Source organism: Salvia hispanica, chromosome 1, assembly GCF_029641045.1.
Source record: "Salvia hispanica isolate PSC_SH4W2 chromosome 1, Shi_PSC_v1, whole genome shotgun sequence".
Classification (NCBI taxonomy): Eukaryota; Viridiplantae; Streptophyta; class Magnoliopsida; order Lamiales; family Lamiaceae; genus Salvia; species Salvia hispanica.
In genome coordinates, this window is record NC_142692.1 from 37,635,919 (window position 1) to 37,850,004 (window position 214,086).

Sequence of the window (214,086 nt, forward strand, 5' to 3'; positions counted from 1 at the left end):
TCTTCGGCCACCCAGCGTCGCACCCAGCCCGGAACTTCTCGGAGTCCTTCAGCAACAAGAAGCACTCCCAGAAGGTGAACTCCTTATACTTCCCCTCCAAGGGGAACTGACTCGCGGCTATCCTCCGGGCGTCGTCCTCAGTCTGCCCACTTCTGAGCTGACGGAGGGCGTTGGCGTACAAATTCGCAAAACGGCCCACCGCGGCCTTGGTGCGCTCCCACCCCTTCCGGACCTCCTCGTTGCTGAAGTCCTTCCCGTGCGGGCAGTGGTTCTTATAGGCAGCCCTGATCTTCGCCCACATGTTGACGACCCGCTGGTTGTTCGCAACCAGTGGATCGTCGCACACCTCCAACCACCCCTTGGCCACCGCGGCGTACTCATCCTCCGTCCACTTCCTCCGGCCGGTGGCAGTGGGCTGCGATGACTCGCCGACCGCCTTGCCCTTCCCCTTCCCCCTCGTCTTCTTCCTCGGCGCGGCCGGCGTCGCTCGAACGGGAGTATCATCGTCCCCGAGATCGATCCCCATATCATGCAATGACAGAAGGTCATCGCCAGAGAACTGCGTCTCCACCGGGGTCGACGTGTGAGACGAAGCCGTCAAAAAATCAAGCGAGGGCCGATATACCGCGTCCCCTCCCGGTGACCCCTGCACCCCCCCGGCATCCCGGGATGCATATCGTGCGGCATCCCCCCTGCCACATCATCCCCATCATCTGCTGCAGCATCATCTGCTGCTGCATCTGGGGCATACCCCCCCACCCGGGCGCTGACTGCCCGCCGCTCCCCTGCCCGCCGCCCGGCATCCCCCACGGCATACCCCCCGGCATACCCCCCTGGTTCCCCCCCATCGCACCAGCCATCATCCCCCATCATCTGATTCCAAGGGATGTTAAATCCCGGGCCCATCTGCCCCCATCCAGATCCCACGGGTACTGTGGGAGTCTGAGAGCCGCTCGCCGCCGGACTGGACTCGTTGTTGTGATCCATCACTCGATGATGCTCTTGAACAGAAAGTTAGAGAGAGAGGAAACTCGTTAAAACAAGTGGTGCAAATGAAAATGAACGAAAATCGCGTTTATATATGATTTAAAAAAAAAAAAAAAATCGAAAATCGGCGCTGGCCGATCGCTGGCCGATCGGGCCTCCACAATGGCGGCTAGCCGATCGGCTAGCGTTTCGGCCAGCAACGAGCGATCGGCGAGCCCACGCCGATCCGCTCGCCGATTTTACGCTGGCCGATTGCAATGGTTCGGCTAGCCGATCGGTCAGCGCGACGAATCGGCTAGCCGGTCGCTAGCCGACCATTGCGGATGCTCTAAATTTGGAGTTATAAAGTTATAAAATAAAAGAAGGTTATTGTAAAAAAAACCACTAGGCACAAGGCCCAAAATTGAGGCCCATATTTATCAAACTAAGATTAAGCTATTCTTACCAGACATTTTCTGTTCCAAATTGGGCCCAAGGCCCAGGAAAATCGACCTTGGTGTATCATTAAAATCAGAAAAAAAAAGAAAAGATAATTTTATAGAAAATCAAGCGCGCGGGTCCCACGCAGACGATGCAATCCCCCAATCAATTAGCGTATATTTCCAGCTAAATAATACACGCTTCATATTATATTTTCTCCATTTATATATTTAGAAAATGTTAAAATAGCTCTCACTCTCCTCTCTCTACTCCGAGTCTCAATCCCCTCTGTGTGAGTTGCACGATTTGAGAAATTGACTTGCAGAAAGCAGACTTGAAACCAACAGAGAGGGAAAAGAGGCCAGCGATGGATCCAGATTCTGTGGCCAAGGCATTCGTGGAGCACTACTACTCCACCTTCGATGCGAATCGGGCCGGCCTCGCCAGCCTCTACCAAGACGGCTCCATGCTCACCTTCGAGGGCCAGAAGATCATGGGATCCACCAACATCGTCGCCAAGCTCACCAGTTTGCCGTTCCAGCAGTGTCAGCACCACATCAGCACCGTCGATTGTCAGCCGTCCGGCCCAGCCGGCGGAATGCTTGTCTTCGTCTCTGGAAATCTGCAGCTCGCCGGCGAGCAGCACATGCTCAAGTTCAGTCAGGTAATTTCGTCGAATTTTCTCATCCGTTTTGATCGAGATTTGTTAATCGTGTGATCGCTGGCTGGATTTTGGGGATTGATTAGGTTTTGTGGTTTGATTTTGATTTTTGTGGTGTTCTCCTGTTGTTTCGCGATTGATTTGTGGAATTTGGGGAAGTAGTATAGTTGAAATTGAACGCTGAGTGATTTGATTTTAGTGTGTTTAATTTTGCCGAGTGTGCCTTATCCGATGGAAATTTTGGAGATAGATACCGTAAAATTGATGAATCCGGAAATACTTCATTGAGATTTGGTACTCATTAATAGGAAATAAATTGAATAGGATTCAGAGATTGAACTGCAAGTTTAAAAGGAATTTTTGTGAAGTAGTTAATTGCTGAATGTGCCAAATGCATTTAAGGTTTAAAGCTTGCAATATCATCTGAATTTCTCCATGTATCATTGTGGTATATAACTGAGAGAGAGTTTGTGATCTAGTGATCTACTTATCCTTAGATTGATAGCTGTGGGTATTCTGTTTTCAAGTTTATACCTGTTTGTGTATTCATTATGAAGAAGGTTATTGCAGTTTGAAATTTAGAATGTGATTTGATCCTTTGTTGCATGTTTGTTGGAGCAAAATGTTGATTGCTTTGCTCTTGTAAAGTCCAGTTAAGTGAAATGTTGTTTGATTTAGAACTATAAAGATTTTTAGTTGACCCTCATTGTGGTCACTTTGAGAATATTAATTACTGCAGATGTGATAATCTAACATATAAACATTAGGCGTCGATTGGATTACTCTCTGGAAGATTGGAACTATGTTTTCATGGTTGACTGTGCATGTGGAATGTGTCAACCTTGGTCGTTAATGGTTTGATATTTGAATAGTCATGTGATTTTGTTGATACTTTGAATGCCATATTATAAATGATGAGGTGAAGTTCATGTGAACTCAATTATTTCATCTAGGTGCCAAATGCCCTACTTGATGTCAAGCAGGGACCAGGATTTGGATTTTATCCCAACTGCTCATGTTTTGGCTGATGACTTAACAATAAGAAATGGATCTTCATTATTCTGGTTTAGTGATAAATAAACTGTGATATGGAGAACTTTTTTGGTTTTGCAAGCGTGGTACACGTTTTCTTAATTTAGTATCTTATTTTTTATTGCTTGTTTTCTCCATCCTCTGTGTAAGAAAGATTTAGATTTAGATTTTTTCCCAACTTGGAGTGTTGGATTTTACGTGTAAGAAAGTTTTCTGGTTCCATGATGCATATTTTTCATTGCATGTATTATCGATGTTATTAACATGGATATGCTCAAATGTGGCATTGTATGAAACTAATAAGTTCTGTCAGGCAGGCAAAAGTGTTACCGTCTAGAGACAAGTAGCTTAGCCATCTTTTTTATTCACATGATTGTGAAAGCATTGCATGTAGTAATAAATTTGATATTGGAACTTGAAATGTTCTGCATCATATTACATGTATCTAGATGGATTGTGAGGCTCATTTTCATCGTAATCATCTTGCTCAGTATCATCATACCGCCAACTGATCTTCAAGATTTCCTCATGAAAATACTCGTGTTCGTCTGAAAATTATCACCTCACTCTCGCCCCACGTGTTTTTGATGTGCAGATGTTCCACCTGATGCCAACTCCTCAAGGAAGTTTCTACGTGCTAAATGATATTTTCCGCTTGAATTATGCCTGAGGCCGGCAGTGCAAATCGAACAGAAATAGGGGCTTGACCAAAATTTGTTTGCCTATGCTCTTTTGTGTTTTAAAGTAAAAAACAATGCTGCTATTCCAGAAGTTGGATTTAGCTTCATCTGCTTGGGCGTGTGTGTATTTCTACTAGCTATTCGTAATGATTTCTGTTGAGTTTCATTACCATGACTCTCTCTCTTTACAACTTTATTAGATGAACTTGAATATGTTTGTTGGCATTAAGAATTGAAGATCACAGGCAGTTGGATCACATTGGGACAGCTAAAATTGATGAAATAATCCATTTTCATTTTAGGTAAACTGAGATTTGGGTTTCATTATTTTGAGCATAAATTCTTAGCTTAGAGTCCATTTGTCACGCTATTCTAACTTGAACTATGCAAGAAATGCTTTTCTTATTTGGTTATGCTGTCGCCTATCAGCATGGAATCTTCTTGGTATTAACTATGGACGATTAATTTATTTAATTGGTCTTGCCAAACCAAATATTGAGCCAAACTTACACAATTGAGTTAGACGAATGTGATCGATTTTTATCGAAAAATCAATATTCCGATAAACTGATGGAACAGAATCGAGTTTATTGAATGGTGTCGGTCGATTTTCAATTCTGCAATCATAATTAGTCATTAATCAACATTGAACAAAATTTAGCGGAAAATATGGAAGTTGAGTAGTAATAGTATTAAATTTTGACTCAAATATGATAAATTTGATTTCCCAATTCAGTAAATAATAATACAGTAATACTCCATCCTCTCTTAAATATAATCTAATTTTTCCAACTTGATCCGTCAATTAAACCTAGTCCACTTTTATATTTATAAAAAATTTCACAACACATTAACGCTATACATAATCTTATTTACAATATTTTTAATATTTTCCGAATTTTATTCTCTCGTAAATAAATACGTCTAATGACGTTCAAACATTATTTTAAATATTTTCCCTTTTTCTTCTCTCGTACAATTGGCTATTAAAAGTTAAAACTCGACCATTAACATCCATAAAGATTATTTTTAAGTTAATAACATTTAATTGCTATAATAGATAATACTCCGTAATACACAATAAATAACCATAAAGTGTGATGTGAATCTCAAATAGCTTTCATTTGACAACAATCTCTGATAGCTTCATTTGATAACCAATCTTCAACTTTTCATATTCTCAGCTCTATATATTTCCAGCCGTTTTCCTTATCTCAGACAACTACTATAATTTTTGTTGCATTTCAAGAGAGAAGCCCGAAAATCATTGAAAGATGTCGGATTGGGGCCCGGTATTCGTGGCGGTGGTGCTGTTCGTGCTGCTTTCACCGGGCCTGCTGATTCAGATACCGGGCGGTAACCGTTACGTGGAGTTTGGTAATTTTAAGACAAGTGGAGTTTCGATTCTTGTTCATGCCCTAATTTACTTTGCTCTTATGTGTATTTTCTTGTTAGCTATTGGAATTCATGTGTATATGGGCTGATTCAGATACCAGCTTCTCTTCATATTTCTTGATTATTTTTTTCATGCTTTGTTTTGGATTTGAAGTTGTATTGATTTATAGAAATATTTGTGCATTTTCTTGATTTGTGATTGGAGGATAATTGTATACATATCGAGGTCTGAATTCATATTGTTCCATTGTGGTGATGTTTGTATCAATTTAGTTAATATATCAATCGAAATATAAACACTGTCTTCTCCTTTTTAAATGTAGGATTGCAATAATACCTATTTATTTTTAAATTGTCCACTCTAAAATGAGTTCTTTTTAAGAATTTGTGAAATATTTTGAAAATTTTATAACGAGAATATAAAATAAAAATATCATGCATCATATATCGAAGGTTGTGGCGAGGCCAAGTATTTTACGTTGACAGATTAAGATTATACTTAAAAAAAAAAATCAATTAACAAAATTTAAGCAATCGTAAAAAATACCAATTTTATTATAATAGTTTTTTACTGGAGAAATAATAAAATATAGAAATAATTACCAATATGATTAAAGCTGCTCATGTAACAAATTTCTGGTTATCAAATAATTGTATGTCTACTGTACCATTCTCTCAATCGCGTTACATTTGTGTGGATTGATTATAGATAATTAGATACTAGTAAAAATTAGTATATTGTATGTCATATGAATATTGAAGACATGAATACATGATATGCCATAAATATAATATCATGATATTCAATATACAAAATGTGCAATGTTGATGGGAAAATATGAGAGAGAATATTTAAATGCACTTTTGAATAATCTTTGAAAGGTAGAGTAAAAGTTAACATATAAAGAGGGAAAACAATACTAGTCATACAATAATGTCCAATCATTTCCAAATACAAGAGATTAGCCAAGAAACAAAATCAAAATATTCCAGCAACAATTTCTCATCCTCCCTTCTAATTAAAAAAAGGTGCACCAAAACAAGTTTAAACAAACATAGATAAAAAATCAAAGATTATTCTTATTCTAAGACATCATTAAAACAAGAAACCAGGAATGCTCTAACCAATATTCTTTTCTGCGTCCGCCCTGACGGGAAGAATGTCCCTAGGCGTAGATATGGATGTCGAGCATAACGAGGAACAAAACAAGAAGCAAGCCATAAATCACAGCATGCAAAACAATGGCTAGAACACTTGTTTTCATGTTAAGGAATTCAACTGGCTTGTTCTTACCAGGAAGCTGCAAAACTAGCCCTGGACACAGAAATGCAAATAGTGCAGTGGCTATCATCACTGCTGCAAAATCAATCATTTTTACTATTTTTGAAAAAAAAAAGTTTTTGTGTTTGTGTGTGTTTTTCTTTTTTTTGATAAATTATGTGTTGTTGCAAAGATATAAAGAGCTGCTGCAAGAAGAAGAATATCTAAAAGGGTGTGTGGGATAAATTGGAGAGGTGAGAATCCCATAAAAGAGAAGTGGAATATTTAAAAAACAAATGCTACTTCAACTTTTTATCTTTGAAAGTTTTGTTTATCTACTCTTTCCACATTTTTTTCTTTTAGATATCTTTGGATTATTTTGGATTTTAGGACAATTTAATTTGGATTAGATTTTTTTTCATAAAACTTCTAATTTGCAGAGTGGTTCGGATTAGATAAAAATCTGAATAGAAATTTGAATGCTCATCCCTTGTCCGGTTTTATAGTAGTAGCAAATATTGAGGTCTACAGTGTTGGGACTGCAACATTAGTTTGATATTGTCCGTTTTGGGTCAAGCCCGCACGGATTTTCTTTGGGATTTGTTTTTGGATTGGGATTTGTTTTTGGATCACTCTCAAAAGGTCTCAAACTAATTGAGATTGGACATGAATTATATACACCTTTCAACTTCCCTCACTCATCCGATGTGGGGTGGGTTTATAACCCAACAGTCTACTCCATTTTGTGTGTGGAGATTTTGTGCAGTTATTATGACTATAGCTGGCCAAGGATTTGGGTTTTCGTAAGGTTGAGGTTGAGATAGATAGCTTTGTCGAGATATCTACGATTATGAGATGGTATGATGTCTCTATTGATTATCGATTCATCGTGCAAAAGGTGTGAGACTTGATGAGATTTTAATTTGATTTAGTGGTGATTCATCATGTGTGCAGACTGCAGAGAGTGTAATTTTTTTTGTGGATCTTCTATCGTGTTTTGTTTCGTTTTCATATTTGTTGCACTATGATATGTCAAGTGTTTTTTATATTCGATAATTTGATCTGAAATTGAGTTAGGCTGCTGTTTATTACTACTCAATAAAGGAATTGGGCCGCATTAAATATGTATAGCCCAATAACTCACAATGGCCCATCCCAAGCAAACAAGCCTGCCGGCTCGGCTTGACAAAGATATTATTATTCATTTACTATGATTATAAATATAGGTGACAAATCCAATGTTCACTTAGGCATTGTTTACAAAGTATTCCAAATAATACTGTACACTTGATTCTACAAATAAAGCTTCAAACATAAAACTCTCCAAGTACATCAAAGCAAGGCAAACATAGTACTAAGGGAGAAGAGATAAAATGTCGGCAGATTTGGCACCGATCCTTATACCGGTGATATTGTTCGTGCTACTGTCACCTGGGTTATTGTTCCAACTCCCTGGAGGCAGGAGGGGGATAGAGTTCGTCAACATGCGGACGAGCGGCCTCTCCATCTTAGTGCATACCATCATCTTTACCGCTATACTTTGCATCTTCTTTCTCGCCATTGGAGTGCACATATATGTTGGGTAGATGCTCAATTTATTTGTTTCACTTGCCCTACCTACATTACTTATTTATACTTTCTCTTTTTTGCTATTTGGTTGGTTTTGGATTTTTACCTTTTCATGTATCCACAAGGGCATGAATTGGAGTTTTATCTTATAATTTTAGTATTTTTTTTAATCAATTTTGCAATGAATGATTTCATTTCATTTTACCTTGGGAGTTGGGTCAATATATTTGTGACATAACGCGTATGTACTAAGGGGTGCCAAAATGGATACCCAGGTGGGAAAGCCGACAGGTATCAAGTACTACGTACCCGATACAGCGATACCAATTTTACGGGATCGAGTACAGAGTCAAGTTATAGAATTTAGGATACGTGAATTACAGATATACTCCCTCCGTCCCACAAGAATATGCACTCTTTCATTTTTAGTCCGTCTCACAAAAATATGCATTTTCTAATTTTGGGGACGGAGGGAGTAGTTCTCAATTAATACACAATTTACATTTTAGGGTGTTTCAAAATTTGATTTAGGGCTCAGTTTTATTATGTGACATATGACGTGAAATATTTGAAAACGAGAGTCAATAATGCAAATTTGTTTTATTTTGTTTACAATGGAAGTTGGTGACAAAATAAATCGTCTCCAAATATGGAGGATTTAGATATAGACAAACATACAAAGATATCCTTAATGTTCCAACACATGGTGCTCTCGAATCTTCTCCAACCCTTACATAGGCCGGCCGCACCATATCTTATCTTGAATAATTCCACACTGCAATATAACACAATAATAGTTTAATATTTATTTTTTTATAATAACCGTTTAAATCGAAAAACTTGATGAAATTATGACAAATCCTATGAATTTTTAAAATAAAAAATACTATTAAATGTGAAATTTAAATTTTTCTCAGTTGTGACTTCCGTAATAAAATACTAACAATCTATTTTCATTAATAATTCAAATGCCCCTAACCCTTAGGCACGAGTTGGTATCACGATTTTCCCTTCTAGCTCATGGAGATAAATTTGTGATAATTTGAAGGAAAGTCATTGAATGATCAACAATAAAAAGGAACACAAACATTTGGAGTTAAAGTTGATGGCTTGGATTTCTGTAGGTAATTGTGTCCTTGTTTGAAAACCTGGGTTCATAAAAATAAAAATAGAAGAAAAAAAGTGATACTGTAAATGGACAAAATAAGATGAAAGTTTGTGTTATTACTAACCTGAGACAAAATTATAGGAATGAGGTGCAGGCCAGAAGATGGCGCGGCTGATTCTGGACAAATTGGAGAGAATTTCGACAAAATAAAAGAAAAACATGAGCGTTATGACGAGCGGCATGAGCGTGATGCCGACCACGAAAGCCACGAAGCTGAAGAGCATCAGAGCGACGGAGATCCCGATGAAGAGCAGCCCGAAAGCAGCCGGGGAGATCTTCGGCTGAGAGAGGCGAGGGATCAACGAGAGGCGAAGCGGCGGCGGTGATCGGAGGATGTCGGTCAACATCGAGCACAGCTCCTGTAGAGCTCTTGTTTGCTCATCGGTTTCACTCATTTCTCTTTTGCTTCTGCTTCTGCTTCTGCTTTCCCTCTCTCTTCAATTGAAGAAGGAAGAGGGGAAACTGGGAAAGGATAAGATGATGCATGGGAGTCCATGCCGCTTTATCATTTTTTTATTAATATGTTTTAATTTATAAAATACTAGTAATAAATATTGTTGTATAATTGATTCATTCTACATCAAAATTTGATCATTTTTTTTCCGATATTTATTAAATACTCACACTAAACATAAAATTAGTCCCAAGAGAAAATGTGATCGGAAAAACAAGACATACTAAACACTTTTCGAGCACAAAGAATGTATTGTATTATCTTGGTTAGATTTTTTTTTCTTAGTTCTTCTCAAGTGCAACATCTAAAACTTCGAAAAAAGGAAGAAACAAGACCGGTGATATAATTCCAAGAATCATGTCATCGGAAATTCAAATTAAAAACTTCATGATCTTTTATTTTAATTTTGAAAAGGACGTACACGCTTTTCAAAAATTCAGAATTTGGTAAAACTTTGTCATTTTATTCTTTCGTTAGTTGATTTTATATATTTATGTGTTTGTTGACTTGTTCCATGATTTTATTATTTTATATGCTCGGTCGTTTTTTAATATTGGCAAACAAAATTTAAAGAAAAAGGAAATGGCGATCAAAGAAGGGATAAATAAAAGGCTGAATTAGCCCAATAGCCCGTTAGGATAGCGGGCCAGGCCCGAAATGATTCCAGTATTGAATTCCGCTTCTCCCCCAATTTTCTTTTCTTCCAAGAATTCTTCATTTGTTCAAAACCCTAGAAATCTAATTAATTGATTTGTGATATCACGAAACGATCAGTCTTGATCTCTATTCAGTGGAATTAATCGTATTGGAAAGAAAAATGGCGCTGACTAATTTCATACTTACTGTGGCCGGAGTGAGCGCCGTCGTGCTGCTGCTGCGGAGCGATGTGAAGCAGTCCGCCACCATCTTCCGCCGAAACGTCCGCCAAATCCGCAGCTGGCTCGAGGAGGAATCCGCCTCCGCCGCTAAGTATGCACCGATAATTGCTTTATTCTCTACGAATTTTATTCATGCCGTTTTTGTTAGAATTCGTTTGCTACTGTGATCTCTTTACTGCGTAATCTGGGGAGTGTGACTGAAAATTTCCTGTCTTTTTTTTAATCGGCTACTAAATTGAATGAAGGGAAATAAATTTGAATATATCTGAATTCTGATCATTCTAAATGTTTTGTTTTTGGTATTGATTCAATGTGATGCTGATTGAATTTTCTGACCAATTTTTTGGGAATCCGATGCTGACTTCATTGATTATCACAAATTTGCATACTTTATTGTTCATATTAAGCAGCTATGATGAACTGCTGCATGATATTCTGGAATAGAAGGTGTTAGAATTGGATGAGGGATATAAAATTCCAATTTTGGATAGATCTTTCGATCAATTCAGTAGCGGTTAATAACATGGATCTGAGTGTGAGCTGTTTTTTTTCTTTTTCTTGTAAGCCTAAACAGAAGCAAAATTTTGTTTTGATGTTATTGCAGGGAAATAGAGAAGAAGGCAAAACCCAAGGAAATTTCAGAGAAAGATATCCCCAAGAAAGACTAAGCGTTAGGTTCAATTTACGTCTAGCACAGGTGATTCTTTTAAATGTTTCTATGGAGTTTCATGTGAAATCTAAATAAATCCTTATTGCACGTCTCTGAAATGAATATGTGCTCTTTAAGAAATCTTTAATGTGGTTCTTGCATCCTGTTGCTAAACTATTTGTAGCTCCCGTCTTTGTCATGATCGTTAGCATCACAACCAACTAAGCTTTAATGTGTAGATTGTAGAATCTACAGCAGAGGAAGTGGATCTGGTGATTAGTGCCTCTTTTTTCCAAGCTGGTTGAGTTTTGGTGTTTTACTGCGACTTTGAACTGAGTTGATCAATATGAGTGATTTTACCTTGGCCTCGTACCTATCTATGTTCTCATGTTTCAGGATTTCCTCAGCTCTTTATGCTCGTCACTTGCTCTTAGTTGTTGATCCCATAGTTGGATTTTCTTGTTACATAAACGTCATGTTCAAAATCATGTTTTTAATTAGTAAGAGTGGCATGTTCAAAATGAGTCGAGTAGATATGAGCTTCGTCACTGGTCTTGTTGTGTCGGACGATAGAGGTTCAGTTTTTTGTAATGTAATACTACTACTCCATATTAGATCTGGTGGTGACAGTTAACAGCTGGTGATAAGCTAATATATGAAACTATGATTACAAGATTTTACTTTTAGTTACACATATTGTTGCAGTTAATATATTGTTACAGGTTTAATATACTTGAGACATTTCTTTTGACCCAACTGTGTTGAAAGCACTCTGCATATGTAACATGGAATACTTTAAATGTGTTTACAAATTCATTGCATTATCTAGAAAAGTACTACAAAACATGACTATTTCAGTCATATCAAACATGACTATTTCCCCCTCAAAAAAAATCATGTTCGAATAAATTAATGAATCAAGAGATTATTATTTCTGGTTGAAATTTATATTTGACACACTACACATAAATAATCTACGTACAATCTTCGACATGATATATATGTTGCTATCATGCTATGTGTACCTGAAATTGGATACTATAATTTGAGTTACGCAACATTATTTTCAAACACTAGGGTAAATCTGCATCTGACTGAGAATTTGTTCGAAATTGTCGCTTGGTTTTTCCACCGGATGTGTGTGCTTCCCTTCATATGTTGTGACGACGATGCTCTCGTCTCTCGATAGCCTTTGGACTTGCTTCTTCACGTTGCACCCCTCACGAGTGCACCGGTAGTAACTTCTGCCATCAATAACAAATTCGTCACTTCAATAATGCCTCACTTCATCGGAAGGAGAAGAATTCAGTATGAATAATAAATATCGGTGTAAATGAGAATTATTTCTAGTATTTTTATACTCTCACATTTCTTTTTGGAATAATGAAGCATTTGGGTTCGATCTCAATAGGAACACTCATCCACAAAAATGAAATTAAATGAACCATCTCTAGAACTCCATAAAAAATAAATTCAATGAATTTTTTTGTCGGATTCGAACCCTAGTGTTGCACTTATCCAGTAAGAATATGCATCGACATACTGCAATTCTTCGTGATTGAAACTAGAAATGTTTCTTTTCAAAATAAACATGATTTTATATGAATATCCTCATAGAGAACACTACATTGAGCTTATATAGTTATTGCATTCGTCAATGATTTCACTGCACTAAAAGAATATGAAATTTATTGCCTCTAGATATAGTTATTGCATTTCGATTGCCTCTAGCTTATACAGTTATTGCATTTCGATCGCAAAGAACAACAATGAACAACATCGCATGGGATCGAACTTCCTATTAAGTTATACCCATTTGTTCATTGCAATTAATTTGACGACAAATGCAGTGACTTTCCACATCAACGTAGTGTTCTCACATAATTCTTAAATAAACATAATCTTCACGATAACCAAACTTATATATTATATAATACTCCATCCCCGCAAAAAATAGTCTTATTTTGCCATTTTGGTTGTCCACAAAAAATAGTCTCATTTTTAAAAATAGAAAATTTATCTCTCGTATTTTACCCATTTTTTCTCCTTCTTTCTTATCAATTTCTTATTAAAACTAGTACCATCCACAAATAAAACTATTTTTTTTGGACTGAGAGAGTATAATATATACTACTAGGAGTATTTGTTACCATCTCTACCCTATATATTACAATTGGGACCATTTCATGTACTAGTATATAAAACTAATGAATACCGCCGCGCCGCCGCAGACAGCGGGTGGCGGCGGGGGTTGGTAGACAATGGAATGTTTCCACTAGTTTCCCTAATTAAGGAAATCTTTCGTGGTAAGAATAAGACCAGTCAAAACTATTCCCTCCTAATTAGCAACATGCAAATACAATTCAAATCCTCCAATCAAGCAGCATCTACACTTCTCGAATCACTCATTTTCTTTTAGAAACTTTTTTCTATGACAAATTAAACTAAGAGGGTGTTTGACTAATCTCAGTTTTAGATTATGTCTAGCTCTAGCATCTTATAACATATTTCTAGAACTTGTAACATTTCAAAATCAAACGTATAAATTATCTAAATCACTTCATATTGCGGTCACAAATAATGTTACATAAATCTTTTTAAGGAAATGACGATCACGCTTTTAATATGAAACTCATAATTGCCGGAAAAAATATGAACTTTGGTCAAATTCTAATATGTCCCGCAACTTTAATATTCAGTCGGAAAAACCATGAAGTTTGGATTTATTCTAAACAATCCCACCACATAAAAATTTGGTCGTCTAATAGTTGATGTTTTTCAACTGAAAGAACTGTTTTGTTTATGAATAGACGACATCATTTAATTCAGCGGTGATGAATAAACAACACCGTTTAACTCACCGATGATGACGTCTACACATGATTTCTCAACTTCCATATCGCACACAATTTTACCAAAATTTTCGCTTTGGGGATAATCAAGAATAAATTTAAACTTCATGATTTTTCTACCTGGTTTTTAAAGTTGCAAGACACCACCGGAAGTTGAGCAAACTTCATGATTTTTCCAACAATTTGCCCATATATATATATATATCATATATGTGTGTGTGTTTTTATATATACCTAGGAACTTTGTGTAAGGCAAGGCATGCAATATAACATTTCTCTTATACCAATATATATATATATATATATATATATATGTGTGTGTGTGTGTGTGTGTGTGTGTGTGTGTATACCTAGGAAATTTATTGTTCTTGACTGCTTTCTGGCCATATTTCCGCCATCGATAACCATCATCAAGAATATCAACCGAGCTTCTCGTCTGAAACGAAAATCTAGGCATTTTCACTTTCTTCTCACTCTTCTTCTTCTTCTTCTTCTTCTTCTTCATCATCATCATCATCCTATCACAGTTTTCCTCAGACAAGAATGCCCTAGGTTTTTCAGCCACGTGGAATCTCTCTCTCTTGATTCCCATATCAAAACCCTCCAAGAGAGAGGAAGAAGAAGAAGTGGGAAAGTGATTAGAAGAGTGATCCTCCATTTTGCAGAGATTAATTAGAGAAGTGATGTGTGTTTGTTTTGGAGAAAAATGAGAGATAAATATGGAAGAAAGTGTGGTCCAAATATGGAAAAATAGGGCGGCTTGAAAGCCGACAAATAATTATGTTAGTATTGGAATATTTTCGTTGTGTATGAAGGAAGGGCTGACGTCAGCTGGTGTATATGGTCCAAGGCCTATTATTCTTTGTTGAGTTCTTTATTTTGTTTGGAATTTGACCATTTGTTACTTATACGAAACATTTTGTAGTAATATTAAATGGTGATTAGCTAGGTCTGCATGGGCGGGTCGATTGATTCCATCGTTGGTTCGTGAGTTATCTTTGGGAAATTTCATAAATTGGCCTCCGCTTCCTTGCAAGGTTTGTCTCTGGCCCAAGTCTTCTCTTATTATTGTGCGATTTCCACAACCCAAATTAACTACGACAAACGCCTATTCCAACGAAGCAATGACAACTGACGACCTTCTTTGGTCAACTAGTTTTGACCCTTGAATTTTGTTTTCTGGATCTGATACTAGAGAATGAGTGTGATCTACAAAGTTAATAATACTAGCAACATTTATTTGAATTTCTACAAATACAATTTTGGTAGATTACATGGTTTACCATGACACTTTAATAGTACTTCATATGCTTGTGACATAATGTCTCGATTTGATTACAATATAGTTATCCTGACACTTTAATACTTTATATGTTTGTGACATAATGTCTCGATTTGGCTTAGTGTGAGTTTTAAAAGATGTGACGAAAAGTGTGCAGAAAATATTAGTAAAAAGTTAGTACTGGAGTATTAGTTTTTAATGAGCAGTGATCAAGGTCTAACTAATTTTAAGTGTATAAATTGAGAATAAATCTCAGCCACATGTTATCTTAATCCAATGACTAAAATAAGTAAATAACATTAGTTAATCAAAATTGCATAGGGGTATTTTAGGAAATCAACTTTGTTCTCATATTTTCACATACACACACCATTCACGCTTACACACACTCTCTCCTTCGCTCACGACGGAGGTGGCGGAGCACACTTGCACCTCCTCTCCGGCGACACCCTCCTCCGGCCTGCCTGCCTCTCACGGCTGCCTCCCTATCTGTGGCCCCCTCCTCCGGTCTGCCTCTCGGGGAGTACGGCTCACCTCCTCTCGCGGGCACCGACAATATATCTACACCTGTGCCGTCGTCGCCTCCTGCTCCCCGACTAATTTGTTGTAATCTCCATTGCACATCAATCTCCATCGCCAATTGAAGAATCTTCATCGCAAGAACTGATTTACTCCATCGTCAATTATCGATTTCAGAATCTGCAAATTCGCTATACTCACGCAGATTCTATAGATTTTTATCGCTAATGCTGATATTTTCCCTATCTCCATCACTCACGTTGATTTGTTGTGATCTCCTAGCCAATTATACAATCTACATAGCTTCGCTCACGTTCAACAATCTCCATCATCAATTGCAGATTCTTCATCGCAAGAACTGATTTCTCTATCGTCAACTGTCAATTCACGATCTGCAAATTTGCTATTTCACACAGGCCACATGTTTTCAATTGATCAAATGGACTCGGTATCAATTCTATAAGAAGCCTAATTCGAATCTGATTCATCTTCGTATGAAGTGAATATTTCTTATAATGAAGTAAATCTGACTTACAGTGAAGTATAATGGTTCCTAGGTGTATGGTATATATCAGTAACTAGACATTATGAAGTGAAGTATAACAATTAGCTTGTACACTGAGACATTATGAAGTAAATATTTCTTATAGTGAAGTACAATGGTGCATAAGTATATGGCTTAAACTGAGACCATTTGAAGTGAATATTTGTTATAGTGAAATAAACATTTCTTATGGTGAAGTGAATATTTCTTATAGTGAAGTGAATATTGTGATGTATATTATGCATATAGTGAACTAGTATATGCTCACAGTGAAGTATATTGTGCATATAGTGAACTAGTATATGCTTACAGTGAAGTAATTAAGCATATAGTGAACTAGTATATGCATACAGTGGAGTAAATTGTGCCTATAGTGAACTAGTATATGCTTTCAGTGATGTATATTGAGCATATAGTGATGTATATTGTGAATATAATGAGTTCCATTTGTTGAGGTCCTTGGATATCTGAGGTGAGTTCCACGTTAGGTTTGTCCACCTTCTCTTTGCTATGATGGTGCAGCTCTGGCTTGTCGTCTTCATCATCATCGATAGTTATGATTAATTTTGGTGTCAAGGTGAAAGAGTGGCCTGGAGTCTTCATTGTACGGCTTCCAAAAGATTTGTTGGGGTAATGAGGCGAAGTGAGGACTGCTCATGTTGAAGAAAATGCAGGAGAAAATGGATAGTCCTAAGTGGTGGTTTTAGTTCACTTCTTACATGTATTTAGTTCACTTTCCAATGGTTTTAGTTCACTGTTAATGAGTTTTGTTTCGTTGAATTTTTTTTTTTTTTTTTTCGTTCAGCATACTTATTTTGGGTACAATATAGGTGCGAATTATTTAACTGCTTTATTCAAATGAACTACATATTTTATGTGATGAGGTAATGCAACTAATTTGTTTTCCTATTAACTATAATCTAGTTGTTGTGAAGCATGAATTCATATAATGAAGTAATAAGTTATGATAATGAAGTAATATAAATGATCTGTTTATACAGTAGGTTTTATTATTAAAAATGAAGTAATAAAACATTATAATGAAGTAAATGACTCTAACAATGAAGTAATAATATATTATAATGAAGTAACATCTTTAACTGGTGTGTTGTTTGCACATTAAAATGAACTACATATTATTTTTAATGAAGCAGTAAATTGATAAGATGAAGTAATAAATTATGATAATGCAGTAATATAAATGATCTGTTTATACAGTAAGGTTTATTGCCAAAATGAAGTAATAAAAATGATAATGAAGTAATAGTCTATAAATATGAACTATATGTTTACTGTTTTGTATGTGTTTAGGATTTTAGAATTAAAATTAACTGCTGCATTATTTGCATATTCAAATGAACAACATATTTTATGTAATGAGGTAATGCAACTGATATGTTTTCCTATTAACTATAATCTAGTTGTTGTGAAGTATTGAATTCGTATGATGAAGTAATAAGTTATGATAATGAAGTAATATAAACGATTTGTTTATACAATATGTTTTATTACTAAAATGAAGTAATAAAACATTATAATGAAGTAAATGACTCTAAAAATGAAGTAATAACACATTATAATGAAGTAACATCTTTAATTGATGTGTTGTTTGCACATTAAAATAAACTACATATTCTTTTTGATGAAGTAGTAAATTGATATAATGAAGTTAGTTATGTCTTTAATGAAGCAATAACGGCAAGGTGCATTTGTCCAAGGTGGTGACTCGGCAGCAGAAACAAACACGGTGAGCAGAGGCAGCGCGAAGGAGATGAAGATGATGTAGCTTTGAACGGACATAGGCAGCGGTGGAGTTAGAAAACTCCGAGCGCCAACTGACGGTGGCCGCGGCGGCAAATCTGCAACAATGGCACACCGACAGCGGCTCTGGTGAGGTGACGATGCTGAAGGGGTGCGATAGCCGTGAGAGCCTGGCGGTCGTGAGGCGGTGAAGTTAAACGTATATAAACAACTAAGAAACACGATTGAGAAAAATAGCTAGAAAAACGTATATAATATTCACTTCAGCGTTTGGAGATGGAAGAAACGATAGCTGGAGGCGGAGGAAACGACGAATGGAGGTTAAGGAAATGACGTTTGGTTAAATTCTAGAGAGTAAAGAAGAATAGAAGAAGAAGCTCAGACGAATTTTGAAAATGAATATAATAGGGTAAGTGATTTTAACCTTAACTCATTTGTTGAACGTCTATTATACCCCTACATTGTTGCAGTGAACTAATTCTCTCTTGTAGTGAAGTAAAATTTGGATTAATTTTGAAATCCTATGCTGAATCTTAGCCCTTGATTTTTTAATTTTGTGGTTGAGATTTGTTCTCTAGTTATACATTTAAGGGATAGTTGCCCTATATCACTACTCTATATATATATATAGAGAGAGAGAGAGAGAGTTGTGATCAATGTCGAACCCTTCTTAAAGGCCGAACTATAGACCAAATTTGGGCCACTCATTTTTCTTTATCTTATGATTATGATTAATTTAGAATTAATTTAATATTTTATTAAATAAAAATGCTTTTATATTTTTTTTAATTTTTTTTTTTAGAATTTTTTATTTTATTTTATTCGACAAAAACTTGCTGGAGTAAATAATGAACTATATTCACTACATAATGAACTAAATGAATATATGTTATGAAGTAATTTTTCGCATTCATTATATACTGAATTTACTTCAACTGAAAGATAATTATGTCATAACACATTATGAAGTAATAAAATAATAAAATAAAGTAATAAACTAATGAAATGAAGTAGTAAACTAATGAAATGAAGTAATAACATAACTGAATGAAGTAATAAACTAACGAAATAAAGTAATAACATGACTGAATGAAGTAATAAACTAACGGAATGAAGTACTAAACTAGTAGAATGAAGTAATAACATGATTGAATGAAGTGATAAACTAACGGAATGAAGTAATAACCTTAAACCCAACTGAAAGATAATTATGTCATAACACATTATGAAGTAATAAACTAATGGAATGAAGTAATAACATAACTGAATGAAGTAATAAACTAACGGAATGAAGTAATAAACTAACAGAATGAAGTAATAGCATGAATAAATGAAGTAATAAACTAACGGAATGAAGTAATAGCACGACTGAATGAAGTAATAAGCTCATAACAATAACATAACTGAATGAAGTAATAAACTAACAGAATGAAGTAATAACCCTAAACTCAACTGAAAGATAATTATGTCATAACACATTATGAAGTAATAAACTAATGGAATGAAGTAATAACATGAATAAATGAAGTAATAAACTAACGGAATGAAGTAATAGCACGACTGAATGAAGTAATAAGTTCATAACATACATTCATTTAGTTCATTATTTACTCCAACAAATTTTTATCGAATAAAAAAAATTAAAAAAAAATTAAAAAAAGTAAAAAAAAAAATTTAAAAATTAAAAAAATTATAAAAAATAAAAAAAATCTAAAAAAAAACGTTTTTATTTAATAAAATATTAAATTAATTGTAAATTAATCATAACCATAAGATTAAGAAAAATGAGTGGTCCTAATTTGGTTTCTAGTTCGGTCTTTAAGGATGGATTTGTGGTTAATAGGACTCTCTCTCTCTCTCTCTATATATATATATATATAAGAGTATATATATGTATATAGAGTTATGATCAATGTCGAACCATTCTTAAAGACCGAACTAGAGACCAAATCTCATCCATCCATTAATCACATCTAATGGTTATTAATAATTACACATTAGCTGATTTTTTTATTTTGTTAAATTGACACAAGGGTAGTTTTGGAAGAACCAAAATGATGCAGCTACGTGTATACACCTCTTCCCTTCCGAAATCCAATCCACTTCTCTCTCTATGTTTCTCTCTCACCTATCCCCGGCGCAACTACCTCCATGGCCTCCCCCGCCCCACCGCATCCGAGTTGAGGAAGAAACACCACTCTGCGGAGTGGATCTTCGATCTGGTGGAGATGGAAAAGCTCACCGACTACACATGGAACGAGGCATATAGCGTTGTGGAACAAGCTAATGGCGGAGCAGAACCGATTCATGGAACAGATTCGCGCCAGTTTCTCGCTGCATCGCACATCTATGGGGCGTGAACACGGATGTGGTGCAAGCAGCGTACGATCTGAATATGATGATGTCAGCGTAATGGGTGGTGGTGATGGAGAGGATGGTAGATAACATGGTGTTGCACTTGCTGTTCAGCATAGTGTAGGTGGTGCATAAGAAGATAATTGATGAGGTTAGGAGAATGGGCAGGAGGGGATGCTGGACGAGTTGCCGTTAGTGGTTGAGAAGAGGAAGAAGCTGCAGAGCAGCGTCACCTACTTCAGTTGTTGCGATTGATTGGATGCATTTATGAGTGGAGAAGAAAGTCTGGAAATTGTTATTATTTAGATTTATATATTACTTCAAACACCTAGACTATAACTTCTTTCAGTTAGATTATTACTTCATTCACCTAGGTTATTACTTCATTTGACTAGGTTATTACTTCATTTTCTGTTCTATTACTTAATTCAAATAGCGCTAAGGATTGAAGTAGTCAGAAAGTTTCACGACTTGAGAAAGAAATAAAGAATATGTCCAAGCCTGGCTGTGAATGTGTCAAATGTGGCGAGGTTGGTCGGCTTGATTCAAGGAATTGCGACAAGATAGTGAGGAGGAGGAGGAGGAGGAAGAAGAAGAAGAAGAAGAAGAAGAAGAAGAAGAAGAAGAAGAAGAAGAACTGATGAGTTTATTTCCTTATAGTAAATTATTCATTCCAGTAGGTTTCGTACTTCATTCATTCATGTAGTTATTTACTTCATTCCAGTTGTTTATTACTTCATTCCAATTGTTTATTACTTCACTATACTTTGAATTTGCATTTATTTAAATTTTGGCACACATTAAATCAAATAGACTATATGAAGTGTTTTATTAATGAAGTATTTATTCTTTATAATGATGTATTCGTATGCTAAGACTGCACCTGCCTATTAATCATGCTTGTATGTTCAATACTTCATTGTCGTAGTTTATTACTTCATTCCAGTAATTTAATAGTGTGCGTGAACTAAAATTATTTGAATTTTCTCCAAAATAACCAACTATTTCCACAGTAGGAGAAAGTTGGTAAACCACGCCATGCTCACTATATAAATCCCATAACCAAATACAAAATCTCAATTACAAAAAAGAAAAACACAAACTTTTCCAATACAATAAATCATCCAAAAATGAAACATCAACGCATCTCAATAGGATGAGCCATGATTTTGGCCATCGCCCCTTTGTTAGGCTTGGGGATAGCCCATTCAGCGACTGCACAAATGTCCTCATCAATAATGCCTCAACTACATCTCCAGAAACTCTTCATCCCGTCCCCCGATTTGATTTCTCATTCAGCTGTGAGCTAGAGGATTTTTCCCCAACATTTTGTTCACCTATATACAAGAAACACATAACAACAATTCAGCATTTGAAACATAGTTTATATTACCTCAGTAAAATAGTTTGTAACTTCATCATTTAGGTTCTTTAGTTCATTACAAACATACTTTACCTCAAAATATGCATACAAAACAGGTCAATTTATATTACTTCATTCCATGAGGTTATTACTTCACTAATTAAGTTATTTAGTTCATTCAATGTAATTTCTTAGCAAAATATGCATACAAAACAGTGAATTTATATTACCTCATTTCATGAGATTGTTACTTCATCAAGTAGGTTAGTTTGTTCATTCAATGTAATTTCTAGCAAAATATGCGTACAAAGCAGTGAATTTATATTACTTCATTTCATGAGATTGTTACTTCATCAAGTAGGTTAGTTTGTTCATTCAATGTAATTTCTAGCAAAATATGCATACAAAGCAGGTCAGTTTATATTCTTCATTTCATGAGGTTATTACTTCATCACGTAGGTTATTTAGTTCATTCAATTGTTATTTCTTCACCAAAATACATACAACACGGTTAACTTCATCGTATGAATTTACAATTTCATTATGACTAGGTCATAACTTCATTTTTAAGAAATGAAGAAAGTCATAAACTCGTACATATATACCAACAATAGTGGGTCTATGATAATAAATAAACTTCACAAAAAGAAATGCATATATTGCTTGATTCGGGCTAGAGAAGCTTCGAGAATAATTTGTAGTCATCAAGTTTGATTTTGAAGGATTTCTGGAGAAATCGTCGTGGTAGTTGAAGGAATTTTTCAGAGTGGAAAAGAACAGATAGAGACTGTGTTATATGTATAGTTTGCGAAGAATTAATTTTGTAATGAACTAAATAACACACATGACGAAGTTATAACCTCAAAGAATGAACTAATATAAACTGAACTGTATCGTATGCATAGACTACGAAGAATTATAATTGTAATGAACTAAATAACGCACTTGATGAAGTTATAACCTTAAGTAATGAAATAATATGAACTGAATTGTGTTGTATGCATAGTTTGCGAAGAATTATAATTGTAATAAACTAAATAACATACTCGATAAAGTTATAACCACATGTAATAAAGTAATATGGACTTAATTGTATTTAATAAGGTAGTGAACTGAAGTAATAACTCACTTGAAGTTTGATGAAGTAAAAAGCTATTGTGATGAAGTGATATACTTGTTGAATGAAGTAAATGCGCGTACGAATGAAGTAGTGATCACTCTTCCGTAAACTTCATCACGTAAATGATTTACTAGTTCATTTCGTTCGTTCATTACTTTGAATCAACATAAAATAAGACAATAACTATTGATAAGTGATTGTCCAACATAACATTTATCACGATAATCTTAATCATATGTTATATATTTTGTTTGGTAAGAGATTGAAAGGTTAATAAATAATAAAACGAAACGCAAAAAAAAGTATTTCATTAGTAGAATTATGTGCTTTTGAAATGAGATTTTATTTTACCTCCAAAAATTTAAACGACAACAAACTAAATGAATATATCATAATAAATAACGAGGATGTGGAAATACCTTAATAATGCATGCACATATAGTTATCTTTAAATGAATAGGTTCAGCATTCACATATGAATACATCATAATAAAGATAAAGTACTTCATTGTTAAAACAATTCATACAGTCTATTCACTTTAAAGTTTGCAAAAAGTTTAAACAGGTTCAAATTCAAAGTGGAATGAAGTAATAAAGTACCGAAATGAAGTAGTTAACTACTGGAATGAAGTATCAAACCTATTGGAATGAATAAATACAATCAAATAAATGTATCACAACATTTTCAGAAATCAAAATGCTAACAAAAGAATATCACTAAAACAACTCTTCACTTATATTTGCTTCTTCTCATATGTTTTGTCGCAATTCCTTGAATCATGCCAACCAACTTGTGGCATTTGGCACATCTACGACCAAGCTTGGACAAATTCTTTATTTCTTCATATGGCATATCTACGACCAGGCTTGGACATATACTCTATTTAGAAAATAAAACAAGACACTGGTATAAAACATAAAAACTAAATATTGTTAGTCAAAAATCATAATAAACACAAATATGTAATATTGAGAATGAATAGATATTTACTTCATTCCAGTAGGATTTTACTTCATTCAAAACCATTATTACTTCATTGGACTACGGGTTTACTTCATTCCAGCATTTGATCAAACAAATGCTATATACATTCGAAAAGCAAAGTTTCCGTACGTTTTCACTATCTATGAATTAATTAATAATGATCAGTTTAAAATTAGACCATCTATAGTTTTGGTTGAGCAAGCATATTCAAATCCCCTAGTCGAGTCGACATTATCATCAAGCATAATATATTCATCTTTACAAGTGCAAGCTTTCCAAAACAGTAGTCAAGTCAGAAACAAAAGCTAAGCTCACAAAGTGATGAAGCAAGAAACATGATTGATAGGCTATATCATCTTCTTCACTCTCTGTGTCCACTTTATCTTCACCAAAAACATAAACCTTAGGCTTAATATTCAGCTATTTTTTCATTATATTGGAGAGTCAGAACGACCGACATAAATAACCAAAAAAACACACAACTTAATCAACAAACCTCTACATTCTTTGAAACATTTCTACAAACACATCAAAGGCACAACTCCAAGCAACCATCTCTTACCTCAAACTGTTTTCCTCCTCTACTATGTCTCTTCATGCTCGAATCACAATTGAAACCCCACAGATACTGCAACGAATTTAATCACTTATTTATACATACATACGCCCACATTTGTTAGAGCAAATTGAAGGAAGATTCGCACTTTGTGGTTGGTACCAAACAAGTAATGACGGATGAGAATGGAAAAACAATAAAAGTAAAAACAATAAAGCAATAGGTGTCGTTCACCTTCGGTGGACTATTTGTGAGTGTCAACCATTACGAATTAACGTCCGATTTCGGGTTAGGCTGAAGAGTTGTCGAACTAGGCAGATGGAGATGCCGAATCGGCTGATGGAGATTCTGAACCGGGAATGGTTGTCATCAATTTCAATTGAATCGGCTGGAGATGATCGATGGAGATGCTGAGCGACCGATGGTGATGCTGAATTGACCAATGGAGATGCTGAATGATGGATGACTGTCGTCGATTTCAGTTGAATTAGCTAGAGATGATCGATGAAGATGAAGATTCCTTGATTTTTCAGCTAGGTTTTCAGAGAGGTTTTGAGAGAAGTTTTGAGAGAAGAAAAGACAGAGAGACGAGAATGTGAATTAGTGAATTTTTTGAGATATTGAATTCTAATTTTTTACCCTAATTATAAAATGACGTAAATACCCCTATGTTGAAGTAATTTGTCTACCTAATGAAGGAGCGAAATTAATAAAGCATTGTCTAATCTCATCCATTAAAAACTAGATCTAAGGGCCCAAATTTGATCTCTAGTTCGGTCATTAAGACTGGATTTGTGAATAATGGGACTCTATGTATATATATATATATATATAGGGGTGCGATTATATCATAACTCATATTTATGTGATAACCTAATAACCGTATCATTTTATGGATCAAAAGTATCATTTTTACTAAAAATGATATTTATACACGACAAAATGATATTTTTTCAGCATGCATAAAATTATACTTTTATTTCATAAAATGATATTCTGTTCCATAAAATGATATTTTTCGTCCATAAAATGAGGGTTATTAGGTTATCACCATAAACACCGGACACACGTTGAAGGAGGGGAGGGCTTAAGCCCCTACCCAAAAAATTTTTTTGGGAGTTTTATATTGCTAAATTTTTTTAAAATTCTTAACTTATGGGTTAAGCCCTCATCAAACTATTGTTGTTTAAGACTAAATCATTATATGTTGTATGGTAAAAGGGGCCGAAAAATCAAGAAATAAAAAAGTGCAGAAGGATGAAATGTAACAATGGCTAACGAGATGGACGGAGGAAGAAGATGACTAATAAAAAAGTTAATACAAAAACAATTAATATTATTATGATTTAAATTTCCTTGTAAAATGTGTCCAAATGACGTGCTTCTTGAAAAAATGTCAGTTAATTTATTGGCTACCACACGATTGTTTGAACTTTGAAGTATTGGATTTCTATAGAATAATGTGTTGTGGCCAAACTTTTAGTTATTTTTAGTTTTATTAAAGCTTTTATTAACAAAACTTTAATCTAATAACTTAGTTTCCCATTAATGAATTCAAAAAATTCTTAAATTACTTCTCCACACTAACTTTTTCGTTTTCCTTTGCCAATATTCTAAGCAAAACTCAAAATTCATTTTTATAGTGACTTTAAACAATAAATTAATTTCTTTTCTTTTTTTCAATTTATTTATGGAAAAACATATTTTTTCTGTATCTTTATTAGTATATATTTTTGTCACAAAAAATCTATGTCTGTTTACAAAAATTTGTCGAATTTTTACCGATATGCATTTATACTTGACCAGTCCACAAATAAGACTACTTTTTGTTGATAGTGCTATATACTCTCTCAGTCCCATAAGAATATGTAGGCCTGCTTAACCGGTTCTCCGGTTCTCGGGTACCCGGAACCGGAACCGAAACCGACCGGGTAATTGAGGAACCGGGAACCGGAGAACCGGTTCCGGTTCTAGTATTTTTCAAACTTTTCGGTTCCGGTTCTACCCGGAACCAACCGGTTCTTACCCGGAACCGGATAATATATTAATTTCAGATTTTTAATTTTAGTTTTAATAAAATTTAATATTTTTACTTAAATAAAATTAATCCTATTCCTAACTTCCTAGCCAGCAACTATGGAGTACATATTTTTCATTTGATATCTCCTCATTTTTTGCATTCAACTGAGTTAGAAAATATATCAAAAGAATGTGCTTCAAATATAAATTTGTTTGATATGCTTTCAATTACTAACATATTGTATAGTTTATCTAATTTTTTTCGATTAACCTATATAGTGTATATTTTGATACACATCTGTATCGTTAAGAAATATATGACAAAATCAAATACTACTACTTTAAAATTATATTAATTTATAAGCCTTATATACACATAGACTATATATATATATAGGGGCATGTTAGGGTGCCACCACCCCTTACAATAACACCATACCACCATTTCTAGCCAATCATTTGAACACGTGGACGAATAATAAGCTGCCACGTGGCAAAAAAAACCCAAAAAAGACGGGCAGCAATTTAAACAGCAATTTTTCTTGAACAGCAATATCCAACACGTTAGACAGCAATCTATAAATTGCTGTCTAACGTGTTGGATATTGCTGTGTAGCGTTTATAATATTGTTGTATAAGCGTTGTCACGTTGTCATTTTAAGAGGGGTTGTCATTTTAACACAAACCTATATATATATATATATATATATATATATATATATATATATATATATATACTGGGTGAAAATAGGCTAGCATATAGAAAATTAAAAATAACAAAACTACTAGTTTTGCGAATATATCAATCATTGAAGTAATCAATTTCAGGACTCATTTTTCCTTCTTAATCTTTTATTTGTTGGAAGGTATTCTGCTGAGTGAATACAAATAATAATGTAATAAAGATATTAAAGAATTGAAATTTCATAATCTGTGGACTAGGTTTATTTTGTATACCACTTTTGAGACGTAGTTGGGCATAAATCATATGATTAGTGGTCAAGAACTATATTTTTACTCCATTTTAAAAGTTACTACTATATTATTTTAGATTTTCAATATTTTAATTTGTATTTTTGTGTGTATATTTAAATTTTTTGGCATTAATTGTTATATTTCTAAATATTGAATTATTTAAATAAATCAAAATTAAAACTATAAATCGGTTCCGGTTCGATCGGTTCTTATCCGACCGGTTCCAAACCGGATCCGGCCGGGTCCGGTTCCGGATCCGGTTCCAAGATTCATGAAAATTTGTAAACGGGTACCCGGTCAATCGGACCGGGTAGAACCGGAACCGGCCGAATAAGCAGGCCTAAGAATATGCACTTTTAGTTGGACACAAATTTTAATGCACAATTAGTAAAATAAGAGAGAACTAGAATGAAAAAATAATTAAAGTATTGATAGTGAAAAATAGGTCCCACCCGATTAGGGAGAAAAAAGTTTCCAAAATTAGAAAGTGCATATTCTCGTGGGACGGACTAAAAAGGAAAGAATGCATATTTTTGTAGGACGGAGGGAGTATGTAGTAAAGCCCCTACAAAATAAAAATCCTGCGTCCGCCCATGACAATAAATATGAGTCTTGTTAGGTTGAGATTATTTAGCTAAATTGAGAAATGAGATGCAATATGGGCCACTAATCCACAAGATTAACAAAATGTCAACAAATACCACATTATGTCAACAAGGGGGTATAATTGTCTTTTCATTAAATTGTGTTTGAAATCATTTTCTAAAATCCTCTCTAAAACTCTAGCTTCAACATTCAAATCTTCAAATCTTCAACATTCAAATCTTCAAATCTTCAACATTCATATCTTCAAATCTTTATCTTCAAATCTTCAACAATCATATCTTCAAATCTTCAAATCTTCAACATTCAAATGTTCAAATCTTCGAATCTTCAACATTCAAATGTTCAAATCTTCGAATCTTCAAATCTCTTCAACATTCAAATCTTCAAATCTTCAAATCTTGAACATTCAAATTTTCAAATCTTCAACATTCAAATCTTCAACATTCATATCTTCAAATCTTCAAATCTTCAAATCTTCAACATTCATATCTTCAAATCTTCAAATCTTCAACATTCAAATCTTCGGATCTTCAAATCTCTTCAACATTCAAATCTTCAAATCTTCAAATCTTGAACATTCAAATCTTCAAATCTTCAACATTCAAATCTTCAAATCCTCAAATCTTCAACATTCAAATCTTCAAATCTTCAACATTCAAATCTTCAAATCTTCGAATCTTCAACAATCAACATTCAATAAAATAACACTTATAATTCACATATCAATACTGAGAATATCGAATGTCAACAACTCGTATTAAAATGTCAACAACTAAAAAATAACACTTACAATTGACATATCAATACCGAGAATATCCAATGTCAACAACACGTTTTAAAATGTCAACAACTAAAAAATAACACTTACAATTGACATATCAATACCGAGAATATAGAATGTCAACAACTCGTATTAAAATGTCAACAACTAAAAAATAACACTTACAATTGACATATCAATACCGAGAATATCCAATGTCAACAACACGTATTAAAATGTCAACAACTAAAAAATAACACTTACAATTGACATATCAATACCGAGAATATCAAATGTCAACAACTCGTACTAAAATGTCAACAACTAACAATAACACTTACTATTCACATGTCAATATCGAGAATATCGAATGTCAACAACTCGTATTAAAATGTCAACAACTAACAAATAACACTTATAATTCACATTCAATACCGAGAATATAGAATGTCAACAACTCGTATTAAAATGTCAACAACTAAAAAATAACACTTACAATTGACATATCACTACCAAGAATATCAAATGTCAACAACTCGTACTAAAATGTCAACAACTAACAATAACACTTACTATTCACATGTCAATATCGAGAATATCGAATGTCAACAACTCGTGTTAAAATGTCAACAACTAACAAATAACACTTATAATTCACATAACAATAGCGAGAATATCGAATGTCAACAACTCGTATCAAAATGTCAACAACTAACAAATAACACTTATAATTCACATATCAATAGCGAGAAAATCGAATGTCAACAACAAATATTATTTATGTCAACAACAAACTTTATTTATGTCAACTACGATGTCAACAACAACTTTATTTATGTCAACTATTATGTCAACAACAAATATTTTCATGTCAACGACGTATATTATTTATGTCAACAACAATGTTTTACTTATAATTCATGTCAACAACAATGTTTTACATATAATTTATATCAACAACATTTTTCATAAAATACAACCTAAACTCAACCCTTCTCAATCTAAACTCGTATTAAAATGTCAACAACTAAAATAAGACTTATAATTCACATATCAATATTCTACATATCAAATGTCAACAACTTGTATATTAAATGTCAACAGTAGCTAGAAGAACAACGTCAGCGCCGCCGATGTGGTGTCTCTTCCGGCGAGGATGAGGTTCGAATTCACAAACCTCATCGATTCCCCCCCCCCCCAGCTTCTTCTCCTTCCCCAAACCTAGGGCGCCATTGATCTTCTAGAGAAAAGGAATGTTCGAATTGAACCTCTCGCTGATCAAATTGAGAGCGGAATCGAACACCTCTGCGAATTCAACCTCCGGCAACGAATTTGCTGATGCTGACAATGCAGATTCCGACGAGATCGCAGATCTCCATCAAAAGATCAGCAAACTCGAGGAGGAGAATCACAATATCATTCAGGAAAACATGGATTACCTGCAGCAAACAAACGATCTCACACATTCGTCGACGAATTGAGCTCTGGACTTGCCGATTTGAGGAATCAAACTGATCTCGAAGGCGAGATTTCAAGGCTGCATCGCGATCTGGAGGAATCGAGGGCGGAATTTTCCGGATTGAAGAGCAAATTGGATGGTAGAGATGATGAATTCGAGATCTGGAATCAGATAAATGACTGCAGATCCACTTTCTCTCTCCTCCTATTTTGAATCCGCTAATACTATACGTTGTGAAACAGAGTCACCGCCGTTATCCGATTGAAGAGCTAATATCAACGTCTGCGTTTGAATTTGGAATGCCGAAACGAAATTGATTGATTACTATCAATATGCAGAGAGAGAGGTAGACGAAGATGGAGGACCGATTAGCGGTAGTGATTTGGGAAAATGGAAATTTTGAGAAGAAGAGAGATGGCTGGTGCGGAAAACAAAAGGGAGAGATGACTGGTGCGGAGAATGAACGGCTGGGGTCGAGCCTCTGGAGGGATTTGGCGGCGGCGATTGGTGGCGGGAGAATGAACTGGAGAGGTTTTGGAGATTGGGGAGGGAAGACGATGGAAGGTAGGTGAGATTGGCAAATTATTATGAAATTACTATTCTACCCTTTCATAATAAATTAATTTTAAAATATATTTTGTGTGGCAAAATCTGGAGCACTCATTTAATAAAAATGAATGGCTGATTTGCATCTCATTTCTCAATTACCTTAAAAAATCTCAATTGATCATGAACCTATATATATATATATATAGGTTTGTGTTAAAATGACAACCCCTCTTAAAATGACACCGTGACACCGCTTATACAACAATATTATAAACGCTACACAGCAATATTACAAACACTACACAGCAATCTATAGATTGCTGTATAGTTTGTCGGATATTGCTGTTCAAGAAAAATTGTTGTATAAAGACCAGCACATTGCTGCCCGTCTTTTTCCAGATTTATTTTTTGCCACGTGGCAGCTTATTATTCATCCACGTGTACAAATGATTGGCTAGAAATGATGGTATAGTGTTATTTTAAGGGATTGTGGCATCTTAACATGCCCCTATATATATATTTATGTTTGCGCCTCAATTACACGAAAAGCTAGCAACTAATCCTAATATATTTATGTTTGCGCCTCAATTACACGAAAAGCTAGCAACTAATCCTAATATATAGTACTATATATTAAATGCCACTGTCACATTTGATATTGTCTACCTACATGTGTTTAATTATATTTATTTCAACCATATTTATTTTGTAACGACTATTCGATGAGATGAAAATTAAGATCGGACCTTCAATAGTAGTACCACAGCAGTGTTGGGTAGTTGACTGGTAGATTTAGCACTGCTACTACTTGCAAAATGTTCAAACCCCAATCTCAAGGGCCCCCACATCTCGGCTTGACAGTATTATAAGGGTGCTCAATCAAAGTATGCAGTGACTTGCTAATGGAAAGAGTTGTAACCCACTGTCTTGCCAGAAGCCTACCTCTCAAGATCTCAAACTTGTGTCTGAGACGTATTGCAACTATACAACAATAGTGGTCTGTCCCTCCAGATTTAGTACTACTATTTAATTGACATGTTGGTTTGTTAAAAACATTGTTGTCCAACATAATTTCTACTTAAATACTCCACAAAGAAAATTTTGTGATTAGTCATCCAACATAATTTCTACTTATACAAAGAAAGTTAATGATTTGTTAAAAATGAGTAAGGTGTGCACATAATAAGCCAATTCAAGAGCATAAACAATCGACCAGCCCAAAGCAATTAAAAAACAACGATAACAAAGCATCTCCAATAACAATTGGATCAAGTAGCATCCAACAAATTGACATGCTCATTATTTTGGGAAAAACAAATAATCAGAGGGATAAAAGCAAACCAATAACAAAATCAAGAGTAGAAACAATCAAATTAACCAAAAAAATCATTAACAATTCGCTCAAGAAACATCCAACAATAGATAACCTCATCTACCCTAATCTAAAGTGAAAGTTTGGTAAAAAGACAATTTTATCCTTTTTGGAGGGAAAATGTAAAACTATTTTGTTTACTCTTTTTTGGTCATTTCTTAAAATGACCACCATTAAATAGAAAAGAGGCAGATATTATTGGACAAAAAATCTATACAATCAAGAAGGACAGACGAGAGAGAAAGGTGAGAAGAAAAAAAATGAAGAGGAAGGAGAACGAGAGAAATGCCGGTGGCGCCGGTTAGGTGGTTGTGCAGAACCACCAAAATACTCCGGGGCACACTACAGCGAGGGCGGCGAAGCGGGGCAGATGAATTGGCGAGGCTGTGCAGAAGAAGTGTCTGCGATTCAGAATGGAGGTCGGCGGGACAGTGGCGGCAAGGCGACGACTGGCTACGAGAAACAATGAGAGAGAAGGGAGAGAATAAGAAAAAAGAAGACGAAGGAGAAAGAGGCGCCAGCGCCGGCTAGGGGGGTGTCAAGTCCCTCTTCTTCCTCTCCGTCTCCCTATCAATGCAGCGGCAACAAGGTGGGGCGTGAAACCGAGAGAGATGTGACACAATGGCGAGAAGAAGGAAAGGAGAGAGACGAAGGAAAAAAAGAAAATAGGTGAAGCAAGCAGGCGTGAGGTAGGGCGGAAGACGCTGAGATGCAGGGCGGTGAAGCGGTGGTAATAGCAGCTCCGATTGGGAAGAGATAGAGAGAGGGAAATGCCGTATGTTTGAGAAGTAGGTTTGATCAATTATTAATTTATGGAGATATAATGTCTGGGCTTTGTTTTGGGATGTTTAATGTATAGTGATATTATAATTTTACATTTGTCGATATTAAATTTATTAGCTATCGATTTGTAATTATAGGAGGAGTTGAATATTCATGACATAAGATTTGTCGATATTAAATTTATTAGCTATCGATTTGTAATTATAGGAGGAGTTGAATATTCATTACATAAGATTGTAATTGATTCCCAATTAATTTTAGAAATTTATTATAGCAACGTCTATATCCCCTATTATATTTAATTACATAAGTTATACTATCACTAATTGTATAAAAATAATTTATATATATTTTAAAATAAAAATATTTTGAAATATTAAATTCTTAATATACACTAACCATTTAAATTATGCTTCCTTCGTGAGAAGATAGTTGAATTGTATTCCTTTGTAATGAAAAATTAATTTGTTAAAAAATTATTATAATAAATACTTATATGTGATTATGCTTTTATCAATCTTTTTGATATATTCATATAATTTATTATTTCACAAATGTTGTTGTGGTTACTTTAATATTTTAATTACAATAAAATTTAAAATAGATTCATGTAAACAAACCAAATTAATCAACAATTTTTATTCCTTTAGAATTGTGCCAAAGCAGTTGAGTACTACTATAATTTCAACCTTAAAGGTGTATTTTTATTTTATTGATTTGTAAATCAATTTGTGATATAATTAAATTGTTGTAATGGATATTTGTAGATATAATTATTTGTACGATAAAATTATTAATCGTATTTGTAGTACATTTCTTTTTTTATGAAGTGCATATATAATGATAATTACAAGGTTAGGTAATCATATTTTGGAGGATCAAATATTGGGTGACCATAAAATTGGCCATAAAGTGTTGATTCCTCGAATGTCTTTAATACCATCTGATTCAAAGTTGCTAACTTGCTATTTAGATTCCAACGACGACAATTTCCTTTAGCTATGTCGTATGCAATGACCATTAACAAAAATTAAGGTCAGTTTCTCTCTCATGTTGGACTCATTTTCCACTAAAACATTTTTCTTTCTATCTCTCTTCTTTACCAAATTTGCATTAAAGTTTATGTCATTTCAAAAAAAATTATTTTTAGGGGACGGAGGGAGTATATGATAAATGTATGTGACATATAAATGTTATGACAATATAAGTTTAATACTATTAATTTATATTTTTAAAAATAAATATATTGAGATGAACGGATGATAATTTGGTGTCATGTAGGATAATAATAATAAAAAAAAAATTAAAAATTAAATAATAATAATAATAATAATAATAATAATAATAATAATAATAATAATAATAATAAATACTCTCTCCGTCATTGAATAGAAGTTTCATTTCTTTCAGGAAACGAATTTTTATTTAATATTACTACACTCATGTTAGATTTTATTAAAATTGTATAAAATCATATGCTGAATATGAAAGGGTTCATTTACAGTATCTTGAGAGAAATACAAATTTCTTTTTGTTGTTTTTTATAATGTTATGTATATTCTTTATAATTACTTTATATTCTTATTTGTAAATATGTTTTTATATTATTTATTCTATATTCTTTATTTTAATATATTTAGCTGTTATTATATCTTCATTACTTGAAAATCTTTTGTCTCGTGCATAGCACGAGTGTTAATTGTATAAAATTGTTTATTGAATTTGAAATATTTGATTTAGGAACAAGTAAATTATTGATTTAGAGTGGGACAAGATAAGCATATACTCCCTCCGTCCACAAACGATAGATCTATTGTTGTTCGGCACGAGTTTTAATGTAGAATTAGTAAAGTAAGGGAGAGGGGGACAAAAAGTAGGTAAAGTAAGAGAGAGGGGAAGAAAAAGTGAGTAAAGTATGAGAGGGGGAAGAAAAAGTAGGAAAAGTATGAGAGATAAACTTTCCATTTTTAGAAAGTGATCTATTTTTTGTGGACATCCCAAAATGGCAAAAGTGATACTCCCACCGTCTCACATTTATAGTCACATTTAGTTAGGGCACGAGTTTTAAGGAATTGGTGGAGTATGTAATTAATGAAGTGAGATGATGGAGTGTGTAATAAATGAAGTGATATGGAAGAGTGAGATGGTGGAGTGTGGAATAAATTAAGTGAGTTAGTTGAAGGTGGGTCCCTTGTTGACTTTTTGGTTTTTTATTTTTGTTTTGGTTTATTTTAATGTTGATAATGACATTTGGGTGTAATTTCAGTGAATAATGGGGTAAAATTTTATGTCCAAATATGGAAAATTCTAAATGTGACTATAAATGTGGGACGGACTTTTATGGCAAAATGTGACTATAAAACTGGGACGGAGGGAGTATATTTTTGTGGATGGAGGGAGTATTTGATTTTGTAAATCTTTCTATTGCTGTGAATTCTTATTTCCTATAGTTTCATTGGTATTAGTATTCATTATATGAAAAATCTTATGTCTCGTGCATAACACGGGGGTTAATACTAGTCGTTCTAAAAATAAAGAACAATCAAATGGACAAAAGGCCATCTAAGACAGCGGTCAAACCAAATATCTTCTACGAAACATGTATAGTCAAATTAAATAAAATCAATTCGATCCAACTAAAAATTTAAGGAATTATGTATATAGAATTTATATATATTTATCTTCTCTTTGTGTAGTACTATTTGGTAACTTTATTTATTTTTTCTTTAGTTCTTGATAAAATGGACTCCCAATGTGGATTTAGTTGATAATAGTGTAGCCCAATAAAGGCCGGCCCGTTTGAGCCCAATTAAGGCAGAAAAAAAGAGGTTGACATTTAAAATTTTTAATCCATATAAGAGCATCCTCAATGCATGCGGATGCCACGTAACCTTCCCGACGGACTTCCCAAAATCACCTTCTGCCACGTCATCAAGGACATCCCATAGCCTTCCCAGCACTGCCACGTCCCTAAACCCTTCGCGACGGACGTCGCGCCAACGCCGCGAAACTTCCGTGTCCACACGGGACGTCCATCCGCCTCGCTTCCTCCCCCAATGGCGGACGTCCGCCACGGACGTCGGGCACGCAGGTGCGACGCCCGGCGGACGTCCTCCGTTGATGATGCTCTAAAAGAGAGTAATCATCAACAGTTTTCCCACCAATTTTTTTTTTCTCATTTTACATTATATACGAAAAATAACTTTGAATAGGAGTATAGTAAAACACATATTTAAACGTTTATATTTTAAACAAATTTTTATTTACTTTTTTCTAATAAATTTGTTCTATTTATTTTGATTTGGCAATTAGTTTGATTATATATCATAAGTTCATAACAAATGCAGATGCGAAATAGTATATTCTTATGGATCGAAAAAATCATAAGAAAATAATTAATGATAAAAATTTAATAAAAGAATTAAATAGAGATAGAATTAGTAAATGAATTGAAAATACTATATCATTCGGCTGAAATTCAGTTGTCATTTCATCGCAGCTCTGTAATGGAGAGCTTACGAATTTCCTCGTCGTATCTGCTTGCTTCGAAATCGCTGATTAACAGTTCTTCAACTGCGTTCTCCCCTCGACATTGCTACAGGTTTATATTCATTTTTGGTTGAATTTATGGAGGATTAAACCGATGGCATAAAATTAGCATTTCAATTCTTCGAATTATCACCTGCTTCTAAATTGATTTTATTCGCGCGTGCTCGTTTGGCTTAATTGCAGCTTAAATTCGAAAAGAATTGGTGCGCGCAGAATTGCATGTGATTATTCCTGCTTCGAAGTGAGTATGGAATTTCCTTGTAGTTTTATTTCATATTTCCCCTTATTTTTTTTGGATGAAATGCATTGGCATTTTCCTTCTATAAATTGTTGCAATTAGATGCATATCATGCATTTGTGTTTTACTGTGTCCGTACTTTGTTTGATGCTATTGGTGCTGGTGAAAGTGTGTCTGGATTTTGTTGCGACTTCTACTGATATTTGATTGATTTAGACCATCTCCAATGGTACACTAAAACCTAAAATGGGATAGGTATTTAGCTCCAATAGTACTCAAAAACCAATCCTATTTTTGGTTTTTGAGAAAAAAATACCTATCTTTAGGTTTACACTAAACCAAAACCTAAAAAATTCTCAAATTTTGTGAGTAAAAAAAGCATAATATAGAGAATATTCTTTTAAGTTTGAGTTTAGTGTAAATGGTTGGAGTAAAATCAATATTTAGTGTGAGATTTACACTAAAATGGGTTTGAGTTTAGTGGAATGGTTGGAGATGCTCGGTGATAGTTTTGAGATTTCATGATGTTAGTCCGTTTTCATGAGAAAATTAGGGGTTTACTATGTTTTTTCTCCTTTTTTGGTTCACTAAATTCTAATGTCGAAAATATTTGCATACCATTTTGTTTAAACTGATTGGATTCCTGATTTAATTTCTTTTCTATAGCACGCATATATTTACCAGATCAAAACGAAAATGCATTGGTTTATGCTTGTGTATACGAGCGAGCAGGAAAGATTTATTCAATACCATTCAGTTGCATTCCATTAATTTTCACTTAGTAACTTGATGGAGATCTTGAACTGTTCTGGATTTGTTATTATTGATTTCTCGTGTCTTGTGTTGCATGTAATGTGACCTTTTCCCTGTTGGCGTATCCATTTTTCTGCTGCTTAATTTTACCATTTCTTGTGTAGCATATTGGTAAAGTGCGATCCACTTTCTGTTCATCAATGCGGGCTTAAATTCTGTTTTGTTTGATCGGGAGCTTTAGAAAGTCATTTGTTGATTCCTCTGTCATTAATTGCAAAGTACAGCCATTAATGAAAGATTCCGATTCCCCTGTCCCCTATCAGATAAAGAGCGTCACTTATCGACCTCCGGGAACTGAGGTTGATCTTTTGAACGGAGTCAGCTTCTCCTTACCTGAGAAAAGGTGCCTTTTCCATTAATAAATGACTGAGAGCACATGGTTGTGGAGCCTATTATCTATTTGTCCTTTTATCTTCTTGCTCAGTTTAACAGTCATTTAAGTTGCTATTTTGGACTCAAGCCCCAAGAGTTAGGAGAACCAACATAAATTTTGTGAAAACCTCATTGCTTCAGTTTCGAGTAATGTTTTGTCAGCTGTAGATGCATGTAAAAATGTAGCTATATAATTTTTGGGTACACCACCAAAGGAAAGCTTATTCCAGGTTTGTGTAGGAACTATGAGACTATGCTTAATGTTATCTCTATAGGTTGGCTTTGTGGTAAATTTAAGGTTTATTACTCTTGAATAATTGTTGTTTTCTAGTACTTTTTAGTTATTTCTTTATAGGTTTGTACCTAGAAGTTGACGAAACACTCTAAACAGATTGTTTTTTTTCGTGTTATACTTGTAGTTTTGGTCTGATCTTTGGACGAAGTGGAAGTGGGAAAACAACACTTTTGCAGGTTTATTTCTTAATTGATGACTTTCTCTTTTTCAAGCTAAAATTATGCATTTCATTATTCATCTACTGTTGTTTTGTATTTTTCCCATGTGGTTGCCATCCCAAGCAGCTGATTGCAGGACTAAGTAAACCAACATCAGGCTCAATCTATGTTCAAAGATATGGTGAAGATGGTAATCCAAATCAATGTCCCAAACTGTTGCAACCCAGAAGAGTTGGTATAGTTTTCCAGTTTCCGGAAAGGTATATATTACCCTTTCAGCCTTTCGTAAAGTTGTCTATCTACACTTGATAGAGTTTTTTTTTGGATATATATATTGCTTTTGGAAAGGATTCTAGATTTTGAGTTTATATGTAATGCCAACTCATCTGTAACGAGAGAGGGGGTCAGTTTTACCACAATATTATTCTGCTGCCATTCTTTCTTCCTAGTTGAGTGTAATAATAGATTGTGTTTGGTCCATTGATGTTTGCTTCGTTTACTTTATGCTATGTGCCAGCTATTAAGTATTATTCAGTTGTTTGATTTTATTTATTTATTTATTATTTACTAGACATTTTCTATTCTAATATATGTTAATTGTTTCTGTTCTAAAACTATTGGTTATATTTGTAGGCATTTTTTAGACAGTTTCATGGTGACATTTCTTTTTTACTTGTATGCCTTTGAATCTCAGAATATCTAAGGTAAGACATTGGTGTAGGTTTTTCATTGCAGACAATATTCTTGATGAAATTATATTTGGGTGGCCAAGACAAAGAGCTGGCCTGCAATTGAGAGAGATTCTTGCTTCAAGGCTCCAAAAAGCTATGACCTCGGTATCAATTTTAGGAACAGCAATTAACATATGCACTACATCAGTATTAGTATTTTTTTCCCAGCTAGATGGAGATGTTTATACATAATCCTGACCAACCTCTTCATGCATGGAATCTATCAGGTTGGGCTAACTGGAATCCCTTTGGACAAAGATCCCCAATCACTGAGTGGTGGATACAAACGTCGGCTTGCTCTAGCAATTCAGTTGGTAAGATTTTTCTTCTGCACTAATGGCATGCCTCTGTGCCATCAGAAAATAATGATTGCATGTCATTGATACGTTCATGATCAATGATCTAAGAATAGAGGCATTAAACTAGCTCTATTTCTTCTGAAAATGGTTTCTGCATACAAATAATCTAAGTCACCCCACATAGGAAAAGCCTGATATGCTCTACCTTGCCCCTACTAGCAGCAGGGATTGCTAGCCAGTTCTAGCTCTGGTACCAAGTATCTAGGCCACAATGGATCAAGCATATTATCGGCTCAAGGCTTGTCGAATTTTTTGGTTTACTAGTAAGTAGAAATGTAATGGTTTGCCTTAATTTTTCAATTGTGTTTCTCAGGTTCAAACCCCAGACCTATTAGTACTGGACGAGCCTCTTGCTGGTCTAGGTATGAATTCACAGTCTTATTTGTTATGTTCTTAATTTTTTCCTGAATACTTGGTTTTCTTTACCATGCAATAAAATGTTAATTTGTGATATCAATTTTAACCCTTCAGCATATTTTTCTATATGAGGTGCATTGATCATTGAAGCATATCAACCTTTTATGTCCTTGGTCAATATTATCTTTCTTATTTCTGCATTTTATATAGTTGCTTCTCCTGTTGTCTTTCCATTCTAAGAAATTCAAGCACTTCTATAAAATTTAAACTTTATCTTCTAATCTTTGTATCATTTCCTCATGTCCCACCGGTCAATTTTCAATTGGAACTCTTTCTTTCATTGACTTTTCCATTTCTGTTATGTTCAAAATTCATCTACCTAGATTGGAAGGCCCGTGCAGATGTGGTTAAATTGTTGAGAGACCTGAAGAAGGAGCTGGCGTTGCTTGTTGTCAGCCATGACCTTAAGTAAGATTATAGCTACATTTCAACTGCTCATTGCACTTATCTTCTCTCTTTAAGAAAGCTATCTGTTTTTCCAAACACATTGAGTAACATGCGAAGCTGTATCCTTTTAAAAAAGTCCTGAACATCTGCTGTTTCCCCATGTGAATCCTCCTTATGTCTCATACTTGCCATTCACCTGTAAATGATGATAACAATTGGACACCTTTTATTCTAAAAAAGTGACTCTGGTTACTATCCACAGCAGTATCACAAATCCTTCATTTTAGATATTTGCATCCTTAAGCTAGCTGGTTGCTATCGATTTTGTAGGTGAACAGAGAGTCAGATCATTATGCATTGAAGTAAATGAATGCTTTACTCTGTTAATGCATATTATGTTAGATCCAACTTTTGATTCTTGTTATGCATCTCCAGAGAGTTGGCACCTCTAGTAGATCAGTCATGGAGGATGGAAATGGGTGGGATACTGAGGAGAGAATGCCTGCCTATTTAATTATGTGCCTTCACTTTCTAATCAACTAATGTTGCTGTAATTAAGGTACGACAATGGAGGTTCTAATTCTGTGCATAGTCTCATTTCAAGCATATTCAAATTAACTGGAAAATATAGATGTGCAATGTAAGTGGTCTTCATAGTAGTTCCCCTGATGATCACCTCGTACCAAACCAGAATCTTTTGAAACCTTTGACATGCAAACGAGAATGGTAATGGAGATCTCAAATATGATACTATCATTCTACGCTTTCTAGACAATGTAATAATCACACAAGCACTCAATGCATTGAACATAATAGCTTTTAGTACAAACATTTATTGTTTTCGAGAACTGAATTTTACTTGTAAAGTAGAACAGGATACAAATAGCGTTACCATCTGCTACCATAGCACTTCACTGTAGATCAAACTGGCTAGGAGAAACATACATAACCGAGCAAACTCCACACATGACAGTCGCTATTGGATAAAGTCGCAAACATACATACCCGAGCAAGCTCCACGCATGATAGTCGAATAAACGAGGATGCCCACCTTGATTTTAGTGTTTCGCCCCCTACAGCTCCAGGACCACGTCTTGTAATTTAGATGCCCAAGACAGGAAAAGAAAAGAGTCAGGTAACTGTATGAGATCAAGTACAGAGATTCCATAACTGAAGCTAATACTAATGCATGTTATTTCATATTTTAACTTACAATCAGAATCTGTCTTAATCCAGTGCCCTCCATTAGTTGTTGAAGAACCGTTGCAGATATCATCTGAACATAGTTTCTTAGTGCTTTCCCTCTTTTTTCTGGCTGCTGGACCAACCATCTTATTTCCATAATCTTTATAGGGTATGTGTTTATCAGCCATCTGTTCAGGGTGAACCTTCCGCTGCAGCATTTTAAGAACCTGCATCCAAATCCATTAGTGGCAACTTAATCTACTGTATAAAGTTTCAAAACGTATGCTCTGAAATTTCATTTCATTCTCAAATGAGCCCTCAGCCTGAGCAAGTAAAATGTGTTAAACATGTTCAAATTATGGTTGTAAAAGTTACTCAAATTGACTGTTGGTTTTTGCTGTTGCTGCAAGTGATGATTACCTGAAATCCATAGGAGCCAAATTTTACGTAGGATGTTTAGTCAACCTGTCGCAAGTGTTTTTAGAATGCAGAATATCTTCTGCTATGTATTCTTTATGCATTAGCTATTTAGCTAACATAAATATGTTGCAAGTTACATGGTTCCAGTTTGTTGATGCCTATAAATTTCTCAGATGTACTCATGCACAACAACAGTCACACAGCATGGAAATTATTATCTTGCATTTATATATCCCCTATCATGCAGTGATTGTGCTATGAAATACTAGTACTGCCTCTTCTAATTACTACAATTTGTGCAAGAGTTTTTATTGCCCTAACAGAAACTTCATGCATCAGAATATAAAATATTTGAATTAGAATGCCATAATGAGTTATTGTTTCATTTTCATTCTTTCATAGAAAATTATCTGCTTAATTCAAACAAAAGTAAAATAATTTAACAGGAAAGGTAACTAAGAATATCAAATCATGTCATAATATTTTGGAAATACTAAGATGTTGTGGAACTTTGAAATGATTCTAGTAATTTTGAAACTAGAAAAAAAGAAAGATAAAATACTAAATATACTATGCAACAAACTGCAGTTCTAATAAATTAGCAATTTAGCATGTTTTCTTGTGTTGACTTTGTAATGGAGTAATAGTTTATTGTATTTGCTATTGAAGTGGTGAACACCAGAGCAGAAAATAAGTGGTATATATCTTTAGGCTGATGTAGTAGGGGTAAGCTGACCTTAGAGAGTTTTTTCTTCATTGAGATAGGCTCGGTAGCTTCATCCTTAGAAATGGCTGTTGAGCAAGAATGGAACTTCTTTACCACTTTCTTTATGAAACAAGTGACATTTCTTTTCCTCAGGTGTTGTTTTCCTCCTTTGAATTCCCTTGCTTGATCATCGTGGGCTATCATATTCCTCTTAAAGAGATCTTCAAGGGATGTCTTTTCTTTTCTTGCCTCATTATTTGTCTCTGCAGCTTCAGTTGAATTGGCTAAAAGATAATTTTGGAGAGGAAAATCTATGAAGTAGGTCTGACAATCAGAATCTTCTCCCTCTATCGGCTTATTGCTGAGGGTTATAATGCTAGCGTAGCTACTCCGTCCAGATGTCTCATTGGCTAACTCTTTATCCTCAGCTTCAAGAAACTTCTCAAGCTCAAAGTTTATTAGCTGAATATCATTTTCTGTTATCTCTGTCTGATGATCAGTCAAATCTTCGGAAGGCATTGGCAGGGTTGGGGTTGGGGGATCTGTACCGTGTAGTTCCGTGCCGAAGGTGCCAATTGCAAGAAACTCGAAAGGCTCGAGCAATTCCTCTTGGGAGATCCGTTCAACACTATCATATCCAAACCAGTTTGAAGATTTGTGAAAGTTTGTTTTCAAGTGAGACAAATTTTTGGTCGGTTCTTCATAATAGTTTTGCTCGTCAAACAATGTCTGCACTGAAAAACAAGCACAAGGGTTTCCTGAAATCATAACAAAAATGACAGTCTGTTAGCAAAACCTACCTTGTACTTTTGTATTCTTTAGCATGGATGTCACTTGTGTTAAAGGGAACCGAGCTACTAGATAAATTCTCTAACTAGGGTATTCAAGGGTAGGAGTTTCCTTAATTACACAACATATATTTGCAAATTATGCTCAGCTCATCGTGTTTGCAGGTTTAGGCAAATTGAGTCTGTCTCAATTCTCAAATAAGGCAGAATTGTATGCATTTAAACTCTCATTGTTATATGCTTGAACCCTTGTTAAACTCAAATAGCACGAGTGAGAAGATTTAGTGTCCTAATCTATTTTGTGCTTCATTAAACAAGGAGATCTGATGCCGCTTAAGTTACCTATTATGGAATTCTTCATTGGCTCCATGCTGTTGTGCGTTAACTTACGATGCATCCAACCTAGGAACTGTAACAAAAGACAGAAGTTAAAATTATTTCATCCCGGGGGTTCTTGTCATTCCATCAAGACCTAGGAGCTCAGGACATACCGTCATATTGAGCTTTCCTGTGAAAGCAGGATCAGAGATCGTTATCTCAGAAAACTAACTCAGGACTGAAAAGGCTGTGGATATTAAATAGATGAATCTTTTATTAGAGGAGGATACCTAGAAGTCGTTATATAGAGGGACATATTGAGTTCCTTTTCGTCATCTTGTTTTAAATGGGAAGATTAGAGTTCCTAGAAGGGTCTAAGTTGGATTTGGCAGAGAAGAAACATTTGAAAAATTCCAAGACTATGGTTGGATATACTTTGTCAACATTGTATCAGTTGATAGATGGACCTCAAGACCCACATGTAGATGCTATATTTTCCATGAGCATTATATGATTTTTCAGAGTTGGTGACTATAATGTAATTTAAATAGTAATTTTGTACGTGACTACGTTTTGTTATCATGATGATTTGACATATGTTGTGCACGTAAATGAAAATCTATGGTCTGCTAGCCACGTGGATAATAGGATTGGCCATGGGGAATTGCTTGCTGCATACTCTTTTCCAATTAGTTTATTCTGGAGTTGTATTGTACCACAGTAGTTGGTAGGGCTACACAGAATGATTAGATACCCATACCAAAAGTAGTTGATTTGTGGTCAATATTTCTACACTAGGGCCATGTAAAGGCCTCGTGTTTACTGAGAATTTGGCATTGCCATATATTTTTATTGAACTTTATAGAGGGCTCATGCTCACTTTTCTGTCTAAATTGAGCTATTTCCTCACCTTTGGCTGAGGTGTTGAGATTGTATGTTATAAGATAGTTCCAGTATGACCAATTTGGATTTCTGGATTGCACACAAACTTGTGTGAGAATGTCTCATGGGTTAAGGCAAATAAGATGGTATCATTACCTGGATAAAAACTCATATTACGTGATATATCTGTAAATTTGATGGTGTTTTGGTGTGTTTGGATCTGGTTGGTTCATACTTCACACAAGACTTGCCCTTCTGACTGTGTGTTTTTGGAAACCCAAATTCATGTAATATTACATAAGATGATAGATCGTAAATGTGTGTGAAATCTCAATAGTCGTCCTTGTATTCACGCTTCGCTTATAAATGAATAACACTAGTTTACGCAGGGACAAGAACAGAAACATCCAGTAGAAATTCTTGGCCACATGAATATTTTTAAGAAGTCCATTTGGCAATTACATGCTGAAGAGAGTGTGTAACGCTAGACAGCTGTGTGATTGTAAACTACTGTTCTGTTCCATCAAAAAAATATTTTTCAGCTGTTAACCACAACCATGCACTGCCCATACTCAATGTATAAAGGTACATATCCTTTATTTGTTGTTATTGCCTTGTCTTTGATTCCTTGCATGAAATTTAATCTGATTTCCTTATACTATTAAACTACTACTTGAGAATTATTATCTGTAGAGTTCATTGTATAGAAGTTTTCCTAAGCTGATGGCCGTCTATGTGGATTGATTGGTACTAGTGTTTATCGAGGTTCTCAAACTAAATGCCCTAGTCTGTCATTAGGATATGATATTAAACCACTCTATATTCTTTTTTACTTTCCATAATTAATCTCGTATATCATATCAATACCATTAGAGCCGTATGATTTCAAACTAGATTGTCATAATAATGTGCTTTACCCTGTTTTAAATGGCAATCTGTGATGGATACGACAACTTGATTTTCATCCCATCAATTAGTGCTGATGCTTTTGGACTTTTATGTTTGACCATACTTTGGCACCTTATTATGAAATGCTATCTTACAAATATTAATCGTTATCAGGAAGTTGGGTAGTCATTTCTTGTATTATCGTTGTGAAATATTTGGCTCAATGCTCTCCCTCTCTCTCTCTCTCTCTCACACACACACACACACGAACCTCGTGCTTGTATGAACTACATATCATGACAGGTTTGCTATACCTCGTCCATTCAAGTGTCAACACTTGAAATATTTGGCTAAATGCTCACTTCTGTTATCCTAGTTTCGCTCAGATAATCCTAGTTACCGAGCTAGGTGCATGACAGGTAGAGTAATCGAGAAAAATACCACCATGCAAGTTCAATATAATATTGTCAGCCGCAACAGCAACTTGCTATAGGCGGATAGTGACTCCACAGGTTGTTAGAAAAAAAGTCGATTCATGCGTTGCCCAACGTGTTTCTGTCTGGTATACGTGTTATAGGTCCATTATTGTAGTTATGGAACTGGTGAGACAAATATTAGTTGAATTAATTAGGCATGGAAGATCCTCGTTTACAGCTACACTACAAAAGGGTAACAAACATAAAATGTTGCCTTTTTTGGTTGGACAGGAATGAGTAGGAGTAGAGGGCTATGGGGTGAAATGATGAACAAATCCATACAAACACTAGCCTCCACCTTTGCTGAAATTCTGAACTCACTTGAACTTAGCGATAGTAAGAGAGTGGTGGCTGTGGCTCCCACATTGTGTTGCTAGTATTGATTTTCTATTAGATTATGATGCACTTATCGCTTTCAAGTCTGATAATTTTGTGGTTAACCACTAATTTCGCCTAATTTTCTTGTGTCAAGTGATTGTCTTCTTGTGTCTAGCTTTATATTTGCTGATTAGATTGGTTTAGCCGTGCTACACCTAGAAATTATATTGGTCCCGCTACTAGACTTGTCAAGTGGGCCAGTCTTGAGACATGGGTTTGGACTGGGCTCATTAGTCATGTTGGGTTTTATGGGGTCTTCTTGTAAACACAGGATCAGCATCAACCTGTGCCCAAGGCCATTAGAAGCCTGGCCAGCGCCAGCCCATGATCAGCCCAACTAAGAACTCCCTATGTCTGCGATTAGGAGTATTAGTTTTTGGAAAATGTGAATAGAAAAAATTAGTGGAACGTGGGTCGCATTTTAATATTTACTCCTTCCGTCCCATAATAGATAGCATACTTGGAGAATGACACGAGATTTTAGGAAATTATTTTGTGTTAGGTGGAGAGAGAAAATAGTGCTCACTCCGTCTCATAATAGATGTCACACTTTCCTTTTTAGTTTGTCCCACAAAAGATGTTATATTTCATTTTTTTGGAAAAAGTTTCATTTCACATTGATATAGATATAGTACTATTTTCTTTCTCCATCTAACACACAAAACAATATCTCATAAAATCTCATGTCATTCTCCAATTATGCCTATTATGGGACCGAAGGAGTAGTATATTTATATTAGTGTAAGAGATAGCTTTTTCCAAAAAATGAAATATGACATCTTTTGTGTGACAAACTAAAAAGAAAAGTGTGAGATCTATTATGAGACAGAGAGGTACTTAGTTTTGTAGTTTTAGTGTCTATTTACCATTTATAGTAAATATAAAATAAAATTTTATTAGTGGATGGAATAAAATGAGACTCATGTTATGTTGGACAAGGCAGTAATTAGCTCCATTAATCTCTTTTGAGTTGATTTCGGTTTTATAAAGTTATATGGAAACAATTTAAAATCAAACTCAACCCAATTAGGCTTATTTTTGGTTGGATTGGGCCTAAATATATACTCCATTTATCTATCATAAATATAAACTTTCGAAATGGATATGGATTTTAATACATAATTGGGGAAGTAAAAGAGGGACCCAGATCCTCTACTGGTATGACCACATCACAGCCTGCTATGTAAATAAACGGTGCCGTTTTGTGTGATGTCCATTTCGTTCAATTTTTAATTCATTTATTTCCTTGAACTATTACTAGAGCAAACCCAACTTATTTCTGTCCATTCTATTTTAATTAAATCCTTTCTTACAAATATTTTGGTACTCCATATGTTAGTGTAAATAATACTCCCTCCGTCCCACTTTAGTAGTCCCATTGATTTTTCTGTCATCTTTTTATAAAAATGATAAAAAAAATAGTTAAAGATGAGAAATGATAAATTAAAAGAGAGAATAATATTGAGAAGAGTCTTATCTACATTATTGTCTCTCTTACTTTATCATTTCTCCACTTTAACTATTTTTTATCATTTTTACAAAAAGAGGGCAGAAAAGTCAATGGGACTGCTAAAGCGAGACGGAGGGAGTAATTAATTCAAACTCTGAGGAAACAGTATGCCATTTCTTTTTTAATTTTGCAAATTTTCTTTTATTTTAATTCTAAAATAGGCATAAAATTAATTAAAAGTTTAGATTAAAAAACTTCTACTCCATCTGTTCTATAATAGTAGAAGCGTTTATGGTGCCGTTTTATGTGATATTCTTCTGCTTTTTCTTAAAATTCTTTTCTTTATTTGAACTGCTGGAGCAAATTCAATTCTGTAAAATAGGTTTCTTAAAAAACTCTCATTTTACAAATCTTTTGGTATATGTTAATGAAAATATAATATAATTGATTTAAACTTCGAAATTAACTATTACTACTAGATAATACTATTACTCATAAAAAAGAAAAGTATGAAACAAGTAGATAAAAAAAAAAGCTAAGAACACTACACACGCGTTTTATTTTTCATTCACTCTTACCATTTAGTATTTTTTATTTTGCAAATTTTCTTATTTAAATACTAAAATAAAACTAAAATTAATTTAATTTAAAATTTTCAAGCAGGAATTTACTCTATCATGATTAAAATAGTACTCCATCTATTCCATAGTAATAGAGTCATTTTGTCATTTTGGTACGTTCCATACAAGTGGAATCATTTCTTCTTTTAGTAAAAGTCAATACATTTCTTCTCATTTACTTCACTTTACTCTTTCTTACTTTATTATCTCTTCATCTCTCTATCTTTTACCTAACCTACTTAACACAATTTTTCCTAAATCCCGTGCTGAAAAGAAACGTCTCGACTACTATGGAACAAATGGAGTATAAGTATTTTAAGCTAAAATTTAATTAATTTTATGCCTATTTTAGAATTTAAAGAAAAGAAAATTTTCAAAATTGAAAAAAGAAATGTCATACTGTTTCCTCAAAGTTTGAATTAATTATCATTTACACTAACATATGGAGTACCAAAATATTTGTAAGAAAGGGTTTTCTAAAAATAGAAATGGACAGAAATAAGTTGGGTTTTGCTCTAGTAATAGTTCAAGGAAAGAAATGAATTAAAGATTGAACAAAATGGACATTAAACAAAACGGCACCGTTTATTTACACAGCAAGTTGTGCTGTGGTTATACCACAACAGAGGATCCGGGGCCGTAAAAGAGATATAGAAAGAAAATATGATTGAAATATTGTTATTTAGAAAATGGGTCCCACATCATTATTTCCTAAGGTGATGTTCGGTTGGTTGTACAAAATTATACCAAGATATAGTATGGGATAAAGTAATGACTAAATCATGGAGATTCAAGAGAATGGATCCCCTAATATGACAAATAGCATAGCAGGGACTGTCGTGTTTAAAACGCAAGATTTAAGCAAATAGCAGAGAGCAGGGACTGCAGTGTTTTAAAAGCAAGATTAAAAGCATGAAACGCAGCTATTTAATTTGATATGAATATTATATTCTTTGTCTTCCCTCTATGTTATTGTTAACATTCATTTTTGTCATCTTTAATTTTGGTTTCACGATTAATTATTTTTATAAGTTATTTTTCGGTAATCATTTAGTAATCATAATTCATACGTGGGCCATTTTCGTTATTTCATTAAATCCAATAAAAAAAACAAACTCTCTTTCTATGAATTAAAACTGAACTTATAAATTCTGATTACAATCACTACTAAAATAAATAATTACCGAAATTATATTAAAGGAAAGATACTAATACTAATTAAAATAACTTTAAAAAGTAATTTATGGTGAGTGCATAATTGAAGAAAATGAATGTCTTGCTTTTAATAACAGTAACATAAAGGGAAGACACAGAATATAATATTCATATCAAATTAAATAGCTGCGTTTCATGCTTTTAAATCTTGCGTTTTATACACTGCAGCTCCTGCTGTGCTATTTGCCACAGCAGGGGATCCATTCCCAGAGATTCAATTACTAAAATACCCTTATTACCTCATTGATATTGCATCATCTATCCCAATTTATCGAGAAGTGATGCTGATCAATTTAATGACAGCAAGACACTTTCACTTTCCACGTGTTATTTCTCTCTAATTTGAATACAATTTGCTTTATCTTTCTATTATCATGCTTATTTTCTTCTCTGTTGGGACTTGTGAACATAGAAATTCACAAAAATCATGAACTCTAACTCTTAAAGATGGTAATCGAGAGAGATATAGAAAGATTGGATAGACATATTGAAGTAGAAGGTAAAGAAATTGTATTTCTTGTTGTGTATGTTTCTTGTTTTTTGATATGCTACCCTAGTATTTATAGGGAAATTGGAATCTTGTAAATTACATAAAGTATTGGAAACATACTACACTAGGAACTCTACAATTATTCAATGTTCTAGGAACTCTCCTATAATCAATGTGGGTGACCATCTTCCTTTTTCCAACACTCCCCATCAAGTTGAGCAACGGTATCGCCGATACTCAACTTGCCTAGTAATTCTTTGAAGACTTTCGGACACAACGCCTTGGTCAATATGTCTGTGAGTTGTTCCTCAGATCGAACGAACGGAAATTCGATGATGCCGCTTTCGAGTTTTTCTTTGATGAAGTGACGATCAACTTCGACATGTTTCGTTCTGTCATGTTGTACGGGATTTTCTGAAATGCAGATTGCCACTTTGTTGTCACAAAAAAGTTGGCTTTTCCGCCTAGGTGGAAAGCCAATTTCTGTTAACAATCTTCTAAGCTAAAGTATCTCCATAAGGCCACTCCTAATCCCTCGAAATTCGGTTTCCGCACTTGATAGCGCCGCGACTTTCTGCTTCTTGCTCCTCCAAGTGACTAAGTTACCCCCAACAAAGGTAAAATACCCTCCAGTGGATTTTCTCAACTGGATTGCTTGCCCAATCAGCATCAGTGTATCCATCAATCTCAAAGTCTTCCTTTTTTTCTAAGAAAACTCCAAAGCCTATTGTCCCCTTTAAGTATCTTACAATCCTCATGGCCGCGTCCATATGATCTTCTTGCGGTTGATGCATGAATTGACTGATGACTCCAACTGCATATGTGATGTCCAGCCTAGTGTGAGAAAGATAGATGAGTTTTCCCACCAACCGTTGGTATCTCTCACGATCTGTAGGTTTAGCTCCATCGACAATCTTCAACCCATGATTTGGTACCATTGGAGTTTCAGCAGGTTTGCAGTACTTCTTCCGCCTTAGAAATATTCCATGCTTGGATCTCAACACTTCAATTCCTAAGAAGTACTTCAAAGCTCCCAAGTTCTTCATCTTAAAAAGATTTTCCTTTAGATTTTGGATCTTTTCTGCATCGTCTCCAGTTATGATCATGTCGTCAACATAGATAATCAAACATGTCATTTTGCCATCCCTCTCCTTTAGAAATGGCGTGTGATCTGAATGGCTCTGTTTGAAGCCATGTTTGAACATTGCCTGGCAAAATCTTCCAAACCAAACTCTGGGGGATTGCTTTAATCCATAAAGGGTCTTCTTCAGTTTGCAGACTTTCCCTTTCCCAAACTCTTCATAAAACCCTGGTGGTACCTCCATGTAGACTTCCTTATTCTTCTTCAGTTCACCGTGAAGAAAGACATTTGTAACATCGAACTGGTATAATGGCCATTCTTTACATGCAGCTACTGAAAGCAGAGCTCTCACTGTATTCAGTTTTGCTCCAGGTGAAAAAGTTTCTTCATAGTCTACTCCATATACCTGAGTGTATCCCTCAGCAACCAATCTTGCCTTGTATCTCTCGATTGAACCATCTGCACATCTTTTTATGGTGAAGATCCAACGACATCCTACTGGTTTCTTTCCTAGGGGTAGAGTACATTTCTCCCATGTTTCATTTTTTATCAATGCATCAATCTCTTTCTTCATGGCCCCCCTCCAATGCTTGTATTTCATTGCCATCTCGAAGGATTGTGGAATCTCTTCTTCCTCATAAAGTGAAGCTTCGAATGCCCTCGCCATTTCAGTGAGGTGCCCTTGACTGAGATTTGCGACGAAGTATCTAGATTTCCGCCATTTCCAGTTTGGTGAATATCTTCGAGGAGGGATGCCCCTTGTACTTCTGTAGGACAATCTATCTTGCCCAGTTTCTTGTTCCGTCGGTGGCTCTTCTGTAACAATTTGGTTTTCCCTGTCATTGTTAGTGGTTTCAGGTAGGGTACCAATATTGGGATCAGAAGTGTTTACCTCAGGATTTAAAGACGGGTCGGATAGCTTAGCAGTGTCCTGAAGTGGCATGTTTTTTTCTTGGAGATTTGACTGCCCGGTGGTATTGCTAACTTCCTCTGTTGGACCGACTTTTGTGACATGATTTTGGTCTATCTGTTGTGTTTGGTTGTTCTCTTCCTCCCCCTGAATGGTTGTTGGGTCGACATTTGTGACAGGAATTTGGTCGGGCTGTTGGGTTTGGTTGTTCTCTTCCTCCCCCTGAATGGTTTCTCCCAAAGAGGTAGCCAATTTAGTGTGTCACTACTTGAGTTCACCAACTCACTACTCTCCCTCTGACCGCTAGATTGGCTATAGAAGTATTCGCTTTCAACAAAGTCGTAGTTCATAGTTGTGTACATACGATCTGTTGAAGGGTCATAACACCGATAACCTTTCTGGTTTTTCCATAACCCAAGAAGACACATTTAACTGCACAAGGTGAGAATTTATTACGGTTATGTTTGGGAATGTGGACAAACACGGTACAGCCCAAAATTTTGGGGTCGAGATGAAGGGATGATGGCACCGAGTTATGGGAAGAGAAGATGTCAAGAGAGGTTTTGAAGTTAAGGGTCCCTGTGGGTAGACGGTTTAGGAGATAGACAGCAGTGGCGATGGCTTCCGGCCAAAAAGATTTCGGGATGTTTGACTCAATGAGGAGGGCACGGATAATTTCTAGGATATATCGATTTTTTCGCTCAGCTACCCCATTTTGCTCCGGTGTATATGCACACGAAGTTTGGTGAACAAGGCCTTTTTCAATGAAGAAAGATGTCATCTTAGAATTCACGTATTCCCTCCCATTATCAGATCTAAGAACTTGAATTTTGGAGTTATACTGGGTTTGAACAAGATGATAGAACTCGGTGAATTTCTTAAAAATTTATGATTTTGTTTTCAAAAAATAAATCCAAGTCATACGAGAAAAATCATCAATATTTAACAAAAAAATATCGAAACCCTTGTCCTCCAGCAACCGGAGCAAGACCCCATGAAGGAACTGGCAGCGGAAGCGCTCACATAAATCAATTACATAATAATTATGATCTATTTAGCAGATTATTCAGACAAATTCTATTCGCGTAATTATCACATGTATCATGCTCATAACTCAAATAAAACATGTTTTATATTAATTGAAACCTAAAACATGTTTTTCTACGGTTTAGCCATTATACCTTGATGATTCTCCAAAGAATCGAAGATAGCTAGCGCCTTCTCCACGTGAAGATCTTTAGTACAAAACCACGGATCTTCTGTCTGGTTCCCGGACTGTACACTGATATCAGGGTGGGCTGATCTCACCAGTATACTAGGACTTAAATAAAGAAGACGGAAAACCAATCCCTCGAAGAAGAGAAAAAATCATCCTCTTACTAGAAAGAGAGAGGGACGAAAATTTCTAGTAAAAACAAGTGTATTTTCTGTCTCCTTTATTCTCCTATTTATAATAAGTCACATATTGGGCCCAGACAGGGATCTATGAAAGGCTTTGGATATGAGCTCCTCCAATTAGCTTTTTACTAATTAAATTAAACCCAATTTAATATAAGCTTATAATTGGAATATAACGAGCAGCCACTACAGAAGTAATATTGCACTCCCCATCCAAATCCGAAATTATAAGTACTTCGGGTTTCCATTACTTGATATTTATTTCCCGCGCTTAAGATAGAAACATCCATTAATTAATTATTGTCTGCTATGAACTCAATTAATTAATATCTTATTTATTCCAAGAGAGGACTCAGCAAGAAAATCTCATTTATTATTCATAGAGTAATTAAACTCCAACTACCTAGGTTCCGAATAATAAAACCTTATTTCAAGCTTCTCTTGAGGATGTTATCAAACGAGACTCACCTCGCGCACGATTCAACATAATAGCAATCCTAGCACCGCTAGATATTAATCACCACTACCCAATATATCAGGCTTATTGGGTTGCGAAAAACCCGCACCATTTGGTAAGTCAAAGTAGTGCATAATCAATACCGTATGCTCAATGCTAACGTACATTGATTAAGAAATAACAATTTGCAAGACCTCGTCTTTCAGTAGATAGCATAAAGACTGTCTCGCTGTTAGATCCATTCAGTGCTATACCACACCAACATCATCTTATTTCAGTAAGGCTTAGAAATAATCGGATTGACATTGCAACCTTTCACGATAGGTAGTCTAAGCCTATCTAGGTTGTGAAATTCTTCTTTTTCTTTGTTTAGAACTGACCATGTTACCTTAAAGTGAACGACGCCCACAACCGATCTACTAAAACAAAGACTTAGACTTTGTTAAGTTACTTGTACATTTAAACATGTAATAAACATTCATTAAATGTAAAACATAACAACATTATGACAAAAATAATCTGTTTATTCCTTTGGAAAATAAAATAAGAGTTTTAACAGTATTCAATCACTCGAAAGGTGATTTCTAGTATACAAACTCTAACACCCCACACATCAGAGTGAACCAAAGCAAAATGAGATTTTTCTCAAGTGTAGTTTAATTTGAAAAAATGTTTATGGCTCTTTGTCAAAACACAGGTTTCACAATTCAAAACATGCTTAGAAGAAACTAACTCAGGAAAGAGAAGACGAAGATATCCTATAGATGGGTGTCCTAACCGGCGATGAAAGAGCCAAATCTGTCTGTCAGTCAGTCCGTGAGTTAGCATTGCAGTACTCTGTTGGGCTATCTCATCCACGTAGTACAAGCCATGCCGTTCAGTGCCACGCTCAACTATCGGCCCCGTCTTGATATCCTGTAACATGCAAAAACGAGGTTGCATTAGCAATTTGCAGTTGAGATCCTTGTGACATGACTAACAGACAAAAGTTTGTGGGACAATGACGGAACATAAAGACAGTTGGAGAGTTGAAGGGTTGGTGAGATAGTGATAGTGCCCGCCCCTTGTACTTGTGCTAAATCCCCACTGGCGGTTTGGACGAATTGTTTTGTGGAACGGGAAATATATAGAAAGTCCGATGCATCAAATGACATGGTATCGGTTGCCCCACAATCAAAAATCCAGTGGTGGTCTTTAGGTCCTATGGCTAAGGAAGATGAGTATGCGAGGGCTTGGAAAGTGTTTGCACAAGCAATAGAGGGCTGGAATTCAAAATTTTGGGGTTTATTTTCAGAATTTTTGAAACTTGGGGGTGTTATTTCGGTATTTTGGACAGTTGGGGTTTTTTTGTATAATTTTTCGGTCAATTGGGGTGGACATGGAAGTTTTCGAATTTGGTGGGGTGGCTTTGGCAGTTTCGAAATCTGTTGTGGGTGATTTTGTGAGAAATGTTTGAGGTGGGGTCGAATATGGGTGTGGGTATAAGTTAGGGGGGTTTTCTGCAAAGTGGTGGGGTTTTTTTTGTTGGGTATCAGCGGTACTCCAGGATCGACACACAAACGGAATTTTATTAAACCCGACAACGGTGTACGAAACACCGATACACAACACGATGGTGTACACAACACCAACACAACACTGTTGGAACCGGCAGCGGAAGCGGGCGCATAAATTAATCACATAATAATCAGATCTATTTAGCAGATTATTTAGACAAAAGCTATTCGCGTAATTATCACATGTATCATGCTCATAACTTGAATCAATCATGCTTTAAGAATATTGAAACCTAAAACATGCTTTTCTACGGAGCAGAAAAATACCTAATTAATTCTCCAAAGAATTGAAGATGGCTAGCTTCTTCTCCACGTGATGCTTTGAGTACTAAACCACAAATTTTCTCTCTGGTTCCCGAACTGTATCCCAATATCAGTGTGGGCTGATCTTACTAGAATACTAGGACTTAAATAAAGAAGACAGAAGAAATCCTTTTTGGAATAGGAGAGGAATTCGAAAATTCCTACAGCTTGTGACAGCTGAAATTTTCGAAAATTTTAGTAAATAAAATTGTGTTTTTATTGTCTCCTTTATTCTCCTATTTATATTAAGTTCCTTTTGGGCCCAGACAGGGATCTATGGAAGGTTTTGGATATGGGCTCATCCAATTTACTTTTTACTAATTAAATTGAACCCACAATTTAATATAAGTTATAATTGGAATATTACGAGCAGCCACTACAGAAGTAATATTGAACTCTCCCCATCCAAATCCGAAATTACAAGTAATCCGGGTTTCCGTTTAACTTTCATTTCCCGTGCTTAAGATTAAAATGTCCATTAATTAATTAATGTCTGCTATTGACTTAATTAATTAACTTCTTATTAATTCCAAGAGTGGACTTAGCATGAAACGCTTATTTATTATTCATAGAGTAATCACACTCCAACTAGCTAGGTTCCGAATAATAAAACCTTGTTTCGCGCTCCTCTTGAGGACATTATCAAGCGAGACTCAGCTCGCGCACGATTCAATATAATAGCAATCCTAGCACCGCTAGATATCGATCACCACTACCCAATATATCAGGATCATTGGGTTACGAAAAACCCGCACCATTTGATAAGTCAAAGTAGTGCATAATCAATACCGTATGCTCAATGCTAACCTACATTGATTAAGAAACAAATATTTATCAAGACCTCGCCTTTCAGTAGATAGCCTAAGGCAAGTCTCGCTGTTAGATCCGTTCAGTGCTATACCACACCAATGTCATCTTATTTCAGTAAGGCTTAGAAATATGCGGACTGACATTGCAACCTTTCTCGATGGGTAGTCAAATTCCATCTAGGTTGTGAAATTCATCTTTTTCTTTGTTTTAGAACTGACCGTATTACCTTAAAGTGGACGACGCCCACAACCGGTCTATTAAAACAAAGACATAGACTTTGTTAAGTTAACTTATACACTTAAACATACATTCACATCCATTAAATGTAAAACATAACAACATTATGACAAAAATAATCTGTTTTATTTATTGGAAAATAAAATAAGAGTTTTACAGTATTCAATCACTCGAAACGTGATTTCTAGTATACAAACTCTAACAAACACTACAACACTTTTGAGGACACATCCCAAAATACACTCTTGGAGGACACACCTCACAAGACACCCGAGGACACACCTCTAGCTCTACGAGAACACACCTCGCACTCACACACGCACACGTACACTCTTACTACTCCACTCTTGGTGTACTTACTCACACACACATAGCTACAAGACTAATGCCTATTTATAGGCATGCTAAGTCGGTTATAAACCGACATTATCAATCTAGAGAATTCTTAGCTATCTAATATAATAATACATAACACTAATTGATCTCATGTCCATCGAACTCTCTAGAGTAGGCTAGCTATTGATTTTATTTATTTAATCTCTCTAGGCTCTTCTTGAAAGTCGGTGGAGCCTCTCTCAATATTTTTTTGGAAAACCCCACAAATGTTCCCCCAAATATTATTTCCGCCGTCTCTCCCATTTCTTTGAATTTGTGACCGCCAGAAGAAGGCGGTGGATCACCGCTGTCCGTCACCGCGCTGAAACTGGTTCCGGTGGTGGTTGTTTGGTCCTCCCCGCATGCCCGAATCTCGTGTCTCATCTGCTTCTTAATTCTTTCCCGCTGCACAGCCTCCGCCACCGACGCAGCTGCAGCCGTTGCTGCCGACGCTGCTTCCCCGCTGCTGCGTCTGCCGCCGCCGCCGCTGACGTTGTTGTCTGTGACCGGTGGCGCTGCAGACCGGTTGCCAATTACAGCAGCCATCCATTCCTCTTTGTTCTCTCCGGCTTCGGTGACTGGTGCTGCTACCACTAGCGGTGCTAAATCACCGCATATCCTTTCTCCGCCATCAATGAGGGCACTAGCGTACGTCTTCTTCTGAGTGTAGGTTGGATTTATGTTTGAGGCAGTACTCCTTTGGCTGTTCGCCTGTGTTGTTGCTGCAAGCGTGTAGAAATTTTGGCTTTGGTTTGTGTTGGTTATGTACAAATCAATTAGATTTGAGATTGTCTCGATCAATAACTCGAGAGTGCGTATGTGGCTGACCTCCATTGGAGGTTTTTTGTTAGTTTCCTGCTCTGATACCATCTTAAAGATGGTAATCGAGAGAGATATAGGAAGATTGGATAGACATATTGAAGTAGAAGGTAAAGAAATTGTATTCTTTGTTGTGTATGTTTCTTGTTTTTTGATATGCTAATTTCCCTAGTATTTATAGGGAAATTAGAATCTTGTAAATTACATCAAGTATTGGAAATATACTACACTAAGAACTCTACAATTATTCAATGTTCTAAGAACTCTACAGTTATTCAATGTTCTACGAACTCTCCTATAATCAATGTGGGCGGCCATCTTCCTTTTTTCAACACTAACATCATCTCCCAATTTTTCTTTTCTCTGTTTAGTCGCTATTTGTGATTTTCTCTACTTTTATTTGGCAATTCCACAAGCAGTGCCATCTTCATTCATGAGATAAATGCAAGTAGTTGTGTTGATTTGGAGAGAGAGAGGTGGAAGCAAATGCAAAGAAAAATGGAGGAGAAATTTATCTTCTGCCAAGACAATTTTTTGTTGCAAGAGGGAGGTCTGATCTAGAGTCATGCATTTAGTATCGGGCCTCGAAAATAAGGAACTCAGTTGCGGGCCGAAACAAGAACGAGTCTTGCAAACCGAGCGCCATATTACATGGTTTATCGGGCGATGTCGTGGTGAATAACGGCAACCGAACATGACCTATAAGGGATGAAGGGAGTATAAAAGCTCAGATTGGCCCAATCATTCAGACATGAGCCTTAACGGACCTGAGTTGGGCTGGGACTGGCTCACTTGCCCAATTGCCCGTCCCTAAACAACTATTGTATATTGGAATATTATTGGAAAAAATGATGTCAAACGTTTCATTTTATCATTGATCCAAATCCCCTAGTTATTCTGTATGAACAGTTTCTGATATTAGACCCAACTATTGTGATATACAAGACCAGTTGTGACTGAAATATTTATGAAAATTTGACGTAACATAATACTCCCTTTGTCCTTCAAATATTGTCCCACTTTGATCCGGCATGGATTTTAAAAAATGTAATGAAAAGTGAATTAAAAAAAATAGTGGAATGTGAATCATACTTTTATATATTAGTTTTATAATAAAATGTGTGTAAAAATGTGTTAGTGGAATATGAGATCCACTACTAAAAATGATAAAAAGTGAAATGAGATAAATTTTGTGGGACAAACAAAAATAGAAAAATGGGACAAAATTTCACGGACGGAGGGAGAGTATATGATATTGATAATTGGTTAGGTTATAGTAGCAAAAATCATGTCATGGGTTGGAAATATGAACACAATCGAACCACTATTTAATGTTAACATGTTGTTTGGATAACTTGACTATTGCTTTGTTGCATTCTCCTGTCAACCGGATTCCCTTGTTGTCTAGGAGAAACCAAATAACGGAGGTTTCATATAATTACATTAAGAGCATCTCCAATGCTAAATAGGTCAGCAATAGGCCAACCATTTTCTTTCCCTGCCATGTCAGCAACACTAAAAATCCACCTGCCACATCAGATTTAGGCCAGCCATAGGCCAGCCGCAATAAAAATAATTCAAAATATACTACATTTAAGGAATTAAAATTACGATTAAATTACGGAATTAAATTTACGACACATATACGGGAAAACTAATCCATTCCATTCAAAAAAAGTACAAAGATTTTTAAAAAAAGTACATGGTTTTTTTTTAAAAAAAAGGGCTTCCACACACGAGCCCCGCCACTCTCTACTCCTCATCGCCGCCGCTGCCGCCACCCGTGGTATCTGAGCCCACGTCGGAACCCCCTAGTCATGCCCTCGCGACATCCAAATCAACCCGCATGCTCTCGAGCATCGAGTGAAGAAACATCTTCTTCGTGGGGTCAGTGGCGGTCCTCCAATCTTGGAAGACCTTGTACATCTGAGCCCACGTTTGGTTACGCGAATGGAGAGTGTACTCGAGTGGGGCGGGTGGGAGGGCGGAGGACTGGACCTCGCGGGGCGATAGGGGGGATCCGCCCCTCGCAGCCCGTTGCGCCCGCTTCTGTCCAACCGGGCGAGGGCGACCAACAAATGAAGGAGGGGATGGAAACTCCTCAGCATCCGGGGGGAGATCGTGGGATCCGCCGCTGCTGCCGCTGTAGTCGCCGGTATAGTTCAGCCTCTACTTCTTCGGCCACCCAGCGTCGCACCCCGCACGGAACTTCTCGGAGTCCTTCAACAACTCATAGCACTCCCAGAAGTGGAACTCCTTGTACTTCCCCGCCAAGGGGAACTGACTCTCGGCTATCCTCCGGGCGTCCTCCTCATTCTGCCCACTAGTGAGCTGACGGAGGGCGTTGGCGTACAACGCCGAAAAACGGCCGACCGCGGCCCTGATGCGCTCCCACCCCTTCCGGACCTCCTCCTCGCTGAAGTCCTTCCCGTGCGGGCAATGCCTCCTGTAGGCAGCTCTAATCTTCGCCCACATGTTGACGACCCGCTGGTTGTTCGCAACCAGCGGATCGTCGCACACCTCCAACCACCCCCTGGACACCCCAGCGTACTCATCCTCCGTCCACTTCCTCCGGCCGGGGGTGTCGTCAACAACGGGCTGCGACGACTCGCCGACCGCCTTGGCCTTCCCCCTCGTCTTCTTCTTCTTCTTCTTCTTCTTCTTCGCCGCGGCCCGCCCCGCTGGAACGGGAGTGTCTGGATCGCCGAGATCGATCCCCATGTCATGCAATGACAAAAGGTCATCGCCAGTGAACTGCGTCTCCACTGGGGTCGACGTGTGAGACGAAGCCGTCAAAAAATCCAGAGAGGGACGATAGACCGTGCCCCCCCCCCCCCCGGTGACCCCTGCATCCCGGGATGCATACCGTGCTGCATCCCCCCATGCATCCATTCCCGCCACATCATCCCCATCATCTGCTGCAGCATCTGCTACTGCATCTGGGGCATACCTCCCCACCCCGGCGCTAACTGCCCGCCGCTTCCCTGGCTCCCCTGCCCCCCGCCCGGCATCCCCCACGGCATACCCCACGGCATACCTCCCTGGTTCCCCGCCTGCATCCCCCTCGGCGCACCGGCCATCATCCCCATCAACTGCCCCCAAGGGACGTTAAACCCTGGGTCCATCTGCCCGCCCATCTGGCCCCATCCAGATCCCACAGGTACCGTGGGAGTCTGAGATCCACTCGTCGCTGGACTGGACTCGTTGTTGTGATCCATCGCTCGATGATGCTCTTGTACAGAAAGTTAGAGAGAGAGAAAACTCGTTAAAACAAGTGGTGCAAATGAAAATGAAACTAAAATCGCGTTTATATAGGTTTTAAAAAAAACAAAACAAAACAAAATTCGGCGCTGGCCGATCGGGCCGCCACAACGGCGGCCAGCGCATCGGCCAGCCCACGCCGACCCGCTCGCCGATTTCCCGCTGCCCGCCTCCAATGGTTCGGCTAGCCGATCGGCCAGCGCCGCGAATCGGCTAGCCGATCGCTAGCCGACCATTGGAGATGCTCTAAAGCTAAAATAGATTAAGTTAAAATAGATCAAATTTCACCTAATATAGAAAGCTAAGTAGCCAACAGTTTTAAGCTTATATTCAATACAAATATACAATTATCAAGAATTAAGGGGGTGTTCGGTTAACAAGATTAAATCTCGTGATTAAATATGTATCATGTTTGGTTCATAAGATTAACCCCCTCAACTTAATCCTAGATGGATAGTCTCATGATTATTAGTCATGATAACCGAACGCCACCTAAGTAAATATGTTCAATACTAATGGCAAGAGTATTTAAGTTTTAAATCCAAATGAAAAGAAGGGTAGGTAGGGGGGGCTTTTTTTGTTTTTGTAAGACGCACCGTAGAAAACCGCAGCGTGGGAAACAGGAGAGAGGCCTCCCGCATCCTGAGGAAACGTGAATATAGAAGTAAGCAACGAGAAACCAAACTGCACTTCACTCCATTTATTTCTCAACTACCAAAAAATACCAAACCCCAAATCTTCACATCCGATTCCGGAAATCCGGGTCAATGGGAACAGCTGTGGCGGCGGCCGAGATATCGGAGTCTCTGCTACAGCAGGATGAGCTCGATTTGGACGAGCCGATTCCCGACTGGAAGGACCAGATTACGATCAGAGGGCTGGTAGTGAGCGCCGTCTTGGGCGCTCTCTTCTGCATAATCACGCACAAGCTCAATCTGACGGTCGGGATCATCCCCTCGCTCAACGTCGCCGCCGGTTTGCTCGGCTTCTTCTCCGTCAAATCGTGGACCAGCTTTTTGACCAGATTGGGGTTCTCGTCCAAGCCATTTACCCGCCAAGAGAATACCGTTATTCAAACTTGCGTCGTCGCTTGCTATGGACTCGCCTTCAGTGGTAATTTTTTTTTTATTTACTTCTTAAAAATTCAGCTGTAATTGATATAGCTGCGAGTGTTGAATAATGCGGATTACGGAATAATTATGTGATTGTTTGGGAGGCGGAATTGTTGATGAATCGATGTTAATCATGAGGGGATTTTGGTTTTGTGTTGCTGTGTTATCCGGGTTTGATGATTTATTGTTATTGTTGTTGGCAGGGGGATTTGGATCTTACTTGCTGTCTATGGATGAGAAAACGTATAAATTGATTGGCGAAGATTATCCGGGGAATCGTGCAGAGGATGTGAAGAACCCTGGATTGTTGTGGATGATGGGCTTCATATTTGTTGTTAGTTTTCTGGGGCTCTTTAGTCTCGTTCCGCTTCGAAAGGTAACTTTCGACACAATGTGACTGATTTAAAGATGAGTTGATATGGGAGGTAGTCACATCATGGCTACTCCAGTGATATCGAGTTACCGTGTTGTTATGTAACTTGATATTTTTCTAAAGTCTTGAAATCTAACCGTGCTTACAACTTTTATTCGCATGAATGTAGGTTATGGTATTGGATTATAAGCTCACATATCCCAGTGGAACTGCCACGGCTATGTTGATCAATAGCTTCCACACACAAACCGGAGCTGAACTTGCCAAGTATGTATTTACCCTGTTTTCATAGGCTCTTTGGACTTTGATAACTATCCACGGGGTACTTCAATCTGACCAATTATTTCATTATTCTTCCCCAGGAAGCAGGTGAATAGTCTTGGGAAATATTTAAGCATAAGTTTCTTTTGGAGCTTCTTCAAATGGTTCTTTAGTGGCGTAGGGGATTCATGTGGATTTGATAATTTCCCCACTTTTGGGTTGGCACTGTTCAACAATACGTAGGTTCCTTTTCATTTGCAACATCTTATAGAAAGTTTTCTGTTGCGTCTAACACATGCTTTCAGTGACATACTTTTATTTGATAGTTTATTCTAGATTATTGATGTTGCTTAATTTCATATATTTGAATATTGAGATTTCCTGCAGGTTTTATTTTGACTTCAGCCCTACTTATGTTGGATGTGGACTAATTTGTCCTCACTTAGTCAATTGTTCGGTTCTTCTTGGTGCCATCATATCTTGGGGTTTTCTTTGGCCATTTGTTTCTTCCAAAGCAGGTGATTGGTATCCAGCTGGTCTTGGGAGCAATGATTTTAAAGGTCTCTATGGATACAAGGTACTAAGCTGTGTTTTTCATTTATTACGCATATCTTAACCCTTAGTAATTATTCTATTCCAATTCTTGGTGGCATTCTTCTATCCAACCTTACAATTTGGAGAGAGATAGAGAGTATGTGCATAAAAACTAGAGGTGAAGTGTCCTTTCTGCCCAGCTCCCTCTAGGGATTTGCTCTGACAAATGCATCTAAGATCCTCAGTTTTGGAAACTAACAATTCTACGAGTGATGTGTGGTGGAGTGGGACAGGACAGAAGAAGTCAATTCATACCTTCTGCATTTAGTTCTGGGGTGTACGATCTGCTCTATTCATTTGCAATCTTCATTTCTTGTTATTCATACATCAAGTGCATGTTCTGGCAATGATGTATTGTTTCTATCCGGTTTAGTAATTTTGTTTTTGTTTAACTTTTTGGTTGCTGATGAAACTTCTATTAGCTCTTTTGACTTAAATCTTAACCATGGAGTATATTCTCCTCATTAATTTTGACTGATTCCTATTCCTATATAACCCTATTTTCTGCACAGGTCTTTGTAGCCATTTCCCTTATTCTTGGAGATGGGATCTACAATTTGATCAAGATTATATATGTAACTATAAAGGAGATGAGCACCAAACGCCAAAGTCTTCCTACCGTTACTGAAGTTATAGGTAGACTTATTTATCCAAATTTGATCTTACTACTTGTTTATGTTGTTTATTGATGGATCTGCATGTGTTGTGCACAAATTCTTTTGCTTCCCTCCCTCTGAAATACCAAATCCCTCAAGGTGCGGCAATCGTGATTCATACTGATACACAAAGTCATTCAAGCTCACTAGATAAATCTTCTCATTAACCCGTAGTTTTCCCTTAACTCTGAATCTTGTTAGGACAAGAAACAAGTGAAAATGGAGGAAAGGAAAACAACATTCTCTTAAGGATGTTTATACTATTATTATTTCATAGGTCTTTTATGCTGCATATGTGCATACTTAGATCAATGAGAGTTTCATGGTAATGGTTACATGACTCACATCTAACTGCAAAGAGAAATGTTGATGTTCCATTCCCTCCTCTTATGCTGTTTCTGTTACTTTGAAATTGACAGATAGCAACACTTCCAAGCTGCTATTGGAAGAAAAGAAACGTGATGAAATTTTCCTTAGAGACAAAATACCACTTTGGGTTGCTGCTGCTGGATATGTTTGTTTGGTGGCAGTATCTATGTCTACAATGCCACTGATCTTTCCACCTCTGAAGTGGTATTTAGTCCTTTGTTCATACATAATTGCCCCAGCCCTTGCCTTCTGCAACTCATATGGTACCGGACTAACAGACTGGAGCCTGGCTTCCACATACGGAAAAATTGGTCTTTTCATTATTGCCTCAATAGTGGGGAGCAATGGTGGGGTTTTGGCTGGTTTGGCAGCTTGTGGGGTTATGATGTCTATTGTCTCCACAGCTGCTGATTTAATGCAAGATTTTAAAACTGGTTATCTTACGAAGTCGTCAGCTAAGTCTATGTTTGTGAGCCAAATAGTAGGAACAGCTATGGGCTGTGTGATTGCTCCTCTCACATTTTGGATGTATTGGACTGCCTTCGACATTGGATCGCCTGATAGTACGTACAAAGCACCATATGCTGTTATTTACAGGGAAATGGCCATTTTGGGGGTTGAGGGCTTCTCTGAACTTCCTCAGCATTGTCTAGCCATGTGTACTGGCTTCTTTGTGGCTGCCCTGGCTATAAACCTTTTGAGAGATCTAACCCCGAAAAACATTTCCCAGTACATTCCCATCCCGATGGCAATGGCAGTGCCATTTTACATAGGAGCTTACTTTGCAATCGACATGTTTATTGGTACTGTTATATTATTCATATGGGAGCGCATAAATAGAAAGGATGCTGAGGATTATGCAGGCGCCGTTGCCTCTGGCTTAATCTGTGGTGACGGGATATGGACAATCCCTTCTGCTATTCTCTCAATCTTCAAGGTTGATCCACCCATCTGCATGTACTTCAAGCCTTCTGGAAGTAGCTGAACAAGTAAGCTGTGTTTGTTTCAAATCCTTAATTTCATTAACAGAAAAATCTTGGCCTGTACATACTTAATATGTTCATGTTCATGTACTGTCTCGATCCTTTACCTGCAAATTTTAGCTATTTCCCTTGCAACATTTGTTTCTGCAATTTAATTTCCATGATATTAAGGAATTAATAATGAATGATCTTATCGCATTTGTCTGCATTTTAATTAATATATGCAGTTACTGTAAGTCCACATGCAGAACAGAAGTTAGACAATTACTTGAGATATTTGAATAGTAAAGAATGAATTATTGAAGCTAGGGGTGAAAGGGACATAAATGATAAATGTAGCTAAAGAAATTGAGTCAAAATCTTTGGAATTTTCTATCTCATTGATCCGTGAACCCCCTCTTCCCACCTTTAGTTGCATCCATCACAAATCTTGAGAACTCTGCTGTTTTTGTATTTATTGCTATTTTATTTCTGGGTAAAAATGTGAATAAAGCTAGTGGAATATGTTGTACCACTATTATCCTGTTTTTTATTGAAAGAAAGATATGTTCTTTCCCCCCAGCAATAGTTTTATACAAATATAAAACATCTACGTATATATTTTGTTAGGGATGTGATGTTACTTGTCAAAATTATTAATAATTTGTAAAAGGGAATCTCTGGTGTGCGTTTACTGATGCTACAGGTGATGAAAATTGAAATACAGAGTGTAGTGTTCATTGCTCGTACACATATTTTGTGTGATGATTCGGACATATTGTCACATGGTGTGGGTAGCCCAATTACATTTGTTGAAAACTCTCACTTTCTTCAATCATAATTGGCTAAACACACTACATCACAATATATGCAAACCATCAAATTTTTACTCATTTCTTAGATGTGAAAAATGTAAATGAAGATGTAAATGTTGAATTTTGTTTGGTTCTTTTCCCTGATCCATAGGAGAACTGTCCCCCATTTTCCTTTATTCTTGCCTTTTATATCTTGTATGCATAATGTTTTTTCTGTCACCCGTTCTTTGAAATGTGCATATATACATTTGATAAAATATATTTTTTGAATACATAAATCATGGATAAAAGGCACTGAAATCAGTCACATGCCTATAATTTTTTACTCTCCTATGGAATCTTTAGACATCCATTATCTTTCTATACGTTATTAAATAATCAAGCGTGGCAAAAAGAAAAAAACATGTAATTTCTTTATCTGATGTCTTGCCTAGTCATTAATGTGAATAAAATAATGTGACAAATGCAAGATTTTAATTGCATCTGGATGAATAGTTGCATTCAAATTCACGGCTTACCAGTTACCATTATGGAGATCACAAATTTGGAAAAACAAACTTTTTTCAATGTTTGGCTGGATCCAAATTGATTTTATTTTGTTTTTACAAGATAACTTTAGTAGATCTAATCTAACATTGATTAGTTCATTAAGTAGATCTTATTGTTGTATATTTTGATTTGTATGCTATCAATAAATTAGATGCACCAAAAAAAATACTAATTCAAAGTTGTAAAAAATGGCAAAACGTTTGATTTTTGAATTGATACTAGAACTTCCAGTATTTGTACTGAAATCGAAACCCCTTGTACCCTTCACGGTCCGATTACGATCCACCTTCCGTCGGACTTGAGCCGACGGTTTAGAACCAAAAACATTTTTCTAAATCGATTGCATCACTAACATAGCACCCCCTATTTATTTATTACAAGAATTTAAGAATATAGCTTCTCTACACCACAAGAATAAATATCTAAAATCCGATTAGTGATTTTTTTTTCGTTCAAATAAAAGAAAGGAAAAAAAAATGCACCATCAAATGAACTATGCATATTTTAATTTTTGTAGGAAATTAAAAGTAAACTTATTACTACCTCACAACCAATATCATTAGATTATATAGTTCCAAACATTTTCTTTCTCGATCTTTACTTTATAGCCATGATTGTTGGCGTGGATTAATGTGAAGTGATTTGTGTAGCTCTTTTTCTTTAAAAATTGAAATTGACATCTCCACTCTATGAAATTAATTAACTCGAGAGTTAGTGGTGGGGTTGTTCAATCATTTGAACTAGCTAAATTCTTTTTAATTGAGTGTAAATGATATAAAATAAATAAATGATTACATTTGTTTGCATGATCATTTCTTTTCCATCTTTTTTAACAATAAAATATTCAAATATCGGCACCTAGGTCATTTTTAATTATGCATCACTCTCCACTATGCACATATGTGGTGTTGACTTCATCACTTAATATTGTAGTAATTAATAAATAAACATTTGAGGTTATAACTGCAAGGAATTACTGTGGTTCATTTCGTAACCTATTTTCTATTTCTGTGTAGCCAGTGTATATATAGGTGACGTTAAATAGGAAGATATATTATGAGATAAATTAGAATATGGTTTGTCTAAAATTAAATTAATTATATGGGTAGAAATAAAATGGATAATCGTGACATACAAATTAATCTTAGCATTTGAAATGAGCTAAAATATATTATTACGAGCCAAACTTTTGAGGGAGAAAAAAATTAACTCAAAGTTAAGAATACATAATATTAATAGCCGAACAACCCTTATAAACACAAGCTATACTCGGATGACTTATAAACCATCTTACAAATTTTAACAAGATTTTTGTGAGTTCTACCATTTTAACTATTAAAATTGAGTAAAAGGAATATACACATGTATTCCTATATTATGACGCAACTTTCAAGTTCCAACATATGTGGAAGATGAACCATACAGTACTAGGTTGGGAAGCACTAAAGCAGAGACCCACCCAATTTTCTTTACTTGAGATGCCATAATTTTTTGGTTTCAAACTGTCTAAATTATTAGAATGATGGATAGTGTGAGTCTTAAGGAACCCCACAATCCCAATCATTTCTTACCAGGTGTTCTTATACAATCTCTCCATAAAAAAATCTTTCAAACTTCATGTAAATGTATACTGATTTTCTGAGTTCATCATCTGTTTATATGAAGCTAAAATATACTACTCCATGAATATTGTTCTCATTCCAAACAACAAGTCAATTGTCAAAACAGTGCTAAAGTAAATAAATTGAGAGTGCATAAAGTGGTTCCAATCCCATTCACACACACTCTCTAAATAACCAAGATCCAATTTTTCAGACAAAGATGCCATTTTGTTCCTAGGGATTTCAGGATTTAACCTTTTGTCCTTCACATTCCTAGGCCCTTTTGCAAAAAGCAAAAATACCAAAAAAATTCTACTACTAATAATCATAATATAGTAGTAATAAATAAACCTTGAAAAAATCAAACCAATCCAAAAAATACACACATCCCCTGTTTTTTCCTCTTCTCCCCTTTTTCTCCTTCAAATCTTCCCACCTTCTTCAATCAATCAACTCTTCACTCACACAGTGAACAAAAAGGTCATCGAAATTTCCAAAGAAGACGATGCTCCAACCTTGAAAATTCTACAACAAAGAAGATAGGAATCGTTTGTGGATGGATCCGAAGAGCTCAGAGCAGCCGCAAAGCAGCGCCGGCGGCGAAGCGAAAGCGGCGGCGGAGATGAAGGATTTCCAGATTGTGGCGGCGGCCGAGAGAGACGACTCGAAGAAGCTCGCCCTCGCCCCAAAGCGGAGCTCGAACAAGGACCGCCACACCAAAGTCGAGGGCCGCGGCCGCCGGATTCGGATGCCGGCTCTCTGCGCCGCCAGAATTTTCCAATTGACGAGGGAATTAGGGCACAAATCGGACGGCGAGACCATCCAGTGGCTGCTGCAGCAGGCCGAGCCGTCGATCATCGCCGCCACGGGGAGCGGCACCATCCCCGCCTCCGCCCTGGCCGCCGCGGGCGGCGCGATCTCGCAGCAGGCCAGCTCGATTTCGTCGGGCCTCGATGAATTAGGGGCTAATCGGAGCTCGTGGCCTATGATTGGGGGAAATTTGGGGAGGACTCACGTGAGCACGGCGGCGGGGCTGTGGCCTCCCGCGGGATTCGGATTTCAAACGTCGTCGTCTTCGTCTGGTCCGTCAATGGCGGCGGCGGAGAATTCTAGTTATCTTCAGAAAATGGGGTTCCCTGGATTTGAGCTGCCTGGAGGGAATTTGGGGGCAATGAGTTTCACCTCAATTTTGAGCGGCGGAGGCGGTCAGCAGCTGCCCGGATTGGAGCTTGGATTGTCACAAGATGGAAACATAGGAGTGATGAATCCTCAGGCATTCAGCCAGTTTTATCAGCAGATGGCGGCGCCGGCGGCGCGTGTCGCCCACCACCATCAAAATCATCAGCAACACCACCACCAGCAGAATTTGTCGCCTAAGGATGATGATTCTCAAGAATCAGGACAGTAGATTTGTCTGAAAAAGTTAACAATATTAATACTAAAAATGGTTGCTTTGGTTTTTGGGGGATGGATTGTGTGGTGATTGGTTTTCTTCTCTTTTTTTAAAATTTTATTTGTATTCTTTTTCTTTTTTTTGTTGCATTAGTGTATAAATCTCAAGAATGATAGATATGTTCATCCCACTCTTCAGATAGATAGATTGCAATACAGCCTATTTATTCTTCTTTGATCATATTTTGTGTAAATTAGATGTTGTTTTTGTTATAGAATGTGAAGGCATCAAGTAGTTTGGGTTTTTGAGCTTATTTTGTTGCTTTTAGTACAACAGGGCTTATTCTGCATATCTGTTCTTGCTTTTAGTACAACAGGGCTTATTCCGAGGCAGTGTCTCGTCTCCCCCTCGATGAGTATTTCCATCTCGCCACTTCAGGTGCGATTTCCTCGATCTTATGTGGCTATCTTTGTGAGGATGGTGTTATTTGGATTAGGCTGCATTTAGGTGTTTGCTGATTCATTACATTGGTGTATGATTAGAAGTTTGTGGCTATTAATTATGTCTAAATTGGTGCAAAAGAGTGACCAATGCCTAATTGTACACAAAATGTTTATACATTTCTTGAATATTAGTAGTGAGTCTTGAGCTAATTGTAAGACATTTTGATATGTCAGCATGTTCTTGGAAGATGATGGAGTGTAGGATTATACGTCAAATGAAGTTAATGATTCGATTCACGACCTTCAAATTATTGCGTTTTTGGGCCTCAGTAGTAGACCCCTTTTGGAAGTATTAGTCGTTGCGTTCAAGTAGGCTCGGTTGATCAACGCATGCTACATGACCGTTCAGTCGAGCCCTTGTCGATTCTAAAAATTAGGAAAGCTTGATTTTTTGTTGAGATTTTTCTCTCAACGGCACCATATGATGAAAAAAGAAAATCCCCCTTTTCCCCTACTAGTAGATTTAGAGTGATGCTTGGATTCATTGCTCCATTAGTCTTGATACTTACATTCTCTCTTTCTCTCTCTCTCTCTCTACGTATGTATATATATAATCTATGTTGTATTGTTCAGTTGTTTTACATATATAGGAGAAAGGATGATGACCAAAATCCAACTTGGTCTTCAACTATGGTGGTACAGCTCTAAAACCATGTAAATATGTGGTTTTTATGGTGAAATTCATCATTCTTGAATTACTAGTATATCTTTGCATGACCAATTTATCAACTTTCTGCATATGTAAAATCCAAACCTCCCAAAAGCAGAAATAGAAAGAAGAACTAAAATGGTGAAAATTGCTGTGTTTGAAACAGAAACTACAACTGCAAAAACAAGGTGATGAAAGAGGAAAGAATTTGAGTAACAGAAATATGGGCACAGACACACACACACACACACACATCTCTCAGTTGCCTATATTTTAATTTGAATGCAACAGATTTGCATTGAAAGAGAGATGTGACAAGATGGTGCATTTACTATATATGAATAGTCGTCTTCATTTCATCGATAAATGCCAAGGCATTATCTTTACAATGTGTGGTGCTGATATGCTTCTTATTACATTTTATTTTAAGTTTTAACTAATTATCGATGAAATTTTAATTATACATAAAATGATCAAAACAGAGGGAACATCTTTGAGATGAATCAATGTATCCATTTTTTAAATGATTATAATTATAAAATCACTGGTATGCAAACCAAAAAGGAAATTGGATCCAGGACGAACACAATACAAAATTATCTTGTTCTTTACGTGTTTGATACTACAATCTTCGAAATTGACGTAGTTTTTGTGTGTATTTGTGTCGTGTTTATGTTATAAATTACCTGCCTTTCTTCCCTTACTCACACTTGTTAGTTGTTACTCAGATTCTAAGCTTATTATTGGGCCTGTTGTTGGGCCAAATGTTAGTTGTACTGATTTTTTTACATTTGGGCCCAATTGTTATCATTAGTTGTTAGGCCCAAAAGAATTGATTTTAGTGAAGGAATCCGTAGCTTAAGATTACAAAAAAAGTTTTAATTCATAATGTTTCTCAAATTACTTTTAAGAGCAAACAACTACTTATGAAAAGAAACACAAATTAAATATTTTACTTATTATTAGCTCATCGTGGTTGGTGTCTAAACTTTTCCTTCATGCCAAGACAAGACTCACATGGGATGGTGATTATGATTGTTTTATTATGTCTTCGTCTCATGTGCAGCTGATATGGGGTGTTCTAGATTTAAATTCGATAAGTGTAGGTTGTGTTGAATGGTTCACTCATCACCTATTTTCGATGACTTAGAGAGGGCTGCATGCTACTTAACTTCATTTAAATTAATTACAATGATGAAGAAAAAATAATGGATGACGTCATAATGAATATTTCTATCTATACAAGTAAGAGCATCCCCATCCGTGCTCTTAGCTAAGAGCACGAAAGTGGGCCCGGACCCACTTTTACTGCTTGTCCTTAGCTAAGAGCACAACACCCACATCCGTGCTCTTAGCTAAGGACAAGCTCAAGGGTCCCACCATTCTATTATTCAATTTAAATAAAAACATTTCCACAATATTAAAATGCATTAAAATATCCGAAATACTATTACAAATTATAAAATAATTAAAAATTACATAATTAAAATCCTAAAAATTAAAAATTACACAAATAAAATCCTAAAATTAAAAATTACACAAATAAAATCCTAAAAATTAAAAATTACACTACTCGTTGCCGAATTTCGCCCAAATGTGATTGATTAGATCTTTTTGTAGCTCAGTGTGGGCTCTTGTATCGCGCATTGTGTGTCTTCTTTCCATCCTCTCGTTCACCGTCGTATGCACACCTCGGCGTGGGGGAGACCTCGCGGTTGAGCTTCCGGCTTCATCCTCGTCGTAAAAGTTACCCGCCATCAGTCCTTCGTCAGCTATAATCATGTTGTGCAAGATAATGCACGTGTACATGATGTCGGCGATATTCTTAACGTACCAAAGCCGAGAAGGGGACTTCACAATGTTGAATTGGCCTTGAAGGACACCAAAAGCTCTTTCGACGTCTTTCCGAGCAGACTCTTGACGCTGCGCAAAAAGAATCCGTCTCGGCTCTTGTGGATTGCTGAACGACTTCACGAAAGTCGACCACCTTGGGTAGATACCATCGGCGAGATAGTAACCCATGTGGTATGCATTTCCGTTGACGGTGAAGTCGATCGCCGGTGCTACACCATTCAAAACATCATCGAAGAGTGGTGAAGAATATAGCACGTTCAAGTCGTTGTTGGATCCGGCAACACCGAAATATGCATGCCAAATCCATAGGCGGTAGTCGGCGACCGCTTCAAGGATAAGCGTTGGGCCGCCACCTTTGTGGCCGCTTAAGTGTTGCCCCCTCCAAGCAGTCGGGCAATTCTTCCACTTCCAATGCATGCAGTCAATGCTGCCTAGCATACCGGGAAAACCGTGGACTGTTTCGTGAAGACGAAGCAACCGTTGACAATCATCGGCGGTGGGTGCCCGAAGGAATTCCTCGCCGAAAGCAGAACGAACGCCGTCGCAAAAATACTTGAGGCATAGGATTCCAGTTGACTCACCGACATGCAAATACTCGTCGAAGAGGTCAGCCGTTTGCCCAGTAGCAAGTTGTCGGATGGCACAAGTACACTTTTGCAACGCCGTGAGACTTTGCCGACCGGTTGCGTCTGCACCTTCTTGAAAATATTCAACGCGGGTGGACAATGTGTTGACAATACGCATAAACAACCGTTTTGACATGCGAAAACGACGCCGAAAGTAATCTTGTGGATACCGCGGCTGGTCGGAAAAACAGTCGGCAAAGAGCCTTTCATGGGCTCCCTCTCGATCACGAGGGATGTAGCGACGTTTTGCTCTAGTTGGTTGAGGAGGAGGGGCGTTGGCGGCGACATAGGCTTCATAGGCGGCACAATATTGTTCATAATATTCTTGTTCTTCGCGCTCCGCTTCCGCAATGAGATTGGTGAAATCCATTTTTGAATTTTTTAGAGAGAGTTTGGGTGAGAGAGGAAGATGTAGATGATTAGTATGAAAAAGTATGAATGAGAGATAATTTGATGTGAAAAGTGGATGATGAATGTGTGTATTTATAGATGATTTTGGGATTAAAAAAAAAAAAAATTCACAAAAATCCAAAAAAAACGTCTATAAACGGCTCTATTTTTTTGGGAATCCAAAAATATATATTTTTTTATATTTTGGTATTATTTTGAATTATTTATGAATTTTTTAAAAAAAATTAAAATTCGAATTTGCCAACGGCTATGCCGTTGGCCAATAAAAACACGCCACGTATGGTTGCTCAGCGGCACGGACGTGCTCTTAGCTAAGAACAGCGCCGTGCCGCTGGCACGGACGGACAGCTCTCATCGGCGGACGGACGAGCTCGTGCTCAGCGGCACGGACGGACGGGCGAGATTTTCAAACCGCTGCGGATGCTCTAATATACCCTCAACTAGGCAATTGTGCTACTAAAAGGCCAAAAACATGATAAAACATAAATATCTTTACAAAGCGCATATCTCTGCAGATCGCATTCAAGCGAATCATACTATCTTATAGATTACGGAGATTTACATCCCTTCAAATATAAATAAATTTGGGCCGATTGCATTTATGCCCAATTATAAATCCCACTAAATTTAGCCAATGGTTATCCATTGTTATTTCTAATTCTTTTTTCTTATTTATAACAATATCTATATGCTTATCTACACTACTTTGAAATTTCATCCAAGAAAAATAGTTTTAGTAGACAATACGGATATTAATGCAAAATAGATAAATTTGAAAAATTCAAGGAGTGAAAAAAACAGTTGGATATTATTAGTAAAAAAAAATTAGAGTATTATAGAAACTTATCATAAATAAATAGAAGATTGCTATTTTTCATAAATTGATATATTACTATCTTTAATTGTTTTGGATGCATTAGAAACACGCCGAACTGACATGAATATCAAGAGGTGTGTATTTAATCAAATTCAAACAAAGCAATGAAAAGGAGTTATTCAGCATTACATGAAATATTATGTGTTGTTGAAGTTCTCCACGTTAATCACCTATGTATCAAACACTACCTATGAAAATGGATAATGCGTGTTAATATATATACACACATATATAATACAAACATGGATCGAGAAATGAATAAGACATTCACATATTAAAACAAAAAAGGCCTTTGCCAAAGTTAATAAAAGTCACGATGTCTTCCAAATAAATAATGACGCTTCTTATAATTAGTCAATGTTACAAAAATTATTGTTGTACGTGTTGATAAAAGTTAATGTCTTAATGCATAAAATTATTGTATTTTTTTTGGTGTTCAAGGCATAAGAAAAACCAGTCGGATTTAGTGGTGTCATTCCGGAAATCGGAATCGCCAGTTCCGGTTTTATAGGAAGAGGAACTGCCCAATATGCCCTCCTCCGAATTTAGATTACTACAATAGCCTATTAATTAATCACAATAATATTTTTTACTACTTATTTTTAAGTAATAAATTAAATCTCTACTCTTTAATCTAGTACACATGAAAAGACAATTATCCTTAAAGCTAGTACTATTATAAATATTTCAGAAAAGAGTTTTAGAGACTATTCAATATTCACATTTGACTGTATAACAAAAACACAAAATACTTGCATAATTCAGTGGCTAGGCGTCGAATATATTCTTTATAAAGTTTGATTTTATGCTAAATTCCCGATACATAATTAATAATTCCACTTATATGTATAGCATAACAATCGTTCACGTTGCCAAAATAAATTCCTTAATTATGATATTTTACTTATACGTCATTTTATGCTGTAACATATAAACATACACATGACCAATACTTTTATAACATAGTATTTTTTATATTTCTTGAAATTCAATTGGAAAGAACATGACCAATACTATTATAATTTTTTTTCATTTCTTGAAATGAGTTTAGGGTGTTGTTTGTGATTTAAATAATTACTCATTAATTGAGTAATTATGAATATCCATTCGCAGACTACTATAAATAGGATGTTGTTGAAGCCACGTCGCAGTTAGTTACTACTCCTTGAATCGAGTGAAGAGACGCATACATTTCTACACAGCTAATTCTCACTCCTCTCTCTTCATTTTCATTTTCTCTGCAAATATTATTTGGAGAAGACTCTCTGTTTACACTCCCATTTTTTCCATTCCTACTTTTATCCACACCGATCATTTCACGGATAATTTCCTCAAATGCTCCACAGATTTCAATAAATGGATGACGAGTTTGCCAAGCTTCTCCGCAGGATCAATCCGCCCAGGTTTGCTGTATATCCTTGCTTTAATGATTTCTTCGTTTGATTTTTATCGATTTCCACGTTTTATACTGCGTATGAATATTTCTAGGGCTTTTTTATAGCTTGATTGCACTCGTATCTGATTGGCGCCATCATGAATTTTTATTTTCCGTGAATCAATTATGTCTGCAACTGCTGTGTTTCGATTTTTGATCTTCGTAGATTTAGGTGATTTTCAATTGCTTGATAAAAAAGTAGAGGCATCGTGCTCCTTTGGTGGTTAGGTTATCACTGAGGAATTTAGGGCGGTTATTATGTTAGTAGTGTTCAGATTTCCATGTCACACACGCACATGAATTTGATTAGTGTTCTTTCTCCAAACAATGTGTTCATCTGTTATGAAATTTGTTGTAGGGATTCCATTTTGTATTGATTTTCGTTGTCAAAATATGGATGCTGTTATTTTAGCATTTTTTAGTGAAATACTTATGTGCTTGTATGAGGACTTAGTTCTTGGTTTTTTGTTGCAGGGTTGTGATTGATAATGATACTTGTGAGGATGCCACTATAATACAGGCATGCTCCATCCCCTTGTCCCATAGAGTTTGAGTTTTATTTCAATTTTTGAGTTTTGATTTTCATACCGGGATAATGTTCGTTCTTTCATTATAGTTATGCAATTTCTCTAAATATTCTTATTGGTAGATGGTTTTATTTTATCTAGGTTGATAGTGTCAATAAGCATGGAATCCTCCTTCAGGTGGTCCAAATTTTGACAGATTTGGATCTTGTGATTAAGAAAGCGTACATATCATCTGATGGTGGATGGTTTATGGATGGTAAGCTTTGTTTGTGACAGTTATTACTTTTTGCACTACTAAGATTTCTGGAAGTTGGTAACATGGGTGCTGTGGTATTCTGGACTCTATATAAGCTTCTAGCATTTCTTCATTTCAAGTTTTCAACAGTATATCTAACACAATTTTGTACAGTATTCAATGTGATTGATCAAAATGGAAACAAAATTAGAGATCAAGAGACCATCAGCTACATCCAAGAGGTATATATCTGTCCTTTTCGTTTTAAAGATTAAAACCTGAGCCACTTTGTGGTGTGTCATTTCTCTAAAAGTGCTTGAACTTTTTATTTTGTCCTATGTATAAAAAACAAAGAAACTCATCATGCATTGGTTGTGATTAGATCTTTTAAGTGTTGAAGCAGTTTAACATAATTTCTGCATCCACTTGTGGTGGCGAGCTAAGCCTAAGCATACGAAATATATTTGGAGCATGCGTTGGTCTAATTGGATTAAGACTAAGAAGAACTTTGCTGGAGGTTCTGTTTTTTGTCATTATTCTGTGGAACCATGATAAAGTATGTATGTTCATGCCAAATACTGTAGGGAAGACTGCATATTATATTTTGCTCATTGGGCTTTCTGTCATCATTTATACTCTATTCTCATTTCCACTCAACCATCTGCAGAGACTTGAAAGCAGTGATGATTTGGTTGAACCTTCTTTGAAAGGACTGGTTGGATTGGTCCCTTCTGAAGAGCATACGTGCATTGAGCTAACAGGAAGAGACAGGCCCGGTTTATTATCTGAAGTCTGTGCTGTCCTGACAGATCTCGAGTGCAATGTGGTGAATGCCGAGATATGGACGCACAATGAGAGAGCTGCAGCTGTGGTTCTTGTCACTGACCATGCCATGGGTTGTGCAATTGAAGATCCAAAGCGCCTAGCAGCGATAAAGGAGCTCTTGTGCAATGTTCTCAGGGGACACAGTGATCTGAATTCTGCAAAAATGACACTTCCACCACCTGGCGTCACCCACAGGCAAAGAAGGTTACACCAGATCATGTTTGCTGATCGAGACTACGAAAAAGCTGACCACTTGATTGGTGGCAATGTTCATGCCAAGACCTCCAGACCTCATGTAATTGTAACAGATTGTGCTGAAAAAGATTATACGGTCATCACCATGAGATCAAAAGATCGACCCAAGCTATTGTTTGACATTATCTGCACTCTGACAGACATGCAGTATGTAGTCTTTCACGGGGTAGTCCACACAGGAAGAACGGAGGCATATCAGGTACAATTTCTTGTAAATGTGATTTTTGTGTTCATAAATGAACTGAGTAGTGGTTGCTCTGAGCAACATCTACTGACACTACTAAAGTCATTTATCGGTCAATATAGGAATACTATATTCGGCACATGGATGGGGTCCCTATTAGTTCAGAAGCTGAACGAGACCGTGTGATGCAATGTTTGGAAGCAGCCATTGAAAGACGAGGCACTGAGGTAGTGATATTGTGTGCATTTCATCGAGTGGAATGTGTCAAATGAGTAAACAGATTCTGATATTGTCTGCATTTTATCAGGGTCTAGAGTTGGAACTGTGTGCTGAAGACAGAGTAGGACTTCTCTCCGACATCACCAGGATATTTAGGGAAAATGGTCTGTGCATCAAAAGAGCAGAGATCTCAACAAGGGGAGGAAAAGCTAGGGATACATTCTATGTCACGGATGTGACTGGCAGCCCCGTTGATCATAAGACTGTCGACTCCATCTGTGAACAGATTGGTGGTGGTGTTTTGCACGTCAAATGGGACATTAACTCTTCAACAAAACCACAGCAGGAGAGCACAATTAGCTTCCTTTTAGGAAGCTTCTTCAGATCTCGAACCTTTTCCTCGTTTACGTGATTATAGATCCTCCTCTACTACCTTGAATTGAAATTCTTACTTTGCTGGGTTTAATGTTAGGGTCGCTGGCGGAACATGGAAACATAAGAATAGTGTACATAGATGTTTTATGGCAATGGCCATGTTCCTCGGTAGATGAAATCACGCATACTGTCGATAGTTTAGGTAGAAGGTTGTGTAGCCTTGTACATGTATACATTAACTCTCTTCTGTTGAAGCTAAGGCTCTTGTAAGTATATAGATGCAAAATATGTACATATCAAAGAATGAAGAAGCCTTAAATGTTAATGAAAATGCTTCTTGTGTCATATGGTATTTTTTATGTCAGCAAAACAAAGATGGATTTAACTTTCTTCAAGATTTCGCTCATCACATTCACTTGGTAAATACTACCAACAATTAAAGAGTAGCAGTAGACATAAGAGTGGGAGATGAATAATCTCATGCAACATTATAAACTTAGCTAAGGAGTGTGATGGTAGTAGAAGGGTTTAGGGTTATAGAAAAGTTTTTGAAAGAAAAAGCAACAAAACAAGAGATAAGATTAAACATATGCAAGATTTTGAGAGAGCAACAAAAATGGAAAATACAACAAATTTATCAAGAAATAGAGAGGGGGAGTATAAAACTAAACAAGCGGTAAAATAAAAATAATTAAACAACTAATAAAATAAAAATAATTAAACAACTAATCAAACGCTTGAGAAACGTAGATTTATCCATGTAGATAGTCTGAAGGATAGGTGCTCCAAACAGAAGAAAAAAAGTTGCATTTGAAGAACAAAATTCATGTCTGGTGTTGGAAAAACAATAGCAGAATAAGAGATCTCTCATTGACACTATAACTAAGACAAGCAAAGATACAGGAACTACTCAAGTCATCCTCTGCGCAGCCTCCTTGGCAAGTACCCTTTCCTTCGCCTTGGTCTTGGCCTGTGACTTAGATCCCATGACACCACCTCCCCACTTCTTCCTTGTCTCATCGTACTTATCATTAAAGTTGGCCTGTAGGCACAGCAGATGGAAAGGATTATGCCTCAACTTAAATAACCAAACTAAAAGGACATATCTATGATACAGTTGGACAAAGCCAAAATACCTTGATGGCCTCGAGGATTTTGCTGAAATCCATCTTGTCCTCGTTCTTTACTGAGGTCAAGCAGAGAACAGAGGCAGTTTTCTTGTGTACGATCTGCACAGGACAAAACATACTCAAATTAGACAAAAAATGAACAAAAACAAAATGCAAACTGAGAAGGTGGGTTGCAACTTACACTTCCCAAACGAGCCTTGCCCTTGACAATGCAGTATGGGATCTCCATCTTTCTGCACAAGGCAGGGAGCCACACAACAAGCTCAATAGGATCAACATCATGGGCAATCACAACCAACTGGGCCTTGTTCTGTAAAGAAAGAACACATAAAATCAACGATAAAACACAACAGCAGAAGTCAGTTGAACACAGCAAATGGGATGAGGGTGGAATTAAAACCTGCTCAATTAGGTAAGTCACATGGTTCAAACCATATTTCACCACAATTGGCTTCTTAGTCTCGGGGGTTTTGCCCTCAGCTTCAGCCTGAGCTCTCTTCAAAAGCCTATCCTTCTTCTGAGCTCTATCCTCAGGTCTGTATTTGAGTATCATCTTGAACAGGCTAGTTGCTAATTCAAGCATAAAATCAATATACACTGTCAGTCTAATACAGTAAAGCACACGATAAACTAATTTTAGACTAGATATGCAGAATCAAACTAAATACTCATAAATCAGGGTTGCGCTTGCATTCATTAGGTAACTAAACCTAACCTAAAATTCTAAAAACAAGAATAAGTATAATTTCACATCAGAAAATCCATTCTATAGTCATACATTCATAAAAATCATGACTGCATTGATGACCCATTAGATATTTAAACCTAATCCAGAATAGTCTTCAAACCAAATTACAGTTTTATATAGGAAAATAACCAATTACTCTCAAACAATATAATATATAATAATTTCTAAACATAACATACTATATAAACATTGCAAAACAGAGATGTAGCAGAAAACTGAAAGGCATTCACTATAACAAACAAAAACTACCCACAGCTAAAGAGCTAAAACGTATAAAATCAGTATAAAAAGATGTACCCAAATTCTTATCCAATGTTTTGGAGAATTGGTGAATTGGCGGCGGCACCTTCAAGCGCTGCTTGAGGATCATCTTCTTGCGTTGAATGCGCACGACTTGGGGCCATCTGACGAATCTGTGAAGGTCCTTCTTCGGCGGGAGGGCGCCGCCGATCCCGAACTGCTTCGGCCTCTTTTCGAAGAGTGGGTTGACCACTTTCTCAACCTTCTTCTTGGCGGCGACCGGAAGCTTAGCGCCCTTCTTTGGAGCCTGAAAATCAAGATAGTTAGATTAACGGAGATGGATGTGATGATAAATGGCGAGCGAGAATCGAATTTCGTTTACCATTTCTCTGCTGCTGCTGCGTCTTCTTCTTCGACGAAATGAGAAGGGGTTTGCAATGGGTTTGGAAACCCTAAATTTTATACTTGCAATCGAATGTGGATCTAGGGTTTATGCCAATGTTGGGCCGAATTTGCAAATAATATTGGGCTTATTAATGTGTCCAAGCCCAACTACATTATGAAAAATACTCCATCATTTATAATTTAGGTCTTACTAGTTTTTATTTAATTATTATTATAACAGTTAGTTAATCTTGATTAGTTTTTAGTTTTTTAATACTCCTACTAGTATAAACATAACTTGTGTATGCATATTATTTTTATACATTATAATTTATGATAATGATTAATCAAAAAACTTATATTTTGTGACTGTCGCATCATTTTTAATTTTACCAACTATTTTTCTATGTTTGAACAATATGATTTCAAGGGAAATGTTAAATAGCGCACTATAACTAATATTGAACCATGATCTAAAAATTTGGTTGATTTGCTAACTAATAATCGGTTGATTTCGGTTCAATGACTCGTTCCCTTCTCTTAATTGACACAAAAGTTCACTCCTCTAACAACAATTTATCCTATTACTAAAATCCTATTATACTTAATTCATATGTAGTTTGATATAGAAGAAAAACTTAGATTTGAAGAGTGGTAAGAGTTTTGGAGTTCATAATTTATGTATACACAAAGTTGGCCTGAAAAATCAAACATTTATTTTATGGATTGCCAAAGGTTGTAGTTTTGGAGTTCATATTAAAAAAACTAGCACTACAAGTAGTTAATAGTACGAGTAGTAATTAAAATATATTGACTAATTATTTGAAACAACAGAAAATGTTACTCCCTTTATATGTTTTGGAGTTCATATTTATACAATTGACTTTTAATTGAAACAAACTTATAATTAACTTATTATGTTTTTAGTTTAAAGAATCATCATTGTTGTTTGCTGAGTTTGAAAGCAAGAGAGTAGTAGGTTAAATCAGCTGAAAGTTTTGATTTTGCTGGTGTTTTTGAGTGATATCAATGGATAGCCGGAACGTCGTCGTTTGCGACAACGGCACCGGTGTAATTGCCTTCATCTTCAACCTCCGTTTATCGATCGATTATCCGTTTGAATTTATTTTTGTATCGCTTTTCGTTTCCGATCGATGCTGCATGTTTAGCCAAATCTGCAACACATGTTTTTATCGAGTGCTGAAATTTTTGTATTTTGCCTGTTGATCTCGCCTGTTAGTTAATTATAGAATTTTATTAGGTTTTCGAGGGCAATTTGAGGTCAATTAGCGATGCTCATAGGTTTTGTATGAATTGACTGCAGTATGTGAAATGTGGATTCGCGGGGGAGAATTTCCCAACATCTGTGTTCCCTTGTGTTGTTGGAAGGCCAATGCTTCGCTATGAAGAGTCTTTAATGGAACAAGAGATCACGGTCAGCTTGTTGCCCTTTTGTTTCATCTGCTTTTGGTATTTGTTATTTACAGTTTAAATTGGGCGCATGAATGCGTGTGTAAGTAACAGTTCAACATAATTTAGATAAGGAAACGCTGTAGTTTGATCCATTTAGGATCACGAAGTAAATGTTGGATAGGTTTTCTTCCAATTTATTAACTGTGGGATTTGGGAGTCACGTTCAATGTGTAGAAAGATTGATCAATGTCTGTGTGTTAACCTTTAATTCAAATAAGCTATCGAAGTTCGAGTAGGAGCTGAAGGAAAGGTTGGCCATTCCCATTTTAGATTTTGATGGGTACCACAAGGTTCTACGCAGCTGTTATTTGCTGGAAATATAGTCATGTAATGCTATATAGGAATTGTAGCATTGGGGTTTGGAAGCGGAATAAGTGGATTATTTATCATTTCCTACTCCCACAATCTCAATTCTATGGTTCAGAAGCCAGCTTTTTTTTTATTTCATATCGTGATTCAGATGCCAACTCTTGTCAAGCTGCACCAACTTATCTGTGACTATTGGCTTTTCGTATCTTTTCCAACAGGATACTCTTGTGGGTGATGCTTGTTTAAAGTGGCGGCATCAATTGGACATATCTTATCCTGTCAACAATGGAATCGTTCAAAATTGGGATGATATGGGACATGTGTGGGATCATGTATTTTCTAGCGAACTAAAGGTCTTTTTTCCTCTATACCTCATTTAGATAACTGTCTTTGATTAGAAGCGGGCAGTATCATTTTAAATGGAACTGAGTCTCACCTGCTCTTATCTGTCTGAAGGTAGATCCTACGGAATGTAAAATCTTGCTTACTGATCCGCCTTTGAATCCGTCTAAAAATCGTGAAAAGATGGTGAGCTGAAATCTTAGAATGGTGTGCTTATATTTGCTTCTTAATGTTCAATATTGACTAATCTATTTCCATATTGTCTTTGTTTCAGGTTGAGGTTATGTTTGAGAAATACAAATTTCAAGGTGTTTTCATCCAAATCCAGGCTGTTTTAACCTTATATGCTCAAGGTGCTTGCAGGAATAAATGGTTTTTAGATGTTTGTAGCGGAAGTTTCTAGTTTTAACTACTGAATCCAAGATATTGTAAATGGTCTGGAAGTGATTAACTGATGGAATCCCTTTATAAAATGATCATCTAATGATTTTGATGTCAAAATAATCGTCTCAAATTTATAATAATTCCTTTTGGATATAAAAGTAATGTGCTTTTAATGTTTCTTGACCCATACTCAGGTTTGCTTACGGGACTTGTTATTGACTCTGGGGACGGAGTCACTCATGTGGTAATATGTTGTCCCTGTTCGGTACTTGTGATGTGAGTTGGAGGTGATAAAAGACACTTAATGAGTCCTACGTTTTAAAAGAAATTGCAGTGAGAATTATAGCATTGAAGAGTTGGTTCCAGTTTGATAGCGCTCGATCGAGCCAGAACTAGTTTAATCGTGTGATGATCTAGAATCATGTGTATTTATTTGGTCATGCTATACTCTTGAAAGTGATCTGTGAAACTTGTATCCCAGGTTCCAGTTGTTGATGGATACTCATTTCCCCATCTAACAAAACGAATGAATGTAGCTGGGCGCCACATAACATCATATCTTCTTGATTTGCTCATGAGGAGGGGGTATGTGTTCTTGAAATTTCACTACTCAGTTGTTGCATTATGTTGGGGATACTGGGAAATATAGCATTTTTCTCATTTTTCGTTTTATCTCTGTGAAGGTATGCCATGAACAGAAATGCTGACTTTGAGACAGTGAGAAATATCAAAGAGAAGCTTTGTTATATAAGGTGAACTTGCCTTCACTTCTTTCAATGGCGACATACAGGTTTTAAAAATTTGCCTAGTTTCCTGCAGTTATGATTACAAAAGGGAGTATCAGTTGGGACTTGATACCACCATCCTCGTAAAAAATTATACTGTAAGTTGTTTTTGCAAATTCTTGTCATTTACCAAACTTATAGGATAACATGTATCATTGATGTTGATATACCTCTAATAATTAGCTCCCAGATGGAAGGGTCATTAAAGTTGGGAATGAGCGATTTCAAGCACCTGAGGCTCTATTCTCTCCCGTAAGTATGTTTCTGCCATTCCAAAGCATTATGAGTACTTTCTGATCCATGCTTTATGACTTATATGCAAATAATCTATTTGTTGTAATTCATACAGGAGCTAATAGATGTCGAAGGAGATGGAATGGCTGACATGGTTTTTCGTTGCATCCAGGAAATGGATATCGACAATAGGATGATGGTACTCATATATCTTTTAACTGCAAGGTCTCCATGTGATGCATTTTGCAGTTGTTAGTGCAATTAGAATCCTTTTCTTTTTTGCAGCTCTACCAGCACATTGTCCTAAGCGGTGGAAGCACAATGTATCCTGGATTACCTAGTCGGTATATATCATATCCCTCTCCACTTTCAGCGACAAACTTGATCGTTTCATAAGTATATTTTATCGGGAAAGTCCATCAACTTAATGTTGGTGAGGACAACTTTTTGTGTGGGTTTATTGGTATAGATCATTGGACTGAGATGCGAAGAGATTATCATGCTTTCTTATCTATACTAAAATGACAACTAGGCCCTTTGCTTGTTAGATTCGTTGGACGTATTATGCTCATTATAAATAGCTTAAGTTAGTGCAGAATCTTGCTGGTTCTGGTGGATTTGATATATATTAAGGGCTGTGTTTTGTTTTTAATTCTCTTGAAACTCTTTTTACCTTGCTTAATTATGTCATATTATTACCAGCTTGGAGAAGGAATTATCGGAGCGTTATCTTGATTCTGTCTTGAAGGGAAATAAGGACGGATTGAAGGTAAGTTGATACTAATTCTGCTTCTAAATTGATATCATTTTCAATGAAATATGGCAAATTTCATCTCTTCCTCACTTCCCAACTCTCTCTCTGTCTCTCAACTTGACCTATTTGCAACCTTCGTATCGTTGATAAATTTATTAGAACAACTTAAGCACATCAGATTCTAATGTGCAGAATAATTAACGAGGTTGTTATTTGCAAATAAGACGACCCTGAGTCGATCTCTTGAGAATTCCAAGCCTCAAACGCAATCCACTCCACATTGTTAAGATGTTGACGTTTAGATTAGTAAGATCTAGATTGTTTGTACTGCGCTAATTTCCAAGACCTGTGGTAATCACTCAATGCTTCTCGTTACCCTAAAATATAATAAGCGATAGTTTGTCGTCTTGTAGTATGGGCCACAAGGCTTTCACCATAACCAGTCGAGTCAACTATCTTATTTGAGTTACTTTTGCTTCTTTTTGTCTTGAACACGAGTCAGGTGATATTCTCTTCATTGTTTGGCAGAAACTAAGACTGCGTATAGAGGATCCACCACGAAGAAAGCATATGGTGTATCTTGGGGGCGCAGTTCTTGCCGGAATCATGAAGGTTCGCATTATTTATCCTCTTCCACCAACACACACACACACTTTCATTTGTCTTTTCCAATTTTATGAATACATAGTAAAAACTTGACAACATGCAACACATTGCAGGATGCTCCAGAGTTCTGGATTAGCAGGCAAGACTATTTGGAAGAGGGAGTTGCTTGTCTGAGCAAACTAGGCCAGGCATGAGATTCACGCCATCAGTTTCCCGATTCGCTGTTTCGAATTTTCTAATGGAAGCCATAGATAGCCAAGAATCCATATATTCAGCTAGAAGTTGAGGTATTTTCATGTATGTATCCTTCACTGTGTTTTGGCTTCAACCAAATACTAGTACTATTAAAAATGAAAGATGTGCTTATTTTGGATGTCCATTTTACAACATTAATATTACTCTCTTCATCCCAAAAAATTGTCTAGTAATGTTTTGTTCCGCCTACCAAAATTAATCAATTTAAATTTTCTCACCACGCATCACAGTACTAATGATATAGGTCCCACTATAATATTCAACTATTTTTCTCTCCTAGCCAATTTTGCATTAAAATTCAGGTCGTCCTCAAAATCTCTATTTTTAGGGAAACAGAGTTTGTATCAAACTCTATCTTGTGTATTGGTGAACAAATTTGCGATGTACATTAGTTTAGTGCAAAATTGGACATCAAGAGAAACCCTTAAACAGATGTACATTTTACTGGATATCTAAACAAACCAAACACTACATATAAAGATTGCACCAAACAGGAAATTCTAAAAATCATCCCTTTATCACATTATAATGTTCAAGTAGAGATATAAATGATAACCAAATTATTGATTCATTTCCCACACAGAGCAGTGTCTCTCTTGGATGGCCTATAACTCAATGCATTGAGGCTGTAAATGCACATATTGGCTCGTTTCGATTTGATCGAGATCTGGTCGGAAGTCGACTGAAACCCTGGGATGGCGCAGGCCTTAGACGACGTGGAGAGCAGAGTTGCTCGGCAAGTGCTTTTCACAGCTTTATCTCTAGCGCATTGAACTCCATCAACAGAAGGCACCTCAAGCCTATAAATACCATATTTATTTGTTGTTCTGTTCACTGAAAATGATATTTGCTCAGCAGTTCTTGGAGCAATTGCATTGAACATGCAATCTATTCTAACCTCAACTCCTGTCACATAACAAAATCAAATGTGAGTTGATTTATCACAAATCTCGCAAGTTCTAACCTAAATAATTCACATTAAAACTAAATACAAAACCAAATGAATCCTAGATTCAAGAAAGGTAAGAAAATATTATACCTATAACTCAAAAGAAACAAGAAATTCAAAAGTTGAGGTTGCAAGAACTTGCAGTTCCTACTTCTTTTTACTTTCCAAACAAACCTAACTCATTCACATCAAAACTAAGGCAAAACCAAACACACCTAAAACTCAAAGAAGGTAGGCATATTATACAGGTCAAGAAAAACAAGTAAGAGTGTTCAAAGTCTCTCTCATCTATCAGAAAACTTGCTAAATCCAGCTTAACATCATAACTAGTACAAAACCAAATGTAAGCATATTATATAACTACACAAGAATAAAACACTTTCTTTCTCATCACCCAAAAATCGTTTTTCCTTTCCAGAAAACAGAACCTAACTCATTCACATCAAAACCAAACACCTATTCAATTGGAAAAAAGGGGGAAAATAAAGATGAAACCTGGTAAGAAGTAGCTATGTCTGGAGAAGGAGTTGTTGGAGCAGATGTCACAATAAACAATGCCCATCACAGTGATTTGGGGATTATTAATAGTATTTGAGTGAGATTTTGCAGCTTCGAGTTGCAGGAGGAATGAGAAGAAACAAAATGCAAAGACTAATGTTGAGGCCATTGCAGCAGTGTTAAGTGATGATTTGGTTTGAGGTTTTATTAGGAGCCTATGGCTACATTGTTATGAATTTCTCATGTTTGTGTGTGTAGATAATGAATGACAGATGTGTTGGAGTAGTAAGGTTGAGGAGTTGCAGCACCTTTTTTTTCTTTCCTCTATGCATATAAAACAAGTGCATGTGAACTTCCTTTGGCTTCTTATGGAGCAGTTGTGTAGGAGAGAGAGACAAGTGTGTGTTTTATTGCAAAATCATGATTCTTTTTTTATCAATAATTGTAATTACAATGCTTCTTCTTTCTTTTGTTTTATAAATTAAGAGCTCCAATCGATAAAAAATTGCTAAATCTGACTATTCTTTAGGGTAGAGAGGAGGGGGCAATTTATTTGGAACTAGACATTTGATGGATCTATTACTATTACATTCAAAGGTGATCATGATTGCGGCAAATTATCAAATTATAGTACTACTACATTACATGTATAGTATTTGTCTTATTTAGCTATACGCGGATATAAAAGTCGCCCCTATTATTATTTGATAATATTACACAAAATGTTACTATTATCTACAATAAAAATACTTTAACTGTGTAAAATCTATATTACACTATCACATTATAATTACTCCATAATCAAACAATTTTTTAAAACTAGAGGTTCCAAAAAGTAAGACGTGTAATTACGGGAAGGATATTATCATTCTATCTACCAAATAATGTGTGTGTATATGTATATGTATATGTATATGTATATGGCGTATATGCTTGGGTGTATCCGTGTATATCTATAGGTTGGTGCACACTGCAAATACTTATCTCAAAATTCAATGCTTCTTCTCAGAAAATTTATTACACTGAAATTAAGGAGCTTCATTCAGCATCACCTGTCCCTATTTATGTCTCCCACTCTCACCCACATACTACTGTTGTAAAACAGAGAGATTCATATTTTTCCATTACAGAGAGATTCATATTTTTCCATTACAGAGAGATTCATATTTTTCCATTACAACTATTCATTATGATCCTACAAATTAGTTCCCCTTTAATATTATCATACAAATTTAGAAAAATGCATTTAATATTATGGAGTATTTAACAATCATAATTGAAATTTAAATGTTATATTTTGTCATTTATTTAGAAACCATAATCATATGTAATTTTATTTTAGTAAAAAATATTGCTATGCAATTTTGATTATGAAACTAAGCTAAGTTATGGGACATCTCAAATAAATAAAGAATTAATTTCACATAAGTGGGGGATTATGATTGTAAATTGTTATACTTATATTTTAGAATGTGACAAAAATGGGAGCCCAACAGTTTCAATAAATAATGAATATCATCGAATATCATAAATAAAATGGATTATTGGTTGCATTGCGAATATCCATCGCAAAAGTCTTTTTCGAAATTATGAATATCTATACAAATGGACATTCAATGCAGTCCACCCAATAATTCCACTATCCAATTTACAAAAAAGTCATGAAACAGATAGTTGCTAGTAGTATAATTCTTTAGGTATTCAGATCAAACCAAATGTACAAAACAAAACAAATAGTGGTAACAATCAAATGTATAGTAACAACAAAAGAAATATTGAACCAAGTGGAGAAATTTCACTCTGATCAAGAACTTCAAGATCAAAATAAGTATTGGAGGGAAGAGCCCAAGGATGTTGTATTCTCATAGTATGTAAAAGTTCTGCACCTACACATGTACAAGCAGCAAATTTTTTATAGAAACAAGCATACATGACAAACAACTCTTACACATAAATGCTCTCAAACACACACACACTCAGTTATGGCATTGTACTGTTTACAAATTATTGTGTGGCTGAATCAAACTTCCACTCTCACAAGATGGAACACGAACATACATTCTTCTTTGAGGTCTCGTCGACCTTCTTCTCTGTTAACACAATGGGAACTTTCAGCAATTATTTTGGGGAAAGAGGATATTGAGGATTAAATGATAGTATCACTGAGAAATGAGATTAATTTGAAGCACAATCCAGAATTTTCACAGGAAAATAGTATAGGAAATCCAGACAATTCAGGAAATGATGATTTATAAAGAAACGCAGGTGGAAAATAGATGAATAAAAGGAGAAAATTCCCCGGCTTAATAGCATATTTTATGCACAAATATGCATAGAAGGGATATAAATGTTATATCATAAAAATGTACTCACTACTGTAATAGATTGGAATGGGTTGAGCACTGCAATTTGTGTAGCAACTAGCAATGATAATCACCATATGTGGCCGAATGAGGGTATGAGTTCGAGTTGGTTGGTCTTTTAAAATAGGAATAGTGTATTTTCATTGTAAGGATCCTTCAAATCCACCAGTTTCGCAAGATAAAAAATTTTGCTAAAATCTTTTCAGGTGATAAAAATAATTCAGGCTTTGAGGCATCCTTAGTTTTTATCCAACAAAGTAAACACTGGATCAGACTGGATTTTTTGTTCATTTTTTTTATCCAGGTTAATCACGCAAAGTAAACACAGGGCCTAATTGGCTAAATTCTTCTATACTAGTACACGGCATTATCTTTAATGACTTAACTTACACAATATTATCTATAACTATCATTATCCTACACCAAGACCAGGATATATTCATATTATTGAACCTTCAAACATGCCAAAAATTTCAAAATCCACATTGACCGTATGCTTCTTTTCTCAGGTGTCCAAGTATTCCCTAGATCCAACCATCCCCTGTCCTCAACTTCCATTTTTAGGAGTTTTAGTCAATGTCATAGCTATATTTGTAATGTGATCATCATAACATCATTCCAACTTGTGTGATAAGCAAAGTACTGAACGCATACAAATTTATGCTGAAACCATAGATTTACTTTCGAGCATAGTATCTTATTCAAGAAACCTATGTGCAAAAGTTAACAGCTCCACATGACTAAAAGCTCCAAATCTACAAGTTAAAACATTGTAGGCAAAATTAAGTATGCAGGAAATATGAAAACACAATTACAGCATCTGAACTTATGAATTATGACTAACAATCAGATTTGCATCATTACAAATAAGTAAAAAAGTTACCTGTCTTAGCTTTTGCTACCGATGGCTGTACAACAGCGTGCATGGTGATAACTCCATTAGGCAGCTCTCCGAATGGCGTCTTGCACTGTGCAACGGTCTTGTTATTCTCCAAAATTTTCCCGGCACTTATTAATTTCACATCATTTGCTGCTTTTGGGGTAACTTTCTTATCTGATAATAAGCAAAACTGCTCCAATTACATTACATTTATGGTTAACGTATGCATTAAACTAATACAAGTCTATGAAACCATGCGCTCGAAAACCACAACTTCATTCATTCACACAAATTCTGGAGCTACTAATACATTCTTACGATCACGTGAATCCTGGAGCTACTCCCTAATAACATTTCAAATATTTTTACCACATTTTAGCATAAAAATCAAAGGGCATTTACAATACTTAATCAAATGGCATAAACTTATACAAGTCTTTGAAAGTTGAAACTCAATTCCTCATGTGCTCGAAAACCACAACTTCATTTAAAATTTCCCTGCTTTAGATTCTTTATAATCACACGAATTCTTAACATTTCAATAATTTTTACCATTTACGCATAAAAATCACAGAGCGTTTAACCATAAGTTATTTAATCAATGGGCATAAACTCAAACATATTTTTTATAACTACTAAAATGATTAGAGATAAACTTTCTTAAACGTTTACTATGTTCCCTCAAAAAAACGCACAAAAGGAAAATTGAACATAGAAGACAACAAAATCAAATGAAAGAGGCTCATGTTCTAGCTCCAAAATCCAAAAAGAGCATAAAAATTGAAGATTTAAGCTAACCTTTAGGCCACTCTGCGACAACTCTTTCCTTCAGCATAGCAACAGTCGACGCCGGCGAATATCGGAACGGACCGATGTCTGATCCATCGTACAATCTGAATTTCAGCTCTACCAGATCCTCCTCCGGCATTTGCTTTCTCCAATATCCTCACAATTCTCGAAAACCAAACCCAATTCTTTCCCAAGCAAATCAAAACCCTCAAATTCCAAATCCTTCCCCCTCCAACCGCAAAAAAGGGGGAAAAAGAAAGCCTGTTCAAATTGGAGGTGGCAACCGAAAATGATCGAATTTTTCAAAGTTAATGCGTCAATTACACTTCGAAATTGAGGAACCCTAGAACAGATCTTGAGGAATTATGCAGTGGATTCTCCACTTCCTTTTTTTCGGTTTTTTAGTTCTATCCTGTAGGGCTTTATCAGTTTTCATTTCCTTTTTTCTTTTTAAGTTTTATTTTATTATATTATAATTTCCTTTTCCAATAATTAGATCATCGGCAACGTGCTCAAAACATGCATGTCGTCGTGTGCTTAGCTACAAAGCACGGTGCTACACTGAGCAAAATATGTGTCGCATCTGCAAAGATGCGTATGAAAAGATATGTTAATCATAACTTATCTCAAACTATCATAAAGATCTACCTACGATTTATAGTTTTTATATTTTTATTCCTTTTCTCCTATAAAGATACCATTCTACACACATTCATCCACACTTCTTTCATCATTTATCCGTACATTTTCTCCTTCAAATAGGAGTATACTTTGAATGAATTGATTTGTCTTCGGAGTCTTGAAAATATACAAAAGCTACGCTCATTCGATTTATTTTATTTTATTTTAATTTAATATTATGTGAGTGTATATAATAGTCCGCATAATGAATTGATGAAATCATACTCGGCCAAGATATATATGGATGGATACATGACGATTAATTCAAATACTAACGCAGACTCTAAATAGAAGCTTCCCTAACTCCTAAAAGTCCAAAAAAATTATAGTGGAAATTAAGTTACAAACAACCTAAATTACAATTTGCAAATCACTATACACCCAATCCAAATCTCTCCACATTGCTACTGTATAATAGAAACGAGGCTTAACTAGTTTATCTTAAACTCCATGGTCATATTCAGACACAAGCCACGGTCGGGGCCGTCGTTCTACTGCCGGCTCATCGGGGCCATCGGTAGAGACGACGGCTGGCCATAGAAACCCCCTTCCGGTGGAAAATTTTGATAGCCATTCGACGGAGGAGTAAATGGAGAAACTCCAGTTGCCGGAGGGGCGGCTGGGGTGTAACCAGGTGGAGGTAGCGGCGGCTGCAGGCTCGGGCTGTAGGTGTATTGGCAACTGAGCATTGGCATCGCGGTTTGCATGTATTGGGGCACCGGAAAAGACTGCATAGGTGGTGGTGGCAAAGGCGGCATGGGAGGCGGAGACGATGGCGGTGGTGGGGGCTCGTTGGAGTTCATCTCCTGGGAAGTGACCGGCAGATTTTGCTCAAAGGCTGGAGCAGGGGAGTTCTGAGGAACGTATGAAGGGTGTTCGTTCTCGAGCTTAGCCTTCTTCTCGGGGGGCTCGTTGATGGAGCTTCTGATCACTCCTTCTGACGCAAGAGACGAGAGCATAAAGGTCAGCATCTGGGCAGAAGACGACGATGCTGCGAGCTTTGCTGCCATTGCAGCTGCTGCGGATTTCGGTTCTTCTTTGATGTGGCTTGAATTTCCAGGAGCGGGCGCCTGCAGGGTGTAGGTCACTGAGGCTGTCTGCTCCCCGGCTGCAGGTATCAATTTCTGCGGCATCTGTGACACTGGCACTGCGTTTCTACTCTGCTCGACAATAATCTGTCCATTACCATTGCCGCCAAGAAGTTGCTTGCAGATGTTACCGGCCTGCTCTGAACGAGTCTGAGCTGCCTGAGAATGCAAGGGCTGTATGGTCAGAATCAGCTATCTATAATCGTGTGTACACGTAGATAACGAAATCAGTAATGATAACAGTCCGGAAGTTTCTTAATCACTCCAAAAAGTGGAATCATTGAGTAAAACGAGATTCAATTCAATAGTGATGATCCAGTTCTAAGCATCCTTAATAAGTACTCCATTAACTATGCAAAGTTCAGCAACAATAAATGAGCATCGTATACCTGAAGTTGATCTCGGACTTGATCCAGCTTATAGACCTATTAACAATATGAGCACAGTTCAAAGTTATGTAAGAAAAAATTAAAACAAGACAACCAATTCTTATTCCAAGAAATATACCTGTTCCTGCAGAGCCTCCCGTAAGAGAGATACGAGGTTTCCTCTAGCAGATTCAACAACAGCAAGTTGCGTGATGCAGTCCCTGAGAACGGCATGCTGCTCCTTGAGCTCATCACCTATACCACCCTTGACATGCCCTGCTCAATATTTGCCATAGATACAGGCTCAGTTGTCAACACCATTGCAAGATGATGATGATGATGATGATGATGGTTAATATTATTATTTTTATTATTATTATTTCAAACTCTAAAGTTGAGGCATAATCTTCCCCTTAAAAGGTGATTCCACTATATTTCTGGCTGGGGACAGCTCTGAAAAGACACAAGTTCCATATCTTTTCTTTCATCAATGGGAAGAAGCTAATTCAAACAAGATGGACAAAGTACATGCAAGGCAAGAAAAAGAAGATGATAAACTATATATATTAACGGTATCGTGTATATTATAACTGAAAGATGTTCGGGGTTTTGTCAGATATGATAAACAATGGCGCATGAGAATGAAAATATACGTACCTAATTGAGAATCACCCTCAACATCTTTCTCCACTTTTTCAACAAAGGTGATGGCATTTCTACATTTGGTAAAAATGGCATCCTCATCCACCCGACTGCTAGAGACAGCTTCAAAACCAGAAACTAGTTTTTCCAATGAATTACCACCAACCGGCTGCTGTATATAAAGGAAAGAACAAGCAATTATTGGAAACTAAAGTCGTGAAAGCATTTGCCATTTTAAGACGTACCAGTTTAGGTCCGGTAAGCTTCCGAGTTTTATTGCCATTGTCCAATTCCTTTTTTACAAACTCTTCCTTAAGAATTTGGCCTCTCGAGCCAAATACTTTTCTCTCGTCCCATATACTAATCTGCAGATGATAAGTAAATAGAGTTGGACTTTTCAAGTAAATTGTTGTAAATAATTCTGAGAAATGAATACCACCAAGAAAAAAAATTAAACCCATTTCTCCCTCTGTTTGCAACACGACGAACAGACATGCATAAAGATTTATAAACACTGGGCTTAAATTTATTTTCATAAAATTGAAATTGCATTTGAGTTATTGTAGGTAAGAGAATCATACATGAAATGAGTTCTAGAAGATAACAAGAGTAGAGAGTTCCAAAACGTTTGATAAAGATAAACTACTAAACTATCTCTTTTTTAGGTGATAACTAAAATTTTAAGTGAATAAACCTATGAAGCATAATAACTTCGAATTAAATATGAGATTATTCCAAAAATTATATGGAAGTAAATACTCCATTAAAGAGGAAGAATTTGGAAAGTGCCTTCAAATCATTTTTCGTTCATGCAATCAATGTACATCGCATGCATGATAACACCAACAAACAAGAATAGACACACCGAATAAGGAGATGCAAGAATACCCATGCAATTTTCTATAGGCCTTCCTGAACTTTTACTTGTACTGTTTGTTAGCAGAAATTATGCATTTAGTTTTACAATTTCTTTCTCTCAAAGATTCAATATATTGTGGTTAAACCTTCATAACTCACAATCATTTCATTTCTTGACACCCATAAATAGAAAACGGCATCCACAAAACAAGATATCTTCTCCCCTGATCCATATATGCGCGTATAAAATGGACAAAGATACACATACCAGGCGCAAAGCAGATCTCTTTGCGAATTCATCTCCATGTTCAATTACATCGCGAAGAGAATCTGGTAAAACCTTCCAAAACTCTGCAACAAACTCTGCACCCTTTCGTCTACTGTTCTGGAGAATGTCATTCGCAAGATATAGAAAAGCCAGGCGCTGCTCACGAGGAGCACTATGGAACTGTCTATCCCATGTTTCTACGACTTGTTTTGCTTTGTTCATGTGAAAAATGCACCAGTGTGACAGAGCTCGACAATGTCAAGGAAAAAGTTAGCAATCATTCACAACTTTACCATACATAACAAGACAGCACCAATGGGTATTTTTTGGAGGAGACGGAAACCATCATAGATAATAAGACATCAAAGCTACTAAAATGCCAATTAAAATCTATCAAAAGATCTCGAATAAGTAGTAATTAATAGCATTGCAGGATACTCTCAATACTTTGCTGTGAGCTGTTAAGCTTTGATAGCTTGTCAACCAGTATCTGAGGATTAAAAGTGCTTCCCATGGTGTCGTGCTCAAAGTTTGCCCGGCCAGTGAGTATCTAGCCGACCACTACACAAAGCAAATTGGGTACTGCAATTTTGAAAGGAATAAGAAACACATAAGCTACATAAGACAACTCACACACGCGCAAACATGGTGAGAAATTGAGAGAGAGGTGGTAACAAGTCAGCACCTTGGCGACAACCCCGCACAAAAACATGGAAAGATAGAGGTAGTAGGTGAAATAGTAACTACGCATTGATAGTTACAAGACCCACTTAAGTAAGGAAAATAGTTGGACGTTAATGCATGACGTAAGGAACATAATCCCACCTGAACTAAAAGTAAAATTTATAAAAATCAAGAACTCCTAAAGTTTTAAACGGAAAAATAATAGTACTGAGTTCTGCAGACATCGGTCATTCCACTATGCCAAGGTTTACAACGATACTAGTGAATCTTCGAAGATATTATCAGTATTGCATGCATTCGCACAAACACGTACATAGAAAAGCTTAGTCAGATATTCTGGATACAGAAACTTGTTCTTGAGTTATATCAAAGGCGAGCCTGCCTCATCTTAACCACCGCACGGTGTAAGGAGACATCCGACCCCAATTTGTATCGTACAAGACTGAATTTTTTTCATCGCGACTACATTGTCCATACTAGGATAACTTGACAAAATTGGAACACCCATCTAAACCCGCATATAGTAAATTCTAGCTGAAGAGTAAGGAGTGGTGTGAACAGCTATTTATACCAAAAAATTGTTCAATTCACCCCTCGAATTAACGGCCATGATTCTAAGGCGTAGCCACATAAGCAAAATGAGCTCAAATAATTACCAAAAACAGAGAATTCGGACATTAAAATCTCGCACATATTCTCCATTGATCAAATATGGATATAAAAACACGTGAAACGGCATGAATTTTGCCAAATAAAACCGAATAAGCAAGGTGCGAGCAGAAAATGGAAACATGAGCTTTAAAATACAAACCTTTAGAAGAAACACGAGCCTCTGATGGTAAAAGACTAATTTTCTTCAAACTTCATTCTCAATTTTCATGTTCAATGGAGGACTCGTCAAACTTTTGGGTTATCAGGCGGAATTTAGTACGCAGAAGCGATGATTTCGTAGTTAAGTGCGAATTGCAGGAATTTGAAGATGGAGAATTGAAATTAGGGTTCGCAATTACAAATTGGATTTGAGGATTGATATCATGCGGCAGTGGGAAAGAAGGAGACTTGACTTCATCTCTCCACCGTGTGATGATTTTATAATTTATAGATATGTGTTTTTTATTTAATTTTTGAGTGAATTTAATAGGATATCTATTCATTCTCTGTTTCACTTTCTTTTTTTGAGTGGTCTAAAAAAATATATTCAAATTTAGAGCATCCATCCTAATCCTATAGTTAATTTACTAGCTTATTTTGTCCAATACAATGCAAAAACTTGTAAGCATTAAAAAAAACTAATAAGAACACTATAGATCGTTACCCCTTAAAAAAGGGAATTTAATATCAATATCTTGTGCCCATCAAAGGGAATTTAGAGTATTTTTCAGTGTTCCATTTATTAAAATACTCCAATAAGTACGGTCCATTGCATATTTATTTTGTTTTTTTAATTGAAATATATATATAAACTTGTTCTTGATTTAAATGATCACGCACGTAAAAATCGAAATTCCCTTGCATGATTCAAGTCAATAAACGAATACAATAACACGTGTACAATAATTTTATATTAAAATACATTTAATATTAACGAAATGGTGTTGAAGCCATTTAAATTACTAGTAAATACTTGGAAAAGGCCAATTAATGTTATAAAATGAAAATTAATAACACAACATGTGTGATTTTTTATCCATCGTCGAGAGAGGCGAAGTAGGCGGAAAATTACATCAAGCATTAGTCTAATGATGTTAAAATCATTTAAACAATAAAGATTAAAAAGTCCATTTAATGCAACAAAATGGAAGCATATATCACAACGTGTGTGAGTTAGCGAGACAATCAGAAAAGTACCTCAAACATAAAGATAAAACATTTAAAATGGAATCAAATAATAAAGATAAAAGGAAAATTGGTCCCTAATATCATGAACTTTGTCCAGATTTTGATTTTTCCCATAAACTTTTAAATTAATACCATAAATCATGAACTTTCATATTAGTTTGGTGATTTCCACGGCAGATCAAGAGTAAAATCTGGCTAGCTTATATGACATTTTGAATCCTATTTAGCAGAATTCTTATAAGTGACATGTCATGTTGGTATATTTATTTGGAATATTAAGCACAATACTACTTTTATTTAACAAAATAAACCTCTAAAAATAAAGAAAACAAAATAAATTTAATAAAAACATAAAGAATTCAATTAGAAACACACACTTGTGAACTTGTGATGCTACGCTACAAAAATTAAAACATAAAACCTTGTTTCTCTCTTTCACAAACGCTAGGAAGACATTTTAGAGAATTTCTTAAATAAAATTTAAATTATTGAGAAAATATCAAACTAATCTAAAAGTTCATAATTTGTGGTACTAATTTAAAAGTTCACGGGAAAAACCAAAATCTTTGCAAAGTTCACGATATTGTGACCAATTTCCCAAGATAAAACATATTAAATGGAATCAAATAATATTATACATGTGATTTTCTATTTATAAGGACTTAAAAAACAAGTAAAATGAGAAGGTCCTACCGGGAGTCGAACCCAGGTCGCTGGATTCAAAGTCCAGAGTGCTAACCACTACACCATAGAACCGCTTTTGAAATTATTATTCACATGTATTTAGTATTATTAGGTGTACAAAATATAGACATGTCAAAAGTTTATTGGGCTTACGTCTTGGACTTTGAAATAGGAGTACACCTAATCATGACCATCTCCTTCTCTTCAAATCCACATCAACCATAAGGTCCAAAATCAATTTGAATATGTAAAATCTACCTAACATTTCTCATAAAAGAAATTGTCTATTTTGTTTAATCATGTAGGAGTATAATAAAGGAGAGACAGATGCAAAGAAAACTTGAGCTAAATAAGACGATTACATTACATACGTGATAAACCCACAAAGTGCGATCACCGAAAAGCTATGCAATGGTTTATGGAAAATGTTCCATCTAACTAGAAGGATCACAAGCACAAACACAAATGAAAATATACATTGATATGAAAATAGACGTTGAGATGTGAATTGTGATGCTCTTTAATTACGAGAGCTAACTTGTTACTACATGGGAGTAGTACGTATGATGTATTTATAGTTTGATAAAGATGTTTTTTTATATATGAAATCAATTTGTTCAGGTAACTTAGCTTTATAGCAGTATATATTACTACTATTATTTTTTAATGAGATTTTTTTAGTTGACGGTCTCCCTCACATTAACATTCTATCACAAGTTACACAAATCAAACTAAATTTCAACATGGAAAATAGTAACAACAAACTTCCAATAACTAATTAGCATAACACCAATTATTTTGGATAAATTACCAGAAAGCTACAAAATTTGGTCAATTCATATTCATTCGGTCATTCTTGCAACTTTTAAATATAATCAATGAGTATATTTGATATTTTTTCTGAATTTTCCCATCGATTTAGATTTGAAGAAAATTGTGTATGATTTGAATTTTGAAGTCAAAATACATTAGCCTATTTATTAGTCTTGATCATTTGCCCAATTATTTTTATTACTGAGGAACCTAAATTCAAAAGGTAGTGAAATTGGAGTTGAATTTCTAGCAATGAAGCACGCTGTATTTCAAGTGGGCATTTTAAATGCCCCCTCATAAAATCTGTCATTATAAGAATGCAGTATGGTAGATGAATACATTTACATGTCTTATCAAATTAATTTACAGAAAAAACATGTTCTTTATGGTCAACGATATACAACAGAATTCAAAATCGTTATAAATGTCTTAATTTAATACGGAGTAAGTACTTTTGAAATACTACTACATAAAATCAATCCGCCAAACCAAGGCAAAAAGGTGTAACAAACACCTCTTCGTTTACTAATAAGCCAAAAATGATTATAACGAGGGATAATTGGTCTAATAAATTAAAATTTTTGAGTGTGATTTTTAATTCTTCACAAATTATTTTATAAAAATTCAAAATATTTTCGATAAATGAGTATCATTTTAATCACCATTCATAATAAATGACGCTATTATTTATTACAAAAAAAATGTCGTTTTGTTACACCATTTTAACTTTTCGATTTTGACCATTATAGCACAACTGTGAAACATAAAAAATTACTAGTAGTAGTATTTTAGTTTCAGTTTAAAAAATTATTGAACCGATTAAAAGTGAATAAAAAATTACTACTCGTAACAGCAAACTGCTTTATAATAATTTTTTAGTAGTGTTATTTCATCATTTGATTAATCCATTTATATTTTAAAAATGATTTACACAAATAATAATGTGAGTATATGATATAGTAGTATTAACGCAATGAAGTTTTGTGAAACCGAAGATTTCCACATCAACAAACATTCACCTCCTCGTCTCAGTATGTATAGATAAAAGCCCCCTCAAATCGGTACTCCTAAAACTCAAAGAGAGAGAAATGAAGTGAAGTAGGTGAGATTAAATCTTGATTCCATCCAAATTCCACCACTATGCAATTGTTGTCTTAAAAAAACCAAAAAAAAAAATGTTCAAAAACCAACTTCAAGAACTAGCTCAAAGAAGCTGCTTCAACCTGCCGTCATACGCGTGCGTGAGAGAAGGACCCGATCACGCCCCCAGATTCAAAGCCTCCGTCAACTTTAACGGCGAGCTCTTCGAGGGCGCCACCTACTCCTCCACCCTCCGCCACGCTGAGCACGCCGCCGCCGAGGCCGCCCTCAACTCCCTCTCCGCCCGCGGCCCCTCCAAATCCCTCACGGCCCGCGTTCTCGTAAGTTATGTTTCGCCAATGTCTCAAATTAGTAGTACGACTACTAAAAAAGTTTTATTAATATTTTATGTTAACATAATCTTTCTCAATTTCTACTAGTAACTTCAAATATTGATCAACTTTTTTTACCAATTCAAAATGTTGTCGTTATTTTGTATTTGAATGTGTGTAGGATGAGACCGGAGTTTACAAGAATCTGCTTCAAGAAACGGCGCACAGAGCCGGTTTGAAGCTGCCGGTTTACACGACGGTCCGGTCGGGCCCCGGGCATGTGCCGGTCTTCACCAGCACGGTGGAGATCGCCGGAATGAGCTTCTCCGGCGACGCTGCCAAGAGCAAGAAGCAAGCGGAGAAGAATGCTGCGATTGCTGCTTGGTCCCAATTGAAACAAAGTATGCTTTTTTTGTTTTTACTATTCCATTGCTGTGTAAATTGAGAATGAACTTGAATTTGTTTTTTCTAGTGCCTTTGTCGGAACAAGAAAATGTGTCAAATTCCGGCAGAGTGATGAGACGAAGAGATAATCATCATCAACAGCAGCAAAGTAGAGCGAGAATGCAGAGGCCTAGTATTATCCAAAGAGACAACAACGACCTTAATAAACGGCTGTGGAAGTTTCCGGAAGCTTCGGCTCAGAAACAAAGCAGCTTTCTCTCTCTTCTCCCTCCGCCGCCGCCGCGGACGGCTTCCAAAATCCTGCCGCCGCCGTTCTTGGAGGAGGATCACGAATGGATTAACAAGATTTGCGCCGCCATCAAAAAAGAGCCCGGCAGCCCGAGTTCGATCGGAGGAATCTACAGTCAATTTGGGGCAGAAATTGAGAGAAGAACAAACTTGTCGATTCCATCAACATGCCATGATCTGGAAATTGGATCGATCCCCAAATTCTCCGGAGCTCACAGATTCGCGCCTGCGGTTCAAATTAGGTCTATGATTCCGGTGTGTGCGGCTCCACCGGTCAGCCTGCTGCCACTGAAACAAGCAGTTCCAGCTCCGCCGCCGCCATCAGTATTAGCTTCATCTTTGAGTAAGCTAGAGTTATGAAAAAAAAAAAAATACTCCATGATGAATTTTCAAATCAAGTCTTGTAAGTTGAAGTGATTAAGACTTTAATCCCTCCTCTTTTTCGTGTTAATCAAGTAGATCGATCCAGTGGTTGCAAAATACATACTCATAACAATGTGGCATCCGATTGGAAATGCTATGGCCATGTTAGAAATGTTAAAAGCTTATAAACCTAATTGCCTAGCTATCGATTACTCCTATATTTCAAAGAAGAGTTTGCGGATTTACTAGTATACGATTAAGGATGGACTAGTGATTAGTGATTAGGGAGAGGGAAAAGATGGAAACAATAAATGAGGGCAATAAATGGGGCAGATGAGAAATTGAAGGGGGGCTGGGACTGAGGCTCAGACAAATGCAGCGATAAACGCAACCCCATTAAATATTGCACGTCACCGCAATTAATATCAAAGCAGCCAGCATTTCAGTTAGCTCTCTCCTCTTTAAATGCTGCTGCAATATAGTTCTTGTCTCCTTTTTTTTACCTCACTTGTTTTTCTACAGAGTATGTTTTCATCTGATTTTTTTAGTGTTGACCTTTTTCTATACTTTAGTTGGTGGACCAACGGTTTACTCTAATTTCATTAAGTGATAGAGTCGATAAGGTAAAAGATCTTGAGTTTGAATCTATCTGAGTACTATGATTTTTATATTTTTATTTATTTGTCAATTGAAAAAAGGAGCCTCCCTCGTCCATGTCTCCTCCATCACCACCGTTGTCGCACTGCCCTCTCCACCATTGTTGCGGACGCCTCCTCACCCACACCCAAATGCTTTCCATGCAAGGGTGCCCAAAAGACTTGTTCACCAACAATTAAATATTTCCTCCGTTCACCGTTACTTGACACAAGTTGATTCAATGCGAGTTTTAATAAATATACTCCCTTCCCTTCTTCCCAATCAAGTTTGGTAAAAACTTTGGAACACGAAAATTAAGAAATACTGGAGTACTACTTACTAATGTTGAATGGATTAAATTCAAATAAAGTAAAATAAGAGAGATGAAAAAAGTAGGAGAGATAAAGTGAAAGTAAACTAGATGATTAAATAAAATAATAATGATTATATGTTTTAAATTATTGTTTATCAAAAAATTAGATGATTCAATTTTATTTGGACATTCCAAAAAGGAATATGACTCTACGTAATTGGAACGGATGAATAACATGAAGCGAGTTCAAAAAGTTAAAATGTTATTAGAACAGATGAACGAGTATTTTTTTCCCACTTATTGTACTAATTTTATATTCCCATTTATTTGTATTTGGAGTTTTAGTTACTAGCTATTTATGGAGGGAACTGCCATTATAAATAGACAGAGTACCTCAACTTTGAATGTCTCTCACTTTTATGATTAGTGTGCAGATTTTGTTTGCTGTGGATGCACACAGGCTATTACAATTTTTTATTTAGTACTAGGAGTATTAATTTTTGGAGATAAAAATTGTAAACTTTGAGATGGGTGCACGAGATAATGAATTGTTGGTAAAATAATATCTAAACACGTTCCATTTATAATACTGTATTTAATCTAATGTATTTAGTTTGTGAGATTGAATCTTATGACTCAATCCAAGATTGATAATTTTATGATAATTAATCATGGTCAATCTCTGATTAAAATAATCTACAATTTAATCTTAAATTATATCTTAATATTATTTTATCAGAAAAACGAACACCGTCTAAAGATATTAGTGATACGAATTTTTTCTTAGACATAGAATCCACAAATTCTTGACAAAAATTTTACATGAGATATTTCCGTGTGTTTATAAAACTTGCTAATATCTCAAAGTTGAACTTTGTATCAAAGTACTGGTTGCAAAGTTGTATTAAAAAAAGGCATGAAGGGGCCTTCAACATATTAAGGTCAAAATTCTTATTTTCAGGAAAAAAATTATCTTATCTGAATTTATCCATTAATTTTAACATGCATTTGATGATTGTTTAGAGCATTCATAATGGAGGGCCGATGGGAGGGCCTTCTCCATCAGCCTCTATAGCCTCACCATTGCGGCGGAAGGGCCTTCCGGCGGCCTCCCCCCCCCCCCCCCCCCCCTCTCTCCAAATGGGCCGATGTATCGGCCTTGGCCGTTGATAAGGGCTCGTCGATCAGCCATCCATTGTGGAGCAAGGACCTATCGACGGCCCTTCCATTTTTTTTTTGTTTTTTTTAATATTTTTTTATTTCATTTTTTCTGCTATAAATACCATATCCCATTATTTATATTTTCCACACCAACATCTTATCTTCTCTCATTTTATCTCAATACACTTTCTCTCTCTAGTACATTATTAAATGTCTTCCGGTAGCGATTCCGACGACGAAGTCATAAACCGAGTGGTGCAGCGCGTGCTTGCCGGGGCGGCACGATGTAGTGAAGAAGCGAACCAATGAAGATTTGCGTATTAATATTTTTGGTTCTAATAAAAAATTAAAATAAAATAGTGATGATGTGGAAATGAAATGGAATGGGAGGGCCCTATGGGAGGGTTCTTCCATTGCAGGGAAATAAGCCCTTTGGCCAAATGCTGATGTGGAATGGTAGAGCCCTATGGGAAGGCATTCTATTTCCATCGTGAATGCTCTTAGTTACTATAAAAATTTCCCAAACACCATTGCCAAATTCTGTCACATCAAGATTAAACATAGCCTGAATGGAAAAGTCCAGCAAATAAATTCTCAATAAATAGGATTTAATAGCCCATCATCGGCCTAACTAGCGGAGTAATTGTAATATTTCAATTTCCTTTTACTCTTCCATTTATATATATCGTTAGCAAAGTAATCTTACTGTGTTTTTTACGAAGAAAACTTTGTCGGTTCTATTTATTGTTGTATTCAATTTTTTTTTAAAAAAAATACCATTTTGTGCAATAATATGCAAATTATGGACAAAAACCAAGCACTTTAATTTATTGAAATTAATACTACCTTGTTTATCATAAAATGACTTGTTTCACCAACTAAGATACTTTATCTAATCAAGCAAATCTCATTTTTATTGAATGAGATTATTCGAGAATCAAAAACTTGTGTTATTGCTTCAAGATGTTACTACTATTTGTAGAGATGTGTGAGAAATGAGATTTTGGTTTGGGCCTTTTTGGGCTGGGCCAACTCTTTAAACCTAATGGTTTTAAAGCATGGGATGTGCTTATAGGGTCAATTTTATTTCATTTGCTTTTGAATTCACGTGCAGTGTAAAACTACATAGTTTAAAGCTTGAAAATAAATTTATCTAATAAAATGACTTAACGTAACTACGCCCGTTGAAAATGAAACCTTTGGTGGTAGTCTCCTCAGTGATTTAAAGAATTATTTTGACTCCATGCAACATGTTTTAAGAAATTATTTGATATTATAAAAATATAATGAAAAGATAATAAAGTGTAAATTTTATTTTTATATATTAATATGAGTGTAATAATTTAATATAATGATAAAAACAAACAAATAGATTTTAAATTTTAGATACTTAACATAGCAAAATAAATCATTATTTTGTGGATGAATATTTCTTTACTCCGCAAAATAAAATACTAGTACTATCTTCGTCTTATAATAAAATTTCACTTTTTTTCATTTTAGTTCGTCCTATAACAAGAGTCCACATTAGCTTTTTTTCACATCCCACTACCTATTTTATTTATTATTTTATTATAAAATTAATATATAAAAATAAAACTAATAAGACTATACTAATTTTGCCTACCTATATATATATATTTTTTAAATGCATGGTAAGTCAAATATAGACTTGTATCATTTTTTCTGTTTTTAGTTACTAGAGATTCCGAATTCCAGTTGTGCCTATTCCACCCAAAATTTAAGGGTTGTGATTTACCTAACCAAACCTTCATTTTCTTTGGATATAATCTTTTCCAACTTTTTTTATTTTTTAAAATGCATGGTGAGTCAAATATAGACTTCTATTATAAGGAGGTAGCATCATTTTTTCTGTTTTTTATTACTAGAGATTCCGTATTCCAATTGTGCCTATTCCACCCAAAATTTAAAGGTGGTGATTTACTTAACCAAACCTTCATTTTCTTTGGATATAATCCTTTCAATTTTAAGAATAAACTTTACTTCACCTTTATCCAATAACCGCCAAAAAAAAAAAAACGTCATGATGCAATGTGGCTCGAGAAGATTGAACTTATTGATGACTCATTTATTTTCAACTCATAATTTTGCCAAACATACACTCCCTTCTCCCTCCGTTCAATAAATATAAAATATAGTATTTAATTTCTGGTATAAAATTTTTATATAGTATTATTTTAAAGTTAATAAAAACAGTAAAAATAAATAAAAAATAAAATTAAGTAGTGTTCGATTTCATACATAAATAGTACCAAGATATATCTAAGATTGAATTGCAAGATTAATTTAGTTGGAGAGGATTAGTTTTGACTAACTATCCCATAATTATTAATATGAGGTGTTCGGTTAGCAGATTGTATCCTTGGTATAAAAATGTTACAATTAGACCGAGGAAGTATTATATACAAATGCTTGTATTTTATGTATCTACTTGTCGCATGATATACTTGAAATTTCAGCATGATACTTAGAGAAAAATAAATGGAGTATATAATAAGTTGGAGAACAATTTAAAATAAATATAAACCTTTAATTAAGCAATGCGATTTCAAAGGAGCAGAGAGTTTTCTATAACTGGAAATTTGGTTTTAACAACGAGGGATGCCGGATGAGTATTAAAAAAGAATATCCAAATGCATAAAGCGGATTTTTAGGAATGAGAAATGGAATATTCGTGGAAGCCGACTCCCGCCTTAAATAGCCCTCGTTCAACCGCTTCCCCAACACAACAAATTCGACAATACCGATTGTGTCCTCTCCTCCTCTCTCGCTCTCCCTTTCTCTCTCTACATCCACAATGGCCCTCAAAGCCGTTCACGTCTCCGACGTTCCCAACCTCGATTGTGTCCACGACAATGCATCTCTCTCTCTCTGCACTTCGCGGTTCTCGAAAGGTATCGCCTCCAATTTCAATTTTGTTTTTCGTTTCACCTGGATTTTGATCGATGCGCTGTGTTTGGAATTGCAGGTGTGGACATTGAGAGGGCTAAGGTGCCGAAATTCCTCGTCATCGGGCACAGGGGGAACGGGATGAACATGTTGCAATCATCGGATTTGAGGATGAAGGCAGTGAAAGAGAATACGATCCTTTCCTTCAATACTGCCGGAAAACACGCCATTGATTTCATCGAGTTTGATGTTCAGGTACACATTCATCTCTCCGTTTTTTTTTTTTTTTTTTTTTCTGAATGAAGCTTGCGTTTGTGATTTTTTTTTCTTGTTTCCACCGCCGTCGCCGTTTAACGCGGTTATTTTAACACGTTTATTTGTTTATCTCCAAGCTGAATTCGTCGATTTGCGGTGTTGTTTACGTAATTTTCGCCATTTTCGTGAAAATTTGTCTTTCCCCCCCTTTTTCTATCCCTACTGTTCAAAGCGGTGGTGCGTTGTCGCCGCATAGGGACGACGTCGTTTTGCCTTCCATTTTTTTTTCTTGTTCAGCTCAATTTTATTTTCGGAAAACAAACAATATCACATTTGATCAATCTCATATTTAATCTCGAAAAGAGGCTTTAACCGTCAGCTCAATTTTTCGCCTATTAATTTGGTCAATTTGAGGTGCTAGATTTGATCAATTTGAAATTAACAATTTCGCCTATTAATTTGGTCAAGATACTGATTGGTTTGTTTTTGTGGTTTTTCCTTGATTTTCTTCGTTATGCGTGGATGGAATTCTATGTTTATGGTCTTTGCTCTTGAATAGAAAAAGTACTCGATTCTAGTACTTTTGAAGCAAGAGTGTTGGACAGGGGAGTAAAGAATACGACTCTGGTTTTTGTAGGTGACAAAGGATGGCTGCCCCATCGTTTTTCATGACAACTTCATCTACTCTGAGGAAAATGTAAGACCTTCTTCCCCCTTTTCTTGTTTCAGCCTAATTTTGGGTCATTTTAGATGTTATTCATAGCCTTGAATCATATCAGAAGTTGGTAATTGTTGTCAGTCTTTTCATAGCCTTGATTATATATGGTGAATCGTTTCAATGTAAGACCTTCGCCTTTTTCTTGTTTTCAACCTAATTTTGGGTCATTTTAGATGTTATGATTACATATTGTGAATCTTTTCCACCTAATATTGGTAATATTAGATGCTAGTAGCCCTGAATCATATAAGAAGTTGATAACTGTTCCCAATCTTTTGATAGCCATGATTGTAGTATATTGTGAATCTTGTCAATGTAAAAATGATTTGAAGAGACATTAATGTATGTTTCAGGGATCAATTTTTGAGAAGAGAGTCACAGAATTGTCACTCTCTGAGTTCCTTACCTACGGTCCTCAGAGGGAGCTTGGTTTGGATGGGAAAACATTGTTGAGGAAAACAAAAGAAGGAAATTTTATAAATTGGGCCGTTGAATCCGATGAACACGCATGCACTCTGCAGGAGGCATTCGAGAAAGTTAACCCTTCTTTGGGGTTCAACATTGAGTTAAAATTCGATGACTACATTGTATATCAGCAGCAGCAGATAACCGATGTGTTGCAAGCTATATTGCAAGTGGTTTTCAATCATGCAAACGAACGGCCAATTATATTTTCCACCTTCCAGCCAGATGCTGCTCTTGTTGTCAGGCAACTCCAGAACACCTACCCTGTAAGCTAGCTGAATGAACTCGATTCTTGAAAATTGTTGCAAGAATTGAACTCTGATTTGTAATGGTTGTCAATGTTTGTTGTGTGCAGGTGTTTTTCCTCACTAATGGAGGAAACGAGATCTATGGTGATGTAAGGAGAAATTCCTTGGAGGAAGCCCTCAAACTATGTTTGGAGGGTGACTTGCAAGGAATTGTTTCCGAGGTGAGGGGCGTCTTTAGACAACCGGGAGCAGTTAAGAAAATCAAAGATCTTCAACTCTCTTTGCTCACATACGGCAAACTGAAGTGAGTATATCGATTAATAGATGCATACATGCTGCATTCTGATTTACACCTCTGTAGTTTAACAACACGAATATATAGGGTCAGGATCGTATGAACTTAAACTCTCTTTGCTCACATACGGAAATATGAAGTGGATGCATACCCGCTACATTATGATTGACACTGTAGTTTAACAACACGAACGTATTGAGTCATAATCATGATTGTTTGGTGCTGTTGATTTCAGTAATATGACTGAGGCCGTGTATATGCAACATTTGATGGGGGTGGACGGGGTGATCGTGGATCTGGTGAGGGAGATATCGGAAGCCGTGTCAAAGATGGCGAGGCTGAGGGGCGACGTCGAGGAGAAGATTGTAATGGAGGGAGAGGAGCAAGTTATAGTAGAAGGGAGCAGGCCCCAGTTCTCACAAATGGAGCTGGAATTCTTGTTGAAGCTCATTCCTGAGTTAATACAGCAATAATGATGATACAATACACACCACAACTATTGTATAATTAGTTGAATTTGAGGGATTAATCTTGTGTGTGTGTGTGTGTGTGTGTTTAGGGGGTCTGTAGTTTCTTACACTGCACATATTTCTTTTTTCTTTCACTCCTTTTTCAAAACTTAGGATGATTAGCAATTGGAAATAGGTTAATGTCTAGTCATTTTCCAATTAGATGTCCTAAGTCTTACTCTCTTTATCGGAGGATTGTATGTCAAAGCACCTTTGTACTGTAATGTATGTAGGGGTGGTTAATTTTAATGACATTTTCACTCTAATTTGTCAATCCTGTATTTTTTAATAATTTTTTTGTTCCCATTACCCATAATAAACACATGCAAAACCAAATCTGTTAAAGAAAGTTCAAATTTTTATTAAATAGTAGTAGTAATGAACAATACTAATATACCATTTACAACACACTCATTTCTAGTAGAATTCATGGAAATACTACTAATGTACAAAGAAACGTCGTTATTGCCTTTAAACACATTTGTTTGAAGTCAAGAGATTGAAACCAAATTGAGGGTCGAGTCCGAGGAGGAATAGGATTTCCACGTGGACAATTAAAACTTTACTAATAAAAGTCAATATTTACAACTTTTACCTTTTTAATATTGGTTTACCAATTAAATAGTCAATGGAAACGTCGAATTCGAGAAGGATTAGGGTTGATTAGGATTAGTAGGAAATTAGGGTTTCTCAAATTAAATTCATAAAAACAGGACAAAAAGGCAACCCAAACCTCAATTTGGGTTGAAAACTTTCCATTTTTCTTTTCTAAAATATTAAAAAATTCTCTGAATTCTTCTTATATAAAGATGAACTCCCTTGTCTCAAGATATCCCACAAGAAAAATTCCCTCTCTCTCTCAAACCAACCTTCAAAATCTTCCCCTCTTTCTAGGCTGAAAATGGAGATTGCGAACCTTCCAATTGGCTTCAGATTCAACCCCACCGATGCAGAGCTTCTGTATTACTTAAAGAAAAAGGTTTTGTCTTTGCCATTGCCAGCAAATGTCATTCCTGAATTGGAAGCTTTCCAATTCAATCCATGGGATTTGCCTGGTTAGTTCTTGTTTTCTCTTTGCTGATTTCAAGAATATCTAAGATTGAACTGAAATGAAAAATGATAGAGCAGATTGTTTGTTGGGCTTGTTCAAAATTGCATCTTTTTTATTCCCTTTTTCTGAGTTTGGAAGAAATTTCATAATTAAGGTCTGATTTTTGGTGAAGGTGGGCTGAATGAGAATAGGTTTTTCTTCTGCAAAAGGAAGAAGAATTTGATGAGCAAATGCAGCAGTTTCAGCACTGATTGTGGGTACTGGAAATCAAGTGGCAAGGAAAAGCAGATTGTGGCTGGAGAGAGCAATCATGTGATTGGAATGATGAAAACATTTGTTTTTTATCAGGGTAGGAACATGAAGACTCAATGGATTATGCAAGAATTCACTATTGTTGGCCATCTCAAGACACCATTCTTGGATCAGGTAATTCACACTTTGTACTAACATTTGATTTGATTTTTTTTGAAAATGTTGTTGTCTGAATTGGACTAAGATTTTATGGTATTTATGTTTTGCAGAGGCTGATGATGAAAGTGGGGAATTGGGTTGTTTGCCGTTTGTACCAAAGGAGGATGAGAGCAAGAAATCATGGGGCAGCAGAGTTAGGACATTCCATTGCTCAAACGACGCCGTTTCTGCCTTCGTCTTCGTCATCATCTTCAAGTGACATCTCTTCTAGTGATTTAGATGAGTAGTAGTAGTAGTAGTAGAGGGCCTAATGACATGTAGTCTCATTTTGTAATGCAATTTCAATTTGGCAAATGGCAATTTCTTGTTTATTTCTTTCACAAATAAATCTAATTTTAATTCTTTAATTCGGTGCTTAATGTTGACTTAGTAATGAATGGAAAAAGAAGTACTATCATAAATAAGCAAAGGCATCATGATGTTGAAGCCAAAAGGTGTTGATTGACTTAGTAATGCATGGACAGAGAAGTACCACACCAAACGACGTAACTTGATAATACTAAACTCGAATTATAGTACGAATTGTTGGAATAATAGTTGAGAATGTTTTGGAAGATGTTGTTTTTTTCCTAGGGTGAAATTATGGCTTGTTAAGGTGATTGTCTTGCAATAAAAGGGATTGCTTACTTAGGCTGCAACCCACAATAAAACATTCGATTTTTTTGCAATTAATGATGGTTTAGTGGGCATGTGACCGAACATGTTGTGGGGACGCCTACGACCTCGTTTCTGCCACTATCTCGGGCTTTTGCACATCGATTTCATATAACGCCAGATCTATGGGGCAAGAGGGGTGGTTGACCCCCTAGACTTGAACAAGAGCCTATTTTTGCCATGATCTTTTTTTGAGCGGCAGAGATAACAAGATATAGAGAGTCATGCAAGAGAAATCGTGGTCTAGGAACCAATAAAGACCTAAGTGAATAGTATTGGGCTGTGATTAGTTAAATTGAGACCATAATTTATTTAAATTAAAATGGGCTTTAATTTCGAATCATTAGTTGGACCTATGTTAATGGTTTTAGTCTTTTTTTTCTGAAGTAGGCTTTGTATAGAGTTTGATTATTCAAATGTTGAAATTCAATTAGCACAAGGAGTTTAGGTACGCAAAGTAAGTACTATATTCTGACACTAATCAGTTTATAAATTTGTAGAGTTTTTTTTTGTTGATAAAAGAAGGATGATTTATACGGAGTATTAATTATTTAAAAAATTATTAATCACCCAACTTGTCAATGAGAAAACACTAAAGCGTCTAGATTTATTTCAAATTAAATTTAAACTTAGTGTCACAAGTCATTTGAATTTTTTTTCAATTCAAGTGTATCAATTGATCTAATATATATGTGATCTAATATAGTGTTGATATGGTGTAGTAGTCTTCCTCATTTTCAATTTGAATTTGAATAGTGGGCTCAAAGTAAACGCATTAATACGACATTGTATGAATTAATTTAATGACCTTAATTTCCCCTAATTGCCAGTCTTTCATCTCAGCTGCTTTTGTAGAATTCTTTACCTCATTTAATAATTAATATGTGCACTATACTTGTCTCCACATTGCTAAATCAAGGCGAAAATGCTTACAAATTGCGTTTCAAACTTATTAAGTCTAACCTTTTATATTTAGTGATTACTTAAATATAAGATGCATCATTAAACACTAATTTATTAATAATCACCATTGATTTTGAACGTTTGAATAGTATAGTTGGTCTTGATTATGTATCTTAAAATACTCTCTAAAACCTTGATACTCTAGAAAAGTAAAAAAAAAAGGTCTTGATTTATGAGTTTATCCAAATGTTTGATACTCCATATTAGAAAAACCAATAAATCTCTTCTTTAACTCCATTTGATTTTTCATCATTTTTTATTTAAGTATCAAACAGACCTAAAGATATTGATAAAATTCAAACTCAAATATCCAGTTATAGTTTTGATAATCACCACTGATTAAACCATATTGGTCGGATATGACAAATTTAAAATTCAATTACAAAAATGTTCTCTCTAAGTATGAGAGTGTAAATAAAAAAGACAGTCAATAAAATAGTACACATCTTTGACATTTGACTATTGAATCTAGACATCTAATTTTATTGCCCACTTCATTTTATGATCTTAGCTCATAATGTAATGACAAATGTATACAGTATACCTATGTATATTTTTTAATATTCTTATAACTTTTATGCTGGATATCTCATGATTTCCCTTTTTTTACACAAAAACACATTTTTTTCTATTTCATTATAATACGGTTTAAAAATATTTATTATGAATTTTAAAATTAAAAGAATATAAAATCATTGAATGATCTTTGATTATACATATAGTATTCAAAATATATACTCCATTTGTAGATAATTTAAAGATTGGTCGTATCGATTAAATTTGTGGAGTATATGTTAGTAGTTTTTTTCATTTCGTTCTTTTATTTTTCCCACATTTTACACAAAATATATACATCTATTAATTTTCATGTATTTGATATAAACAAGTTATGTTAATTTACAGTAAATGATTTAATTAATTATAATTTGTTTAGTGCCTAATTAACCACCACTAAATTGATAAGGAGTATTTTTTTTGATAACATGTAATTAAAATAACTTTTATTGTAAAATTTTCACAACGAACAAATTGTTATATTTTAAATTAAATGTAATGTGTCATATTCAAATTCAATGCTATTTAATTGACCATTAATAACATTTTACTCTAAAATTGTCTTTGAAATTAAAACTCCATCTTCAATAATGCTATAGATAAAATAGAGTAGTATCGAATTTCAAAGTCTCTCTCATACGTAAGATATAATCTAACGTTTGTGACAGGGGATGGTAAAATAAATATAGTCACTAGTCAGATTATGTTAATCACGTCATTATCATTTTAACTAAGCAACGACAGCGAATATTTGACTGAGAATGCACCATTTGATTCTAATAATTTTATCCTTATTTGTTTTCCCAAAACTATTATTATTATTATTGGAATGTGATAAAATGAAAACTCTAAATATTGTACAAACTCAATACTATAATCTGGACCATTGAAAAATGTCAAGAGATCACTAAAAAGCATCAATAGGAAAATGTCAACAGAATTTCAACGGTAGTCAATGATTGATGTTGTGTTGATATTATGTTGATACTATGTTGACATTAAAATCTTGAAATTTTACACTGTGTTGATATTGTATTGAAACAGTGTTGAAGCTGTGTTGAGGAGTTTTGAGTTTGTACCATATATAAGTTTGCATTTTATCACTACTCTATTATTATTATTTATCATCTTGATAATTATTATTATTTGGTAATTACCAAGAGTATATCCATCGGCACTGTAACTATTTCTCGCGCTGATTCATATGTATCTAAATGAGTGAGACAGCTGACCAAAGAGAGGAATCGATCCCTGATCATTTCATACGTATAAAGCTGCTCCATATCTAAAGGCAGGAATGGATCCCTGATCGTTTTATAATTATTAATTCAGCTTATTCAAATCAATTTGAGAAAGTTACAAAAAAACTAAGCACGTGTATTCACACGAATACTTTTTGAAATTTTATAAATACCACATTAATTTACATAACAAATACTCCATCACAGTCCTATGTTTTTTTTTGTTTTTTTAAAATCTTTATCCAATAATAATTGTAGTTATTGCACAGAAATAAATACATGTCCCGATTTTAATTACGTGTCGTTTTAGATTATCATTTTTCTGACTTGTAATATCATCTATATTGATAAACTCAATAAAGAAACAAATAGATTGTACATAAAAATAGGAGGAATTATGAAGTGAGAAATGAGGCCATATACCATGAGAGTTGGACGACGACTTAAAAGTCTAAATAATAAATTAAGATCATACAATACCCGCAAATCTTGATTAAATGTTAACTGAAATTTATAAAATTTTTTTATTAAGGTTCAACATTTTTTAAGTAGATTTATTAATAAGTAGTACTACATAAATCACAACCAACGTTAAACATAATAGTGTAAATTGACAAAAAAATCACCAAAATTCAATCAGTTCGTAGCTACTTAGGGCATCCACGATGGGACACCCTACGCGACGCCCTAAGCCCCGTCTTATGCACCGCCACATTAGCATTTTATCCTCCGCCCCTTCCACCTGCAGTGGGGCGGACTATACCCCGCCCTAAGCATTTTACTTCTATTTTGTATTTATATTTTTATGTTTGCAAATGTAAATAAAAATAAACAAATAAAAACAACACAATTAAAGGGAAATTCTAAATTTACTTAATTAAAAAAAAATTACAAAATTAGAAATAAAAAAAAAGCACTAAATACAATAAAAGGAGGCTAGTCTAGAGTAGTCCCAACTTGCGGCTGAGTCCATCGATCATCCGCTGGATGCCTTCGATTTGAGCCGGGTTGGTCGCCTGCATGAGGGCGGTGTGCGCGTCCAACAACGTCCTGTAGTCGGAGGAGGCCGCCAAATCCGCGTAGGCATGGGCCGCAGTCGAAGTCGCGGGCGGCGTCGAACTCGGGGTCGGCGACGGGGCCTGGTCAGGCGGCGCGGCGGATGTGGCCTTGCCCTTGCCCTTGGCAGCCTTGACGCCAGGGGGACGCTGGGATGACATCGGTGTGCCGGAACTCTCATCCTCGAACACCGGACTGTTGAGGTCCATTGGAGACGCGCTGCTATCGCTACTTGTATAATCAGCGAAGGTGCGCTTCGACGCCCTCCTCCTCGCCGCCGTCGATTGGGGAATCACACCACCAACGAACTTCTGCTTGTCCCTCAAGAGCACCCAGGACTGGTAGTGCTTGAAATCGCCGTACAATGAAATGTACGACTGCATCGCTTTGTGCCGCACATCCGCGAGACTCTCGCCACTGCCCTGCTCCCTCTCGCACTTCTCGTAATCCCCCGCGAAAAAATTTACCTGCTTCTTTATTTGATCTCAGTGCTTGCGGAGCTGCTCCCTGTGGCGCTTGTATGCGTACGCCGGCTTGGTCGCGTTGTATTTCTCGGCGGTGCGCTCCCAATACGCAGTCACCTTCTGGTTGTTGGCGTACACCGGATCCTCCGAAACATCAATCCAACATCTCGTCAAGACGATGGATTCGGGGTCGGAGTAGTTCGTCCTTCCCGGGACGAACTCTTCACACACCTCCGTTGTAGGTAACTTCTGGGCTCGTGCCTTGGTCCGCTTCTTCTTGGTGCCGGGCCCAGACGCGGCGGCTGCGGAGGGAGCGGCGGCGGCGGAGGGGCGGTGGGGAGAAGACACCATGTCAGACAGCCCGTACGAGTCGGTGCTGAAGTCGGGATCGTACCCGGCGTTGGTGTCGAATGGCCGGTATTCGTCGGGTTTTGTACCCGACCATCGTGCACCACCGAACATCGGACTATTCGGATAATCTCCGGAATCCATTTTGCTTGAAATGTAGAAAATGTAGTGTGAAGTGTAAATTTGAGAGTGAAGTGAGTGAACAATGAAGTGAAAAGGAATATATTGGTTTTGAAAATTTAATAAAATTAAGAAAAAATGGAAACACGTCGCATCGTCCGTTACCCATCGTCCGCGTCGTCCACAGTGGCGGACGATGCGACGGACGATGTATCGGGCGCGGAGGATGCATCGTACAGACGATGGGTAATCCATCGTCCGCGATGCTGTAGTGGCGGACGATGCATCGTCCGTCGCATCGTCTGCTCCATTGCGGATGCCCTTATAAAATGACTAATTATATACGCCATATAATTATAAGAATTTCTCAATTGTCCTATTGTGAAAATTCTAGCATGCTACATGTCTGAATTTATTGACGTGACGTGTACATGGGTGAAAATAAAAAACGTGATTGACTAAGGAATAAACAACAATAATCGAACATTTTTCGCATGCCACATCATACATAATTTCATCCAAATATCAAATTATGCGACAATTAAGAATATAATCGGTCATTTTTTAAAACGGTAGAATTGACTTAAAAAAAAGGATCAAACTTTATGATTTTTGGGCAATTTACCTTTCATTACTTTATAAGCGCGCTTTGTTGTTGAAATGCACGAAACCGGAGGAAACAGAATAAGCAGAGGAAATTTGACGAAATTACCTGGCAGTAAGAATTGATGGCCACAACAGTAGAGTTGCTTTCCAATTTCGGCTCACAACGTTAGAATTTTCTGTTCTACTGTTTCTTTCTCTCTCAATTCTTCTTCTTTCCCACACTTTTTTCCAACTGCTTTCTCATCTTTGCTTCAATTCTCAGAATAAATAGACTTGTGCGTGTTGATTTTCCGAGTCAATTGTATTTCCCCAATTTCTGGGAGGGCAGAGCTAATTTTGAGATGAAATCGTCGTTGCTAAGGATGCGGATTATCGGCCAGAAGAAGACCGACCCCAACGGAAAATGGGATCACAATTTTTCGCTGCCTATCAATGGATTAACGCAAGCAGCAGAGGTGGATCTTTTTTTTAGTTTTTTAATTTAATCTATTGTTGTGGTTTCTCGTTTTCATCGCAATTGAATATGCCAATGCTGAAAGCTCAGCAGTTTTGTGTGACTTGTTAGAGGTGAATTCTGACTTCTATTTGTGTTCCACAGTTCTAATTTTGGCACACAGTTTAGATATATATTTGTGGAGATCTTTAGGCCTAGTTTATGTCTGGTTGGATTACGGATTGTCAACAACAATTGATTTCTTGTTGATTTTTTTTGCCTTTTTATATTGTTATTGCTATAGTTATCTCTGCTTCTAATTTTGGTTGTTTTTGTATAATTTTCAGTAACTTGTTTGTATATTCCCTGATTTCATTAGTTACTTGGTTTTTGACACGTGTCATCGGATGCATTTGTTTGCAGGATATGAAAGACATGAGATCATGCTACGATAGTCTACTTTTGGCCGCTGCAGCTACATCAAATAGTGCTTATGGTACTCGTTGAGTTTGTTAAAACGGTTGATGTTACATTTCTAGAAGTGACATGGTTACAGAGGATAAGATTTGATTCTGTTTTGCCAAGCTAATACCAGTCTTCTTTGCTAGAAAGTGTTCTCTTTATCGATTTGATTTTGGTGGAAACATACCATGTTGCTTTGATCTATGGGTTTCTAAATTCTAATGCTAGCAATATCAGTTTAGAGAAGCAGTTTGAGATAACTCTCAATGATTTTAACTTGATTGGTCTGATTGCTATACATACAATTTAATATTTACAACTTCTTGTTATTCTTTCAGAGTTTTCAGAGTCGTTGCTGGAGATGGCAAATTCTCTACTAGAAAAAACTACCATGCATGATGGTGGAGAAAGTAGTAAGTCAGTCAGCTCTCTTGCTATATGTACTTGTTGGTTAGTGGCAGCATTGTTGCAGTACTTCTTCTTCTTATTATTTTTTTACTTTCATTTTTTAAGATCATTTTTGCCAAATTTAACATGTATCTCCTGTTGGTCTGCTTGTAATTGGAATGGTTTGTTTTTAATGCTAAATATTTTTATATGGCTGTTTAGGAGGAGCATTATCTATGCTTGGAAAAGTACAGCTTGAACTTCAGAAACTGGTTGATAGCTACGTGAGTAATTATAATCGGGCTAATATTAGTTTTAACATATACTCTATTACAAAATTTATACTAACTTCCTTTTACTTTCCAGCGGTCCCAAATTATCATGACAATTACAAACCCATCGGAGTGTCTCCTTAGCGAGCTACGGAAAGTGGAGGTTCGACTACTAAGTAATTGCCTATTGGTTATTTTGAGTGAAATCTGTATCTCAACCTCAAATTGTATAGTCTATTTTAATGAATTGCTGGGGTGGATTACTTTGTGAATTATATAAGGTGCACTGTTATGATACTATTTTTTTCACTGGTGCAGGAGATGAAGTTGCAATGTGATGAGAAAAGGTGTGCCTTTTTTTCTTTTTTTTGAACTGGAGTATTCTTTTATTGTTGTTACCCTTTTTATTGATTGAATAATTTGCATTCTAATTTTTAGGGAGATCTTTGAATACATGGTAGAACAAATTAAGGAAAAGGGTAAGTCAAGACATGGAAAAGGGGAGACATTTAGCTTGCAACAATTGAAAGTTGTTCGTGACGAATATGATGATGCTGCAAAGCTCTGCGCTTTCCGTGTGGAATCATTGAAGCAAGGGCAGAGCAGGAGCTTGTTTACCCAAGCAGCTCGTCACCATGCTGCACAGGTTTCTTTTCGACTCTATTATTCAAATTAATAAATTATACTACTATATATCATTCAAGTTTTCATGATTTTGCACTTATTTTCTCGAAGCAGTTGAACTTTTTTCGGAAAGGACTTCAGTCTCTCGAAGCGGTTGAACCATATATTAAAAATGTTGCAGAAAAGCAACATATTGACTATGAGCTATCTGAATTAAATGATGGGGAAAAAGACGATGGAGACAACGGTTCTGAGAGTAATGACTATGGAGAGTTAAGTTTTGACTACAGACCAAATGAACAGGAACTAGGTAGTGCCTACACATTGAGGAACTCAATGGAGGTGAGTTCTGTTTTGCTTGTTTTTTCTACTCAAACTACGAATTTTATATTGTATCTTCACAGCACGTCTGTAGTTGAAATAGGGATTTTAAAGATCATAGCTTTATCTTCGTCTAGTATCTTACTTTCTCCACACTTGCATCTGAGACCTCCCATTCAGATTCTGCTTGAAGTGTCCGTTTTTTTTTCTTCTTCTTTTCTCTGCAGTTGGACCATCATCTAGACAAATGTTTCAGCCTTACATGTCCTATAACTATGAACTTGCGCGCACAATTTTCCACATTATACTATCGTTTATTCGATTAGGCAATGCATCAGGCTCTTTCTCAGTTCCACAGAAGTTAACTTGTTCTATCTCATGGACTATGCAGTTAAATAAGTTGGATGCTCCGAGTGCACAAACATCTCAGGTAAAAGATGTTGAGTTGCAGAGAGGCAGCAGTAGAAACCAATGGGATCAATTACCAAGCCTAAGCCAACGGCCTCGAGCAGGCAGCCATTCTGCTCCACTCTATCCAGAGAAGTTTGATGCTGCTGAGAGACTTAGAGAGATCAGGCATACTCTCCCAGAGCTTACTACTACTACTACTACTACTACCTATGCGCTGCCCACTCCAGCTGATGCAAAAGTTCCAACGACAAGTACTTCCATACCGCTATCTAGCCCCAAACTACCTGCTGGGAGTTCCAAAAACTTGTGGCACTCATCGCCATTGGATATGGGGAGGCCAAAAAAAATCACCGATGACCAGTTTTCTGCACGCAAGCCTCAAACAGTTGGTGAAGAAAGCAGCATCTATAAGCACTCTCTTCCGCTGCCGCCTCTGGCTGAGGGATCTGCTATCCCACAGGTTGATTCACAGACAGGATTAGATGCTAAAAAACATACAAGACAAGCTTTCTCTGGTCCAATCACAAGCAAACCTTCTTTCAACATGCCCATTAGCTCCAATGACATGCCTCAATCATTTTCTGGATTGCTGTCCCGTCCATCTGGTTCTCAATCTCCCTTACTCGTAAATGTGACTCACAATGCCTCACCCGCCCTAGAAACTTCACCTAAAATTACTGAGCTACACGAACTCCCTAGGCCTCCTGATACGTTCGGTTCCAAACCAATTCAATCAATAGGGGCTCTTGGACACTCCGCTCCCCTAGTCAATAGAAAACAAGAAGTATCCCCAACGAATAGGAATCCCTTTAGACGACCGAGGGAAGGATCTCCACTTCCTCTCCCACAGTTGACAGTGTCTCGAAGTTTCTCCATACCTTCTAGTGGTCAGAGAGTTGCTTCTCCTCCGCTCACACCGATCTCCCTATTACATTTGAAGTCACCAAACTCTGGACAGATAAGAGGTAAGTCAAAACTATTGGCAGCTATTTTCCATTTACAAGTAAAATTTGATGAGATAATGATGGTATCAAACAATGAACTCACTTTCTTGTAAAGATACACAAGTTCTGATTATATATATCACATCTTCAGTGAATGCAGGTGGAAACTGACTGCTTTCGCCTTGATGTAAAGTCTGCATTCTTCAGCTGTGGAAACCTGCATCTAATATCATTCTGCCAGTGTCTTGCTGGGTAAATCTTTGTAAATATGTCTGTTTATTTGCATTTATTTGTATTTACTTAGTTAAGCTCAGTCAATTCTTCTTACTATATTTTGGGAGATGCATCACAATTTTGCCCTTCTGTTTGAGTTTGGTTAGTATACTTCTTTACAATGATTTTTTGTATGGTGGATTGTATCATTTGTATAGGAGTATGTATTATTTAGGGTTCAATAATACATAGTACTTTGTTATATTTCTCTTTATCGAGTTACGTGTTGCTCTCTCCGTTCCAACAAAGATTACCCGTTTTTTGGACGACATGAAACTTTATTTTTTGAATAAATAGAGGAATCCAATATAAAAGTATCAACAGCCATGAACTAGATTCATTGGAACAAAGATAATTCAAGAAAATAATATACTCCCCTCGGTAGAAATTTTGGTGTGACATATAAGCACATTTATTTGTCATCGTGTGGTTTTATCATAAAATTTCCTTGTTTGTGCCTAAATAATTGGAGCTTCATTCATTGACACCTCAGTTGGAACATATATCATTTTAAGTAAGTCTGGCTTATGCTTGCAGAGCTGCAGCTTCCTCACTCTGCTATAGACTGTAGTGCTGTGTGAGAGAGAGAGAGAGAGATGGGTCTGGCGTAGTAGTCTGACATAACAACCACTGCGGCAAAAGAGGAGCCGACATGGCAACATTACCATTTGCTGTCACAGACATATACACACACACACACACACACACACCTCTTCACAATTTTGACCATTTTGCCCCTCGTAGAAATACTTTTTTCAACAAAAAGAAAGAGGTATTGGCTTTCAAAAATTCCTAAAACTTTTTTTTTAATTTTGGTTTTGCATTGTCAATTCTGATTTTGCATGTAAGTTTCATAAATAAATTATTAAATCATTGATTTGTTCTTATATTGCAACCAATCTGGTTTCCACCGTAACATGGTTTGGTGATTTATTTATGCGGTACGATCAGACGTCACATTATAGGCAACGAAATGACTTCTTTTTATACCAAAAAAGTAAGTAACTAATTTCATTTGTTGTATTATCTTCCATCTCGTTTCTCATTTCTGTGTCTCGTTTTCTTTCCTCCATTTCGTTCTCTCTTTTTTGTAATCTTTAGTTCAACAAATTATATTATCTGATTTAATGTTATACAATGCCATTTTACTGATGTTTGAAAGTGTCAAGTAAATAAGTCAGCAATCTATGTATGTTGGTGTTGAAATTTTGGTTGAATTTAATTATAAAATCAGAATAAATGAATAGTTCAATAATCCGTTCAAGAATTTACAACGACCAAAATGATATTCCAAACACAAATCACTTTGCCTAGATCATTTTTGAGCCACCCTTCATGGTTGGTCAATAATACTTCTCCCAAAAGTATAAGTGCTCTATTTATTAAATTACCATATTGGGTCTGTGAATTGTTAGCACACTAGGTGACCTTACCTCGGCTATAAAGGCTGAGTCATTTATAGGGTTAGTTTTGGTTGAAATGCAAAAAAATGATGACAAATTTAATTTCCATCGGATTGGACAATCACCTCTTTCCTTTGTGTATCAAAATTCTCATCGTACACGTCTCCTCACATCACAAACAATATATATTCATTCATATTTTTGTACAAATGTATACTTTGGATGTGAAGCCCATACTGACAATGTCTTGTCAATTTCAGTATGCTTGTGTTTGTATATAGGCCCCTTTTATTTTCATGAAAGCTTTGCTATATTGTACCACCCATGCACCTATGATTCAAATTGAGATATTATTTTTGTTACCTGTCAAAAAAAATAGTCTTGATAATACTTGTCATGAGATTTAATGTAGATAGAGATGGAAAAAAAATTAAAATATTATCATTGAACAATCTCGCGGCATTAGAGAGAAAAATTTGTTATAGATAATTAGATACTTAGCCACTAATTTTAGACAACCAAAAAAAAAAAAAAGAAATATAGTAGTATAACTTTTTTTTCGTGGAGAGACAGTATTAGGGCATCCGCATCGCTGCGCAATGTTGTCTCGGTCTCGTCTCGACGAGACGAGACAGCGTTGCGATGCTCGTCTCGTCGCGCGACGCGTGCCGGCGAGGCTGGCCTCGAGATGGCTAGACGCGCGCGCGGGCCACGTGGTGCGCGCTGGCGGATGGCGTGACACCCACTCGCCGGCCCGCGAGTGGGCGTCGGAATTATGACGTAATAATTTTTTTTTAAATTCGAAAAAAATAAAAATAAAAATAAAAATAAAAATAAAAATTCAAACGGTCAAATGACCGTTGCCAAACGGTCGATTTTTCAAATTTTTTTCTTATTTTATTATTCTATAAATACTCTATTCCTCTTCCATTCTCTTCCTCTTCCATTCTCCATTTCACACACACACACTACATTCATCTATTATTTTCTCTCCAATTGTTGAAAAAATGTCCGTCGATGGAAACTCCAGCGGCGGCTCCGGCAGGCGGCGCTCCGACGGGCTCGACTTGAACTCGTTCGATGATTGGGCGAGCATGTACAACTTTTTGGGTACTCCCGGTTGGTCACCGGACACCCAAGCCTCGACGACTCCGCCGGCGTACCAAACACCACATTTTGATGTGGATGCATACTATCGTCCTCCCCCCCAGAGGTACGGGCAATCGCCGGGATTATCCCAAATTCCGGAGAATTTTTTGCCGCCTGAACGCACTTTGCCCGACTGGCCAATAGCAATAGGTGGAGGCTCCGGCAGGATCGGTGTCAATGCCGAGGAGGAAGAGGAGGAAGAGGGCGACCACGGGGTTGTGGGGGACGGCAGCCGTCATCCATACAGCCAAAAGGAGACGTTGGCTCTGTACGACGCTTGGATCAGCGTCTTGTACGATTCTGTCGTTGGGAATCAACAAACCCACAAGTGTTTTTGGAAAAAAGTCACCGAAGTTTACAACGCACGAAGGCCGAAGAACACCTTTGCCCGCAACGTGAAGATGCTCCGCAGTCATTGGGACCGATGCGACAAAGATGTCAAAATTTTTTGCGCGATATACAGGGTAGAAGAGGCGAATTATCAAAGCGGAGCCAGTGGAGCCGACATTCTGAGAGCGGCGTTGCGGGTCTTCAAAGACGACGTCGGTAAAGATTTCAAGCATGTCGATGTTTGGTCGCAAGTCCACCACCTTGAAAGGTGAGCTGGCGGTGTCGAGTTGGGCTCAAAACGCACGAAGCACACGGCGCGTGGCCACTACTCGTCTAGTGATGGCGGTGAAGACAACACCTCACGAGAGGGCACACCAACAGATGATGCAGGGAGGTCTTCCGGTTCACGACGTCGGCCCCAAGGGACCAAGGCGGCGAAGGCGGCTAGAGCGAGGGGGAAAGGGAAGGGGAGGGGCCGTGGCGAATCAAGCCAGGCGGGCTTGGGCTCGGGCTCCGGCACGGGTTCGAACACTCTAATGTCCATGTACCTGGTCGCCACAATGGCTGACACTTCAAAAATGAATCCTCGCTAATTTGAAGCCCATATGGACGGAATTGAGCATCTGAAAGCTCAACTTGGTATTCAGGATCGATCTAACTTGGGTGCACCGCCGACTTCGGGGGATGATTCGCCGGCGGAGTAGTTTTTATAGTTTAATTTAGAGTATTTTAATTATGTATTTTTTTTATTTTTTAGGATTTTAAATTATGTATTTTTTTTATTTTTTAGGCTTTTAAATTGTAATTTGTATTTTATTTAATGAAGTTTGTTTTTATTAATTGAATTTGTTGGAATTAAAAATAAAAAATGAAATTGAATGAATAGTTAAGGGATGAGATGGTTAAGAGATAGTTAAGAGATGGAGGGATGCGGATGCTGTCTCTTAGTTAAGAGATGAGCTGAAAAGTACAATGGGGTCCATGAATAATGAAGAGATAAGATGGTTAAGAGACGGATAAGAGACATGGATGTGGATGGCCTTAATTTGCAAGAAAATGAAAGGATGATTCTCATTGACAATCGAAAAAATATGACAAAATCAATCATGATTGGACAACAAAATAATGTTATTTTAGAAAATATGATGTCATTTTGTTTTGAAGATAACATCAATTTATAGGACGATTGTGAAATATTGAAAAGTTATGGAATTGATAAAAATTTCAATTAAAAGTTGTGTTTTAAACGATAATTTTATCAACTAAAAATAACCAAGTCCCAACATATGGCTGAAATAAAGATTGAATATTATTCAAAATTGGAGGATTCCATTAGCTAGGCCATTCTAAAATCAATTATCAATCTTGATGCAATATTTGTGTAAATTCATGTTGAAGTGTTAATATGTGACAAGTGAGTTCAAAGTGAAGCAATCACATAAAGTACAAGGTCTCATTTCTATGTTTGGAGAAACAAAAATATGCAATGGGGATAGTGGAATTATTCTTATTAAAAGTAAGACAATTCTTATGCTACTTGTTGTATAGAGACTTACTCATTTCGAGATGGATAAAAGAATTGGTTGTCAGTTGAGGATAATGAGAGATTTTGGGTACAATTCTTGTTTTTATGTCTCCTTTTTCTAATGCAAGCAAAAACTTACTCACCTGATTCTTTTCTAATTGCACCCTACAATGGAAAATATTTTATTGATTCACATATTTTTACTCTTAAATACTCCCTCAGTCTATCATTAGAAATTTCATTAATTGTAAAAAATGAAACTAGATTCTTATTGATGGCAAAATCAAAATGGAAAAATAAGATTATGTTATGACTTGATCAATTTCAAAAATATATACATCAATGCATGGACTGGGCTGTGAGGAAATGATAACAAAAGCTTGTCATAATTTAAAAGAAAAATACAAGAATTATTTATCTTGTTCGATAAGATGTATATTTATGCCTAAACAACATCAAACCAAAGATTTCACTGTATAATTGTTGAATATAATTACAGTAAGAGGACATATATACGTAGGCAAAAGCAGTAAATCGTAGACTAATTTACTATATACGAAGTCCATGCTCCTAGGCTTCATACTCCAACACAATCGAATGAGATATCATGATCGTGAACTAATTTACTTTCTTTGAAACTCCATACTCTGACATGTCCAAACCAAAGATTTCACTGTATAATTTTTGAATATAATTACAGTAAGAGGACATATATACGTAGGCAAAAGCAGTAAATCGTAGACTAATTTACTATATACGAAGTCCATGCTCCTAGGCTTCATACTCCAACACAATCGAATGAGATATCATGATCGTGAACTAATTTACTTTCTTTGAAACTCCATACTCTGACATGTCCAACTCGTGGCATCTTGCCAAAAATTTTTTACCTTCTTCGCCTAAAATAATTACCTCAATACTCCCTCCGTCCCATAAAAGTTGAGTCGTATTCCTTTTTAGTCCGTCCCAACAAAGTTGAGTCATTTCCTTTTTTAACTAAAGACAAAACATCTAATCACTCTTATTTTATTCCATCATTTACTTTACTCTCTCTTATCTTTCCTACTTTTTTTCATCTCTCCTATTTATTTAATATAAATTCTTAATCTCCATGCCCAAAAGTTTTGTCTCAACTTTTATGGGACGGAGGGAGTACAATTTTAGGTTATTAAATACTCCCTCCGTCCCGCTTTAGCAGTCCCATTGGTTTTTTTGCCTTTTTTTTTGTATAAATGATAAAAAATAGTTAAAGAGGAGAAATGTTAAATTAAGAGAGAATATAATATAGAGAATAGTCTTATCTACATTATTGTCTCTTTTACTTTACTATTTCTCCACTTTAACTATTTTTTATTATTTTTATAAAAAGATGGCACAAAAGTCAATGGGACTGCTAAAGCGGGATGGAGGCATGCTTACTGTATTTATCAAATGAATAGAATAAGTAATTTGAGAAACGAAGGTAAAAACAATATGATGGGGAGAAAGAGACAAAAACAAGGAGTAACAAACTTTAACTCAATCGCATATATAAAAAGCCTACAGCAGCTTTAGGTTCATTCCCACTACTTCTGCTTCTGCACTCTCTTCTTCGCAGAAACGCTCAAAATAACTAACTCTCTCTCTCTCTCAACAATGGCGGATCCTAGTACCTACGATTTCTTCAAGCTCAGCGCTCATTCCTCAAACAAGCTTAATTCTCCGTCAAATTCGTGCTCCAGTTCGCGATTGTTCTCCTGCCTCTACTGCAACCGCAAATTCTGCACTTCTCAGGCCCTAGGCGGCCATCAGAATGCGCACAAGCGCGAGAGAGCCGCCACTAGGCGAAATCTCGCCACCGGAGATGCGATCTCCCGCCTCCACAGCCATCAGCCCGGCGGCGTCGAGCTCAGCTCGCCTCCGGCCGCGGCGTTGTACAGTCACTGGTTGCAGCACGACGGATCGAGCACCGTCGCGCCTCTGGAGATGTTCGGCGGCGGTAGATCGGTTTCCGATCGGCTCTCGGTAGGTGATTCCGGCGAAAACGTAAACCTCGATCTCACGCTTCGCTTGTGATGATGATTCTGTTGTTGTTCAATTTTTTTTAAGTGGATCGGTTAATTAGGGTTTGAGCAAAAGGTTATGTGAGGGAGAAACTGGAGATGAACTGATTTTTAGGGGTGATTAATGGAAATATTAATGAGATTTATGTGCATGGTGTTAAAATATTTGATTTCACATTATATTTGAATCGTTGATCTGAGATAAGGAGGGCGTGGTGGTAGGGGTGGAGCCGCCGTTTAGATGGCGGCAGCCGGCGGTTTTAACAGAATCGTGACGTACGGTGATGAGCTCATCGCATTTGCATGCACACTTTTACTGTTAGCTTTCGTTTACAAATTTTAGACGTTTAATGTCCATTCATTATAGTATATTAAAATTACTACTCATAAGTCATAACACGCTTTTTAGTTGGATACATTTGTGTTTAAACTAACAGTAGTACTAAATGAAATTTGAGGTAGGAGTATAGTTTATAAGTGGAGACAAAGTGTAGAGGCGAGTCACTTGTTACAGTCAAATCTGCTCCTTTTCTTATGTTGATTTACATACATACTACTACATTCTATCTCATACAATACTATTCAATCTACTATTAGTATTTTATTGTTGGACAAATAGTGAAGTAAACAGTGTAATGTAATCAAATTTTCGTCTTTTCTCCACATTTTAAAAATAGAATTATATATTACTACCACAAATTTTGCAATTTTCGTAATTACCATATCTGTATCATTTCCGTCAAAATACACGATAATATGGCAGCCGATTTTAAATATATCATCCACCACATAAACATGTACTCCTATCTCTAAGAAAGAAAGTTAAGATTTCTAACATTGTCATAGCATTTTCACATACTTAAAAAATCAGTTGCTATCACATAAATGAGATAATTGTAAAATTGCAAATTTTGTTATTCGAAATCCAGTTTTAAGAAAGTGTAGAACGGCCGTGTTCAAAATTTTGTAGGAAGATGATATGTAAGAATCATTATTTTAGTTTTTATTAATTAACTTTTGCCACACTAAAATTAATTGGACCAGATCCTATGTTCATAGTAGTAGTAAGTGGAGTATTATTTAATTTATTTTTGTTCATATTGAGACTGCCACCAGCCTACTAATAAAGTCATAGTTTTATGATTTAAACTGTCACACTAATAATGTCTTTTGTGGTAAAATGAAAGGTAAAATCATCAATTATGGATTGATGAAATAGTTGTACTATTTATTTTGGTATGGTAAATTAGATCACTCAAGATACATTTATATAATACTTTGGCTTTTATAGTTTTGAAAAGGCAAAACAACATGCTATGATTGGAAAGCTGCGCACTAGTGTTAACTTATAGGTCCACGGAACAGTCTCCTTTCTAGAAAAAAAGAGAGCGAGCAAATTATAATGTACTCCTTCAAAGTAAGAGAATAAGAAATGTGATACTATGCAGATTAAATATTACTACTACTTATCATGTAGTAGTACAATATAATGTAGTAGGAGTATTTCTTTCTTAAGATAGCACAAATGGCAAAAGCCACTAAATAACTAAAACCATGGTATTATTTTGGTATACAGATACATCCAATAGCCTAAAAAAAGTATGTTAATGCCACTAGAAATGAATCAAATGATGTCATCTATATATAAAAAAAATGTAATGTTTGATTGAAATTCGTGGCTGATTATGATGAATTGTGTATAAAAAGTCATATTTATTAATCTTATAATGAATTGGGTATAAAATATTGTTTTTGTTATTCTCTTAAAAATGATTTTTCTCCAATATAGATCTAATTATTTTAATCTCTCGAATATTTGTATCAAGCGTTAAAGTCTAAAAAGTTTATTGAAAACAAAGTGTCACGCACCATATAGTAATAATTAGGAGTCAATATTGGTAAAATCGAATGTGGGTACCTCGGAATAAAATCCATGGATTGCTTGGTAAGATAGACGAGCAACAATGTGCCTATAAGGATCACTCTCTCTCTTCTTCTTCAAATAAGCAAGACATTCCTCCACTTCTCTCTTCACTTCCAAATACAATTCTTGAGCTTTTTCTCTGCCTTTCACTTCCTGCTTCCTTCCTACACAAACACACTCACACACACGACCATTCAACGATCATATCGAAACACGTTTTATCGCGCAGGAAACAGACCTTCGGTTTCTATAGGCTTCCCCAACAAGAAGTAGAAGCGGCCTGGGATTTTGGGTGCAATGACTGGAAGGTGAACATCTTCGTTCGAGACCTCTCCTGCAGCGTCCCTCCTGTGATCAGACACGTCCATGTGCATAAATAAGTGTTTCGTTTAAGGTAAGTAGTGACTAGTGCATGATGTAGAGATACAATGATACATACCTCAACTTCACCACCTCCTGTGTTAGCCCTTCTATAGCATTTTTTATGTATGGGATGTGCGTCAGATCGTTGTAATCCAAGAGTAACTGATAGAAAGATTCACAGAAAGTTAAAGAGTGTTCGTGTTTTCGGGTTGAAGAATGAGAAATCAGTGAAACAGGCTTACATGGCCTATATCATCTTCTCCGACAACACCAAATGGCACGATTTTGGCCCCAAACTTAGCTGCCACCCTAAAACTCAGGTTGTTCTGGCCAGAATAGTTTGAATTCCTCACCCTGACATTGAATGATAGCTGAGACAGATTTCATAATAAAATAGTACTGGTATGCATCGTAGGATATGTCAGGCCACTTAATATCACCTTGCGATGAAGGGACTCGCGCATTCCTCCAGGATAGAGTAGAACATGAGAATTTGAAGAGAGGAGCCTGTAGAAATTAGTTGCTGAGACCGGAACTGCTCCCATGATCCTCATATTATCGAAGGCCGAAAAAGGTGGTGGTATTCTTCCTTCTCTTAACTTGGTGAACACAGTCGGATGTGTCATTCCTCGTAAGGCAACGTCTCTTTCAATCCAAAAATGGGCCAAAAGTGGCACGACTTCAAGGCCAAACATCATATGATTACCGACATAAAGTACTGGTCCTTCAGAAGGAATTCCATCCAGACTTCTAACGATGTCTCCATTTTCCATTGTCGACAAGACCACAGGATTGAGGGCAGTTTCAGTCCATCTGATTGAAAAATAGATACAGTCAGTGATGACGCAAATACAATTATGTGCTGGAGATAGATAAGAGAGCTGAGATGGTGCATATTGTGAATGCAATTTCACCTATGTAAATCGTAGATTCTTTGAAATTCAGAACGGGTTGGTGGCAAGTAATCTGAGACATAATTGTGGTGTTCTCCACGTCTGTAGAAACTGGCACCAGTTAAAATCGAGACCAAACTGAAGCCATGCTCCTGCATCTCCTGAGATCAGCATGTGCAAAATGTACCATGAAGTGAGAGCATAATGTAATAGATCTATGTTCAAATAACCACTAAATAGTCTAATGATTCACAGGTAACAGAACTGTCTCATACAATAAAGCGGGGCATTTATGTACCAAGAAGAGGGTGTGGCCACTGCCTGCGAATACACGAACTTGACACTTTTGCAACACCTGACGAAGTCTATCAGCCTCTTCTCTACTTGGAAACAACTTATCTAGTCCGCTGCGTGATGAACAGTGAACCTCTGAATATAACATGGGTTTCCTTGATGAGGAAGAATAAAAACAAGAAACTGAATACTGACGACAAGATGAACTAATGAGTGGGAAGTAGAATATATCAATATAATGGATCTGTATTAAAATTAATATTCTAGAATTCTCTATAACTCTATTGATAGTTGATACTATCAAATCCAGAGAGATGGGAATAGGTTGACAAACCTTGCAAGTATCAACGTTTTAGCTTTCACTGCATGAAGTCGTGAATTGGAAAATGCAGCAGCTGATTTGAGCAAATTAAGCTTCCAGCGAAGTATTTCCACAGTGAATAGCTATGAAATAATAGTACATGAGAAAATACACAGCTTAGTCGGTGAGAACTAAGTTGACCAGATATAATTCTACAGAAACTTTCTCCAAATCGCCAGTTGTTTCAGAAAGGAAAATGACAAATTTGAAAAAGCAAAGTAATAGTTATATCAGCAAAACACTATTCTGTATGAGTGAACAACTACTCTAGGCAAATGACCCACCCGGCTACAGATAACACTGAATTTGTAGAATAAAACCGAGGCATGTTCATCACTGCTTTTATATGTTTATGCTACAAATAGGGATCTTACAGAAAGATATGAGGAGATTGCTATACTTTCCTGAGATAACACCTCAATCATTTGATCCAAGGGAAGACATTTACTCACTGCTGTTGTCACCATCTTTAAAGGGCTTCCTAATCAAGAAAAAACTCATGTGAATACAAATACTTATAGCTCACAAAACATAGTCATTTTCTTTACTTCAAAGTTCTTATCATCTAAAAGAATGTCGACCTAACAGTAAAGCTACGAAATAAGGCATGCTGAAACCGAGCTGCTCGGGCATCATCGTGGACAATGGCAACAGACTTAGTGGTTCCAACAGAGATTTTCCAAAAGAAGTGGCTGCACATAACAGATTGAGCAGACAAAAGATCCAGTTGCTTGGTTCTCCTCTCACAATGATCTGTACCAGTATCAGTACTACCTGGATTAGCCAAGATCAAGGCAAGATCAATCTCAGGATTACAAGCAGCAACAGCAAGCGCGATACATGCCCCCAAAGATTCTCCAACAAGATATATAGGTCTATTTGGAGCACGCAAATGCTCCGTCTTAACAGTACTTGCAACAAACCTCACCAGGTCTGAAAGATATACACCGTCTTTTAGTTACCATAAGGGGGCATTTCATTTTGTACATTGCTAATTATTTATAATGAATTTCATAGCCCTAAAAAGTAAATTAAATATGTAATCAGAAGTTTGTTGTCATCAGTCATGAGAAAACAAACAACCTGTCAATGGTGTTCTGTCTGCGAGGGGGATGTGCATACACCATATATCAAAAATCCTTTAGTGACACAAAAACAATCAAATTACATATATGGAATTCATTTATGATACTAGTACTCCATATAATGTAGAAGAGAACTCACTTTCCAAGCCTTTCATGCTCCATCATAAGCCCTAATCCCACTCCATCTACTCCTGCAAACTGGAACAAATTTAATCACAACTAATTCGATTTTTCAGTAATTTCCTTAACTGAAAATTCCAACCTCAGATAAAAAGCAGTCACAATTCGCAATAAAATAAGCTAACCAGGTAAATAGAGCAAATGAGGAGAATCCTTCAGCCTCGATCGGCACTCTAGAGGTGAAAACCACCTTGGAGGACCGTCGTCCGATCTACTAATCAACTCTCGACACTGATCAAAATAATTTCTCAAACTAGACGATCCTTCTTCCGTGTCCGTATCCGTCGCCGGATTCCTCCCCACAGCGTTGTTAACGGCTAGCTCTCGCGGCTGTTTCTCCTTCCGAACCGCTGAAGCATAAAGCGAGAGCTCAGACTTTGAAATTAGCCTAATATTTGCGGTGGCGGTGGATTCGTATCTTTGGCGGAGGATCGACGGCCATTTACCGGCGGCGATTGCTGCGGTTACGGCCATGAAGTATTTCAAAGTGGTGCGAAATTTTTCCGCATTGTGAAAGCGCGGGTGCGACTGTTTGAATATGATTTGATTATTTTGATAGAAAATGAAAATCATTTAACGAGTTAAATGAAATTCAAATTAAGAGCCTCCATCTTATAAGAATATGCACTTTTTTTTTTTAGTCTAAAATTTATTGATTGACATCATACGCAAGGTAACCTACGCCTTGCCACTCTTTTCTTTTTAGTCGTCCCACAAGGATATGCACTTTCCAATTTTGTAAACTTTTTTCTCTCTAAGAGCATCTCCAATGGGACGGATGTCCCGCCGCCCTTCCCGACGGACATCCCAAAAACACCTCCTGCCACGTCATAAGGACCTCCCACAACACTGCCACGTCATAAGGACATCCATTTGCACAGTGGCAGACATCCCCAAGGACATCCCGACGGATTTCCACAATAATAAAAATTCACAAATTTATCAAATTAAACAATTTATGGAATTAAACAATTTACACAATTAAAATTTCGACACAAATACGGGAAAAATGCAACGATTTTATTTAAAAAAAACATACATATGCGTTGAATCTATATAGTTTGCCGCTAGCCGAACGAAGGTCTCGCTGCCGGGGGTCCGGGGGCGCGGAGTGCCCCAGGCCCGACGGTATGATATGTTTTTTGTTTTAGTCCTTCATTTTCAATGATAATACACGCGTTAGAGTTTTTACAAAAATCATATATATAGAGTTTGCAACGAGCCGTATATATAGGGTTTGCAATGAGCCGTATATATAGAGTTTGAAAAAAAAAAAAAAACAATGAAAAATCGCATCGGGCGTCCCCCGCGGACGTCCGTCAGTATGTCACAATGGCGGACGTCCCGCGAACGCCGCGGATATCCCTTGTCCGCATCAGACATTCGTGTCCGTCTCCCTCACCCGTAATGGCGGACGTTGCCGACAGACGTCCGACACGCTGGTCCGACGCCCGCCGGGACGTCCGCCATTGACGATGCTCTAATATGGTAGAACTCATTTCCCACTAACAATACTTTAATCACTTGTTCTCTCCTACTTTAACGATTTTGATTAAAATTTGTGTCGAATCCAAAGTGCATATTCTTTGAGGACGGAAGGAGTATTTCTTAATTTTTCTTTGGTATTTTTACTTTTTTATTAGAATGCTTATCTACTTGGAGTTGCATGAGTAATTATCTGTTTACTTTATTAGTCATTGTGTTTGGGACTTATTCTACTTATATTAGTGGATTGTGGGGTCTACTTCATAAAATAAAAAGTTTAGAATGTTCATATTCAAGGGATGGACTAAAATGAAAAGAGTTTATAATTTTAAGGAATGAAGGTAGTTGTGTTTTAAGTTGGGATGTTCAGTGCCGCGACGATGGAAATCAAGTTTAGGAGCGGTTCGGTTAGACTCAAACGGGATGGGTGATATTTGTGATCGGGTTTAGAGATTTTGTGACAAGATTATGACTTCCATCCATGCATATCATTAGGAGTGAACAAAATATCCCAAAACCAAACATATACTCCACTCGTCTCTACATTATTTTCTCTCCTACTTTATCATTTTCTCACTTTAACTATTTATTACTACTATCGTTTTTACAAAACGAGTGTTCAAAAGTAACTGAGACTGCTAAAGTGGGACGGAGGGAGTATTATACTCCAACAGCGACGAAGCCACACTGCGGCCTGGGGGGCCACTGGGCCCCCCAGCCATCGTTCCTATTATTATATATATATGCTTTATTACAACACAAAATCAGTGCTAACGCAGTTGGTCATTGGGGACTTCTTTCATCTGTGTGGCGTGGTGTTCGAACTCCATGAACCACAATTGCTTTTTTTATTTGTGCAGAGCACTGATATACTTTCTTCACTTGTTATTTATACACACCACTTAAGTTAATTTCTATTCATGTTTTCAATTTATATATTCTTTTTTTTCTATTTATATATTCTATTCATTTTATAAATTTCCATGGTGATTGGTGGTCCCTTTGCAAAACCTTTTTACTTACAATTTTATCATCGTACAATTCTTACTTTCACACATCCACATCCTCTGATTAATTTTAATTTTAATTTTAATGCTTATTATTTGTGTCAGTTAACTTTGCAACATTTGATTATTTTAAACAGTAAATATTTGCATAGTTGATAAAATAAATAGTTTTAGACTTCAATAATACTCATTAAGTATGTAAATATTTTATAGTACTAATAAATTTTAAGTTTTAAAATCTACTGGTTAGTCTAAAAAAATACTATAATCTTTATTCATTTATTTATAATCATCATTGAATTTCATCTTAAAGAGTTCTTATTAAAGATTCATTGAAAACTAATCAAACTTCTCTTATTAAAGATTCATAGATAATTAACCAGTAAATATATATTGTAAAATATCATCATTAAATAAATGAAATAAATAATTTATTCTTGTGATATTTAGTCGCCGATAAAAAGTATTTGGACCCCCCAACAAAAGTTTTCTGGCTTCGTCACTGTACTCCAATGTATGATCCGAACCAAATCCAAATTAAAATTTGGTTCGGTTTTTTCAGATTCAGCTAATGTATTAAGATTGATATTTGGTGAGCCGTTGCAATATCTCAAAAAATGTCAGGATGAATACTGGGAAATTTGGAGAAAATGTGGCCATTTTTCCTACATAAGTTGATCATTATATTCATATGTTGCAGAATCAAGAATTACAGTTACATAAAGATTAAAGCAAGAAAAGAAGACATAATTTCCAGCATAGCTAGAAAACAGAAACCTTACTTACAAGCTGCATTGTTTTAAAATCAGTTTCCCTCCAACAGTGTTGAAGATTTCGTTTCTTTGTGGTCGTGGTTGAGGTGTTTCTTTAGCGTTTGTTGGGGAAACTCAAACTTTCCACAGCCCCAAACCGGATCAGCCTCTGGCAATTCATATTCATCAGGCTTCAGTGACAGCTGAAACTCTGGAAGCTCTGGCAAACTCTTGAGGCCTCTGCGTGTAAGATAACGAATATACATTAGTAACGTTTATTTGCCACATGAATATGAAGACGGAGAGGGTTAAAGTCGAGTACTTCTCTTGGTCTAGAAGGTAGGTGTACATCTGAGTCTTCTTGGCCGCGGTTTCTGGTATTTTCTTCTGCAAGTGCTTCATCGCGCCCCAAGGCGGAGGGCACCTAAACGAACACGAAAAATTTAATGTTTTTAGTTTTTATATTGTTGAGAGTGAAGGAAGAGTTTGTTATTGAATTGATGAATCAATCAAATCACCTTGTGATTGGTTCTGCAAGGCAGAAGGTCAAGCAGGCCTTCTTGCTCTCGACTAGCAGTTCCTCTGCGGCTAGAATGCAGCAGACAGCGCTGAGGTGGCAGGACGGCTCCGTGCCCTTGTCTAGGATCAGGCTGTGATAGTAGTAAGCTGCAGCCTGTGTGAGCATCAGAATGTGTTAGCCTCAAAAGGAAGGATGTGATTGGTTCAAGAAAAGGGACGGGGATTCGAGCACCTTAGCTTCTAGATGCTTCCACTTGAGGAAGAACAGTTGCTTCTTCAACACTGCGTTGCTCTCGTTCTTTTCGGATATGCAGCAGTGGGCCTAGCAAATTGCACGAACACACGCTTAGTCGTGCATTGCAAGAGTCTAACATCATTAATCAAATTTTGTCTCTTGGAATATAGCTAAAACTGATTCTAACATGTTTCAAACTGAGACGCGCCTTTACCTGAGCGTAGAAACTCAGCTGTTCGCAGGCTAGTCTCCGCTTCACAGACAAAGTTGCATTTTTGCTGTGGACAGCAAGTCCAAGCTGAAGCTCAGTTCCCTAACACAATAAAATGTGAGTTCAACTTCATCAAGATTATGATCATGTTTCAAGTTGTGATGAAACTAAATCCACCTGCGCCAAAGCTTGATGTGAAATCGCCTCTAGCACGTTGTCCTGCATATCCGAAGGCAGCTTGCTTCTACACATACAAGGATATCAAGAATCTGAGCAACACAGCAATCATACTATACAGCAACGATGATTTGTAGGATAAACGAACTCACTTTAAGTCATGTGGCAGCCGCGGGAGAACATCAAGAACACAGAAGTTCAAATATCCGGCTGCCTTGAGCAGCAAATCAACAGCATCTCTCATACAATCTAACACACAAATCACATTCATATAATCATCATTCATTACACAACACTCTGAAAAATTCTAAACATTCATAGATATAAACCTGCAGACACAAGCCTCTCAGACAGACTACTTTCTTTAGGAATCAGCTTCTCATTTGCCTCCATCAATGTCAGCATTGCCATCATGTGCACAACACACAGCAATTCGAACCACGAATTCGTCCCACAAATCTCCTGCTCACCATCATTATCATCAAAACAATTCAAGAATTTGACTAAATAAAATGCTTATCAATTTTTTACATTCTTGAAATCCTCACCTCTCTCTCCTCTCCCAATTCTCTCCATCTGAACTCCACCAGCTCTTGAAGCCCACATTCTATTCAAACACATCAAATCATCACACTTCCACAAAACCATGATTCAAACAGAAAACACAAAAATAAAGTAAAAAACCTTTCTTTGTAAGACCAAGAAGGAGAGGCAAGTATTCCTCCAATGCCCTTATTAGTTCACTGACAGCAGACCCTCCTGCACAAATCACTCAAATATTAGTATTTCACAAAATTACTAGTACTAAAAAAAGATTGGATCAAGAACAAGACCAGTATCCTCCCCAACTAAAGCAATCTGATTTCTGATAGCTGCAATTCTATCAGCAAGATCGTTGGGGACGAATCCTCGGAGAACTCTCTGCAAATCAGAGTGAACTGGGATTCGTAAAATCGGGGCAAAAATGGAGATTTCTGGGACGATCTTCTTCTTCTTCTTTTTGTAAACAGAATTGGTGCACCCCATTGCTATTTTCTTGATTCTTGCTCAAAATGTAGCTTCCTACACATTAATAGTAGCAAAAGTTGATAATGCGAAAGTCAAATGTTATAACATTGTATGTATACATGTGCAGACTATAATGTGCAAAAAAGACAACTAGTTTCTTACGAAGGGAAGATGGAAGGAGAGAAGGCAGAAGTTTCCTTGATGATTGTATAATTGTGCATGACTACTTTTATAGCATGAAAATTGGAAGTATGCATATTTAATAGTAATACTACTAAGCCAAGATAGAATCTTGAGATAGTTGCAAATAATATACTATGACGCAGAGGATCAGAGGAGTGAGAAAGCTCAGAGATCGAAAAATATGTCACATGGCGAGGGCGGAGGAGGAGAAATTAGTCAATACATTCAAAAACTAGAAAGAAGAGATGATGGTTGAGTTAGTTAAACTCAATAGTTCAAGACTCTTTTTTTGTGATACTATGCATGCACACAAAATCACACACATTTTTAATCTCAAACTTAAAATGTGTATTTATTTCATTTTCCTATGAAATTGTGAGTGTGTATATGATAAGAAATTATTAAACAATTAAGTGGGATTTTGCTAGTAGTCAGTCCTGACCTAGTGTCATGTTTTGGTCTAGTTCTTTTTTTGTTTTAAAGAACAATTTTGCCCATATGGAAATGTAGATAAGATATGTATATAAGTAGATTATGTTTTACTCGAAATGATATTTTTTTAACAAAACAAATAAGATAAAAATTGGTATGAAATTTGACTTTTGTAAAGGGAGAAAGAAGTGATGATTGAGTTCGTTACACTCAAAATGTCAAAATCCTTTTTTTGTGTGATATGCATGCACAAAAATCACACACGCAATTTCATCTGAAAATTGATGATCTAGATCTGATACCACTGGTGGGGATTTTGCTACTCATGTCAGTCATGTCCCAGTGTCATGTTTGTTGGTCTAATTCTTTTTTTTGTAAGAACAAATTTATCTACATGAAATTGTATGTGCACAAGACATATCGAAATAATGATTCACTATTAGTATTGGTAATTAATATACAAATGATAAAACAAGATATTTTCTGTAACTCAGAAAAAGTGATGAAGGTAATAAGAGTTTCGTGAGAAATACAAATAAAATAGTAGTACTCTCTACCGTCATTTAGGAGTCTAATTTCTTGACGCCACAAGTTTTAAGAAATATTAAGAAAAATTGGTGGAAAAAATTACTTGAATATGAGTCTCACTTATATATATCAGTTTTAAATAAAATATGAGTGGAGTGTGAGACTTCTATTCACGGACGAACTAAAATAGAAAAATGGAACTTTTATTCGCAGAAGGAGGAAGTACTAAAATTTTAATGCTTAATGACGCCGGTTCTGCTACACCCATGCCCATTGCTCCACCCGCCATAATGAGACAAAAAGACAAAATAAGAAATTTTACAAGTTATGGGACTATTTATGGGCCCATGCTTGACACATGGCATTATACTAATTTAGTTATAATATTTCACTAATTATCTGATAGAAAACAAACTTTTTAAATGCCGGTAATTTTGTTATTAAGTAATATGAATATACTCAATTAATCAATTAATGCCGTGTGTGATTACTGCTTAGTAAGTAATACTATACGAGTAGTAAGTTGGTGGACTATTCATATTTCATACTAACAATTAATGACCGCAAAACCCCAAAATTCATGGATTATTTTGTAATTCCTCTTTTTAAAGAGTCGTTTCCACAAGAAATCGCCATGTAATCATCTTTGTTACTTAGAAGGAAATCAACGCAACCTCAATCCTAAATCACACTAACTTTTTAAGCTGCACTCCACACATTATTATCAACTCCCTCGTTTCTCACATTATTATATGTCTATTTGTCAACACTTAAACATTTTACGAGGTCCAAAATTTGCTTGATTTTAAGTGTTAATCAAAGACTTTGAGCGTAAGATGGCACAGAGTCACATACTAATTGGATTTTGATATTATAAACACGGCACTGTTTATATTTTCCATATTACTACTCAAATTGCACTTACCAATTGGATTTCAATAAACACGGCACTATTTAAATTACACGATTAACTATGAAATATGCTCTTTTGTATTATTAGAGAAAAAGGGCAGGAGGGATTATCATTATATATTAATTTATTCATCGAAAATGGTAAACCAAGAAAGAAAACATGGTCTGAAATAGCGAATCTAATGAGATGAGATTTGAGCTACCAACATGCAATCTGGAGTGTAATAAATATTCACAGAAATCATCCAAATGTAGTATTATTTGATATGGATGTATTAACTAATGTTTATGTGTGCAGGTTTATTTCCAGAATTAGTATTAAATTATAATTTACCAGATGATGTAAGAAGGATAATGATCATTAATAGATATCATCGTCACCACTGAGATTATTTCTCAAAAATTTACCATTTTCTAGCTGGGATCTGAATCTTTGTTTGGAATCGTAAATTTTTGCCATAAAATACTCTAAAGTGGTAGCTGGAATATAATTTTGGTTGATATCTAAGAGCATTCTTAACCCCGTCCCGGATTTGGGCCACAAGTTCCCTCCACGTCATCATTCCCTCAAATTAGGGGTTCCAGGCCACAACTCCATTAACCCCGCGGGCCACAACTCGTGCCACAACTCAGGCCACAACTATTCATTTGCACTATTCACAACATATTTTAATCGTAAAATAGAATACGTTGAACAATTAAAACCGGAAAAATTCATTGTTCAGTCAGAAAATAGGAAAAGAAAATTACAAATCCTAGAAAAAGAAAATTACAAATCCTAGAAAAAAGAACTACTTTTTCTTCATTTGTGCGCGAAGGTATTCGATCATCTCACGGTGCAATTCGAGCTCGTACTCCGACATTCTCGAGGTATCCCTCGATGTCAACTCCATCAGTTGGCCCATCCGCAACATAATACTCATATCCGACATAGAGTCTGATATCTTGTCCAAGGAAGGATTGGGTGGCGGCGGCGGCATAGCGGAGTAGCTCGCAGTTGCCTTCCCCTTTGCTTTCCTCTTTGCCGCCTTTGTGCCCATCGGACGGCTTTCAGTACCAGGAGATGAGAGGAAGAAGTCCTCGTCTGTCACGTTGAGGTCGATTGGCGGACCTCCTTCGCTCGAAGTGTAGTGTCCGGCGGCGACTTTGGTTCTCTTCGCCGCCGCTTCAGCCCCACCGGTGTACTTCGGGCTCTTCTCGACAAGCTTCCAAACGTCGAAATACTTGAAGTGCTTCTTCCCGTCAGCGAAGTAATCTGCCTTGGCCTTGTCCACAAGGTCCATCTCGTTGTGCCCGCTCGGCCACATCCGGACTACGTTAGTCCACTTGCTATTCCACTTGTTAATCTCCTTCTGCACCCGACCCCAATGCTTGCGTAGCTTCACATAGGTACACTCGAACGAGCCTTCGGGTTGACCAGCGTTGTACTTGTCTGCAATCCGCTGCCATAACACTTTGCCGCTTTGCTGGTTGCCGACCATAGCGTCCTCGGAGACGTCGACATAGTTCTTGGCCGGCCACATTGTCTCCTGCGGACTATACTTCTTCGGCCCATCCTCATCGGCAACCTTGCCCTTGCCCTTGCCCCTCCGTTGAGCGGGCTCCATATCGCTGATATCGTACTCATCAGTGCTAACTGGCGATTCCATGTCCATATTGGTAGGCAGCCCGGGACTAGGCGTTGCATCTGGATCGGGTGTCGGCGGCACTTGCCAGTTTTGGGAGTTCACGAAATCGTCCATCTGGCGTTGGTCGCTGTTAAACCAATCCATAGAACTCAAAAAGTGTTGAAATGCTAGAGGATTGAGAGTGAGAATTTGTGTGTAAGAGTATTAACAATGGAGCAAATATAGTGTATAAATAGAAAAATAAAAAAAAACAAAAAAAAAATGAAAATTCGTGGGGACTTGCGGCCCGATCCGAACGCAATTAACGCCGTGATGGGCCGCATGGGCTGCGGCACGGGCACGCATAACGCCGACCGGGACCGGACTCGGGAGCGGCCCCGGGCCGGGGCACAAGTGGCTCGAACGTTGATTTCGGGCCAGGACTCGCGAGTTGCGGCCCGGCCCCGTCGCGTTAAGGATGGCCTAACACAGTTCACAATAAAAGATTCCGAACTTTCTAGATGTGAATTAATTATGGGCTTTTGGGTCCATTTATACGGCAGTTCTTGAACTTCAGATTCTGGGCCTTGGCCCATAGAAAAACAAGGATGAGAATTTCTCTTTTTCTATAATTTCTTCCTTTTTATAACATTTTATTTTATACCATTAGGATAAATTACATAAAAAACTAATCTATTAAGAGAGAGAACTCATTTGGTCTGTAAATACCCATATAATTGATGTGGAGCATGTATCGTACGACAATGATAATTGTTCGTTACATGCAGTTATGACCGATAATTCAATCTAAAATCCATGAGGTAGGCTGAGTAAACCGGAAAATAGAGTTAGGATATTATTTTGTAACCCGAATCATATTCCGACAATTTGGGTCAGTAATGAAGAAAGATTAGGGCTGTTTAAAATTTATTTATATAAATTACTTGTTTTTTTAATTGTTAATGTTTAAATTAATTAATATGGAGTATATGTTTATCTATTTATTTATTTCAGTTTTCTATTTGGAGATCGTTTGAGTGCCCTAAGTTTCAATACCAATACTATAATTAATTTAACATCTTCATCCACGTATAAATATATTACTCTTTAATTATATTAACAATTATAGTGTAAGGATATAAATACATCCCTATATATATAATACGAAAAATTATTGTGGATAAACTAAAATTTCATAAGTGGAAAGAGCCATTGGTTGAAAAAATTAAGTGGGGATCAGAGAATTAATTCCAATACATTAGAATGAGACACGAGTTGCGACTTTTGGCACACAATCAAATTGATTCTATAGGATCAAATAATTGTAGTCAAATTTGAATGCTACTTTACAATAGATGTTATTCTATATATACGTTCCAAATAAAATGTCAACCCAATTCCACGAGTTAGTTTAATAAGAAAATTACGAATTGAAGTGGTCAATGGAATTACTATGCAGTCCACATAACAAAAAAATGATGTGACCACTCAAGGTCAAATCTAAAATCCGGAAAATATAAGTATTTTGTATTTTTGTATCATTAATTAAGTATTAAAGTATTCACACTGACGATTGTTGTAATTTACAATAGACAATATCAACTTGTTATAAAATAAAATAATATAAGCTAGTATAAAATAAAATACTGTTGTTTTGGCAACTTCAAAAATTACATATTATAATAATGTATTCCTGTTGAAGTATCATGACAAGTTGCATGGATTGTTGGCTAAGAATGCTCTTACTTCAAGTATCAATATTTTCTATTTGACATCTTTTTTCAAAACCAAATTATGAAAGTGCAAATTAAACTAATACTTAGTACTTATTATTATAATGATTCACAATTACAGTTTTTAGTCATAAAATGACCCTATAACTCAAGAAGTAATGCTAATTCACGTTTGAAGTAAAGGAAAAATAATATTTTAAGCCAAATGATTAATTTTTTAGTAGTGTTTGTTAATCTTTGTGACTATTTTTAAACCAATCTTTACAATAGCAAAATAAATACTTTGAGTTTGATATAATAATTAACTCTTTATAAAATTTGACTAATAGACATGTAACCATCTTTGAACTTATAAAATTTGAAGGATTAGTTTATATGATCGATATGCATAATATATAAGGTCTATAAACTAGTATATGTATATGGTATTTTTTATTTTCTTGAAAATAAATAAATTGGTGAGCAATAATTTCAGGTAATCATATACATGCATGGTGCAGAAAGAGGAGACACTGGGGCCATGCAGAATATATTCTTTATATGGGCAGTGGGATAATGTTGCAGAAAGGAATGGACAAAAATAGAATAAATTTGAGACAGTTACAAAAAAAGAAAAAGGTAGTCAATCATGCATGGGTGTCACCCCTCAGCTATAAATAGGAATGCAGAGTAATGATCATAAGCAGGAAAATCAATGGAGTGTGTGTGTATCTCAGTATGTGAGGAGAGGGAGTTCTTGCATGAGGGCAAGAGTTGAAGTTTGATAGCCAAGGATGACTTGCCTGTGCTAAATTCATCAAATGTTGAATTTAATTAATCTTTGATGGTTGGGATTTAGGCAGTCTTCTTGGCTAATCTCACTTGCTCTTCTCATTTCATGCTAGGCCTACTTTTCTATCAATACGACTTTAAATGAGGAAATGAGTTCTTGCATGATGATAAGAGTTGAAGTTTGATAGCCAAGGATGACTTGCCTGCGCCAAATTACTCATCAAAAATTAAATTAATTTGTTTTTGATGTGTTTGGAAGTAGGGAGTCTCCTTGGCTAGTCTCACTTGCTCTTTTCATTCATGCTAGGCCTCTTTTTCCATCAATGGAACTTCTCCACCTAGAGAGAGAGAGAGATGGAGAGGGTAGTATATGAGGAAATGAGTTCTTGCATGAAGATAAGAGTTAGAGTTTGATAGCCAAGGATGACTTGCCTGTGCCAAATTACTCATCAAAAAGTAGGTTTAATTAGTTTTTGATGTAGTAATTGGATAGGCAGTCTCCTTGGCTAATCTCACTTGCTCTTTTTCATCATGCTAGGCCTACTTTTCCATCTACACAGCTTCTTCACCTAGAGAGAGAGATGTGAGGAAATGCATGGGTTCTGTTTAATTGGTTTTGATGTTGTTGAGTATATTTGGCTAATCTCACTTGCTCTTCTCCTTCAGTAAGGCCTCATTTTCCCATCAATGCAACTAAAAGTACCTTAACAGTTGGCGTGCGAATAAATGGAGACTCCTGTGGACTGGATTTCCGAGATGGGATGCTTGTTTACATCGGTGGGATGGCTGGAAAGATATCACGAGCAACAAATAACACTGGAGCGGCTTCTTCAGGCAGCAGCTGGAAAGGTCGCGCACAGAAATTGAGGTGAATGATATAAGTCGATAAACTGTTTTTTTTTTCGTATAAGCATTATGCTACGAGTAATCAAAATAGGAAATTAAAGATACTGAAATTTTAATTAGATTGAACCAAATATAATAACTTTACACTTCAATGCAATATTCTTATATTTGCTCAAGGATTTAGATAATACTAGCATTCTAATTGGACGAAATCCAATAATATGCGTATGTTGGCATAGTAGCGCTAGCTGTGGGAGTAGTTGATATAGTGGTCGAAGGAAAAACATGCTTCGACACGCATCATGGGCGGAGCTAAGAATTTTTGGAAAATTGTGACAAATTTACATATGAAGGAATTTTAAAATTTTTGAGTAAGGCATATAATAGAAGATTAAAAGAAATAAATTTTAAAATAGGTATATATATACATGGAATCGCTAACTTTAGAGGATGAGCAGTCTACAGTGTCAAATCGCTAACTTTGGGAAATTTAGCAAAGAGAAACGGGAAGTAACGAGAAAAGAAATTCGAGTAAAGGTGGGAAACGGGGCACAAGCGAGATTCTGGGTGGACTTTTGGGTCGGGGAAGATAGTCTTATGGTCATGTTTCCTAGACTATTTGGTTTATCTACCCTTAAGGAGGAGGTTATCGCGAACTTTGGAGATGGGAGCGAGGAGAATGGACATGAAAGTTCCAATGGAGAGAAAAGTTTTTTACCTGGGAAGAGGACTTAGTTAGAGATCTTTTGTATGTCGTGAATTGTTGGAGGATGAGAGAATGCTCAAGGGATGTGAAGGTGTACGTAGGCTTTTGACAATGCACTTTCCTTTATGGTCTCTAAATTATTTTGCGGGTTAATCACCAAATAGAGTCAAGAGACCTTTCTTTGGAAGATGGAAAATTGGTTTGGAGGAAAATTGCTCTGTCACGAGCGCAACTGCATATGTGGTTTTTGCTCCATGGAAGAATCAACACAAAGGAAAGATTATTCAGGCATGGAGCACAATGGATTAGTGATGACAGGTGTGCGATATGCAAGGATGAAAGTGAAATCATCGATCATCTTTTTTTTTTAATGTAGATTCTCCAGCTACTTGTGGTACTACTGCTCTCATTAATGGAACTTTTCTTACTACCCCCCAAACAAAGCAACTGCAAGTCTTATCTCTTGGAATGGGGCGTCTTTTGTAAAGTTTGGCAAGCAGATTTTTGGTTGTCTCTGTTCTTTGTCATTACATGGTCTATTTGAAATATCCGGAATAAGGTGGTCTTTCAAGGCTTGAATCTGAATTGGAATTTTGAAAAAAAGATAACTTTTATGTCAGATTGGATTGTGGGCTACGGGGTTGGTGCCATGATTTTCTATTCTGAACAATAAAAAACCTTTCTAAATTGAAAAACAGAAATAACATTAATATAACCAAAAATTTGAAATTAAAACATATAGAATAATTTCCCAATAATAACTAATAATATATCATATCCAAATTCAAACATTAAATTAATATATTTCCTTATGAAAATTAATACTCCATAATTAATATAATAATATACTCCCTCCGTCCTGCTTTAGCAGTCCCATTGACTTTTCTGCCATCTTTTTGTAAAAATAATAAAAATTAGTTAAAGTGGAGAAATGGTAAAGTAAGAGACACAATAATGTAGATAAGACTCTTCTCTATATTATTCTTCCTCTTAATTTACCATTTCACCTCTTTAACTATTTTTTATCATTTTTACAAAAAGAAGCCAGAAAAGTCAATGGGACTGCTAAAGCGGGACGGAGGGAGTAATAATTATGGAGTACTTTTTAGAAAATAAAATATAGTACTACTACTTAATTTTAGCATTCAAATTAATTTATCTATCTTTGTTTTTAGTCAACCTACTTGTTATTCTTTCATATCAAAACTCATCGATTATATTTTCATTAGGATTTGTTACAAGTAATATAAAATATACATATATTAAAATTAAATTTGATTTTTTTCCTTCAATTTTTAATATATTCAAATAAAAAAAATTGAATTTTGACAAAAAAATTAAATTGTAAATTGAAAATAAAAAAAATGAATTTTAACTTATAATTTGTTTTGCAATAATTTCAGATCTTTTGCTCATCCTGGCATCGAGTTGAAATGAGCTCAATCAAGACGAAATTTGTCAATTAAAATACTGTACATTTGTCGCGAGGAAGAAATAAGGCTTAGACGTGGCACTCAAATTATTGAATAGTGGTCGGAAATTACGATAAAGGTAAACCCTAGCTCTGAAATTGAATCCCAATTCTCTTCTGATCTCCAGCTCCACTCCTCTCCTTCAAAGCAGTGATGGCGAATTCGAATTTCGGCTTCCCGATCTTCATTCTCGCCGCTCTGTTGCTGGCCGCCTCGACGATCGCCACCTCCCAAGCTCCATTCATCGTCGCCCACAAGAAGGCCTCTCTCACTAGGCTCAAATCCGGCTCTGAACGCGTCTCCGTCTCCATCGATGTCTACAATCAAGGATCCGCGTATGTTATACTTCGTTTTACTTCCCCTTTCCTTTCAGATCTGTGTTTATTGATGGTAATTTTGTTAGATTGCTGTGATCCAGCGAAGTAATTCCGTTGCTGCAACATAATTTTATGATATTTATTGGGGGTTTTATGGATACTTAATAAATGCTTCTGATCAATGGTTTTTGGGGGTTCATATTGTTAACTTTGAGGTTTAATTAGGGTTTTGTAGAGGATCCCTAATTCGTAACTGCAGTTCCCATTGAATTTGATAGGTGTGCTAGTGCAATGCGCAAACTCTCTTAATCTATAGTATAAAGAGACTTCCATCTACAGTTAGTTGCTAATTAACTTTAGACAATGAGTGCTTGATGTTGCCCGATCCTTTGGAAACTTGAAAATGATGATTGCACTATTAATCTTGATTCATGAGCTGGACTTTTTGCCTGCCTTGTTAGTATATAGGCAGTTTGATGATCGACTTTGTACGATATTGGTAACAAGGTATATGATTTGTTGTGATGGGAGGAGAGAGTATCTATGCAGATTCACATATTTTGTTGTGGTTTTTGCATTTATATTAATAAGTCTCCCTAATATGGAAAGGAGTATTAATGAATCCTCTGATTGTAGATCACATCTTCTGCTGTTCTTAAATGAAATAAACCTCTTTCTTAATTCCTATTGTGCTCTGACAGTTGTACTGGTACAGTATCCTACAATGATGTTCTAACGCAATACTCTTCTGCATGTTTAGGACTGCTTACGACGTGACACTTAACGATGATAACTGGTCTAGTGATGTTTTTGGCATTGTCGCTGGTAACACTTCAGTCTCATGGGAAAGGCTTGATGCGTAAGTCAATATGGAGTGGAAATGATATTCCTTTAATTGATCTATTACTGCAGTTAGTCCTTTTTTTGTTATCTCATTTTGCTGTTAATGTTTATAATTTCAGTGGGGTAGTTCTATCACATTCCTTTGAATTGGAAGCGAAAACAAAAACTGTTTTTTATAGTCCACCAGCAGTAGTAACTTATCGTGTTCCTACAAAATCCACCTTGCAGGTCTGTTATTTTTCTGAATAATTATACTATGTACAAATTTAGAAAGTGTGTGTTGTTTCTAAACTGTGACCTTTCAGGAGGCATTCTCAACTCCAATCCTACCACTTGAAATCCTAGCGGATAGGCCTCCGGTGAAGAAGCTTGACTGGGTAAGTTCTAATAAAATTTTGCTTGATAATTTCACTTCTCCTAATATTTACTAACTAATACTTCCTCTCTCTACTTTTTCCTTGTGGTGATCTTGGAATGGAATTGATTTATGGGGTCACCTGAAATAATTTAGGCAAAGGTACGACACACATTTTATTTCTCTCCATTGATTCTTTTAAGTTAGATAGTCCATCCTTGATCTGACACGTGAGATTGCTATTTCTGCCGTACTTAGGAATTAAGACAAATGTTTCCTTGTATTTGAATTACATAAAAGTGTTTTACAAGTGTACATTAACACGTACTTTACTTATATGGGAAATGTGGACATTGGTGTGGGGATAGGAATAATTTATACAACTATTAATGAATGTCCTCCCGATGCTGCAATCATTGACAACTATTTTTCACACTCGCAGAAGCTGCTGGCTAAATACGGATCCCTTGTTTCGGTGGTAATCATTGTTGTCTTGTTCGTGTACTTGGTGGCCTCTCCATCCAGTGGAGCCAAGGGTAGCAAGAAGAAGCGCTAATCAACAAACTAATGTGCGTTGCAACCTCATCGCCCTCTACTCTGTAACCGATGCTGCTGGTTTTTGGGTTCTGTTTTTGTTAGTACAATTTTCACACTTGTAGCATTAGACACTAGACGTGAGATAGCATGATAGTACGTCGGCCTCTCTTGATATTTAACTATCCATAAAAAGTCTCATATTGATGTTTTGCTTTTGTTGAGAGCTCTCTAAAGTTAAAAGGTGGAATGCATCTGCGTCATGTCCTAATTTACACGAGTTTCATGTTTGAATTGTGCAAAATTATTATTTTTTTTAGTGTAGTTAATTATGCAGTGGTGACTTTATAAGTTCATTGCAATGATTTTAGTGATTTTAGTTTTCACGATTTAATAAAAAAATGTAGGAATTATTTTCAGTCCTTAGATCATGAAGATTAGCAGTGAATTTACAGTTGTGTTGTAGTGTGAATTTGTGATCATTAGCTCATTCACATGGTTTATAGTTTGTTGTTTAGTAAAAATAGCTACCATAATTAAGGGGAATGTATGAATCTTTCATTCATTTAATACTCCATTATGTATTTCTTATGTGTGTTGCATTTTCTATAACATAAGTAGATGAACAGTCTGTAAGGCATATATTTTTTCTTATGTAAATCCCAAATCATTAATATTGTCACACATCAATAGTATATATGATGTTATATTATAAGAAAATAGAGTAGCCAATAGAAACGAAAGTAATGAAAATCAAAGGAATGATAATCTGAAACTGTAAAAATGAAGTAACAAATGTTGTATGGAACTCAATGTTCAATACAGGCCATATAAGGCGTTGCTCTAACCATACTTTGGCCCACTGGCCGGAGGAGGTTGAGACACAGGAACTCCGGCTGCTGCGAATTTAGAAATGCCATCGAAGAGATGATTGGTGGCTTTTTCGTAGTTGACAAATCCCATAAACCAGAAATCGTGGCCGTCCGTTGACACCAACTGTATGTATCTCTCCGTTGGATTCTCCCTCATCTCCACTGGATTCACGCTCCCTATCTTTGCTAATGCTATCAAAATCTGCACCATTTTTATCACTTACTCATTGCTTAATTATGAAAATTCCTATGCATATCCATTTTGAAAATTCACCCCAACTAAAATTCCTATGAAAATTTGCAAGACAGACTAGAAGTCGATTACATTTTCAAAATTTACCCCAACTAAAATTTTGTACCTTGTAATAACTCCAAGTCTCTTGACCGGAGGGTGCGGTGAAGGACAAGGGGCGGTCGCTGCAAAATGCCACGTGGATGTCGGAGAGATAGAGGGTTCCGGCGACCGGACCGGTGGAAGTGGACAGGTAACATGCAAAGGTCTTTTTGAGCGTCTCGTTTGGATAAGTAGCAAAAGATTGTTTGTAAAGACTCTCAAATCCACCCCCTGTGATTGCTTTGGCGCCCAAGTTCATCTTCCCCCACGCTGCTCCCGACACAGATGATCCCGTCTTCACTACACACGTGCCAAACATATAAATGTCATCCACACATGAAAATGTAACGAAGAAATGGAAACACCGATCTCTCTACTTCATGGCTTTCTTCGGTTTTAGGAGCATTATCTTTTCCTTAATGCACAAAATAATATACTAACTCCGTACCATAAAAGTAAGAACTTTTGAGGGAACACGTGTTTAAATGCATAATTGATAAAGTAATATAGAGATAAAAAGCAAAAAAAAATAATTGAAATATTATTAATGGAAAATTAGTCTCCTATCGAAAGTAGTAAGTACTGTTTAAAATCCCATGTCGAAAAAGAAAAGTTCCTTACGGTTTTTCCAAATGTTGTTAGCCGTGACCTCAGCCTTGGTGCTCCACGCGTTGAATTTGTGGAGAACTGAATTGAATGGAGTTGAGTTGTTTTTGTCAATAGGGGTATATTGGATATAGGGTTGATGATGGTTTTGGTAGTCCTTTTGATCGGCTACACCCCACATAGCTGCCTTTTGGTTGTTTGGATGACACGTCGGCACTGCCGGAGTGCCCATCACGTGGGTCCCCCATTTCTCTGCGTCAGGCAGAGCAGGGGAGGACGGCTCCGGAGCCATCTCAGGTTGGAATTCTTGATTTACCCACTTCTCGGCATCGGCAGGAGCAGGGGAAGATGGCCCCGGAGCTGAGAAAGACGGTTCCGGAGCCGTGTTGGAGGGAGAGATGTGAGGGTAATGGATGGGTTGGGATTCTTGATTTTTGCCGCTCATTGTTGGTTGAGTTTGGTTTGGAAGTTGGATTAGTGTTGATTTTTTGAATGATGATGAATAAGGTGGATGAATTGTGGAAGATTTGAAGAGGATATTGGTATTTATATAGGTTGATGGAGTGAATTAAATGAGAAGCTACGACGCATTTGCTGACCTTTGAATATTCATATCATAGCTATTTACTTGTTGCTTAGCCGTGTGATTTTTGGGGGGGTCACATATTTCTTGATTTAATCAATCTTCTAGATGAAAGATTGAGACGTCAATGCTTCACATTAAACAAGTCACATGATGTGGATTCGATAAACGAGCAACTTCCTTGGTACTGGACTACTAGGTAAAAAATTAGGATTAATTTATTGATGAGATATATTTTTAAATATTCCTAATTTTACAAAATTTATTACTTTAACACTTGATCATGATTTGATAAACAATTAGCAATACTTTAATGGCGAGATATATTGTTTGAAGATTTTTTGAGGTGTGTGCACACCTGAGAACGATCTTTGCTTAGTAATCAATTTACAATTTAGAGACATTTTGTTGGGATAATTGCATTATACGCAAAATATATCACTAACATTTTAAATTAACATTCAAAAACTTTAATTTACATAAATCTTAGCAAATATTCCATTTTTATTAATACAAAAATTGTCAAGTGGGGACTAAGAAATTGAGATGGAATGACCAACTTAAATTTTGTGAATACTTGTTAGAGCATCTCCAAGAGGAGAGATAAATGGAGAGATAAACTAATTATAATTATTATATTTTTTGTTTTCATGAAAAATCATTCTCCAAGTAGAGAGGTATTTGAGAAGATATTATTAGGGCTGACAATTTTTGACACGACACGATAACACGACACAAACCGACACGAAATTAATGGGTTTGGGTCAGAGCTTATTGGGTTCGTGTCCTTATCGGGTCGACCCATTAAGGACACGAAAATTTCGTGTCGGGTTCGTGTTATCCGTTAACAATGCGTATCCGTGTCGTGTTCGTGTTATCCGTTAACAAATAATATTTTAATATTATTAATTCTTATTATTTTCATTTTTCAATACTTATTAAATGACTCTTAAAATCTCATTTTTCAATACGTGTTGTTATCGTGTCGTGTTGACCCGAAGTGCTTCGTGTCATTAATGAGTTCGTGTCGTGTTCGTATCTGAGGATAGCGGATCGTGTTCGTGTTCGTGTTTGAGGTTTTCTTAACGGGTCGTGTTCGTGTTTGTTATTATCGTGTTCGTGTCATTATCGTGTCGACACGATAACGACCCGACACGCACGATTTGCCAGCCCTAGATATTATACTTTTTTTCCATTTTAAAGAGGTATCTTTACCTCTCCATCAATGGAAAGATAAAATCTTATAATTACCATATTTGTCTTCTTTTCATGAAAACCCCTTCTCCAAGGGGAAAGGTAAATACATAATATACCTTTTTTATATACCTTCTCCCCTTGAAGATGCTCGTAGAGCAATGCTGCACATAGTGAGTGCAGGACAAACCTGACCCAAGTTTGACTCAGGTCAGAAAGTGTTCTCTATGTTGCATTTTCTACGCTCGTTTTAAAAATATGATAATAAATAGTTAAATGAATAGAGGGTAAAGTAAGAGAGAAAATAATGTAGATAAGACTTTTATTTATATTTTTTTTTCTTTACTCTTTATTGACTTTAAATATTTATTACTCTCTCCGTATCTGAATAGAGTCATATTTAGTTATGACACGAATTTTAAGAAATATAAAGAAAAAGTGAGTTGAATATATGTCTCATTTATATATATTAGTTTTAAAATAAAATGTGAGTGGAATGAGTTGGTAGAATGTGGCTATTTATAATTTATGCTAAAAGTGAAATAAGACTTTTATTGTTGGACGGACCGAAATGGTAAAATAAGATTTATTATGGAACGAAGGGAGTATTATTTTTTTTAAAATTAATAAAAATATTATATGTTAATCTCACTACATAGTATATTCAGGTTTGGCCCATATTTATAGCCAAGGTGGGCCCAAATTTTCAGCCCAGAGACATTTTACACAGATTCTTTTAATATTAAAATTTATTTGATTGAATTTCACTTACTAGAAGTATCCAATGCTGTAAATTTACGTCTTCATCAGCTGTTGATCGAAGTCGACTGGAGAGAATTAGGCGTTTGGATCGGAGATGAGTTATCAGAAAGTGCCGCACGAAGATTACCCTCCTCCAGGTCAATTTTCTTCAATTCCATAAAAAATTGATGTTTTGATTTCAATTTCTGTTTCAATTTCAATTTTAATTTCAACCAACAATGCGTTTCGCTCGAAATTGATTGATTGAAAGTTGCACAATTGATCGAAATTGTGTTGCTCGATTATTCAGGGTACGGGACGGTGTACCCTCCGCCGTCGGCGTATCCGTCCGCGCCACCCCAGCCACCGCCAGCGGGGTATCCGTATCCTCCTCCGTCACCGCACGAGGGTTATCCATATCCGCCTCCGTCACCGCACGAGGGATTTCCGTACCCGCCTCCGCCTCCGCCGCACCAGCACGGTGGTGGATATCAAGGATATTTCAATCATGGATCTCCGCCTCCTCCGCCTTCCTACCACGTTCACCATTGTGATCACGATGATGGTTCCTCCTTTTTCCGAGGCTGGTATGTTGATTCTGAATTTTCTATCTACTTTTGTGTCTAAGATTTAGGGTTGGATCAATTTGTGATTGTGATTGTATGTTCATGTTGTATGAGTGAACTGTTCCAGCTAAGTTAATCTAGGTTATTGGAATTTATTTGAGCCTCAGAATGTGCAAAAAAAAGATGAAAGGTAGTGTTATACAGTGTACAATATTTGGTTGAGGGACTCTTGATATTTTCAGATGAACTTAGTATGACCTTGGGATAATTGTTTAATGGCCTTTGAAATACTTTTAAACTCATCGAGCATTGTGATTCTTTCCTGTATAGTTTAGTATGAACTAGCTTTCTGAGCTTTGTTTGATGGCCATTATCTAGTAGATAACTAAGTGAACTGATTTTGGTTGGATACAATTCATTGATAATAATCTGGTTCATGGTTTAATGCTGGTGGTACTAAATTCTCTGAGTATTTATTCTTGAGGATGATGTGGCACTATAGAGAACTAGTAATAATCTGGTTCATGGTTTAATGCTTGATGTACTAAATTCTTCAAGTATTTATTCTTGGGGATGATGGGGCTGTAGAGAACTGATAATCTGGTTCATGAGTCAATGCTGGTAGTACTAATTCTTAGGGATGATGGGGTACTCTAGAGAACTAATGCGAGTGGCTTGTGAAGGATTCAATCATGAGGATATACCGATATAGTGTGTTTTATGAACCGTTTGATCACATTGTCTTGGAGAAGAGTAAACCTCATCGAGATTCAAACTGTTACTTTCATCACATTGCCTTTTGTGCTCAAATGTTTTCAAGAATATAATTCTGTTCAGCCATGCTACTCTTTAATACAATCCTTGCTTGGAAATTAATCAAATAAGGTTATGAATATTGCTTGATATGTGAAATGTTGCTACCACCAGTTTACAATCTTAGTCATCTGACTAGTTACTAGTAGCTTTTTTTTAATCTTTATTTTGTGTAATTAGTCTACCCTTTCTTAGCCACTCAAAAGCACCTTAAGCAAATCTTAATTGTGAAGGTGATTCGTTTAATGTGCAGTCTTGCTGCCCTTTGTTGCTGTTGCGTACTGGAAGAATGCTGCTTCTGAGTGATGGACTTAACTGTGCAAGACGAGGACCTCATGAAAATACTATTATTTGTTTTATGACAATGTCTACTCGTATAATTCTTGTCATTAAGTTAACTAAGCTGTATTTGTAATCTTGGCAATATGCAAGTACTGTTGAATTGGATTCTGGACGTATAGAACCTCGTGGAATTACAATTGGATTGTCTTCTCGTGTAGTTCTTGGTTTGTGGATGTTTCACTTACCATTTTTTCTTACCACTTTTTCTGTTTATTCATCCATAAAAAAGATAAGAAATTAAGAGTTAGAAAAAAATTAGGCGTGCTTATAATTGCAGTGCACTAGGCACATCAGGATACAAGCAAGTGTATAAATAGAGAGAGAGATATTGAGGTGAGAAGTAGTGGATATAAGCGAAAGCAAGATACATAGTTTGAAGTCAAATGAATATCCCCCTCCATATATAACAACAATAAGCCATCAGTGAACTAGCAAATGCATAAACAGGTGGGGTCTAAATTAACAACCTAGAGCTAAATAATACATACGAGCCAACAGCTCCGGCTGCTGCATTTACAACGTCCAAACAAAATCCGGGGCATCCTTCCGAGGCCCGACAAGCGTCCGGTACAAGTACATCTTCTCGACTCTATGCCTATCATCATAGGTGGCCTCACCGTCCCCCTCACCAGCCTCGTTGATTATCTCAACATTGAGCCGCGGCATCTTCTCAGCCAGAGTCTTGCATCCTCCGAGGGTCACTTCGCATGAGGACATCCAAAGGGATCGCATTGTTTCATACTTCCCCATGTCCGATAAAAGTGCCATGTTACCAAACGGGCTGTCTCTGATCTCTAGCTTCTTCAGTTTCTTGCACCCGTTGAGCACGTAGAGCATCCCTTTATCGCTGTCACCAGCAAACGCGATAGAGAGCATTTCAAGCTGCTCAGCATACATGCCTATGTAAAGAAAGACTTGATCCGTCAGAAGGCCTGAGACTGATAGCCGTGTCAGGCGCTTGCATGACTGGACAATCGCCCCAAAACCTTCATCGAGTGGTTGGTTGGTTGCAGCATCTGGTACAATTGGGTTAAGGGTGCACAACCGGAAACGTATGAAGTTAGGGCAGTTTTTGGCTACTGTGATGAGGGCAGCATTGGTCATCTGCTGACAGAAGTACAAGATTGAGTTCAGTTTCGGGCATCCAGCTGATATAGCAACGAGCCCTTCTTCCGTTACAGCTGTATTTCCCACGCCATAGAGGTCAGATGGGAAGACTCTCAACTCCTGTAGCTCCTTGCATGTGTTGGCCACGACACCAAGTCCTTTATCTCCAATGGTATCTAAAATCTGTGTAGTTAAAGTCCAACCTCAATTAATCACAGGGAAAGAAAAGAGAAACAAGTAGCTACAACGAAACAAGCTCAACAGGAATTGGAAAACAAACCCAGAGCCGCTCTATTTTCTTGCAGTGACAGATTAGCTTTATAAGCTCATTACTGAAGATTCCAGGGGCGTAACTCAAGTTCAACGAGGTCAAATTGGTGCAGATTGGGTAGATGGCAGGCAAGCAGCGTCCATTAACATCCAGAAACCCTGACAAGCTTCTAATTGAATGACAATTCTTCATAGCATTTGTCAGTTTGACATAAGTCTCCGAGTCCGGATCATGGGTGAAGGAGCCAGTGCCCAAATCACTCAACTGAGGAGCTCGCACCAAAATCTTCGGCAGAACCTCCAGAGGCACTGTGTGGTTCAGTCTTAGACTCCTAAGGTTGGGACATCTTGCAACCAGTCTCTCGAGAGCAGCAACGTTAACCTCTCCCTTGAGGCATGCAAAATTTAACGAGACCAAAGAGGTACAGCTCTCGGGAAAACACTTGAGCCACTGGCCCTTGCGATCATCAACTTCATTTTCCTGCAGATCGAGCTCCCTGAGAAACCTGTCGTGAAAGATTGAGTCATCAACAACCGAGAAGCAATATCCTCGAACTAACAGAGGAACAACTTGAGTGTATAAACAACTAAAAACCTGACTCCACATATTACACGAGGTGTTAGTTTAGTGTGATAAGATCGAGTTTTTGAAGGATTAAACAAGTCCAAAACTAACCATACCATAAATGTAAATGGACATTACGATTTTATGGATTGGACCACTCAAAGCAAACACTCCTATGACCACAAATCTAATCCACCACAAACCTTCAATTGACAAAATTGTGATTCTTATTAAGAAAGAGATTCAAACTCGTACCATCCACAATCGTCACAAAATTTATTCCATGCCAAAATCACCAACAGCATAACAGATCAACTACAAAGTTCAGCATAAAAAAACTCAGGCCCACAAATTCCAATTGCTCAAAGCAGCAAGAAAAATACTCCAGAGCATAAAAACCAAGAACTTGATTGAAATCATACTAACTATCCACAATCATGACCATATTTATATTCCACACTAAACAAGTACAGTAACTTATACCATAAAAGCCAAGAACTTGATTGTAATTATACTAGTACCATGATCATGACCATATTCATATTCCACACCAAACCAAAATCACCATAAGCATAACAGAACAACTAACTACAAGTTCAGCATGAAAAGAAATAACTCAAGCCCAGCTTGTTCCAATTGCTCAAACCAGCAAGAAAACAACTGTATACCATGAAAGCTCACAATTTAATTTAATCCAAAAAATACCAAATTTCCCCCGATAGCACAAAATAGCAAGTCAACTACCACACAGCCGAAAGGGAATAAAGAAGTTAATCGAATTCATGAAAACCAAAAATCACACCTGCAATTAGATGCAATGGCAGCAAGACCATCGGTAGTGAACCCTTCACAGCTGACCAAAACCAAAGACTTGAAATTGGGGAAAGATTTCGCAAGCAGCTCGAGGCTCTCATCCGACACCACCATCCTCTTCAACCTCAGCTCCTCTAGATTGATTCCGCTCTTGGCAATCGCCTCGATCCAAGGGTACACGTGGCCGCCCCAGCCCTCAGGCACCAGATTGAAATCCGCGAAATGAGGCTTCCCTTTCAGTGTCAACGATCGGAGCCGCGGAAACCTAGCAATCAACCGCTCCGGATTCACGGCGTAGCAGTTGCCGATGAACACCTTCTCGCGGCTGAATCGCTCCACGCTGTACCACGATTTGCACACCAGCGACACCGCATTCCGGTCGCGGTGGGAGGTCAGGAAATCGAACACGTGTTCGAGCACTTCCTCCGGGAAGTAATTCATCACGCTCTGAAACTGAAACAGACACATCCTCTGATTTTTTCGATGAAGAACCCTAATTTTTCGGATCTGAAATTGGCGGTGATTCGGCGGATAGGAAGGTGGAATCTCACAGCAACAAACAGATCTGAGAAGCTGAGAAAGAGGAAATTGAAGAAATCAACTGTTTTGGGAGGTTGAAAAGGGGAATAGAGTTGAAAAACTATAAGATAATGGAAAGAGAGATTATTCTGAGCTCACTTATCACCATCATCATCCAAAAATCAAAAGGTGATGATTACTAAGTTGAACAGAGAGAAAAAAAAAAATCAAAAGGTAAAAAATCTCGATAGAGCAAGATCTTCAACACCAAATCCAACTGCCGATTGGAAAAAAAACTTCCCCAATTAATCGATTTATGTAACAAAAGGATCCAAAATGAATTGGAACTGAAAAAAGGAAAACCTAGATCCAGCAATTAATTGAGTTTGTAGAGCAAAAAAAATCTATCCTCATCTCCATCTCTCTCTCTCTAACCCCATTCAGTCATGTTGAAGGGGTAAAGCTGAAACAACACTCTCTCAGCTCATCATCAGACAAAAGAAAGGGAGAAGGGGGGAGCTTAACTATGGTTAGGTAGATGAACGGCTGGCATGGAAGGAAGATGGAATCTTGACCGTAGAAAGGGCATGTGTCTTCTTTTCTCTGGTTTCGATGTGCAATCCCCTCTGCCAAAACGTCCTCATGGAATTGGGAACTCCATTTTCCACTTTGGCGATAACGTTGTTGTTTCGCACGCGCCCAGACACTCCCATGTGGGGGATCTCCTTCAATCGCCGCGCGAGTGCCGATATTTTTCGTACGCGAGCGCGTGTCGTGTGGTGTATGCTTTTTTCTTCTGATTTTTTTTTTGTGTGTCACCCATTTTTTCCGAGGTCTCAGTATTGTTTTGTTTGTTTAATACTCCCTCCGTCCCACATTAGGAGTCATTTATTATTATGGCTCGGATTTTAAGAAAGAGTTGAAGTGTGTAATAAATAAAGTGAGATGGTAGAGTGTATAATAAATGAAGTGGGATGGTAGAGTGGATTGAAGGTGGGTCTCTTTTGACTTTTGATTTTTATTTTGATTTATTTTAATGTAGATAATGACATTTTTATGTAATTTTGATGAAGAATGGGGTAAAATTCTATGACCAAATATGTAAAATTCTAAAAGTGACTCTTAAACTGGGACGGACTTTTATGACAAAAAGTGACTATTAATCTGGAACGGAGGGAGTATTTTTTTTTGGGCAGGGTCGAAATATTGAATGATTGAATAAGCATTTATTATTGATTTGAAGGATTTTGAGATCTATTATTCGAAATAAAAATCAATTATTGGCAAAAATTTTAAGTTTTGATCAATATTAGAATTTTTAAAAATATTAGTTACTCCATATTATAATTTTAATTGTAGTATATTTAATTGCCTCAGTGGCATAAAATTCTAGCTAGATACATATATAAAAACAAACGATTTGACTAAGTAGATGTATTAAAATTATCTAAATGTTTTGTTTCTATCAGTCACATCAGCACAATTTTTTCTAAATTTGAGATTATGCGACAATTGAAAAAAAATGTAATTGGCAAATAACTAATTTAACTATGTAATGCGGCAAGATAATTAAGTAGCTGCCATGTTGGAAATAATAAAGGTGCTGGACGTTGGAATCATATGAATTTTACAACCTAATCGTAGTAATGCTTTATTTAATTTAATTGGGACGAAATATGGTGCGAAAATTGTCAAACAAAATGAAATTTAGGAGTTATTTAAGCATAATTATACACGTGTATGCAACAAATAAGAGTTTGAAGTCTACACGAAATACAATTATGGGGCCATTATTTTAAACGAACAAAGAAACTGGGGAGGTGCATGACACTTTTCATACAAAATACGAGTATATTATTAGCAGTACTTGATTTAAAATAGAGAAAAAAGGTGAGTGGGAGGTTTATGGGCTGGCAAAACTTGTCTAGCATGGGAATTAAAAATAAGAAAATCATTAATCCATAATTTGATGTATTTGACTTGGATTAGTTGGTTTAAGTTTCCATCAATGTTTTTTTAGTTATTACCTAATATTTATTTTATAATCTATTTCTATTGTGTGATTTTACCAACAGTGACCATGGATCTTTTTCACATTATCAATTCATATTGTGAATGACACTAATGAGGGTAAAAGTTTAAATCCGTACTTTTAATGCGTAATTGTATACAGTTCAAAAAATATGAAATACAACTAGTAAGTATTAGACTATACTTAAATCCAAATCAATAAGACAAATGAAAAAAACACCAAAATTAGGAGTAACTAAATTAACTATAAATCGACCAAACTTTGAATTATTTTGGCAATTTATTCAAAATAAAAGACTAAATTAGTGGTGCATGTGATTACAAGAAGAAAATAATTGAGAAAAGAAAGGCATCTAAAAATAATGATGATAAATAGAGGCCATCATTTGCGAGAATTGCTCCCCACATGTGACCAACCAACCGTATAGTGTCGCAATCTGAGCTCACAGCCAAGAACCTAAATGCCAAACCATTTCGATGTAGTACGTTCATTCTACTAGGCTACATATTCAAATCATTTATCTAAATTTTCAATTTGTATTTCTTATAAAATCATCTTCATATTTTTGCGATGAGGAACATGACAAATTCATATATATAGCATTACTCACCAGGACCAAAAGGAGAATTCAGCCGAGGTTAATTTGACGCATTCAATTTAGGGACTGGTTGCATTATAGCATCCTCATCTGTGCTCTTAGCTAAGAGCACGGAGGTAGACTCGGACCCACTTTTACTCCTTGTCCTTAGCTAAGAGCACAACACCCACATCCGTGCTTTTAGCTAAGGACAAGCTCAAGGGTCTCACCATTCTATTATTCAATTTAAATACTCCAATTACTAAAAACATTTTTACATTATAAAAAATACACTAAAAAAAATTACATAATTAAAATCCTAAAAAATAAAATTTACGAAAAAAAATTGAAAAATAAATTAAAAGTGGGTAGAAAACGGATATAATTTTTTGGGAAGTGGGAAAATATTTTTTTATTATTTAAAAATATTTTTTTAATTAATTTTGATTTTTTTAAAAATAAAAAATAAAAAAATTGAATATAAGCCATTGGCCAATCAGAGAGCGTCACGTAAGGGTGCTCAGCGGCATGGACGGACAGCTCCCATCAGCGGACAACCTCGTCCTTGCCGCTGGCCAGGACGGACGGACGAGTTTTTTTCAACCGCTGCGGATGCTCTTAGAACTGTGTGGCCTGAAACCGGGCTCACGGGCTGAGCTGAAATCAGCATACTGGCTCTACTGGTTCGGTTCTGGAATTGACGGCTTCCCTGCTCCAATTTTGAGCATAGAATGTCACATAAACAACTGCATATATAATCTTTAGGATCACAAACTACAATAATTCCAACCGTTACTCCCCCTAATACTAGAAAATCAAACTCTATATAATTCAAATAAATCCTATCCTCACTGCAATTCATGCCCTCCTAGCGAATGATCAAGAAAGAGCATCACATTGAACAACAAAGTTCGATATAATTGGCATAAAACGATTATAGCCTGTGCGCTGCAACATGTCCAAGACACTAAAGCCACATAGGTTGAGGACCATCCAACCATGGATTTTGTGCAATGGTCCATCCGTAGCAGCCACCCCCAACCTACGTATCTAACGCACAGCCTCAACTAAAACTACATATAGAGTTGCGCGCAAGAAAAACTCCATGTCGAGGTGATGGAGAAAACACATAGACATAAAAAAAATGGAATATTACCAAATAGCACTAGAAACACAATACAAGCTGAAGATATGATATGTAGTTTGTTCCTGCGATTATCAGCAGCTAATGAGTAATGAGTAAATTTAAGGATTCAATTTTTGCCTCCATCACCAAGAAGAGTTCTGCAGAGGTAAAGCAGTAGCAATTAGTGTTCAAAGATAGTTTGCAGGCAAATAAATGCAGAACTATTGCAATAGCACAGCCCATATGGGTAATCAAGTGTCAACATAATGGGAAATTGCTCCTATACTGTCTACATCCATGCTGCAAAGAAATTTAATTTTGTCAAAGAGAGCTTTCATCCAATCTATTGGAAAAACATGATCTTAACGCAATAGTTACAAAGAACAACAGATCATGTCATGTCAATTGCATTAGAAACATCATGTTTTATGAAGAAAACCCATCCTAAAGTAATTAGCTCAAAAACTACTTTATATCTATGGCTCAACATAAGGAACCCACCCTTATATCATACTGATGAGGCCACACCTAAACAAAACTTCTGATTTAATATAAATATTGATACCACAACATACTTGAGCATCGTGAGAACCCCCTTAAGTAGCTAATGCATGGCCAGACACAAGCGCGCTGCGGCCCCCCAAAATTAAGCTGTGTGGCCAGGCGATGACAAATGAATTACAATTTGCACTGCAAAACCTACACATCTTCATTTAAATCCATGATATCAATAATCCCTGCAAACAATAACATCAAGTTCCATTTCGCTGCCAACCCACTTTTGACAACATTTAAAAACTAATCATCTTGGCCTTCATATTCAAGTATTCTGGATGCCTCAAACAAGAAGTCAAAGCTGATCTTGTAAGTGAACTGGAAGAAGAAGTAGTGTATTGGCACACCATAGAGTTGTTGGAGCCATTTCTGGGCATGGGCAATCAGCCATCAATTATCATAAAAGCTCACTCCAAAGACGCATAACATCAAAACTGGAGCGTGACAGATACCCCTGTGCAGCTTGCTTAATTGCTTGGCCAACTGCAGGGTGTCTAAAATATTTGAAGCATTGTTGAAACAAATATGCACATGAATATCATCACACAACCCATTAAAAAACAAACCTTAGCATCAGGCACCTGTAATATCAAATACCAACAAAATTCATCAACACAGTCATCAAATGGTTGCATCCAGCAAGACACCACCACCAACTCAAAACAGGTTGGAGATGTTGTCACTCCCACCCCCTCTCCCAATATTTTCTTTGTAAGACAAATTTGAACCATGTTATAGCATCAAGGACAACTCAACCATGGTAAAATTCAAGGCAATTCTAACAGAGGGATTAACAAAACGACAGAGGAAAGGATGAAATGCAATGCTAGTAATGAAGGAGGAAAGTAGATTTGATAGTGATTGGCAGACTCAATAGCCATCATCATTGAGTGTGTTCTTCTTTGGTCAAGAGACATACCAATAACCCAATCACAATTCACTAGAGCATAAAGGATTCCAGAAACTATTACTGAATAGAAAAAAAGGAGTTGATACAAGAACACTACATCTGTTTACTTTCCACAAAGAGCTAGCAGCCACAGCAAAAGAGCAGGTGTGTGAAGTTACTGTAAACTACTGCCCTATGATCTTCTAGTACTAGTATCCTATAATTCCATTTCCCATAACTTCATCTCAAAGTCTTATAAGGTCACCAGAATTTGATCTCTTCTTAAGATATCAAATGACACCATTATATTTCCAACATAAAATAAGAAAAGTAAAACTACTACTACTACTACTACTACTTTTCATTCTAATCAGCACACCACATACGATTTTAGGGTGATTTCTTTCATGTTTACTATACTAGCATTTAATGTAGTGGAGTATCTCATAACCTTCATAGACTGCATCATAAAACTAGGATATATCCTCAACCTGATGCCTTCAATCTATTAACACATGCCACAGCATTGCAAGGTATCAAAAGATAATATGAAGTAGCGCACAAAATAATCAACTTAACCGGAAAATTGCTAAAATTCTGAACAAATTATATACAGCTAAATAACGAGTGATACGAATCCTGCAAATAACGACTGAAAATTGAGCATTTACGAATAACTTCCATGAAATTGAGCGAATCTCATAGTAAATTACAAATACACAAATCACGAGTGATACGAATCCTGCAAATGATAGCATTTACTGATGGAAGCTAACGATCATAAGCTCCAAACTCAGAGCCTATCATCATTCATCACACGCAACACAAATGGTTTCATAAATCGTAATACAGACTCAAATCAATACAACATTACCTCGAATTCCCGCTCGTGAGCACAGCAACTCCAACAGTAGCTCAACAAATATAGCGGATTGAATGCGAGAGTGTTAGCTTGTTTCGCAATAATCGAATGAAAAAAGTAGTACTAACAGAAATTTATGGGCTTAGATTAGTTCTCAGCTCATCAATTGAGTTGGGCCTATTGTATTGCGCAGCCCAACAATTCACATATTCAGACTCTAACTTTCTTCTACTATACTCATAACTATGGAAATGCTATACTCATTTTTACTTTAATATTCCTATATAATAACCATGATTACGACAGATTAAAATATAACATCAACCTACAGTAATTCTTATAAAATCATCGTTTATATCGTTATAGTATGAATTTATAATTTCGTGCAAATCATGTAATGTACGGGCATAGTAGTTAAAATTAATTACTACTATTTCCACATTTTTATATAAAAAGTGCAATTTCGTGCAAATCATAGGAGTAGTAATTAAAAGTGGACCAATATTAACCCTACACATCATTCTAAATGTGGATTTCATAATCCATTAACACTCATTTTACTACATTTTCCTTCACTCTCTCTTACTTTTCCCATCTCTTACTTTACCAATTATACATTAAAATAAAATCTGTATCATTCACAATCTTATCTATTTTTTGTGGACGGAGAGAGTATAAGAAAGGTGTCATACTTAAAAATGCCTATTTTCCACATTTTTTTATATAGTATTTCCATAGCTATACCAAAATGCTAAAATGGAGAATTAACTATTAAATCTAAATAAACCCTGTCCTGCACTGTGCAGTAGCTCACTACCACTAGTAACTGTCAAGATTATGAATCACTCCATTAGAATAAAGTAATGTACACACATGTTTGTTGAATACTTTGGGTGACATCACTTTCTTAGTACTTTGACTTTAGAGTTGTAGCAGTACTAAGTAGTAGTATTTTAATAATTTGTGTAAGAAGATGTGAGTGAAAAAAGAATAAAATAATATTCAGGTGATGTATGGTGTAGAGGTGTTGTGGACGTGGCAACCACACAGCTGACGGTGGTGCATGCCCGAGAGAAATGCAGTGATGATGCTATATCAACAAGAGAGAAAGAGCTCTAATGTCTAATCTTCAATCTTTTTGTGTCTCAATTATAACCAGAGAGAAGCAAAGTAACGCCATTGAATTCATCAGAGCTTTATCAACACCTGGACCTCCTCCTCTCCCCCCACCCCATTTCCATTCGTCACTCTCTTTAATAACTCCAACTCTCAACTGTGGTTAAAAATCAAATCTTGAAATTTCACCATGAATGAAGCTTGCACAAGTGTCATCCTTGCTAAATTTAGAACATTTCCTGCCTTTATAAGATCCCCACCTCCCCAACTCTCCTTCACCATTCCCTCTCTCTCTCTCTCTCTCTCTCTACAAAGGCAAAAAAGGAGATTTTCATGGAGAGAAACGGCAATGCGGCTGAGGGAGGAAGCAGGAGGGGCCGGGGCCGAGGCCGAGGCCGCCGGGCTGATCTTTTGGCGGGCCCGGTGCAGAGAGGGCCCAGAATGGTGCGGGCCAGGCGGGCCAGCCTCCAGGGCCTCGCCATGCCCGGAGTGCACGTGCCGCCTCTGCCTGTCGCACGTGTGAGTTTTTTTAAACCCTTTTTTTTTTTTTTTACCATTATGGGGTGATTTTTTCTTGGTTTACTAATGTTCATCTTTACAGACTCAATTCTCCATAACAGGAAATGAAAAACAAAACGCAGCCAATTTTCTCCCGTATTTTTATGTGATTTAAACAATAACAATAACATCAACATGGATCGTTGAAACCACAATTTTGCACCCAAATTTTAACAACTGTTTTAAAAAAATATAAAGAATGAATAAGGGATGATTTTCAATTGATCTACAAATTTACCCGTCGCGTTCAACTTTGGAATAAATTAGCTTTGAATTAAATTATGAGACAAAAAAGTGAATTTAATTTTTCAAAATTTACAAATTTTGGATCTATTTTGGTTGGGAGCACAGAAATTTGTAAATGTTTTCGTTTGTTAGCTAACCACTTTTTTTGCACTTTGTCTACACAAGACGGTGAAGGCTGGACTTTTCCTAATTTATTTATGGCTGATTTTGTAACTGAAAAATTATAAAACAAATGGATTAAAAGTTATTGGTTTTGAAAATTTAAATTATGTATAGACTATAGTACATGTGTATACTATTTTAAAATTATATATTACATCGATGTCCTGCCTTGATAAAAACATGTTAATTTGAATAGCTGAGTCATTTTATTTAATGCAGGTATAGATAAAAACAAATGGCCAGCTAGTCAAGAACAAAGCATGCTATGTAATTCAGTAGACACATAAAATTACTATGTTTATGTGTATGTTTCTAATTAATGTGTTAATCTGAGTTACTATTAGTGCATGTTAATTCAAGCATGAAGGGTAAAGTTTCCAGATATTGATTAGCTTAAGAAGAACGTGATAATTTATGTAGAATGTTAATAGCATGCCATGGATGTGATAATAGTCGGGTGTTTTAATTATGTCTTTATTGTGTATGTGTGTCTAAACATAATTTTTATTATAACGAACTCTGGTGGTTAATAACGAACGACCGTTGGAGTAACTGGATTCATGCTACAATGGACATTATCCAATTATGTACGCCTCTAGCTAGGTCTAGTCAATGTTTGCGGATTTGCCAGCCTTGTAGTTTGTGTATGACACATCAACAGATAAAATGCACTATATGTTTGTAGAATAACAATATGTAAACTTATATATGCATCCCTAAATCTAGTAGAAGTTCGAATATTTGGTGGCTCACGTCATCAAATCTAGCATATGATTGTTTGGTCTCTGAAAGCAAATCTATATATGCATCACTAGATCTAATAAAAAAGTGTTCAAATGTGTCGGCATTGACATTCGTGCGCGAAACGGCAGTAGATCTAGCGTATGATTGTATTTGTACATTAGTTAAAAGTTGACTGTATATATGTCACTAGATGTAGTAAATGTTCGTTAGTGTTTTGGCCTTGTTGTTTGTGGATCACATGACTTAAGAAAATCTAGGGTATGCTTGTACATTAGTTTAGAATTACTTATATCAACGTCATGTTTTTGTAAATGATTGTGGATTTGTCGGCCTGGTTGTTTGTGCATCACATGTCGGTGGATCTAGATCTAATCATCCTATGCGTTTACATAGTTAACCAGTATATACGTCAATACACGTAATAAATTTTTGTAGATTTGTCGGTCTTGTTGTTTGTAGATCACAAGTCAGTAGATCTTATGTACGCTCGTACATTAGCTATATATACACCAATAGATATAGTAAATTTTCTAGATTTGTCGGCCTTGTTTGTAGATCACACGTCAATAGATCTTATTTGCGTGTACAATATTATCCTAGATCTTATATATGTGTACAATATTATCCTTTATATCCCTACACCTAGTAGGCGCTTGCAGATTCATTTGCCTTGATGACATGTTAATAGATTTAACGTATGCGTGTACATTAATTAAAGGTGAACCTACATATGCATTGCTAAATATCTATTCTAATTATTATCATGAAAATGTGTATATTTCAATTTTTTTTATAGGTCTAAAATATCATTACTTATAATTTAATAATTTGATACTATATATATATTCATATTTAGATACTATCTAGACATGTTTGTTTTGGTAAAAAAAAATAAGAATCCTTTGTATCTAAAGTTCCTTAAAATTATGATTTCTTTTATCAATTATTGACATATATTATTGAACATGCGCCATACGTACCATTTATCTAGTTTATAAAAGTCGAATATTCGCCGGTCTATATATTCAAGCATAACATCTCAGCATACCTAACATACACTTGTACATTAGTTAAAATTTATGTGTATATATGCCACTAAAATACATGTAAATTTTAACTGACGGTTCGAACTAATGCTTATATATATGCGTCACTAGAACTAGTAAATGCTTGCGGGAAGGTCTCACATGGTCTGGACTGGTTTTTGTCGAGTTTTCCATGATTTTATAGGCCTATTTCTATGCCTCTTTGTCCAATATCTTTACTATATATGGTATAACTTAGGTTAACAAGATCTTGATTAATACAATAATATGTTTGTATGTGTATATATGCAATCATCGAATCTTTCTGTTAACAAGTAATAGATGCATCTATTTTCCGATCCTGGAGTAATGATGCATCTGTTTTTCGATCCTCATTACAACGGTTGTTAACCTATCTATACGCACTTAATTATATGTAGTTAGTTAATTCTTGTAGATTTGTTACATTAAGACAGTTTGGATTGTTTTCTAATGTTTTCAGGAAATTGATGTCTCAAAACTTGCGTATCTTTTCAATAAGCAGCTAAGGAACAGCGACGTAGGCGTCCTGAGAAGGATGATCCTTCCAAAGGTCCGTAGCTTTAATCTTGCTCGTTGTTACGTTATGCGCACTAATCGATTAAATCCTAGTCGTCTCACAGTGTAACGGCTTCATGCATTGTTTCTCCTCTAATTTGTATTGTTACATTATCCAAGTAAATGTTATTCGACATTTGATTAACTAGTTCACAAATTTCAGAAAGAAGCTGAGAAATATCTTCCTATCCTTCAATCCAAAGAAGGAATTGCGATTAGCATGCTTGACATGGATGGAATTCACGAGTGGTGGTTCAAGTACAGGTTAGAATCGAACATATTCTCGTAAACAACTTATTTTCTCATCCAACATATATACTTGTAAGGCTGTAGTTCTTTAAATTCTTGTTGAGATCCTAGATGTTTGAAGAACATAGGAAAAGAAAATGAATCAAACAGGAAACTGGTGTTTTCATGGTTTGTATAAGTAGGCTGCCAAAATTGCCTAATTATTCCACTGTATTTGCTTTCTCTCAAGAAAAAGATCCCTATTAGCTTAAAGCATAGTCATTAAATCTTACACAATATCTTAACTTGTCATATCAAGTCAAGCAAACCATTTTCGCGTGATTTATGGCATTGAAACACAAAGGATTGTCTCATTTTCAAGTTTATTTGCGTCTTTTTTTCACTTGGTTTATGACATCATCCGACACAGATTCTGGCCGAACAACAGCAGTCGGATGTATGTGCTCGAGTACACCGGTATGAACACCTCTAACCAACTTGCATCATTTGCTTCCTTCAAGTTTGTTTGCTCCTTAAATCTATATAATGTGGTGGCAAATCTTCTTAGGGGAATTTGTGCACGCGCATGGTTTGGTAACCAACGACTTCATTCTCGTCTACCAGAACGTCGAAGACGGAAGATATGTAAGCAAAGATTTGCATATGCATGGATGATTCACATTCATGTTCGATATAAAAAATGGTAACTTTGCATAATATTGCAGATCATTGAGGCAAGAAAGAAAGGGCAAGATCTTGCACCGAGGATGTCCGACAATCTCGCGATGACTGGAGCAGCACCCGAGCTGGACCTCCTCGAACTCCCTGATCTAGATTACACCGAGATGGTGTATGCGTATGACAACGAGTTCTTGGACGACTCTCCCCTCGACTACACGGGGGACTCTATCAACTTACCAAACCTCGGATCGGACTCCTCTTCCGAAGCCAAAAATGATGAAGACTTCGACTCCGACTTCGGATTGTGAAAGATATTGAAACTTTTGGTTTGGAAAGAAGTATGTGGGATGGGGTAAGTATTGGTTACGTACACATAAATAAATACATAAAGGTAGAAGGAAAAGTAAGGTACCATCATATTCCTGTGTTTTCTATTGAATGAACTTAAATTGTCTTTATACATATCTATCTGAACTTTGTTGTTACTTGGCCTTCTAGTCGAATTTAGGAAAAAAGTTTGCCAATGGGAATCACGCAAAATCAAATGGCATGTTCAATAGATTGATCACGCCAATCCAATTGGGTGTTTCAAACACGGAACGTCTTAATCCATCCCAAAAATCAACAATCAATCCATCTCTGATTCATGCCATTTTCGAAGGCGCTGTTGCACGCCAATCCAATTGGCATTGCCATTATTCATTTTTCCTTGTAAAGGAATGAAAAAGGAAAAAAAAAAAAAGGATTTTTCAAATTGAAATTTTACTATTGATCCTCACTATTATGTGAGTAGGCGGTTTAGCCAACAGCTTTAATCATTTTTAAATAATGACTTGAAATTCGCAAATCGTTTTAAATGAGAACTACCGTAAAAAATGCCCAATAATCAAATAAAAAGGCTGTAACTATGATAACTATAAAATGCCCAAAAATGCCCACCAATTATGAAATCACAAATAACAAACAAAATAAAACAATCAAAAACTCGTATTCTCAGTGATGAGGATCATCTTATAGTTATTTGTCTCAGGAAAAAATATAAGGTTGCAGTGGCTAAGTTTGAACCCTCCATACATTTTGCCGATTATTTTAAATTTTGCAGGGAGGCACTTTCACAAATCCTATTGCGGCATCTAGTTCTACAAGTTTGCAAATATGCAAAGTACTCCAATCAGCCAAAAGCATTAGAAAAAAAAAAACCGTCGAAAGTTCAATAAACCCGAAAGAATACTCCCGATGTCTTGATGGCGAGCAAAGTTCAATTTTATGATGAATTTATGTAACTTGTTCTACGCCTTAATAGGCTCGGCTGCAGGAGCAGCCCCACCGGTCGTTGGCCTGAAAGTTTTGAAAAACAAATGTCAGCGACGAATGTGGGGAGTTAGTTGGGTCATAATGTAACAGCACCGAAAATATACTTACAGGCCAACAAAAACTTTGAAAGCATCATAGATACCCCACTGGGCTCCGGTGAGAGTTCCAATCATGACAATACGAAGAGGAAGTCCTCGGGTGAATAGACCCACGACCCCTATCTTCTTTACAGCCTTTAGAAACAAAATAACAAACAAGAATATAAGGGAATGAAACACATAAATGACAGCTTAAATGTTTTGTTGAGTGGAAAAATCACAGGAAACAAGAACACTTACATCACCAACAGTTGCACCCTTGGCATTGTTGAGGAAAGAGACGAGGTTGTCAGCTGGATGTGATACAATGGCACATAACACACCAGCAATGTATCCACCACCGAAACTCACACCAAGCTGGAGGGGCTTGCTGCATTCGTTTTTAGGTGTGGGGATAGCATGCTTGTAGATCATCTCCACAATAGTCTCGAAGGACGCAAACTTCATCATTGTGTCTGCAGGTTAAAACATTAGCTGTCAGGTGAGATGAAATTTCTTACACGAAGCAGAATAGGGATGAAGATGACACGAACTGGTATATGTATAGACCAAATCAGTTGACAGGCAACAAATCCAGTCTATGATGGTCAACAAGAACATGTTTTTTTCCTTCAATTTAAGGACATCCAGCCTGGGATGCACAAAGTGAGTGTGTCACCCTAATACCAATCACCACTTACACACAAAGCACATAATAAAGGGTGAATGATCACACTGTTCTTGTAGAAAGCAGTTTACCATCTTTACGAAAGACTTACTTATTCCTAGTAGCACCCTATCAAACAATGTTTATAATAACAGATAAAGTACCAGCAGAAGAAATAAATAAGAGGTCCAGAACTTACATGGAATTTGACGCCCCCAGAGAGGAACCAGGCCCTTGTACAGTCTGCAAGGGTTGACAAATTATGACTAACATAACTTCATATCAAGCTATAGGTCAAAACAAAAGCATAAGTTATCTAACATACCCTAGAGCTCCTTCGGATCTCACAAACTTGGGAAATCCATCAGACAGACCTCTAGCAAATCCAGGCTGAGTCTGAACCCGAACCTTCACAGCTTCCATAGGGCAAAGGGCAACATCGGCAATCAACTCAGCAGATGCAGAGCCAGCAAGATAGATGAGAGTCTTGTACTTAGCTGCATTTTCTGGTCCAGCAAGGTCGGAATAGTACTTCTTAAAGAATTCATAGAATCCAAACTTGCATGCACCCTGAGCGCTGTAACCTAGGAGAGTAGGTACCCAGCCCCTGAAGAAACCTTTAACTCCCTGCTCCTTTAGTAGCACTCCAAAACCTGATGAGATGCTCTTGTACTTGGCGGGATCAATCTGGCAACATAAACAACATAGACTTAGTTTAGACTTGAGTTCGGGCTGCCTAATGCCCCATCACCAACCTATCAGCAGACACTTTTCCTGTTATTTATTTTGCAAGATCAATCACTTTCCTTCCATCATACTCAAACACAAAATTCTGTATGATATATCTTCATCAAAATATCAGAGAATATTCTTCATTAAATAAAATGATGAAAAACAAATGAGCTACTCGTGTTTCTGATTTCAGAATTCATCATATTTGGTAAACATCCACAAAATTCCGGAGTGTCTGACACTCAAATCTTCACGAAGATACCATAGAATGTGGTTTGCTATAAATGGATCAGAAATCAAATGAGTTATTAACATGTCTGATTTCAATAAACATCACATGTTTCTGATCTAACAAAATCAACTTATATAGTTCAATTATCATCATGATTCAGATGAGAAAACACAGAGTCGAACATAGTAACATCAATAGATAAGAAGCGGGTTCTAGATCATGAAACTAGGCGTGGTTGATTCATCAACAGTTTCAACAAACCTTGAATTTAGATTACAACAACAGCAACGATCATAAATAAAAACAGAGAGCACATAGATCTAATCAACAAACTAGTCAACACAAGTAAATGGCAAAAGGATTCGTCAGCAACGAGAATACACATAGTCAAATACATCTTCTGCAAGATATACGACACAATCGGAACAACAATGAAGTAAAACGAAGCTAGGAAGAACAGATCTATACCTGCATATTACATTTGACGAGATCGAGAGGAGTGACAGCCATGTGAGTAAGGCCGCAGCTGAGAATTCCACCAACCGTACAGGCGGCGTAGAACTGAGAAGAATACATCTCGATCTTCCCTGGCTCGCTCGGCGCCTGAATCATGAATCCGCCGCTGGGAGAGGAAGCCGCCGCCGCCGGCGTAGAGGAAGGCGATGCCATTTTATGGAGATTTAGGGGTTTGGAGGTGAAAGAGGAGCTGTAGAGATAGGACGGGATGAGAGACTGGCGGTCGGAGGAGAAAGCCATGGGCGGCGGTTCTAAGGCGGCTCCTCCGGGAAGGGTAGTAGAGTTTTTTCCGATTGAAGAAAACCAAAAGCAGAAAGCGCAGCAGTGTTATTGGGAAAAGGAAATCATGCGTAATTTATATACGAGCTAGGAATGTGAGATTTGCCCTATATCCGCGTTTACTATAATGCACCGGTCGTTTTGACTTGCCTAAAGCTAAATACGGAGATTATGATGGGTAGTATAGTCATTATACCTTGTCCATACACTTTTAATTTTAAATCATAATTTTTAGTTATATTTAGCCTATCAAATAAGTTTTGATACTCCCCCCATGATGGAGGAGTTTCTTTTCAGCACGGGAATTAAGAAAAATTGTATTAGGTGAATTAAGCAAAGGGAGAATAAAGTGAAAAATGAAAAAGGTAGAAGGATGAAGATAGAAAAAAGTAGAAGAGCATCCACTATAGGAGAGTCGCGGCTCGTGGCTCGGGCGTGGCCCGGCCGCGGCTCCCTATTAGTGCGAAACATGGGCGTTTGTGGCGGGGGGGGGGGGTGCCCACGAGAGCGCCACTCGCGTGGCCCGGCCGCGGCTCTCCTATTGCAGCGGCCACGAGCTGCGGCTCTCCCTATTTTCAATTTTTTTTTCTTAATTCTCTAAATATACTCATTTTTTTACCCCATTCCTACACAAATTCTTTAAATATGCCTATTTTTAATTAAAATATACACAAATAAAAAAATAAATTATTTGATGGCTTAGGCATGTCCACCATAGTGTAAAACATGGGCGTTGGTGACCCCGCCACGATTTTGTGGCTTGGCCCGGCCAACTATAGTGGACACCCTAAAGTAGGTGTGGAAAAATGTGTTGACTTTTACTAAAAAGAGAAATGACTCTATTACTATGGAACGTACCAAAATGATAAAATGACTTTATTACTACGTATGGAGGGAATATTTAATAACATCACAATTTTTCTTATAATGTTAACATCGAAATTAATATAATATGACAACAAAATCATATATTGACATATATAACAACAAATATGATACTATATTGTATTGTTATTATGTCATGTGATTTTGTCATATTAGTTTCAGTTTTGATCCGCACGGGACGAAATATTAACTAAATTTTTATGATTCAAATGGTAAGTATCTCCAATTAATAATCTATATTTTCAATAGTATTTTTTTCTTTCAGTAAGTGAATATTATTAAAATTTTAAGTAAATGTCCTCTATTTGAAATTGCATTAACAATAACAAAATTTGCCAAAACACATTCCCTCAAAAAATACCAGAACACATGTAAATATAGCTTAATTAATTTGCCAAGAAATACTTTCATTAAATTAGTAAAATAGAAAAAGGTCAAACTAATTGGTTTATTATCAGTTAAAGATGAATAAATACGAGAGACAGATAAAAGAATGACATTTGACGAGTGCATTAAAAACAAACCTGGATAAATCCTCCGAAACACGAAAAAATTTACTCATGATTGATGTTTCAATTCCAATATCAACTTACATTGACTAGAAATGCAACCACTAACAATGGAAAATCAATTTAATGAATACATCCACGTGTTACCAACAATACAAATAGGGAAACAGCCAACATTCTTGGTGTTATTACCATCAAAGAAGCTGAAAATGCAATGTATCGTTGAATCTCAGTCGGTTTTTCACTAGCGTTGCAGCACCGTGATTGAAGAATCTTCGACACAAAACTTTTGTGCAATCGTAGAGCTGCACCCCAGAAGGCCCGTCAGGAGGCATATGATAGGCATGGAATGGCTGAACACTCCAACAAACGAAGAAGACACGAGAGAAGTGGGGGTGATTCTCGCATTCATGTCTCGTGTCACGCCTTGACTATCGGGTGCTACTACTACTACTCGGAGATACATCTCATCATTGGCCTCATTGTCTCCCGTCGTCACTATCTGGAGCCTGCTCCTACCGGACTTCTTCCTGTGAAGGCCTTGTCGGTGTCTGCGTGGTGCCAGAGAAGACACATCTCGTTCAGGGCTTCGGGCATCATGTTTAACTAGACTGCTACGCACGAACAAGCACAGCGGACCGTTGGGAAAGTTTTCGAGCTCTCCTCCAACTTCCAGATTTCGACATTTTTCTGTCCTTTTTGGGCTATATTTTGCACATTTCTCACTGAACACGTCAAAATATCAAAATAAATAACATATGCAAAAAATGGACATGCAATGCAACTTTGATACTCAAAACGGACCAAACAATGATATTAAAACAGTGCAAATTTCGAGCGTATCACTTATCTTAGAAGGTAATTATATAATTAAAAAAAAAAAAAAACTAATGAACTCTAAGAGAAGAAGATAAATTTAAAAGGACAAATAAAATAACTAACTCTCTATTTTCTTAGAAAATGATGAATAAAAGTCTTGAACAACAATATATATTAATAGAATAAATCAAAGTCTAAGTCAATTTTAACTATATATTTTAATAATTTAAACATTTTATATAGCTTGAATATCAAATATAATTAAAAATTTATATTAAATATAATCTAAAAATAATTGCAATAAACTAAAGAGGAATAAAAAAATATTTAATAAATTAATATATTTAATTTATTGAATTAAAAGTATTTAATTATTAAAATATATACTACAAATACCAATAAATTAGAAGGATTAGTATATGAGCCATATGACCCTCTTTCATTTTTAGCCCAAATAATTAAATAAATTTTTATTGGGCCTTCCTTTTAATTATTTACTGCAGCCCGTATAATTTAAAATGGAGTTGGGTAAAAATAATGCTTCTGCTTTTTAGCCCAAAAGAATTAATACTGAGTATTATTATAGCCCAAACCAGAACTTGACCCAATTATAAATATTTCTCATCTTCTTCTTCTCCATTCTAACCTACTCTCTCCGTTCCACAGTAATCGAGTCATTCTATTTTCTACACTCATTTTACAAAAATGATAATAAATAGTTAAAGTAGGGAAAAAGTAAAATAAGGGAGTGAATAATGTAGATAAGATTTTTATCTACCTTATTCTGCCACTTACTTTACTATTTTATTGAGACATTTCTTTTCGCCATAAAATTTAAGAATAGTGTGTTAAATGAATGGTGAATAAAGTAAGAAAATGTAGAGAGAATAATGTAAATGAGAGAGTTACTATTTATCAAAAATATAAATGACTCAATTATTTTAGAACTTTCTAACATAAAAAAAATATTAAATTAATATTCTTCATAGAATTTGTAATGGTATTTATAGAGATTTCAATCTTGATTTGGGAAGCTATTGTCTCTTAGTAGACAGCCATCTTGTCCTAAAATTTTGTCTTCGTTTTCTTTCGCCCAATAGACATATTTACCATATACTTTCAAGTTTTCTGCCTAAACCACTTCGGATGGTACTCCTAAAAATTTCCCATTCTTTTTATATATATATATGTGTGGATATAGATTATGATTGATATTCCGTGGGTAGTAGGCAAACTTAACTGCGAACATTGATATGCTCAAGTTGAGAGTAACTAAATCGAAATTGATTTGGCCTACAAGAGAGAGAGGTTCTGAATCAGTTCCCTAACCATCACTACATATCTTATTTTATGTTTACTATATAAGGACCTAAAAATATACCTTTACGTATTTTATTTAATACGCACTAAATATGTCTTAAAGAGTACTTCACTCGTTTAATTAAATTCACATATAAAATTAGAATCCACAATTTACTAAAGTTTTGCACTCACGTAGGTGATTAATAGAGAGAGGAGTCACGAGGAACTTGAGGTTTCAATTCAACAAATTTATTCCACTCAACTAGCTTGCTACTCATTTCATTTGAATTTAAATTTGGTTTCAAATTGGCTGGAATTTGGACTTCTTCCATCATCACACTAAAGAAACATCAAAATTAAAAATTTACATTTGAATTCAAACTTTTTTACCCGAAGCTACCGTATGTTACATAAACAATAGCATTAAATGTTAAGATCGAGGTAAATGAAAACTGAAATCAAAGAGTCAAAAAGAATTCCAATTTACATTTTCAGAGACATTTTTATGTGACATAATAATTTGATTTTAGAAAATACCCATCGATTAAAAATGTCAAGTGTTAAACTTCGTGTATATGATTTATTTTATTTTTTGAAATGTAATTTGTTTTATCGGCTGGTTTTTAATTAATCACCGGAACAAATCATGGTCATTTGCTCTCTAGAGTTTTCTTCGTCTTCTTCTTCTTTTTAAGTAAGGTACGTGATTTTTCACCAAGCGTACACCATGGTAAAAATGGACTTGGTGGGCAACCTAATTATTATGATTTTGACAAGAATGGATTATAGTGAAATAATAAAACAATGAAAAAGTATTAATCGTCCTACTCTTAGACATTATAGGGAGCCTATTACATGCAATAAAAAGGTAGAGTAATACTAGGTTTGGTACTATGTAATTTTCCTACTAAACCTCCATAGTAACATATTTGTTCCTCTTTCCTAGGATAAATGTTACCCAAATTCAGTATAGCTATGATACGTACTTCATAGATTATCTTGAATCTTAAAATAAAATCAACCCAAATATAGTATGTGTGTCAAATGAAGGTTACAAGAAGTATGAATCGGAAGAGGTGAGGGTATTGGCATACACCAACATCAATGTTGGCCAGTTTTTCGAGAAAAGGGGCTAGAAAATATATAAAAAATAAACGCAAAGTGCAGAAATATGACCAATTTGTAGAAGGTGAATGAGAGACATAAAATTCTTTGATGGTTCATAATCCGGTGCATGAAATGAATCTTCTACCACCAATACTCAAATAGTGTGAAATATGAGATTGATTTGAATTCCAGTACTCCCCCATTTGCATGAACTATTTTTCTATTAGTTTATTTATGAAATTTATTAACTTTTTAATTTAAGCATGTTATTCTATACATCATTTTATTTATAATTTATATTAATATTATGCTATTAATACTGTATAATTCACTCTTCACTAACATTACTTACACTATCATTTATCTCTTTCTTTTTTACTTTACCAATTACTCCCTTCGTTCCATTGTAATAGAGGCGTTTCGTTTTGAGAACTCATTTTGGAAAAATAATAATAAATAGTTAAAGTGGAGAAGGAGTAAAGTGAGAGAAAGACTATTGTAGATAAGACTCTTCACTACATTATTCTCTTTCTTATTTTACTCTCTCTCCACTTTAACCATTTATTATCATTTTTTCAAAACGAGAGCTTAAAACGAAACGCCTCTATTACTGTGGAACGGAGGGAGTATATATTAAAATCTATACAACTATTTATACTTTTTAAGAGCATCCCCAGTGGGGGCGGACATCCCATAGCCTTTCCGACGGACTTCCCAAAAACACCTCCTGCCACGTCATAATGAACTCCCATAGTCTTCCCAGCACTGCCACGTCATAAGGACTTCCCACTGTACAGTGGCAGACATCCCATAGCCTTCCCGCGCGGACTTCCCCCAATAAAAAAAATTCACAAATTCACCAAATTAAACAATTTACGGAATTAAAATTTCACCACGAATACGGGGAAAATATGAGCCTATATATAGATTTAAAATAATAAAAAATAAAAAAATGGGAAGTCCGCGCGTCGCCGCAATGGCGGACGTCCGCACGCCCTTCCCGTGTCCGCACGGGACATCCGTATCCGCCCTCCGTCGCCCCAATGCTAGACTTCCCGCACGCCCTTCTCCGAAGGCTCTCCGAAGTTCGCCAGGGACATCCAGCGTTGAGGATGCTCCAATTAGGGACGGAGTATCCATTCTTTCACTTTTAAAATACAAACCCATTTTAAGTACTACTACTATTAATTTCTCTTATTGTTGGGCTTTTCTTTCAAGTACAATAAAAACACATACACAATAGTCAATAGCAATGAAGATTGAAGACGATAACTAATGCAATATCCCAAGCCCACGACAATATCTAGAATTTTCTAACCGTTAATGTGTTTTAGGTAAATTTTGGTGGATTCGATTGATGATTATACTCATTTATGGTTGTTTATACAAAATATTTTTTTAGTAGATATACATGAATTATTGTCTACACAAATTGAGTTGTATTCAATACACATTTTTCTATTTCTAGAGTGCCATTTTTTCTTTTAGCAAAATTATCTAGTATCCTATAATTTCTTTATTTTATCTACCCTTCAGTTTTATTATGTATATTTTATTTAATATATGTAATTATCCACTCTATACTCGTTTGATTGACTCACTTATATTTTATCTTTTGTTTTATTTGCTATCTATTTAATAATTAAACACTAATAATTTAAAGAGTGAACTACGTAAATGGTACCTGATATTTCAATTATGCGCATAAACAGTACCTGATCTTTGTTTTATATCGTTTTTGGTACTCCATGACAAAAATAACACTAGGTACTAAACATGTGATTTTTTTGTCATGGAGGATATTTCTGAAAATTTCAATTAAATAGAACCAAATATGTAATTTTTTTTTTAGTTTCTTATTTCTTTTTTTCTTCTTTACTTTATTCTTTTCTCTTCATTTTCTTCTTTCTTTTTTCTTCTTAGTTTATGTTTCATCTTTTGTTTTTCTCTTCTTTTTCTTCTTTCTTTTTATGTTTTATACATACATCTAATTGCATTCATAATATAGATCAATAACAAAATATCTAATTAAATTAATTATTTAAAGTAATTAAATTAATTGAATATTTTTAATTAAATTATTTATACTCATTTTAGGATAGAAACACCTAACTAAAAATATTCAACTCTTTATCATTATGAATACAATTCATAATTTTAAATTTTGATTAAGAATATATTAATTAGTTATTAATTTAATATAAAATATTAATTATTATTTATTAATCACTGCTGGTTTTTACTATTATAACAATAATATTATTATAATAATTAAATATAATTATAACTATAATTATGATTAAGTATATTTAAATAATATTAAAAATAAATTAATTATTAATTTATAACATCAAAATAATAATATTAATATTGATTAATAATAATAATGAGAAAATATATTATAATATCACTTTTGGTACTAATTTTGTCAATACCCATTATATTCTTTATGACACAAATGGAAAAATAAATTTGTTTAGAGGGCATTTTGGGATGAAAATTGCATCAGGTACCAAAAATGTGATTTATAGATACTAAAAATGATATAAAACAAAGATTAGGTATCATTTATGTGCGAAAGCGAAAGATCAGATACCATTTATATAGTTCACTCTAATTTAAATATTATGATAAAACTTGTCTTAGTTAACTTCAAAAGAAATGAGTCATTAAATAAATGACTTTATGATAAAATTTTAATTTATTCCCCCTCTCTCATAAATTACTGAAAGCTAGTTACCTTTTCTGCATACGTCTGTGCATTCTGCAGCTCTCTTTTACAGATAAAACACACACACACCACAATGCCGAGGTCGAACGGCGGCGTTTGGATGGACGGAGAAGAAGACGAAGCCATCTCATGGCCCCACAACGACAACGCCGCCGATTGCTTCATCAACAATGCCATGTACGCCCCCAATCCATTCCACCACCCTCAATTCACCTCCCTCTTGTTCAACCCTCTGGATTCCTCTCCCTCCCAACTCGACCCCTTTTTACCCCCAAAATCTATGCTGCCCTCTCTCTTCGATTTGAGTTTCGACCAGACCTACTCCCCCGCTCCCGACGCGCCTATGTTTAATGGATTTAATCCCCAATTTCAATTTTCCGACGATTGCGTCGCCGCCATTGGAGGTGCTGCTTTCGAGGGTTTCGACAGGTCTAAGCTGCTGAGGCCGCTCGAAGTCCAGCCGTCGGTGGGAGCGCAGCCGACTCTGTTTCAGAAGAGGGCGGCGCTGCGGCAGAATTTGAGCGACGAGGGTTTGACAAGCGTTGATGATACAGGGGGAATGAGTATGGGGAGGAAGAGGAAGGCGGAATTTGAGGATGAAATGGAGAATTACGATTCCGATGACGCCGCGGAGAAATTCGGCAATAATTCCAACGCCAACAGCGGCGTGACCCACAAGGGGAAGAAGAAGGGGATGCCGGCGAAGAATTTGATGGCGGAGCGGCGGCGGAGGAAGAAGCTCAACGACAGACTTTACATGCTCAGATCCATTGTGCCTAAAATCAGCAAGGTAGGTCTCGATTCCCCCAATCCACTAACAATTTTGTGCAATTTGTTTGGGGGTTTCTCGGATTTCAGTACTACTACTAAAATTTATGCTACTGAGTTTTTGTAAATGTAAATTCTCTCCTGCATTTAATGAATCAGAAATATAAGAGTGCATGTTTCTGTGCTGTTAATATTGGGAGTAAATGCTCCATTTCTGGTTTTGATTTATCATTTTCTGTTTTCTTTTCGGTGAAATGATTGATTTGCAGATGGATAGAGCTTCAATTCTCGGCGATGCAATAGATTATTTGAAGGAGCTTTTACAACGGATTAATGAAATTCACAGTGAACTTGAAGCTACCCCAGCTGGATCTTCTCTTATGCATCCATCACCGAGCTTCCATCCTTTGACGGCCACCGCGCCTCTCGCCCTCCCTTATCGCGTCAAGGAGGAAATCTGCGCAAGCTCAGCTCCCAGCCCCAAAAATCAACCTGCAAGGGTACATTTATATGCATATTTTCTCGTGTTTGATTGTTCGATTGCATGTTTATTCGGATAATAAGCTTTAGAAGATCAAAACTCTTATGGTGTACAACTCAAATTTCATACGTGCGAAATGGTTTGACATGCTTCTGAGCGTTGTGTGCTTAAATTTTCTTATAGGTCGAAGTAAGGTTGAGAGAAGGGAGGGCTGTGAATATACACATGTTCTGCGCCCGTAGACCAGGTCTCCTGTTGTCGGCTATGAGGGCTATGGACAACCTTGGTCTGGACATTCAGCAAGCTGTGATAAGCTGTTTCAACGGCTTTTCCTTGGATGTGTTCCGAGCAGAGGTAGATTTCTAAAGTAAATGTAGTTTTCTTGGTGGTATGCATCTCATGACATATAGATTTACCCTACAGATTACCAGCATGCAGTAATCTACGTGTTTTGATTTGTTTATGGTTTCTGGAAGTAATGAAATGAAGCACTTGTTCAAGAGGCTCTTGGAATGAAGCCAGAAAGATAATAAAGTAAAATGACACTCTGATGAATTGATAGGCAGTACAAATTTGAAAGAAGAAAATAGCAAAGTATGTAAAACTAGAAAAGATTTTTGTTGAACATCAAGAACATGGATAGCTAAAAGGCTGACTGACACTGTCTGAATCTTACTAGTTGAATAAGATGTAGAAGTAGTAACAATGTGATACTACTATGAGAAATTGATAATTTATCGTCTTGTTAGTTTCAATTTCTCACCTTGCACTGCATCATCCTTCCCTTTTATGGGAGTGTCTTTCTCGATGATCTGTAGGCGTTCGTTGTTCATGCATCTAAATGACATCCTTTGCTCACTCTCGGTTGATGTGTCCTAAACTAAGCTAGTACACTGTCTCTCCTCTCTATATCAGCAATTCAGGGAAGGGCAGGACGTGTTGCCGGAGCAGATCAAAGCGGTGCTCTTGAATTCTGCTGGATTTCATGGTGTTATGTAGGTTTGAATCTGTCTTAGCAAGCAGAGTCTAATTGCTGGATTATGAGTAGGTATGACTGCATCTGTTAACAATGAATTCAAGAATCAAGCTAGTGTTGTTAGATACAATCTGATTTGTATTGAAAATTTCCAATCTATTTAATCATAAATTTTGTGATTTACATTCCAAAGCAAATACAAATAATGTTATTATGCTTGTTTGTATGAAGTTAGATCATTCATAATTTTTTTTTATCTGAATCTTTAAAAATTAAGCAAACGGTTTGGACTTTGGAGAGAGATGCAGTTTAATTTGTCTACTAGTACATGTTAGTGGGACCATCAATTCACATGTGTTGCTCTATCTATTAATTGACCAAATTGTGTAGTCCCTTTCTCAATAAACAAGAGAGTTCCCAATCTATTAAGTTTGCTTCCCATATATTTCTTCAATAATTTTAAGCGGAATATTCCTAAATAATGAGTAATTATTTTTTAATACTACTAATTTAACAGCTCCACTTTTAAACCTTTAAGACAGATACACTTTTTTTGGTACTAATATTTATAGATATTTTTTAGATTTACGGAATCTGTTGGTATCCTTAATTAATCATAACTTCAAAAAAAATATTAAAACTAGATACTATATTAATTCAGTTTAACTTGAATATTAGTATTGGGCTCGTTAAATATAATAATTAATTACAATAAAAATATATCCAAATATTTAACTGTAAAATCTATTGGACCTCATGAACAAGCCCAAAAATAACGTATTTGTATCGTTTTTAATTGGGCCCGCGCTCACTACAATTCCTTACGAGTTTATATTTCTTGGTCCATTTCACACAAAAGATGGAGTACCATAATTTGCAATATTTTATAGTAGTAAATAATACTATTACTATAAAATTTGAAAATCTTAGATCATTCAAATATTTTATATAAAAATCTCATATCATACAATATTTATTGAAATCTATACAATAAATCTTATTCAGATTAATATTTTAAAATTTAAATTGGATAAAACTTGCCTTATGGAATTTTACTACCACTTCCAATGTTATGATGATTACTTTATTTACCAAAAATATCCGTTTTCCTTTTCATCTTCAACACAATTCCAGTTTTATTTTCCGATTTCTAAGTTTTTGTTAATAATGTATTGATAAATACGACCAAGCGAATCCATACTTGATAGTTGTATTTAATAAAATGGCTATTTTTGAAACAATATATATAGTAGTAGTAGTATCTAAATGGATATGACGATATTCAAATCACGAAATTATGATGTCAGCCACTAAACCATGATATGAAAAAAAATGAGGCATTATACAATTTTATAATGTAGCGCGTGACAGATCTGGACCCCAATCTACTTAGGTTGGTCCACCATCACTACAATAAATCGGTATATATGCTACTTCCATTTCATTTCCTACCTAATTAATACTTATGTATATATATATCGTTTCTTCACACATATAAACACAATCGTAAACCAAACGTTATAGGAGTAGTATAGAGAGAGAGAGAGAGAGAGAGGGGTCGAAATGCTAAGATCACTAACAAGGTATGGCTCTCTAAAAATAAAGCGTGTTTCATTTTCTAATTATTTATTCCCTTTGCCTTTTCATCATTATCCCGAAAAAAGCAGATTGCTAATGTCGTTTTTGTTTGCATGCGCCACTCAGATCACACCCTAAAACGCAGATTGCTGATGTCGTTTCGGCTTCGATTACAACGAGGTTTTCCTCCGCCGCCGCCGCTGCTGCTTCTGCTTCTGCGCATGGACGCCGGTAATTACTTCCTTCTCTCTCTTTCTACATGTATATATGTGTGTTTAATTAATAGAGGGAAAAAAACGATGCGGTCCCTTGTTTGGTGCCGGCTTTTAAGGCTTTGATGCCGACGCTTTGCATTTCTTTTTTTCTCAGTGTTTAATGTTTTTTCTTTTGCATGCTGCCTTCATGAATCATCAATCGCCATCTTTTTTTTTGTTTTTTTCTATTAAATTAATTTGGTTTCCAATTTCGTTAAGAATAAATATTGGTCAACGCTTGGCAGCCTGGCGATGCCTCTTTTTACCTGTTAATTTATTAGTAACTCTTTTTGTTTTGTTTTGTTTTGTTTTATTTTGTTAATAGTTAATTAATCCCCAGTAAAGTGATATAAAACGTAGTTCTACTAGTAATAATCTTTTCTGCACAGGGATCACCACTCAGCAGGAATCATTGTATTTAATCTTGTTGCTGGGTGATAATTATTAAAGTCAACGGGTGATTGCATTAAAATTAATCTGCGGCTGAAGTTTGAAAATCCTAGATTAATTTAATGCGTTCATGTCCTACTTATTTATAAATAGTTATATTTAGATATAGATCTTGATCCTTCTCGTATATTTTGAGACTACCTAAAAATTAACATATACTGTATACTTTATTTTGACCAAACTGTCAACATATATACAAAGAGTGTAGTTTTGTAGTATAATATGCCAAATAATTAATTCCTAAAACTTAGTATAACTGGCAAAAACAATACTATTAAAGTGTGGTCGACAAACTACACTTCAAGAAAGTGATACATCACTAGCTCAAAATTAGTACTCCAACATATGAATAGACACTAGTAATGCATTATTGAAAGACATTCTAAAACATACATGATGAGCATTTGTCCAATAATTCCACCCATATGCACACTTGTTACATCAATTTTTGTTTTGTTTGTAATTTACAAGGCTCAAGCTCATCTCGTTTACTAATCTCGTCACATGCAGTCTCGAAGGCAAGGTAGCCCTCGTAACTGGTGGTGCTAGAGGCCTCGGGAAGGCCACCGCACGTGCATTCATCCAACAAGGAGCTCGTGTCGTGATTGCTGATGTCAATACCCAATTGGGCCCACAGGCGTCCCTAGAGTTGGGCCCACATGCCCAATTCTTACAATGTGATGTCTCGGTGGAGGCCCAGGTCTCGGATGCAGTCGACCTTGCCGTGGCCAGCCATGGCAAGCTCGACATCATGTGCAACATAGCCGGGATTGCGGGGTCGCCCTTCCCGCCAAGTATCGTCGATCTCGACCTGGACGAGTTTGACCGGGTCATGGCGGTCAATGTGCGAGGCACCATGGCCGGGATCAAGCACGCGGCCAGGGTGATGATCCCCGTGGGGTCGGGCTCGATCCTATGCACCGCAAGTATAAGCGGGCTGATGGGTGGGCTGGGCCCGCATCCGTACACCGTGTCAAAGTTTGCTATACCAGGGATAGTGAAGTCCCTGGCAAGTGAACTGTGTGGACACGGGGTTCGGATAAACTGTATTTCACCGTCTCCGATTCCGACACCATTGGTTATCGAACAATTTAATAAAATAATGCCGAATGCGAGGAGGGAGGAGATAGTAGGGTTGATCAATGGGTTAGGGGAACTAAAGGGTGCGATTTGTGAAGAGGAGGATGTGGCTAAGGCCGCATTGTATTTGGCTTCGGATGAGGCCAAATTTGTGTCGGGCCATAACCTTGTTGTGGATGGAGGATTCACTAGCTTCAAGAATCTTAATTTTCCTAAATTAAGTTGATTCATGTTTCCTACTTAAAAAGTTGTTTTTTTTTTCACATTGTCGTAGAGACAAAGTATATTTTGATGTTTGTTTGAATGTTTTAATATATTATTTTATAGGGATGTGATTCGTTGCTAATTTTTTAAGTTGGTAACTCATCATGCGGTGTATTAAGTTGGTAACTCACAAGATGGCATTGAGATGTGAACATAAACTTAGTTGACATATTAATACATTGTGTTGACATTGATATTTAAAATGTCCACATAGTATATTAAAATATTAATACAAATTTATATTGACATTTTAATAGTAATTTAAAAAGAGTGAGCGTCATAATGAACCTCTTTTTTTATATATTACTCATTTGTTTCAAATTAATCGATTCGCATTCATATTCTTTTTTTGACAGTTGTAACTTGCAAGCTAAATGAGTTAATTCCACTTGGTTCTCGGCACCTCTTTTAAAGTGGAGATAGAAAACATTCGATATTCGTCGGCACCTCTTTTAAAGTGGAAATAGAAAACATTCGATATTCGTGCGTTTAGGTTTGAAATTCGCAACTCAATTTTTAATCCAAAGCCCACGGTTCGAGGAGGCCTACACCGTCAAAATCGACCAAAATTGAATGTATTGTGGTCCAATGGGCTTAGAAGGTAGTAGTTGACAATAAGATTTTTTTTCTATGAAATCTTTAGACTTTAGATTAAAATAAATTTATAAAATTAATCACCAATGACATTAGCAAATTGTATTTATGAGAATGAATTTTATTTAATTTTATGAGGTTATTAGAAATGGCGGGAAAAAAATAATATCCAAACGAATGTAATACTCTATCAAAAGAAATTTGGTTTGTCCATATTGGAGAATAAGCTTGAGATTACGTGAAAGTGATCACTTAAGAGGATGAGCGTGGAGTTAACTTGTTGAAAAAAATCATGAAAAAATGGCAACCGTTGCCCACGTTGCCGAAAAGAGATCATGGTGTGATATGGTGAAAGGAAAAGGATAGAGCAGTGCTATTTGATTTCATCATAATCGTTGTATAATTGAAAAGGATATTACAAAATCATGCATTGTCGATTGTACACATTGTTGGGTTACAAACCCATCCCACATCGGATGAAGAAGAGAAGTTGAAAGGTGTATATAATTCATGTCCAACCTCAATTAGCTTGAGGCCTTTTGAGAGTGATCCAAAAACAAATCCGGTCAGATTTGACCCAAAGCGTTCTGAATCCATCAATTACCGCAATCTACTCTCTTGCTTTCATTCTCTTAATATCTTTCAACATTTTATTTTAGTTTAAATACTATAGATATATACTTTTCTGTCTCTAAAAATATTCTACTTTTAATATTTTTATTAGTCTTATTATTTTTTAATAATATTTTAATTATATTTTTTAACATTTTTTTATTAATTTGTATTTAAACATGCATCATTTTTAACTTACGATTTCTCGTAAATGAAGTAAAAAAATGCTACTAGTATGTTTCGGAAGTCGGCTATGAATGTACATGAATAGTTTTTGGTGAGGTGGCCCAAAATAAATGGTGCCGACATATATATAAATATTCAAACGGCCTAACTGCGAGTACAGTCACACTATTAATAAAATTAAATACTACCTCCGTCCCTAAAATTTGTCCTATTTTTCTATTTCCGTCCGTCCTCCAAAATATGTCTCATTTCACTTTTTACCATTTTTGATAGTGAACCTTTTATTCCACTAATTTATTTGTATTTATATTTTATTATAAAATTAATAAATAAAAATAGAATTCACGCTCTACTAAAATTTTCAACTTATTTTTTATCCACTAAAATTTTCAATTCTTTTTTGTTATCTTTCTTAAAGGTGGTGTGGGGTTAGAGTGAGACAAATTTAGGGGAGGGAGGCGGTATATAAATTTATTAATACTATATGCATATGATTATCAGTTATCATACAGTCACAGTGTTGGTTACGAGAGTGGCACCAATTTCAAATGCAAAATGAGCTTCCAAGATGTTGGCATTGGCAGCAAGCCTACATCTGGCGCCAAAAATCAATCGGAATCCGCCTTGTTTCAGGCCAACACCGCCCTCGCCGCTTTCCGTCGCCTTGTTGATGCCATCGGAACCTCCAAGGACACCCCCGATCACCGTCTCAAATTGTTCGTTTTCCCTAATTTCATTTCCCCCCCTTTTCTTCTCTTATCCTACTACTATCACTATGCAGGCGAAGTACAAGGCAACGTATACTGGACTTGCTCAGGGACGCCTCTGCTAAGCTCAACTCCCTCACTGAATCCGATCTCCCACACGACCTCGATGTATGCTGCTCTACTCTCTCGCTAACTATTTCAACCATCGAATTTTACCCTAGACCTGTTCTAATTCAATTCCAGCTTCGATCATGATTTTAGGTTGACTTTTGGTACTAGTTAGTTGGTATTGTTCAATTACGACCTGAAACTATGCTCACAGCACCAAATTTCATTTGTGGGCAAATTATTAGTGGAGTAGTTGAATGACTGTTTTTTTATTCAGCCAAATAGGAAAGTTCAACATTCCAAGCTTGCTAAAGACTTGCAAATTACTTTGCAAGAATTTCAAAAACTGCAGCACCTAGCGTCTGAACGTGAGTCTAAATTCTCTCCTGTACTTCCTCTTCCATCCTCTATAACTATGTAAGAAGCTCAACTTTCTATTCACATGCGTTGCTCGTTATATACTCTTATCATTGACATTCTAAATCCCCCGTTTGCTGCAAGTTCTACCCCTGATGACCAATATGCAGAATCCAGCTTTGAAAGGGAAAATGATGACTCGTTTCTCATGGAACAAAAGAGGTGATCATGATCCTTTCATTCCTAAAACTACATTCTTCTTGTATATTGTTTTCAGTGCTAAATTATGTGTTCGAAGAACTTAACAATCTCTATTGCCCGCAATAATGTTCAACTAGCAAACCCCTTACCATGCTTCTTATACATGAAAAGAAATTTTAAACCATAGAATGATTGTCACTGCGAATTTATGTAACTACTTTATGTTGGCTTCCCCAAATGAATTGTCACTTCAATATTAACTTGTATAGTAGACACAGTTGGAAAGGTAAAAAAGGTATTTGGCCAAGATTCTATAACCTAGTCAACTTTGTAGCAGGAGGATTAAATTTTCAAAGTTGTTTCTGTTGGTATGGCATTTGTCTGTCTGAGAAACCTAATTATCTAGACAGGAGATTCGGTTACTGGACAACGACGTTGCATTCAATGAAGCTGTAATTGAGGAACGAGAATGTGGAATTGAAGAGATTCAGGGCCAAGTTAGAGAAGTAAATGAGATGTTTAAAGACCTTGCAGTTTTAGTTAATGAGCAGAGCAGGACTGTTGGTAGAGCTTCTAACCTGACAAACTCTTGTCTTTGTAAACCATTATGTTTCATGGGGCATCTCTCTTTTGGTTTGAACAGACTACATTGAACATGGTATCGAGGTTTCTGCTGTCTCAACGACCCAAGCTAAGCTGCAGCTCTCTAAGGCATCGAAAAGTGGAAATTCTAAAACCTCTTGGGTGAGTGGAAAGTTGCATTTGTCACTTGAACTGGATTGGTGATTTGACCCAGAAAATATAGAGAAAACTGATTTTTGGTGGCTATTTTCACTGAATGCCCTAAGGTATACAAAATACAATGATAATCTGCTTATTCGTTTGAGTCAGAAATTGATATTACTTTCTTATGTATGCCAACTTGAGAAATGAAGAGGGGGAAAAATTGAAGCCCACCTTATGCCTAATATTTGGAGGGTGAGGGAGAAGGGGTCAATGGGGACTAGCTTCAGCAGAAATAAATCTTGGTTTATAAATGTTTAAATAGTTATGCATGTTTTTATTATATTACTCATTTTGGCCTCTTTGATAGTGTTGGTGGATGCTGGCAATTATAGTGATCGTCATCCTGGTCATACTACTCGTTCTTTTTCTGTAGCATGATGCATTCATCGTCTTCGGAGCTACAGACCTCTTCGTTGTTCGAGCATATGCTGTATATATGTAGATTGTATTGTGTAAATTATTAGATTTTTCTAGTCATTTTTCTGCTATCTATGTTATGCATATATACTAGCTTTCCAGTTGCGTTTTAAGGTGGAGTTTTATTAAATGAACAAAGATTGAATTTGTATGTATGTTCTTAAATTTGTCGCAGTAGAAAAGGTGAGAACTATATAGTTGATACAATCCTTGTGCAAAATAGTTTCAACTTTCAAATGATTCTATTTTATTGTTTCCATGTTAGATTATCTTGTTTCTCATCTAAAATGTGGTTTGTTGTGCATATATATTTATAGTAGTAGGAGTACTTTTTTTCAGTACTAGAGGGAATATAATTACAGAAAATTAAGTTGGTAAAGAAAATAAAATATATTATGAATTAAACTAACCTTTGATGGCTATTATTTTGATATACCAATAGAAATCTATGATGTCTTTGTAAATGATTAATGAATTACTTTAATCTAGGTTGAATGAATTACTATATAGTACTCCTATCAAATAGATTTACTATTAATCTGATTAATAAATACCTCCACATTCCTAGAATATTTGACCATCTAATGAAGTAATATATTCTTCTAAATATAGTATATGATTTACACAATCACCCTTTAAATTGAATTTGTAATCCAGATATTAGATGCTCCATATTTGTACTACATTGAAAATTTTACAAATTTTATTAAGAAGAAATGGTAATGCAATTAATAGTTTGGAATTCACACATTAATAAGGAATAATGAAATGAAAAACAGTTTATAGTTGGAAAGTCCCTTTGTAATTTGTACCGACCGACAGTTGGCACGTTTATTTTTCATTTTGAATAAAATTAAATGAAAATGGGAAAATAGTGGACGCTTCTTCCTCAAACACGACGGCCAGCTTGAGCTGCCGTTTAAGATTTGCGCTCTCCCATTTTGAAATTCAAGCTTTGTTAATCTCTCCTCCGCCGGGCACAGTTTTGTTCATTCATCGCCCACTCTTTTGATTAGGTATTTTTACTTTGTCGTTTGAATTCCGTTGTTTTGCAATGTTCATTGTTCTAACCACATTCCCCGGTTATAGCCCCTTTTCCTTTTCTAATCTACAATGCGCATTAGGTCGGATCTGAGGAATTTAAATTTCAGCTGCTTCAGTTACACATTCAATTTCACTTTCCCCACTCTCAGCCGTTAATTCATTTGTAGATCAATGTAATGTGGATTTGATTAATCTTCCTGAGATTAGAATCTGAACTGTTTTTTTGTTTGATTGATGGTGAAGGTACATACATCACCAACCACCACTCTCGCCTTTGGCGCAAACTGGAAGCTGCAAAGGAGGAATTTTTGAGTGGATGCAATTAACATTTGAACTTGGCATTGTGATAAATGTGGCTGAATAGCGTCACAGTTTCCGACTTTATTTGAACACTGCTTATCGATGGGGGAGTGGGTTGTTGGAGCGTTCATCAACCTTTTCGGCAGCATTGCAATCAACTTTGGGACTAATCTCCTTAAATTGGGTCATGATGAGGTGCCATGGGATTTTCATTTTTTATCCCTAAACTGCTTGCTAATTAGTTTTCATTTCCCTACTGGGGAAAATTAGTCAAAATAGATCCTTCCTTCTTCCATCAAGACTTTTTCCTTCTGCGGCCAGCAAATTTAGTCCTATATACTACTATTATGGGAGAAACAAGTACTAGAGTTACTGCCCTCATTCGTATTGTAGTGACATAGTTTTGTAGTACATGACAACAAAACCTTCACATGCATGATTGGTTATGTGTGTAGAAGAACTTGTTGTGGTTAGCATTACATATACATCAATGCAGCAGATATCAGTTTTGGCCTAGTTTTCTAATGATAAGGATCTTACTACTAAATCTAAGGGCTGATGCAGCAAATGCATTATGTATTACTAGTGCAATATGTAAAAGTAATGCTGTGAGTCTACTATGGAGCTGGACTGACTAACAGGGGATGTCCTTAGGGCCATAGTTGGTTGGTGATAAGGCAAGATGAGATAGAAAATGATGTTCTAGAAATTTTACTCATCTATTTCTGATGCTGGCATCTTGTGTTTGGATCTCTATACTGACTCATTTTACATTATTAGATGTCCTTGCTATTGTCTTAGGTGATTTCATCAGAATATTTTTTTAAGAGGACTTTTTGTAATTTTCTTTTGTAGAGAGAAAGACATTCTAGTATTGCCAATGATGGGACAAATGGGAAAGCTTTTACAAAGCATATTATACACTTCCAGACATGGAGAATCGGTACTATGAATTTAAGGTCTATCGTTTTGAGTAATGATCATTGAATCTTATAGCTTACTATCTTGTTTTTCTGTTAATATGCAGGGATTATCTTTTTTATTCTTGGAAACTCTCTTAATTTCATTTCATTTGGCTATGCCGCTCAGGTGAGTATCATAAATCAAGCTACCTCTTTGTATCAACCATTTATATAGATTTCATGTATCTTCTAGTATTTAGTTATCTTGACTGGCCAGCAGACGCATATTGCACCATTGGTTTGTATGTTAATGTCATTTTCTTTATTTATCTTTTCTGCAGTCCCTTCTTGCAGCTCTGGGATCTGTACAATTTGTCTCGAACATCGCATTTGCCTTTTTCGTGCTAAATAAAACTGTGGCTGTCAAGTATGTTCATTTCTAAATTTTTAAGCTGGATTACACTTCACTCTGACCATATATCAGTTTTTTTTCACCTTTTAACACATATTACTTGTGTTTTGTAGAGTGCTCATAGCCACAGCCTTCATTGTTCTCGGAAACATCTTCCTTGTGGCTTTTGGAAACCACCAATCACCAGGTATATCATCTGAGAATGTTAATGTCTAACTTGAATTCTCATTTGTCACGGAACTTTTTCTTTTTTAGTATCCAAAGCTCTAGTTTCCGACTCTCAACTTGATGATCGAAATTGGAATAGTGGATGTCCAACTTTTTTGGTCGATTACTTTTATTTGATTGGTCACAAGACACAAGTACAAATGAGAGAAAATGCATGATATTGATGCATATTAATTTGAATTAGACTTCGTTGATCAAAATTTGAAAAACAAATTGTGAAAAGAAGTAGTATCAGTTTTCTGTATCACAATAGCATCTCTTTGTAAACTTCTCCAACAATCACCAGACTTCACTGATCTTCACTAGTACACAGTATGCACATTTCTTGGTCCTATTCATTACATGCAAAGGAAAACGAAAGCAACTTTGTGTTTTCCCTTCTGAAATGGGTTTTCAGCTAGTAAAGTTTTTGCAAAATATGATATTCAGATGTATTGCTAGTTTGCTACAATAGTGATATTTCATGTGTTATGAATCAAATAGAAGAGGCAGTAGATCACATGGTTATGAAATTGTTGGCCTTTTTCTATATATTACATGTCAAACCAGTTACTGCAAGCTTACGATTAAAGCTCCATATATTATTCTCTCATTATGAATCATGCATATTTTGGTGAACTCAAAACTTTTGCTTTGTTGCTTTTCTCTTCGACCAGTTTATACACCAGAGCAGCTGGCAGAGAAGTATGGCAATACCACTTTCCTGATATATTGTCTGATTCTGGTTATCGTCGTTATCTTGAGTCACTCAATGTACAGGTGAGGCTACAGTGAATTCTGCATAATGAAATTAAAACGAAACCTTCCTCTCTGATCTATTTTTATGGTTAGATGGCCACCCCTCTACTTTCAGTCCTTGTAATCAGTCTACTGTGGAAAATGCAGGAGAGGAGAACTGATGTTTGCTATATCCGGGCATGAAATCAAACCCTACTGGCAAATGCTTCTTCCACTTTCTTATGCTCTTGTTTCAGGTGCTATCGGATCATGTTCAGTACTGTTTGCTAAGTCTCTGTAAGTTGTGTTACGGTATGCTCCTCCATATATAACCTGTTAAAATTGACTAAATTCCTAATTCTTGCTTTTGTAGATCAAATCTTCTAAGGTTGTCCATGTCAAATGGGTATCAGTTGCATAGTTGGTTCACTTACTCCATGCTACTATTGTTTTTCAGTACAGCTGGATTTTGGGTAGATATCTATACCTTCTAATTTTGTAATATGGTCAAAATGCATGGTATGATATATTTTATAATTTTTCGTACTCTCTAATGATTTATACAGATGGCAAGACTAAATGAAGGATTGTCTCTGTTTGATGCAATACTCATTGTCCCCATGCTTCAGATTGTTTGGACATTTTTCTCCATTTGTACAGGATTTGTATACTTTCAAGAATATCAGGTGTGCATACCTTATCTTACAACAGGCTCTTTTAAAAAATAATATTAAGAGCTTGAATGTCAAGTAAAATGTTTCACCAATTGCTCTTAGAACTCAAATACTATTAGACTTTTATGTTGCCTTGACAAAAGACTTGTAATGAACTTATGTCTGTAGAAATTTGTTGGTGTTAAAAGGTGGTCCTGGTTAACTTCTAATTATTTTCACTAACAGAGAAGGGCCATGGTTAATATGTGATCTATTTTAAGCAGGTATTCGATTCATTACGAACAACAATGTTCATACTAGGAATGGTTTCTGTATTCATAGGCATTTCATTGCTGGCACCTGATGAAGTAAAAGGTAATGTCAATGGTTAATGGTTTCCTTGAATCATCCCCCCACCTGTCGTTTGAATATTAATAAGCGGGGATAGATTTTTTCAGGTGGGGATGTCAAAGATACACCACTGGTCTCTGTAACTACAGCTCATCCAAATGATGCAGACAGGTATTCTGCAATACACTTAGATGCCCAAGAACTTGACATGTACTCACTATTTGCTAATAATTACAGATTTGCTGCACCCTCTGAGGAGTCTTCTATCAAAGACTTGAGATTACTCGTGAAAACAATGCGGATTAAACTAGCGAGCTTGCTTACCAAGACCAAGGTTCTTAAATTTCTCCTTTTTGAACCGGATGCGGAACTTAGATAGAAACTATATGGAAATTAAATTTCTGTTTTGGTGCAGGGTGCTTGCTCACTACCGTTCGGTTTGGGAGATGAATCGATTAACGCATCGTCAGTTCTTGTGATGCCCATGGTTTCATCTAAAATAACTGGCTTCAGAGGGCATGTAATGGATAGGAACAAGTTCTTCTCTTTTAGACATCCTGGTTGGAGTAGGATTGATGAGGAGGATGATGAGGAAGCTTTATTGCAGTCATCAACTCTACTTCCTCACAGTATAAAGTAGGAGTAACATACACACATATTATTAATCCCAGATTGATCTCTCTATGTACCATATTCTGTTCTTTGTTAATACTTATTTGTATAAATCCTCAATTAATACCTTATTATTTGAAAAAACTAAACAAACCCAATAATACTGTCATATATGCTGCTGGCAACTTTGAATACATGCAGGATACTTTTCTGTATCCCATTGTCTAGCTCAAAAAATTGGAAGTGGAGACTTAAGAATACTACTACTACTAGAGAGAGAGAGAGCCTAGCCCCCTCAAGCATGGATCCCCCCCTCAGATTGTTGCTTCTGCAGCCAAATCTGGTGATGAAATCTTTGGATAAAGAGGTCAGCCACCTTGTCTATATCATCCTCCAATTTGAATTCCTCCCCTTTCCCCTCCTCCTCCTCTGTGTAAACGCCATCGTAGTCGTCTTCCATATCCATGGTGTCCTCAATCTCCTCGGCTACCTGCACCACGCTTGCTGGTGACGTAGCAACAGAGTTGCTTTGAGTGAACTCTGGATCACCGGGTAGGAGAATTTCGTCATCCTCCTCAACTATGTCAAACTGCTTAACGTGATTCTTCCGATGGAAGAGGTGGCGGACCATCCTCTTGTCCCGCAAGAGAAGCGATTGTATGATGAGGTGAGTCTCTATGGCTCTCATCCTGTCTTTGATTGCCATAACTTTGGATGCCACCATAGCCATCATCTTCTTCAGCATGTCTCTGCTTCTTCAACTTTATACCTGTCTTCACTGTTTAAAACATTAGGCTATTTGTTGGTCATAGCCGTTGGAGAGTGGAGACTTGTTATATATGACAAATTTTGAGTGCTACTAATGGAGTAACCACTAAGGAAAAAAAATAAAAGCATTGGAAGAAGTGCAAAGTAAAAGTGGAAAGTGGGGGAGAATAAGGGGAGAGGAAAGCAAACATTAGAAACATAAAGGGTTATTCTAGAGAAGAAAAGATAAAGGCAATAGTTATTAGTCCTAACTTTTTACCTCAGGCATAATAGTAAGTTGTGAAAAGAAGAGCCGCAATCAACAAGTTTGAATTGTGAACAAATTGCACAACAAAAGGAATCTTATAATAGCAGTAGTACAACATAAGCAAAGCCCGTTTATCAAACTTCCTTCAAAACCCAATTCCCATCCTTAGCAAAGGTTGGAAAAAGGATCAAAACTCTAATCAGAATCATCATATGCGCCCTCTCCGTCGTCTGACAGCTCGTCCAATGATCTTACATCGAGCTGATAACGAAGAATTCTCCCAATTCCACCGAAACCTCTGCAGAACTGAGAACCCTCTTGTGATTTGTTAGTGACAAATTCAAGGGTGCAGCCAAGCTTCTTGTACTCGTTGGCAAACCACTCCAGCAATGGCATCTTTTCCTGGACCTCCAACTCATCAGAGGTGGCCGTCTCCCTGAAATTAGTCTGATCGGCCTCTTGCTCCTTCTTCAGATGTTTTATCACAATCTCACCCGTCACACTGTTTTTCAAGACGTATCTTGTTATATCCAAATTCTCCAACACAATCAAGGTTTCAATAGCTCCCATCGCCAGAATCTTCAAGGTGTCATCCAACCCAAATACGTATTTCCCTGTATCTTGACTGATTTCCTCAAAATACTTACCAATTAAGCGTTTCTCCTGAATGAAGTTAACATTTGAAAGAATTTCTGCAGACAGCTCAGTAGCTTGATTAAAAGTTAAAACTTAAAACCACATTCCTTATTATACAGTTTTAGCCTCTACTGGGCTGAAGTAATGGCACCAAGCACGGATTGTCGATTCACCCCGCTCTTAATATTTGAAACCATTCCATATTCATCGTCAAGCATCTTAGCAACCTGTGAGATTTGATCCCGAAATCATGCTGGTTCCCTTGATTTTCCATCTCTCACCATTTCCACTATAGCCAAGAAAGAACAAGTAAATCATTCACATATCAAAAGTAGCCATCAATTGTCATACAACCAATCATCCATGAATTCTTCTTTCTAACTTCTGAAAATTGTCTGGGAACACAATAAACTTTTCCAAATAACTAATCTCAAAACAGCACAATTTCAAACTCAAATCATGATATACAGCATGTATAACAACAAACAAATTTGAATCCTAATTACACCACAATTTGATCTGAGGCAAGCTGAAATTAGATGGTTTGAGAGGTAAACAGAAAACTAGGAATCAAATGCTTTTAATCTTAGTTTCATATCCATCAATCTCGAAGAGAAACGGAATTGGCACAGTAACGTAAGGCGACATTTTTCGATGGGATTTAAGCCATCGGAACACTAACCCAATCAGTTTCCGTCCGATTATAGAAAACGAGGGAGTGATTCAAGCAATTTAACACTCGTGAAAATCAAAATTGGAGGAAAAATTAATGTAATACCTCAAAAAGATTGGGTGGCAGGAATGGAATTGAAGCAGCTGGATTTTGACTGATGTAGAGTTTGAGCTTCACCTAAGGGCTAAGGCTAAAACCCTAGTACTCCTACAAGTAACCATCTTTATGATTTCCATTATGCAATATATATACTCTTGAGAAATTAATTTTTATGAGCTTCCATTTGCAATTAGCAGCACTCTCGCATCCAAGATGGTTTTCATGTTTCAATTTTCTCTTTGTTGACTTCCTTGGTTTTTTGCTATGTTTTGTTCTTGACTGTGATCACATGTTTAAGAGCTATCCAATTCAGAAATTTCATTCAGTAAGAAATTCTAGGATATGTTTGTTCTCAATTTCCTCAAGCATATTTTAGAAACTTTTATTACACTAAACACAAGCATCCATGCTGTGTCTCATCTCAGAAAAAGTTGATTCTCGACCAACATAACTGCCAAATTTGATCAATACCACTTTATTCATAAATGTAAAGTAACACCTAGCAATCTAATTATAGGAACAAAGCTGCTCCATATATTTATTGGTGGCAAGTCATATGATACAACATATGGTATATTGGTATAACAACATTGATCCTGTAGTAAAATGGTACTCCGAACACAAGTCAGGAATCAGCAAGTGCAATCAGCTGCTCGACAACTCCAGGCTCTGCGAGTGTGCTTGTATCACCAAGCTCGTCTAACTGTTGCGAAGCAATCTTCCTCAAAATTCTTCTCATTATCTTTCCGCTCCTCGTCTTTGGTAGACCAGGGGCCCAGTGGATTCTGTCCGGAGCTGCAAAGGCTCCAATCTGAAATTAAATCACACATTTTAATGTCCAAATAATAGTTGCAAGATACTACCTCCGTCCCCCAAATTTTGACACAGTTTACTATTTCAGTCCGTCCCCCAAATTTTGACACACTTCTCTTTTTACCATATTTGGTAGTGGACCCCATATTCCACTAACGCATTCCTACTCACATTTTATTATAAAACTAATACTTTAAAAGTAGGACCCACATTCCACCAACTTTTTCAACTCACTTTCCATTACAATTCTTAAAACCCGTGCCGGGTCAAAGCGTGTCAAAATTTGGGGGACGGAGGTAGTAACAAATACTCTCTGTATGCTCCCAATCCTCTTACTAATAACAGCTCTCAACATCCTTTTCCCAAAGCAAATGCAGTAATAATCTTATTATGAATTGATAAAGCACTCTACTTTAGATATTTGATTCATATCATTCATGTTATGTTTGATTATAATAATAGAGTTATTTGATTGATCAGCTACTTGCTGTAACCATATGTCTAAGCAGCTTGTATGTAATCCTAAAATTCAACATCAGTATAAAACTGAGTGTATCCATGAATTCAACTTGCTTCTTCTGCACACATGATAACTACATTGTTCCACATACCTGCTGTCTCACAGTCATAATGAGACTTTTCCGGAGATCATCACTGTAAGGAACACCTTCCACTAGAGTAACAAATGCATATATGCCTTGTCCTTTGACCTAACATCATTTTCAAAATTAAAATAATTAAAGCTGAGCCTTGACTCAGAGGCCGAAGTGTAAAGGGAAGTGGAAAACTAATGATGTATAAAAGTGACATGGAGTGAGCTATAATTTTACCTCATGCTCAACACCAACAACAGCAGCTTCAGCACACAGGGGGTGTGAAACTAAGGCAGATTCCACTTCTGCAGTCCCAATACGATGCCCGCTGCATGTTATAGAAGAAAGCTTGAACATTTATATTCTGATGAACTAGTTAAACCATCAAATTAAAATAAATCAAGCCTGATTAGTCAAGTTTGTTTCATTTTTTATTCAAAACCATTGAGCATAGAAACTGAGACTTCTTTGCAGTTGTTTACGTACTTTGTATCTATCATAGGAAAGAAACACCACATGTTTAATGGGATAAAGTGTTTTATTTCATTCAAATGTAAGACAGACCTTGCAAAAAGTCTGTCTGGATACATTTCTGTCTCAGACACATAAACAACCAAAATTTTGTTAAGATTTTTTCAAGTTAATATTAGCTTGACTCGGGAAAGTTCTCTAGCATATATCATAGAGGATTAGCCTCTCCATAAATCATAGGACCATGAAGTTCCAAACTTCTTACATACTCATATGTTGTTACTTGTTAGATAGATCTGCCTTATTGAAGAAAAACTCAAAGAGCTCCAAGCATGGTAAATAGAAAATTGAGAAGAAAAACTCAAAGATCAAATAGGAAATTGATGATGAAAAATGAATGGCATGCATGGTAAATAGCAAGAAGAGGTTGGATATAATTGAATAATTGATTGTCATAGTAGGGTATAGAGTTGACAGATCTCTAAGGCTACAATGGACCTGATAAGGCCGCCATATCCAATTCGATGATCATAAGTTCTCCGTCTTTTGATGTTTTGAATAGTTGACCAATTTTAAACATAAGCCAAAAAACGAAGAATAGTACCTGACGTTAATAACATCATCAACTCTGCCAGTGAGCCAGTGGTAACCATCCTTGTCCCTAAATTTCCAGAAGAAAAAAAAATAAACATACAAATTCAGTGAAGACGAGAGAGAGAGATCGAGAGATAGAAGAGGGAGGGCATTATTTATCTCAATTTCAATTCTAAGACCTTTTGCTTATTTCCCAATAAAACCCTACCTTCTGCAACCATCTCCACTGAAATAGTAACCAGGGAAGGCACTGAAATAAGTTGTTTCATATCTTTCATGGTCTCCATAAAGCGTTCGGAATGCACCAGGCCAAGAGCTTTTAACACACAAATATCCACTACATTCACCTTCAAGTTCAACACCCTTTTCATCCACTATTACAGGCTGCACCAACAAGTTTTAAGGCTTAAAATTTGGGGGATAACCGAGTGCTTTGTCAGTTTGTCACTATAGCAATTTGGAGCTATCACCAAATGATGGCCCACAAAGTAGTTTAAAATTTAAATGAAACCATAAGGCCCATGTATCAGCAAACTTACTCAAGAAACTATCATTTAACAGTAACAACTTTCTATTGCTTGCAACATAGTACATTATTCTGGGAAAGTCAAACTCACCAACTAGGCTTAAGTTCAAAAGCTTCCCTCAAGATTTTAATGCTTTATATTCTAAAGTAGGATTAACTTCCAAAAAATATATTTATAAAGCAATTAATATTAATCAAAAACAAATTTCATTGAAAGATTTCGAAGGCTTTACTTTAAGTCTGATAAAATAGCCATAGCACCAATTTTTTACTGCTCAAATTGTGGTTGACCCATTAAGATTTGATTTAATCTCGTAACAGAACACGTGCAACAAGAAACAGATCAACTGAAAATATGACAAAGATTAAGAAAACAATAAATGTAAATACCACAGTGCAGCATCACCCAGCATTCCCTGAATCATTATTTTAATTATACAGGTAATCTTTTGTTGATTACATTCGTAAATATAAAAGTACAAGCACAAGACATGACAGGACAAGACAAGACAAGTACACAGGCATTATTATAAAATGAACCTGCATTCTATTACCTGGACCCCGAAAAATGGGAAGGTAGCAGAACCCGGTTTCTGAGGCCAAGCACCCGGTAAAGGAGTGATCTACAAGGTAAAAAAAGATTAAATTATGTTACAAGTAGTGTATTTGCAGGAGTATAGAATCAAATGAAAAACAAATATCTACCAGGAAGCCACCAGTCTCCGTCTGCCACCAAGTGTCGGAAATGGGGCATCGTGAGTCTCCAACCACATTGAAAAACCATCTGGTTGTATGGAGATAAAAAAATTCAAGTTATATAAAGAGAACAGCAAGCATATAAATACCAGAACTTAAATCCATCTGAGAAAGTTGCTATTAATCATCAACTGGCAAAGCATGGAAAGATTTAAGAATATATTGAAAACCTCCATGCGCTTGGATTGATTGGTTCGCCTACACTGCCAAGGACTCGCAAGGATTTTCGTGAATATCGGGTGACAAGCTGCAAGATTGGCATAAAAATCAGCACTCCTTCAACACATATTTATCTGATTTTATGTTCATTCTATTTCATTGTTTTATTTCTTTTTGGAAGTTTAAAAGGAGATTATCCAATTTTCAGGAACAACCAATACTTTAAAAATCAAGGTACCATAAATAATGTTACAAGGGTAAACCTTGAAGTTCTGATTTAATAACTTGAGTAAAGTATATAGATAATATTCAGTCACTCTTCATCACATATTGAGGTTATGAAGTAATATGCAGTATGCACTAAGAAAAAAAAAAGGATGATCTGGTAGTCTTGCCTCGTCTCCTTCACGCATCAATGATCGCACCAATGTCGGAGCAGTGTAGAATATAGAAACCTTGTATTTGTCAACTATGTCCCAGCAACGTCCAGAATCAGGATAGTTAGGAGCCTGCAGGTTCAGTGGCAGTTTGAAGATGTAAATCTTTTATGTCAGGCATGCCTACATATGACTCCAGCCATGCTAGACCATGAATTTGCAGTCCACACCAAAATAAGAGAATATCAGATATTACAAAAATGTGTCATAACCTTCCTATGAGTAGAGCATTTTTTTAATAGCATAAGAGACCTAAAGATCCATCTACATATATGTAACTATTGTAACTATGAAAATTTTGTTTCTGTTAGAATGTCATACCAGGATTCATGAAGAATCCACGTCACAATATTACAGTAAGCCATTTATCTTAGATACCAAGCCGAGTAAAGTAACATATATAATTATCTATGGGTACTAAGAAAATATACCCCTTCAAAGACGACAACAGTTGCTCCATTCAGCAGAGGCCCATAAGTGACATAGCTATGCCCAGTAATCCAACCACAATCAGCTGTACACCTGAACGATGAAACACAGGCCGGGCAGAGAACACGTGAGAAATTAGGAAGTTAGGGTAGTCACCTCTGGAATCGCAAATTAAGGTGACAATGAAAAATTAGTTCAAATTTTGGCATACCAGTATACATCAGATGGTTTATAGTCAAATGCATACTTAAACGTTGTAGCTGTATACACCATGTACCCTCCAGTTGTATGCAGAACTCCCTTCCAAATCAACATACTTTCTTGAGCAAGTTCATGCACAGACAAAGTTTACAATATTTTACAATTCCAAACTTTTAATACCTTGGGTTTTCCGGTGCTCCCACTGGTATAAAGCAAGAAAAGTGGATCTTCAGCATCAACCCACTCTACATCACAAGAAGTCGGATACTTAGAAAGAGCGTCCTGCAAAACATAAGAACAGGAATGGTTTGCATGGTGAGATGCATCAGTTATATAGCTCTACATTTTTGTCAACTGGACTTTGCAAGTACAGCAAACCTTGATAAAAATAATATTCTATTTAAATAGCAACAGATCATACTTTCTTTGGTCTTCTACTATATCATGATTATTATTTGAGATGCAACTTTCATGCAACCATTAATATTAAAAAATATTTAGCATTGAACTCTAGTCAGATAACTTCATAGATGCAAATACTAAGTTCCATATAAACTAAGTTTCCCGTCTGCCAATTTTATGTAACATAAGACTACATGAACTTTAACACTCATTTTATCAACCCACCTGCCACCAAATATCTCGTCCCTCGACCCAGTTAGTGCTTTCCTTCTCCAAAGCAGATTCATTTGCATAGGTCAAGCAAACATCTGCAGAACAGGGAGTTTATGAATACCACAAGGAACCCAATTGCCATATGAATGAACCAACATATAATGCATGTGAAAAATGTCAGCCACGGCTCTATGATTCAGAATGTTATGGTCGTCCAATGAGTTTTAAACCATTCCCATCCCTAACCAGGAGTAATAATTATCTTATCTGAGGAAATTCTTTAGTAATAACAAAAGTTAAAAATTCCATAAATTACCTACAACTGTGCCATTCTTTGCAGAGTCAGCTAGTGCCGCATCAACTATGTCTTTTAGATGAATGACTTTGGGTCCTCTTTTTACAGCATTGCAGGTTAAAACCACCTTTGGTTTGCAGTCCACAATCCTTTGGGAAAGAGATTCGGATGAGAATCCTGCAAATACAACCTGAGCAAACAAGCAGGTAAATTTCTCTGCAACTCTGGAGTTCTAAAATGAAGATGCTAGTTGCTATAAAGAGGCAATACCGAGTGAACAGCACCAATACGAGCACAAGCAAGCATAGCTATGGGCAGTTCCATAAGCATGGGTAGATAAATCACAACGGCATCACCCTTTCGTACGCCAATGTCTTTCAAGTAATTTGCAAGCTGTCAGCATAAAAGTTAAGTGGGAACGTCAAGCTGCTAATATTGCAAGTTGCAACAGCGCAAGAGGTCGAGTGAAGTGAGCAATAATAACCTGGCAAACATTGTGGAGGAGTTGGTTGTAGGTCAGAGTGGCATCAACACCGAGCTCGTTCCCTTCCCAATAAATGGCAATCTTATCTCCGTTTCCGGCGGCAATGTTAGCATCCAAACAGTTGTAGCATATGTTGGTGATCCCGCCCTTGAACCACTAATCCCCAAATATAACCAAATGTTAACTAAAACGTGCAGAAAGCAAGTAAGGTCAAGCAAATGGATGTGAGATGAAATGACAAACCTCAATATTGATTCTGCCCTTGCCAACATCCATATTCTCAGAGTAGACAGGACTACCCCATTTTTGCTTCCAGTAGAACTGTGAAGCAATGTCGGACCAAAATCCGGCGGGATCCTCAATGGACCGGTCGTACATTTCGAGATACTGCAAGGCAAATCCGATTGAGTTCATGTTAAGTATACAAAAAAAAAAAAAAAGGAGCTAAATCAGACCGTGCGAGAGAGAGAACCTTTCCGGGGGAGGGAACGTGAGCCTGTGCAGAGAAATCAGGATTGGGGATGACGAGATCGTCTTCCTCGGAAGCAAGGGCATCTCCGAGCACGACGGCATTCAATCGGGAGATTTTGGAGGGCGGAGCTGCCACGGAGCTGACGTGGCGGAGGCGGCGGGAAGATCCGGCGCCGTTGGTGAGCGGATCGGCCATGGCGCGAAATCGGGGGCGAAGGTTGACTGAGGTTGCTGCTTTCAAGTGGTGTTTGGACTTTGGAAGTGAAGAATGAGAAGAATCATTCCAAATATTATTACTATTATTATAGGGAAAATGATACACCAAACGCGGCTGAATTTTAAATTGGGTAAAACTGTTATTATACGAACAGGTGCAGGAAGACGAGATATCGCTTGCAATTACGAGAAAAGGAAAATGTGAATTGGTAGCAACCCTAGGTGAAGGTCTACTTGTACTAGCATGGTGACTGGAAACAGTTAATAATTGAGAATAATTAATCGTACTAGTACTATTCTGACGAGGAGAATTGCAAGTTCGGAGGCAGGAAGGTGAAGAGACGGCCATTTTTTATGCGGTGGTGCCTCCGTCCAAGTCTACTGATAGAGAGGAGGAGAGATTAGGGAGGTATGGGTTTCTTCATCGTCTTCATCGTCAATTCAATTTGTCATTTACCGGCTACAAACTTCCCCTCCATGCCACCACTATGATTATTGATTCGACATACCATATGATTCCCAAATTAATACTATTAAATTGATTTTGTCACTAATCAAATGATTTTACAATTTAATTGAAAATTTCCTTGTCACTAATCAAATTTACTAGTACTCCGTATTTTGATTTTTAAAGCAATGCTACTCATAGGTTAGTTATACGTTATTGAAGCTAATCGTAACTTCGACTTGTGAGCCACATGGTCAATTCCCACGTGCATTGATTTGGTGCCTTAAACTTCGTGCCACCCCAAGTTGACTAGTACAACTATGATTATCAGTGTATAAACATTATCTTCGAGTATTTGATAGATTAGGCATATAAATATAAATAAAAGCAATGATAAACAACCAAATTTTGAACCAAAATAAAGTTATATTAATAATTTGATATATTAATTATATATTAAAATTATAAATATAGTAAGTGGATAAGTTAAAAAGACTTATTAGCCTTTAACCTCATTTTTTATATTTATATTTGAATTTTTTTTCTATTATTTTTAAAATTTAAATTAAAGTATGCACTAATTACATATATAATTCTAAAAAAATAAAAAAATTATAAAAAATCATAAATATATAACCACAATATTATGCACTTTCCATGTACTATATATGCATCTAATATTTTAATTAAATTCATAAATAAACCTATTTTTTTGTCAAATAAACAAGAATTTGGTTGTACAAAATTTGGTCACATAGATTTATTGTATAAATAAATTATCCCTCCATTCCTGAAAATTTGTCATCTATTTCATTTTTTGTTCGTTCCTAAAAATTTGTCACTTTTCACTTTTACTCTTATTTTTGGTAATGGACCTCATATTCCACTAACTCATTCTCACTCATATTTTATTTTAAAACTAATATATAAAAGTAGAACTCGCATGCCATTAACTTTTTCAACTCCCTTTCTATTACATTTATTAAAACTCGTGCCAAGTTAAATGATGATGAATTTTGGGAGATGGAGGGAGTAAAATAATTGCGTCCAAGCGTTGACCTCGATTAATTGGAATCCCAATCACACTCTCCCATTTAATTTTTTTACATATCGCCTGAGTTGACAAAAAATTAAATAAAAGGCTGTAGTGAGTAGAATAGAAGGCTATGTATAGGATTGCTCATACAATTATGAATAAATATTTATAAAATAATAATACAATGGGCTCATAGTATTGGTATAGGAGGAAATAAAACGGAAAACGAATCCAACCATACAAATTTACAGCGATTTGGGAATTCCTCTGCAAATCTTCAATGTGCATACACCACTTACAGTTAGAACAACCAGTGTTTCTTCTTCGGCTTGAGCTGCGGCGGAGCATCTGCACGACACAACAGTTTCTAAGATGCCAAAATTAACAAATTCATCACTCCATTCTTTATTTTATCATACTATAGTTAATGTCTAGTTGTCTGTCTTCATCGTCTCATCATAGATTGACGATTGAGCTATCTTGACTCTTGACCTGTTATTGAAAGATTAAGGCTTATCTGATAGCAATACAAACCTCGTAGTTCATAGAGTGAATTGTAATGCACCTCGGACCAAAAGCTCAGCCAAAGCTCTGCAACACATGTATAAACCAATTAGTATAAATGAATCACCAAAGTTTAGCATCGAGCGACCTGACAAAAATACTAAGCTTAAACTGAAAGGAATTTTTTTAGTGTGGCTTTTAATACCTCTTGCAGGGGCCTGATGCTGTGGAACAATTTCGATGAAGCAAGTATCTCTGAATGATGTTAATAAACAGATCTTTGCTGCAAACTGCAATATGGAGTAGCAATTTTAAAGGTGTTGCTCCAAATCTTCAAACGTGTGAAATGTACAAATATATCTAAGAAGGCATAGCATGAGGAGGATTGCTCTGTAATATTAGAGACAAGCTTTATAGAAAGAGAAGGTTCTAGAGATGAGTATTAGCTTCCAAAAGTTTTTGCATATTATCAGTTGTTTCAGTATCTTGAATGTAAAATTATTTTTTAACCGAATCAAAAAACAAAGATCACAAAATTTACTTAGGAAAAAGAACTAAAGTATAGATTTGAATCATTGAAGACAGAAGTCCTAGGATAACTGCACTATACAGTATACACTCAAACACGACTTGGGAGGCAGATGCGCATTTTGTATGAATAGCCCAGAAGACTGATGAAAAATCATCTATGGCACTAAGAGCAGATGTATGACGAGCACTCCAAAGAGATTACTCATACCCCCAGTCCCCATTCACCACTTAGTTGAGGCATAAGCAAAGAACAACAGATAAAGAATATCATTTGCAGGTCACTGAACTAGGGTGCTTGAAGCAAATATGGCAAAGGTTACTCTTAGAAAAGGAAATTGCTAAACATTGCAGACATAAAAATTAATGGCATTTAAGTGTACTGTACTTTATCAGCTGCTGCTTGTAGTGTAACATGGTCTCCCCATTCACCAGACCTGAAATTTTATATGATGAAGGGAATTTCAGAAGCAATGATAATCTGAGATACCCCTAGAAATTAAAACTGCAAGGAGAATTCTCTACTTAGCCATTTTCTTGTAATAGCGTTTGAAGTTCATAGGTACATAAGCTTCATAGAGAGCATAGTTATCTTTAAGCTGAAAAGGAAACACATGAGAAATGTGAGCACACAACTGGAAACTTATAACAGTTTCATATCAGTCTGTTGGTACGTACAGGCAAAGAAATTGCAAAAAAACAAAAAGGTCATTATAGTTACTGGACATCAGTTAGGCTTAATTTTATGCAAAAACTAGGAATACTTAGGGGATATACTGATACAAAGATTATAGAGATAGAGAAAGCAGCAGCATTTAGAGGGACATGTAGATATGGGAATAAATTGCATCTATGTAGCCGCTGCAAACTACAGTTAAGTAAAGTGGTCATGAAATGTTTTTAAAAGGGGAACTATTAAGTATGGAAGGTATCAACCAAACTGAAGAAGCCTGACGGTATCCTCAGAAGGAAAACACTAGTGGGTGCTTCCATATGCTGTTTTGGTTTAACTGAAGCTTCATGTGATGATATTGAGCCGACACAAGTAAACAACATATCTACAAATGCTTATTAAGGAAGTTGTTTGCCATAGTAGTTCATCATTACTGTAATCTTGAGTGTGGAATACACAGCATTCTCATTTGTCAGTACAAAGAAAGAGTACATTTTTAAGAAAAGATGCCCAATATGCATAAATCATCAATCAAAGTGGCTGAGATTCTAAAACGAACATATTCGAATGAAGACACTACATTTACAGACACAGATTAAATATCTATCATCATTTCAAAATACCTGTTTCACAACCTCTTTGCGCACATGCTTGTGGTGCTCAGGAGATCTATAAATCTGATCTGAAAGTGCACGGAACTAGAGGCAAAAGAAGTGAGTAGATATTATTGAAAAGATAGAAATTCTGAATCAGGCTAGAGAATTTGGTCGAACCTGACAATTCCCGTCTCCAGAAACCCTTACTTCATATAAACCATAGACATTTATCCTGGAAAACAAAAGAGAAACTAGTTTGTTTGTTGATGTCTTAACTGTTGTACAATATTTCTGATATAGTAGTAATATTCTGAAACGTAAGAGCTCATAATATTGTACTTGCAGAGATCCTAATTAACCAGCAAAAGTAGGTACAAATAAATCAAGAAGAAACCTCAAAATAGAGCTCTAACACTCCAAGTTCTATGATAAATCCACTAACTTGCCCGTTACCTTCTTATTTATCTAGGAAAAGGATGGTGAAGGATTCTATAATTTCACATATGCCCGAGCACAGACTTACATGCATTTCCTCGTGTACCAGTGGATGTAGTTCATTCTTTAAGAAGAAAATATGCCTAATGATCTTTAGTCTTGAAATAACAAAAATAATGAAGGATCAAATTTTCTAAGCTCAAACTAGTAATAACTTGGTTACCCTTGCTGAGATATGAACTTAGCCAGTCCTGCTCTACATTCAATTTGTGCAATAGAATACCATTTACTAATTGTTCTGCTTGGATGAATGGGATTCTACTCACAAACTATATCTCCTACAGAGAATATCTCTTCACATAGTCCTCGTTACTATTTTAGAGGCAAAGAGATGGTGATTCAACAAAGCCACTAATATATTTCTTTTACACCTGAGCAACAATTAGTATACCTCTGAAGGAGCCGTTGATAATCCAAATTTGAATCACTTGTTGAAGGAAAGTGCAAAATTATTCTTGGAACATGCTGAAAAGTATATGAAGGAAATGTTAGATAATACTACTGATGTAAATAAATTATTGCCTAATGGTCGGTAATCACCAATGTCTTTCCTATTCCTCTTTATTTGGTACAAAATTAGTAGTACTCCCTCAGTCCAAGGTAGTTGAGGCATTTCTTTTGGGCACGAGAATTAAGAGAATGAGGTGTTAAAGTTTAAAGAGGAGAGAGTAAAGTATGAGAGGAATAGAGAGTAAAGTATGAGAGAAGATAGAGCTTTTGCCAAAGGAGGAAATGACTCGGTTAAATTGGGACAACCCAAAAAAGAATACGACTCAGCGACCTTGGGACGGAGGGAGGTATTATTTTTCAAAAAAATAGTGTACATGTAGAGGACAAGATGTCTGAACCAAATTGACACTCTGATTTGAATGATGTCATTATATATAAAATCCTAGAACTGTCCAATTTTAAGAAAAGCATTGGTTTTGTGCTTTCTATCCTATCCATATATCCTCTCATTTCACTACTTCCAGAAAGAGAGTTCTACATACATTGCACTGCAGATGATACAAAAACATTGCTGCAGAAGTATGTGCTGAGTTAGAAAATTACACATTTGCAAGTCACTACCTTGTTGACGCATATATGTGTTGACTTAGAAATTTGAACATTTGCAAGTTACTATCTCGACCACTACCAATCTTAGTATAAGTAAATTAAGCAAGAAAAACCAACAACAACCCAGTGTATAGCATATTTTAAAATTCTTCTGAAATTATAACCAGCATTCTGGGTAAAGACCAAAGCACCCACGAACATACAACTACTTCCTTAAACAGCACACATCTAACAGAGCTCGTTTTTCACTAAAAATATAGGAGCATGAGTGTGTGACCGTGAAGTGCTGCTAAATTATAGTAGTAGTAATTAGCATAGCAGCTAGACTAATAGGAGCATGAGTGTGTGAATATAGCTTGCTGAAGTGCTGCTAAATTATAATTAGCATAGCAGCTACAGCTAGACTAATTGTATTTTAGTTGTAAATAGTAATCGTAGCTTCTTACAGGAACAGGGGCAAGATTGGTCAGCCGTCGACCAACTGCACCATCTAATTTTGCATATTCTTCAGAAAGAACGACAGCAATCATCCTATCATCCTCCACATCTTGCTGACTGCTTAAAGAAGTTGAAGTTGAACTTGAAGCACCATCGCTATAAGTTGTTCCATTTCTCATTGGTGGAATATAGTAGTAGTAGATTTTTTTCGTAGCTAAACTAAAATAGCAGGCTGCAAGAGCAAACGAGATCTTAGGTGTCGGATGGAAACAAAACATTCAACTGGTTGTGAGATTCCAATGGACGATGCATCAAACGTATCAGAACAAAAGACAGAAAGCAGAATCGGATGAAATGCATATAACAAAATTAGGCATTCAATCAAGCCGTTACCTAGTCATGCATCATCAGAAGAAAAGACAACGTGATGAAATCGAATTTGCGAATAATCGGAAATAGTCAAATTCATATGCAAATGCAGGTGTCGGTAATGAATCGTTGCTTTTACCTCGTGAGAAATTGCAATCTAGAGATGATCGCTGGCGGGTTCAGCTGCGAAAGAGGATTGATTTTGATTTGAAATTTGGAAGCTCTCTCTCCTCCGCTGCGCCAACGCGTCACATCCGTTTTGCTTTCGCAGCTGACTAATTTACACGCCAAAACGAGTTGCGCTTTATTTATTTATTATTGGTCCGGTTGGTAAACCGCAACATCCATCAATTGGACTTTAAATATTATTTAGAAGCCCAATCAATCCAATTGCAACAAAATACTATGGCGATATGCAAATTGTGAAGGAGACATAATTTACTACTTAATAATTAATTAAATAAATAATATATTAATATTCCCAGATAAAATATAAGCAAGCATTAAATTGCATACAGATATTACTCATCTAAAAATTATATAGTACAGATTTTAATTGTAATGATTTGAATAGTTTTCTTGTTATATTATACTAGTAGTTAGTTAATTTTAAAAATGTCTTATTACGTATGTATTCTTTATCACTCTTCATTACATTGCAAACCAGCTTTCAAACTTTATCGGGGGAATGGGACTTAACTATAACGATATTGTTTCACTTTTTGATAAATATGTAGCATAATGTTTCTTTATGACGCTTGACACCTTTGACCCTTGGTTCATCAACACCATGTTATGAATAATTTTCTAATTCATTATTATCTGATAACCTACCAGACACCAATTTGATTTGTATGCTATCAATTAAACTTTATCTATAAACTACTTGCCTTGTGCAAGCCAATCTAACCATATCTCATCGGTCAATGACACGTTAGCCTAGTTGACTAATCACGTCTGGTGTTGCCGACCGATGTAGCCGTTGAAGGGAAATCAATGCCAAATTCAGCCTATCAAATCCCCTTCCATATTGCTTATCCCAAGGCCACGTTGTCCATTTGTCATGCTCATGGCCGCGAGTATTTGAATGGCTTGGACCCGATAGATAATGCGTTTTCATCTTGATGAGCTAGTGTTCGTAATGGTTGACACTATCGAAAAGCTTGGACGAGTTAATGTTTTATTGTCGATGGTGCCAACAAGATATGTGGTTGTAACATCCGACTATTTATGTTAACAATACGTAAAGGGTTCGATGGAGTCGTTTGTAGTGACATGATGGTAGTTTGCAGTTACTTGATAGTAACAAACTTATAATGGTTGTATTAAGTGTCAACGTCCTATTATATAGTAGTCGATGGAATCTCTTGTAACGGGTTGAATATTGAAAGTCATAATAAATATGTTGATGAACATCTTGACACTGGCAATGTTCGACAAGAAGACATCCCACATTACCCAACATCGCATGCTTGCATGCCAATTATTGTCATTGGAATTGTTGGTGACCGTCGACAACTATTATAATTTTTAAAGAAAAATACATATTTCTTCTGAGCACATATAGACCTATATAAAAAATATTTAATTTAGTTACCAACACTATGAAGCTCATTAAAACCTGTTATTTTAGCGTTAGTTTTGAT

General features: G+C 36.2%; 36 protein-coding genes, 2 long non-coding RNA genes, 1 other non-coding gene and 2 pseudogenes across 64 annotated transcripts; 22 read left to right on the forward strand and 19 right to left on the reverse strand.

Annotated features, from left to right (window-relative positions):
* Nucleotides 1-1,632: 1,632 nt before the first annotated feature.
* On the forward strand, nucleotides 1,633-3,946 carry LOC125219646 (nuclear transport factor 2B-like). The gene is made up of 2 exons (XM_089063375.1): nucleotides 1,633-2,071; nucleotides 3,696-3,946. Exons 1-2 carry the CDS (start codon nucleotides 1,775-1,777, stop codon nucleotides 3,768-3,770), a joined length of 372 nt encoding a protein of 123 aa, XP_088919501.1. The 5' UTR covers nucleotides 1,633-1,774; the 3' UTR covers nucleotides 3,771-3,946.
* Nucleotides 3,947-4,907: 961 nt separating this feature from the next.
* LOC125223719 (uncharacterized) lies at nucleotides 4,908-5,431 on the forward strand. The gene has a single exon (XM_048126987.2). It carries the CDS (start codon nucleotides 5,055-5,057, stop codon nucleotides 5,262-5,264), a length of 210 nt encoding a protein of 69 aa, XP_047982944.1. The 5' UTR covers nucleotides 4,908-5,054; the 3' UTR covers nucleotides 5,265-5,431.
* Nucleotides 5,432-6,077: 646 nt separating this feature from the next.
* On the reverse strand, nucleotides 6,078-6,642 carry LOC125223720 (uncharacterized). Its single transcript, XM_048126988.2, has one exon. The coding sequence runs from the start codon at nucleotides 6,546-6,548 to the stop codon at nucleotides 6,342-6,344; it is 207 nt and encodes a 68-aa protein (XP_047982945.1). The 5' UTR covers nucleotides 6,549-6,642; the 3' UTR covers nucleotides 6,078-6,341.
* A 1,074-nt stretch (nucleotides 6,643-7,716) lies between these two features.
* LOC148933729 (uncharacterized) lies at nucleotides 7,717-8,022 on the forward strand. Its single transcript, XM_089063180.1, has one exon. It carries the CDS (start codon nucleotides 7,810-7,812, stop codon nucleotides 8,020-8,022), a length of 213 nt encoding a protein of 70 aa, XP_088919306.1. The 5' UTR covers nucleotides 7,717-7,809.
* A 2,247-nt stretch (nucleotides 8,023-10,269) lies between these two features.
* LOC125219539 (uncharacterized) lies at nucleotides 10,270-11,840 on the forward strand. Of its 3 annotated transcripts, none has more exons than XM_048121547.2 (3): nucleotides 10,270-10,596; nucleotides 11,110-11,202; nucleotides 11,339-11,840. In XM_048121547.2, the coding sequence occupies exons 1-2, from the start codon at nucleotides 10,445-10,447 to the stop codon at nucleotides 11,171-11,173; spliced, it is 216 nt and encodes a 71-aa protein (XP_047977504.1). In that variant the 5' UTR covers nucleotides 10,270-10,444; the 3' UTR covers nucleotides 11,174-11,202; nucleotides 11,339-11,840. The 3 variants fall into 3 exon arrangements, with proteins under 3 accessions (XP_047977504.1, XP_047977505.1, XP_047977503.1); XM_048121548.2 differs by having other exon boundaries at nucleotides 11,551-11,840; XM_048121546.2 differs by having other exon boundaries at nucleotides 10,273-10,596; nucleotides 11,394-11,840.
* Nucleotides 11,841-12,038: 198 nt separating this feature from the next.
* Nucleotides 12,039-14,678, reverse strand: LOC125224386 (putative WRKY transcription factor 43). Its single transcript, XM_048127782.2, has 2 exons — nucleotides 14,357-14,678; nucleotides 12,039-12,398 (listed from the first exon to the last, which is right to left on the reverse strand). The coding sequence occupies exons 1-2, from the start codon at nucleotides 14,662-14,664 to the stop codon at nucleotides 12,221-12,223; spliced, it is 486 nt and encodes a 161-aa protein (XP_047983739.1). The 5' UTR covers nucleotides 14,665-14,678; the 3' UTR covers nucleotides 12,039-12,220.
* Nucleotides 14,679-36,463: 21,785 nt separating this feature from the next.
* Nucleotides 36,464-45,259, forward strand: ABCI11 (non-intrinsic ABC protein 14). 11 transcript variants are annotated; one of them, XR_016134615.1, is made up of 12 exons: nucleotides 36,464-36,615; nucleotides 36,747-36,804; nucleotides 37,839-37,957; nucleotides 38,406-38,457; nucleotides 38,566-38,699; nucleotides 39,161-39,275; nucleotides 39,398-39,484; nucleotides 39,843-39,887; nucleotides 40,266-40,354; nucleotides 40,769-40,892; nucleotides 41,201-41,468; nucleotides 45,022-45,259. XR_016134615.1 is itself a non-coding variant. In XM_089063027.1 (11 exons), the coding sequence occupies exons 1-10, from the start codon at nucleotides 36,521-36,523 to the stop codon at nucleotides 40,845-40,847; spliced, it is 873 nt and encodes a 290-aa protein (XP_088919153.1). In that variant the 5' UTR covers nucleotides 36,464-36,520; the 3' UTR covers nucleotides 40,848-40,892; nucleotides 45,013-45,259. The 11 variants fall into 11 exon arrangements, 6 of the variants coding, with proteins under 6 accessions (XP_088919153.1, XP_088919152.1, XP_088919154.1 ...); XR_016134614.1 differs by having other exon boundaries at nucleotides 41,204-41,468; XR_016134613.1 differs by having other exon boundaries at nucleotides 41,209-41,468.
* LOC125224382 (regulator of nonsense transcript protein) lies at nucleotides 41,114-44,209 on the reverse strand. Its single transcript, XM_048127776.2, has 5 exons — nucleotides 43,924-44,209; nucleotides 43,775-43,841; nucleotides 42,675-43,402; nucleotides 41,547-41,745; nucleotides 41,114-41,426 (listed from the first exon to the last, which is right to left on the reverse strand). Exons 1-5 carry the CDS (start codon nucleotides 43,927-43,929, stop codon nucleotides 41,407-41,409), a joined length of 1,020 nt encoding a protein of 339 aa, XP_047983733.1. The 5' UTR covers nucleotides 43,930-44,209; the 3' UTR covers nucleotides 41,114-41,406.
* An 11,726-nt stretch (nucleotides 45,260-56,985) lies between the features above and the next one.
* On the forward strand, nucleotides 56,986-58,986 carry LOC148933730 (uncharacterized). The gene is made up of 2 exons (XR_016130450.1): nucleotides 56,986-57,924; nucleotides 58,515-58,986. It is a non-coding gene; the product is annotated as an uncharacterized LOC148933730 (long non-coding RNA).
* Nucleotides 58,987-62,039: 3,053 nt separating this feature from the next.
* Nucleotides 62,040-65,839, forward strand: LOC125220770 (putative metal-nicotianamine transporter YSL6). Its single transcript, XM_089063031.1, has 7 exons — nucleotides 62,040-62,469; nucleotides 62,672-62,844; nucleotides 63,011-63,108; nucleotides 63,204-63,341; nucleotides 63,490-63,679; nucleotides 64,209-64,332; nucleotides 64,772-65,839. Exons 1-7 carry the CDS (start codon nucleotides 62,124-62,126, stop codon nucleotides 65,704-65,706), a joined length of 2,004 nt encoding a protein of 667 aa, XP_088919157.1. The 5' UTR covers nucleotides 62,040-62,123; the 3' UTR covers nucleotides 65,707-65,839.
* A 3,013-nt stretch (nucleotides 65,840-68,852) lies between these two features.
* LOC125198718 (transcription factor TCP20-like) lies at nucleotides 68,853-70,354 on the forward strand. Its single transcript, XM_048097014.2, has one exon. The coding sequence runs from the start codon at nucleotides 69,205-69,207 to the stop codon at nucleotides 70,054-70,056; it is 852 nt and encodes a 283-aa protein (XP_047952971.2). The 5' UTR covers nucleotides 68,853-69,204; the 3' UTR covers nucleotides 70,057-70,354.
* Nucleotides 70,355-76,127: 5,773 nt separating this feature from the next.
* Nucleotides 76,128-79,361, forward strand: LOC125198310 (ACT domain-containing protein ACR6-like). The gene is made up of 8 exons (XM_089063032.1): nucleotides 76,128-76,162; nucleotides 76,308-76,364; nucleotides 76,871-76,916; nucleotides 77,065-77,179; nucleotides 77,333-77,400; nucleotides 77,826-78,437; nucleotides 78,545-78,649; nucleotides 78,730-79,361. Exons 2-8 carry the CDS (start codon nucleotides 76,318-76,320, stop codon nucleotides 79,051-79,053), a joined length of 1,317 nt encoding a protein of 438 aa, XP_088919158.1. The 5' UTR covers nucleotides 76,128-76,162; nucleotides 76,308-76,317; the 3' UTR covers nucleotides 79,054-79,361.
* Nucleotides 79,362-79,753: 392 nt separating this feature from the next.
* Nucleotides 79,754-81,650, reverse strand: LOC148933731 (large ribosomal subunit protein eL8y). 2 transcript variants are annotated; one of them, XM_089063034.1, is made up of 6 exons: nucleotides 81,517-81,650; nucleotides 81,192-81,441; nucleotides 80,547-80,716; nucleotides 80,328-80,456; nucleotides 80,153-80,245; nucleotides 79,754-80,058 (listed from the first exon to the last, which is right to left on the reverse strand). In XM_089063034.1, the coding sequence occupies exons 1-6, from the start codon at nucleotides 81,517-81,519 to the stop codon at nucleotides 79,927-79,929; spliced, it is 777 nt and encodes a 258-aa protein (XP_088919160.1). In that variant the 5' UTR covers nucleotides 81,520-81,650; the 3' UTR covers nucleotides 79,754-79,926. The 2 variants fall into 2 exon arrangements, with proteins under 2 accessions (XP_088919160.1, XP_088919159.1); XM_089063033.1 differs by having other exon boundaries at nucleotides 80,328-80,716.
* Nucleotides 81,651-82,389: 739 nt separating this feature from the next.
* Nucleotides 82,390-86,784, forward strand: ARP2 (actin related protein 2). Its single transcript, XM_089063035.1, has 15 exons — nucleotides 82,390-82,589; nucleotides 82,843-82,953; nucleotides 83,519-83,653; nucleotides 83,757-83,828; nucleotides 83,917-83,995; nucleotides 84,221-84,270; nucleotides 84,508-84,611; nucleotides 84,710-84,778; nucleotides 84,846-84,909; nucleotides 84,995-85,063; nucleotides 85,161-85,244; nucleotides 85,331-85,389; nucleotides 85,748-85,814; nucleotides 86,328-86,411; nucleotides 86,519-86,784. The coding sequence occupies exons 1-15, from the start codon at nucleotides 82,548-82,550 to the stop codon at nucleotides 86,597-86,599; spliced, it is 1,170 nt and encodes a 389-aa protein (XP_088919161.1). The 5' UTR covers nucleotides 82,390-82,547; the 3' UTR covers nucleotides 86,600-86,784.
* A 295-nt stretch (nucleotides 86,785-87,079) lies between these two features.
* On the reverse strand, nucleotides 87,080-88,439 carry LOC125223811 (pollen-specific protein-like At4g18596). Its single transcript, XM_048127106.2, has 2 exons — nucleotides 88,105-88,439; nucleotides 87,080-87,566 (listed from the first exon to the last, which is right to left on the reverse strand). Exons 1-2 carry the CDS (start codon nucleotides 88,274-88,276, stop codon nucleotides 87,229-87,231), a joined length of 510 nt encoding a protein of 169 aa, XP_047983063.1. The 5' UTR covers nucleotides 88,277-88,439; the 3' UTR covers nucleotides 87,080-87,228.
* Nucleotides 88,440-89,938: 1,499 nt separating this feature from the next.
* LOC125219178 (membrane-anchored ubiquitin-fold protein 3-like) lies at nucleotides 89,939-92,567 on the reverse strand. 3 transcript variants are annotated; one of them, XM_089063036.1, is made up of 3 exons: nucleotides 92,149-92,567; nucleotides 91,354-91,524; nucleotides 89,939-90,215 (listed from the first exon to the last, which is right to left on the reverse strand). In XM_089063036.1, the coding sequence occupies exons 1-3, from the start codon at nucleotides 92,276-92,278 to the stop codon at nucleotides 90,142-90,144; spliced, it is 375 nt and encodes a 124-aa protein (XP_088919162.1). In that variant the 5' UTR covers nucleotides 92,279-92,567; the 3' UTR covers nucleotides 89,939-90,141. The 3 variants fall into 3 exon arrangements, with proteins under 3 accessions (XP_088919162.1, XP_047977041.1, XP_047977042.1); XM_048121084.2 differs by having other exon boundaries at nucleotides 89,939-90,197; nucleotides 92,149-92,565; XM_048121085.2 differs by lacking the exon at nucleotides 89,939-90,215 and adding an exon at nucleotides 90,222-91,225.
* Nucleotides 92,568-93,079: 512 nt separating this feature from the next.
* On the reverse strand, nucleotides 93,080-97,800 carry LOC125219177 (uncharacterized). Of its 2 annotated transcripts, none has more exons than XM_048121082.2 (8): nucleotides 97,540-97,800; nucleotides 96,483-96,626; nucleotides 96,045-96,292; nucleotides 95,164-95,283; nucleotides 94,934-95,087; nucleotides 94,416-94,552; nucleotides 94,298-94,333; nucleotides 93,080-94,067 (listed from the first exon to the last, which is right to left on the reverse strand). In XM_048121082.2, the coding sequence occupies exons 2-8, from the start codon at nucleotides 96,556-96,558 to the stop codon at nucleotides 93,312-93,314; spliced, it is 1,527 nt and encodes a 508-aa protein (XP_047977039.1). In that variant the 5' UTR covers nucleotides 96,559-96,626; nucleotides 97,540-97,800; the 3' UTR covers nucleotides 93,080-93,311. The 2 variants fall into 2 exon arrangements, with proteins under 2 accessions (XP_047977039.1, XP_047977038.1); XM_048121081.2 differs by having other exon boundaries at nucleotides 94,934-95,090; nucleotides 97,540-97,799.
* Nucleotides 97,801-99,251: 1,451 nt separating this feature from the next.
* Nucleotides 99,252-99,323, reverse strand: TRNAQ-UUG (transfer RNA glutamine (anticodon UUG)). The gene has a single exon. It is a non-coding gene; the product is annotated as a tRNA-Gln (tRNA).
* A 1,750-nt stretch (nucleotides 99,324-101,073) lies between these two features.
* Nucleotides 101,074-102,649, forward strand: LOC125218862 (double-stranded RNA-binding protein 3-like). Its single transcript, XM_048120641.2, has 3 exons — nucleotides 101,074-101,485; nucleotides 101,658-101,877; nucleotides 101,949-102,649. The coding sequence occupies exons 1-3, from the start codon at nucleotides 101,240-101,242 to the stop codon at nucleotides 102,527-102,529; spliced, it is 1,047 nt and encodes a 348-aa protein (XP_047976598.1). The 5' UTR covers nucleotides 101,074-101,239; the 3' UTR covers nucleotides 102,530-102,649.
* Nucleotides 102,650-107,374: 4,725 nt separating this feature from the next.
* LOC125222714 (glycerophosphodiester phosphodiesterase GDPD1, chloroplastic-like) lies at nucleotides 107,375-110,316 on the forward strand. Its single transcript, XM_048125479.2, has 6 exons — nucleotides 107,375-107,557; nucleotides 107,632-107,807; nucleotides 108,445-108,504; nucleotides 108,879-109,256; nucleotides 109,346-109,542; nucleotides 109,769-110,316. Exons 1-6 carry the CDS (start codon nucleotides 107,461-107,463, stop codon nucleotides 110,004-110,006), a joined length of 1,146 nt encoding a protein of 381 aa, XP_047981436.1. The 5' UTR covers nucleotides 107,375-107,460; the 3' UTR covers nucleotides 110,007-110,316.
* A 491-nt stretch (nucleotides 110,317-110,807) lies between these two features.
* Nucleotides 110,808-111,875, forward strand: LOC125222715 (NAC domain-containing protein 83). Its single transcript, XM_048125480.2, has 3 exons — nucleotides 110,808-111,097; nucleotides 111,266-111,519; nucleotides 111,615-111,875. Exons 1-3 carry the CDS (start codon nucleotides 110,944-110,946, stop codon nucleotides 111,789-111,791), a joined length of 585 nt encoding a protein of 194 aa, XP_047981437.1. The 5' UTR covers nucleotides 110,808-110,943; the 3' UTR covers nucleotides 111,792-111,875.
* A 5,764-nt stretch (nucleotides 111,876-117,639) lies between these two features.
* Nucleotides 117,640-121,902, forward strand: LOC125217772 (uncharacterized protein At2g33490-like). 3 transcript variants are annotated; one of them, XM_048119304.1, is made up of 11 exons: nucleotides 117,640-117,736; nucleotides 117,834-118,026; nucleotides 118,428-118,500; nucleotides 118,805-118,879; nucleotides 119,076-119,137; nucleotides 119,220-119,288; nucleotides 119,444-119,472; nucleotides 119,564-119,771; nucleotides 119,864-120,091; nucleotides 120,462-121,446; nucleotides 121,577-121,902. In XM_048119304.1, the coding sequence occupies exons 2-11, from the start codon at nucleotides 117,913-117,915 to the stop codon at nucleotides 121,594-121,596; spliced, it is 1,863 nt and encodes a 620-aa protein (XP_047975261.1). In that variant the 5' UTR covers nucleotides 117,640-117,736; nucleotides 117,834-117,912; the 3' UTR covers nucleotides 121,597-121,902. The 3 variants fall into 3 exon arrangements, with proteins under 3 accessions (XP_047975261.1, XP_047975260.1, XP_047975262.1); XM_048119303.1 differs by lacking the exon at nucleotides 117,640-117,736 and having other exon boundaries at nucleotides 117,743-118,026; XM_048119305.1 differs by lacking the exon at nucleotides 117,640-117,736 and having other exon boundaries at nucleotides 117,743-118,026; nucleotides 121,586-121,902.
* Nucleotides 121,903-127,694: 5,792 nt separating this feature from the next.
* Nucleotides 127,695-128,293, forward strand: KNU (C2H2 and C2HC zinc fingers superfamily protein). Its single transcript, XM_048120446.2, has one exon. The coding sequence runs from the start codon at nucleotides 127,741-127,743 to the stop codon at nucleotides 128,158-128,160; it is 420 nt and encodes a 139-aa protein (XP_047976403.1). The 5' UTR covers nucleotides 127,695-127,740; the 3' UTR covers nucleotides 128,161-128,293.
* A 1,685-nt stretch (nucleotides 128,294-129,978) lies between these two features.
* On the reverse strand, nucleotides 129,979-133,740 carry LOC125220769 (phytyl ester synthase 2, chloroplastic-like; annotated as a pseudogene). The gene is made up of 14 exons (XR_016137091.1): nucleotides 133,373-133,740; nucleotides 133,207-133,258; nucleotides 133,066-133,121; nucleotides 132,757-132,915; nucleotides 132,564-132,674; nucleotides 132,357-132,463; nucleotides 131,956-132,065; nucleotides 131,626-131,734; nucleotides 131,349-131,488; nucleotides 130,875-131,247; nucleotides 130,677-130,788; nucleotides 130,511-130,596; nucleotides 130,310-130,419; nucleotides 129,979-130,235 (listed from the first exon to the last, which is right to left on the reverse strand). The product of XR_016137091.1 is annotated as a phytyl ester synthase 2, chloroplastic-like (transcript).
* Nucleotides 133,741-136,387: 2,647 nt separating this feature from the next.
* On the reverse strand, nucleotides 136,388-138,910 carry LOC125224416 (Endosomal targeting BRO1-like domain-containing protein). Its single transcript, XM_048127816.1, has 12 exons — nucleotides 138,804-138,910; nucleotides 138,467-138,695; nucleotides 138,318-138,392; nucleotides 138,182-138,240; nucleotides 137,963-138,095; nucleotides 137,786-137,882; nucleotides 137,634-137,700; nucleotides 137,460-137,558; nucleotides 137,243-137,332; nucleotides 137,010-137,164; nucleotides 136,814-136,915; nucleotides 136,388-136,731 (listed from the first exon to the last, which is right to left on the reverse strand). The coding sequence occupies exons 2-12, from the start codon at nucleotides 138,657-138,659 to the stop codon at nucleotides 136,545-136,547; spliced, it is 1,257 nt and encodes a 418-aa protein (XP_047983773.1). The 5' UTR covers nucleotides 138,660-138,695; nucleotides 138,804-138,910; the 3' UTR covers nucleotides 136,388-136,544.
* A 2,577-nt stretch (nucleotides 138,911-141,487) lies between these two features.
* On the reverse strand, nucleotides 141,488-142,468 carry LOC125220768 (glutathione S-transferase T3-like). Its single transcript, XM_048122911.2, has one exon. It carries the CDS (start codon nucleotides 142,466-142,468, stop codon nucleotides 141,488-141,490), a length of 981 nt encoding a protein of 326 aa, XP_047978868.1.
* A 5,292-nt stretch (nucleotides 142,469-147,760) lies between these two features.
* On the forward strand, nucleotides 147,761-150,151 carry LOC148933732 (translocon-associated protein beta (TRAPB) family protein). Of its 3 annotated transcripts, none has more exons than XR_016134620.1 (6): nucleotides 147,761-147,910; nucleotides 147,983-148,166; nucleotides 148,909-149,007; nucleotides 149,111-149,219; nucleotides 149,297-149,508; nucleotides 149,789-150,151. XR_016134620.1 is itself a non-coding variant. In XM_089063037.1 (6 exons), exons 1-6 carry the CDS (start codon nucleotides 147,985-147,987, stop codon nucleotides 149,900-149,902), a joined length of 582 nt encoding a protein of 193 aa, XP_088919163.1. In that variant the 5' UTR covers nucleotides 147,917-147,984; the 3' UTR covers nucleotides 149,903-150,151. The 3 variants fall into 3 exon arrangements, 1 of the variants encoding a protein (XP_088919163.1); XR_016134621.1 differs by having other exon boundaries at nucleotides 147,800-147,910; nucleotides 147,959-148,166; XM_089063037.1 differs by lacking the exon at nucleotides 147,761-147,910 and having other exon boundaries at nucleotides 147,917-148,166; nucleotides 149,297-149,368; nucleotides 149,503-149,508.
* A 473-nt stretch (nucleotides 150,152-150,624) lies between these two features.
* LOC125223252 (GEM-like protein 5) lies at nucleotides 150,625-152,219 on the reverse strand. The gene is made up of 3 exons (XM_048126312.2): nucleotides 151,708-152,219; nucleotides 151,112-151,386; nucleotides 150,625-150,954 (listed from the first exon to the last, which is right to left on the reverse strand). Exons 1-3 carry the CDS (start codon nucleotides 152,135-152,137, stop codon nucleotides 150,724-150,726), a joined length of 936 nt encoding a protein of 311 aa, XP_047982269.1. The 5' UTR covers nucleotides 152,138-152,219; the 3' UTR covers nucleotides 150,625-150,723.
* Nucleotides 152,220-154,211: 1,992 nt separating this feature from the next.
* Nucleotides 154,212-156,088, forward strand: LOC125218228 (proline-rich family protein). Its single transcript, XM_048119862.1, has 3 exons — nucleotides 154,212-154,368; nucleotides 154,521-154,797; nucleotides 155,843-156,088. The coding sequence occupies exons 1-3, from the start codon at nucleotides 154,326-154,328 to the stop codon at nucleotides 155,889-155,891; spliced, it is 369 nt and encodes a 122-aa protein (XP_047975819.1). The 5' UTR covers nucleotides 154,212-154,325; the 3' UTR covers nucleotides 155,892-156,088.
* Nucleotides 156,089-156,259: 171 nt separating this feature from the next.
* LOC125218227 (protein AUXIN SIGNALING F-BOX 2-like) lies at nucleotides 156,260-159,812 on the reverse strand. The gene is made up of 3 exons (XM_048119861.2): nucleotides 158,676-159,812; nucleotides 157,319-157,814; nucleotides 156,260-157,221 (listed from the first exon to the last, which is right to left on the reverse strand). The coding sequence occupies exons 1-3, from the start codon at nucleotides 159,152-159,154 to the stop codon at nucleotides 156,445-156,447; spliced, it is 1,752 nt and encodes a 583-aa protein (XP_047975818.2). The 5' UTR covers nucleotides 159,155-159,812; the 3' UTR covers nucleotides 156,260-156,444.
* Nucleotides 159,813-161,515: 1,703 nt separating this feature from the next.
* LOC125185420 (uncharacterized) lies at nucleotides 161,516-165,331 on the reverse strand. Its single transcript, XR_016130532.1, has 3 exons — nucleotides 163,516-165,331; nucleotides 162,971-163,098; nucleotides 161,516-162,523 (listed from the first exon to the last, which is right to left on the reverse strand). It is a non-coding gene; the product is annotated as an uncharacterized LOC125185420 (long non-coding RNA).
* A 1,211-nt stretch (nucleotides 165,332-166,542) lies between these two features.
* Nucleotides 166,543-171,061, forward strand: LOC125222690 (B3 domain-containing protein LFL1-like). The gene is made up of 6 exons (XM_048125445.2): nucleotides 166,543-166,881; nucleotides 169,600-169,689; nucleotides 169,858-169,958; nucleotides 170,353-170,399; nucleotides 170,491-170,567; nucleotides 170,648-171,061. Exons 1-6 carry the CDS (start codon nucleotides 166,696-166,698, stop codon nucleotides 170,909-170,911), a joined length of 765 nt encoding a protein of 254 aa, XP_047981402.1. The 5' UTR covers nucleotides 166,543-166,695; the 3' UTR covers nucleotides 170,912-171,061.
* A 511-nt stretch (nucleotides 171,062-171,572) lies between these two features.
* Nucleotides 171,573-174,477, reverse strand: PHT3;1 (phosphate transporter 3;1). Its single transcript, XM_048125444.2, has 6 exons — nucleotides 174,094-174,477; nucleotides 172,987-173,348; nucleotides 172,861-172,904; nucleotides 172,256-172,470; nucleotides 172,026-172,150; nucleotides 171,573-171,941 (listed from the first exon to the last, which is right to left on the reverse strand). The coding sequence occupies exons 1-6, from the start codon at nucleotides 174,379-174,381 to the stop codon at nucleotides 171,893-171,895; spliced, it is 1,083 nt and encodes a 360-aa protein (XP_047981401.1). The 5' UTR covers nucleotides 174,382-174,477; the 3' UTR covers nucleotides 171,573-171,892.
* Nucleotides 174,478-181,772: 7,295 nt separating this feature from the next.
* Nucleotides 181,773-184,181, forward strand: SCRM2 (basic helix-loop-helix (bHLH) DNA-binding superfamily protein). 2 transcript variants are annotated; one of them, XM_089063347.1, is made up of 4 exons: nucleotides 181,773-182,563; nucleotides 182,811-183,041; nucleotides 183,206-183,376; nucleotides 183,841-183,963. In XM_089063347.1, the coding sequence occupies exons 1-4, from the start codon at nucleotides 181,847-181,849 to the stop codon at nucleotides 183,865-183,867; spliced, it is 1,146 nt and encodes a 381-aa protein (XP_088919473.1). In that variant the 5' UTR covers nucleotides 181,773-181,846; the 3' UTR covers nucleotides 183,868-183,963. The 2 variants fall into 2 exon arrangements, with proteins under 2 accessions (XP_088919473.1, XP_047975386.1); XM_048119429.2 differs by having other exon boundaries at nucleotides 181,776-182,563; nucleotides 183,938-184,181.
* A 1,283-nt stretch (nucleotides 184,182-185,464) lies between these two features.
* Nucleotides 185,465-187,706, forward strand: LOC125219137 (zerumbone synthase-like). Its single transcript, XM_048121019.2, has 3 exons — nucleotides 185,465-185,581; nucleotides 185,703-185,807; nucleotides 186,791-187,706. The coding sequence occupies exons 1-3, from the start codon at nucleotides 185,562-185,564 to the stop codon at nucleotides 187,584-187,586; spliced, it is 921 nt and encodes a 306-aa protein (XP_047976976.1). The 5' UTR covers nucleotides 185,465-185,561; the 3' UTR covers nucleotides 187,587-187,706.
* A 1,785-nt stretch (nucleotides 187,707-189,491) lies between these two features.
* Nucleotides 189,492-191,743, forward strand: LOC125185641 (syntaxin-21-like). 3 transcript variants are annotated; one of them, XR_016130374.1, is made up of 7 exons: nucleotides 189,492-189,732; nucleotides 189,798-189,891; nucleotides 190,109-190,248; nucleotides 190,333-190,410; nucleotides 190,796-190,953; nucleotides 191,033-191,237; nucleotides 191,483-191,743. XR_016130374.1 is itself a non-coding variant. In XM_089058235.1 (7 exons), exons 1-7 carry the CDS (start codon nucleotides 189,572-189,574, stop codon nucleotides 191,546-191,548), a joined length of 723 nt encoding a protein of 240 aa, XP_088914361.1. In that variant the 5' UTR covers nucleotides 189,492-189,571; the 3' UTR covers nucleotides 191,549-191,743. The 3 variants fall into 3 exon arrangements, 2 of the variants coding, with proteins under 2 accessions (XP_088914361.1, XP_088914354.1); XM_089058235.1 differs by having other exon boundaries at nucleotides 190,109-190,199; nucleotides 190,359-190,410; nucleotides 191,033-191,133; XM_089058228.1 differs by having other exon boundaries at nucleotides 189,494-189,732; nucleotides 191,033-191,133.
* Nucleotides 191,744-192,401: 658 nt separating this feature from the next.
* Nucleotides 192,402-197,005, forward strand: LOC125198379 (putative magnesium transporter NIPA8). Its single transcript, XM_089063040.1, has 14 exons — nucleotides 192,402-192,608; nucleotides 192,880-193,131; nucleotides 193,792-193,879; nucleotides 193,964-194,025; nucleotides 194,180-194,265; nucleotides 194,364-194,437; nucleotides 195,135-195,237; nucleotides 195,364-195,492; nucleotides 195,569-195,668; nucleotides 195,762-195,881; nucleotides 196,133-196,223; nucleotides 196,307-196,370; nucleotides 196,437-196,533; nucleotides 196,615-197,005. The coding sequence occupies exons 2-14, from the start codon at nucleotides 193,039-193,041 to the stop codon at nucleotides 196,837-196,839; spliced, it is 1,332 nt and encodes a 443-aa protein (XP_088919166.1). The 5' UTR covers nucleotides 192,402-192,608; nucleotides 192,880-193,038; the 3' UTR covers nucleotides 196,840-197,005.
* On the reverse strand, nucleotides 196,957-197,966 carry LOC148933733 (uncharacterized). The gene is made up of 2 exons (XM_089063041.1): nucleotides 197,839-197,966; nucleotides 196,957-197,589 (listed from the first exon to the last, which is right to left on the reverse strand). Exon 2 carries the CDS (start codon nucleotides 197,554-197,556, stop codon nucleotides 197,107-197,109), a length of 450 nt encoding a protein of 149 aa, XP_088919167.1. The 5' UTR covers nucleotides 197,557-197,589; nucleotides 197,839-197,966; the 3' UTR covers nucleotides 196,957-197,106.
* On the reverse strand, nucleotides 197,892-198,680 carry LOC148933734 (eukaryotic peptide chain release factor subunit 1-2 pseudogene; annotated as a pseudogene).
* Nucleotides 198,681-199,693: 1,013 nt separating this feature from the next.
* LOC148933735 (acetyl-coenzyme A synthetase, chloroplastic/glyoxysomal-like) lies at nucleotides 199,694-206,785 on the reverse strand. The gene is made up of 18 exons (XM_089063039.1): nucleotides 206,080-206,785; nucleotides 205,851-205,994; nucleotides 205,608-205,763; nucleotides 205,394-205,516; nucleotides 205,145-205,313; nucleotides 204,841-204,923; nucleotides 204,394-204,495; nucleotides 204,224-204,312; nucleotides 204,015-204,105; nucleotides 203,542-203,655; nucleotides 203,158-203,234; nucleotides 202,937-203,015; nucleotides 202,786-202,854; nucleotides 201,914-202,089; nucleotides 201,716-201,772; nucleotides 200,878-200,968; nucleotides 200,659-200,757; nucleotides 199,694-200,045 (listed from the first exon to the last, which is right to left on the reverse strand). The coding sequence occupies exons 1-18, from the start codon at nucleotides 206,641-206,643 to the stop codon at nucleotides 199,860-199,862; spliced, it is 2,469 nt and encodes an 822-aa protein (XP_088919165.1). The 5' UTR covers nucleotides 206,644-206,785; the 3' UTR covers nucleotides 199,694-199,859.
* A 1,105-nt stretch (nucleotides 206,786-207,890) lies between these two features.
* LOC148933736 (Cysteine proteinases superfamily protein) lies at nucleotides 207,891-212,731 on the reverse strand. Of its 2 annotated transcripts, none has more exons than XM_089066495.1 (10): nucleotides 212,580-212,731; nucleotides 212,080-212,303; nucleotides 210,966-211,039; nucleotides 210,257-210,311; nucleotides 210,107-210,181; nucleotides 209,336-209,409; nucleotides 209,199-209,247; nucleotides 208,488-208,572; nucleotides 208,313-208,369; nucleotides 207,891-208,126 (listed from the first exon to the last, which is right to left on the reverse strand). In XM_089066495.1, the coding sequence occupies exons 2-10, from the start codon at nucleotides 212,248-212,250 to the stop codon at nucleotides 208,080-208,082; spliced, it is 687 nt and encodes a 228-aa protein (XP_088922621.1). In that variant the 5' UTR covers nucleotides 212,251-212,303; nucleotides 212,580-212,731; the 3' UTR covers nucleotides 207,891-208,079. The 2 variants fall into 2 exon arrangements, with proteins under 2 accessions (XP_088922621.1, XP_088922622.1); XM_089066496.1 differs by having other exon boundaries at nucleotides 212,465-212,603.
* Between the last annotated feature and the right edge of the window lie 1,355 nt (nucleotides 212,732-214,086).

Coding starts and splice junctions, on each gene's coding strand:
- LOC125219646 (XM_089063375.1), top strand. CDS start 1,775: ATGGATCCAGATTCTGTGGCCAAGGCATTCGTGGAGCACTACTACTCC. Junction 2,072..3,695: donor ACATGCTCAAGTTCAGTCAG/GTAATTTCGTCG, acceptor TTTGATGTGCAG/ATGTTCCACCTGATGCCAAC.
- LOC125223719 (XM_048126987.2), top strand. CDS start 5,055: ATGTCGGATTGGGGCCCGGTATTCGTGGCGGTGGTGCTGTTCGTGCTG.
- LOC125223720 (XM_048126988.2), bottom strand. CDS start 6,548: ATGATTGATTTTGCAGCAGTGATGATAGCCACTGCACTATTTGCATTT.
- LOC148933729 (XM_089063180.1), top strand. CDS start 7,810: ATGTCGGCAGATTTGGCACCGATCCTTATACCGGTGATATTGTTCGTG.
- LOC125219539 (XM_048121547.2), top strand. CDS start 10,445: ATGGCGCTGACTAATTTCATACTTACTGTGGCCGGAGTGAGCGCCGTC. Junction 10,597..11,109: donor GAATCCGCCTCCGCCGCTAA/GTATGCACCGAT, acceptor ATGTTATTGCAG/GGAAATAGAGAAGAAGGCAA.
- LOC125224386 (XM_048127782.2), bottom strand. CDS start 14,664: ATGGAGGATCACTCTTCTAATCACTTTCCCACTTCTTCTTCTTCCTCT. Junction 12,399..14,356: donor AAGAACAATAAATTTCCTAG/GTATACACACAC, acceptor TATTGATGGCAG/AAGTTACTACCGGTGCACTC.
- ABCI11 (XM_089063027.1), top strand. CDS start 36,521: ATGGAGAGCTTACGAATTTCCTCGTCGTATCTGCTTGCTTCGAAATCG. Junction 36,805..37,838: donor GTGATTATTCCTGCTTCGAA/GTGAGTATGGAA, acceptor TGCAAAGTACAG/CCATTAATGAAAGATTCCGA. Junction 38,458..38,565: donor GGAAAACAACACTTTTGCAG/GTTTATTTCTTA, acceptor CATCCCAAGCAG/CTGATTGCAGGACTAAGTAA.
- LOC125224382 (XM_048127776.2), bottom strand. Junction 43,403..43,774: donor AATGAAGAATTCCATAATAG/GTAACTTAAGCG, acceptor TTATGATTTCAG/GAAACCCTTGTGCTTGTTTT. Junction 41,746..42,674: donor TGAAGAAAAAACTCTCTAAG/GTCAGCTTACCC, acceptor ATTTGGATGCAG/GTTCTTAAAATGCTGCAGCG.
- LOC125220770 (XM_089063031.1), top strand. CDS start 62,124: ATGGGAACAGCTGTGGCGGCGGCCGAGATATCGGAGTCTCTGCTACAG. Junction 62,845..63,010: donor GTCTCGTTCCGCTTCGAAAG/GTAACTTTCGAC, acceptor GCATGAATGTAG/GTTATGGTATTGGATTATAA. Junction 64,333..64,771: donor TACCGTTACTGAAGTTATAG/GTAGACTTATTT, acceptor TGAAATTGACAG/ATAGCAACACTTCCAAGCTG.
- LOC125198718 (XM_048097014.2), top strand. CDS start 69,205: ATGGATCCGAAGAGCTCAGAGCAGCCGCAAAGCAGCGCCGGCGGCGAA.
- LOC125198310 (XM_089063032.1), top strand. CDS start 76,318: ATGGATGACGAGTTTGCCAAGCTTCTCCGCAGGATCAATCCGCCCAG. Junction 77,401..77,825: donor CCATCAGCTACATCCAAGAG/GTATATATCTGT, acceptor AACCATCTGCAG/AGACTTGAAAGCAGTGATGA. Junction 78,438..78,544: donor GAAGAACGGAGGCATATCAG/GTACAATTTCTT, acceptor CGGTCAATATAG/GAATACTATATTCGGCACAT.
- LOC148933731 (XM_089063033.1), bottom strand. Junction 80,717..81,191: donor AACATTGGATAAGAATTTGG/GTACATCTTTTT, acceptor TGCTTGAATTAG/CAACTAGCCTGTTCAAGATG. Junction 80,246..80,327: donor GCAAGGCTCGTTTGGGAAGT/GTAAGTTGCAAC, acceptor TGTCCTGTGCAG/ATCGTACACAAGAAAACTGC.
- ARP2 (XM_089063035.1), top strand. CDS start 82,548: ATGGATAGCCGGAACGTCGTCGTTTGCGACAACGGCACCGGT. Junction 85,064..85,160: donor CTGAGGCTCTATTCTCTCCC/GTAAGTATGTTT, acceptor TAATTCATACAG/GAGCTAATAGATGTCGAAGG. Junction 85,815..86,327: donor GAAATAAGGACGGATTGAAG/GTAAGTTGATAC, acceptor ATTGTTTGGCAG/AAACTAAGACTGCGTATAGA.
- LOC125223811 (XM_048127106.2), bottom strand. CDS start 88,276: ATGGCCTCAACATTAGTCTTTGCATTTTGTTTCTTCTCATTCCTCCTG. Junction 87,567..88,104: donor ACATAGCTACTTCTTACCAG/GTTTCATCTTTA, acceptor GTTATGTGACAG/GAGTTGAGGTTAGAATAGAT.
- LOC125219178 (XM_089063036.1), bottom strand. CDS start 92,278: ATGCCGGAGGAGGATCTGGTAGAGCTGAAATTCAGATTGTACGATGGA. Junction 91,525..92,148: donor TGTCGCAGAGTGGCCTAAAG/GTTAGCTTAAAT, acceptor GCTTATTATCAG/ATAAGAAAGTTACCCCAAAA. Junction 90,216..91,353: donor GGTAGCAAAAGCTAAGACAG/GTAACTTTTTTA, acceptor AATTGCTGAAAG/TTCCCATTGTGTTAACAGAG.
- LOC125219177 (XM_048121081.2), bottom strand. CDS start 96,558: ATGGGAAGCACTTTTAATCCTCAGATACTGGTTGACAAGCTATCAAAG. Junction 96,293..96,482: donor CTCACAGCAAAGTATTGAGA/GTATCCTGCAAT, acceptor GACATTGTCGAG/CTCTGTCACACTGGTGCATT. Junction 94,334..94,415: donor GGGAGGCTCTGCAGGAACAG/GTATATTTCTTG, acceptor TATTGTTAATAG/GTCTATAAGCTGGATCAAGT.
- LOC125218862 (XM_048120641.2), top strand. CDS start 101,240: ATGTTCAAAAACCAACTTCAAGAACTAGCTCAAAGAAGCTGCTTCAAC. Junction 101,486..101,657: donor CCCTCACGGCCCGCGTTCTC/GTAAGTTATGTT, acceptor GAATGTGTGTAG/GATGAGACCGGAGTTTACAA. Junction 101,878..101,948: donor TTGGTCCCAATTGAAACAAA/GTATGCTTTTTT, acceptor TGTTTTTTCTAG/TGCCTTTGTCGGAACAAGAA.
- LOC125222714 (XM_048125479.2), top strand. CDS start 107,461: ATGGCCCTCAAAGCCGTTCACGTCTCCGACGTTCCCAACCTCGATTGT. Junction 107,558..107,631: donor CACTTCGCGGTTCTCGAAAG/GTATCGCCTCCA, acceptor TTGGAATTGCAG/GTGTGGACATTGAGAGGGCT. Junction 107,808..108,444: donor TCATCGAGTTTGATGTTCAG/GTACACATTCAT, acceptor TGGTTTTTGTAG/GTGACAAAGGATGGCTGCCC.
- LOC125222715 (XM_048125480.2), top strand. CDS start 110,944: ATGGAGATTGCGAACCTTCCAATTGGCTTCAGATTCAACCCCACCGAT. Junction 111,098..111,265: donor CAATCCATGGGATTTGCCTG/GTTAGTTCTTGT, acceptor TTTTTGGTGAAG/GTGGGCTGAATGAGAATAGG. Junction 111,520..111,614: donor AGACACCATTCTTGGATCAG/GTAATTCACACT, acceptor TATGTTTTGCAG/AGGCTGATGATGAAAGTGGG.
- LOC125217772 (XM_048119304.1), top strand. CDS start 117,913: ATGAAATCGTCGTTGCTAAGGATGCGGATTATCGGCCAGAAGAAGACC. Junction 118,501..118,804: donor TACATCAAATAGTGCTTATG/GTACTCGTTGAG, acceptor TTATTCTTTCAG/AGTTTTCAGAGTCGTTGCTG. Junction 118,880..119,075: donor GCATGATGGTGGAGAAAGTA/GTAAGTCAGTCA, acceptor ATGGCTGTTTAG/GAGGAGCATTATCTATGCTT.
- KNU (XM_048120446.2), top strand. CDS start 127,741: ATGGCGGATCCTAGTACCTACGATTTCTTCAAGCTCAGCGCTCATTCC.
- LOC125224416 (XM_048127816.1), bottom strand. CDS start 138,659: ATGGGGTGCACCAATTCTGTTTACAAAAAGAAGAAGAAGAAGATCGTC. Junction 137,165..137,242: donor GGAAGCATCTAGAAGCTAAG/GTGCTCGAATCC, acceptor ATGCTCACACAG/GCTGCAGCTTACTACTATCA. Junction 136,916..137,009: donor CTTGCAGAACCAATCACAAG/GTGATTTGATTG, acceptor GTGTTCGTTTAG/GTGCCCTCCGCCTTGGGGCG.
- LOC125220768 (XM_048122911.2), bottom strand. CDS start 142,468: ATGGATTGGTTTAACAGCGACCAACGCCAGATGGACGATTTCGTGAAC.
- LOC148933732 (XM_089063037.1), top strand. CDS start 147,985: ATGGCGAATTCGAATTTCGGCTTCCCGATCTTCATTCTCGCCGCTCTG. Junction 148,167..148,908: donor GTCTACAATCAAGGATCCGC/GTATGTTATACT, acceptor CTGCATGTTTAG/GACTGCTTACGACGTGACAC. Junction 149,220..149,296: donor CTACAAAATCCACCTTGCAG/GTCTGTTATTTT, acceptor GTGACCTTTCAG/GAGGCATTCTCAACTCCAAT.
- LOC125223252 (XM_048126312.2), bottom strand. CDS start 152,137: ATGAGCGGCAAAAATCAAGAATCCCAACCCATCCATTACCCTCACATC. Junction 151,387..151,707: donor TAACAACATTTGGAAAAACC/GTAAGGAACTTT, acceptor GCACGTGTGTAG/TGAAGACGGGATCATCTGTG. Junction 150,955..151,111: donor AGACTTGGAGTTATTACAAG/GTACAAAATTTT, acceptor AAAATGGTGCAG/ATTTTGATAGCATTAGCAAA.
- LOC125218228 (XM_048119862.1), top strand. CDS start 154,326: ATGAGTTATCAGAAAGTGCCGCACGAAGATTACCCTCCTCCAG. Junction 154,369..154,520: donor CGAAGATTACCCTCCTCCAG/GTCAATTTTCTT, acceptor TCGATTATTCAG/GGTACGGGACGGTGTACCCT. Junction 154,798..155,842: donor TCCTCCTTTTTCCGAGGCTG/GTATGTTGATTC, acceptor TTTAATGTGCAG/TCTTGCTGCCCTTTGTTGCT.
- LOC125218227 (XM_048119861.2), bottom strand. CDS start 159,154: ATGTGTCTGTTTCAGTTTCAGAGCGTGATGAATTACTTCCCGGAGGAA. Junction 157,815..158,675: donor GCCATTGCATCTAATTGCAG/GTGTGATTTTTG, acceptor CTTTCACGACAG/GTTTCTCAGGGAGCTCGATC. Junction 157,222..157,318: donor AGAAAATAGAGCGGCTCTGG/GTTTGTTTTCCA, acceptor TTAACTACACAG/ATTTTAGATACCATTGGAGA.
- LOC125222690 (XM_048125445.2), top strand. CDS start 166,696: ATGGAGAGAAACGGCAATGCGGCTGAGGGAGGAAGCAGGAGGGGCCGG. Junction 170,400..170,490: donor GTATGTGCTCGAGTACACCG/GTATGAACACCT, acceptor AAATCTTCTTAG/GGGAATTTGTGCACGCGCAT. Junction 170,568..170,647: donor ACGTCGAAGACGGAAGATAT/GTAAGCAAAGAT, acceptor ATAATATTGCAG/ATCATTGAGGCAAGAAAGAA.
- SCRM2 (XM_048119429.2), top strand. CDS start 181,847: ATGCCGAGGTCGAACGGCGGCGTTTGGATGGACGGAGAAGAAGACGAA. Junction 183,042..183,205: donor CCAAAAATCAACCTGCAAGG/GTACATTTATAT, acceptor ATTTTCTTATAG/GTCGAAGTAAGGTTGAGAGA. Junction 183,377..183,937: donor TGGATGTGTTCCGAGCAGAG/GTAGATTTCTAA, acceptor TCTCTATATCAG/CAATTCAGGGAAGGGCAGGA.
- LOC125219137 (XM_048121019.2), top strand. CDS start 185,562: ATGCTAAGATCACTAACAAG. Junction 185,582..185,702: donor ATGCTAAGATCACTAACAAG/GTATGGCTCTCT, acceptor TGCGCCACTCAG/ATCACACCCTAAAACGCAGA. Junction 185,808..186,790: donor GCTTCTGCGCATGGACGCCG/GTAATTACTTCC, acceptor CGTCACATGCAG/TCTCGAAGGCAAGGTAGCCC.
- LOC125185641 (XM_089058228.1), top strand. CDS start 189,572: ATGAGCTTCCAAGATGTTGGCATTGGCAGCAAGCCTACATCTGGCGCC. Junction 189,733..189,797: donor CCCGATCACCGTCTCAAATT/GTTCGTTTTCCC, acceptor ATCACTATGCAG/GCGAAGTACAAGGCAACGTA. Junction 191,134..191,482: donor GAAATTCTAAAACCTCTTGG/GTGAGTGGAAAG, acceptor CCTCTTTGATAG/TGTTGGTGGATGCTGGCAAT.
- LOC125198379 (XM_089063040.1), top strand. CDS start 193,039: ATGGGGGAGTGGGTTGTTGGAGCGTTCATCAACCTTTTCGGCAGCATT. Junction 194,438..195,134: donor TGGAAACCACCAATCACCAG/GTATATCATCTG, acceptor CTCTTCGACCAG/TTTATACACCAGAGCAGCTG. Junction 195,882..196,132: donor TATACTTTCAAGAATATCAG/GTGTGCATACCT, acceptor TATTTTAAGCAG/GTATTCGATTCATTACGAAC.
- LOC148933733 (XM_089063041.1), bottom strand. CDS start 197,556: ATGCTGAAGAAGATGATGGCTATGGTGGCATCCAAAGTTATGGCAATC.
- LOC148933735 (XM_089063039.1), bottom strand. CDS start 206,643: ATGGCCGTCTCTTCACCTTCCTGCCTCCGAACTTGCAATTCTCCTCGT. Junction 205,314..205,393: donor GTATTGGTGCTGTTCACTCG/GTATTGCCTCTT, acceptor TTGTTTGCTCAG/GTTGTATTTGCAGGATTCTC. Junction 203,016..203,157: donor ATCAATCCAAGCGCATGGAG/GTTTTCAATATA, acceptor CCATACAACCAG/ATGGTTTTTCAATGTGGTTG.
- LOC148933736 (XM_089066495.1), bottom strand. CDS start 212,250: ATGAGAAATGGAACAACTTATAGCGATGGTGCTTCAAGTTCAACTTCA. Junction 208,370..208,487: donor GCATCAGGCCCCTGCAAGAG/GTATTAAAAGCC, acceptor CATGTGTTGCAG/AGCTTTGGCTGAGCTTTTGG. Junction 208,127..208,312: donor TTCACTCTATGAACTACGAG/GTTTGTATTGCT, acceptor TGTGTCGTGCAG/ATGCTCCGCCGCAGCTCAAG.